The sequence below is a fragment of the Zonotrichia leucophrys genome, chromosome 23 (assembly GCF_028769735.1).
Source record: "Zonotrichia leucophrys gambelii isolate GWCS_2022_RI chromosome 23, RI_Zleu_2.0, whole genome shotgun sequence".
In the NCBI taxonomy this organism is placed as follows: domain Eukaryota; kingdom Metazoa; phylum Chordata; class Aves; order Passeriformes; family Passerellidae; genus Zonotrichia; species Zonotrichia leucophrys.
Genome location: NC_088192.1, coordinates 1 through 253257, shown reverse-complemented (window position 1 = coordinate 253257; position 253257 = coordinate 1). Strand labels below are relative to the sequence as shown.

Sequence of the window (253257 nt, the reverse complement as noted above, 5' to 3'; positions counted from 1 at the left end):
TGACTTGATGAGGCTGGGAATTAAAGTCAGGGATTAAGGGAGCCTGGAGTAGTGAATAGCGCTGCTGGGGACAGGGGACAGGCCCTGCTGGGTGTCCACAGGGACAGGGCAGCACGTGGGGGTCACAGCCCTGCTCTTGCCTGGTCTCCAGCACAGCAGAGAGGCAGCAGGGTCCTGGCATGGCTTGGGCTGGAAGGGGTCTTAAAACTCATGCTTTGCTGTGAGCCCTGTCCAGGTGTGGCATTGAACTGGGGCCAGCATCCTGCAGCCCATCCTGTCCTCTGCAGAGCTGGGGTGATGCTGATGCCCTCCAGAAACTGCAGGAGCAGAGATCTGATGAGAAATTCCCCCACATGACATTCCATGCTTCTGCTGGTGCACCTGGACATTAAATCCTGCCTCCCTGCTTGATCAAACCGAGCCTGTGGGCTCGATGGGGAAGAGGGAGCGGGATGAAGGGCATGGCACAGACATCCATCTCCTCCCTGCTCTGTGCTCCTGCTTCAAACCAAACCACAGGGAGTAAATCACCGCTGCTCCTGCCAGGCAGCAAACAAACCCACGGCAGAGCCAGCAGCCAGGGTCACTGCTGTGAGCCGTGCCTGTCCCTCGTGTCCGTGCCTCCTGTGGCACAGCCTGTGCCTGCCCGGGGTGCTGCTGGGAGAGATGGACACACAGACCTACCCAAACAGCCATTTCTTGCCTGTTTTTGCATCACTTTCCTCCATGAGTCCCCACCTCTGCAGGATGGTCAGCGCTTCCTGGTGCTCCCTGCTGCCCTGTGTGCGTCCTGGCAGGATGGGATGGGACACACGGGGTGCACAGGGTGGACAGGAGGTACCTGGGATGCACAGGACACCCGGCATGGCCAGGGTGCCTGCGATGCAGTGGGGCACAGGGGATGCACTGGGGTACCTGGGACACTGCCCCAGCACCCCACCCTGCCCTGGCAGCCCCAGCTCTGCCCTGTGGGGTGGGCCAGGGGCTGAGGTGCTGCTGGAGGCCGCTCAGCTCCGTGTTTTCCAAGCTGCCAGCGAGCCTTCCCTTGAAGATCTGCCTCTATCTCAAGGTGTCACTGCCTCAAGGGACCTACCTAATCTGTATCTGCACTGCAACCTTTATCTCTCCTGCTCTGTTTATAGCTGCTGAATAAAAGCTGCTAAACTGCAGGATCCAGCCCCCCCACCGCCGTGCCCCCCGACAGTTTTTCCCCGGTGCTCTTGCCTGCCAGGTGCTTTCCTGTGTCCTGCTGGAGGTAATTGGTGCTCCAGGGCGTGGGGAAGGGCAGCCAGGCTGCTGCTGCCGCCCACCTCCCTCCCGGGGGGGCTCCAGCCGTGTCCAAGCCCTTGACAGCCCCAGGCAGACCCTGGCACAAAGCAGTGCCTCATCCCAGCCCTGCTTCCCTCAGCGTGGCCTTGGACTCTGCTGAGAGCCAGGTGGGATCCAGGAGGCCCAGCCTCGTCCTCTCTCTGTGCTGCAGGCGCTGGGAGAGGGGACATTCTCCACGGGAGGGAGGAGATGGCAGCTTGTTGAAGCCTTGGATGTCTCTTCCCTGGCCAACTGCCCCTCTCCCGGCAGGCACAGCTGCATCCCTGCTCCCTGCGGGAAAGGAGCCAGGGCTGGGAGCAGCAGAGCTGTGAGGAGGCTTTGGGAACGTGCTCCCAGCTCTTCTCCTGCATCCCTGACTCCCACAGACCTGGGGTGCACAAGGACTCGCGGCACACCGGGGGTGGAATGGGGCTCTCAGGGTGCACAGGGTGCCTGGGGTGCAGGAACAGCCGGGATGAAATGATGCCCACGGGGTGCCTGGGCTGCCCGGGGTGCCTGGCATGCACACACGGGTACCTGTGCTGCACAGGACACCTGGGATGCACGGCATGGAAGGGATGCGTGGGATACCCGGGGGGCACACAGGACGGGATGTGTGGATGCCCTGGGGTGTCTGGGATGCTCAGGAGATGTCTGGTGTGCCCGGGACCCTCAGGAGGTGCCTGGGATAGGCAGGATGCAGAGGAGGTGCCCGGTGTGCCCAGGATGCAGAAGAGGTGCCCAGGGTGTCCGGGACACTCGGGAGGTGCCCGGTGTGCCCGGGATGCTCGAGAAGTGCCCAGGGTGTCAAAGATGCCCAGGACCCTCAGGAGGTGCCCAGGATGTGCCCAGTGTGCCCAGGATGCTCGGCGGGTGCCTGGTGTGTCTGGGACACTTGGGAGATGCCCGGTGTGCCCGAGAGGTGCCCGGTGTGCCCGGGACTCTCAGAGGTGCCCGGGATGTGCCCGCTGTGCCCGGGACGCTGGCAGGTGCCCGGCGCGGGGTGCCCGGCGCGGCCCCGCGCCAGCGTGGCGCGGGCAGTGGCTGTGCCGCTGACATTTACTAATCAGCTCTCACCCAGCGCACACCCGCTCCCTTCTCTTGCTGTCTTGTCTCCATGGAGACTCCGCAACCTTTGCTCACTCGTTAATGGTATCTCAGCAAAAGAAACTCCAACGCCACCCAGCCTTCCCCTCCCGGCCCCGGGAGAAATCCTCGCCTCTCACCTCCATCCCCATCCCCTCCTGCCGCCGGGGATGAAAGGGACGAGTCCTTGTTAGCGAGGGACCCAGCCACGGGGGCAAGTTCTGACGGTGGCGCGGGGAGGAGGGAGAGCCACCATCATCCTCCTCGCCGCCAAAAAAACAAGGCCGGGGGATTTTATTGCCGTGGCAGCAAGGACGGGCTCCATTCATGCGGGATTCCGGCCAGCAGCCCCTTTCCTGCCTGATTTACCGAGCCACGAGGCTTGGCATGTGGCTCTGCCTGGGTTTCTGTGTTCCCCCATCCCAAACCCACACCCCAACGCCCACGGAGCCACCCCAAAACCCTCCAGAGGGAGCGGCTGGTGCTGGGAACAGGCTCCGTCCCCGGTGTCCTGCTCTCGCTGATTCTGTTTTCAAATTAACATGGGAAAGATGCCCATTACCTGCTTCCAGATAATGACTATGATTAGGCAGAGCTCTGCTGCCAGCCGAGATCTGAAGGATTTCTGTGCTCTCCAGCAGCGCTTTGCCAGTGCAAAAACAAGAGCAATAAAGTGTAAATAAAAGACTAAAGGAAATCGTGGGTCCATCAGCGGATGGGGTGTGTGGAAGGGGCTCTAATGATGGGCTCTCTGCAGTGGGCTGCTGGCTGCAGGCTCCAGGCAAGGCAAAATTGGAGAGAGGCTGCCCCAGTGCCTGCACCCCATGTGTGAGCCTGGCTCGGCCCCTGCTTGCTGGGAACTGGGGGTTTGGGGAAGGGAAATTCAACATGTGCATGCGTGAGGCTGTTCTGGGGGGACCCCTGGCCCTGCAGATAGAGATGGGGGCTTAAAGAGGGGGCAAGAAATAGCTGGATCTCCTGAGATGAGTGCACCAGCTCCCAGAGCACCCAGGGTGGTCCCACAGCTCCCCTGCCTTGTGGTGTGGCGCTCTGCACCCTTGGAGCAGGACAAGGGACCCCTCTGTGCCAGGTGTGCAGGGGCATCTCCATCCCCAGGCCAGGATGGAGACCTGGGGCCTGATGGAGACCCAGACCCCTGGGCAGGGGAGGCTCAGGATGTGCAGGGAGCAGCACAGACCCAGCAGGGCTGAGCTTGTCCCCATCCTCTGGGGATGCTGGGGTGTCACTGGGGGCTCATCTCACTGCTGAGGGATGCACAAATGCCTGCCTGTGCTGCCCAGCTGAGCTCCAGCTCCCTCTGAGCCCGCCAAGATCCCCCCAAACCATCCGAGGTCCCCTCACCACGGCCAGAGGAGATGAAAACCTTGGCTGTGGCCGTGAGCTCAGCACACTGAGAGCCTTGGGGTGGCTCTCATCACCCTGGGACAGAATGTCCCTGCCCGTGACCCCGTGTCACCCATGGGCTCCCAGTGCAGCGGGACGGGCGCAGGGCAGCCCAGCCCGGCCGGTCGCAGGCAGGCAGCTAATCTGTGCACAGATTAGGCAGAGTTCCCAGCCACGGAGGTTTCTTCTCCTTCCTCCCCCCCTCAGTGATAACAAATAATAATATAATCCCCTTAATCCCTCCCCGAGGAGCCGGCGTGAACTCCCGGCCGGGAAGCACCGCGCTTCTGCCGCTGCTGATAACTCACACCCGGGCCCCACAAAAACAAACGCATGGCTCTCATGTTGGCCCCCAAAACTCCATGTGCTGCCCTGTGCCTGCCCCTCCCCACATCCCAGAGCCCCCATCCAGCCCCACTGCCATCCTGGGGGGATCCAGCCCCGCTCTCGGTTTCCCCCCTCCCAGCGAGGCCATCACAGCCCTGCAGAGCCCCCAGACTCAGCCAAAGGGGGCCCATTCAGGACCCCCAGGGAGGCTCTGCCCTCCCAGCTCCTTCTTCCTCTGCAGCAGAGAAGCGGCAAAGCCCCAGGAAGCTCAGCCTGGCACCCCAGGTGCCTCTGCACCTTCTGCTGCCCAGGGACAATGCCAGGGGTGCCCCCCTGCACCCTCCTTGGTCCTGCAATCCTCCTTGATGCCCCAGCTGAGCCTCAGTGCTTTGTTCTGGGGCTGTTGGTGTGGGGAGCATCACTCCGGCCCCTGCTGAGCCCCAGGAGTGCTGGCACAGATCCTGCACCCCCCACCCATCTCGGGGGTGCTGGGGAGGAACATCCAGCTGCCAAACGCCCCTCCCTTCCCAGGGACCCCAGCCTGCTATTCCCCCCCGGTGCCGAGCCCTCCCTCCACCACCACCCAGCAAATATTAATAACAACCCTGCAGCCGCCTGTGCTTTTATTCCCTGGCTTTGCTGGCCCTGGCTCTGCTGAGCTCAGCTCCTCTGGCTCCAAAATGCCTTTTAAAATTACCAGAGAGTGGAGACCCCTGCGAGCACGCTGCCCCTCTGCCCCCTCGTCCCTGGCACCCTCCGGGGCCAGCAGCACCCATGTGCCACCGGGAGCTGGGTGCCATCCGCCCCCCTGATTGCAGAGGCGCCAGCCTGGGCTTGATTAAAACCCAAGTGAAAGCCAGAGCCAGGGCAGAGAGGGGGATTAGATCGCTCCGGGGAATGTTAATGGACTCCAGAGCTTTCTGCCCGGCTGGCGGCTGGGCCGGATCCAGCCCTGCATGGGCAGGCGGCTGCGGGAGCGCGGCTGGACCCGCCGGGGCGGCGGGGACGGACACGCGGGGCGTGGGGAGCCTTCCACGGGCCCGGCCGCTGCTCTGGGGAGGGCAGGGCTGCTCTGGTGCCCCGGCTGGGCTCGGCCGGGCTGGCACCGCACGGGCGGGGCGGCACCGCCGGCTCCCATCCCCATCCCGGTATCCCGGGACCGGAGAGCGCGGGGTGGCACCGCCGTGGGGGCTGCAGAGGGGCTGGCACCGCTGCCCCCGCTGCGGGAAGGGCCGGGCGGGCGCAGGTGCCGCTCCGGGGGTGCCCGGGCCCCCGACACGGAGCCGCTCCCCAGCCCGCTCCGCTGGATTGCGGGTCTGACGTGGGAAATCGCCTCCCTCCCTCGTTAGCTGTGATTAGCATGTCAAGTGCTTGAAGTTGGTGGGTATAAAGGATGCGAGCGAAGAATAATGGCTTCAATTTTCTTCACGGCACAGCCATTAATTTGAAGGAGAAGGGGGTGTCCAAAGCTGCCGGCAGCTCCAGCCCTGCGGGGCGAGGGCGGCTCGGCTGCTGCCCTGCCTGGCGAGGGGGACACGGCCCGGGGGGACCCCGGCACCGGCATCCCGTGTGCTCCCCGTGCTGGGACTGGGGCACAGGGGCGTGCAACACGTGTGTATCCATCCCCGTGCCAGGACTGGGGCACAGGGGTGTGCAACACGTGTGTATCCATCCTGTGTGCTCCCCGTGCCAGGACTGGGGCACAGGGGCGTGCAACACGTGTGTATCCATCCCATGTGCTCCCCGTGCTGGGATTGGGGCACAGGGGCGTGCAACACGTGTGCATCCATCCCGCGTGCTCCCCGTGCTGGGATTGGGGCACACGGGTGTGCAACACGTGTGTATCCATCCCCGTGCCAGGACTGGGGCACAGGGGTGTGCAACACGTGTGTATCCACCCCGTGCTCACCATCCCGAGCCCCGCACAGCCCCGGGAATAGGGAATTGCCCCGGCTCCGGCCCCGGGTGATGGGCAGGGGGAAGGCAGGGGCAGGGGGCAAATTCCTGCCGTGTTTCCAAGGGATGGTGCCAGTGGAAATGGAGGCAGAGCTGCTTTGCCAGGTGGGAGCTGGATCCTGGCACAGCCCTCTGAGCCTCCCCACATCCTTCTCCCCATGGATCCAGAGCTCTGGCTGCGTGCTGGCCCAGCCCTGGGCCCCTCCGAGTGCAGCATCCCCGATCCCACGGGCCTGCAGCATCCCTGTCTCCAAGCTGCAGCATCCTGAGAGGCCAGAGCCCTCCTCCCAGCAGAGCTGCTTAATTAAAACCATCATTTCCATCCCGAGGCACAGCCAGGCACCAGGACCCGGCTCACCCCACATCCCTGCACACCACGTGGCCGTGCCGGGCTCACCCTGGGTGCTCCCAAATGCAGCTCCCAGAAACCTTCCAAACATCCCTGCTAAACAAATAAAAAAATAGCAAAACAATCATTTCCCCCCCAAATTTTGAGCTTTTCCCTCCTTTCCACCAGCAAATCCAGGCAGTGCTGGGCTGTGCTGATCAATCCCCAACAATCAGCCCCATCACGAGGTTTTTCAGGCTCTAGAGTGGCTCATGCTGCTTCAGAGATATAATTTAAAAAATATTTCACTTATTTTATTATTTTTGTCTTTAAAAAAAGACAAAAAATAATAAAATAAGTGAAATCCAGCTGTGGTCCAAGCAGCCAGTCATACCCAGCAAGGCTCTGGTGTGCCAGGTGATGCTTCCTGGTGGGATTTACCCACTGGGGGAATTTAATCATCTTTCAGGGCTGCTTGTTGTGACCTGAAACGGGAGAGAGGGAAAATGGGGCGGGAAAGAGTAAATTTGATGCTGGTGGGAAACCGGAGGCAAGCTGGGAATGAAGGGTCATGGACCCCCACGAGACCAGCCAGGAGGGGCCAGAGGGGGGGTTCAGCACCTTGGAATGGGCGCTGGACGCAGGCAGGGCACCACGGATGGCCGGAGCCCCCAGGCTGCTCCCGTGCCTCAGTTTCCCCCGTTGTGTCACAGCCAGGGGACACTGGTGCCCACCAGGCTGGAAGCACAACACGGGGGTGCCCCCGGTGGGTCCCGTTCCCCCCAGCCCTGTCCTCTGTGTGAGCACGGTGGGAAGGGGGGGCTGCAACCCTCACCCCACCCTCCCCAGCACCCCCAGCACAGAGGGGTCCCTGAGCATCCCCCCAATTCCTCAGCCGCCCCGCGGGCTGGGGGGCGCCGCAGACCCGATCCCCCGCTCCCCCATCCATCAGAGTGCGCGGCGTGTTCCTCTCCATAGCAACCCCTGATCCCGGCCCCACAGGGCTCTTCCACAGCCCCGACCTGCCTGGCACCGCTCACCTGTCCCCTCCTACCTGGGCACTGCTCACCTGTCCTGGCATCGCTCACCTGTCCCCTCCTACCTGGGCACTGCTCACCTGCCCTGGCATCACTCACCCAGAGCTCCTCCTCAGCCCCGACCCCGCTGGCACCGCTCACCTCCTTAACCTGGGCACTGCCCACCTGTCCCACTGTGTCACTGCTCAGCTCCCACCGTGGCACCGCTCCTCTCTGCTGGCACCACTCACCTGTCCCACCTGGGCACCGCTCACCTGTCCTGGCACTGCTCCCCTCTCCCACCCTGGCCCCTCTCCCCTTTCCAACCCACAGGTAGCTGTGCCCCCCAACCCCGGACCCCCCTCTCCTCTCCCAGAAGCTGCTGCCTTCGCCTTCCCAGGCTGGAGGTTGGTGCATTTCTGAATTTTATTTGTTCTGTCCTTATTTTCCTCCTCTCTTTGCTCCTTTCTGGCGGTGACGCTTCTCCAATCCATCTCCTGTGCCCCTGTGCCCCTTCACCCCGGCGGTGCCAGGTGGGCAAAGCCCTCCTGCCTGCAGAGCCCCCCCGTGTGTGCCCACAGTGCCACCGGGCCCTGGCACTGTCCCCTGAGCCCTCGGGTGGCACCGCGTCCCTGTTTGTACCAAAATTCAGCTTTCTTGGAGCAATTCCACCTCTGAAATCCAGGGAGGGTCAGGGTCCCTCCAACACCCGCCCCCGGCACAGCCAGGCCGTGCTCCCCCAAAAAAGAGAAGCAAGAAAGCAGCGGGCATCGCTCAATATATAGGTTTCTTTTTAATATAAAAAAAGTGCCTATTAAAAATTCCTTCCTAAATAACACAAAAAGACCGTTTGAGGGGCAAAGCGGGGGCCGGGGGGCTCGGGGGGGCCCCTCTGGCCAGGGCAGCACAAGCACTGCACAGGGCAGCTGGGGGGGCGGGGGAAGGAGGGGGTATTTCGACCAAATTTGGGTAGTTCTCCCTTTTATTTTTTTTTCCTTTTTTGTGAATTTTGCCTTTTTTATCCATTTCAGGGTGGTTTTCTTCTCTTTGTGTGTGTGTGTGTGTGTGTTTTTTCTCTTTTTTTGCACAACCCACAAAGCTGCACAGAGATTGCCAAACTCTCGAGGAGGGGGGGACACACAGGGAATTTGTGGGAGGAGAGGACCCCAAAGCCCACCTGGCACCCACACACGCACCCCCACCCTGAGCTCGTCGCCGCCACCGCCCCGGGGACCCCGGGAAAGGGACCCCCTTTACCCCAGCCCCCCATTCCCCCTCCCCACCAAGAGGGTCTGTGATTGATTTAGTCCTTATTTTTTTTTTCCTTTTTTTTTAAAGTTTTTTTTTTTCTTCTTCTTTTTTTTTTTTTAACTCCTTTTTGTTTTTATACAAATTTGGATCTTTGGGTGTGTACTGCCAAAAAAAAAACAAACAAACAAAAAACCCAACAAAAAAAAATCAAAAACCCGCCTTCGTTCTTCAGAATAATAATAAAAATAAAACTCAAATCATCATTGAATCATTAAAAAAAAGGCAACGGAAACCCAAGGAACCCATGCGGAAGTTGCACACCACAAAACCACAGCAGATGTACAGAATGCAATATACAAGACACGATTTATAATAAAACATTATATACAATAAATAGGTTATTGTCACTTTTTTCTTTTTTTTTCTTTTTTTTTTGTTGCTCGATCTGTAAATAAATTTTTTCTCAGTGCATACTGGGGGGTTTTGCTCTTTTCTGCTGCATATTCACCTCTTGGATGCTTTAGGCCAGTTCTCCATCATTTTTGGATTCTCCCTCTGGTGCATGATTCTCTCTCTCTCTCTCTTTTTTTTTTTTGATTTTTCAGCTTTTTAAATTTTTTTTTTTATCCTTAAACATTTTTTTTTTAACTTCTTTTCTTCAAAAGTATTTACAATTGCTGGTTTTGTGCAGAAAATGAAAATTAATCAAATAAAAAATAAAACTTAAAGAGTCCCTCTGCTGCTTCTGGCTGGGAGGAGAGAGAGAACGCGGCGCCGGCGCCACGGCCGAGGCGGGGCCGGGGGCGAAGCGGGGGCGGCGGGCGGGGTCCCCTCCGGAGGCGCCCCCTCCTCTCCATCTCCTCTGCTCTGCTCCGCTCCGGCGGCCGCGACGGGCGGGGGGCGCAGCGCTGGGGGTGCTGGGGCTGGGGGCACAGGGAGAGAGGGGTGAGGGTCCCACCCTGGGCTGCCTGCCCGCCCCCGGCCCCCCAGCACCCGCGGAGCGGGGGTCTGGCACCCCCAAACCCGGGGGACGGGGTCCTGCTCCTCAAATCTGGCATCACTCACATGCCCGGGGACCGGTACCCCAAATCTGGCACCCACACACCCAGGGACTGGGGACATGCCTGCCTCCTTCATCTGGCACCCCAACACTCAGGGATCTGGGGGTCCCATTCACCCCAACCTGGCACCTCAACACCCAGGGGATCTGGGGTCCCATTCACCCCAACCTGGCACCTCAACACCCAGGGGATCTGGGGTCCTGCTCATCCCAACCTAGCACCCCAACACTCAGGCACTGGGGTCCTGTTCACCCCAGTGTGGCACCCATGTCCAGGGATCTGGGGTCCCATTCACCCAATGTGGCACCCCAACACTCAGGCACTGGGGTCCTGTTCACCCCAGTGTGGCACCCATGTCCCAGGGGATCTGGGGTCCCATTCACCCCAGTGTGGCACCCATGTCCCAGGGGATCTGGGTCCTTCCAATCCAGCCCTGCACCCTGGATTCCTGCTCATTCTTGTCTGGCACCCACGTACCCAGGGCTCTGGAGTCCTGCTGGCCCCATCTGGCACCCGAGCAGGGCTCTGGGGCACCCCACACCCCCTCACCTGGCACCCCCTGGCACAGCCTGCACCCCCAGCCCGGGCTCCAGCCACCCCCAGGCTCTGCAGCCCACAGGGTCCCCGGTTTGGCGCTTGGTGGGACAACACCCAAGGGCTCACAGCCCAGCAGGGCCGGGGGCGCCCTGTGGGTGGGTGCAGGTGGGTCAGGGAGCCCACCAGGGCACGGAGCACGCGGCAGAGCCTGGCTGGGGGCACAGCTGGCACAGCTGGCACTCACCTGGTGACGGTGGCGTCTCCGAGCCCCGCTGGCGACGCTGCCACAGCTGGAGGGATCAGCAGCACCCATCGCTGTCCGTCCGGCGGGAGCAGCCCCAGGCGACAGCGGGCGGGGAGGGACAAGAACAGAAAAGAATCCCCAAACAGCCTCCCCGGGGCGGCCGAGGGGCCCCGGCCGGGCTGCGGGCAGGGGGCACCCAGCACTGACCCCCAGAGCCCCCCTGCCCTCCCTGCCCGCGCCCCTGCGCCGGGCCTGCGCTCTGTCCGTCCGTCCGTCCGTCCGATTGTCCTGCTGCGGGGCGGGGGGGGCGGCAGTCCGGGAAGCAGAGCCGGAGCTTGGCAGGCGGAGCGGGTTTGAGTGCGGAGGGGGAAAAACGGGGGGTTTCTCTCTTCATCCATTATTATTAATTTTTTCCTTTTGTTTCACTTATTTTTTATCTTTTTTATCTTTTTTTTTTCTCCTTTTTTTCTCCTTTTTTCTTTCTTTTTTTTTCTTTTTTTTTTTTTTTTTAAGAAAACAAACAAACGGTTCCAATCCCAGTTAAATACAGAACTTGAAAAGTGTTCCAGAAAAAAGTGCTGGCTAAATTACCTCTGAAAGAGAAACACAACATGGAGAGAGAGGGGGACACGATGAGAAGGGCCCTGAGGGTCCCCTGTGTCCCCTCCTGCCACCCTCACTCCCAGGTTCTCCCCCACCTACCCTGTAACAAAACCTCGTTGTCCCGTTGGCACGTCAGCAGACACTACAATGAGGTGACCGTAAAAGTGTCCTCAGGGTGCTGTTGCTCTACCATGGGTCCCAAAAACCCGCTCTTCTGGCTGGGGGCCATGACGGGGTGCCCTTGGGGTGCAAAACTGGGGTACCTGTAGTTGTCCTGCAGCTGCAACATTGAGTCTCTCGGTACGGGGGAGATGTTCAAGTCATTGATCAGGGGACAAGCGTAGGGTCCCCGGTGGTGGGCCCGGGACATCTCCAAGGGCTCCTTCTCGCCCTTGGAGGGGTGGGTGCTGCTCGGGCTGCCCAAGTGGGGGTTCAGACACGGGGGGTCCGTCCTGCCCATGAAGTCCACCAGCATGCCAGCCCCCGCCTTGCCGTCGTAGGAAGGGCTGCGGGTGCTGGCGTTGGGGGAATACCAGTACGGGGGGTTTTTGCAGCTGGGGGAGTCATAGTGCGCTTGAGGCATGGGGAGGTCGCGGCAGGCCAGGTGCGGGGCGTGGGGCAGGGCCCCCCCCTGCATGCTGTGTTTGAGCGAGTCGCAGGCGGGCAGCTTCCGCATGCTGCCTGCCCGCAGGTCCTCCTTGAAGGCCAGGGTCGGGGAGCAGTTGGGCGAGAAGGCTTTCTGCAAACCGGCCTCGAACACAGTCTGCTGGCCGGGGGCCGCCAGCTGGTGCGGGAGGGCAGGGAAGTGCTTGCTCTCCAAATCCGGCTGCCCCAGCCCGGGGGAGTCGCTCTGGAACCCCTGCACAAAGGTCCCATCCGAGGGGGTGGAGGGGTTCATGGAGTAGGGGCCGCTGTAGTCGCAGGGGTCCCGCTCCCCCACCCCGAAGCCCCGGGACTGCGAGGGCAGGGGGGACATGCTGCTGTCCCCGCTGTAGTAGTCCAAGCCCAGGTCCGTGCTGTCCTGGAACAGGGGGTTCACCGCCTGCGACTTGGTGGGGAACTTGGCTTTGCCCGTGCCCCTCTCCTTCTTGGAGGCACAAGCCCCTCGGGAGCCCCGGGGCTGCCGGGGTCCCGTGTTCCTCTTGGAGGCGTACACGGAGGAAGATGAGGAAGAGGAGGAGAAACTCAGGTGGGAGGTGTCGAACATGTCCACCTTCTTCCGTCGGCCTCGACCGGGCTTGGAGTTGCTCTGGAAGAGGACGCTCTGGTTCCAGTTGTAGCCAGGGGCAGAGGATGCCTCATTCCAGTCCATCATCAGCTTCTCCAGGCTGGAGAGGCTGGACTGGCCCTCGCTGGAGGACGCCTCGCTGTTGGCGCGCCGGTAACCAGCCGGCTGGTTGAACTGGGTGCTGTCAGAGGAGGACTCCGAGAAGGTCTCAGAGACCGTCTGCTGCTTGGCTTTCTGCGGGGTGTAGTTGGAGATGTCCAGGATGACGTTGGGTTCATTGAGGTGGCACTCGAAGCCCGGGTTGTAGAGCTGGCTGAAGGCTTCCGAGCTCCAGTCCAACCCTCCGTAGCCCTGCCGGAAGGCCCACGGCGCGGAGCTGGGGAACTGCCGGCAGTTTTCAGGGGAGGCCTGGAAGGACGCTGACCCCTTGGGCACCATGTAGCCGCCGGGCGAGACGGTGCTGGCGCGGCTGTCGCAGCGCAGGGGCGTGTGCGCGGCGCTGGAGAACTGCCCCCCCTGCTCGGCACTGTTGAAGAAGGCGGCTTTTCCCAGTGGCAAACTGGGACCGGCTGTCGGTGGCGCGTAGCCGGCACTGTGGGCACTGCTGGGCGAGGACGGGAGGCTGCTGCCGCTGCCGTAGGCGAAGCTGCAGTCCTTGCTGTTGGGGCAGTCCTGTGCCGATGGGTACTGCTTTCCTGGCGGGAACACGCTGGCGGGTGCCACGCTCTGCCCGGCGCTGCCGTAGCTGCCATATGGGGAGTAGCCAGGCGTGCCACTAGCTGCTGGATGAGCTGTGGGCGACCGGGACACGGCCGATGGCGGGGCCAGTTTGGGGAAGGACTCGGTGCCCCGGCACTCGGAGGAGCCTTGGGTCACCCCGTAGGCGCTGGAGGCGCGGCCGGGCGGGAACGCTGGCCGGCCCTGCATGGCCGCGTGGAAGGCCTCGGCGCCGGGGCTGGCCGCCGGCACTTTGCCGCCGCGGGCAGCGTAGGCAGCCATGCCCCGCTGGCCGGGCAGCGCGGCCGGGGGCGCCGAGTAGGCGGCTGCCGATTTGCGGGACTCGGAGCGGGACGCGGAGAGAGCGAAGTCCAGCAGGTCGGAGGAGTCATCGGAGTCCAGCAAGGAGCGGAAGTAGCCAGTGAAGAGGCTGTGCCGCTCCGGGCCGGCCTCCGTCTGCGAGGACGGTGCGCTGCCAGCATAGAAACCAGCGCGGCCGGAGGAGCCCGACTCCAGCCCCGCCGCGTGGAAAGGCCTCGCCTCGGCCCCTTGGTAGCCACCGTTGCGCCCAGGCTGGCCGCCGGGGTGGCCGTGGTGGGGGGCCCAGGGGCTGCCCTTCTCGCCCCCGCCCCACTCTGCGGCCGGGCCGTCCCCGAAGCTCTGCCCGGAGTTGGGCTCGGGGAACAGGGCCCCGTTCTTGCGCGCCCGTCGCTTCCGCTTGGGCTTGCCCACGGGGTCGGGCTCCAGCCGGCCGCGCTTGCGGGGGTGCACGGGGTCAGCGTGGAGGGCCGTGGGCGCTTTCTTCTTCTTCCCGATGCCCTCGAAGAAGTCGCTGAAGGAGCAGCGTGCGGCTCGGGCGGCGTGGCCGCCCCCGCGCCCACCGAAGCCCCCGGCCTTGCCGCCGCGCCGGCGGAAGCCCTGGACACGGTGCAGGAAGTGGGAGATGCTCTGGGTGTCGGGGGCCTGGTGGATGGACTCGGGCTCGCTGGGGGTCCAGCAGCGGGGCGGCGAGCAGCGCCCCGAGCACTGGCTCTGTCGGTTCAGGAAGGCCAGCTTGGCCAACACATCCGAGTAGTCGGCCTTGCTGTCATTGGTGTCTGCGATGTAGGAGGGCTGGGGCGAGGCCAGCTTCTGCTTCCTCCTCCTCCTCTTCTTCACTTCTGGGGTGGGCTCCTTGGGCTTGGCTTGGCCCAGCAGCAGGTTTTTGGGAGGCCGGCCCCGCTTGCGCTTCAGGATAATGGGCATCTCGCCAGGGGGGAACACCACGACCACGTTGCGCCCATTGTTCTTCATCTTGAGCAGCGGCGTGGGCTCCATGGAGCTGCTGGCTGCCAGCTCCTTCCCCTCCAGGTTCAGGTTGCTGCTGAGCGATGACACCTTGTAGGTGGTCTTGTTCCTCCTCCCCAGGGACACGGGGATCTTGGCCATCTTCACCACCATCTTCCTCACCCCCCGGCACTTGCTCTTCTTCCCTGCCGCGGGGGCTTTGGGCATCTCGTTGGGGTCCAGCGTGGTGGGAGGCGGTGGCGGCGGGGGGCTCAGCACCGGGGTGTCAGGCTCAGGCTCCTCGGGCCCGGGGGGCAGCTCGGCGGGCAGGGTGAGGGGGGACAGCACGTGGCTCTCGGGGGTGATGTCCACCCGGCGCCCTCGGCCCGCCCTCCTCCGGCGGCACAGCATCTTTGGCTTATCAGTCCGGCGCAGGGCGTACTTGCGGTGGTCCTCGCCGCACCGCCCGGCCCCCCGGCCCCCGCAGGGACCCCGCTTCACCATGGTGCTCAGGGGACACCCCCCGAGCCGGGGCTGCAGCCCGTGGGGCCGCAGAGGGTCCCCGGCACCCGGCTGCGCCTCCAGCAGCTCTGAGACGGTGCCCAGTGGCTGCGGCTCCAGCAGCGAGGGCTCAGTGGGCAGCAGCGGGGGCTCCAGCGCTCCGGGCAGCGGCTCCAGGGTCTGCAGCCCCAGAGGCTCCGCCAGTGGCTCCAGTGACTGCAGCTCCAGCGACTCGGACAGAGGCTCCAGCGACTGCAGCTCCAGGGACTCCGAGAGCGGCTCCAGCGACTGCAGCCCCAACGGCTCCAGGTTTTGCAGCTCCAGCGACTCTGGCAGCGGCTCCAGGCTCTGCGAATCAAGCAGCTGGGGCTGCGACTCCAGGGACTGGGAATCCAACAGCCGGGATTGGGAGTCCAGCTCTTGGGCTGGCAGCAACTGGGGCTGCGGCTCCATCGCCTGCGACTCCAGCAGCTGCGTCCCCGGGCAAGCCAGGGAGGCCAGCTCGTTCAGGATGTCCGCCTCGGCCAGTTCCGAGTAATCGCTGGCATCGGGCTGGGAGCAGCCGGCTTCGTCCGCCGGGGCTTTGGAGACGTCCCCCACACCCACAGCGTGTCCCGGGGGCTGCGGGGTGCTCCCCCCGCCTCCCTCGGGCTCTCCGTCACGGGCCGGGGGCCGGGGGTGCCGCGACGGGTCGGATTTGAGGAGCACGCCCCGCTCCTCGGGGCTGCGGATGCTGTTGGCCAGGGAGGGCGAGGAGAAGAAGCTGTACTGCAGGTCCCGGTCAGCGGGCAGGAGGCGGCTGTCCTCGTGAGCCCCGCCGCCGCCGCGGAGGCTGCCACAGTCCAGGTGCACCCCGCTGTTCTTGAGGTCCTCGGAGAGGCGGTTGAGGTCCTTCATGATGTCGATGAGCTGCACCACAGGGTGGAGGTTGATGTGCCCGTTGCCGCACTTGCTGCGGAGCAAGGCGAGGATGCCGTCTACGTTGCAGCGGCCCGAGGCCAGCGTCGCGTTGGGGAAGGTTTTGGGCGCCCGGTCGCGGGCAGAGGCCTCCTCTGTGCTGCCCCCCAGGATCCGGGGCTCCCCGGCGCAGCCCAGCAGCTCCTCGGCCGCCTTGGTGCCCCCGTGGACGCTCTGGCAGCGGTCGGCCGGGTCGCCGTGCAGCAGCGAGCCTGGCTGGTGCTCCCGGCCGAGCGCGGGGCACGAGCCCTCAGGGAAGCTGAGCACGCTGCAGGACAGCGCCTTCTCGGCCGGGCAGGCGGGCGGCCGCTGCACCGGGTGTCCCGGCGGGTAGAACTTGGGCTCTCGGACGTAGTCGGGCGAGCCGCGCACAACGCTGGTCGTTACCACTGGGCCCGGGGGCTTCACGCGCATCCTGACCTCCTCCTCCCCCGCGTGCCGCTTGGCCGAGCAGTTGCTGACATGGGGGTCAGGGAAGGTGACACCAGGACCTACGGGCGGCAGAGAGGGGCACAGTGAGGCTCCGCAGGCACTGCCGGCCGAGCACAGCCAGCAGAGCCTCACCCCAACCCCCTGTTCGCAGGGATGAGGTCCCCACAGCCATCCCCCAGCTCCCTCCGCCCTGTCAGCAGCCATGACCCGACTGGCACCGCGGGAATGCGACAGCCCTGCTCACACCTGGGAAAACGGGGCCCTGGGGGACCTGGTGCCTTCCCCAGCTCAGGAGCAGGGGGCTGGATGTCCTCCCCACAGCAGGAACTCCGGCACGCTCCCGCTCCCACGTGAAGAGGGGTGAGGGTCTGGGTTTTCCCACCCCAGGGGCAAAGTTTGGGAGTCTGAGGGAAGGGCTGGGGCTGGAACTTACCCTCGGCTTTGCTGCTGCTCCTGCTATTGCACTTGTGCTCTCTGCAAAGGAAGGGGTGTGCAGGGTCAGCCCCACACGGCAGGGGCTCATTAAAGTGCCCCCCACCCCTGTGCCAGTCCCTGCACGGGCCGAACCAGGGGCTGATCCCCCCGAGCTGCCGCGGCCCATCATCGGGGCACGGGCAAACAGGGGAGGCTGCCTCTCCTCTGGGGGACAGGGGGGCCGGGTTTGCGCCCCCCTCCCGTGCCCAGCAGCCCCTCCGTGGGGCGGGGGTCCTTCGGTGGCGCTGCCACTAGGTGTCCCCGGCGAGCCGCGCTCCGGACACGCGGGGGGGCTTCGCCCGAGGTTCGCTCAGCACCTCCCACCCCGCATCCCCCCGGCTCCCGCCCGCCCCGAGCGCAGCTGCAGCCCCCGCCCGCGGGGACACTGCCCGGGGCCGCCCTCCCCTCCCCGGGACGTCCCTCGGTGGCGCCTGCCTCAGTTTCCCCTCTTGGGAAGGGGGTACAGCGAGGGTTGTGCTGGGGTGGCTCGGGCACTCACGGGTGGGTGCCGGGCACCACCACGTGCTCATTGCACAGGGGCTGCAGCCCCTCTGTTCACCCCAGAATCCCAAGCCGGGAGGCTGTGCAGAGCCGGGGATCCCCCCTTGCCCGGCAGGGATGGACAGAACATGGGCAGCAAGATGGGCCACCAACCCCCCTGGTGCCGCACCCATGCTTGGGGTGAGCCCCCAGGTACCTGTTCCGGGGGTGTTTGCAGTGCAGGTTCACTCGGAAGCTCCTGCTGTCGCCGTCGCTGCCGGGCTGGCGGGGGCCGGAGCCCTGGGCACACGGGAACCACTCGGCTGGCGGGCTGGCACCGTTCTCCAGTGCGAGGGGCTGGCAGGCGACCGAGCTCCCATCTGCACGAGAGAGACCCCGCACATCAGCCCAGCCGCCCCCTCCCCCGGGAGCGCCCCTCGCCCCGGCTGCCCTGGGTGGTGCCCAGGGGCTGGGCACACCGTGTGCCGCCCGTTGACGCCTCCCCTCGAGGCCACGGCCCACGGAGACACCCACGGGATTGTGCCCTTGGCCCCATCACGGGTGCCCGGGGTGGCGTTTTGGGGCAGGACAACCCTTTCGTCCCCACCGTGTCCATGCTTCGAACCGGAGGCTGCCCCTATGAGATCCCCACAGCATCTCCCACCAGGCTGTGGGCACACGTGTGCTCATCGCCATGGATGTGCACATTGCACAGGCGTGTAACGCTCTGGCCCCCCGCTCTCCTGCAGAGGCACCCCCAGCCGCTGCCCGTGCGGCACAGGGGGACACGGTGGAGCCCCCGAGCCCCTCGCAAGCCCCCTGTGCCAGCACGTCCGCCTGTTCTCCCTCCCCAGCGCCGCGTGTGAATCCCTGCCGGTTGGCTCCCTCCCCCAGCACACACCCGCAGACACACACACGCAGCCGCTCGGCGTGATCCAGGCTCTTCCCGGTGTCTGGATTAGCGTGACAACTTATCAACAAGGCAGGGAAAGAGAATTCAAACCTGTCAGTCCATCCGCATCCCCCCCTTTCCCCGTCTCCCCGCCAGCCTTTGGGCGCAGCGCTGGCACCGCGGAGCTGCGGGCACCTCGGTGTAAAGTTACACCAAGGGCTATGTGGAGCAGGAAAATATGTGCTAGAAAGACCGGTCTCGTCTCTGCTGAGGCTGCTGGTGTGCCCAGGGAGCTGTCGGAGGGGAGGCAGCAGGAAGGAAACAAACGGGAGGTTTTCCAGAACAGCCGCCGGGAGCTGGTCCCCGCTGCACAGGCAGCGCGGCTCCAGGGGAGGTTCGGGGTGTCGGGGGTCTCGGGGGTGTCGGGGGTCTCGGCGGTGTCGCGATGCCCCCCTCCCCCCGGCTCTGCGCCGCCGTTCCCCGCTGTGCCCGCACGGAGCTGCGGCTGCTTGGGCAAACGCTGCGGGACGCCCGAGGGTCCCCCCCGGGTGTGGGGGTCTCTGGACACGGCATCGCCCGCGCTCGGCACGGTCCCCGCTGCCCACGTTCATCCCCGGTGTGCAGGGGATGCCGCAGGCTCGGGTCGCGGCCCTGACCCCACAGCCCCGGTGTCCGGTCCGGCTCCGGTCCCACCGGGGCCACACGTGTCCCGTGACACGCGGGGGACCCCGCCCCGTGCAAAGCGCCCCCATCGCGGGGACCACCTGCACCCCCCAGCATCCCCCCACCCGCCCAGCGCGGGGTGCGGCGCAGGTGGGAGCGGCGTGGGGAGGGGGCTCCGCGGCGTTCGGGGGGGCGCACCGGGATGCTCGCCGCGCCGCCGCGCTCACTTTCACCTCCCCGCTCAGCCCCAGGCAGCCGCCACATGTTTCCCATTAGGCTCTCCGGACCTCGCCATTCCTGGCTTCCTCGCCAGGGGTAGGGCCTTTTTCCTTATTTTTTTTATTTTCCCCTTTTTTTTAGAATTTCTTTTAATTTTTTTTTTCTCCTCCCTGGTTACAAAACACCAGCCGAGACCACACAAGCGAGGAGGGACGGAGGGAGAAGGGGAGATAGAGATGGGCGCCGCGGGCGGGGGAGAGCCGGCCAGACCGGGCGCTGCGGCGGGGCCGGGGGGGTGAGGATGAAGAGCGGGGGGATGAAGCGGGCGAGATTGCAGTCACCTCCGCTTCCCACCTCCTGACCCCGCAGCCCTGCAAAGATAACAGCCCCCGAAGACTGCTGACTCGCCTCGCAGAAATCCAATATCCTCGCCTGGTGAACTAATCGACTACCTGGGCTCCCACCTCCCCTGCCCGGGCTTAATCCTGCTGCTGCAAAGCTTTAATTAGTTTAACGGTTTCAGGCTTGACGGAGGTTGGCGGCGAGAGGAATCAGAATCATGGAATGGTTTGGGTTGGAAGGGACCGTAAAGCTCATCTCCTTCCAGCCCCCTGCCAGGGCAGGGACACCTTCCACCAGAGCAGGCTGCTCCAAGCCGGCAGGATGTCCTCCCACCGCCCCCGCTCCACCCAGACCGGGCTCCCCTTTGCTGGGAAGGTGCCGTGGGGTGGCAGCAGAGCGTGCAGGGGGCTGCGGGCGCCCCGAGCCTCCCTGAGCTCCCCGAGGCCGCTGGCACCCAGCCCCGGCCCGCAGCGCTGGCACAGGGCGGGCACGGAGGGGCCGCCTTGGCACCGGCGCGGCGGCGGGGGGATGGAGGGACGGCCCCGCAGGACACGGACGTGGTTTGGTGCCCGGCTCCGAGGCCACCCAGACGTCAGGGTGGGGCCGGAGATGCCACCGGGAGCCAGGCAGGCGGCAGGGACACAGCCGCCACACAGATGGGGACACGCTGGCCCGCCGCCTCCCGCCCCCCGGGCGCCGTGCCCGCGGCCGCAGCGCTGGGGACGGGGCGTCCTCCCCGCCGCCCCCGAGCCTCGGGGCTCCCCGGGCACCGCCACGCTTTGGGGGGCCCCAAGTACCCCCACACGGGCGTGGGGCCGTGTCCGGCCCCGCAGTCACCCGTGTCCGTGGGCACAGCTGGCATTCCCCTGCAGGGGTGGGGTACCCTGCCTGCCCCTGAGAGTGGCACGGGGGTGTCCCACTCGTGTGGCACACGGGGACGCCGTGGCGGTGCCCGTCCCTTGCACATTCACACTCGCTCACCATGGTCGCACTCACTCACACACCAGGGTGGCTTTCCTCCCCATCTGGGCGCACCGCGGGGGTGCAGCTCCCCCGTGCACAACCCCCCCACCCCGGGGCATTGGGGAGCCTGTCCCCTCCCCGCCCCGTCCCTCGCATCCCCGGGGCCCCTCCCAGGCCCCCCAGCCCCCGCCCCAGCAGCTCCCCCGGCCCGTCCTGCGCTGCTGACACCAATGGAAAATCCCCTCCAGTGACAGCTTCCTGGCAGGGCTCGCCGAGGGTTTCCGTGTTCCCCGCCAGCCCCACGGCCACCTCCTCCCCGCGCCACGCGGGGGGTCCCTCGGCTTCCCCCCTGCGCGCCGACCTCCGCATCCCCCCTAATTCAGCATCACGGAGCCCCGAGCACGCGGGTCCTGCTCCCTCCTCCTCCTCCCCTCCCTCGTCCCTGCCCTGCTCTCAAGTGGGGCACCCATCGGTGCCAGGGGTGCTTGGGGTCCTCTCTGGTACCTCTGGCAGCTTGCAGAGCCCCCGCCCACCCTGGGGACCCACCACCCACCCTGGGCTGGGAGCAGGGCAGGACTGGGCGTTCGGGAGGGTGGGCACAGATGGGTGCTGGGGCACACGGTGCCTGCAGGCAGCCCTGACCCTCCCTTCAGCTGTCACCCCACGGCTGGAGCCCCGCTGTCACATCCCCCCTGCCGTCACCACGTCCTCCCGCTGCCCTGACTCCTCTGCCATGCTCTTAATTAGGAGATGGAGCAGATGGCGCCTGGGTTTCATCTTAGGTAACGGGTCCAGACGAGCTGCTTGGCCGCCAGTTCCCTTTGTGGGGCTAGGGGAGGCTTTTTTTGGGGTGCCCCCCAAGCAGGGAGCTGCTGAGGGGCCCTGTGCCTCCAATGCACTGCGGGGATGCTGCAGGGACCCCAGTGCCAGAGGGGATGGGCTGGCATGGGGGCACACTTCCCTGGGTTCTGCCCTCTCACATCATCCCAGGGTGTGACACCCCCAGGGCAGGCTCAGACACCCGCCCTGGCACTGGGAGGAGGGTCTGAGACCACTGGGCTATGAACAACGGGTGCCAAAGTTCTTGACATCTCCTCATAACGCAGAGCTGCAGGAAGGTGGCCGGGGGGTTTGTTTCCCTGCAATCCCCCTGGTCCTGGCTACAGGGACACCCCCATGCTGCTGGGGATGGTGCTGAGTCAGGGACACGGCCCTGAGCCTGGCTCTGGATGTGCCACTGGGGTCTCCTGGAGCACACCCACCCCTGGCTGGTGGCATCCCCAGGCCTGGGGCTCCTGGAGCTGTGGCACCCTGGATGGGCTCCACCCTCAGAATGTGGCACGGTGCCCTTGAGGTGGGCAGGCCTGGCCAGGCTCCTGTTCCTGCTGCTGCAAGAAACCATCTCCCTGCAAGGACCATCTCCTTCAGGAGAAACCATCTCCCCTGCAAGGGCCATTTCTCCTGCAATGGCCATTTCCCCATGAGCCATCTGCCCTGCAAGGACTCTCCCCTGCAGGAACCACGTGGCCTTCAAGCACCATCTTTCCCACAAGGACCGTGTCTCCTGCCATGACCACCTCCCCTGCAGTGATCATCTCCCCCACGAGAAACTGTGTCCCCTGCAAGGACCATCTCCCCCTAATGACCATTCCCCTCCAATGACTGTAACCCCTCAAGGACCATGTCCCTGTAATGCCCATCTTCCCACAATAAACCATCTCCCCACAACAACCAACCCCCTCCAGGGACCATCTCTCCCAGCAATCATCCATCCCATCAGCCAGGAGCCCCTTCCCTCGGGCAAGGACCTCCCCTATCACTCCCCAAAGGTGGGTGCCCGCTGTTCCCGGGTGCTGGGGGCGCTCCGGTGACCCCCGTGCCACCGCCCAGCGTGGGTGCAGCCCCAGCTGCCTTGGCGGCGGAGGGGTCTGAGCGCCCTGCCCGGCCGGGGGGGCTCGGGAGCGGCTGACAGATGGACGGCAGCGATGGTGGCACCTCGGCCGGCTGGAGCCCAGCGCCGCAGTTCAGAGCTAGCAGGGAGCGGGCTAAATTTAGCTCTTCCCTCGGTGCCAGCTTTGTTCCCCCGCCCCGTGGAGCCGGCGCGGGAGCCGAGCAGCCCCGGGCCCCCCGCTCTGCCCTCTCCGTGCCTGCGGGAGGCTTCGGGGCACGCCAGCGCCGCTGCCTCGGGGTGCGGGCTCGGGCACCGGGCGCTCCGGCCGGGCCTGCCCGCGGTCCCGGTGCGCCCGCCGTGCCCCGGGGGCTGTGCCCGGGCGGGGAGCGCACCCCAGGGCCCCGCAGCGCGCTGGCAGCCCTGAGGCCGCGCAGATGGCCGCGGCCCCCCTGCCCTGCTCCCTGTTATAGCCACAGCATGAGTCACAGCCCCGCTGCGTCCCTGCCCAGCGCCGGGTCATGTAACACCCGGGCCGCGGAGGGGGCTCCGCCGGCCGCCCCCGGCCCGGCCCCGGCCCCCCGGCAGCAGCTCAGAGCCCCCCACGCCCCGCTGCAGCCCCGGGGTCCCGCCGCGATGCCCCCGCTCCCCGCTGCCCGCCGGGGCGCCGCGGGTTAACGCCGAGCGAGCCGGGATCCTGCGAGGCCAGTAACATTTGCAAGGCGCCAGATGGACGCGTGCCCATGCCGAAAGCTCGCTCGGCACAGCCGTGCTCCCCCGGCTGGGGCTGGGGGCTGCCCGGGCAGCGCAGGGGCGCCCGCCGGGAGGGGAGGATGCTGACAGCGCCCACCGGGTCCGCTGGTGCCCATCCGCAGCCCACGGCGGGCACCGCAGCCGCCCGGCCCAGCCCCATCCCGCGGGCCATCCATGGGGTGACCGCTCCAGGTGCTGACACCGCGCCGGGGGGACCAGGTGGGGACCGAGGGGGGGTCTGGGTGGGGGGAGAGCAGCCAGTTGCCTCCCTGGGCCAATTTTAGAAACTGGCTAGACAAGAAAAGCAGAATGAGCCGGGCAGGATTAACGGCCGTGCTGGTGTCAGGGTGGGTTTTTTCTTTTTTTTTTTTTTTTTTTTTTTTTTTTTTTTTGTGGGAGGCACACACGAGTTGAGCGGAAGCTCCTGGCTGTGGATCCTGTTTCCTGGGAGATGCGGCCGGCTGGGGCCGAGCCGGGGTGTGGGAGCCGCTGGGGACGATGCCAGCCCCGGCGGGATGGGGCACGGCTGTGGGGAGGCGGGGGCAGCCCCTGCCCCATCACACCGGCGGCCGGGCACCCCAAAATATGCGGGTATGGAGGGGGTGGCACCCCAAAATATGCGGGCATGGAGGGGGTGGCACCCACTAACAGGCCTGAATGCGCACAAGATGGTTGAGCACATGCAGGTGTGTGCACAGGTACACACACAGGGGAGGATTTGCACACGCGTGTGCAGACAGGCCTCGCACAGGTGCACCACACACACCCACAGCACTGTGGGCACACACAGGTACAGAACACATGAGGAACCAACGGGCACACGGGTGGGTCACACATGTGCCAAGCATGTACAGGTACACACAGACAGGTCCAGGAACATGCAGAGGCTCTGGTGACACACTATGGGTGCACACCTGTGTTACAGGTACACAGACAGGTGTGCCAGCCCCTGGAGGTGCAGCACCCACCTCTGTGCACAGGATCACACCTGTTTGGAGGTACAACGCCCCATGGCAGCACACACGAGCTGCAGGGACCCCCAGGCACCCAGAACACCAGGACAGCACTGCACAGCCCCATCCCACACCCTGCTGCAGGCAGGGGAAGCCTCTCGGGTTTGACCCCTGAACAAAATTCACCCTCCCCCCTTGAGAGACCACGGTGGTGCCCCAAAACCTGGGGGTGAGAAGAAGGGGCCTGGCAGTGCCGCACAGCGAGGACATGGATAGCGACGGGGAAACTGAGGCAGGAGCAGGGTGGGCAGCGCCCGGGCGCTGATGGGAACAGGGAGCTGCAGCCAACTATTCCAGAGGTCCTGTGGTGCCCCAGCCCCGGGCTGGGCTCCCACCCAGCTGCCCCCATCTCCGGTTACAGCACAGCTCAGGCTCCCCAGGGAGGGGGATTGGAGCACCCGGGTCTCTCTGCACCCACCCACCCACACCGGCACCCCCGAGCCAGCCCCCCGGAGCACACACACCCACAGACACACCAATGTTTGCTCTCCCCCCTCGCCGGGGAGCTCTCCATTAAAATTGGAAGAACACAACTTGCCGGCAGAGCCCCGGCGCGGATCGTACACAGCCTGTCACTCACACATCACTTTGTAGATGCCCATAAATTGCTTCATTACCTCTTCTAATTGAGGAGAACGCAGCTGCTGTGGGGCGGTGACGGAGCGCCTTCCCTTTGAAGGATGCCTCGCTCGCCAAAGACGGGTCCGGCAGAGCCGCAGAGCCCCACCAACATCCCAATAATAATAATAATAGTAATAATAACCATAATGACAGTATCCACGCAAAATCCCCTGGAAAAGGGCAGTGGGACTCGCATGTGATGGATTCTGCTTGAGGGAGGGGGCGGAAGGGCTTGGTGGCCCTGACTAGTGGGGAAACTGAGGCACAGGGAAGGATGCACCATGCACATGGAAAGGGCGGGCACGGAAAGCCCTGCATCACATCGGGACCCTGAAGGGGAACACGATGGTGACAACATTCAGGGAAAACCCAAACTCAGGGGCCTGAGCATCTCCCTACCCGCAGATTTGGGGGGCCAGGAGGATGCACAGCACCACCCAGAACTCCCTGGAGAACTTCCCACCCTGCTCAAGGGCTTCATTCTCCCATGCTGGCCGGCACGACGCCGGGGTCCTGCCACCCCCGGGTGCCCTGTCCCCTGAACCCCATCCCCACGGGGGCCCCCTCTTTGTCTGGCGGCGGCGGGCGGCTGCGGCTGGGCTCGGTCCCCTTGCAGGATACTGCAGAAGGATTTACTGTATTGCAGCTTGTGCTGGCTGCAGCCCAGCGCACAATAGATTAGCTGTAGCCCAGGGCAGCACGTTGCGGGGGAAGGAAGGTGGGATTCATCCGGCTGCTGATTGCAGGGCATTTGCTGCAGTATCCTGCAGGATCCGGGCACCCACTCCGGACACCCCAGCGCCCTGCTCCAGCCTGGCACGGGGACCTCGAGGGGCTCCTGCAGCCCCCTCCTCATCCCCGCCACCAAATCCGACAGCAGGGACGTTTCTCGCGGCCACACGGGCTGGGGGACACCCTGCTTGTCCCCTGTCCCCATCTGGAGGTCCGGAGGGGCTGCAGTCCCCGATGGCACACGGGGGGACACCAGGGCCCCCCTCGCTGGGTGCACAAAGCTGGTGCAGGGAGGGAGCCGGGGACTGCAAGCAGCACTAATTGATCGCGATTAATTCAGCTCCTACCTCCTCGGGTGGCAGGAGAGATGCTGAGACACAAGCGCAGCCCACAGAGCTCCCCAAACGGGCTCTGCTCTCCCCTGCGCCCCCTTTCCCAGCTGGGGACCGGTCCCTGCGGGTGTGGGGGTCTCTGGTGGGCGTCCAGCTCCTGCTGCTGCCCCAGAGGCGCTGGGGATGGGTCCTTGGTGTGGAGCCACATTCCCTGGGTGAGGGTCCTGCTAGCACACCAGCCTGTCCCCCTGAGGCGCAGGGATGGCACACAGGGAGAGGATACTGGGGCGATGGCACAAGGGAGCAGATGGGCCAGGGGTCACTGGTGGCCTCGTGGTGACACCGTGACATCTCCAGCATGTCACCAGCCAGTGGGTGCAAACCAGGGGACGCTGCTGCCACCCCCTCCAGGAGCAGATGCCACCCCAGGGGGACATCAGGCACCCCGTGGGCTCTCCGCAGGCGCCGCGGGCGGGGGGACCCCGGTGACCGTCTGGATTTGGAGGGGTTTGGAGCCTGCAGATTCCGGCTCCATAATCCTACGTGGGATGCAGTTTCCACAGCAACAGCGGGTCAGAGGGCAGCGAGGGGAGCCGGCTGCTCCGCTTGGGATTGCAATGCTGCCGCGGCTGCCGAGCGCCGCCGGGCGAGGTGTCGGGGCGCGGTGCCGGGTGCGGGGCGCGGTGCCGGGTGCGGTACCGGATGCGGGGTGCGGTGCCGGCCGGGCCGCGGTGCCGAGGGCAGGCGGCAGAGAGGGGCCGCGGGGGCGGCCGGGCTGGTGCTGCCGGGGAGGCGGCAGAGGCTCAGTGTGGCGTTGTCAGCAAAGATGTCACTAATTGTCTGCAGGAGCAGCAAACTCTCGTTAACCCTTGGGCAGCCGGCGGCGGGAGCGCTGGCGGGGCCGGGGGCACCCGGGCACCCACGGCCGAGGGTCCCGGGGCCTCCCCAGCCCTGCCACCGCCCCCTCGCACGGCCCTGGGACGGTCACTGCACCCACCCGGCCCCAGCGTCCTGCTGGGACAGCAGCGTGTCCCCGCTGGTGGCCGTGGGCATCCCCCGTGTCCCATGGGCTCTGCCTTTGTCCCCATTGCTGTGGCTGTGCCGCCCTTGGGCAAGCAGGAGCACAGAAGCTGTGCCAGGGCCACTGAGCAGGGTCACCTCCATCCCCGGGCACTGCCATCCCTGGCCACCTCCCCTACCTCCATCCCTGTTCACCTCCCTGCATCTCTGTTCCCAGCCATGTCCCCACGGGCACACCCAGCGAGCTCAGGGGGTGCAGAGGGTGCCGGGTACCCACCGTGGCCCCCTCCCGCCTCACACCACACTGCACACCCCGCCCCGGCTCCATCCCCACGGGAAAAGGCCCCAGGAGCCCGCGGTGAGCTCGGGCACAAGGCATGAGCGCCCACCCTGCCCCGGGGGGCTCGGCCGGGGCTGGCACAGGCGCACGCACCGGGCCAGAGGCGGGAATGGCTTTTCCACCCCAGGCAGCCCCACGTAGCCCCAGGTAGCCCTGGAAGCGCTGGCGCGGGCAGAAGCGGCGGGGGCGGCGGGGGGAGCCCGGGGCCGGGCCGGGGTCGGCAGAACGCCTCCGGCCCCGCTCGGCCCTGCCCGCGTCCCGCGGAGCTTCTGCTCCCATCCCGCACCTTCCCCAGCGCCTCCTGCTCCCGGGGCTCCTGACGGGGGCCAGCGCAGGGGCCCCTCCGCTCCTGTGGGGTTTGGTGGGCAGGACGTGCCCAGCGGGCTCAGGGACCCAAACGGTGAAGGGGACTGGGCACATCCAGCCCCAAGGTGAGGCGGCTGAAGGAGGCTGTGGGGGCTCTGTGTGGGGGATCTGAACCCAACCCTAAAAACCTGAGCCCCACCTCCCTGACAGCCCCGGCGGGGTGAAGGGGAGGAAGGTAGCACGGCTCGGGATCCCAGGGAGCCCATCCCAAAGCAGAGCCAGCCTGGTGAGCTCAGTGAAGGGGATGGATCCTCCACAGCAGTAGAAAATGTGTACAAAACCAGTGCTCCCACTGCAGGCAGCCACTGGGACTGGAAAAATGCAGGCACAGCCCTCTGCCCCCCTTGCTGGTACCCCAACAGGCAGCAGCACACAGGGACACGGAAATGCGGGCTGAAGCCCATCCTGCGCTCAGGAACAGCACCGGGACCCCAGGAGAGAGCCCAGCTCCCCCAGAGCCGCCCTGGTGCCGGGGAGGAGCCGGGCTGGGCAGGTCTGGACACGGCCAAGGACTCTCCCAGCCTCCAAGGACTTTCGGCTGGGATTTCCTGTGAGGGACGCAGGTCTGCAGATGTCACAACGCTCCGGGATTCCTGCTCCGTGAGCTCCTTGGACCCACACTCGTGTCAGCCCCGTGGGTGCCCATTGGTGGGGAGCCCTTTTGCCAAGGCTCCCAGGGCAGCACTGTGAGACTGGCACCGCAGCACCCTGCCCAGCACGGCTCACTGCTCCTGCAGGGCATCCTGCAGCTGGCACTGCCTCCCAACAGCTCCTCAGTGCAGCCCTGCCTGGGGGCCTCCTGGTCCCTGGCATTCCTTCCATCCCTCCCAGCTGCAGTGCAAACACTCCCCTGGATGCAAATTCATCCCACTGCAGGGTGCGAACCCACGGCTGGGTGAACCCCTCCCCTGGATGCAAATCCACCTCCAGATACAAACCCACCCCTAGACACAAACCCATCCCTGGGTTCAACTATTCATCCCTGGATGCAAACACATCCCTGGGTGAAAATTCATCCCACTACAGGGCGCAAAGGCACACCTGGGTGAAAATCCATCCTGGAGTGATAATTTATCCCTGGATGCAAACTCATCCCTGGGCCCAAATCCAGCGCCAGGGTGCTGCACCCATTGCAGTGCCGTTCCAGCAGCTCCCTCTCCTGCCCCAGCCCAGCCCAGCCCATGTGGCTCTGTCCCCAGCACTGCCACAGCCTCTGCTGCCAGCCGCGCCCTCCGGATCCGCAGACAGGTCTCTCCCCCCAGGCTCCTGCTCGGTGTCTGGCTGAGCTAAGCGTATTTAGCGCTTTTAATTGTTCTTAATAAATCAATCCCGCCAGCCCCTTAAATCATTTTTGTGGCTTCCCTCGCAGCCGTCCCCGCGGCCGTGCCGGTGTGGAGCCTGCTGTCTGCAGCGCTGCCGGGGCCGTGGCTGGGATGGGGCACTCTGGACACACCCCAGCAGCCACCCTGATGCCCCTCTGGGGCACTTGGGACACAAAACCCACCCCAGCAGCCACCCCAGCCCACCCTGCTGCTCCTCTGGGGCCATCAGGATGCACCCAGCCCACCCCACTGCTCCTCAGCCCCAGGAGCTGCCTGAGGGGGGCTCTGCCTGCCGGGCAAGGGGCCCCATGCCTCAGTTTCCCTCCCTGCGTGGGTGTTTTGGGGATGCAGCAGCTGCTCGCCTGCTCCCTGCTGTGTGTTCAGCCACCCCAATATCGCAGTTTTTGGGGACACTGAGGGAGCACAGGTCCCTTCTCTCACTTCTCGCCTCAGGGCCAGGTGCTGTGGGGACAGAGATGGTGACAGTGGGTGTCACCCGTGCGGCACTGCTGTCCCTGCTGTGTGGAGGTGACTGGACAGACATGCCCTGTCCTCCACGCCCCTGGTGCCACATGGACCCAGGGACACGTGCCATCCATCCCCTGCCATGCCCAGAGAGAGCTGAGCCCCCGAGGGCACAGGGTGAGGCCAGTCCAGCTGTGGCACCCAACTGGGATCAGTGCAGGCCCAGCCCAGGTGATTCGCTGAGGCTGGGATGATGCTGGCGCCCAGCTGGACGACAACACCCCTATTTTGGGGTCACATTACACACCCCACACCTCCTGAGCACCCCACAGCATCTCCCAGTGCACCCTCCTGCTCCATCCCACCATCCAGCACTGCATCCCCATCCATCCTGCCAGCCGAGGTGCATCCCACCCACTGCACCACTCAACCCAGCATCCCACCACCGAATCCTGCATCCTGCACCATCCCACCACTGAATCCTGCATCCTGCACCATCCCACCACCTAATCCTGCATCTCCCTTCATCCCACCACTTAATCCTGCATCCTCCTTCATCCCATCACCGAATCCTGCATCCTCCTTCATCCCACCACCTAATCCTGCATCCTGCACCATCCCACCACACAACCCCACATCCCATCCATCACCATCCTGCCAACCACTCAGGCCCTGCTGGCATTTCTCATGGAAAGGATGAACACCCAGCACCCAAGTAGGATGAGCACAGCCCCCGGCCCTCTCCAGGCTTTCAGGGCTCAGAGTTGCACAGGGGTGACAGTGACACCCAACTAGATGGCAATGGTCCTATTTTTGGGGACACACATTGCGACCACCCCATCACCAACACCCTGCAGCACCTCGCAGGGCACCCACCCCACATCCTGCTCCATCCCACCGCCCAAACCCACACCCATCCCCTAAACCCTCATCCCAGCCATCCCCAACCCCACGGGCACCATCCCAGCAGCCCTGCAGCCCCGCTGGCGCTCTCCACGCAGAGATGAGCACCCAGCACCCAGGATGGCTGCCGGGGGACATGTCACCGAACAGACTGCGCTGGCTCTGGGCAAAAAACAAACCCGGCAGGGCTTGGAGGGAGAGAGCTAACCTTGACACAGTTGCAGCAGTCACTAATAGCAGGCAATATGCCTGTTCTTGGGGGACTGTTGCAGTTGCTAAGATACTGGCAGCCGTGTGAATGGAAATGGGTCAGTAAACCTGTGGAGAGATAGTGTGACACTGTAACCGGCACAGCTGTTGCAGCCTACATCGAAATCCCACCCTTTCAATATTTATCACTCTCCGCCTTCGGTTCCTTCCTCCCAGCAATTTTTTCCACGTTGGTTTTGCCCGGGGTTGGTGAAATCACCCCGAAGACTTTAATGAGCTGAGAGGTGGTGGAGCGATGGGATGGGGTGGGAAAGGCGCTGTGCAGGGGGATGAGGAGGGAAACTGAAGCCCCCACTCGGGGTGGGTGCCTGTCCCCCCTCCCCGCCCCACTCCATGAGCAGGATGGAGCCAGTTCTTGGAGAGATTTAACAGGAAACAGGCTATAATCCCCCTGGTAGGAAAACGGGTGAAAAGGTCAATTTACTTCTGTCCCTGGTTTAGGCACTGTGGTGAAATTACACACTCGCAGGAGCCGCTGCATGGCGGCGAGAGGAGGGAGAGTGCCTGTGTCTGTCCTGGCTGTCCGTGTGTCCATCCTGTGCCTTCCCAAGGCGCTCTGACCCCCAGCAGCACCCACGAGCCCCAGGGCAGCCCCACGAGTGCCACCCATGGATCCCAGCTGCCCATCCCGTGCCCACAGGTGCCCAGTCCCGACCTCAGTGCCCCAGCGCCTCCCCACGTCCTCCAGCACCTCCCCAAATGCCCCAGCACCCCACAAAATGCTCCAGCACTGCCCCCATGCTCCAAATGAAGTCTCCTCAGTGCTCCAGCACTTCTCCAAGTCCTCCAGCATCCATCCAACACTTCCGTATCCCCACCCCAGGTACTCCAACATCCCTCCAGTGTTCCAGCATCCCCCCATGCACTCCAGCACCCCCATGACAAACACTCCAGTGTCTCTGTAAATGTCCAGCATCTCCCCAAAAGCCCCAGCATCTCCCCAAAAGGCTTCAGCCCCCCCACAACACCAAGCCCTGATGCCACCACCCCCTGCCCCACAGTGGGCTCAGCTCCTCGCTGCCTTTGGTGCTGCCACAGCCCAGCTGGGGTGGGAAGGGTTGGGCTCTCCCTCCCAGCTGGGCCCTGGGAGCTGGGACGCAGTCATGGGAGGACACTGTGCAGTGTCCCTGGTCCCTGTCCCCCAGGGTAATGTCCCTTGTCCCTGTCCCCCGGCCACGCAATGTCCCTTGTCCCCTGTCCCTGTCCCCCAGCGCTGTCCAGGTGCAGGGCAGGCTGCTGCTGCTGCTGCTGCTGCTGGGCTGGGACCCCGCTGCAGGGAGGAGGGTGAGAACATCTGGTCGCAGGGAAGAGGGACAAGTCCAGGGAAAAATGCCGAGCTCCTGGAAGAGGCCCTCCCTGCCTCGGCTGGGGTGGAACGAGCCCCAGCACCCCTCGTGCGCCACAGCTGCGCCGGGAAGGGAAACTGAGGCAGACAGTGCTTTGGTGGGGTCACGAGGCCGCGGGCACCGGGGTCACCCCCGGCTCCCAGGCTGGAGGAGCATCGCCCGTGATTTACAGCCCGGGTCTGGCACCCGGGGGGCTGCGGGGAGCGAGGGGAGCAGCGAGAGCGGCTCCTCCCAAAGACGCTCCTGCCGCCCCCCCGCAGGTGGCTGGAGCAGAACGGTTGATATGGAGACAGGGAAGCACAGACTGTCTGGGTAAGGTGACATTCGACAGATGCCAGGTTCAGACTCGCTCCAGCCAGTATTCCCACCCCCTCCTCCTGCTCCAGCCCCCACGCAAAGGCATCTGCGGGGGGAGGCTGGGCAGGGGCAGGTGGGGCACGCTGCCATCTGCTGGGGGGGAAATGCCCCCCTGTCCCCACCCTGGGGCACCATGAGTGTCCCTTGCCAGGGCACACTGGGAGCCCCGGATCCCCAAGCCTGGATCCCGGGGTGCAAGCCAAGGTGCCACGTGAGCACCCGCCCAAAATGATGGGGACCCGGCCCCGTGTCAGGCGGGCACAGCTGGAAGGTGTGGGGGACACATCTGGGGAAGGGATCACCCCCCAGCACCCTGATTGCACAGAGGGCAATTAGCTGATGCCTAAAGAGAAATGGCCCAACTTTGGGGGGAGCACAGGCTCGCACCTCCCACCCAGGCAGGCAGACACTGGGCAGGGCAGCCCCTTGTCCCCAGGTTCACTGCCCAGGAGGGGTCCCAGGTGCCAGACCCCCCCTCCCCAGCTGCAGTCCTGTCCCTCTGCCCCTCGGCAGGATCCCTGTGCCCTCTGACCCCTCCAGGCTGGAGATCAAAGGGATGCTGGAGGGATTCCTGGCATAAATCCTGCTGCAGGCGGGCAGGGAGGGACAGGGCAACGGCACGGGATGGGCACCCCCACACCCAGAACAAGGCTCATTGCACAGGCACCCCAACACCCAGAACAAGGCTCATTGCACAGAAATCCCCATACCCAGAGCAAGGCTCACTGGATGGGCACCCCAACACCCAGAACAAGGCTCATTGCACCCAGAGCAAGGCTCATTGCTCAGGCACCCCCGTACCCAGAACAAGGCTCATTGCATGGGCACCCCAACAGCCAGAACAAGGCTCATTTGATGGGCATCCCCGTACCCAGAACAAGGCTCATTGGATGGGCACCCCAACACCCAGAACAAGGCTCATTGCACAGAAATCCCCACACCCAGAACAAGGCTCCCAGTCTGCAGGGAAAGCAATGGGGTGATTTGGTGGGGAGGGGAAAGAACAAACACAGCGGGTGCAGCACTGGGTGGGTGGGGGAGCCCCCAGCAGTCTCTGTCAGATCCCCTCTGTCAGTGCTGCACCCCCAGAGCCCGGGGGCTGGAACGGCTCTGGGGCCCATTGAGCAGATGAGGGGGTTGCAGCCCACACAAAGCCCCTCCAGCCTCTCCCCTGGCCCGGCTGCTGCTCCCTGACCCCCTGTGCGGGGAGTTGGGAGCCGCTAATGAGCTCAGAGCCCCCGGCCGGGTGGCCCCGGCAGGTGAGGGGCAGCGCTCAGGGACTCGGTGGTGCGGAGTGCTGGAAACGGGAGGCGCCTGCTGAGGGGCTGCAGAGCCTCCGGCATCGGCGGGATGGGCTCCAGCACCGGCTCGGGCTCCTCTGCCCCCCCTTCCTCACCCTCTGCCTCCCAAACACCCCCAGTGTGCCCCGCCGTGATGCTGGCACAGCCCCAGCTGGACACGGCACTAACCTGGGCACCCCCCCAGAGGAGGGGACACAGCCCCTCTCCCTCCTGCTGCCCCCACTGCATCTCCCACCTTCCCCCTTCTCCTCTCTGCCCTAAAGCCAGGCGGATTTCACCGCTCTGCTGAGCTCCAAACTCCACTTCCAGATTTTCAGAGCGACCTTCTGGCTACCTGGATCCGGCACTGCAAGATGCCCTCTGTGATCCCCCCTCCCCTCCGGCCCCCCAGCATCCCCGGGGAGCCAGGGCTGGATGCAGCCAGGAGCGGGATGCAGGGGGAAGCCAGGGGTGGCCGAGGAGGAGGAGGAGGAGGAGGAGGAGGAGGGAGAGGTCGGGCTGCACCTGGATGCAGGACCAGCCTCAGGAGGCCCTGGGTTGTTGTGTTTAATCCAGCCTGGCCCCGGGAAAAGCAGGAGCATGGTCAGAGGGAGCCTGGCAAACCCGCTGCTCGTGTGGGAGGTTCCTGGGGCAGCCTTTGACCTCGCTGCCCACACGGAGGGTCCCCCAAAAGGGCCCCCGCTCTCCTTGGGACACCGTTCTGCAGGGATGGGCTCAGTCCCCAGGCTGCTCCTGCCTCCCCAAGCCCGGATCCTGCCCCAGGGGCAGGCAGGGGTCTGTGGGACCCCTGTGTCTGGCTACCACTGATCACAGATAACCAGGGGGAAGAGGGAGGAAAGAAGGGAGGAAAGACATAAAACTCACAAAATATCTCTAACCCCCATTCAGGCACATGAGGCACCATGAGGTGTAGAAAAGCAGCAAAAGAAGAAAAAAAATCCATGGAAACAGCTGGAAAAAGCCCCAGAGCCCCAGGTCACCCCCGCACGCTGCCCCCTGCCCTCGCTGCTCTCCCCGCCGGTTATTTCCAGCCCTCTGCATCCCCCCTCCTCCTCCTCCTCCCGTTCCCTCCCGACACCCTGCTCTCCTCCGCTCGCTCTTGCATTCTGGTATTTGGTGTGTTCCTCAGCTGCAGGAAATTCCTGATGCTCTCCATCATGCAGGCTGTGCTCGCATCCCCCGCCCTGCCCGGCTCCCCTCCAGAGGACAGACAGCCATGTGCCGGACAGCCAGCCCAGCTCTGCCGCCATCCTCCCTCCAGCCACCGCTCTCGCCTCGCCTGCTCCTTCTCCTTCTCCTTGGGCTTTTTTCCTTCAATTATTCTCAACCCCAACCCTGCACAACTCCCCCTCTCCATCTGCGCCAGGGGCTGAAGCCGCCCAGCTCCGGCCATTCCCCTGCCTGGCTTTTCCCTCCTCGTCTTCCTCTCTTCGCGAGACCGCTCCTGATCTTATTTTAATTCGTCTCAGACGGTGTTGGAGTGTTATTTTAAGAGAGAGGATATGCACAGACATTGTGTTTTCTGCTTTTTCCTGGCCCCAAGCCAGGCTCTCTGGGCTGTCAGCTACCCACTGTGTTGCAGTCACGTGTGGGAAGAGGCAGCCAGAGCCAGCCTCACAACTCCTGGTAGCAACATGGAAATCAAGTGTGCACTTTCTTCCCTCTGTATGTGTCTGTATTATTAATAGCGTCTCTCTCCGTGAGTTATCCATAATGTATCCTAATACCTGTCCGTGGGTAAATGATGTATCACGGAGCGCTGCCGCCCTTGGCTCCGTGTGCCACCGAGGGGGGACAGGGGTGGTGGCAGTGCCACCATCACCCCCGAGGTGTGCCATGGGCATGGGGGACAGGTGTGGTGGCAGTGCCACCATCACCCCGAGGTGTGCCATGGGCATGGGGGACAGGTGTGGTGGCAGCGCCACCATCACCCCTGAGGTGTGCCATGGGCATGGGGAACAGGCGTGGTGGCAGTGCCACCATCACCCCTGAGGTGTGCCATGGGCATGGGGGACAGGACAGAGGGATCCGAGGGGGGACAGGCAGTGCCACCATCACCCCTGAGGTGTGGCAAGGGGATCGGGGACAGGACAGAGGGATGGGGGTGGAATCTAGCCCCGAGCAGCGCCGGTGTGTCCCAGGCTGCTGGCAGCTCGGTGAAATGGGCATGTGGGGAGCAGCGGGGTGTGCAGGGAGGATGGGGCCAGCTGGCACTGGGATGGCACTGGGCTGGCACCGAGCGATCCCTGCCACCAGCCAGGAGGTGCCGGGGGACACCCATGTCCCACGCTGTGGGCACTGAGGCTGGCTGCCATGGGCTCACAAAGGAATGGGGCAGGTCACTGCACACCCGAGGGACTGCAGAGGCCGGTGGGCAGCAGGGAAGGTGCAGGATAGACACACGGCATGGGCTGGATGGATGGACACAGCACAGAGCCCAGAGCTTGGCTTTGCAGGACACAGATGAGCCCCAAGAGGCTCCACTTTGGAGGAGATGCCCAGAGGAGTCCAGGGACTCCCAGCCCCAGGAGGCTGAGCAGGCTCCCCCCAGGTCATACACATGCACCCAGAACTGGGGCAGCACCCAATGACAGCTGGTGCTGCCCCTCTCCAGGCTCTGCATCCTGGGGATGGAGACACCAGGGCAGGTAAACAGCCTGGGACTGGGGTCTTCCCAGTGCTAACCAGTAACAGAGAGACCACATACTGATCCATACTGTGCCTACACCCCATTACACCTATACAGCAGATGTGCCTGCAAGAGCACACGGGCACCTACATCCCACCCAGCCCTGTGCAGCACCTTGACACACAGATGTGTGCAGGTGCTGTTTGACTGTGGGGCTGCCAGCAGTGTCCCCAGCCAGCAATGTCCCCAACCAGCAATGTCCCCAGCCAGCAATGTCCCCAGCCTGTAATGTCCCCAGCCTGTAATGTCCCCAGGCACCAATGGCCCCAGCCTGCAGTGTCCCTGCCTGCAGTGTCCCTCCCTGCCTCCAGTGTCCTGTTCCCACAGTACCCCCACATCCCTGCTGGCACACCGTGCCCATGCCCACACACCATGCCCAGGGTGCTGCAGCGTGCAGGGACAGAGGAGCACCCCAAGCCCAGGGGGTGCCCAGGCAGGGCAGCCCTGCCCCCTGCACACAGGGGGAGCAGTGTGGGTGCCAGCACCCAGCTGGGGTCACGGGGAGCAGGAATCCAGGAAGGCGAACTGGAGCTCAAAGCTTCACATTTCTGGATTCTGGTTCCCGTTTCTGCTCCCGGCTGTTTCCATGGAAACTGGCGTCGGACCTGGGAAAATAAGGTTAGGGTTTGCAGTGGAGGCCCACTGCCAGCCTGCCTGCCTCTGCGCCCTGCCTCTCACCGGGGCACACGCCTGGGTACCCCCCATGCCCGCACCCACATGATGCCCAGGTCTGGGGGCTGAGCCACATCGGCACCCCCTGGCATCTTCCAGCACCCTCCGTCCTCCCAGGTGACCCCTGGGAGCCCGGCAGGCACTGGGTAATTGGGGACCTGGAGCCACCACGCTGCTCCCTGGTGTGCTGGTGAGGGTGGCGAGTTGCCATTGGCACCCACCGGACCCACAGCCCTTCCCTGCCCTCCCACTCCCTTCCCTGGTGCTCCAAACATGGCACAACTCAGCCTCCATGGAAACTCCCCAACAACGCTGATGTGGCCATGGCACCCCAGCAGCCCCACTGGGACAGGGACACTGGGACTGTCCCACTACTGCCACTCCATTTGAGGGCTTTACAAGGACCCAGCCTCAAGAGTAACATCATCCTCCCCTTCCCCAGCTCAGGATCCCCAATTGCTCCAGGGAAGGTGGGGAGTTGGAGGGGGGAAGAGAACCAGGACACGACACCTCGGGGGAGCCGTGAAGACTAATGAATGGAGGCTTTTAAAAAGCACTTTGACTGAGAAGTGCTATAGTAGGAACTAATTATCCCTCCCGCCTGCGCGCACCCTCGCACGCCGGCGCAGCCGCGTCCTGCTCCCTCCCGGAGCCACAGCTGCAGCATCAGAGCCAGCCCCAGCACCGAGCACCAGGCAGCCACGCCAGCCAACAGGCACTGCCCCGGCTGGGGAGCATCCCCTGAGACCCCTCCTGTGCCCCCCGTGCGCCCGTGCCCCCCGCTTTGCCCCATGGCCCCCTGGCAAAGCTGGCAGCAGCAGGCTGGGGGCACAGGGTGGTGCTCACCCCCTCCCTGCACTGGGGTTTTGGGGAATGTTTCCTTTCTAATTGAAATCCGCCATTTTGCAGTGAGGGCAGGTAGGCCCCTGTGGATGCTCAGGGATGGACGGCACCTGGCACGGCGGGGAGGGCGGCGCAGCTGGCATGGACCCTGTCCCCTGTCCCCTGAGCCCGGCCAGTGGGGCCAGCCCTTCCCCTGCTGCCCAGCTCCCAGCAGCAGCCAAGGGCAGCAAGGAGATGCCCCAAACGCTCACCCCAGCAGGTCCCCACACTGCCACCCTGGAGCACCCGCAGTTTGGGGCGGCGCTCCCCGTCCCTCTGCGCCCCTGGACTGGGATCTGGCACCATCCCATCCCTCCGTCCCAGCACTGCCCGCTGCCCCATTTCGCATTCCAGTGTGGGCCGGCCCCGCTGCCCTCTCACTCCCACCCCCACCCCGGGCTGCGTTTCAGCTGTTGTTGAATTCTGTCCAGGCTGGATTCATCACAAGAGCCCTCAAGCGGCTGCAAACAAACAGAAAAAACAGGGAGCAGGAGCGCGCAGAGCGATCGATCGGCGCTGGGGGGGCCTGAGGCCCTTTGGCAACGCCAGACCAGCCTCAAATTCCTCACTTCCAAGAGAAAAGGAGCTGGGGATGAGCGGCAGGAAGAGGGGGATGGAAAGCACAAGAGCCACCAGGCGCTGGACCATGGCGGCGGAGCCCCGGGCACGGTGCTGCGGATGGGCACAGAGCGCTGCTGCCTCTCCCTTCCTCCCGAGACGGGCTCGAGCCGCTCTGAAACTTCCCTCTTGTGGTTACTGCAGTTAAAAAAGCAAACAGGAGACCTGGGTGCATTAAAAAAGAAATAGGAAACGGCACCAAGGGTGGGAGCACCCGCAGGGATGGGGTTTGCCCGGCGGCGGTGGCACTGGAGCGGGTGTTGGGGCAGGGGGGAGAGAGAGACCCCTCACCCTGGCACTGCAGAGGGGAACGCGTGGCGTGTGACGGGCAGCTGAGGTCGCAGATGCCAGGGATGGATGGTGATGGCAGGGGAGCAAACACCAGCCCTGCTCCGGTGGGAACTGCCACCCCTGGAGCTGCGGGGTCAGGTTGCTGCGCCTGGGTTTTTAAGAGGGGCTGGATAATTTTTACCACCACTAACGATCCCATCTGTGCCTGACACGCTCCAGCTCCGAGCCCAGCATTCCGGCAGGGCTCCCACACCTCCCTGCCAAGCCGCTCCAACTCGCCTCCCCCTGCCTGGCTGCTGACGGCACAGGGCCCGTGCACGGTGCTGCTGGCACAGGGGGCAGCCCTGCTCCTGGCGTCCCCTGGTACCACCACTGCACCCTTCCACCGTGCTCTGGAGGGCTGGGGGTGACAACCACGGCGTGGCCAATGCAGAGATGTGGCAGTGACAGGGATGCTGCACAGCCTGGGGGCACAGAGGAGCCTCTCCAGCTTCAAGGAGAATTTAGCAGGGCTGTTTTTGGCAGTAGTCCCTTGCAGGGTGACACTTGCTGTCCTCTCTGTGCAAGGACAAGGACCCTGGGATGTGCTGGCACCATTTGCCCTCTTCCTGGCTCCAAACAAAGACCTACTAGAGGATGCTGCTTTTTGGGAAGGGGGTTTGCAGCATCTTGCCTGCAGAAGTCCCTGCCAAATCCCATCCAGTCAGGAGCTGAGGGGCACAGCACTGGTGCCTGCAGCACAAGGCTCCTCTCCCTGCAATGTCAACCTGCTGCTCCACATCCAAGGCTGCCCTTGGAAAAGCTGTCGGCTGCGCCGGCTGGTTTGCCAAGCCCAGGACAAGCTCTTTAGCTCGACTCTGCCAGAACAGATGCCTGGGCGACTGTAATTCTTCCTAGCATGGATGGAGGGGGGATGTGTGGAAAAAAACCCAACCTCATTTAAGCATTGCAGTGGCTGCTCCTCCTTTCCCCAGCATCCCCAGCATCGCAGCCCCACTGAGGGTCCCCCAAAACCTGAGAGGTGAAGCGGGGAGAGGCTGGGGACGATGCCAGGAGGGAAGGCAATGCCCCGAGGGAGGCTGGCGTGGCACAGCACACGCTGGAGCTGAGCAGGGCTGTGCTGCCAGCTGGGGAGGAGAGAGCGACCCGCTGCAAGGACAAGTGGGAAGCGCGAGCTCGGCGTGCCACCGGTGTCCTTGCAAACGCTCGCCTGCTCTGTCTCCATGCTCCCCACAAACAACAAGCCCGTTCTCATGGCAATGTCCTCTCCAAAGAGCGCAGGGAGGGGAGCACGGTGACACGCTCTGCAGGGGCCGTGCTCCTTGTCCCCCCCAGCACAGCACGGCTGCGGGGCAGGAGCTCCAGCCCGGCCACTGCACTGCTGGAGGAGGCCGGCAGCCTTTCCACATGGATATTTTCTTCCACTGGCTGCAGTTTGGGGCTGCCAAAAGCCAAAACAAGAATGGAAACATCCCATTTTGTTGGCAAAAATTCAAGGCAGGGTTGGGGTTTTTTTCTTTGGTTTCGGCTTTTTCCTTTTTTTTGTTCTTGTCTTTGGTTACGAACGGAAATTCCCTGCCATGAAATCATGACGAAACCCCAAACCAAAACACAGCTTGGACTGAAACCTTCACCCGATTCCCCGCAGATCCCATGTGGGGCTGGTCCCAGGGCTGGGGTCACCCCCACACAGCCCTGGGACACAGGACCGAGCCCAGACCTCATGGCCAGCCCCAGCCCTGTGGGAGGTGAGGGGATGTTGTGCTTTGGGGTCCCTCCAGGGACCCGATGTAATTCCAGCCTTGGAATGTACCACTTCCCAGCCCTGGTCTGCACCACCCTGCCTTGGTGATGGCACCTGGCAGCCGGCACCAGGCCTGACAAAGCACAGATTTGTCCAAAGGAAAACTGGTCCCTATGGATGGGACCAAGCAGGGGCCAGGATTGGGGTGCCAGTGGCTCCAAGCACATCACTACAGCAGCGTTTGCTCCCAGGAAGGTGCTTTGCAAGAGCAGTTGCTGGGAAAGGCCTCATCCAGCCCATCCCAGGGAGTCCGGATGTGGCCAAGCCCTGGGGCTCACCCCTGCAGCCTGCCCAGCATTCTCTCCTCCCATCCCCTCTTCCCACCAGATGTTGGGGCTGGAGGATGGAACAGCTCTTCCCACCCCGGTCCCCGCTGCATCTCCCTCCAGCTCCCGTTCCGGAGCCTGGATCCGCCAGGCAGGCTCAGCCAGGCCGAGCCTTTGTGCGGCCCCCTCCCCGCCGCGCTGCCCTTATCAGGTCCAGCCCAGCCGCCTCGCCCAGCGCCGGCAGAGGATGGCGGCAGCCCGGCCTGCTGGGGCCCTTCTCTCCTCCTCCTGCTCCTGCCCCAGAGCCCTGCGGCCATGTCACCCTGCTCAGCACTGCCCGCACCTCTCCTCCACCCCCGCCTGTCCCCAAAACCGGGAGAGCCCCCTCACTGGTCAGTGCTGCGCCCCGAACCACGCACAGCATCACAGCGCCACAGCATCACAGTGTCACAGCATCACTGCCCTGCTCCTCCATCCCCGGGGGCTGCAGCCGAGCAGGGCTGGGTGAGGCGGGCTCCGGGGCAGCGTGGAGCCGGGTTATCTGTCTGCAGAGCTCCGTGTGCAGCAATTAACCTCAAGAGAGCAGCCGCGGCTCCTGCCAAGAACCACATTAGGTGTGTGTGGCAGCGTCTAGACATGTGAGAGACCAGAGGCCTTGATCCGGAGGAAGGCGGCTCCATCCCTTCCCCCAGCCCCTGCCCGCCGCCCCACAGGGACCCCCTGGCTGGCTCTGGCCAGCACCGAGCACGGAGCGCCGGGAGGGAGCGGGGCCGGGAGCGGGAGCTGGGCTGAGCATCCATCCCTCCTGTGGGTGTGGCTGCAAGAGCTCCGTGCTGGCTGTTAAACCAGGACCCTCCTGCTGGGCACGGCATGGCACGGCACGGCAGGGCACGGGATGGCACGGGATCCTCATGGGTGCACGCCCTCAGGCCCCCAGCCATCGCCGGGAGGAGGAGGAGGAGGAGGAGGAAGGAGGTTGCGAGCACTGCCTGAGACATCTCCCACCCGGAGATGGGACAAACGTCCCATGGAGCCAGCAGCACGCCCTGTGATGAGCCCTGGAGCAGGGATGGTCGGAAGAGACCCAGCTCGCTGCCTCCCCATGCCAACCCTGTCACCTGGGGCAGGTGGGATGCAACCAGGTGGGCGCCGTGGGGGCTGGGCACCCTCCCTGCCAGTGCCCCTCACACCCATGGCACCCCCTTGCTCTCACCTCCCGGGTGCAGCCACCCCAGACGGCTGCAGGATGCTGGGGAGAAGAGATTTTCCCGACGTTAATTAATTAAAATAAACAGCAAATTAAATACAGCAAAATTAAAATAGCTCCGGAAATTAATTTTCAACAAAACCCACCTGGAAAGGCTGGATATTTAAAGAATTAATGGAGCCCTCTGAGACCATAAAGAACCGCCGAGCTCCCAGCATCCACCAGCCCCCTCCGAGCCCGCCCGGGGACGCAGGGCTGCGGGGAAGCCGGGATGGGACCCGGAACGGGACCTGGGAACAGACCCAGGATAGACCCGCACTCCTGGCAGCTCCTGCCTCGCAGAGCTGCACATGCCTGCGGCTGCCACACTGGGAGGAAGGATGCTGGAGGGATGCAGGGATGCTCCACACCATCCCAGAGGGAAGCACCGGCCCCAGCTCTGCCTTGGCTGGACACAGGGCCCTGCAGGGGCACCGAGCTCCTGCCGGCTTTGCCCGGGGGCTGGGGGCAAACGTTGTGGTCCCTGTGTGACCCGCTCGAGCTCAAGGTTGTTCCCGTCACCCTCCTGGCCAGAGCCCGCTGCACCGAGGGAAACCTTGACCTCCAAACCCCGTCTGCTGGGCGCCCCGGGCCCCCCACAGCTCTCCCCACGCATAATCCCCCGGCCCAGGCGGGATTACCGTGCGAACTGGCCGGACAAAGCTCCTTACCAGGCTCGGCGGGCAGAGCGCGGGGGGCCGGGCGGGACGAGGGGCCGGGGCGCATCCCCGCGCCCGCCGGGCTCCGGCCCACGCCCGGCACGGCTCGGCACCCGGGCTGGCCGGGCTGTGCCAAACCGCCCGGGGCCGGGAGGCCCATCCGGCGCCAGCCCTCCCACGGCCCAGGCGCGTTTCCTCTCCCTGCGCCCAGCGGCACCGGCACCGGCGGGCGAGAAAAGGCTCCGGAAGGAAATGGAGAGGCAACACTAAGCTGGCAGGTGGAGAGCAGCAGGGGCCGCGGTCACGGTGCGGGGTGCCGAGGGGCACCTGGGGGTCCCCACCTGGCCGGGGTGCCCGCTGCGCTGCCACCGCTGGGCTGCTCTACTTCACCATCCCGGGAAACTGAGGCACGGCGGCCGCAGCTTCACGCGGAGCCCCCCGGCTTTCCCGGGCAGGGATCCGCTCCCCCCCGCCGCGGCCGGGATGACACCAGCTCCCCATCCTCCTCCCGCTCCACCCTGTTCCTGCAGGAACCCAGGAGTCCGGGCTCCGGGCAGGCGGCCAGGGCCTCCCTCCCGCTGCCCGGCCCGCCCTGCCTGCCCCGGCCCGGCCCGGGCCCTGGCTCCGCGTCCCTGCCCGGTTCCCGCCGGCACACACCTTCCCACCGCGTGTCAGGGCGACCTTGGAGCGCTGCCGCGGCCGCTCCGTGCCAGACTCCGCGGCGATGCCCACGGCACAGCCGGGGGTGACGGATCGGCAGCAAGGGGGATTTTTTCCCCCATTTGTTTATTCTTTGGGTGGGTTTTTTCCCTTGCCGGAGACAAAGGCAGGCTGTGTGCCCGGCGCGGGGTCCGGGGGTGCCGGCGGTGCCGGGACCCCGCGGCGGAGCCGGGCCAGCCGCGCCGGGGGCTCTGGGTGGCCGGTTTCCTCCGCACACAGATGGCTGTTTCGACTCAGTCGAGCGCTTGACCTAAATCTCCTCCTGATCCACGGGAGCTGCAGTCCCTCAGCAGCACAGCTCAAGGCAAGGAGGAGGAGGAGGAGGAGGATGAAGGGGGGGACCGCGGCCAGCTGCGGACCGGCGGGAGGGTCGCGCCGGAGGGCCCCCACCCCGGGTTTGGCAGCAGGGCCGGCGGAGGCGGCTGCGGAGGGAAGGAGGGAGGGAAAGGGGGGGTGGAAAAAAAAACTCTCCCACGCTTCGAGCTCCAGCGCCGGCCGCCCGCGCCTGCGTGCTGCACCCACCGGGACCGGGCACCCGCCCCGGCGGGCCCGCCGCCCCGGCAGACCACTTCCTCGGAGAGGGGCCCGCCGGAGGAAGCTCCAACGGCTCGAAAGTTTCGCCTGTGACTCAACCGCTGGCTGGGGTGACGGAGCCGACCCCGCAAAGAGGGGGGGGGGGGCCTGGGATCCCAGGGGTTCGGGGCATCGGGGTGGGGGATTTTTTTGGGTTCCCCAGACGAGGGTTGTCTGCGAGGCATGGCGCTCCACCCCCAGTGTCGGAGCAGCCCAAACCGGCTTCCCAGCGACAGCAGAAAGCTTTTAAAATCCCCTACGCGCGGCATGACTCACTCCAGAGCCAGTGCCCAAAACAAGCTCCGACACGGAGAGGAATGGCGAGAGCAGGGATGCTGGGGGCGGGCAGGAGGGGCTGGGGAGGGCCGGGGAGGGGGAAAGGGGGAGACAGAAGGAGGGAGAGAAAAGAGAAGAGGCAGAAATAACAGCATCTGAAACTCTGCCTGCTGGAGGCTAATTGGTTCCGGCACAGCCTGGTTTGTTTGGCAATGTTTCCTCTAATCCTTCAGGCTCCGCGCTCCCGGCCCCAGGGACATGGGGACATCTCGACACCCCGCCAGCGCCACTGCGGCACTCCCAGCTTGGACCCCCTCCCACTCGCGGATGCAGATGGATGATGCTGCGACCGGCTCTGCCCACCCCGGGGTGCCCCCGAATCCTCCAAGGCTCTGCACTCCAGCCCCAGGGACACGGAGACATCTCAACACCCCGGGTGCCTCGGTGGCACTATGGCTCGGATCCCTCTCCCACCCTGGGATGCTGAGGGGTGACGCTGGGACCACCCTGAATCCTCCAGGGGCTGCACCCTGCCGCGGCGACATCCTGGGAATGGGATCTGTGGTGACACCCTGGGGACGGGGTCCCTTCCGCAGCGCTGGGCGCAGGGATGCTCAGAGCGCTGGGGCGGCACAGGGAAGGGAGGGGAAGGGGAGGGAAGGGGAAGGGAGGGAGGGGAAGGGAGGGGGAGGCCCCCACGGCCCAGCATGGCCGAGCCAGAGCACTAGCCAAGAGTCGGCAGCTTTGTTCCAGGTGCCGGCTCCCTTTTTTTCATTAGGCTAATGGGATGCGGATGCATTATTCCATTCCACATGCTGCTAATGAACCACTCAGGCCAGTGCATTTGCATTAATGTGCAAAGCACTGGAGGAGGGTGGAGTGGCTGCATCTGGCCAAGGCTGACCTTCCCTGCACCGCCCAGCCTCCCCAAGCCGCGCTGCGCTCCCACCACTCCCCCAGCACCCACCGGACCCAGGAACTCTTCGGGATGGCTCCGACCCACATTCCAGGACACCGGGACACTGAGCCACCTCATGCTTGCTGCCCACGTTGTTCTCTTGCCTGTACCGTGCCTGGCCAGCTCCACCACCCCTTCCCATATGGATCATGGATGGCACCCCCTGCCAGTGCCCCTCTCTGTACCCTGTCCCCAATGCACAAGTGACCACAGCATTCCTCCTGCACCCTTCCCTGCTCCCCAGAAAGGGATCACTCCCGCCTCCTGCACGGAAACCTGCTCGGCACGTCCTGGTTATTGTACTGGGACCTTCCAGCAGCACCCCAGAGCTCCCCGGGGAGCAGGGGCCCTCTCCAAGCCCCCCCACCGCAGAGCTGGCAGGCAGCGCCGGGCGCGGGCGTCACTGGAGCCCTTGGGTTGTTTGTTACGGCTCCCAACTGCCTCTGTCCCCGGAGAGGTTTCGAAGGCGAGTGACCCACGAACTGGAATGCGCAAAGCCTCCAGCAAACAGAGCCAGCTGCCTGCGCCCGCGCAGGGGGGGTGGTGAGGGGAGAGCAGCCGGCCCCGGCACGGCACAGCACGGCACAGCACAGCACGGCACAGCCCCAACACAACTGCACGGCCCCGATGCCCTCCCAACGTGGGCAGCCACCTGGCTGAGCTGAGCTAAGAGCAGCCCATTGGTCTTGTCAAGTCCCCAGTGCCATCAGCTCTCGTCAAGGTCCCCAGGCCCTCATGTCCCACTTCCTCCCTTCCTCCCAGCATGTTTTTTGGCAGCACATGGCCTCCCAGAGCCCTGCTGGGATCGTGCTTCGCCCTCGCCTGCCTGCCAGACACGAGTCCCTGGGTGGCCAAAGGACCTTTAGGACATGGGACAGCACAGTGGCAGTTCCAGAGCCCTGGCCTTTCTCTTTGCCGCCTCCCCGGTGCTGGAGGGCTCCAGCTGGAACCGGGGTGGGTGAGCAGAGCCCTGCTTGCCCCGGGTGGGCACGGCAGGCTCTCAGCAGCTCCGTGCCCGGCTGTGTGCGGAGCCCCCTTGCTGGAGCGCGTGCACGCGGGTGTCTGGGTCTGTCACAGCCCGGTGAGCAAGTTAATCTCAGGCTCCCTGACACGTGGAATAAAATCGCGATCCCATAATGGAATTCATTCGTCTTCCTGTCCAGGCAGAGAACAAGCCCTCCACTGCCCGCTGGGGCTGGGGCTGGGCCAGGCCAAGGTGGGCAGTGCCCAGCTGGGGTCCCTGCCTGTGCCACCCTCTGCCTTGCCACGGGACCACACTGGCACTGCAGTGATGTTCCTGAGCGCAAACCCACAAAGGTGCCAAGCACTGGGTGCCCCAAAGTGTTCCCTTCCCAGGGGACATCAGCCACATCTGGGGGCAGCTGGGGTCACCAAGGAGGGCTGAGCTCCCTCAGGGTGAACTGGGGTTCTGTCCTGCTGGAGGGCAGACATAGCACTCATGAAAGAGAAAGGGAAACTGAGGCAGGCAGCGGTTTTGGGAAGGGGCCATCCAGGTGGCACAAAGGGGACAGGGGAAGATGTCCCTCTGTCCTTGTGTCTGTCTGTCCCTGCTGCTCCTTCTCTACTGCAAGGGCCTTGGCCAGGCCTGGTACAGAGGGCCCATCCCAGGGACTCTGCAGGGATGGCACCATCTGGGGCACCCATGGGTGACCCCAGCACAACCCTAAGGACTGCCTCATCCGCAACCAGGGGTACAAGTAAAGGGGAAAATCTCAGGAGTGTGGTCAGGGCAGGAGGCCACAGGGTTGCCGTGCTGCTCTGTGCCTTGTTTTCCCTCTGGCACCCACACTGAGGCCACCCCCAGGCAGGAAAGTGGCCCCGCAGTGGCCAGCAGAAGAGGAGGAGGAGGAGGAGGAGGAGGAGAAGGAGGAGGAGAAGGAGGAGGGCTGCTCCTTCTCGGGCACACAAAGCCCCTTTCATAGGGGCTGAGTTTGGATTTCCTCTGCCAGCCCAGCACCTCGCTCCTCCTGCCCTGCCAGCAGGGCTGTGGTCAGAGGGGGAAGCTGGCGGGTGGGACACCTGGGGGGACACAGGGACCTTCAGGTGGCTTCATCCCTCACCCTGACCATCCCCATGATTTTCGCCTCCTGTCAGCTTTTAATTATACCCCTAATAAAAGTCGTTTTGCACGTTTTGCAGGGGAACAGGAGCTTTGTTGCTCAGGAGCTCATCTGCTCCTGCTGCTCCTTTCCTGCTTTAGACTGTAATCCTCAGCTGGGGACACTGCAATTAGCCACCATGGAGCTGGGCACCGTGTCACGAGCATTAGGGCTCCCTTCGGAGGGGAGCTGGCAGACCCAGCCCTGGCGGGGGCCGATGGCTCTTTGCAGGATGGGGTCTCCCCACTACAGCCCCCAAAAGAGGGGCACGAGCGTAAGAGCCCCTCTGAGCCAGGCATGCCCCAGCTGACCTCCTCTGGGCACCCACTGCCCTGTGCCCTGCCCAGCATCAGTGCCACTGGGATTTTTGGGGTGCACGGGACCCTCACGGCCCCTCTGCCAAACCCCTGCAGTCCCCATGCAGGCAGGCCCAAGCAGGTCACCCTGCCAGGGGCCGGGTGGCTTTGTGACTCTGGGGACAACAGTGGGGCTGGGAAGACCAAGAGGAGCCTCAACCCCCAGCTCTGCATGCCTGTGAACACTGGTGCCCGTCCCCAGGGCCCTGCGTCCCCGAGCGGGGCTGAAGGGGGAAACTGAGGCACAGGGCACCCGGTGCCCACGGTGCACACACTGAAGCTGGAGAAGCTGCAGTGGCACCGGTGACTGGTGTGACACTGCTGCAGTTTCGGTGGCGGGGGACCCCCGGGCACGTCTCCAGCGCGGCAGAGGGGTCGCTGGACCCCGGGAAGGCCCCGAAAGGAGCCCGCGCGTGGCTCCCGGTGCCTGCCGCCAATCAGGCTCTGCACGGGGAGCGCGGGCGCTCGTTAGCAGCCGCTCATTAAGAGCCCTCCGGGAGGATGAAGGTACCGGGGGCACCTGCACCTCGGTTTAATGAGCTGCAGCACCATTAAATGTTGGAGGGGACCTCGGGCACGGTGGGGGTGCTGGTGCGGGGGCTGCCCCCACGCTGACCCCCACCCAAAGCGGGGCGGCCGTGGGAGAGGAGGAACGCGGGGCGCTGAGCCACGGTGACAACTGAGACGGCGGTGGCAGCTGCTGCCAGGGACACCCCGAGCTCCGCCGAGCGACACCCTGGGGACTCAGCCCCCTCCAAGCCAGCACCCACGGGCCCTGCACAGAGACAGAGACCGTGGCCAGAGCGGGACAGCAGCGCCCGGCACCACAGCACCTCTGGAACCTCAGGGTGGGCACCTTCCCACTCGGGGTGCCCCCAAACTGAGCAGGGGACTGACATCCTGTCCCCAGACTGAGCAGGGGACTGACATCCTGTCCCCACGGGCCTCGCCAGCACCCAGAGCCCCCAGTGTAACCATGAAACCACAGCCTCACACAGCACCCGGAGGGCACCGCCGGGGGGATCTCCGGGGGCACCCGCACGGGCACGGAGCGTCCCCGGCCCCGCAGGGTCCCCACGCTCGCACCCACCCGCGTGGGGCTCTCCCTCGTTAATGTTTACTCGGGCTCGTTAGCGCCAGCACATCGCCATGGCAACGCTGCAAGCTGCGCGCCGCCATCCGCGCCGCCGCCGTGAGGCTCGGGGACGTCCCCGCGCGTGGGGTCACCGCGGGCACCCACCACGGCCCCGGGCCTGAGGGGCTGGGGGACACGGTGGGGACACAGCAGGGCTCGCCCTCCCCGCGGGATGGCACGGCTCGGTGTCACCCTGCCCGGTGACAGCACCCGCCGCTCATCCCAGAGCGCCGCCGCCACGCCGGGGCTGCAGGCGGGCGCGGGCACTGCCAACACGCCTGGGTGCTGCATTATTTATAAACTGGAGAGCAGAGGGCTCGGCAGCAGCTGCAGAGCCCTTGCGGGCCACCCTGCCCGGCGTCACGCAGCCACCGAGCCCACTGGCACGGTGGCACCGCAGCCCCTGCAGCCAGGAGGGACGGCAGGGACAAGGCTGCCTGTGGGGCTGGCAGAGCCACGGGGCGCCCAGATGTCACCCTGGCGTCCCCTTGGACATTGAGGGCGGCTGGGGCAGCACGTGGGGATGTCTGGTGTGTCCCTGTGTCCCCTGCGCTGGCACAGCACCCCAACCTGCCTCCTGCCACTGCAACCTGCTCTGAGCCACCCCAACCTGCCTCCTGCCACCCCAGCCTGCTCTGAGCCACCCCAACCTGCCTCCTGCCACCCCAGCCTGCTCTGAGCCACCCCAACCTGCCTCCTGCCACCTCAGCCTTCCCACTGCCACCCCAACCTGCCTCCTGCCACCCCAGCCTGCTCTGAGCCATCCCAACCTGCCTCCTGCCACTCCAACCTTCCCACTGCCACTCCAGCCTGCTCCTGTCACGACCTCCCTCTTGCCACCTCAATCTCCTCCTTGCCCCCCCAAGCCGCCCCAGCCTGCTGTCCCCCCAGCCTGCTCCTGCCCCTGCATGGCCTCGCTGCAGATGGAGCTGGGTGATGGCAGCAAGGGGTGTCCCCGTGCCAGCCCCCCGTGGCACACGGGCGAGCACTGCCAGGAGGATGTGGCCCCAGCATTTTCTCCCACCACGGGCTCTGTTGGCTACGGCAAACAGGTTTTCCTTAAGCTTTGCAGAATCCACCCACCTCCTCCCCCCCTACGAGTCCCACCTCCAGGCTGATGGGGAGAAGGAAGGAGGGGGGTGAAAGGCTGAATTGGGGCTTTTAATTTTTCATTATTAATTTCCCATCGACGCCGAGGCACCGGGGCTCTCTGAGCCGCCCCCAGCATCGCCCCCCGCGCTCCCGCGCGCTCTCCCGGAGCTCTGCACCGGCTGAAGCCGAGCCAGGCTGCCGATAGGATTAATTCTGCATGACTGCCCATCTCCGCGGGGGGATCTAAGACCCTCAGGCCTGCAGCAATCTTTAAAATTCCTCCAGCCCAACTTAATTCCCTCTTCCTGCAGAGCTGGCGCATCTGCTGCAGTCAGGCACGGAGAGAAGGAGACGGAGGGAGAGGGGGGGACGACGGGCACCCAGCACCGCCGCCGGCTCCGGCGCCAGGCGGTGGCCCTGCCTTGGTGGTCGTGGTCCTGCCTTGTCACCGTGGGGTCACCCAAAGCCATGCCAGTCACCCATCCCATCCCTGTGGGTGGTTTGTACTGGGGATGGGGGAAACTGAGTCAGAGTGGGGCAGCCCTGGATGCAGGGCTCCCCCCTGTTCCCCCCTAGACAGGGGATGGACACAGCCCTCTAAACTGCTGTCACCTCCCTGTCCCTGCTGGGACTCCCCAAACCAGGAGATTGATGTAAAAATTGGGTTTTCCATCACCTACGAGCTCTGCCTCTCCAAGCAGGTCTCATTCAGCCCCCCAGCCCACTCTCACCTTCCGCTGTCCCAAAGGACAGACTCCCAGGGTCGAACATCCTCTGGGAGCACTCAGGGCTCAAGATTCCCTGGATCTTGGGATGGCTCATTAGAAACAGAGCTGCTGCTTGGCAAAAGCAGCGTGGGGGAAAATCTCCCGTCCTCAGCCAGAGGACAAGCACCCAGTGTCCCCCAGTGTCACCCACAGCCGTCCCCATCCCCGTGGGACGCCCTGCCCGCTCAGCCAGCCCCGGGCAGCGTCAGGACAAGGAGCCCGGCCACGCTGGGGGCTGTCCCCCCCTGGCCCCCGCCATGCACCGCGGCAGCCCGGGGACGGTGGCGTGTCCCCGCTTTGAAGGCTCAGCCACACCGAGCTGGCAGCCGGCGGGCAGAGCTAACCTTCAGGGGTGATGGGGAGAGCCACGGCGGGATGGAGGCACGGCTGAGGGACGGATGGATACAGCCACCGAGCTCCAGGCCTGCTGCACCCACCGCCCACCCTCCCGAGGCGCTGGGTCCAGGAGAACCCTCCCTTCTGCCTTCTTGCCTCCAAGTTGCCCGGCTCACCAGGCAGCTGAGGAGCGCAGCCCAGCCCAGCTGCTGGCGGAGCTGCGGATACATGCATTTAAATCACTTATATCTTTACTTTCTCCTGCGCTGGCTGTGAGATGGGCTTTTTTTTGCATGCGTAATTAGGGGGTGGAACAGATGGCGGAGGGTTCGTTTAAAGTAATGCATCCATTAAAATAACCTTCGCTGTCGGGGACTGCGCTCCGACAGGGGCCTGTTTCACCGGGGGTGGTGGGGAGGGTGGGGGGGCTTTGTGTGCTGAGGAGGGGGGTGTTGGACATTGGGAAGGGGGACGGAGCGCACATTCCCTGTGGGATGCATCATCCTGGATCATGGGATGAAGGATACACCAGCCCGTGTTGTCATGAGAGAGCCGGGGCCAAACTGTGATCAAACTGGGGGCAAACTGGAATTGAACTGGTACTCTTCAGGGCTCAGTTTCCATGGCAATGTGATGGCAGTGAGATGGTGGGGACGCAAAACCCAGGTTGGGGAGGATGCCAACAGTTCTTGAGGCAGGCATAGCGCTCGTGGGTACCCTGGGGTACCCTGTCCAGAGCTGCCCCCGTGGGGACTGCGCCCACCTCTGTCCCCCACCCACCACAGAACCCAAAATATGCCTGAGGAGGGCATTGCCAGGCAGCACCAGCCCTCTCTCCTGCTTCAAACCCCAGGTTCCTGGGAGAGGCAGGAGGGCTTTGTTCAGGCACCGGAGGAGCGGAGGCCAGAGAAAGCAGGAGTGCCCTGCCAGCTCTTGTGTTTCACTCCCAAGGAATGCCGGGGAGGGGAGGGGAACGCTGCTCCCCGCCTTCCCGCCCCGCTGGGCGCCCAGCCCGGCTGCAGGGTGCTGGGGCTGGAGGAAGAGGAGGGATGAAGGATGGGGAGGCGGGCGTCGCGCGGATGCCGCGGTCCCACCACGTGCAGCGGGGCTGGCAGCGGGTGGGCTGGGGAGGGAGGGAGGGGGGACACGCGGTGACACACACCCGGGGTGACACACACCCGGGGTGACACACACCCGGGGGGACACGGCCATGCCAGGCACTGCCTCGGCTGGAGCAAATAACGCTGGGCAAGAGCTGCTGAGCAAATGTCACACCCCTCTCTGGAAGAAAGGAGGAGCACCCACCAAAGGAAAGGAGGGGTACCCACTAAATTTGGGGAGTCCAGAGAGGCCGGGGAAGAGGATGGGGAAGGGTGAGAGCAGCAGTGGTGCCAGAGCCACCCAAGCGTGTTCAAATATTTAGTGTGCACTTGCAAAGGTGCTTCTGCTGCCTTTAGGGCATCGCTGTGTTGGAAGCATCAGAGAGGTGGGAACTGGGGGATGGGGAGCAAATGCCAGGGATGTGCTGCAGGGGGGTCTTTCTCTTCCAGCTGTGCTGGGAGGGCCAAGGCACGGCAGCCCAGGAAAGGCTGGGCTAAGCTCAGCTTTGCCCTGAGCCTGGCATCTGCCTTGTTGCCCCCTCCCTGGCCACAGCTCCCAGAGCCCATGGGACTGCACATCCCTCCATTCTCCTCCTCCTCCTCTTCCTCCAGCCCCATGAGCCCCGCTGGTTCCCCACATTCCTGCTCACTGGCACCCTCGGGTGTCCCCAAGCACTGTCATGGCCCGGGGGACAGCTGGTGGCTCTGGCAACGTGGCACGTGACATCCACAGCAGCAGTGAAGTGCCGAGGGAGGCGATGTCAGGTGCTGGGGCAAGGGACCAAGGGGACACGAGGGATAGCAGAGCTTGATGGGGACCCCTGCAGAGGTGCCAGCAGCCAAGAGGGGATCATGGCAGGACGTGAATCATGGGGTGACAGAGGTCCCCAGGCCAGCAAGGTCCCCAGACTCTCCGTTTTGACCTCTCCCGCCCCACACACACATCAAGGATCAGCACATTCTGCTGTGCTGGCAGAATGAGGAACGCTGGGTTTTGCCCCATTCCCACATCGTCCTCCGGCCACCAAGCTCTGCCCCACCACCCCCACTCCCGCTCACTGATCCGAAATTCCCCCTGCTCACCCCTGTCCTCTCACCTGCCATCACCTCCCCACCAAACGCCAGTCTCCCCTTGCCTCTCTGGGCGTTTCGTGAGCTCCCTTTGGTGCACCCCAGCACAGTGAGCTCTTCTCACTCCCAGCCAGCAATCCGCCGGGAAAAACCGGTCCCAAAAACCTTCCCCACATCCGCGCCAGCTCTGCGGGTCTGGGGGGGCCGCGGCTGGCCCCCTGCTCGCCAAGAACAATAGCGCCTTGTTCCAGCCCGGCTCCGTCCTCTCCTCCCCGGGCAAAGCCCTGGCCACTCTCACCTCTACGTTCCTCTCGCTGTTTCCCAGCTCCCTCCTGCCAAATCCCCGCTCCCGAGTGCTTCTCCTCCCTGCGGGTCCATATTAAGCTACATTCTCCTTTCAGCTGGGTGGAAAACAGCAGTAATAACCATGTGGAGAGAGCCGTGCCCCCCACCTCCACTTCCCTCCCACTTTGGGGTTCAAATTTCATTTCAGCAAAAAAGCTTCCCCCGCCTCCAATTTCTTCCCCCAAACCGAGTCGCTGTCGTCGCGTCTGATCTCGGCAGGGGCCGTATGGATGCTCAGCTCCTCCTGGTTCAGGATCTGCTGCCAATCTGGACCTCGCAAACTGGTTCTCACACAGCTCCCGCCTAGCACCTCCCTCCCAGCAGTTATTGTCCCTCCTCAGCCACCCCAACCCAGCTCACTCTCCTGCCACCCTGCTCTCTTGTCACCCTTCCATCCCGTTTCACTGCCTCCTTGCTCCTCTGTCACCCTGCTCCACTGCCATCCTAGCTCCCTGTCGCCCTGTTCTCTGCCATCCCTCTCCCATGGCACCCTGTTCTCCTGCTCCCCCTTCATCCTGTTCCCTGCCACCCTGATCCACTGTCACCCTGCCACCCTGTTCCCCTGTGACCCTACACTCCCTGTCCCCCTGTTTTGTTGTCACCACACTCCATGCCACCCTGCCCTTCTGTCACCCCTCTCCCAATGCCATCCTCACTCCCTGTGCCACTCATCTGGCGCTCCACAGGGTGCTCGTGCCCCTGCTTCTGCTGGGCACATTCAGGCCAAACCAAACCAAACCAAACCAAACCAAACCAAACCAAACCAAACCAAATCAAACCAAGCTGCCGACTTCACCAGGCAAGATTTATTCCTGGCGTTTTCCCGGGGGGCCAGCGGGGCTGGCAGCTGGCAGGGAGCAGAGCGTCCCTGCTGCCTCCAGCCCAGCAGCCTCCCTCTTTCCTGCAGCTGAGGAGCTCATCTCCCTCGCCCAAGGCGCTCCATCCTCCTCCAGATATTTTAGGCCCAGGTTTTGCAAGGAATGTTCAGGCGCTGAGCCCAAGCCGATGCGCTGAAGTCAGCAGGAGGCGAAGAGGGAAGAGGGAAGAGGGAAGAAGAGAGAAGAAGGGAGAGTGTGCGTGGGGCTTGAGGCCCTGGAGGCGGCAGCTGAGAGATGGGATGGGATGGGATGGGATGGGATGGGATGGGATGGGATGGGATGGGATGGGATGGGATGGCATGGCATGGCATGGCATGGCATGGCATGGGATGGCATGGCACGGCACAGCATGGTGCTCCCTCTGCCTGAAGCTGGTTTAGCGGTGGGAAGGGCAGAGGATTGGAGCTGGAGGATGCCAGAACTGCTTCCCTCTCCCTCTGAGAGGATCAATACCACATTCTGCCTCTCCTCTGTCTCCCCGCACTGTGCCAGGCCAGGCTGCACCAATGCTCTCCCTCCAGCATGTCATGGGATTTGGAATGGGAAGGGGGACGCCCAACACTCTCAGTCCCCTTCACTGGGGAGGAGAAGGAGATATTTTTGCCAGGGTGGTCTCCTACAAACACCTGCCCAGACCCACCTTAGCACCCAGGATCTCCAAGCCAGCCTCATCCCTGCACATCAATCTTTGCCTGCACACCAAACCCTCCCTGTGCACATCAATACCTTTCTCTGTACCAAAACCTGCGTGCAAACTAAACTCTGCCCATGCACACCAATCCCTGCCTTGTACACCAAATTACCTGCACATCAAACCCTGCCAGCCCACCAAGCTCCACCTGCACACCAAGCCCTTCCGGCACGCCAGTGTTTGCCTGCACACCAAGCCCTGCCTGCACACCAAACCCTGCCTGCACAGCCAGTGTCTCCCTGCACACCAAACCCTGTTCACACACCCTCCCTGCACACCAAGCCCTGCCTGCACACCAAACGCTGCCTGCACAGGCAGTGTTTCCCTGCACACCAAACCCTGTCCACACGCCCCACCTGCACACCAAGCCCTGCCCGCACAGCCAGCACCCCCGAAGCTGCCCATGCACGTGCTGACAGCTCCCACTCGCACTCCCCTGGCCCCCGGCATCGCCCCAAACACCATCACCTGCGGCACCGGGCATCACCTGGCAGCACCAGGGCAGCCCAAGGCCCCCGAGCCCGCTCCCGGCCGAGGGAGTCCCCGGCACACGCCAGCCCTGTCCCGGCCTCGCTGGCAGCCGCGGCCGACGTGCTCCGACAGGTGAGCCCCCGGGGCAGCGTTCCTGCCCGGGCCGGCAACTGTCCCCACCGGGCAGCCGCTCTGCCGGCGTGTTCCTTCCAGCACGTCCCTCCCTCCTTCCCTCCGCATGCAGCCTCTCTCGGCCGGCGAAAGGGGGGAGCCGACAGATTTTAATGAGCTCCCCGGAGGCATCGCTCCGCACCCCCCGTCCTCCCGCCTCTTCCCGCGCCCGGGAACCGATGCTCTGAAACACAACCCTCGGTGGCAAGCCTGGAAAAAAACCACAGGGCACATTTCCCCCCGCCTTTTCCCTTCCCTCCTCGCCTCCCCCAGCTTTTTTTTGCTCTCCTGCCGATGCCAAAGACCCAGCCGGGCTCTTGTGCTTTCACTCGCAGCTGCAGCTGCCGATTTTCGCTGTAAGCCCTTGTGCCTAGAAGGCCCAGAGCGAGGGATTCTGGGACGCGGTGATTGAAGACAGCACCAGCACGGAGACCATTGCTCAGACTTTCCCTGTCTGTCGCCCCAACGCTCAACCCACAGAGAGGGAGGGAAAAAAAAAGAAAGAAAAAAGGAGGAAAAAAAAAAAAAAAAAGAAAGAAAGATGGAGAAGGGAAAAAAACCCCACCGGACTGGCGCTCGCCCCTTCCCACCCACGCCATGAAGGCGCTCGGCTGTGCCAGCGCTGAGCACCGGGCAGGCAGCACACGGGGATGGGCTGGGCCCCCCAGCCCTGTGACACCCTGGTGAACTCCGAATCCAGCACCAAATCCCACCAGAAGTGCGCTGGATCCCTCCCACTGCTCAGCCCACTGTACATCACCCTAAAAACTCCCAGTGGGGAGCTAAGCACAGCCCAGTTATTTCCCTTTTGTGTTATTTTTAAGGAAAATAATAACAAGGCAGCTTTTGAGCCAGTGTCTGCAGCACAAGGTGAATATTGGGGTGTGGGTGCGAGGGGTGGTGACAAATGAGCACGATGCCAGGTCCTCGTGGGAAGCTGAATGCTCACCACAGCACTGTGCCTGCCAGGATGTGCCCCAGAGCCAAGCAAACACCCTGGGAACACGTCCCCGTGTCCCCACTGCATGCAGAGCCCCCTGAGGAACAAGGTCCCCAGCACCCCGGGTGTCCCGACATGCCTGGGAAGGCCCATGGGATCAAATCCCTGCCCTCCAGCACGGGGCCAAGGCTCGGCTCAGCATGCGCCCCGAGGCAGAGCGGGAACGACTCCAGCCGGGACGGACGGACGGACGGACGGATGGACACGGATGGGAGAGAAGGAACCAGGCTGTGACCCCGTGCACCCCAGTGCCGGCAGAGGAGGGGCTGTGCCGAGCATCTCCCGGCCGGCTGAGCCCTCTCATCCCCAAAAGCTCCCCCAGCACCCCCGGCTCCCCCGGGAGCGCGGCCGGAGCGCACGGCGCATCCCGGCCCCGAAGTTTGGCGGGCAGTGGGGCGGGGAGGGGACGGCGGTGGGGGAGGACACACATCTGCGACGCATTCAGGGGCCATCCCGCATCCGGGCCGCCCGGCCACAGCCCGGCATCCAGCCGGCCGGCCCCAGGGGGGAACGCTGCCATATCACCAGGCAAAAATCCCCCCCACATCCCTCCCGCTCCTGTTACCGAGCCCGGAAGAAGGAAACAGCCCTCCCCACCGCTGCCCTGTTTACCAAGAGCTGGTTCCAAGCACTCGGGAGAATAGCAGGAGCATTTCAAGGCCCTGTTTCCACTCGGCTGACACACACTATTTATAGAAGCCCACAATTCTCCCAGAGCTTTCCTCGGGATCTCAGCAGAAATAGCCTGCCCCGGGTCTCTGCTGCCTCCTCTAAGGAGGCCAGGGCAGCGCCAGCCCCCCCAGGCTTCCCGTAACCTTCCATGGGCTTCCATGGCTTCTCCTCTGCCGGCCGCCCCGCTCGGGGATGTCCTTGGCTACCCCGCGGCCGCCACGGTGCCAACCCCGCTCCCCCAAAGCACCTCCGCCTCCTGCCCGGCCGCTCCGGGAGGGAAGCGGGCCGGGGCTGCCGGGGGGACGCGCCGGGAGCCGAGCGAGAGCCACCTCCCGCCTGACTGCATCGGAGCGCGGCAGAGCCCCGGGGGACTCGCACCGGGGATGGAGTTGGCCTATTCAGGTTACAGAGACATGGCAGAGCGGAATTTGGCGCCGCGCCATCCCTTCTCCAGCCCCCCCCTCCGCCCTCCTCTTCCACCCCCCGCTCCCCACCACCACCACCACCCTCCCCTGCAAATTCCACAGCCCAGCAGGAGAAGCCAGTGTAAGGGGACACCTGGGGGGGCGAGCAAAGGGGGAGAGGCTTGGGAGGGGGGCCTCGATTCAGACCACGGGGCCCCGGTTTGGACCACGCGCCCCCGACCCAGAGCACGCCGGCAGAGCAGGGTGGGAAGGAGAGCGGGGCAGGATCCGTGCCCGGCGCCCCGGGGGTTCGCTTCTGCTCTCTGTCACGCCAGGATAAATCTGGAGTGACTCCACCGCGCGCTGTGGCACACAATGAGCTCACCCCGCCGCTTTTGGGGGGCTCTCCCGGCAGCCGCGGCCGGGCGCGCTGCACGCACGAGGCCACCTGGTCGTGGGCACGGCCACGTCGTCCCCCCAGCACATAAACAAGCGGGGACTCAGGTGTCTCCACCTGCGCCGGCCTTGGGGACGCCAAGCGCGGAGGGTCTGGCGTCAGCGCGACCCTGCGGGGTGACTCCGGCCCCCGCCGAAGCCACCGCGGTCCCCCGTGGTCCCTGTCGCCAGCACCGAGGGGCCGCGCGGGGGGGCGGGGGGGGGGGGAAATCAGCTGATCGATAAAAACAAATCAGAGGGGGATGACAGGCACGGGAGTAACAACCGCTCGCCGAGCCCCGCGCCGCGGACCACGCAACTTCACCGGCGGGGCTGGGGGAGCCTCCCGCACGCCCCGGGCCCCGCAGCCTCCCGGGAGCGCCCCCGAGGGCAGCCCCGCTCCCCCGGGCCGGCCCGCCCGGGCACGGCGCTGCGAGGCTGCACCCCGGGGGTGCCCCCGCGCTCCGGGGAGCCCCCCGAGCCCCCCGCGCGGCTGACAGGCTCTGCCTTCTAGCGGCCGGAGCCGGCTCTGACAGCTGTCACTCACCGCTCGCACCCGGGGGGGCACGGCCGGGGGTGTCCGGGGGGAGCAGCCGAACCCGCGGCCGCGGCAGCCCCCGCGCCATGGGGGGCTCGCCCCGGGCCCCCCGCGCCCGCGCGCCCCTCCCCACCACAAGTGCCATTAAACTCCGGCAATTTGGCACCAACTCGCCGCGCAACTTCGGCGGAGGGGACGGCGCGGGGGGGGACACATGCACGCGACACGCCGCCTCCTCCCCCCCCCGCTCTGCCCAAAGGGGGTGTCCCGAGCGTCCTCCCCACCTCCCAGCCCCACACAAAGGCGGGGGTCCCCGGTACTCACCCGCCGGCTCCTGCGCTCCGCGCCCCTCGGAGCCCGCCCGCTTGGGGAGGCTCCTGCCGCCCGCCGGGGCTGCGTCCTGACCGGCCGCGGGGGTCCCGGAGCCCTCGGCACCGCTCGCCACCTTCAACGAGAGCATTTCCAGCGCCTCCTGCTCACATTCTCCCCAGGCAACTCCGCTCCTGCCAGCCCGCCCCCTCCTCCGTCCCCTGCCTGCTCTTTCCTCCTTCCCTCTCCCCCCCTCCACCCCTCTATTTTATTTTTTCCGGGATTTTCTCTCCCCTCTACCGCTTAGCTTATTTTTTCCCCCTTTTTTTCCTTTTTTTTTTTCTCCCCCTTTTTTTCACCTTTTTTTTCCCCCTTTTTTTCCTCCTCTTTTTTTCTCCCCCCCCCTTCGCCTCTCACACACACACAAAAGGCAGCGGAGCGGGAGGCGGAGGGGAACCGACCTCCCCTCTGCGCCTCCGCCGCTCGCCGCCTGCGGAAAGCAAAGAAAGACACAGCGCAGCAGAGCCCTGGCTTGCCGCTGCCTCCCCCCTTCCTCCTCCTCCTCCTCCTCCTCCTCCTCCCTCCTCCTCCTCCTCCTCCTCCACCACCACCTCCTCCCTCTCTCTTGCCTTCTGCCGCTCCCGGCTTTGTGGGGGCTGGGATAAAAGGGGGGGAGCAGAGCCGGCGGCCAGGCGCGCCCAGCCCCTCGCTCCTCTCTCGGTGCGCGGCGGGGACCGCGGCTCCGCTCCGCTCCGCTGTCAGCGGCACGGCCAGCATCCGGCACCCCGGGGAGCCGTGCAGCACCGCCGGGGCATGCCGGGCCTTGTAGTCCTTCCTTTCCCCCCCCTCTTTTTTTCCCCTCCTTCCTTCCCCCCCCCTTTTTCTCCTCCCAGTCGCTGCGAGGCGCGCAGGGAGGGGCGCAGACGGGCGCGCGGCCGCCGAGCGCCGCCCTGGGAGGGGGGTCCTCGCAGAGAGGGGACACTTTGGGGGGGGGACACCCGGGGCAGGGTAACCCCCCCGGGCCGCCCCCGCTCGCCGCGGTCCCGCCGGGATGCGCGGGGCATTGCTGCCCTCTCCCGGGGTGCGCCCGCACTGCGCGCCCCCTCCTCGGGGAGGCAGGGTTTGGGCACACACACAGGGCTCTCTGCAGCCCCCTCCCCACAAACTGGGGTGCACGGGATCGTGGCTGCCTGCAGGGCAGCACCCCTGCGCCCTCGTGCACCCCACGGAGCTGAGTGTGCCCAGGGTGCCCAGGGTGCTCATGGAGCTCAGTGTGCCCAGTGTGCCCATGCAGCCCAGTGTGCCCATGGAACTGAGTGTGCCCACGGAGCTCAGTGTGCCCGTGGAGCCCAGTGTGCACATGCAGCCCAGTGTGCCCAGTGTGCCCAGTATGCCCACGGAGCCCAGTGTGCCCATTGAGCCAACCGCATCCGTTTTTCCTTTTCCCCCGCCTCCCCAACTTTTAACTCTTTTTTATTTATCTTTTTTTTTAATCAAAAGATCTCTCTGAGTCCTAGCAATATCCCTGTTGTTTGCCAGCACTCTGTTCCTCCAGTTTTTTTGTGTTCCCTCTTGGCCGTGTGATAAGGGAATGCCAGGTGGAAGGGTGGTGAGCAAGGCCCCTCAGGACAGGGGTGGCAGAGCGGGGATCTGCCTCCCAACTTCCTGAGCACCCCATAACCTCCCTCCCCACAGCTCCACGGAGCATCTCCCCAGCACCAAGTCCCGTCGCTGTTAATGTTCCCGGAGCTGGGTAGATACAATACAATTAAAGCAGATAATACCAGTGATGTTTGTTATGACATCGTGGTTTTGTGAGTGACGAGTGAAGGGTTAACTCCAGGGAATTGGGAATATTGCTTGGCTGCTAATAACACGTGAGTCATCGATGGAATAACACATGGGTGCAGGGAGAGACACAGCACCTGGCTTTACAGCAGCCCTTTGTGGGGCACGCTGGGGTTTCACGGGTGTTTTCGGATCAACAGGCAGCGAGGAGGGAATCTGAGCTCCAGACACACTGCTCACCCCAGCTTCACTGCTAAACTGGGATGAACTGGTGAGCTTGAGAGCTGTCCTCCAGCTGGGACCTACTGCAACTGGAAAGGTGCAGCTGCATCCCCTCGGTGCACCCCAGCAGGATCAGCGGGGCCGGGTTTGGGGCTGGCTGGGCTCTGCACACCAGGGCAGGCATGGGGAGCAGGCTGCACTGCTCCTGGGAGCCGAGCAGAGTGCAGGCCTGGGCTCCAGCCCGGTCAGCAGAGGAATCTGCACACGCAGACAGGATCGCTGCAATTGCTGGTGGCTGAGTGAGCAACTTTGCAGGCTTCCTCGTCCCCTCGCCCTGAATGTCAGCTTTGAATTTTCTTGCTATTTTTAGGGATGGTTCAAAAAAAAAAAAAAAAAAAAACCACCGAGGAGTATCCCCTCCCTTCTGGCTTTGCAGGGCTCTGTGCCCCATAAATATTGCAAGGCTGTGGATTACTGTACCTGTGCAGGGACGGGGGGAGAGGGACAGAGGGACAGGGCAGGGAAGAGAGAGAGGTCGTGCAAAACCCATGACATTGCAAGCAGAATGGGTTAGAATGTAAAAGATTTATTAATTTAATCCAAAGCATTAAAAGGTCATGTATTAATCAAAGAGATGCTTAAAACTGTCAAAGTCCTTTGTCAGGTTTGAAGTGCATCTCTATAGTTATCATAAAATATATATACCAGTCTGGCATGGAGCCCCGGGCAGGGCTGGAGGAGGATGAGGAGTTGAGTGGGGGGCTTTGCAGTGGGAGGAACCCCCCCACCCGGCCCTGCCAGGCTCCCGTGGGTGCCCAGCACCCCACACTGGGCTGGGTGGGTCACCCTGCTCGTGCCCAGGCCTGGTTTGAACCCTGCTCGTGCCCTGTGTGGTTTGGGGGTGTTTGGGGTCTGGGTTTGGGGCGGAGGTGGGGTTGGCAGCGGGGTCCCCCACTCGTCCCCGTGGGCACAGGCGGCTCCAGCCGCGGCAGCGGGCACCGGGCGGGTGAGCGGTGCCCGCGCCACCCGTGTCACGCTCCGCGGGGCCCAGCCCTGCCGGGATTTCCCTTCAGCCGGGCGGGGGCGGCGCGGGCGGGTCCCCGGGGCCGCCCGGGTCAGCGGGCGCGCTCCCCGCCAGTGCTGTGTCAGCAGCGTTGGCGTGGGCTAACGCTACCATCTAGCGGCTGCTCTGCCGCCGCCGGCCCGGCCCGGCCCGCTCCCCGCACCGCCCCCGAGCCGCCCCCGAGCCGGGCCGGGCCGGGCCGAGCTGCCCGGGTCTGGCCCCGAGGCTGAGCCTGGCCGGGTCACCCCCAAAGGCACCAGCCCGGGCTGGGAGCAGGGGCAGCAGGCTCTGGGGGGCTGTGGGGAGAGCTGCGGCAGGGGATGGAGAGCAAGGAGACAGGGGAAGGGTTTGATGCTGTGCTGGGATACAGGCAATGCCCTTGTGGGGAGCACTGTCCAGAGACCCTGATGGGGTCTGGGTGGGGGGTCCTGACCTTCCAAGGTCTGTGAGAGTTGTGGCCAGCCAGGTTTTGTCTCCATGAAGGTAACTGCAGCAGAAAAGCCCAATTCGTGCCTGAATTCCAGCACCAGGCAGCCCTGGAGCAGCAGCAAAACCTTTCCCAGTTTCTCCCAATAAAACCATTTCCGAGCAGCCCTGAGGCCAGCAGAGCAAGGCTCCACTGTGCCCCTCCCCATCTCCCGTGTTTGCTCTGTCACCCGACCATTCCCACGCCCAGAAAACCTCCATCCCAAATCCACAGACTGCTGTCACAGATGCTGCTGTTGTCAGTGCACAGCTCTTCCCAATTATCTGTTGTTTTTCTGTGGAAAAAGGTGTCCCCTCACAGTGACTGCTGCTGAGCTGCTGGGTGACTGCAGATAAATCCATCTGTGCCTCAGTTTCCCCTTTGAGGGGACAGTGCCTGCAGGCCTGGGCTGGCAGGCTCAAGCCTGGTCAAGCCTAAACCCACATTTTTGGCCATTTTCCACTGTTGTCTGGCCACTGCTGCCACGGAGACGTGGCTCTGCTCCACGGCCCAGGGCTCTGCGGGCTCTGCCAGTCCCTGGGGACTGGGGGCACAGGGCCGAGCCCCCGCCCTGCTGTGGATGGGGATGGTCCTTGGGGGTCCCGGGGGTCCCCAGCAGCACCCGGGCAGAGTGGCACTGCTGTCTGTGCCAGGCTCTGCAGCGCTAGCCATCTGCAGCATCCCCACACTGTGCCCTGGCACCAGGGGGGCTCGCCGCCTCCAGACCCCCCGTGCTGGCAGAGCAGCCAGGCACAGCCGGGCCACCTGGGCTGGGCAGGTGTGCGGGCAGGAACGGGGCGAGGGGGTGGGCACCGTGGGGAGGAGGGTCCTGGAGCATCAGGGGGACCTGGGGGCGCTGGAGGGAGCCTCGGGTGCAGGGCAGGGCCGGGGAATGGGGCTGGGCTGCTCTCTGTCCCCTCTGGAGCTGTGCAGGGACCGGCCAGCCGGGAGGGGAGGGGGCCAGGGCGCAGCCCCAGCTCTGAGCTGTGCTCTGCCCCTCCAGCCCTTTGGTGGAGAGGGTATTTTCATGGGGGCACTGGCAATGTGCCATTGTCAAACCATGACAAGCCCCCAGCTCTGAGCTGTGCTCTGCTCTCCCCCTCGAGCCCCCAACCAGCTCTGAAGCAAACCAAGCCTGCAGCGCCTTAGGAGGGGTCCTGGCCTCCCTGCCCACCTGCCCATGGCTGCTGGCCGCAGGGTGGGCCCTGCTGGGAGCCACAGGAGCTCTGTGAAGGGCGACCCCGGGTTGTGCCCACCCACAGCTGCCCCTCCACCCCAATCAATACTGCTCAGCATTAACAAAAAATCGATGCCCCTCCCTGCCCAGCCTGTGGCCACCCCGCAGCAAAATCCTCTAAGCCCCTCACCCTCCTGCTGGGGGAGGAGGAGGATGAGAGGATGGGGACCAGGACGGGGGTCCCCTTTTCAGCCCCCTCACACAGGCACCTGCAATCTCGGGCCCCACATCCCCGAGGGCTTTCACAGCAATGGCAGCAAAATGGGGACACGCTCTGGTGACATGGCCGGGGTGGCACAGGGGTTACTGTGACAAATCCACCCAGGTCCTGACCCCCTCCTGTCACCAGCCCTGCTGGGGACAAGGGGCTTGGCTGGGACATGGGAGGGTGGCATCACCAAGTTGGGGCTGGACAGAGAATGGTGGGATCAGTCCCTGTGAGGGCGTGAGCAGGCAGGAATGGGCAGGAGCAGGGATGGAGCTGGGGCTGGGGCTGCTGGTGCCAGCCAGGCCTCTCCTGTCCCTGCCACGCCATCGGCCCTGTCCCCCAGCCCCGGGCAGCCTGCCACCCTCCTGGCTGGGCCTGGCCCTTCCCCAGGGCTGGGGCACTGGGGGCACATCCAGCCCTGCTCCTCTCCACCGCCATGTGCATCAAACGCCCTTGTAGGAGGTGTGAAGATGCCTGGCGGCACCCAGGGATGGTGGCATGCCCCAAGACTCCTGGTGTGTCCCCAGACCCCTCGGCATATCCCCACAGCCCCTGCTATGTCCCCAAACCCTGCCCCCCTCCCCACATGCATTTTCCCCATAGCCTGAGCCCCCTGGCTGGGGTGGGGGCCAGTCCCTCCTTCCCATCAGTGCTGAGGAATTCATTACCGGCACAGCTGGGCCCTGCTGGGGAGGCCAAGCTGCAAGGAAAATTAACCCCTTCCTCCCCAGGCTGCCAGCACAGGAGCGCTCCCTGCCACAGCTGGCAGGAGGGACAGTCCCCTCCTGCATGGGGGCAGCTTTGCAAACCCCAGTGCTTCCCAACCCAGCGTCTCTAGGCTTTTATTCACAAGGGAAGCTGATGTGTCTCCTCCCCACATGGCCCTTGGGACAGGGGGATTTCTCTGCTCCCCCCTTGGAGGAGCCCCCCAGACCTGTGCCCTGGGGCTGGAGGGGGCAAGGGGGCATCCCTCAGTCCTGGCTTGGCTGAGCCTGGGAGACCCCTGCCCCTGGGATGGGCGTTCCCACCCCCAACCCTGTAACTCAGCGTTGCCCCCAGCTCTGAGCACCCCCAGGGCTTTTGCCCTCCTGGGGCAGGGGCAGAAGGACCCGGGCTGCCCCCAGTTTGTTAGAAAGGTTTTATTTCTCTGTATTTACAGACTTCATTAAAAAAAATAAACAACAAATCCCTGCCCTTCCCTCTCCCCATGGCACTGCCCACCCACAGCCCTGCCCTGGGGGTGGGGGGCGTTACTGGCCATGGGGCACAGGACTCCAAACGGGGTGCGTGGAGGGGCAGCAGGCAGGGGGGCGCCCTCCATTCACACCGACACCCCCCAGACCCCGCGATTCCTGCTGCAGAGGGCAGAGCCGAGCTGGGGCTGCCCCATGACGTACCCTCGTCTGCCCCACGGGGCAGGAGAAGCAGCCCCCGGGGCAGAGCTGCCCCCGCCTGCTGGGCCCCCCAGCACTCCCCGTGTCCCCCCGGCCCCAGGGCAGGCACGGTGGGCGTTTGGCTTTCAGGACGTGGCTCTACCACAAAGCAGAGGAGATAAGGGGGGGGGACAAGGGGGTCCCCCGAGCACTGGGAGCCCTTGGAGGGGTCGATGGCTGCTTGGGGGAGGCGTATAAAATCTCATAAATTAAAGGAGACACCGGGGAGGGAGGGCTGAGATGACCTCCCACAGGTCAGTGCCCGGATTTTGGGGGGCTGAACCCCCCCAGCCGTGCGCCAAGAAGAGGTTGGGGCTGGCAGGGGGAGCTCCCCACAAGCCCTCTGCTTCTCTGTGGGTCTGGGGGTGTCCGGGGGGTTCACAGGGCTCCCCATAGTCCCCCCTGCAGCCAAAGCCCTTCTCAGGTTCCAAGCTGGGTGTGAAGGCAATAAAGAGACTGGGGTAGGGGGGCTGGGCCACACAGGTTTGTCTTCTCTCTGAGTCCAGCATCCTTGTGCAAAGCCCTGTGCCCGCCCTGAGAACAGACAAAGGAAGCAACCACCTCTAAAGAAATAAAGATTCACCCAAAGCCACCCCGGAGGCTCCCGGCAGCGCCAGCAGCGGGTCACTGGTTGTCCCCAGGCTGGTACTGGGGCTCGGTGGCAGTGAAATAGTCCTCGAGGAAGGACTGGAGGTACTCGAAGGTGGGGCGCTCCTCGGGCTCCCTCCGCCAGCACTGCACCATCAGCTCGTGCAGGGAAGGGGGGCAGCTCCCCGGGCACTGCATGCGGTACCCCCGCTCCACCTGCTCCAGCACCTCGCGGTTGTTCATCCCTGCGGGACAAGGACCCTGTGCTCAGGGACAGCACCACCTCGGACAAGCCAGCACTGAGGGGGGAACTGAGGCACACAGCGGCACTGTCCTGGGGTTTGGGTGGGAGCCCAGTTCAGCACTGGTCCCTCTGAGGGGGAAACTGAGGCATGGGAGGAGCCTTGCTGAGGAGGTCAGCCCCTGTCTGGGCCCTGTCGAGCCCACCTGCCCCAGGGGCCGTACCTGGATAGGGCACGCGGCCTTTGGTCACCAGCTCCGTCAGGAGGATGCCAAAGGACCAGACATCCGACTTGATGGTGAACCTCCCAAAAAGCGCAGCCTCCGGGGCCGTCCACTTGATGGGGAACTTGGCACCTGCAATGGGACACAGGTGAGCCATGGCTGGGGCTGCACCTGCACCCAGAGCACCCTGCACCTGGTGCGCCCACCTCTGGGGACAGCCCACACCTGGAACATCCCACACCAGAGGCGCCATTGCCTGAACTGCCCCTGCTGAGGGTGTCCTGCCCCAGAAGTACCCTGAACGGGGGGCACCCTGCACTAGGGGCACCCCCTGCCTGGGGCAGCTCACACATGGGACACCCAGCACCCAAGGCACTGGGGATACCCTGCCCCTGGGGTTCCCATCACCTTGGACATGCATCATCCAAAATACCCACACCCTGGGGGCACCTGTCCTTGGGGGCACCCATTCCCTGGGGCACCCATACCCTGGGGTGACCCAAGGCATCCATCACCTCAAACACCCATAAATTTGGGGTGTCCATCACCCCATTCCCAGCACACCATAGCTTGGGGCATCCAAGCCCCGGTCACCCAGCCCCGGGAGGGCCATCTCCAGGCTAGGGGACACAGCAGGGGACACTGCGGGCGCTCCCACCCTGCCGCGCTGTGTACTCGTCATCCTCGATGAGGCGCGCGAGGCCGAAGTCAGCGATCTTGCAGACGAGGTTGTCTCCCACCAGGATGTTGGCAGCACGCAGGTCCCGGTGGATGTAGTTCATGCGCTCGATGTACGCCATGCCCGCCGCAATCTGGGGGGGACGGAGCGCTGGAGACCCCAGGACACCCCAGGGGCGCCCCTCACCCCGCACCAGCCCCCGTACCTGGGCGGCCATGTCCAATCTGATTGGGCACCTGCCCCAGTCTGGGGGACAGAGCAGTGGAGACCCCAGCACTCCCCGGGGCACCCCCCACCCCACACCAGCCCCCGTACCTGGGCGGCCATGTCCACCAGCTGGGGCAGCTTCAGGTAGCGCCCGTCCCCGTCCTTGAGGAAATCCAACAGGCTGCCTGCAGGCAGAAGGAGGGTGTCAAAGACCCCCAAACCCACGGGTGCCCTCCCTGTGAGCCCTCCAGGCAGTGCCCCCGCTGACCCTGGCTCATGAACTCGGTGACGATGTAGATGGGCTCCTCCGACACCACGGCGTAGAGCTGCACCAGCTTGTCGTGCCGCAGCCGCTTCATGATCTGGGCCTCCTCCAGGAAGGCCTCGGGGGACATGGTCCCCGGCTTCAGCGTCTTCACTGCCACCTTGGTGGTGCCATTCCACGTCCCTGCGTTGGGGACGCAGAGTCACCATGAGCGCAGGGGACAGCCAGGCCAGGGCAGAGGGTTGTGTGATGGAGAGGTGTGTGCGTGCATGCCTGTGTGAGTGGATGGATGGATGGATGGATGGATGGATGGATGGATGGATAAGGAATCAGGGCAGGGCAAGGACGGGATCCCTGGGCAGGGATTGTGATCCCACTGCATCCCACCCAGGACAAGGAGTTCCCCTCACCCCCGTACCAACCTCACCCCATTCCCAAACCCTTCGTGGATTCTGTGCCAGTTTTAATCTCCCCCACACAAGCAGGTACCTCCTGGCACCCTGTGGTGCTCCCTGCCAGGACAGAAGGAGCCTTCTCCTGCCCGCTGTGCTCCCCAGCCCTGGCCGGCCGGGCCAGCCTTACCCATCCATACGTCTCCAAAACATCCCATGCCAAGTTTCCTGTCCAGGGTGACGGATTCCCGAGCTATCTCCCAGGCGTCCTTAGCTAATCCCAGGGTCTGGGGCTTCACGGCAGGGCACGGGTGGGTGAGCAGATGGCACAACCCGTCATTGTACTCTGCAGGGGATGGGGGGCAGGCAGGGAACAGGAGGGAGGGGATGTGATGGGATGAAGGCAGCATGCATGAGTGGAGGAAGCAGATGATGCCAGAGGAAGAGGATGACGAAGGTGGGACCCCCTGGCCTGGTGCTGTGGTCCCATCTGCAGTGGGAGTCTGCTTGCCCATGCAGAGGTGACATGGGGCATCCTGGGGGACCCATGTGAACCCAGAGCAGGACATGGGATAATTCCTCATGCCAGCAAATCGGTGTCTCTCAGCCTGTCCTGGCAGGCATGAGCTTTTCCCAGTGGGGCACCAGGCCTGGGGGTACCCCCACGTCCCCCCTGCCTCTTGCCTGGCTTGCCCACCAGGCCCTACCCATCCAGACTTCCCCGAACTGCCCATTCCCCAGCTTCTTGAGGAGCTGGAGGGACTCGCGGGGGATCTCCCACACGTCTTTGGTTTTGACTGAGAGGTCGGCCAGTTTGGGGGTTCCCTTGTGGCACGGCACAGCCAGGCGGCAGCACAGCCCAGCCGCCCGCTCTGCAGCACGGGAGCAGGGAGGGGACAGGAGTCAGAGTGGGCACAGACCCCCAGCCCTCTGCTCCCCTCCCACCGCCCCAGCATCACCAAGGCTCCTGTGTCACCCACTCACCCCCAGCACAGAAATGCACCCCCTCCACCTGCCCCAGGGACAGCTCTGCACCCCCTCGGCTGGGCTGGACTCTCAGTCCCCCCAGCTGCATCCGGGGCCATGCCCACCCACCAGAACTCCCTGCACCCTGGGCATGGAAAAGGGGAGACTCAGGGAGCCCCCTAATGCCACCAACAGAACAGCCCCCTCCTTCCCCAGCTCAACCCCCTCAGCCCCATCTCTTACCAAAGGGTCTTCTGAGCTTTCCCTACCCCTCCTGTTGTCCCCCCTTGCAGTCCTCACTCCACCCTACCTATATAGTGCTGGACCAGCTGCTGGACGGTGCTGAACTGGGCACGGGTGGTGATGTAGTACCCCCCACTGTCCAGCTTCCGAATCTTATAGTGCTTGACGTGGTCTCCCTTGGCCTCATCCCAGTCCCGGATGGAGAGGGAGTAGGCACCTGCGTGGGACACGGGTCAGGGAGGGACGTGGGGCACAGCCCCTGGTGCCCCCAGCCCTGTGCCTGTACCTTTGGTGGTCTCGCTCTCCCGGATGAGGAAGGTGCCCCTGGAGTTGCCGTGGCACAGGAGCTGCCGCTCCGCGTCCTTGCGCCCGATCTTCCCAAAGTACCACCTGCCATAGCGAGGGGGCTCAGCGCCAGGAGGGGACCACGGAACCCCCCTGCCAGCACTGAGCACTGCCGGGGCTCACAGGGACACCTGGGCCCGAGGCAGGTGGGGTTGGGGTGTGTCTCCCTCCCTTGTCCCCCACTACTCACTCTTCCGCCTGGATGGAGTCCACAGGGGCCACGTAGTTGCTGGGGATGTAGCCCGTGGCTCCCGAGCTCAGCGACCTGGCCTCCCACCAGTCCCCCTCCCTGGGCAGGGAAACAGAGAACGTGGAGGAGGAAGGACAGACAGACAGACAGACAGACCCATCACCGTGTGCGTCCCCACCCTGCACGCAGCACCCCGGACCTGCTCTCCCCCACCCATCTCTGCTGAGAGCACCCAGCTCATGGCCCTGGCCCTGGCGCTGAGTGATGGAGCCCAGACACAGCTTGGGTCCCCAGCCTGGCTCCTGGGGGGCTACCCGAGGCACCAAGGCCCCTCCCCGGGGTGGCATGGGGGTGCTGGGGTGGCAGGAGGTGCGGGGGGCTCACGTGTTGTTGATGATGTGGAATTTCTCCCCTTTCTGGAATGTCAAGTCATCCTCCGTCCGGGCCTCGTAGTCGTACAGGGCGATGAAGAGTGTCACCCCGCCGCCTGTGGCACACGGAGGGGACGGCGGTGACCCCGGGCTGGCAGGACATCCCTCCCTCCCTCCCTCCCTCCCTGCCTCCCCGCCCCGAGCCGCCCGCTGACCTGAGAGCGCCCCGCTCCGCGCCTGCAGCCCGCCGGAGGGGAAGGCCCCGGGCTCCGCAAAGGACGGGCCCGAGGGCAGCGCCGGCCCCTGGAAGTTGTTGAAGTCGGGGATGCGGGTGAAGATGGCCCCCGGCTGCGTGGGGTCGGGGTCGTACTGGGAGGCAGGGGGCTGCAGGGAGCCCCCCTCGCCCCCCGCCTGCCCCTTGCCAGCCCCCCTCTCTTTGCAGGGCACGCAGCCCATCCTGGGCACCGCCTGTGGGACAGAGGGTCCGTGAGCCCCGCGCCCCCCCGGCAGGGGCACACACGGGGCCAGCGCACACATGGAGAGGCCCTGGGGCACCCTGCCACCCCCCACAGCAGGGGGACACGGGGTCCCCGTGGGCCAGTGGCACTGCTGCAGGAGGGCTGTGCTGCCCGGGGGACCCCACGATGTCCCCCGGCACCCGTGGGTGCTCCACGGCGGCCCCACTCACTGCGACGGCTCCTCTGGTCACTCCAGCTGCTCCATGGCACTCCAGGGAGGAGAAGAGTCGCCTGGGGACACCAGGGAGGGCATCAGGTGGGGGCAACACCCTTGCAGGGGTTCAAACACCCTTGCCATGGGCTGTAACACCCCTCCATGGGATAAAATCCCCCTGTACAGGCTGCAACACCTCTGCATGGGCTGAAGCACCTCTTCCAGGGCTGCTGCGCCCCTGCACACGCTGAAACACTTCTACCAAGGGCTAAAATACCCCTGAAAAATTGAAACACCCCATGACAGGATGCAACACCCTTGCTATGGGCTACAACACCTCTACACGGGGTGCAACACCAACGGCGCTGGCTGCAACACCCCTTGCATGGCTGTAACACCCCTGCCTGAGCTACCACACCCTGCACAGACCGAAGCACCATGCACAGGCTGTGATACCCCTGCACGAGCCACAACACCCCTGCATGGGCTACAACAGCCCTTCACAGGCTGCAACCCCCCTGCATGAGCTAAAATGATCTGCATGATCTGCAACACCCCCACAAAGCTGCAGCATTCCTCCGAGGGCTGCAACACCCCGGTGTGGGCTGAAACCACATCCTCCAGTGGGTTTTTCTCTCACTGCGTCCTCACCACACTGCTCACGTCCTTTCAGGCCATGTGTGTCCCAAGGCTGAAGGGGAGCCAGACCCCAAAGCGTCCCCATCCCCACAGCCTCTGCTTGGTGGGTGTGGGTGTTTTGGGGAGCGAGGTCCCCGCTCGCATCGCTGTGGTCAGCGCAGGCTCTTCCGGCCACATGTGGTGAGAGAGAAGGTGTCACAGAGGAGGAGGAGGGGGAAATCAGACCTCTCCTGTCATGGCTGTATGGAGACGCCCATCCCCAGCCCTGTTATTGCCCTGGCTGCTGGACAACCACCCACACCAGTCTGCAGCATGGCTCTGTCTCCAGCTGAGAGCAGAGGGAAGCAGCAGGAGGGTGTCCTGCCCTCTGCACTTCAGGAGCAGGAGGAGACAAAGGTTTGGGGTGGATGAGATGTTTCAGGCAGGTTTTCCCAATCATGGTTATTGATTCCCTTTCTTCTCTCTCAGTAGGGGTGGAAAGAGCCCAGCTCTCCCCTTCCATCTCTGCTTTCCACACTGGTGGTGTGGCAAGGCTGCAGCCGTTGCCAACAGGGCACCGTTGCCAAATCTGAGGAAACTCGGCTGGTTGGGGGTTTTATTCCTGATAATTAGTGGCTATTTAAACTGACGAACAACCCTGGTTCTCACAAACCTGGTCCCCCCTGGGTGGGAATCATCCCCCCACCACATTCAGAAACTTCCCATTTTGCTGAATTTCAGCGCTGACCAAGCAGTGGAGCTGCCACAGGTGCCAGCAGGGACAGGGATGGCAAGGAGCACCTTCCAGGCAAGTGGAACCCCCGTGTGCCCCATGGAGGGTTTAGGTGATGTGCAGCAGCATGGCACCCAGGCTTCCTCTTCCCTGCACACCCAAGAGCCCCCGAGCTCACCCCGGGGCGGCTCCATCCCCTCGCTGCCCACGGGCAGGGGACGCAGCTGGTGCCGTGTCCGATGGCTGCACGGCGGTGTCTGGCTCCGGCTCTCCCCAAAAGGAGCTGCTGGAGCCGGGGAGCAGATGGCAGCTGAGCCCTTCCCGAGCTGCCAGGTCCCGCCCGCGCTGAGCCCCGGCCAATTCCTCACCCCTGTCCCGCCGGGCAGGGCTGGGCACGGAGCAGCCACAGCCCCGGCTGCCCCTCCATCTGTTCCCCGGGCCCCTGGGACACCGGGGCAGCTCAGCCCCATCCCCAGCTGCTAGGCAGGGGACAATGTCCCTTGCGCACCCCATCGTCACCCCACATGTCACCCACAGTGCTGAGGTACCCCTGGGGTCACCTCCCTGCCATGCACCATGGGGAAAGTCAGGCTCTGGGGGGATGCAGCCACATGGAGCCATGTGGGGTGCTGGGAATGTCACACCCCGTGCCGTGGGGACAGCCATGGTGACATTTGCCGGGCTGAGGGGCCCACAACGCCCTGGGCAGGAGGTGGCTGCCGGAGGAACTCACACAGCAGCCAGGCAGTGGGAAGAGGAAGCAGCAGGAGCACGGTGTGGGCTGGGGGGAGGAAGAGGATGGTGCTGTGGCCAGCAAGAGGCCACAGGACTGGCAGGACCTGGTGCCCTGGGGATGGTGACAGCTGGGAGGGTCAGGCAGGGAGGACAGCAGGGCTGCAGCCCCCTGGCTGTCCTGGATCCCTCCGTGCCTTGTCCCACACTGACACCCTGCATTGCTCCGTGCAGACCCGGCTCCTGCTCCCTGGGAAGAGGAACCGAGAGGGCTGCACAGCCCAGCCTGGTGCCACCGAGGTTCCTCTGTCCCTCTGTGATCTGGAGCTCCCTGGGCCCAGCAGGAAAACCTGGGCATGAGGCAGCTGCAGCACAGAAGGGGAAGGTGGACACTGGGACACAGGACCTGGAGCTGTGTCACCGTCCCATGCCCAGGACCCCACAGACCTGGGGAGGGGTCAGGAGCCCACATCTGCTCCTTGTTCCAGCTCTGTGGCTGGTGGTGGCATGTCCCTGCCCCTTCCCCACTGCCCCCAGGCCCAAGGCCACCCTGATTATACCTGGAGAGGAACCCTGCCCCAGTTCCAGCCCTCCCAGTTCACCCGGTGCCTGGTGAGCCCCCTGTGGCTCCCAGTGGGAGCAGGCTCCTCCAGAACAAGGGGTGCACGGAGGGATGGCCCCCATCCCCTGCATGCCCACAAGCAGGGCTATTCCCTAGGATGAAAATTGAAGAACTTGCCATCCCCCAAAGTGATCTTCTCTGCAAGGCCACCTGTCACCCACAGGGCCCACGGCAGAGGGGTCCCCTGCCCCCCTCCCTGGCTCAAGATGCTCAGTGGAGAGGGAGCCCCCCTTGTCCAGGCTTCCAGCCCCATCGCTGGCTGGGAAAGCAGGATTTCCGCTGGAAGAAGAGCAATTCCCGGATCCAAGGGGCTGCAGGGGCGGAGGGAGGGAGCCGGCCAGGGCTCCAAATACAATGTCCCGGGAGGAGCGGGGTGGGGAGGGAATTGTGCAGGGCAGGAAGCAGCGAGTTCCTGTCCCTCCTTGGGACACACCAAGGATCAGGGACGAAGCGGAGCTGCAGGGACCGGGGAGAGCATCCGCCCCGGCCAGGGCCTGAGCCCCTGCAGCTCCCCCAGCCTCAGCCACGAGAGCTCAGCCTGCAATAAAGCGCTGGCTGGGCTGGGAGCCCACGGGCACCTGCGGGCACGGAGGGCACAGGTGTGTGTGTGTGTCCTGTCCCCTCCCCAGCCTGCGGGTCCCGCACGGTGAGGGCTCCATGTGCTCCGCAGGCTCCCCGACGTGGTGTTAATCCCAGTTAGTGCCGGGATGGTGAGCTGGAGCTGGTGGGTGCCCCGGACCTTCACACACACCCCGCAGCCCCCAGACCTTCACACGCTGACCTGCTGCCCTCGGTGTGGTGAGCTGGAGCTGGTGGGTGCCCCGGACCTTCACACACGCCCCGCAGCCCCCGCTGACCTGCTGCCCCCGGGATGGTGAGGACGAGGGTCTCCTCCCACCCCCGGGCATTCCCAGGGAAGCAGGGAGGGCACAGTGAGAGCAGCCCCCCAGCAGTCCCCACCAGTGTCGCGGGGATCTGTCCCCCAGCTCAGGGGCCGCCTCCCCCGAGACCCCCGCACACGGAGGGGGCATCTCCCAGCAGCGCAGGGCCCGGGGACTGAGACCCCCGCGCTGTGACGGGACTGAGCCCCCGCACCCTGCCCCTCACAGCGCACACGTACCTCCTGCCGTCAGCGCTCCTGTCCGGCCGGCATGGACCCCTCCCCTCGCACGGGGCTCCCTCCGGGACCACCGGGCAGCCCCGCTCGGGCCGCGCCGGGGCTGCGGGGGCGGCGGCCGTGGGAGAGCGGGAGCGCCCGGCCGAGAGCTTCCCCTGTCTCTGCTCGGCTCTGGCAGCCGAGCAAGAGCTTCCCCTCCCCTCGCCCCCCCTTCCTCCCCGCGCTCGCAGCAATGGTTCATTGTACCAGCCGGCCCCGCCGCTGCCGGATCGCCCTCCGGGTCACCCCCGGGCCGCCGCGGGCACCGCAGCCACGGCGGGAACAGCGGCAGGGGCTCTCCGGCCCCCGGCAGCACCGGGAGACACCGGCGGGGATTGCCGGGCTCTGCCTGCGGGGGTTCACGGGGGATGTGCGGGTCCAGCCCGTGCCACGGCGGGGCCGCCCGCGCCCTTCCCCAAAACCGGGCACAGCCTCCCCGAGACCCCCGCCCATCCCCAGAGCCTCCCCGAGACCCCCGAGGGAGCGTCCCAGGCAGGGCACAACAAAGGGACATCAAACTGAGCATAGAGCGCTGTGGCCCTGCAAGGACAGGAGCAAGGGACCCGTCTGGTGGCAGGACACGCACAGAGCCACCCGTCCTGCTGGCACAGGCTCTCGGGGGCAGTGAGCAGCCCACCATGCCTAGGGAATGGCAGGTAGCTCTGGGTTGTGTTCCAGAGGCGTCCCACACGTCCCACCAAGATGGGGTGCAGCTCCTATGTGGCTCAAGCCAGTTCTGTGTCCATGGATTGCCCCTAGACATCAAACCCCTCATTTGTCCTCATAAAGTTGCTGGTGGGATGACCCCAGGATTTGGCATCGGTCGCACCAAGCCACAAACTTCAGTAAGCTCTGGGATTGGGGAAAACCATGCAGACCTCTGAGTGCCCCTGCACCTCCCCTGAGTCCCCCGCACCCTGTGTGATCCCCCTGCACCCTCTTTGAGCCCCTCCCCATCCTGTGTGATCCCCCTGCACCCTGTCAGAGCCTCCCCAGCCCTGCCTCAGCCCCCTGGAGCTGGCTTTGTCCCGGCTCTGCCACACTGTCCTCCCTCACTGCTGGAGCGGGATCCTTCCCATCTCTCCAGAGCCTTCCTCCTCCTCCTCCTCCTCCTCCTCCTGCTCCTTGTCCTGTAGCTAGCCCTCAACTTGTCACCTCCTGACTCATCCTGAGAGGGAAGGAAGCCGGGCTTGGGGGTGCCCCACAGATCCATCCCTGCTCCCCCCCGAATGCGGCTCGGGGCGCTCTGGGGCTCATCCCGCACCCCCCGCGCCCGCGTTGCTCCATCCCCGTCCGCGGGGCGCTGCCGGGACACGCCGAGCCCGGGGTGCCCGTCCCCCGCAGGCACCACCCGGTGCCGGCTCCTTCCCTCCCCGGGGAGGGCCCGGCCGCCGCATTGGCTCCGCGGGTTTCGCTTAAAACCGCCGGGGAGCCGGGATCGGGATGGGAGCGCTCCGCTGGATCGGGGTCTCTGCCGGGGCTGGCATGGGGGCGCTCCGCTGGCTCCTGCTCTCGGCTCTCTGCATCGCCGTCCGGGGTGAGTGGGACCCCAGCCCGGCGCTGGGGAGGGAGGCGGGGGGACCCCACCAGATCCGCTCCCGCTGCGCTGCAGGACAGGCTGGAGTCTGGGGAAGTGGTTTTACTGCTCGTTGGTTGGGCCCCAAAATTTGCAGTTCCTCCAAGACACAGCTGAGACGGGCGGCAAAGAGGGCAGGTGCCTTGAGGGTTTGGTGGGGCTGGGGGAGTGAAAATAAAACTATTTTAAGGCTTTAACCCAAGGGATTTAACCCAACCAGGCAAGACAGCCAGGTGTGAGGGGACAGGGGTGGCAGGGCGGCCGTGTCCCAGTGGGACCCCCCCTTTCTGGGTGCTGATAAAGCCCAGCAGGGCTGGGAGGCGGCTGCAGCCGCTGCTGCCTGTGGGTGCCCCGGGATGGCGTGTGATGGGCACCATGGCACAGCCGGGGCTGCAGCCGGGGGTCTGTCCATCCCCGCCTCCCCAGGGCCGGGGGAAGGGCTGCTCCCGGCCCTCCCGGGCGGGGCAGGCGCTGTCTGGGTCCGGGCAGGTGCTGCCGCTCGCTCCCGGCGAGGAGGGAGGGAGATGCTGAGGGAGGGAAGGGCTCGTTCCCAGCACTTGTGTTGGCGTCGGGTTGCACAAGCCGGGAGCCCGGGGGGGTCACTGGAAGACGCCAGGCAGGACCGGTAAGGTCCCTGGCACCCTTCAAACATGCCCTGTGTGGGGGGACAGCTTGGCTGGGTCCCACCGTGGAAATATTCCAGGCCAGGGCCACCAGTGTTGGGGGTGACACTGGGGCGTCACCCCAAGAGTCACCCAGGAGCTGGGGTTCCCTGGGGGTGCAGTAGTGCGGAGTTTGCTGCAGTGGCACGGCAGGCTGTGACATGGCGCTGACCCTGGAGGGTGTCGGTGCCTCAGCGTCCCATGGATGTGCCTTTGGATGAGCTCAGGAAGCTCTTTTGGCCGAGGAGGGAAGTCCCAGGCTGCAGGGAAGGGGGGCACTGTCCTGCCAGCCTCCCATCCCCATCTCAGTTGGGGGACACACACACAGAGCCCCCTCACCCTGCCCTCTCTGCCTTTCAGGACAGGACTATGGGCTCTCCCGCCCACCCCCTCAGTTCGGCTCCATCTACCATGTCCGAGGTAAGGAGACCCCATTACCTCCCCATAAGGTGGGGACCCCCAGCCCTGGTGGGGAGCAGAGGATGCTTAGCACGGGTCAGACCTTGGGCTGTCCCAGTGCCAAACCGGGGCAGGCTCCCTCAGCTGGGTGCTCTTCCTGCCCCATCAGCCCTGGGGCACTGTCTTGGTCAGCTGTGGGGCTCAGGGAGGGATGCCAGGATGCTGAGGCTTGGGCTGAGCTGTGTCCTGTGCTGGGGGCTCCTGTGCAGGGGTCATTAAGCTGCCCTACGCCGAGATCGAGGAGCCCTTTGAAGCCTGGTACAACCTGACAGGGAACAAGAGCCGGATCCAGTACTACGGAGGTAGGAGGTGGCACCCAGCTGCACCCACCCTGCACCAGCAGGACTCTGTGTCTCAGTTTCCCCTTGCCTGGCACAGGGCAGGTGATAACCTACCAGCTGGCAGCGGTGAAGCCCTATGGGATGAGGTACAAGATCACGCCAGAGACAACCGAGAAGGAGGTGAACACCAGGAAGTGCTTCCAGCTGCCCGGCTCCAAGGAGGACGTGGTCACTGCTCAGAGCGTCTTCCCCAGCATGAGGGGCTTTAAGGTGGGAATCCTCAGAGCCCAGACCTGCCCTGCCTCCCAAAGCATCTCCGGGCTGTGGGAGGAGGTGCTGGGAGAGCTCCTCTCTGTCCAAGGCCTGCAGGGTGCTGGGGCTGGCCGGGACCTGTCCCCGCAGCCCGGGGTGCAGGGAGGGTCACTTCCCCACCCGCATCGGGGCCGCACTCCTGGCTCCTTTCCCAGCCCCAGCAGTGGGGATGTGTTGGGACGTGTCACATCCCACACAAACGCTGGCATTTCAGCATGGTTTGGGCAAGCCTCTGCACGGCAGCTCAGCTCCTGCCGGCCCCAGCCTGCGTCAGGGCTGGGCACAGCACGTGAGCAGTGGGGACAGCAGCTTGTCGCTGAGCTGGACACATGTCTGCATGGCGAGAGCTTGGAAACACACAGGAAAAACCTGAAATCTCTTCAGGTTTTTGGCGAAATGGTGCAGCCAGACTCCCTGCTGTGGGTGCACGGATTGCTGTGCACAGTGGAGTGTCCCCAGGGCACCGCTGAGCCAGACGGGGGCGTCTGCCCTGTGTTGCACCCCATATCCTTCCCCCAATTTCCATCCCACGCGTGGCTGTGTGCCAATAGCCATGGAGCCACTGCATCCAGCCAGAGAGCACTGGGCTGTGCAAAGGGGCTGGCTGGCGGGCTGGGGGAGGCTGGGGTCCCCTCCCTGAGGCTGTGTCCCCCCAGTTCCTGCGGGAAGAGTACTACGAGGGCCGGTACTGCGCTGTGTGGCAGAACGTCACCCGCTGGGCGCAGAAGAAGAACGTCTACACCCTGTGGGTGACCAACTCCAGCTGCGGGGTGGCCCCCGTGCACTATGAGATGCGGGGGTACAACAGCCTGCTGGGCTCCCACTACGACAAGTATGAAATTGCCTACGCCGACTTCGACAACAGCTACCCGCCCTCCGTCTTTGACCTCCCCGTCAATGGTGAGCCAGGGAGGGGCTCCCCGTCCCGTCTGTGGGGCTCGGGCTGACAGGGCCCTCTTCTTGGTCCCCAGAGACCAAGTGTGGGGTGCTGCCGGGTTCGGTGGCGGAGCACCGCGTGCTGGCAAACCCCATGGAGGACCTGGTGGGCCAGCACCAGCCTTGGGCTCACCGCGTTTTCCACGAGTACCGGCGGCGGCTGGGGCGGCGCTACGGCTCCGCGCGGGAGCTGGAGCACCGGCAGAGCATCTTCGTGCACAACATGAGGTACCGCTGGGGGATAGGGACCCTCTGGGGGTGCTGTCACTCTGAGGGGCGGCAGCAGGCCCAGCTGGCGCTGTCCCCACCGTGTGCAGGTTTGTGCACTCGCGGAACCGCGCCGCGCTCTCCTACTCGCTGTCCCTGAACCACCTGGCCGACCGCACGCCGCAGGAGCTGGCAGCGCTGCGGGGCCGCCGCCGCAGCGGGACCCCCAACCGCGGGCTGCCCTTCCCCACCGAGCTCTACACCGGCATCATCCTCCCCGAGAGCCTGGACTGGCGCATGTACGGTACGCGTGGGTCAGGGGACACTGGGGCCACGGAGCCCCCTGCTCCCCACCACTGCACTGAGAGCCTGTGGGACTGGGCTGTCCCTTGGGGTGCACCCTGTGAGGCTGGTGAGGCACTGGAACAGGCTGTGCAGAGAAACCAGGGCTGTCCAAGGCCAGGATGTCCAAGGCCAACCTGGGACAGTGGAAGGTGTCTGTGCCCATAGCAGGGGTGGAACCAGATGCTGTTTGAGGTCCCTTCCAACTGAAACCATTCTGTGTTTCTATGACTAAAGGCAGCTGGGTCAGCACTTGGCCCTGAATTCACTCTGGTGCCCTAGGGACAGGTGTGACATCTGAAGCAACATCTGGCTTCACCCATGTCCCCTTCAGCTGGGAGTGACACCCCCAGAGCTTGTCCCTAGCCAAGGGTGGGGGTCCCAGGTTTGCTAGTGCATTTCCTCCCTTCTCAGTTAGCACTGAGATCTGGCTGTGCTGCCTCTGGACCTCAGCTCCTGCCTCAGTTTCCCTTCCACCTGCCTCCATCCCTCAGTGCCAACTCAGTTTTTCCTGCCGTGCCCCAGGTGCTGTCACGCCTGTGAAGGATCAGGCTGTCTGCGGGTCGTGCTGGAGCTTTGCCACAACGGGAGCCATGGAAGGAGCCCTCTTCCTCAAGGTGGGAGCAGGGCTGAGCCCCACGGTGTGGATGGGAGCCTGCAGGGGGCCTGTCCCCATCCCTGGGCTGTGTCCCCCCCACAGACCGGCGTGCTGACCCCCCTGTCCCAGCAAGTCCTCATTGACTGCTCCTGGGGCTTTGGGAACTTCGCCTGCGACGGGGGCGAGGAGTGGCGAGCCTACGAGTGGATCAAGAAGCACGGGGGCATTGCCAGCACCGAGTCCTACGGTACCTACAAGGGCCAGGTGAGGAGGCCCTTGTCCCTGGTGGCCTTCCCAGCATCTTGGGGCTTTTAAGCCGTGGTGGGACCCACCTGGATGTGAGTCAGAGCACTAACAGGCTCTTGAGATGAGGATGTCACCTCGTCCCCAAGGCACCAGGCTTCTGTGGTTCACAGTACTGTCAAAGCCAAGCCCCAGGGCTCATCCAGGCTGTTTTGTCACCGTGTTCCTCAGTTTCTCTTCTTGCAAAACAGGGACAAGGCTCCTCCACCTGTGCGTGGTGCCATGAGTCACTCCATGCCCCAGGGTACCAGGGACGGAGCAGAGCTGCCTGGGGATGGGGATGTGGCAGCAAGATGCAGGCAACAGCCCTCTGGGGCTTTGGGTGCAGAGCCAGCTCCCCACCTTGTGTCCTTGAGCAACTGGGAAAACAGCCCCAGCACCCTGGGCTTGGGAGGACAGCGGGGTCAGAGCCAGGGTGCTCTCACAGCCCAAATTCCAGATCACTGCCTGCATCCGCAGGGTCAGGCCGGGGGCAGGGTCCCAGCGAGGGGTCCTGAGGGTCCTGGTGACACCGTGTGTCCCCCGGCTGTGCAGAATGGCCTGTGCCACTACAACCAGTCTGAGATGCTGGCCAAGATCACGGGCTACGTCAACGTCACCTCGGGCAACATCACAGCAGTCAAAGCTGCCATCTACAAGCACGGCCCCGTGGCCGTCAGCATCGACGCCTCGCACAAGAGCTTCTCCTTCTACTCCAACGGCATCTACTACGAGCCCAAGTGCGGTGAGACAGGCAGCACTCGGGCATGGCAGGGCCTGGGTGCCCAGGGAGATGCCACAGCACCTGGGAACCCCTTTTGGTCAAAGGAGGGGTGGAGAGGATGAGCCCTGAGGTCCTCTGTAGTGCTGGGGGTAGCCCTGGGAGCAGGGAGGCTGTCTGGACTGGGATGTCCTCTGGACTGGGATTACTGGGCAGGGATCTTGTCCAGGCAGGGATGTCTCCAGAAAGGAATGGTCTCTGTAAAGGGAGTCTGTCTGGAGAAGGATGCTCTCCAGACAGACATCCCCAGACAGGGGGGCCCTTCAGTGACCCCTCCTGTGTCCTTCCCTGCAGACAACACTCCAGGATCTCTGGACCACGCCGTGCTGGCCGTGGGCTACGGGGTCCTGCAGGGAGAAACCTACTGGCTCATCAAGAACTCCTGGTCCACATACTGGGGCAACGACGGCTACATCCTCATGGCCATGAAGGACAACAACTGCGGGGTGGCCACTGAGGCCACCTACCCCATCCTGGCCTGAGCCACCCGGGCATGCTCAGCGCTCAGCCCTGCACCAGGCCCCTCCGTGGAACCATCAGGGAGCTGGGACACAGTGGGACAGCCCCATTCAGTGCTGGACGCAGGGCAGGACAGGGGCTCAGCACTAGGCTTGCCAATAAAGACACTGGAAAAATACCGGATGGCTTCTACAGGAGGGATTCAATTGCAGCTGTGCCCCTGTGCCCCAGGGACACAGACCCTGTCCCCAGCCTGGATTCCTCGGTCCTGTGGGAGCCTAGGGGCTCCTGGGCAGGGACAGTCCCACCTGGCAGAGCCAGCTGGCTCTCAGAGCCAGTCCCAGACACCCGGGGCCAGGGGAGCGGCTCTTCCCGCTCCGAGGTGGAGCACAAACAACCCCGGGGATTTCTGCTGAGATGAGGAATTCCTGGCGTGGGGGCAGGCTCCTCCACCCTGTGCCCCACTGCCCACTGTGGCTGAGGGTGGGATCTTTGTCACCGGGGTTTGCCAGTGCCACCAGCCTGGCCCCTTCACTGCTGGGGCTGCTCCCTTTGCACCCTGGCCGTGGCTCAGCTGGGCTCCCATTCTGGGCTCCAGCCATCCTGGAGAGCTGGATCAGAGCACAGGGATACTGAAACAGGCTGGGAAGTTCTCCCTGCCTGATCCTGGTAGTCTCCCACCCTTTTTGTGGGGTGCACAGGGGGTTTTGGGGTGTGGAGGGATAGAATGTAAGAAAATAAAGATGGTGCAGAAGGCAATCTTGCCCCTGAGGAGTTGCAGCTGTACTAACTACCAAGGATTAGGAACAGGCCTGCCCTTGATAGGCCACAGCTGTGATTAGTAAGGAAGAGTGCTATAAAGGAGTGGGTTAGCTGGCCCAGAGAGCTGGAGTTCTTGGCTCTGCTGTGAAGAAGGAGTCAGTGCTGCATGGAGCTGCCCATGAGACATCACTGAGAAGGTATGAGAGCTTTTGAAATATGATGGCAACGTTGGGGTGCTCCAGAGCTGTCACACTCCTTCCATCTGTTCTTGCTCCAGAGCTTCACCCCAAAACCTCACAGCGATGGAGAAGCCTCACCCTGAGCCAAGGGTCTGGTGCTGTTCTTGGGGTGTCCAGGCCACAGGTCAGCACAGTTCTGAAGGTTCAGTTTGGGGGTTCTGGTGCCGTTCTGGTGATGCCCACCCTGGGCAAGGGGCTGGGTTGGCAGCTGCAGTGGGCAGCCCAGTGAGAGCTGCTGGCACTGCCAGGCTCTGCTCCCCAGTTCAAGAGCCCAGGCAGCAGCAGGCAGCTGGGAAGGGAACTTTGAAGAAGGGAAATGAAAGGAAACCATCCCTGACTTGTAGCTGCATCTGCACAGGCTCTACCTTCCCCCAAATGGGGCTTTGATAGTTGAGAAGGGACATCCCCATGGCGGCACCCCAATTTTGTACAGCAAACCACAGGCTGCACTTCCCTCCAGGTGACACAGCTGCTCTCATCACTGTGGCAGGTCACCATATTCCCTTGTTTTCTTTCACTTGCTCACCTGCTTATTTGACAATTTGCTGATTGTTGAAGGGTCTTTAATCATTCCCAGCAGGGAGGCTGGCTGGAATTTGTGTCTGGGAGAGGAATGATCACTGCACAGGAATAATGTGGTTTATGCCGTGGGAGTCCAGGTCTCCAGGCCTTTGATTCTCTTGACTGCAGTCAATAAAACATGCTTTGACTTTCAGGGAACCGTGACTTTCAGGCTCCCCTTGGATAGGTGATGTCCTGAATTTGCTGCTGAGCACAGAGCTGCAAGTTTTGTATCCCCAGGAAGCATTTACTGAAATTCTGCATTCATGGCATTAGGCATATCACAGTCCTGAGCGTGGGTAGTTCAGATGGCTGGGAACTTAAAAAACTATCTATTTATTATGTTTGAAAAAGGAAAAAATAAGAAAGTGCATACCTGAAGGGAGGTTTGCTGTTTGCAGAGCCAGATGTAGGTTCTGGCTCCCAGCCCAGCTGAGCTGTGACCTCCAGACTTCCCTGGACACCCAAACCTCAGAGTGGCTCCAAGTTTTGCAGAGCACAGCAAAGCACAGGCACTCTGAACCCTGCTATTCATTGGAAGCAAAGCTCTGCATTTAAGGTTTCCTTTGGGAGAGGCACCTTGCAGGAACTCCCCAAATTTGATAAATTGGTGGGGAAATATCAGCTGAGGTTGGTGTTTAATGGAGTGAGCAGTGTTCAGAGTGGAAGCTGAGAGGATTTGGGACCCACCTTGAGAACGCCATCTCCTCCTTAGTCTGTGGGGTGGTTTGGGAGCTGCTGAGATGAGCTGTGCTGGGCTCCAGCCCTGGGATGGGGATGGCAGCTTGGGGGTGATCTCACCTCTGTGCTGGGCTCCAGCCCTGGCCAGGCAGGACATGGGGAGTGAGGCAAGACCGAGGTCACCACCACAAGCAGCTCCTGGGAGGAGCTCTGTTTCCAGTGAAACAGCTCCTCTGTGAGAGAGAGCATCCAGATCTGTGGGATCAATCTGTCCACACATGCAGAAACCCAGGGTGGGCTGAGTTTGCCAAGCTGAATTATTCTCCGAGGAAGGGCGGCTGGGATTTCATCTGGGTTTGGTTTCTCGCCCTGCCCTGGCTGTCCTGGATACAGCATTTCCCCCCGGAGGCAGCTGCAGACCTCTGTGCAGCAATGCCAGGTGGCCAGAAAATGTGCTCCAGCCCAAAATCTGGCTGCCTTTCCCTGCTGGATGAATTATCTGTGAAAACCTCTCACGGCTCGCACAAAACAAGGTAATTATTCAGCAGGCGGGGGATACGCAGAGCCAGAGTATGAAATTATTATCTGTTAGTGATTTACAGAGAGCCACAGACGGTGTCAAGGAACAGCAGCTGAACCAAACTTGCTTTGGCAACCTCGTGGCTCCCAAATGCTCCAGGCAACCCAGAGGGGCTGATGGAGAGCTGGTGGACCCTCCCAGAAGGGCTCCTGGGGGTCTCTGTCTGCCCCTTCCCCTCCATAAAGGGGAAGGATGTGCTTTACATAAAACCCTGACATCTCAGGATGGCAAAGACCACAATCCAGGGGAGACTTTTGCTGTCTCACACAGTAACCAGAGATTTTTTTGGAGAACAAACAGAAGATGTCCCTGTCCATGGCAGGGCATTAGAGAGAGATAATCTTTACAACTCCCTCCAGCCCAAACCATTCCACGGTGGAAGGGTGCATCTCATAGATCAGAGCAGTCTTCTAAACTCTGAGGGCTTGGAGCTGCCTCGCTGCCAGTGTGGCTCTGCTGGAAAATCACCGAGGCAGAGCCTTTCCAAGCGTTTCTTCTCACACTTCCTTCAGTAGCAGCTTTACAAACTCCCTTCCTCAGCCAAATGCTTCTCCCTTGGCACCCGTGGCTGCTCTGGCAGGTTTGTTGCTCACATTCCCAAACCATTCCTTCTCCTTCAGCCCCAGCTATTCACCACTCCGTACCCCCCTCCCTGATCTTTAGGTTTTAATTGACAGGATAAGGGGGAATGGATCCAAACTAAGAAAGGGGAGGGTTAGATTTTATTTCAGGAAGAAATTCTTTGCTGTGATGGTGTTGAGGCCCTGGCACAGGTGCCCAGAGCAGCTCTGGCTGCCCGACCCCTGCAGGTGTCCCAGGCCAGGTCGGGCAGGGCTGGGAGCGATGTGGGACAGTGGGAGGTGGCCCTGCCGCGGCAGGGGTGGCGCTGGGTGCTCTTTCAGGTCCCTTCCCACCCAAACCATTTCAGGAGCGCGTGATTCACTGCGCCAGAGCGCGGGCGGCGCTGCCCTCTCCAGGTGCGCTGTCAGAGCCCCGAACCCGAGCATCCCCAGCCCTCCTCCTCCTCCTCCTCGTCCCGCAGAGCCGCCCCCGGAGCACCCCGAGCAGCGAGGCGGGATCGTTCCCGCACCCCAGCTCTGCCTCCCGCTTCCCACCGACGGACATTTCCCAATCACAGCCCGGCATCCAGCACAATGCAGCTCCTGTCGTGAAATTAAGGATTTCTCCTACACACAGCACATTTGCCCGGTGATTAAAACGAGTCCCCGAGGTAGCCAAGCACAGCAGAATTCCGGTTCATTATGCACACCCACGCAGCCAAGCTAAAAGCCCAAGACACTCCCCCAGCCCTTCTTGGGAAAGCCTGAGCAGCTCGGATTTCAGCTCCAGCGCTTGCACCAGCCAGGACCGGGAATGCTCTGTCATCTGGTGTAGGAAAAAGGTAAGAACAGGAGTTTCCCAAAGGCTTAAGGTATCCCTTAAGGTGTGAGAAAGAGAGAAGGGTGTAGGAGCACAGGAACATCCAGCAAATGGAGCAGACCACACAACTGTGAGCAGTTGCTGCCTTCTGCTCATTCCATCTTGGATTTAGAATGAACTTTTAACACCAAAATGCCTTAATTTCCCCCATTTCTCAAAGTACCTGTTCTGTGTCACCTTGTACAAAATGACAACTACTTGACGAAAAAAAGAACAGTTATTTCATATGTGCAGTGTATGATCTGTCCTTGCTGCAGCAGCTTGGGTCCAGCCTCACTCCCAGAATGGAAGGGAGCCAAATCTCCTCCCTGTTCCTGCCTGGAGCTCTCCCAGTCTGCGGTGTGAGCACGGGGAGCTGCGGTTTGCTCTGTCCTGCTGCCCACGAGGGCAGGTCCAGCTGTGGAATCAGCCAGGCTGTGCCTGTGCCTGCTTAGCCCAGCTCGGCTCAGCCCTTTCTCCCAGCACTGTCCAGGCTCAGCTCAGCCCCACTCGACCCTGGCCTAGCCCAGCTCAGCTCAGCCTCTTTTCCCAGCCTTGGCCCACTTCAGCCCAGCCCGGCCTGTTCCCCGGTCCTGTGCACCCCAGGCTCTCTGTCCATCCCAAGCGCTCTTTCTCCATGTCCAGCCCTGTCCACCCTAGGCTCTCTGTCCATGTCCATGTCCAGTCCCGTCTAAGTCCAACCCGGCCATGTCCGGCCCCGCCTCCCCGGCCCCGCCTCAGCCCCGCCCCTTACCCCAATCCCCGCCCCCTTCTCCACTCGCGATCTCGCGCGACCTCCCCCGCGCGTCGCGTCACGCGGGACCGAGAGGCTGCGTCACGGCGCTCCCCGTGACGTTAACGCTTCCCCAGCGCGCCCCGCCCTGCGGCTGTGAGTGACGGCACGCTCACCAATGAGAAGCGGTCAAGGCGTGAATGATGCGGCGCGCGGCCAATGGGCGGCAGTCGGAGGCGGTGCCGCGCGGGCCGGGCGGGAGGGCGGGCGGGCCGCGCCTGTCAGCGGGGCGGCGGGATGGCGGCGCTGTACGCCTGCACCAAGTGCCACCAGCGCTTCCCCTTCGAGGCGCTCAGCCAGGGCCAGCAGCTCTGCAAGGTCCAGGAGAGGGGCTGGGGGCGCGCTGCGAGGGGGCTTATCGGGGCTAATGTGGGAGGAGGCTGATGTGAGAGGAGTCCGAGGGGGGCTCTGAGGGAAGTGGGGGGCGATCTGTGAGGGGATTTCAGGGGGGTGGTCTGTGAGAGGCTTTGAGGGGTTCTGGAGCTTGTTTGTGAGGGAGAGCAGCAAGGGAATGTTTTTAAGGGGTCTGCAGGCTCTTAGAGGAACTGAGGATAACTGAGGGGCTGTTTGTGGGGAGATCCTGGGAGTATTTATGAAGAGTGGGGCCATGAGGTGTGTGTTTGGGGTCTGTGGGGTAGCAGTGGGAGAGTGTGTGTGAGGGCCGAGGAGCTTTGGGGAGGTTTTGAGGGGCTGGAGCATGGGGCTAAAGCCCTGGGGCTGCTAGGGGCTTGTGTTGAAGGGCTCTTTAGGGGAGCTGGTTGTTAGGGGGGCCTGGGGGCACCGAAGGCAGTTTGGAGGTGCTGAAGGCAGAGTGGAAGTCATGGGGCTATTGTGAGGAACAGAGGGAAGGTGGGAGCTGTTCCTGAGCAAAGGCCTGAGGGGATCTGGGGACATCTCTAGGAGGTTTGATGGTGTCCTGAAAGGAGTAAGGTGGGTTTTGGAGACAGCCTGACATGGTGGGGAAGAACAAGATCAGGTGAAATAGGGAACACGGAGCAGGAACTGGAGTAGCCTGGGACCACTGAGGCTGGGACAAGGCAGGTGAACGTGGGGGAATCTGGGGAAGCTGGGATGAGAGGAGAGCACAGCCAGATGTACAGAGAACTGGCGAATACCTGAGGCAGAGCTGTGTGTTCCTGCCCCATGACCCTGCTCTGTGGGTGTGAGGCACACCTGGCTCCCCTGTGACACACGGCATTCCCAGCACCCTTCCTCTTCTCTCAGCATGACTGTACAGGGAGGGAATGCTTGCAAGTGTGTGGATGTGGTGGGAGTGGAGGGCAGCAGGAGATCTGGGGCTTGGGGAGCAGCACTGCAGCTCATGAAACTCCTCTGTTGTTGCAGGAGTGCCGGATTGCTCATCCCATTGTTAAATGCACTTACTGCAGGACTGAATTCCAGCAGGAAAGGTAAATGCTTGCTGAGCTGGGGAGATCCAGGTTTCAGGTAGAATGATCACACCTCGGGAACTGTAATGCTCCACACCTTCAGTCACTGAGCCTTAACCTGTAGATTGTTGCTGTGGAGAACTTGGGAGACCTTTGGCCACCTCCAAAGATCTGCTGGGCGAGTTGCAGTGTCTGTAGTGCACTTGGATCACACCTTTTGCTTGGGTTTTTTTTTTCAGTCAGAGCTCAGATGCATTTTTCCATGAGTTTTCCTCTTGCCTGATGTCTGGTATCCAACATTTATTTCCTGCTGTGTGTCCTCAAGCTGGGCTCATGTTTTTTTGTGTTTTGACAAGTTGTGAAGCTGTCAGAGGGAGGATTGGTAAATCCCAGGGCTGTGTGTGGCCGTTGTGTGAGGTGTTCCTTCCTGTGTTTGTTGGACAAATATACCTCTGCCCTCTCCTGCCATGACCTCCAGAGTAGAGCCTGCCCTGATGCTGAATCACTCATGCTGCCAATTAGTCAGTGATCAAATCCTGTGTTTGTATGGACAAAAACCGGGTGTCATCTGGAGATGCCTTAATTAAAAGACACCTCCTTTGTAATTTTTGGCCATTTATCCTCAGCCAGATGGGGATGGGAAAAGCATTTTGGTATCTGAGTCACTAGAGAGGTTGAATCCGGCCTCATCACCAGAGGCAGAGCTGAGGGGAGGCTGGGAGCCTAAGCAGGGATCCTGGGGTCTGAGCCAGGCACCCTAAACACAGAGGTTTCATTTCTGTTGGAATGTGTTGATAGAATGATCTGTCCTTCTTCACAGCAAAACCAACACGATATGCAAGAAGTGTGCTCAGAACGTGAAGCTCTATGGCACAGTAAGTGAGGGGCTCAGCCTCCCCAGCCTCTCTTCCTTTCATCTCTCTTGTCTTTGTCCTGCTGAAATCTCAGAGCAGTTTATGGACTGGCTCAGCTGCAAGAGCATGACTGATCAATAATATGGGTCAGTCAAATGGCTTTTACTTTTTTCTGTTCTTGTGGCACAGAAAAGAGCTTTGCATCGTTTGAGGCCAGGAAATTATCTGTTTGACACCCAGTAGAAACAAGACTGTGCTTACACAGACTGAGATTGCTGCAGGAAGCAGTGTTAAATCTTTATTTCCTGCTTGTCTGAAATCTGAAATAGAGATTTTGATTGGTTCTATTTTGTTGTTTTTTGTAAAGGTTTCACAGCACTTGATAAATGGTCTGAGTGCCATGGCTAAATACACTTAGCTGGAGGCCAGGGATCCAAATGAAGTTTGGTCTCCTGGATCAGCATTATACTCTGTAGAATAAGGAAATAAAAGTTTGAAATTATGGGGAGAATGGGAATGAGCAGTGTACTATTGTAGTTAGAAGGCTGTAGCAGTTGTTCTTATTTTTTAAAGCCAAAACCTTGCCAGTACTGCAACATCATAGCAGCTTTTATTGGAAACAAGTGCCAGCGTTGCACCAACTCAGAGAAGAAGTATGGCCCTCCTCACTCGTGTGAGCAGTGCAAGCAGCAGTGCGCCTTCGACCGGAAGGATGACAGGAAGAAGGTCAGTATTTGTGTTAAAGAAGACTAAAAAGGTAAAAGGGCTGATCACATTGATCCTCTCTCCATCTTCTTTACATCTTCTGCAGCATTTCTGACAGGACATGGGCAAAGGCTTCCCACTGCCAGATGGATTACTGGGAGGAAGTTCCTCCCTGTGAGGGCGGGCAGGCCCTCACAGTGCCCAGAGCAGCTGTGGCTGCCCCTGGATCCCTGGCAGTGCCCAAGGCCAGGCTGGACAGGGCTGGGAGCAGCCTGGGACAGTGGGAGGTGTCCCTGCCGTGGCAGGGAGGACTGGGTGGGGTTTAAGGTTGCTTTCAACCCAAACCTTGGTTATAAAGTGTTTTCTAGAGTTGAGCTTTGCTCTGGTTTAGAGCTGTTTAATCTTTGAACCCCTGTGTGCCTCTGCCAGATCTTCTAAGAAAGATCTCTTGAATTTGGCCCAAGAGCTGGCAGAGGAGCAGAGACGTCTGAATAAAGTGTGAGGCTGTGAGGAGAGGGATGGAGAATGATATTTGTTCCATAGCCTGAGGAGCTACAAGTGTCATACCTCCACCAGGAAACCCCTTCATGGTTTCTGTACACCCTTTGCTCAAACACCCTGGGTGCTGTGTAGGAGGTGTGTCTTTTTTAGGCAAACTGTAAACATCTGTTGATCTATTGTTTGGAGTGCTGCAGCCATAATCCGTGCCCTGCTGAGCCTCCTGGAGCAGACACCCTTGCTGTTTTGGTCTCCAGTGACTGCCTGTCCCTTCAGAGGATTCTTTTTGAGTCCCTGCTTGTTCATATGTAACCCTAAGCTTGAAAGTGCTTGTCTTTTCTGTATTTGCTTTGTGGGCAGAAAAAAGACCAAAGCTTCTTTCTGTCTCCCGTTCCAGGTGGATGGAAAGCTGCTGTGCTGGTTGTGCACACTGTCCTATAAACGAGTCCTGCAGAAGACCAAAGAGCAGTGCAAACACCTGAGCAGTTCTTCCCGAGGCAGCCTGCAGGAGAAGGAGCAGTTCAGTAGGCTCAGCAGTGGCAGCCACTATAACAGGTAACCTTAGGAGGGGTTTGGGCATGGTCTGAGCTCAGGACAGTCTGGCTAAGTCACGCTTTGCTTGTTTGCAAACCTCACTGTGCTGGTGCAGCCTTGTGCTTCTTAGTGATCCAACTTACTGAACTTGTACACTGTGAAAGCAAAGTTGCATTTGTAAAATTTAATGATTAAAATGCAGATTTTAAGCAGGAGTTCTTCACCTACATACTGCTCTGACTCATTGTTTTCTGTTTATTTTTAGTCTCCAGCTACTCTTCAAGGAATGATTTTTTTATCGTTTTAGCAATGGGAAATACTGTTTTAATAGGATCAAAGTGGGTGGGAATGTTTATCTGCCTCTCTGTCTTAGACTGAAAGTCATTCAGGTTCTGACATATAATTGCCTCCTTTTTCTAGCCAGAAAACCTTATCCACGTCTTCCATTCAGAACGAAATCCCAAAGAAGAAGGCCAAGTTTGATGCCATATCTGCCAATGGTGACAGGTGAGCCTGTTACATGGGGAAGTTGTGGGCGGGTGGTTTGTTTGCTGAGTTTATGTAAGGCAGAGTTGTGTGTGAATAACAGGAAGCCCTTATGCTAGAGCAGAGGCCTTGGGCTTTAAGACCTCGAGGGGTTGTCCTAGAACCTGGCAAGGCAGTGCTACCTGGAACCTAGACATAGATTTGAAGAGGAAGAGAATACTGAGCACCTGTACCTGCTTGGATGGAGCAGGACCGAGGTGGTGTTGGCTGAGCTCCCCAACAGTCAGGAGAACTGCAGCCAAACTAACTTTATCATCTCTCCTGCAGCCACAGGGAGAGAGGGGCTGGTGAGGTCTGCAGGTTTTGTGCTTTGAGGTCTGTCAGACTGATCTGCAGGGAGAGCCTCAGAGGACAGGAGAAGATCCAGACCCACTTCCTATGTCCCCTCCTGCTTTTGGGGGAGAGACAAGCAATCAAACAGCTTTGCTTGAAAGGTTGTGGAGTCCCCATCCTGGCAGTGTTCCAGGCCAGGTTGGATGGGTCATGGAGCAGCTTGGTCTAGTGGAAGGTGTCCCTTCCCATGGCAAGGGGATGGAACAAGATGCTCTTTAGGATTCGTTCCAGCCCAAACCATTCCATGGTTCTCTGATTCTAGCAAAGCATCCACCCCATTCTGTTGTCACACTTGATGCTGGATCATGTTGATGCCGGCCACCTGTGCAGCAGAATGGGAGTCACTAGCAGAAACAGGAGATTGAGATGGATTTGTATTTTTATGGTCTTGTGCATGCATATTTTCATTCCTGCCTTTCCTCTCTGATTCTCAGCGTTCCTTCCTCTCCCGAGATGCTTTGCCCCCTTATCCAGAGGGCCCCGTCCACGTTGGCGCAGTGGGCTGCTTCCCAACAGACTCTCGGGGCCCACCATTGTCCTGTTGCTCAAGGCATTGACATCCTGAAGTGAGATCACCTATTGTTTTCTCCCCTCCCTCCCTGGGAACTGCCTCCTACACGGGAACTGTCCCTCTCAACAGATCTCTTTCTGAACAGCAGGGATTTGGGAGCATGGACCGGAGCACAGTTGGTGCCAAAGGGTTTGTTAAAGACACTGGTAATTAATTAATCACTACCTGCCTTCAGTGTCTCTGAGATCACAGATCTCTCCTATAGGTACTGTTGACACCTTGTCACTGTAAAATGCTCCCGTGAGAAATGCCGTTCCTGGAAGTGTTCATGGCCAGATTGGATGGGGCTTAGGGCAGCCTCATCTAGTGGAAGGTGACACTGCCCCGTGGCAGGGGGCAGAATGAGATGAGCTTTAAGGTCCCTTTGACCCAAACCATTCTGGGATTCTATGATTCTGTGAAATAGAACTTTAATAATTTTATAGGGCAGTGGCACCCACAGAGAGGTGTGAAATACCTTTTATCATCTGAACAGCATTTTCAGTTAAAAGCTGGAAAAATTTAAGGACTAATTGTGACTTAGGAGCCGTGGCTGAGTGTGGAGGGGTTAGAATTCCATTGCCTTCAGTGCTGGTGGAGCCTGAGGAGAGAATGGAAACAGGACCCTGGTAGAACTGGTGCAGCCCGTCAGAGAGCCGCTGCTCTGGGCTGTAGGACAGCATCAGCTGTTTCTATCTCCTCAATAGATCCTGGGCTGAGATCTCACAACTCATTGTAACAGCCCTGCTGGCTTGAAAATACCCGAAAAGCAAAATGACCTGTGCTCTGGGTTGGTCAGCCGTGTGTTTGGAAAGCAGGAGCATATATTGAAGGAATCGAGGGCCTTCCTTTTGCTCTCATGTCAGATATTGTCAGTCTGGCTCCTGCCAAGGCTGTAGGCCTTGCCACAGGCTTTTTTTGATGAGTTCCAGTAACAAACCAAGTGTAAATTTAGCAACTGAAGAGCTTCAGCGACATGCAGGAGAAAATGCAAGCTGCAGCTGCCTTAAATAGACAAATGGCTGCACGTCCTGAGAGGAGTAATAATGGGGGTTTCTTAATGTGGGTTTGGAGTGGCTGAGGGTTCGTTTATGAGAGTGAGCCCCCAAATCCCTCCCCTTTATACAACTACCAGATTGTCCCTCCCAGAGTCACACTGGTGTGTGGGGCACAGCCTGAGCAGGGAGTTAAGGTCTGCTGCAGCACAAGGGTGTTTGCAGCAGCAGAGTCTGGAGTAAACTCCAGCACCTCCTCCCTGCTGAGATCAGCCCCAACATCCTGTACCCCAGCTCCAGCCAAACCTCTGGAGTAGCCCTCAACTGGGCAAAAGTTGGGCATGTTTGAGCTCAGTTGACTTTGGCAACACCTTCAGTCAGGGTCCAGTTTCTTTGAAATTACTGCTTCTTTTTGGATATGGTAGAAATTCCTTTACTGTGTCGTACTGAATTCCCTCTGTTTACATATTTCAGCATGATTGTTGCTCACAATAGCTATGATATGTGGACAGGGTGATTTCCAGCAGTCATTTAAAGGGTATTGAATGGTTTGTTCTGGGTGAGTTCTGGGAGGAGCAAACAGCTCTGTTGCTGCTGCACTGGGAGTAGTTTTCTCTCCCAGTGACTCGCAGCACATCTTGCAGAGACTTGGTCTCACTAATCATTCTGTGCTGCCGGTGCCCAGCACACCAGCTTCACCTCCAGCCCCTGCAGCTCTGCTGGTCCTAACTGGGGCAGTCTTGGTGTCCCCATCATCTGTGCTAATGCTGGCAAAGTGCTTTTATGCTGCAGACTCTGCAGATGAGCACACTGCAGTCCCTTCTCCTGTCACTGCAGACAAGCTGCTAAATCGTGCTTGTAACACCAGGCAGTGACAGCACTGCTGGCAGGGGGAGGACAGCAGTGCCTCAGGATGCTCAGCAGTGAAGTTCATTTGTAAAAGATTCTTATTTGCATAGGAAAGTCCTGGCATAGTTTAAAGCTCTGTGACTTGGGCTGTACTGCACTGAGCGGAGGATGTTTTTTCATAGAATCCCAGAATGGTTTGGGTTGGAAGGGACCTTAAAGCTCATCTCATTCTGCCCCTTGCCATGGGCAGGGACATCTTCCACCATCCCAGGTTGCTCCAAGGCCCCTCCAACCTGACCTTAGACCCTTGCAGGGATCCAGGGGCAGCCACAGCTGCTCTGGGTAAACTTTGCCCGGGCTTCACCACCCTCACCCTTCCCAAGGAATCTGTCCCTCCCTTCTGGCAGCAGAAAGCCATTCCCCCTTGTTCTGGCACTTCAGGCCCTTGTCCCCAGTTCCTCTCCAGCTCTCCTGGATCCCCTTTAGGCTTTGGAGTGGGCTCTAAGATTTCCCCAAATCCTTCTCTTCTCCAGGCTGAGCACTTTCAGCTCTCCCAGCTCTTGGAACATCTCCATGGCCTCCTCTGGGCTTGTTCCAGCAGTTCCACATCCTTTTGATGTTGGGGGCTCAGAGCTGGAGGCAGCTATGCAGGTGCTTTTTGTCTAAGGTGAAATGTGGATGCTGGTTTACTGCCTGGTCTCTGCCTCTTCATGCCAGCCTGACTTGAATAGCAAAATCTTTAATCTTGGCATTTGCCTTGCCTAATTTCTGCCATTTAACAGGTGTGGAGTTTAAAGCAATCGATTTGGTTTCTGTTCCAATCAATAGAGAGAGGCAGGTGCCTTGGGAACAGCTCCATTTTTGTCTTCTGTCTCTGCTGAAAACAACAGGAGCTCATAATTTCCCTTTAATTAGTGGTGTGCCTTTTAGGCTGTTCAGACATGGAGAGCTCATGTCCCCCTGACCTATCCCAAGGGGCTGGATCTTGAGTTTATTTGTAGAGGAAATGGCTTTTTTTTTGGTTGGTTGTTTTAATTCTTGATCTGTTTGTTAAAGGAAAAGACTAACTTGTGTATGGCAGTTTTCCTTCAAATTTTGGAGTCTCAGGCTGCTTCTGTAACATGGGGTTTAAGACCGAGGAACCTTTCATTACTATCTTGCCAGTCTTTAAAAAAATACCAAGGAAGAGGAAAAAAAGTCTGCTTCTTTATTTAGCACCTTAACACATTTGAAGGGGCATTTTTCAGCAGCTGGACAGGAAAATACCAGTCTGGTATTTTATACCTGTCCAGGAGGAGGTCTCAAGCTGGCTCAAGTTCCCCTCTGGTGGATGCAGAAGCCTCAGGGATGGTGCTCTGTGCAGGCTGGTGGCCCTCCTGTCCCTTCCTTCTCCCCAGTGGGTGGCAGGGCTGGCTCTGGCCTTCCTGGCTTTGCTGGCCAGCAGCAGTTGCTGGGCAGGGAATTTTTCATGCTGGAGCTGATCAGGGAATTGTGGGCATCCCCTGGCACTCTTTATCACCCCAGGGCATGGCAGGAGGGAAGCGTGCCTGGGCAAAGGAATGGTGTGTCTAGGGATTGTTTTCAGCCAGAGGGAATTCGTGAGGAAGCCTCTTTTCTCTGTGCTGTTGGTTACTGTTGTTGTTATTTTTTAAAATTTATTTCTCTCCTCCCCAGCATATTTGCAGTGAGTGGGAAATTAAAGCTGCTGTTAATAATGTGCTTGCACATAGAAAGGTGCTGGAGCACACAGCATCATCTTGCACAGCCTCCACTTGGGAAAACTATTGGGAAAGCTTTAAAATGGGAGTTGTTCTGTGCTAGTGTGTGGGTATGAACCTCTCTATCTAGCCCAGAGCTGGATCCAGTGTGCCCAGAGAGCTGCCACATCTTAGTGTGGACTCTGCTGTCAGCATGTTTTAGCCGTGCAGGGCTCCTCTGCTCCGGGCTGTCTCCTGCAGACCCTCAGTTCTGAGTTTTCCTCTGCCAGGTTTTCTCTCCCAGTGCCTCAGGGCCATCCTCTGGCTCCCAGATCTGGGAAGCTGCCTCTGCTTTGTTTCCCTCTGCAGATCCCCAGCACAGTGGGGAGCGAGCCTTTTCCCCTGCCACATCCTTACTAACGAGTCCTGTCACAGCAGACTGTAGTGCTTTTAATTAGAAAATGGATCATTTCCAGGTGCTGGCGGAGACCCTGTGTGAAGTGAGCAGCAAGTACTCTCTGCCTTAGGGTACAGGTTGGGGACTGGAAGCTCAGAGGTAGAAACATCCTGGAGAGAGGCAGAATTTTGGGTTGAGACCATGCTTGTCCCACTCTGCTGCAGCTCCCAGCTTTAAAGCTGAGTGTTGACCTACTCTGGAGGCTTTTAAAAAAAAGTCAGGCTTTGGGTGACCCTGATGATTTATTTCTATTTATCTGATAACAGCCAGACTTGAAGTAATCTTCTAGGTGGAGCTTTGTTGTCTTATTACTGTTCAATTTTTATATAGCAGTTTCAGATGCAAGTGGCTGGGAGTGTGCTGCCCACTTAGCACGAGGAGGTAAAAATCAGCTTTAGGGATGGAACGGAAGGCAGGGAAAAATCAGGTGGGCTCCCTGGGTCTTGTGGCTGCAGCTTGTTGTATCTTATGGTCTGCATATTCCCATAGCACAGGACTGCATGTGCCTGCCTGGGTCACTGGTGTCTCCTAGGGAGGTTTGTGATTTACCAGTGCAGCAGTGACTCATGCACAGATAGCTCTGCTGATGGTTGCTCAGATTTAGAGTACCTGGTGGTGTACAGGTGATGTGCTCAGCTAGTTCTCTGTCTTCCTGGAGAGTTTTTCCTACTCTGGAATAATGAAGCTTCTCCCTCTATTGCTTTATCATGGCAGAATCATATTACAAGGTCCAGTATGTTTTTTACCCCTTTTCCTTGCTCAGAAAAATTTAGCTGTTTCCTTTTGCTCTGTTTGTTGAACTTGGAGGTTGCTTCTCTTTCATGTCCCCTCCTTGTCAGAATATTTGTTTACATTCAGTGGGGAGTTCTGCAGTGCATCCAAGGACTGATTGTGAGCAAAGAGAAGCATAAATTTTAATTATCTCTCTGATTGCTGTCTTCAGCTCTCTGGTTTCAGAAAGGATCATGAATGATCATGAAATGATTCCCACTCTCCTTTGAGAGCATCCGTGGGAGTTTCCCTGCCTGGTGAAGAGGGGAGTTTTGTTGAGGGCCTCTCCCTGTTCTTTGCTGCAGTTTTTCTCCGGACCTCGCCCTGGACTCCCCTGGCACCGACCACTTTGTCATCATTGCCCAGCTGAAGGAGGAAGTGGCTACTTTAAAAAAGATGCTTCACCAGAAGGATCAGATGATTTTGGAGAAGGAGAAGAAGGTACAGTCCTTGGCTTGCTTCCCCCCCAGCAGGCTGACATGTTCTCACAGATCACACTCTGACACAGCCTGGCTTTTTGTCTTGGAGTTAACATGTCTGGCTGTTTCCAGGCTGCCTCCTTTCCAAAGCCAAAGAGGCCCTCTGGACCCACCCAGGGGATCTCATTTCATAAAGGGTCATTTCCTGACCACTTTCTTGGCGACCTCTGTGTGTGGGCAAGACTGGGAATAAACATGCTGCTGCTTGGAGAAATGCAGTGCTGGCCCTTGCAGTTGCTCTGTGCTCTCAGTGACACAGTTCTGGTCTCATTGCAGTCCCTCAGCACTGCCAGCATGTCTGTGACCTCAGCCAGTCTCACACACCTTTTGTAGAGACACTTTACACGGCAGGGGGATCTGTGGGGAGGGCAGTTGTTGCCTCTTCCAGCTCACTTGCTCCTTCCTGGTTTCTACACAGATCACGGAGCTGAAAGCTGACCTGCAGTACCAGGAATCACAGATGAGGGCAAAGATGAACCAAATGGAGAAGACACACAAGGAGGTCATGGAGCAGTTACAGGTGACAGCATTGTCAGTTTAACTGCTGAGCTGTGTTGTATCCAGGAGTGACTGAGGACATTCCTGAGCTGTGTCCAGGAGGGACTGAGGACACTCCTGATCAGGACACCCTGTGAGCTACTGCACACAGAGCTCTGCTAATGTTTCTCAACCGTGTCCTACAGCCTCTGTGCTGCCAGGCAAGCCCCTCCTCAGCTCTGCATTGCATCCCAACCACCATTTTACACCTACCTTGCTGCTCTCTACTCAGGCTCACACTTATTGTGTTTAAAGTGCTATGTTGTGTCCCTTACGGACTAGACAGGAACCATCGGACTCATTTTACTTATTGCCAAAATCAGGTTTGAACCTGTTTCTCCAGTCTGCAGAACCTTTGTCAGCTCCCTGAGCCTCTAAATCACCTCCCTGTGATTTGTGTGAGCAGTAACCAGAGAGAACAAAGGAACAATTGGCAGTTCTTTTCACCCTGTATCTCTAGTCCAAATAAAAAAGTCCCTGAGCTGATGGAAGCAGGGAGAGCAAGATTCTTGTCATGGCTGTGGAAACACAGCAGACTATCAGTATGAATAGCTTGAGCCACCGAAGGGATCAGGTCAAAGGGGAAGAAATCAGACACAGAAATGAACTTTGCGCCGTTTAATTACTTTGGGTATACAAAGATCTAAAGCCCCAGCAATGAGAGCTGGGAGGGGATGAGACAAAAGGCTTCTGTTGCCCCTGAGGAAACAGCCCCTCCTCCATCCACACCCACTCTGGGGAAGTATCCCAGTGGAAGGCAGGCTGGAGGCCTCCAGCTGCTGTCAGAGTGCTGGTGCCTGCCAGAATCCCTTCACAGGGCACGTGGAATGCTGGGATGTGGTGTGGAGAGGGCTGGGTGTGCTGTTTCTGAAGGTAAAGGAGCATCAGATCCAGGAGCAGGTGTGCCCCAGCCACTTCCCTCTCTTGGGGCTTTCCATGTCTGTGCTCAGCTCAGGCTGGGACTGCCCTGAACTCTCTGGTGTCCAGATGCTTTATTTCTGCTGCTATTGGTTGAGTCTCTGGAAATCTTTTTCAATGGCTGCAAAATCAAAGTTCAGTTCCTCTCAGTGTATTGTAGGTACTTTGAACTGTTCATATGATTAATTTTTGAACGGTCTTGTGGGTTCTATCATTTTGTAGTTGTCTTTTCCTGTGGGGCTGGGATGGGAGAGCCCTCTCTAGGAGGTTAGAGGTGAGCTCAACGTCTGTGCCCCCTTTCCAGCTGTGTGCAGGATGTCAGCAGCTTCTGCACAGGGATCCCAAGAGCTAATGATGATCCATGCCACTAAATACCCATTTCCCCATTTCTAGGCCAAGAACAGAGAACTCCTGAAGCAAGCAGCTGCCCTGTCAAAAGGCAAAAAGCCTGAGAAGTCAGGAGCAATAACCTCCCCTTAAAGCCAAGCCCCCAGCCTGGGAGCTTTCCCCTGCACTAGCCGAGGAGTGTGGGAGGCCTGCAGGATGGCTGGAAGCCCAAACCTCTGTCTTGTGGACTCCATGGGATTCCTGGTGCGTGTTACCTTCTGACAGCATGCTTGAGTGTGGCCAGTTTCAGTCCATGGGGAGAGGTCCCAGCTTTCCTAAATCCCCCCTGAAGTACTGTTTTCTGGAAGAAATCTTTTCCTAACCAGTTGCTACCACTGCCAGCCCTTTCCATGAGCAAACAGGAACCTGCTGCATTAGTGGCTCCTTGCTGGTTCCCAGCCTGCTGCTGTGAGGGAACTGCCATGGCCAGTTGTTCTGCAGATAAAATGGGAGCTGCGTGTGGTGGGAGCTGCATTTTTTTTCCCTTGAACTGTTCCTTCTTCAAAAGAGAGCTGAGAACTCACCAGCCCAACAGGTATTCCTGGAAGGTTGTGCCACTGCTGACAACAGTTGATCCAGCTTTTTGAAGATGCTTCCAAAATGGGGGCCATGTATTTATCTTGGAAGATTTTTGTGTTTTGTTTTGGTTTTCTTCTTATTTTCTCTGTCAACTTGGCAAACCAAACTGCCTGGTTTTGTGTTTCCTTGTTTTTCTGATCAGAGCTTTTGGGTTGGGAGCCAAAGTGGAATTATACAGCCCCCAACCCACCCAGAATTCCCCCACCCCCCCCAGTGCCCTGGTTATGTGGTGACCTCTGGGATTTTGATGATTTCTGCAGCTTGGTGCGATCAAGTGTCTCTTACTCCATTTCTTTACACAGAGAGTTCAAGGCTCGGATATTCCCTCTCCTCCTCCTTTCCCTGCCCCTTCCAGATGCAGGGGCCAGGTTGGCTCCAGGAAAGCACTTACTCAGGCAGCAACCCAAGCCAGGGAGTGTTTTTTGGGGCACTCCAGGGATTTTTCTCACTGCTGATTCCAAACCAGCAGGATCAAAGGGCTATGAGAGTTCCCTGTACCAGGGATGTGCTGCCCCAAAACAGCACGGCTGCCACTGACCCTTACAGCCAGACCAGCTGGGCTGGGTCCCCCCAGGCACCTCTTTTGGGGTGATGGTGGTGGATAAACAGCACTTGGAGGGGGAGCACCACACAACTCCGGGCTGGCAGGAGCTCCTCGACATCCCGAGCGCCAGTCAGGGAGTGGAGAAAGATCTCAGGGCTTGGAGACCCCCGGCAGGGGCTGGAGGTAGGTAAGAGAACTCACGCTTTTGCTGCAGGGCGGCTGCTCCGTCAGGGCTTTGATGAAGCTTTTAACTAGAGCTTGTGATTACTTTTTTCATCCTTTTGTTTCTTATTTGTTACTAAAGTTGATTTTACTCAAAGGCACTTTTTCGGGATGATGTTGGCTTCTGGCATGGAAGGAGCACATTTCATCGGACACTGCCATGGATTTGTTTTTGGTTTTTATAAGAGACTTTTAATGTGAAAACAAGCAAAACCAGAAATTGTTACACTTTGCCTGAGTGTGGCAAAACTCACCCAGTTTTATACTTTTAGAAAATGAAGTGCATTGGTGGGAGTTTTTTTAACTGTGGGCTTTGCTTTTTATCTTCCCTCAACATAAAGAAATAAAAAGAGGGAGAAAGGCCCTGTAAATACTGTTCAGTAGGGTTTTTAATCGTGATAAATTGCTCCTGCCGTTGCATAGCTGATTTGTAGCACCAACATCGTTTCTTTGTATGTTTGTAATGATGAGATTTTCAAGGGATGCTTTGATTTGTACAAATGACACCTGTAAAAGTGGTTTAAAAAAATCCTCATCTGTGACTGATACTTTGTTTGCTTTGAAAAGGGAAAAAACCAAAACAACCAAAATACCTTGCCCTGCCTGGAGCTGATTTATCTCCTGCTCTAAGGTTGGGAGTTTGGGGAATGAGACAATATTTTCCCATTGTTTGCTTTGCTCCTACTTTTTTTTCTATCTTTAAATCCTCCCATCAAGCCTGTTGCTAGGATCCTGGTTACTTGGTTACATCCAGCTTCCCTGGGCCCATCAGGCTGTATCTGACGAGATGTATTCCTGATCTTGGCGAGGGGATACAACTGGCACAGACAGAGGGACCTGCTTCTTTGGCATGGAGGCTTTCCCTTTTCCCATGAGATTTCCATGAAGAAAATTTGGCTGCCTCTCATCTTTTTCCAAGGAAATCTCCAGAGGTCTGGGAATCTAAAGGGGTTTTAGCTTTGACTGTTTTCCTTATTCATATCCAGTCTCCTGGCGCACATGGAGCATGCTGATCTTTGAGCAGAGCATGTAAGGAAAGGAGACACTGAAACAATCTTCCACATCTACCTGCCCCAGGTGTTCCCTCAGTGTCCCTGTATGGTCTCTGCTGCTTCCCTTCCTTCTCAGAATCTGGGCTGCCCAAAGCCACCAGCTGCTGAAAAAAGCAGGAGTTGTCCCCAGCCAACTCCTTCCAAGGTAACACACCTTGAGCAATCGGCCTTCCCTTGCTGTTCAGCTTTCCTGGAGCACCAGACTTTTCCAGTCAGCAGGATGGTAACCAGAGCACTGTCAGCCCCAAAATAACTACCCACCCTTGTTTGTTTTTATGTCCCTGGAGAGATTTAAAAGCCATGCAGATGTGGCACTTGGGGACATGGGTTAGTGGTGGCCTTGGCCATCCTGGGGTAATAGTTAAACTCTGTGGTCTTAGAGAGCTTTCTGAACAGAACAATTCCATGATTCTGTGGGGTGCTGAAGCTGTTTTGCACTGGCCAGCATGGCCTGCTCCTCGCTCCCAGCCTGGGAGGCTGCTGTGGCAGGAGGGAGATGCTGCTGACAGCCCGAGCCAGCAGGAGCCACCTGGGAAAAGTGCTGCAGGTAACCTCGTGCTTGCCAGGTGGGCTGACCAGGGGTGAGGGACAGATGGGGGATCCCGTGCTGCCCCAAACCTCGAGTTCTATGCTCGCCCAGCGGTGCTTGGCCCCTCCTAGCCCTGCTCAACATGCAGGACTTGTCTGTGGGACAAATGTCCTCCTGGCACAGCCCTTCGTATCTTCTGATGGGATATTTTTATATTAAATATTTGGCAGCATCTCCAGCCCATCTCTCCAGCTGGATCATCGCCTGATGCACACCCACAGCCCTGTCCCTCTAATATCCAGAGCTTTTTGGGGAGCAGAAAGGGGAGAAGAGAGGCAGCCTCCCCCTCTCTGCGACCCCTATTTTGCTTGCTCCGTGTTGCCCAGAGCAAACACAGAGCTTGTGGCCTCAGGTGGAACTGCAGAGTCATCATGGAATGGTTTGGGTTTGAGGCCTTGAAGCTCATCTTGTTCCACCCCCGCCATGGGCAGGGACAGCTCCCACTGTCCCAGGTTGCTCCAAGCCCTGTCCGCAGCTCCTTTGCGCAGCCCCAGGGCTGGCTGGTGACCAGCAGCACCTCTGCTTGTGCCCCTGTCCTGCAGGAGCAGGTGACAGAGCTGGGCTGGGGTGGCAGAGGCTAAACCAGCACCTCTGACCCTGGTCAGTGAGGGGCCACGTTCCCTCGGATCACATGAAATGAAGCCCCCAAATTGTGCCTCTGAAATGACACAAATGGAAAGACAGAAGTGGAAACCTTGAGGTGGCCAGAGGCACCCAGACTCCACAGCCTCAGCACAGAGCCGTGTTTGCAAAACACCCTAAAAATAGCCCCAGGAAGGGACAAGGACAAGGAGCAATGCCCAGGGACGTTTCTAAGTGGCCGTGCCCTCCTGCATGCAGAGGCTGGGCCTGTGGGCTGTGCTGAGGGTGGCTGTTCCAGCCGTGGGCTGTGCGGCTGGCGCTGCAGTGCCAGGGAGCTCTGACGTTCCCCTGCTGGCAGGAGCTCAGCCCGGAGCCAGAGGAGGTTGTTGCCAGGAGAATCCTGAGTTGTTTGTGCAGCGACTCCTGTGTGCTGGGCTGTCAGGCAGCACCAGTGCTGTGTCTGGGACAGCCCATGGTTGTGAGGGTGTGAAGGGATTTTATCCCTTCTTTTCATGTTTTCTTTTTTCTTCTGGCCCTTTGGAGAAACACCAAACCCAGTAAAAGAGTCAGAGAGTCCCAGACCTTTTTGATTGGAAAAGATCTTAAAGCTCATCTTTTTCTGCCCCCCTCTGATGGGTAAGGACACCTTCCACTGTCCCAGGTTGCTCCAAGTCCTGTCCAGCCTGTCCAAGGATCCAGGGACAGCCACAGCTTCTCTGGGCACCTGTGCAGGGCCTGCCCACCCTCACAGGGAAGGATTCCTTCCCAATATCCCATCTATCCCTCCCTTCTGGCAGCAGGAAGCCATTCCCCCTTGTCCTGGCACTTCAGGCCCTTCTCCCAAGTCCCTCTCCAGCTCTCCTGGAGCCCTTTTAAGCTCTGGAATGGGCTCTAAGTTTTCCCCAGAGCCTTCTCCAGGCTGAACACCTTCAGCTCTCCCCGTGTTTGTCCAGTGCAGAGGGTCTCCAGCCCTGTTTGGAGCATTCTGGCCTCCTCTGGGCTCGCTCGGGCGGTTCCATATCCCTGTGCTGCCCGTGCCCGGAGCTGGGGTGTTTGCCTCAGGCCGGTTTCTCTCTGGCCCCGGCTGCGGGGTCGGGGAAGGGTCCCTGGACAGACCTGATGGCTGCGCGCTGGCCACGCCCCGCATTGTCATTGGTCTGATTGTTGCTGAGTGGTCCCGCCCCCAAGCTCCCATTGGCGGAGGCGGGCGGAGGGGCGTATCCGCGCCCCGTGCTATGTAAGCGTGGCGGGCGCGGGGTCTCGGGGTCGCTGCGGGGACCGGGGCTGTCCCCAGCGCCCAGCCCCAGCGTGATGCTGGTCGCCGGCTCGCCGTGCAGCCCCGCGGGGCCGGAGGAACACCGGGGCTGCGGGGCCCGGCGGGACGGCCAGGTAAGGGCTCCCGGGCTGTACCGCCCCGTCCCCGGGCGCGCACGGTGCAGCCCGCACTGGCGTCCCTCGGAGAGGCGTGGGGTCGTGCCCCGCTGCCCGCCCCGCCCGGCTGCAGGGAGGGGAGGGGCCGGGGCAGGAGCAGCCCTTTGGCCGCACACGGGAGCTCCAGCCCCGAGGAGTGTGGGGCAGAAAGGACCCGAACCCCGTGCTTGGAGCAGGGGTAGTCCTGCCAGTGTGCGGGGAAATCGTGATGTTGAGTGGCGTTTAGTGCCCAGGGAGGGTCGGTGGCACCGCGGAGCGGGCCGTCGGCACAGTGCTGCTCCCGATGCCCGGTGCCGTGCTGTGCCCGTTCCTCGCTGCTGTCCCGTGGCGGTGGTGCCCCGCGCTCGGAGCGGTGTCACAGCTGGCTGTCCCGTTGTGTCACACAGCGCAGCAACATCGCAGTCCGGTTTCATCAGGCGCGGCCAGCCTGACGCACAGGGTGTGGGGACACGGCCCCGCGGCCCGTGCCGGTGTCCGCCTGAGTCACCCCTTCCGGTGACGCCGACGGGGATGTTCCCGGGCTCCGCTGACTCCCGGCTCTGCCTTCCTTCCTAGGAAAGAGGAGTTGAGGCTGCCGGGGAGCTGGCGAGGGGCCCCAGCGCCTTCATTCCCCTGGAAGAGGTAAAGCGATGAGAATTGGCTTGGGTGGGGGTCTCCTTCACCTTTCCCTGCTGCGGGAAGGATTCCCAACCCTCCGATTCCTGGCGCCTGGTGGGGATGGGATGGAGAGGGGTCAGCCACCCCAGGAGGATCCTTGTGGTATTGGGGAGGGTCGTTCTGGAGATTAGGGGAACAGCTGTATTTCACCCTGGTGTTTGCTTGCCCTGTCTGTGCCTCAGTTTCCCCACTCAGTCAGACACATCTGTGTTTCCCTGGTGATGCAAAGACCCACACCCTTGCCCTGCCCGACCCCAGCATTCTGCCCTGACATCCCCAGGGCACCTGAGCCCTATCTCAGCACCCACATTCACTGCTCCAGATGTTCCTCCTCAGGCAGAGATAGCGCCGTGGTTTCGTCACTGCGCTGGGGGCTGACCCCCATCTCCTCCTCCCTCGCACTGCAGAGCCCAAACAAACAACCCAACCTACAGGCCGAGCAGGACGGGCTGTGTGGGTTCTGCCATGGAGACCCCTGAGCCCCCTGTGCCCCCCGGGGCTGGCAGGGGGGACGGGGGCAGCGGGGGCCCCCGGCGGTGTCCGTTCCGGAGGCAGGGCGCTTCCACTGGGGTGAGGATCCAGCCTCGGTGCTCTTGGGCTCCTGCGTGTTGGGGGGCGTCTCCATTTAGGTTGGGGGAGGTTGGGAAGAGTGGGAGCCCACAGCTCGCAGCCCTTCACTTCTCTCCTCCACTCCTCGTGCAGATCCCGCAGGAAGGCGGGGAGAGCAGCCTGCACCAGCTCCTCGAGGCCTTCGTCTCCGCAGGCAGGGTGGACCACGTCGCCATGGTCATGGGGCTGCACCCCCAGTACCTCAGCAGCTTCTGGAAGACCCAGTGCCTCCTGCTGCGCATGGACGGGCCCCTGCCCTACCACAAGCGCCACTACATCGCCATCATGGTGAGCAGCGGGGCCCTGCGGGTGCTGTGGGGACACAGGGGCTGCGGGGGGTCCCAGCACTGCTGCTCTGGAGGCATTTGGGACCCCAGAGATGGGCCTCTTTCTGATCTGACATCCCAAACCCCTTTGGGGCTGGTGCCCACCCAGGGTACCCCAACACTCTCCCTCCAGGCCCTCTGGAGCACTGGCACTGATAGTGAGGGGGGAAATCCCCCTGTCTGGAAGTCACATCCCCAGGGAAAACCCTCCAGGAGTGACGTGCCTTGGCTTCTTCGGGGGCTTGTGGCAGGGTGGGACCCCAGGCGGGGCTGGGCTGACCGCTGGCTCTCCCCGCAGGCTGCAGCCCGGCACCGCTGCTCCTACCTGGTGGGGCTGCACATGAGGGAGTTCCTGCAGGTGGGGGGCAGCCCTGCATGGCTGCAGGGGCTCCACTGTGCCCCCCAAAAACTCCGGAACCTCAACGAGATCAACAAGCTGCTGGCGCACCGGCCCTGGCTCGTCACCAAGGAGCACATCGAGGTGAGAGCTGGTGCTGCCAGCACAGATCCCCCCAGAACACACAGACTGATTCCGGGGGTCACCTCCTGTGTGCACGGCCCCCAGGGTTTAACCCTTTCAGGGCTGAGGGAGGCAGTGGGGTGGGAAGGGGTGACTTGCCCCTGACAGGTCTATGGGTGAGGCACTTCCCAAACACTGCTGTATCCCTGCCCCTGGCGTGCCCCAGCGCTGGGCTGTGGTGGGCTGGGGGTCACTCCAAGCCCTGCTGTGTGTCACAGGCTCTGCTGAGGCCGGGGCAGGACAGCTGGTCGCTGGCAGAGCTGGTGCAGGCGCTGGTGCTGCTCACCCACTACCACTCGCTGGCATCCTTTGTCTTCGGCTGCGGCATCAGACCCGAGGGGGAGCAGGACGTGGGGAGCAGCTGCTGGGCCCCCTCACCCCACAGCAACAGCAGCCCCGCCTCTGGGGAGAGCGTGGGGGGCTCTGGGGTAAGAGGGGCTTTGCCTTGCAGGGTGTGAATGTACCCTGGGATGCTTTATGGGGCTGCCCCTGGGAATCACAAATTGGCTTGGATTGGAGGGACCTTAAAGCCTGTCTTGTTCCACCCCTTGCCACGGGCAGGGACACCTTCCACGGTCCCAGCCTGCTCCAAGCCCTGTCCAACCTGGCCCTTAACTCTTTTAGGGATGGGAGCTGCTGGAATCTGGGCAGGACCAACCCAGAGGGAGATGCCCCGGGGTTCCCCCAAGTGCCAGCAGATCTGGGGCTGGGAGCCCCTCTGGTCAGTCGGGGCAGGGCTGACCCTGCCCTGTGCTTCCCCAGGGCACAGATGCCATGCAGGAGGTGGAGGTGCTGATGGAAAGGATGAAGCTGCTGCAGGAAAACCAGCTGGAGGAGCACGGAGTCACACAGGAGGAGATGGCAACACGCTTCGAGCTGGAGAAGACAGAGAGTTTGCTGGTCCCTTCCTCAGGTGAGGAGGTGCAGGGGGCAACGCTGGGGGCAGGAGGTCCCTGTGGGCCAGGTGGGCCCGAGGGGGGGAAAAGAACCAGAACCTGCCTGAGGGAGAGCGGGATCAGCTCCCCAGTGCAGCGCTGACTCCATCTGGGCTCATGGCTCTGCACTGGTGCCTTGTAGATGTTTTGGATCCCTCGCTGCAGTCCAACATCCGCTGCTTCCTGGAGGACCCTGAGTTCGGATACAAGGACTTCACACGCAGGGGGGAGCAGGCCCCCCCCACTTTCCGTGCACAGGTGGGTGCTCAGCAGTGCCTCAGCTCTGGGGGTGCCTCCTGTTTATGTCAGGGCTGTTCCCAGGATTGAGGACAGTTCAGGTCGCCTGTCCTGGCTGTGCTCCCTCCAATTGGCACAGCCTGGAACAAAGAGGAATAAAGTCCTTGACTCAGGATAAACCAAATTTAGCAAAAAATCCAGACCATCAGTGTGTTACCAACACCCTTCTCATTCCAAATCCAAAACACAGCGCTGGAACAGTGACTGAGAAGAAATTAACTCCACCCTTCCTGAAACCAGGACAGAGGGATCCCCCTTTTCCCCACCAAACCCCTACCCTAGCGTCCTTTCTCCACCAGGATTACACCTGGGAGGACCACGGCTACTCGCTGATCAACCGCCTGTACCCAGACGTGGGGCAGCTCCTGGATGAGAAGTTCCAGGTGGTTTACAACCTGACCTACAACACCATTGCCATGCACTGCGGCGTGGACACCTCCGTGCTGCGCCGCGCCATCTGGAACTACGTGCACTGCGTCTTTGGCATCCGGTGCGTGCCCGGAGGGGCTGGGCCTTCTGCTCCTCCTTGGGAAGGGCCAGGAGCAGCTCCTGGGTTAACCTGGCTGGGCTTTCTGTCCTGCCTTGGGAAGGGCCAGGAGCAGCTCCAGTGAGTTGTCTGGGTTAGAGCACTGCTGCTTCCCTAAGGCAAAGTGGTGCTGGTGGCGGGCTTGGCTGAGGTTCAGAACAACCCTGGGAAAGGAGAATTTAATACAAAATTACAGTAAGGATGGTCAGGCTCTGGCAGATTTTGCCCACAGAGGTGGTGGAATTCTGGAAGTGTCCAAGGACAGGGCTTGGAGCACCCTGGGACAGTGGAAGGTGTCCCTGCCATGGCAGGGGTGGGACTGGAAGGGCTGTAAGGTCCCTTCCCACCCAAAGCACTCTGGACTCTATGAGTGCACAAGTGTCTGCAATAACACATCCTCCTCTCTCCAGCTATGATGACTACGACTACGGGGAGGTGAACCAGCTCCTGGAGCGCAACTTAAAGGTCTACATCAAGACAGTGGCCTGCTACCCAGAGAGGACGACCAAGCAGATCTACGCACAGTTCTGGAGGCACTTCAAGCACTCGGAGAAGGTGCTGGCCCGTCCCTCCCCCTGCAGGGTGCTCAGGTGCTGGCCCTGTGCCTGGCCCTGTGCCTGACCCTGCTCTCCTGTAGGTGCACATCAACCTGCTCCTGCTGGAGGCACGCATGCAGGCCGCTCTGCTCTACGCCCTCAGGGCTGTCACCCGCTACATGACCTGACCTGAGCTGCTCTGCTCCTGCTCCTGTCCTGGCTGTGCAGGAACAGCCAGGGGGCAGCTGGAGCCCTGGAATTCCACCGCGCTATTGTCTCCCTGCTTCACGGGCCTAGAGCTGTGGAAGTGGGAGCTTCCCTGCGCTTTCTCCCCGGAGAGGGGAGCCCCAGGAAGCTGCTGGTGCTGGAAGACCCCAGAGTGCTGCCCTGGGCCTGATAGAGCTGCGAGGGCTCTGCTGCACCGTGCCTTTTTGGGGCTGGCCTGAGCGGAGCCAGACTGGCATGTCTGTGGCTGCAGTGCTGGTGTCACACGCTGTGACATGTCCTGGCACCAAGGCTGCCACTGAAAAGGACTGTCCCCCTGCCCGAGATGGCCAGAGGATGTCATGGCCTTCACCCCTGCCTTTTGGGTCCTGCTGTGCTGGGAGACACAGCTGCTGGTGGGGGTGCTGCCCCGGCACCCCCTCCCCACCTTTCTGCTTCATCCCCTGCAGTTTGGGACGTGAAGTGCCTTTAACCTCAGTGCCAGGGCAGGAGCAGGGAAAGGGTAAGAATACCTGAGTGTGTTTTATGCCTTTTTGCAGTTTTCCAACCACTGGCACATCTCCACTGCCTCCAAAGGGGCTGAGGTGGGGAGCTGTGCTGGGGCATGAGGCTCCCTCAGCCCCTCTCCTGCTGTGAGGGTGGCGGGGTGGCATGGGCTGCCCATGGCTTCACCCAGATCTGCCAGAGCATCCCCAGCAGCACACAGAGGTGCCTCTGGGGAGCAGGATCCAGGGCCAGCAGCATCGCCACCCTTGGTTTGGCTGTTGAATGATAGCTCCAGTTAAGTTATTTCTTTTTTTTTTTTTTTTTGATGTATTAACTTCTGACTAGGCATGGAAATGCCTCTGTAACTCTGCTATTGATCTTGTCTGAAAAAATAAAATAATTATTTTTTAATTCTTTTTCCTGTTTCACTTTCCCCGTGGTCAGCCCAGGGGCTGTTCCTGTATGGCAGGTGTGGAGTGCAGGCTCTTGCTGCTCTGGGGGTACCCAGGAGCATCCCCGGGCTGTCCAAGGGAGGGTGTGGGGGTCTGAGTCCTCCCCATGCGCCTGAGAGGGATGGGTTTGGCTTCAGTAAACTCTCCTTGTGGTGGCTGCTGCCAGTCTTTCCTGGCTGTGGCACCTTCCTGGGAAGGCAGGATGGAGGCACGGCACTCACCCCGTGTGTGTGTCCACGGGATGCTCTGACCCTCTGCAGTGGGGCTGGGGGGCAGCAGGACACCCCAAGCCCACGATGGGGAGCCCAGCTCTTATCAGGGTGTGGGCAGGAGCCCCTGGGAGCTGCTGATAAGATCCTGGGGAGGGGCCAGCGCTGCAGGGAAGGTGTGTGAGCCTTGAGGCTTCCCTGAGTGCCTGAGGAGCCAGGTCTGGCTCTGGGGCTGCTCGGGACCCCGCAGGGAGGGGAGCACGGGGAGGGCAGGGGGGCCTGAGTTTGCTGGGGATGCCAGGGCAGAGTCTCTGTTTTGGGGGAAAAGAGGTTTGAGGGCAGCTTTTTGGGGGAAACTGAGGCAGGGGGACAGGGCTCCCTGAGCTGTGCTGGTTGTGCCAGAGTTCCTGGTGGGGATAAGAGCAGAGCCCCCACAAAGGGCTGTTCTTTCAGGGTGTCACCCTATAGCTCCAGAGAGCACTGGGGGGACCTGGGGGGCTTGGGGAGCTGAGCCAGCCCTCGGGTCTCCTTTAGCCCCTGCCCTGGCTCATTGCATCACTTCAACCCCCTTTGTTTTTTCAGTTTGTCACAATTATAAACCAATAAATTCTTCATTCAGTGCATTACTAAAGCCTGCAATTTGTGTACACATCTATAATTTATCCACAGCTTTCACTGTTCTCTTGCAGGGCAGGTGTGTTAATAATCTCCCTACCTGTAGCTGATAGTTATGATCCCAATAAATGCCTTTTTTTTTTTTCTCACTGCAATTGCCCTCAATTTAAAAACATAACGTGTTAGTGGTGTTTAACACACATCAAAGCATCAGGAAATAATAGTGGTGGCAATAATAATAATAATAATAATAATAATAATAATTTGTGCTGAAGGAACATTTTACAACTGATGGAGCCCGAAGTGCTTTGCAAAGGCAGCATCCCTGGGGCTGAGCTGCCCTCGCTGTGCAGGGTTCACGTGGGGCTGGAGATGAGAAACACCTGAGTGTGGGCGGCTCATTCCCCACAGGTGCAGGCAGACACCTGGATCCGCTGCATGGGCTGAAATGAACAATCACAGAGCCCAGGTGGGACCGGCCCGGGGCCGGGCCTCGGGACCCGGTGCCGAAGCCCCACAGTCCGCTCACGCCCTGACCCCAAAATCTCATCCTCCCACCCCAAACCCCCATCGCCAGTCACTCCATGGCCTCAGAGCCGCCGTCCAACCTCTCCCAGCACCTCATCATCCCCCGACCCCAAATCCCGCGCGTCCCCGGTCCGGGGGGCGTGTTCTCCGGTTCGGAGGCGTATCCCCATAGTTCCGGGGGGCGTGTCCTCGCCGTCCGAGGGGCGTATCCTCCGTTCCGGGAGGCGTATCTTCCTGCCCAGGGGGGCGTGTCCTCCCGTCCCGGGGCCCCGTCCTCGCCGCCCGCACTACATTTCCCGGCATGCCCTGCGCGCGGCTTCCGGCGGCGCGTCCCGGCAGCAGCGGCGGCGGCGGCAGGTGAGGGCGGGCGGGGGCCCGGGAGCGCTGGCACGGCCGGGGAAACGCGGGGGAGCCCGGGCCCGGAGCGCCCCGGGCCGGAGAACCGCGGCTCGGCTCTGCCCCGCCCCCTGCTCCCTGCCCGGGGGCAGCGCTGCGGGGCGGGGGCGGTCCCGGTCCCGGAGGGGAAGCGGGGGCGCCCCGGGGATGCCGCGGGAGGGCCGGGGCTGTGCGGGCACCGCGCCGGGGGCGTCCGGGCAGCCGCTCGCTGGCTCCGAGCGCGAGGAGCGGAGTTCGCCGCTGTCCTCCGAAGGGCGGTTCGGGAACCCGGAGCGGCTGGGGCTGGCGCTCCGGTAAAACCCGGGTTGCGTCCCCGCCGCCCTCCCGTGCCTTGCCGTGAGTGTTTCCAGCTTCCCCAAAGTTCCCTCTGAGGCAGCCCCGTTGGTATTTCTTTGTTTGATCTCTCCTGCCTTAATGTTGACTGAAATTTGAAACGTCCCCGTTGTGCTTTCTGGCTTAATTGTTCTTTCCCTCTGTTTGCACGCAGATGAATTATTTACCTCTGTGCCTTGCATTGGCTTGTGTTTGTCCAGGTGGAGGTAGGCGAGGGCTTGGTGCCCTTCTCTGGCACTGAAATGCTGCAAAAAAAAGTAAATGAAGCGAGACGGTGGTCAGCTGAGGCTGAAATAAACTGAACATTGAAGTTGCGTGATGCTCGTGTTTTTCAAAAGCAAGTCCGGTGCAGGATCAGGGAGGGGGATTGATGAAGCTTCCCCAGGCCACTCTTGGTGGGTAAAGGATGTTCAGCTGAGTTAGTTTGATGTGCTGCAGAAGATGCAAGGGAGTGTAACCGGATTCCTCTCCCTGCTGTGATTTCCTCAGGAGTGCCTGGTGCTCTTCAAGCAGACCTTTTAAATGAATCCAAACTGCTTTCAAGAGTAGACAATACCTAAAATTGGCAACTTACATGGTTTAAATTCCCTTTTGTGAAGGAAAGGGCAAAATAGAGCCAAAATGAGGCCGATTGTGAGGGACTGTCACAGTTACACCAGCTGAAGCTGAGTATCTGGACAGTGATGGTAACAAAACCCCTTTCTCATTCAGAGTAGGTTTATTAAACCTGTTTTTGCCAGCAGTGCTGGGAATGACTGCGCTGGTCTGTCCCAAGTCAAGGTGGTTTCAAACGTGCCAGTGTGTCCCTTCCCAGGTGATACTCTATTATCTGATAATATATCAGAGTGTTTTTGCAAGGAGCATTTTCTTTGTGGATTATCAGGGACTGAGCTGTGTCTGAGGCACAGAGTGTCCTCAGCCCCTGGGAGATGGAGTGGGAGTCCTGTTGGGAGCGTGGGGCAGTGCCACAAACGAGGGGATGTGATTGCATCCTCGTTGTCATGCTGCTGCATCAGTGATTGTACAGCCTTCTACTTCATTCAGCCACTGGCTGATTTCATTTCCAGTTCAATTTGATAACAGTTTTGAGAGCCAAATCATTTGTATTTAAACAAATGGCTTCTATTTTGATCAAATTTCATTGTGTTTGGCATGTGTTGCAGCATTCTATGTATTAAAAACTGCTGAGGCTGTGGTTCCTGCAGGTTTATTAGCTGGTGATGAATATTTAGTTACAGGCTGTACAAAACCTGTGTCTGGGTATGTAGGGGGGGGGGCTTAAAACAGAACTGGGTTTTTCTGGTTGGTCTCAATGATACTATGAGTGAAGAAAGCTGCAAATATCAGTGGGATCATTTGGATTACGTCAAAACACGTCATTTTTCAGGCAAAACTGGAACTTTAGGCTGCAGGGAAGCTGGTAGGACTATTGGGGGCAAAGACATCATCTTGCTCCTGCATCCATTAAGGTGGGAGTGGAGATGCTCCAGGTCATTCATAATGAGTTCCCTTTAGCAGTGATTTTCTGCATACAAATGCCAGGTGGGTTTATTTTTCTGAGTGTGAGAATGCTTTTATTTTTTGCTGGCAAGTTTGGAGCCTGTAGAAAACTAATGTATGTGCAACTGTAGCAGTGTTGGGCCTGGGCTTTGTGTCGAGGGGAAAAAAGCCCTTTCAGAGATCTATTTTTATCAGTTAATTAGTCGCTGTTGCTGACGTGTCAGTGCTGCGGTGATAACTATTCCCAGTTCTTCCCTGCACAGTGGGGTCATGGTTAGGCAAGGAATGCAGCAGCCAGCATGGCTGCTCATCCCCATGGCTGAGTTTAACTCCTTCCAAACTGTGCCCCTCAATCCAAGGGCAGATTCCGTGGGAGGAGCTGGCACACAGCTGAGCAGAAGTTTGTCAGCCTTCAGCAGAGGTGCTTTCCCGTTGCTGACTGCCCGTCATTTTTCCTCTGCCCAGAGGATTTACTGTGTCTCGTACTGTAGGAGCTGAGGTGTGGAGGTTGGTGTGATTTTCCAGTGGCTGGGTGACAGGCCTGGAACCAGAGGTAAAAGGCTGCAGCCTTCCCAGTTCTTGCTCTTATCTGCTGATTTTGAATGACTCAGGACGGTTTGTGTGGCTTGGAAGGTGACCAGGCAGAACATGTAGTGATTACACATTGGTATTTTGCTTCTTGTAGATGAGGAGTTGCTGTTTTCCTGATTTCAAAATGACGAAGCCCTTAATCTGAAAATTCTTGTGTTGTTCATCCTATTGCTTGTGGTGTCACTTGTTTTTGATCCTCAGCTGTGCTGAGATAGGGAGGCGAGAGGCAGCTTTGGTCTCAGCCATACCCTGCTTGTCACTGCCTGAATTTCTTTGTTTATTGGTGAATCTCTGCTCTTTCTGCTGGGGATGGGATGGGGGAGGGAGGACTCATTATCTCCAGAGAGAGGCTTTAAATGCTATTAGCCAAAAGAGCAGGCTTCATCTCCTAACTTGAATGAGTTGAGAGAAATAACACAAAGCGCTGGTGGCAAAGATATGAAAATTGAGAGCGGTCCAAATGGTTTCTCTCTGCTGAACCCCGGAAATAGATTTATTATTTCTTTTCCCTGAGCCTTTGGCTGGTAGCAGCTTTGGAGGAGTGAGGGAAGGGGTAAACAGATTGTTAACTTTACTCTTTAGTGTTTGTGGTTTTTGCATACTGATTCCAAAGCACAGCTAGGAATCGCTCACCTACCAGCTTCGTGCAGTTGTGATGGGCAATTCATTATCAAGGACTAATTAACCGCAGCTGCTGAGTGTCATGGGGCAAAACAAGGTGCATACTGATGAGGTCGATTTGTGCAAGCCTGGCACTTCTGTGCAGTTGGTGCCTTGTGAAACACTTTTAGGATAGATCATTGGACTTCGGTAAAGTTTACTGGCGTTAGAGGTTTGAACCTTTTCGCTGTCAGCTCCAGAAAGCCGCTGCTAAAAGCAGGAATCTCTTGGCTGCCAGTACCTAAAGGTTTTCCTTTAGTTAACCAAACCCCAAAAGTTAACCCCTTTATTACAGCTGTGTTGCCACAGACTCAGTTGTTTAAAATACATCAAGATTAATCCCCACCATTGATTTAAACTGTAGGCTGCCCCATATGGGCTTCCTTCATCACCTCACACTTGTCTGGGAAGGGTGAACCTCTCTTAATGTGCTTTTCTCTCCCTTGGCTTTTAAGGGTGTAATCAAGAAAAGTTTGGCCCTAATCATACAGGAAAGCCTTGGTTTGTAAACTTGGATCAAAGTTTGCGAGGCACTGACTCGTTTGGTGTCTGCGCAGTGTTTAGTGGTGGGCCATGCTCAGACCTCTCGCTGTGTAAACACTGTGTTGCAGAGGGTGACTTAGAAAAAAAAGAGATTATTGCTGGATGTGGCCTTGAGGTTGGGATCACAAGCTGTGTCTCAGGCTGTGCTCATGGAGGTGAAGCTTCCAGAGGTGTTTGTGGACGGGGGATAAAGCCAAAGGTTGTTGTCTTTGGAGGATTTGAGCTTTGAACAAAGCATGTCACTGTGCCAGTGTTCAGGGGACTCTGGCTGTAGTCACATGCCTTTGAAGGTTGTGTTCTCTTGACTAATCCTTCTGTCCCACTCAAAATCAGGTCTGGGATGTGTGTCACCAGCTGAACTCGCTGCTGTAGGTCGGGGGCTCGGCCGTTCTCACTGTGCCTGCTGGAAAGGGGCTTTGGGCACTGCTGTTGCTGTGTTGGCAAGAGCTCCCCTGCAGATGCACAGAAGTGCTGCTGCTGGTGTGTTATCCATCCCTCTCCTCTCCAGAGCTGCCTAAAAGTTTTTGCTGGTTTGCTGCAGTGCCAAGATCCACAGGAAGCAGGTTTGCAGGTACAGCTAACACCTGCCAGCCTTTGGATCCCAGTGCAGGGGAGGCTTAAGTGGGTTTGAGCAGGGATGGGGGCAAGGTCAGAAGGATTTGAGCTGGTCTTTGCTGGCTGCATCAGGTTCTGTGGAAATGCATTTTTAAAGCTGCTCTGCTGCAATGCTGACAGTGGAAATCTGGATGGATCCACAGAATATCTGCTCTGTGTTCCTGGATGGATGACCTTGTGCTGATGAGGTTATCTTTATCAGCTGGGACTAAGGAGGAGGATAATTACTGAAATAGTGATGTCAGATTTGTGCTAGTAAATTTTGGCTTTTATTTTTGGCAATATTAAGTTTAGTGTCTGTTGCAAACCAGGTGAAACAGGAGAAGCAGGAGAAGAGCTGTTACAGAGTCATAGAATATGCTGAGTAGGAAGGGAACCCATCAGGGTCATGGAGTCCAGCTCCTGCTAGATTTGTTCCCTTGTACAGGGTGTTTGTGTGATGCCAGAGGAGAACAAATAATTGTGAGATGAAGGATTGTTATGAGGCTGCTGGATCCCCAAAATCAATGTGACACTAGTGATTACACTAACCAGTATTATTCCACATCTGCTTCTAGCTTCCAAATGAAGCCATCAATCTGTATTTTAATGACTGTGTTCTCTCTACTTATCAACTGTGAGTCTGGGGAAAATAAGGATGCTCAGGTGGACAGGAGGCCTGGTTTAGCTCCCAGCTATGTTGCTGTTGTGGTGTTTGATGTCAGGCAAGTCACTTTTTCCTTGTTTCATCCTTCTGTCTATCCTCTCCAAAATTACCTGTGGTTAGTGAGGATGTCATCCTCCTGTTTATAGCTAGAGGGACAAATTAATTCATCTCAGCCTTAAGGGCCATAATTAGCAGCCAGGTTCTACTGGTCTAGTCCCATCCTGTTCTGTGTCATATGGTGTGTAGGTGGGCCCTTCAGTAAATAGAGTATGAATAACAGGAGGAAGTGTTTGGGTATGTTGGGTAAGTCCAGCATCAGCTGTGTTCAAGGAATTGTTTCTTGATTTTCACCTTGTCCTGTATTTTGTGAATGTGTAATTTAATGTTTTAACTCTGCAATGTTTTCATTTAAATGCATATTCAGGGTTCACACTGGGCTTTCCTGTCTGTGGATCTTGCTTTTTGTATTAAGTGCTTTTGCAAGGGGAGATGTTTGAGAGCTTTTTCAGTGAAATAGGAAAAAAAAAGTTTGCCTTGATTCTACAGTAAATTCCCACTGCTCTTGGGAAGCGGGATTTATAAAAGCTGCTGGGCTGCATTTCAGCATGGAAAGGGAGGTGGGGGAGAAACTACCAGAAATTCATTTCTCCTTTAATATGGAGTTGTATAGGTGATACTGTTGCATGGAGAGCAGCAGTCCTTGCATAAGCACTGGATACATTAACATTTCTAACTAGTAAATTTATGGATAATCTCTTCTTTTGGAGGATTTATTTAGATTTGAGAGCATTAGCCTCTGGGAAAATTAAACCTCTTTTAAATCCACTTTGTTCAGGGACTAGAGAGAGGAACTGCTGGTAAGCCCTGCCATCTTCCTCCCGTGTTTCTCTGGGCTTGATTGGAATTGCAGGGCAGGGACACAGCTGGTCCAGAGGCAGCAGGGCTTTGGTTTTAGTTGCTTTATCCAGTTGTGGCAAAATGGATTTGGAGCCTGTTTGCTGTTCCTGTAAGAGGCATGTGCAGCATTAAGTGCTGCCAAAACCAAGAGAGCCCCTAAAACAACCAGCCCCAAAGGTAAGAAAGATGAAGTGTTTGTGGGAGCTGAAATGTCTGGATAAAGCTGTTTTTCTGCATAATGTCACAGTTTTGGGGGGCCGGTGGTGACTGAACTGTCAGTGTGCTGGGTGCTGCTGTGCCTGCTGAGGTGTACCTTCATTTCAGGTGGCTGATTCATGGCTCTGTGTATTTAATCATAGTTTCTATAGCAGTGAAATCTTTAACAAGCAGGTGGAGTTTGCTCTTAGTCCATTGCGGGTTCACGTGAATGTCGTGGCTGATTCATTCCTGTGTTCTTGGTGAGCAGAGTCATTTCATAGGGGATAACATTGAAGGCAATTCTGTGTTTCTGGTACATGTAATGAGTACTGAAACAGCTCTTTCATTTTAATAGTATCACTATTTTTAATATTATATTGTGAGCATTGCTTTGTCCTGTCATGTGTGGCTGCACTGCTGAGTAAATGCAGAGTAGGATTCCTTATGCTGATGTGAATGTTTATCTTACTACCTTTTGATTATCATTTAAGATAATTAAACCTGTGATTGTAGACTTCAGTCTTCCTGTGTTCTCCACAAATGCATCCCTCAGGGTTTGATATTACTTGTTGTCTCATAATGTGACTGTGGTTTGGTCCTGTTGTACTGAAAGCTCAAATTCTTTAATTCTTCGGTATTTCCAAGGTGGCTTTGGTGCAGGAAGCAGTTTTCATTCTTAATGCCAGCAGCAAGGGGCTTGATTTGCATCCTCAAGATAATGTGGGTAGTTGTTTTGTGTGGATTTAGAGCCACATGTTGCGTTTCTCTGGTGTCCTACAAAATATGTTGTGTTCTTGAACTTGGATCAGAATGTTGATCTGGAGAAGGGCCCTGTTGGGTCCCTCAGTGGGATGAGAGTTCTCTGGGAATGGCTGACAGTGCTGCTGATGAGTTTGGCTTCAACAAAACTTCATTTGGAGCTGGTGTTGAGGTTGCTTTTGGGGAAGTGTGACAGTTTAATATTTGCCTGCATTGATCATACTCTCTTCATCCTTGCCCTCTTTTGAGCGTGAGCACTTTAGAAGCAAATAAAGCTTACTCATCAAAAATCCCCATTCTGATGTGGCATGTCACTTGCTTGTGACAACTATTTCAGTTGAAACAGGAGTGTGTTGGGAATGGATTTGTATCTCCATTAAACAGGAGGGGACCGTGTCCTTTGCCAGGAGTCTGTCAGAGATGTTGAAATGCTGAAAATTGTTGTATTGAAGTTGCCGTGCGTGGGGATCAGCAGCAGCAGGCTGACTTTTGCCCAAGTGAATGTGTGGGGTTAACCTGCTGTCCAAAATGCAGCACTACAGCGCTTGGGAGTGTAGTGCATGGGGAGCTGGGGTGGTGGATGCCAGCACTGCTCAGCTCTGGGAGTGCAATTCCTGCCTCCTCCTTCATAGTGAATGGCTCCTGTTTTTTATTGTGGGTGTCCCTTGGAGCTGGAAATCGGAGAGGCTTTGCCTGTTAGGCACGCTGTGTGCAGGTGAAGTGGAGGTCCTGGTTTATATGCCATTTCTGTTAGTGTTGAAGGCAGGAACACTTTGTTCCCTGCTTTTGATTGTAGCAGTTTGGAGTGTGAGATCTTCCAAGCTTAATTTTGTGAAGCTTTCTCACAGTTGCAGGCCTGATGCTGGAATTTAGTGTCTCTGCAAGCTCAGTCTTCAAAAGGAATTCTTTCTTGGGAGGCTGTGTTTGTGCTGGCTGATAGCAACTTAGCTCGGCTACCTGTAATCACTGTCTACGTTTGTAGTAGCCATTGTGGGGTGAAATGTTTGCTGCCTTGCGGCAGAGTGTTTGTCAAATAGTCTCATTTAGTGCACCCAGATTTTTAACAGATGGGACAGATTTCTGTGAGCCTGGGCAACCACTACAATTGCTTTGCAAGGTGAGACATTTCTGTTTTGATGGGTGGGAGAATTAATAATGCTGTGTGATTCATTCCAGTGATGTGTCTGGTTTTGGATCAGATTTGGATTTTTTGTAAAGGATATTAGCATTTGTCTTCAGAGAAAGCTAAATTGAAAGGCAAAAGATGACAGAAGCAGTTCCTGAGCTGATAGGATGAATGAATCTTGTGGCTAGAGAGCCCTGTACACTTGAGGGGACTGGAAAATTGGTCTAGGGCAGCGTGATCAGCGTGCTCAGAAACTCTTCCCTTGTGCTTGGGGTGCCAGGAGGGCACCAGGGCAGTGGCGCCAGGGCAGTGCAGTGTGGAGCGGAGGGCTGTGGGACACAGCTCTGCCTTGGCTCTGCAGGGATCTGTCCTGTGGGTAGCCGGGTCCTGATGGAAGCGTTCTGCAGATGGCCAGACTTGCTGAGCAGCACAGGAACCACAAGCCCAGGAGCAGGGAAGGCAGTGTCGGTGTCTGCTGCTTTTGGAGCTCGGTGTGCACTGCAGAAAGCCTCTGTGCTGATTCTGTCTTTGCAAAGGCAGCAGTGTCTGAGGGAGTATTCAGCAGTCCCTGGTGGCCTCCGTTTGCCTAGCCCTGTTCCTGCTGTGAATCTGAGGCCACCCTAAATACCACCACACTTGAGGGATTACAGGGCAGGTCCAGCAGGAGGGAGCAAGGCAGAATTCAGGCTCCATTTTAGTGTTTTATTGCCTGCTCTTGGGGCCATCACTTCCTTTGCAAAGGAAGTGATTTACTTTCTGCAGAATTGCCCTGGACATAAGTAGGGTGTGCAAGAAAGTGAAAATCTCTGGTGATGACTGAGCTGTTCCATGTTAAATTTAATCATCGGGGGACATGTGGGGCAGGTGATGCATTAGTCAGATCTCAGGATGTGATCTGCCAGTGGAGGGATGTGGTCCCCAAAAGCCAGAGTGTGCCTGTGTGTTTTAGCAGATTGCAATTTAAGTGTGCTAGGAGCGAGTCTGAACTGTTTTTGTGGCTGGAGGATTGCTGGTTTATGTCGTGATCCCTTAACAAAACAGCTCTGATGGAGGCAGCCTCTGCCATCCGGCTTTGTGTCTCAGCAGGACAAAGGCTGTGCTGGAAGCAAAGCGGGTGTCTGTGCCTGGTGTGTCCATCTGTGCTGGCTGGGAGAGAGCTGGAATTTGGAAATGCTTTTAACCGTGTGGGGGGAGCAGGTGGCTTTTCATCCCCAAGAACTGTTTATTCTGGTATAGATTGGGGCAGGGTTCTGTTGCTGCCCATTGTTCCAAGAAAGTGGGAGGAATGAGGGGTAGAAAGCGTGGAACTGGTTAAACTGGAATTCCTGGGTAGTGCCTGCCCTTGAGTTATGATCAGCGAGGTCCTGCTTATTTCAAAACAGAGAGCTGAGAAATCCTGCTGCTTTGGGATCAGTTGGTGCTTTAGGGTTTTGCTTCTAGGTGTACTGGAGGAGTTTAAGAATAGTTTTGTAGCAGATAAATAATCTTGTAAATATGAGTAAACAATCTTGGTTTGTCACAGATGCTCTGAGATGATGCAGGATGGGTTCTCATGGCTTGGTGATCAAACAGCATGGGGAGATAAGGGTGGCACCTTCCCTGGGGTGTCTGCAGTGGGACAAGGGACAGAGGAGTGGGCTGGATCTGTGATTCTGTTGGGTTTTCAAGGCTATTTGGTGCTGGGAAGGCTGACTCGATGTCCCCCCAGCCCAGTCCTAGCCCACTGCAGCCCTGTGTGGGGCTGCAGCTGTGTGAACTTCCAGAGGTGCTGTGGCTGCCGAGCAGCTCCTGTGCGTTCGCTCCCTTCCCTTGTTCTCCAGCGACTGCTGTGGCCCACGTGACAGACAAATTGAGGAACTGAACTGCATTCAAGGCAGCTGCTTCTGCACCAGGCTGGTTTTGGCTGGGTTAGCTGCTCTGTGAGATCTCTGGGTCCTGTGCAGGGAAGGGCTGGGAGCTCCTGGATGTACCTGGAGTGCTCCTAAGGCGTGTCTTGTGGAGCATCCTCTGCTTGTGGATCCTCATGCTGCGTACGCAGAGCCACGTCCAGCACCCTTCCTGTTAATGCAGCCCATCCCACGGCATTTCCTCAGCTCCTGCGCCTCGAGAATGTTGAGACGTTGACGTTGTCTCTAATTTTAAAGTCCTCTCTGCTCCTCAGTGTTATAATGATTCCCTTGCTTAAATTTGCACAGTTGCAGAAGAGCATTTTTTCCTGGTTGCCTTCCTGGCCCAGGTCAGCTAACCTGCCTGCAGGGCACAAGGAGAGATTTGTCGCTTCAGTTGGGTGTTTTTTCAACCATTGTTACTGTGGAAGGTCCTTTTGTGGCTGGAAAGAAGCCCTGATAGTTTTGTTGAGCTCTTAATGCAGCTAAACGTGTTGGCTGGAAAATGTCATTTCTAATGGAAAGTTAGAGTGGTGATGAGAGAAGAGAGCTGAAACATTCCTGTTCTTGGGGGAGTTCCAGGAGATTACTGTCTTTAAGATTATCCCATTTAAGATTTAATTAACGATTATTTGGAGGAGTATATCAGACCAAAACCTAAAAGATGAGTGACCATGTGCTGAGCAGCATAGTCTAGTGGAAGATGTCTCTGCCTATGGCAGAAGGTTGGAATTAGATGATCTTTAAAGGCCCTTCCAACCCAAACCATTCCGCGATTGTGTCCCTGCCTGAAAGCATTTGTAAGAGCAGTAGGAAAGGCACAGCTTCCACCTGAGATTAAAATCAACTTTGGCCCAGTAGGTGAGATGGCTGCACTAAGCACCATCCCCAGGCAATCAGTGTTGCTGCTTCATAAACTTTGTGCACAACCATGAGAACTACAAAAGATTTTTTTTTTTTTGTTTCTCATTCAGAAGCTTTATGAGCTTATTTTCACAATGGGATGCCTTGCTGCCTACACTTAATGTTATAAAGACTGCCAGATCAGTAGTGGGAATTAATTTCTCTACTGTCCTAGTTAAAGCCTGGGCACCTTTTTATTAAAGCTGTAGCTTTGCAAGAAAATAATTGCCTGAGAAGGGCTTCTTCAAGGAAATTTGATATCTTAATCAGAAATAATTAGAAATTATGCTAGTGAGTCTGTGAAAGAAAAAAATAATGCTACAACTGAATTTAAAAGTACCTGAACCGCTTGGCACAATCTGCTTCAAAAGGTGAAATGTAATGCTCCTATAGATTCAGTGATGTAATTCCAGAGTGTTGATTCAGAAAGAGCTTTAATTTCAAACGGGTGAGTTGTTCCCAGTTAAAAGCATTGGTCTGTGAGTTGACAACACAGCATAGGTTTCCTGTATCTCATATTTTTTCAAGTGGGAACGTTGCATTGCCTTTGTGGAATTTGATTACAGATGCCTGGTTTATGTGCTGGAACGTGCAGCAGAGAAGGCATGGAGTTTAATCTGATTGCACAAACCCTGTGGGCTGTTTATCCCAGGAAGCAGTTGGGCATTCAGGGTGCTTTGGGAAAGACCCTTATGGCAGGATTGCAAATTCAGCTCTGCTGCTGCTGGATTTTTGGGAGGTCAGGTGAGCTTTCTAACAAATTCATTTTAGTGCTTTGATGGTGGTTAAGCTCATTCCTCTCACTTTTTAAACAGAGGCTAAAAGAAACACTTTTCAAATGGGCTCTGCAGTGGCAGAGAGGAAAAGTGGCCTCGTTCTGGGGAGGAAATGGTGGTTGCAAATGAAATTGTCTATCGAGTCATAATTGCAGGGGCATGACCACAGCACTGAGCGAGTACTCTGCTGCTAAGTTTTTATTCAAAGTTTGATGAAAATAGAAACCACAAAATGAAGGCAGAAGTGGTTTGAATTTTACCCCAGAAGCCAGAGGTAAATAAGTAACCCTGTTATTTTGTGCGTTTTGGGGGTGTGCTGCAGAACCGACACAGATTATTATAGCTCAGCTGGTGCGTGCAGCCCGCAGTCCTCAGCTGCTCTCCGGAACGGTGGGTCCAGGATGAGAGGTTTGCTCACTGTCCCTGGAGGTGCTCGAGGAACAGCTGCACGTGGCACTCTGCTCTGCTTGGCAGCGTGGTGAGTGGTCACAGGTTGGACCCAGTGATTCTGGAGATCTTTTCCAGCCTCAGAGATTCTTTGCTAGAGCAGTAAGGCTGTGGGGTCGGGAGTCCCACTCCAGTGTTCTGCGCAGCATGGCCGGGAGTACTTTTAAGGCTTGCTTTTGCCCAGGTGTTGGAAAAAGCCACTCACCTTCCCCGTGGTGCTGCCCTAGAGGATGCAGCTCCCTTCCCTTTCCAGTTCCTCTCTGGTAACCTTATATTACTGTGCCACCCACAGGCAGCTACCGAGCTGCTGGAAAACATTTGCTGTTTGCATGGGGAGCCACTTATCAAATGTTCAATCTGTGACAAAAAGCCACCGGTTTCATTGACTGTAATATGAACTGTATTGAGGTTTTCAGTCCTGTTTTTTCCAATTTTCTGTTTAAATTGCACATAGAGCTGTTATGCTAATGTCTGATTTTTCCACTTCTTCCACAAAACCCATTCCTTGTGCTAACCAGCTGCTGTGCTCCTGCTCAAAGCCACTGCTTCCCAACAAGTGCAGAAATGCTTTTAGTGTTGGGATCCTTGGAAAGAGAGTGAAACTGCTGGGCTGCTAATTAGTGGTACACCCCATTAATTGGCATGTTGCCACATTAGGCTGCAGAACAACTGGGTTTAATCTGTGTGGTTTTACTGAGGAGGAATATTCTGATTTCCCTCCAACTGACCTCTCCACTGCTCAGTGTGTGATTAGTGCAGAACAAACTGGGTCAGCCGAGGCTGCTCAAAGGATTTTGAAACCAGCATTTGTTGTTCCAGCAATTTGCAGAAACCATGAAATGATGCTCAAACCATGTGAGCAAACCAAGACTTTTAGATGGAGCTGGTTTGTTTTAGATGGAGTTAGAACAATACATGAGCTTTTTGTCATCCACTGAATTGAAAAGGAGCTTGTGCATCTCTTCCCCTTTGTACCACTCTATCCAACAAGAGGTTAATTATACCTTTACACCTTGTCTTGTAATCTGTACTAGGGCATTTGGCATGGCTGATCTATTCAGGCTTTTTAAGAATTTCCCTTGTAATACTTAAACTCCAGTTGTGCACCCATGCTATAATCTCTCCTTTGGGAGAATACTTAGGTGCCGTTGAGGTATTCTGCTTTGTAGAACAGAATTTTAATATTGTTTATCATACCATGCTCTTAATCTCACTGCTGGCAGATGAAATGAGTTTCTTTAGCCCTCCCCCTGAGGACCTGATGGAGTTTCATTGCCAACAGACCCATGGCATTAGGTGGAGTTATCTCAGCTTTGCAAAAATCCACTCATCTGTCTTCCTGGAAGGAGTAATTATTGGTGAGAGAATAAAATGTTGATTTTATTTTTGAAATTGCATTTATAAAAAGGAATGGGCAGCCAGATCCATGGGCTAGTTGGGGAGGGTTTGTGAGTCTGGCCCTCGAGAAACATTTGCAGCTGGGGAGAGCCCTGATGGCTTGGATCAACCATTCAAGTGGAGTTTGGCAGATCAGGGAGGAAGAGTCAGGACGTTCTCTGCGTGATGAAGCAGAGACTGCTCCGTGCCTGGCTGCCATCTCCCAGCTGGCCTTATTCCTGGTGTCTGCTTTGTATTGTTATGCTGGTGAGCTGTTGTGGGCAGCATCTGCCCTTTGCTGGGCTCTCATCATCTGCCCCAGTGGGAGCCTTCTGGGTGCTGCTGCAGTAATGTAGTTTTTTAAGGAGTGTAAAGCAAAGGGCTGAAATGGCAATAATATAATATTTGTTTATTGGCTGTTACTAGCACCATATTGGGTCAAAATAAATAATCATCTGGGAGTTGTCAGGTGAGCTTGTTTAATTTCATGGGTCATGGTCTATATTAATGCAGGAGCATGTTCCTCAAGCTATGGGTATTTGTTAACCCTTCCTTTCCCTCCAGCTGGTGGATATAGTTCCAAACAGTTATAAGAGCATCCTTTCTCTCCCCCACGTGCATTTTTTTCCAAGAGAGCCTTGGGTTTTGTGTCTCATTACAGTAAAAGCCCTGTAGTAGCTGCCCAGCTGCTGTCGTGTCCCTCTCTGGGATGGTGATTTAGAGCTGAGCCAGCATGGAAACTGCGTTTCCATGCCTAAGGCAAGCCTGTTGGCAGCCACTGTGGAGAAGTAATGTGCCACTTCTGCTTGGAAGAGTTGTCAGTTTTCTAGTTTAGTTGGGGTAAACAACCAACATTGGCTTAGGTTTTAGCTGGACTTCTGGAAATGTGCTGTAGTCTTTTGAAGAAAGCTGTTCATGTTACTGGAGGAGATGAGCAGTGAGGACAGAGGGGTCCAGCTAATGAGCTTCATTCTGAAAGAAACTGCATGCTTAATGTTCCAGAGGTCTGGGTAAGGATTGCTGAAAATGAGATGGTGAGGAAGGAGGGAAGCTGTAAAAGGGCTTTCAGTAAGGCTCGTGGATGTGGATTGCCCAAGGCTGGAGCAAACAGTGGCACCTTGGTGTGCAGCTTCGTGGTCCTGTCAAGGTCCTGTCATCCCCAGCCCACTCCTCTGGATGTGCTTGGTGTGCATCAGGTCAGCTTTGAGTGTTCCCAGAGCAGCTGCATTGGTGCTGGTGCAAGGAATGGGTAGGAGGGCATGGGAGGAGATCCACAATCTGGAATTGGGCTGGTTTGTGTTGCTGGGAGAGAATGTGACAGAGCTGGGAAAGACAAAATTCCCTGTGCACAGGGAGTGTGTTAAGACTGAAGAAACAGGGTAAAAACACTCCAGCATTGCTGTGAAACAGTCCTTTTCTATTGTGTGTGGATTAGCTGCCTAGCTGGAAAGAAGCCATCGCCTTTCTGCAGGAGTTCAGAGCCGGGTCAATGGAACAGGAATATATTCTTAGAGTGGTACAAAGAGCTGGGGAAAAAGCTGCTAAGTGTTTGAAGTCTTGAGGCAGACAAAGACGTGGTTCTGCTGCTGTGGTGGCCTGAGTACCAGAGGGGCAGGGGAGAGTCCTGAGCTGTGCCGGCAGCAGCGGGGCTCTCAGGAACAGGAATTTCACACAGCTGTCAGGCCCAGGGAATGTAGGGCACTCAGAGGACATGAATATTCAGAGAGCTGTGGCATGTCATGCTAGAGGAAATGAAAAAGCCAAGTTTTCTCAGAAGTAGGTATCTGGGAAACCTATGACAGTAGGGGATAAAAGCATATTTCTGTTCTGTGGAGTGGGTTATCTCAAATATCATTCCAGAATACAGCTTTCCGGTTAGCCACTCGTCGTAGTTAATGCTGGCAGCAGGATCTGCGCTGCTTAATCCATTCTCTGGTAGAAGTTCCTGTTCCTTAGTGCAGGCAGTGCTGCGGGAATGCAGACTTTGCTCCTTCTTCCTCTACCCTGGCATTGCTTTTTTTCCCCCAGTGTGCCTCTTATGCTGGTTCTGTTGATAACCAGATATTGTGGATTTAGTGTTCTGCTCAGAAAGAGGCTTGCAGCACAGGCCGAGGTGCTCCCAGCTGTGCCATGGGGCAGTGACAGATGTCTGGGGTGTGCACAGTGAGCGTCCAGCAGTGGCTGCTGCCAGGATCAGTGTTCCGGGCACAAACGTGCCCCTTGCAGTGCAGAGCTCGGCGCAGCCTGTGCAGCAGTGCCCTTGAGAGGCAAATCAAACCCAGCTCCTGGGGAGCAGTGAGAGCACTGCTGTCATCTGTGCTGAGGTTCAAGCAGGCCTTGAGGTGGCGGTTTCAGTTTCCCTTCTGCTTTCCTTTCCCACAAGGGTGTGCTTGAAAGGGCAGGCAGGGATGGTGGTGGCTCTTCTGCCTTGAGTGGGGGAGCATTCCGTGGCAGGAGACTGGAGCAGATGAGGGCCAGGCTCTGCACCTAGGGAGTAAGAGACAGGATAAGAGAAAACAGCCTCGGGTTGTGTCAGGGAGTTTTAGGTTGGATATCAGGGAAAGTTCCTTCACCAAAAGGGTTGTCAAGGCATGGCACAGGCTGCTCGGAGCAGTGTTGGAGTCACCATTCCTGGAAGCGTCAAAAACACGGGGGTGTGGCACTTGAGGACACGGGTTCGTGGTTGGACTTAATCATCTTAGAGGGCTTTTTCAGCTTGAATGGTTCTGTCGTTCATTCATTCCAGTTCTTGCAAATGGTGTCCTTGATGCAACACGTGGATGCACCAAACCATGCATCCAAATGTGTGTGAAAGCTGTATTTTAACAGTGTTAATGGATTAGACTGGAGGGATTGAGGGTGTTTCCTGAGCAACTTGTGGCTGTCTGCCTCAGAAATCAAAACCTTCTGATGTTCTTGTTTGCTGCCCGTACAGATACTTGTTCCTTTTTCTAAGCTGTGTAAAGCTGTGATCCCCAATTGTGTTTTGAGGGTTTAATGGCTCTGTTGAGGTGTTTCTCCCTTCCATGAGAACATCGCTGCGATGGGATTTGAGCTACATCAGAGAGAAGTAGCCTGGAGCATGGTTGTCTGATCCAAAGAAGCATTTTCCCCCACACAGCTGAGCAAAGCAAAGCTGAAAAGCCCCACTGGCAGAGCTTCCATGGATGGTGTGCTGTGGTTGTCCCCGCTGGCACTGCAGCCCTGGGATGCTCTTGAACAAGCTGAGCACGTGCTGCACACTCAGCACGTTGTCACATGAAGATGACGAGCTGGTGTGACGTTAAACTATAGCCACCAAACTGTGCTTTGTGCTGGGGTCAAAGAGGATGAGTTGGCCTGGGCTTCATGAGGAGAAGGTTAGGCAGAAGTGGGCTGTTGATAAAGGCTGGCTTCAACTCCTCAGCACTGGAACAACCTGATTTTGTAGTTCTTCCCTAGTCACCCCATGCTGTTCCTGCTGACATGTCCAGTTCCGGTGGTCTAAGTTTGAACTGCAAGATTTTGAGGACAGAACCTCCCTTTTTCTAAAATAATGAGCCTGTTTTTACTGTGCTGCAGAATCTGTCAAAATCAAGACACATTGTGATTTCCCCAAACTTAGTTCCCCTGGCATCTCATTTCAGAACTTGCTCCAGAAAAAAAGTGTCTTTTCTACTAAAATCCTGGTTCCTTTTTTTTGTGTTCCCCCACCCCAGTATGTTCAGAAGTGCCTTCACGCTGTGTGACATCTGAAATACTTCCTGTGCACGTGCTGTGCTGCCTTTGCTAGATAAGCAGTAGGCTGTTCCCTTTTACAGCAGGCACATCCCTTCCTGAAGAGGCAGATGTGGAATGTTTTCCCTGGGAACAAATATTGCTGCCTTGTAATTATGTCACCTTAATTTTGTTTCTCTTTTCTTTCCATTACAGCATGTGTGTGATTAGAAGCTTCTTATGCCTTCCATGAGGGGTGACAATGTCACACTCTTCCTAGTTTGGGGCAGGATTTCTGCTCTAGGTTCCCTCCGCACTGGTTTTGTGTAGGCTGAGCAGAGTTGACAGAGAAATAAAAGTAAATCTGAGCTTTGTTCTCACTTGGAATTTTAATTTGTGTGTTGACTTTGTTTCCTGTTTTTGTAGGAATTTCTCTGGACACTAGTGTACAAGAGGAATGGAGGAGAACGCCGGTGAGTACAGTCTTAGGTATCTCACCACAGATTATGGACCTGACCTGTCCTCCTTGGCTACGCATTATAAAGAACCTGATTGATTACTTTAAACTTAGTGTCTTCATTTCAAGTGTGGAAGGTGATTAGGAAATAATGTAGTTTGGCAGATGCATCAGCTGCATTTGTACTGTGGTGTGCACCAGATCTGACTGAAGCTCTGTACACATGGAAGATCTTTTTGGAATCTCCCATCTGTGAAACTTGGAATACTGGTCTCTTGGCTATCCTGAGTTCTTGAAAACAGGTAACATCCCCTTTCTTAATAAGGAAGAGGCCAGAAGCAATGAGCTGGTTTGAACAAGGCACATGGCAAGGCATAAAGGAGGATCAGCTTCTGGTTGTTCCTGTTGTTCTATATTTATTCCTTTAGGCTGCTCTGTGTTGCAGAAGATACAGGATTTTTTTTTAATTAAAATTTAAATCTCTTGCTCTAGGCAGTGTGTAGTGCTTGCCCTGAAGCAATCAAATTCATTGCTGGTAGGTTTAACTGATGCAAGGATATGGTTGGGACTAAAACTCACAGATTTTTTGCTTAGAGATTGCCTTGAAGAGCTCTTCCATCTGTTTGCCTAAAACGGCTATAAGAAAGGAGTTAAATGCCCATTTTTTCCCTGGCATTGACACGAGGTTTGCATGAAAGCTCTTGCCTGCACCATGGGAAACCGGTATCCACACAGCATATTGGCCCCACATCTTCTGGACTGTGATACTGCAGTTGGTGATTCTAACTCGTAAATAATATTTCTAGGTTATTCTGTGCAGTCAGTGATGCCATCCTGAAAGCTTTGGGAATGGTTCTACTTGTCAGCAGGGCAGTATGCTTGATGAGGCAGATGAAGGCCAGTTTTTGGGGCCTGATTAGATCATCTGCGAGCCAAGAGCTCCTGCATAAATGTGCTTGTAGTCCTGGTGGCAAGAACTGCTGTGCCCCCTTTGTCAGGCTGTAAGGCGCACATTTAATCTGTGGTGATTGCTTTCCCTTCTGATTTGCTCGTGGCAAACAAATTGCGCAAGATGACTTGTGGAGGGGGTGGCAGGTGAAGCGAGTGTGGCACTGGCAGCTGAGGCTGGAGCTGTGCCTGTGGAGGTGGCAGCTCCTGCTCAGCCCTGGGACACAGCACAGCACAGCAGGGCCATTTCTCAGTCCCTAGAGCTTCAATTACTGGGATGGCTTTGAGCAGCATCAAGGCCAGGTTGGATGAGGTTCTCAGCAAACCTGGTCTAGTGGAAGGTGTCCCTGCCGCAGCAGGGGCTGGAGCAAGATATTCGAGAGATATTCAAGGTCCCTCCCATTCCCAGCCATTGTGGTCAGTGAGCTCTCCTCATTCACCAGGGCTGGGACTGTCACCAGCCACCTCTTTTCCCATCACAAAGCTTTGTGTCCCTTTTCACGGGCATTTGAACCCCATTTTTTGGCTAGATCAGTGAGACACAGAGCTGGAGCCTTTTGAGGTTTCTGAGAGTGCGTGTTCTGATGAGTGCTGGGATGTGAAAAGCTCTATGTTCTGTTTGTATTTTGCCAACTTTACTGAAGTTACTTCCCCATTCCCTCTGAGCAACTTGAGCAGTGCCAGTTCAGGATGGAGGATCCGTCCTGGATCTTTGCATGCACAGACAATCCCCATGGCTGGTCACGAAGCTTTACCTCCTCAGTGCTGGAAGCCAAGAGCCCTGTATTAAAGACAGAATAAAAAGATGGATCTTTTATTATAATTTCCTTGAAATTCCTCTGCATTTATGGCTATTTGTTCTCCAAGTGCTAAGCTCAGGACTACTGGGTTGATCCTGGAGCTGAGGTAAGATGGAGCTGAGCTGAAGTCCAAGTCGGTGCCCTTTGTTCCCTTCAAGCCTGGTGCTTTGTGTGCATTGCTGTCCTTCCCTGGTTGGATATTAACTGCACTCACAGTGCTGCATGGCTGGCGCTTGTTTGAGCTGGTGTGCTTGGAATGGCCATTGGGAATGCACAGGGAAGCGTAAATCCTTTTGAGCTGTCAGCCTCCGCCAGCCGTGGGTGGGTGGGGGAGCCTTCCTTGGCTCACTGCCCTGGCTAATTAAAAATGAAATTTGCTGTTGTCTTCAGATTTTAATTCATGCTCATCCCTGAGGACGAGTGGAAGCCAGGTCTCCGGGCAGCTGCAGTGAAGTTTCAGAGCTGTCCATACATGGTATTCTAGAACAGGTACGCAGCTTAAAATTTGCTCACGACCCTGCCTTGATGTGCACTAACTTGCAAGCAGGGAGAAAGGCAAATTCCTGCTGTTCCTTAGGCAGGTTACCAGAGTCTGGAACTGATCTCAGTGGAAAGCATTTGTCTTTTAAACAAGGTGCAGCACAGAGCATTTCCTTACCTACCTGAAAGCATTACTGGAAATAAGTCGAGTGCACTTGACAGGTTAGCAAAATACTTTGAGACATTGTCCTGACAGCCTTTTGTTCTTAAATTTGTTCTAGTTCTTAGTGTAATTAATGTACTGAGTGCTGTCAGGGTGCTTGGGGCACTCAATGGCATGTTGGTGCTGTTTTTCTGCCTGCTGTATTTGCAAGTGGTTCAGCTCAGCCATCCTTCTAGTTAGCGTGGCATTTCTGAAAATTAATACCCAATAATTCCTCCCTGAACAAGTTGAGGAGGTGTCTGAACTCTTGTGCCTTTCCCTCCTGAGCTACGAGCCAAATGTTTTACAGAGATTATTTGCTGACCTGCCAGAGACCTCGTGATGCTGTGACACCCCATTTTGAGTGACTTTTGAAGGTGGTCTTGTAGTTGTACCCATATCTCTGGCTGGGGGAAAGCAGAGGTTAATTCTGCTGGGTTTGTGCTTTCCTGGCTCAGCTGTGGATGTGCTGGGATGGAGATGCCTCGGCCTCCAGGCTGGTTGGAGCAAGGTAGTGGCAAAGGTTGATGTTGAGTGAGAAATGTCTTTGCCGGAATGCTTCATGACAGAATTGAACAATCTTATTCCTTGTGTGAAGAGATAAGACCTTGTAGGATATGTAGTCGATCCTCTGGGCAATTCAGGATGATTTGCTGTGAAACAGTGAGTGTGGAGTTCCTGTGGCTCAGTAAGTAGGGCATGGAGCAGGGCAGTAGGTTTCCAGAGTTTCTAGTTTTCCTTTCAACTTGTTGGACCTTAAATTCACCTTGCTCCTGGAACATTGCCTGTAAATTCTGTCCAGGGATTTTAGTAGCTGATTTTACTGGGTTTGGGAGTAGAAGAGGAGCCTGCCTGGAACCAGGCACAAGCAAGTTTAGTATAAATGTGATTTTTGTTATTACTGTTTCTTCGCACAGGAGCAATGTGTCCAGGTTGAGTGGTAAACCTGGTCTTTTAAAAACAAAATACCGAATGTTCTCATTATCTTGCTGCCTTTGTGAGCTGTGGCTGCCAGTGTCAGCTGAGCTGTTGGCTGGACAAAGCTACTCCCAGGCCCTCAGGCTGGTCCCGAGGTGCAGTCCCAGTGTGAACATTTGGATGCTGTCACTGCTGACATCACCGCTTTATCTGCCTGGCTCTCCTTTGTCTTGGAAAGGAGCCCTGGCTCTGGCTGCTGAAGGTGTCTTTTGTTTCCTGAAACAAACAAGAAACCAGAGATACCAGGTGGCTTTTTTACAGGTTGGGCCCATCCAGCTGTGTGGAAGGAGTGGATAACCATGACTTGCTTAGGGAGAACATGGCTCTTCAACCCAGCCTGAGTTTGTCTCGCTTTGTGAAGTAGAGATTTTAAGATTTCAAAAGGATTCGCTGTCTGGGTTGTGATAAATTTGTCCGATAAATGTGCCCCGCAGGCTCTGGGGGCCGCAGAGCTCCGCTGTGGCCGCCAGAGGGCGCGCGGGGCCGGGCCAAGGCAGGCCGGGCCGGAAGTGGCGCGAGAGGGGCTGGGGGGCAGTGGGGACAGGGGGACAGCGGGGACAGCACAGGGGAACGGCTTCCCGCTGCCAGGGCCAGGCTTGGGTGCGGTGTTGGCGAGGAACCCATCCCTGTGAGGGAGGGGAGGCCTTGGCACAGGTTGTCCAGAGAAGCTGTGGCTGCCCCATCCCTGCAAGTGTTCAAGGCCAGGTTGAACAGGGCTTGGAGCACCCTGGGATAGTGGACTGTGGCAGGGAATGGAACGAGATGAGTTTGAAGGTCCCTTTCTACTCAAACCATTCTAGAATTTTGAGAATTGAATTTCTGTAGGAGATTTCTGCCCTCCTTCTCCTTTTTGGGGGGGTAGAAGAGACAAACCATGACAGTGCAGCCAAGCAGTGGCTGTGGACAGTGGCTTTCATAGGCAGTGCAGTGGGGTCTGATTTGGCACCATGTTAGGCTCAGTGCCAGCGTAGCAACACTGGCCTAATTGGTATAGCACAGCCTCCCACTGCACTTGAAAGGTAGAATTTAATAGTGTTCTGCACTCCATGAGAAAATCCCCTATAAAAACACGTCCTGGTTCCTGTGCTCTGTTCCCCCGTGCGGTTGGAAGCAGCTCTATGTGCTGCTTGCTTTGTGTGCTTTCCCTTTCCTTCCCCAGCCCCACTGCTCTAAGGGGCTCGTTTCCAGGGTGAGCAGCAAGTCATGGCTTGGCAAGGAAAATGCTGCTGGAGGCTCTGTGGTGATCCTGGCTGGCTGATCAACCCCCTCTCCCCAGGAAGGCAGAGTTAGGCAGGGATCTGGGGCTGGACCTTGATCCTTGAGAGGACTGTAACCAGCCTTTGTCACGTTTTTTGTTGAAATTCAACCAAAATTATGAAAAAACCTGCCCTTCTCCCCTCCAGCTCTTTGGTCTTAACATTAACTCTTGGAAACTGAAGTGGTGATTAGGAAAATAAATAGGGTCCCTTCTTGCAGGGAAGACGGGTTTGTTCTGCCCAAGCATTGAAGGTTGCAGGGGTTAAGTTACATTTAGCTTTGGGAGAGGAAAGGAAAATCTCTCCAAGTAATTAACTTCGATGCTGACGCTAATGAAGGGGCTTTCAAGGCTGGAATTCGTGGGGGGATGATGGGAATCCCCTGCTGAATCAATGACATTAGGGTTGTAGGAGTGATTCCGCAGTTATTACGCTGAAATTATGTTGAACATGGAGTTAATCCTGTTATCTCTCAGATAACTGAGCAAACTGAGTGCTCTGGATAACTCTAATGGGATTATGTGTGTCAGTCTGGCACCCTTGCCCTGTTCAGAGCTTTTTCTTATGTTCCTTCTCAGGATAAAGTATTGATCAGGCTTCCTAGAGTTAATGTTGGGAGGTGGCGTCTGGGGCAGCGTGTTGTGGCAGTGCTGGGTTATTTTTTAATGAGTTTGACAATGAACAGCCTGTTGCCTCCTGAAACCATTCACTCCTCCACAGCAAGGATCCCTTAAGCCCATCCCTAAACAGATATTTAGGAAAAGAACTGAAGAACAAGGACAAGTTTAAAAGGAGACCTCCCTGTGTCACACCTTCCTGGCATCAAGGATCTGCCATTGAGTGAGACGATGTCGTTCTATGATGGAGACTACTCTGGGCCATCATATTTGTAGAGAGTAATTAGTTCTGGCTTGAAAATTACATTTTACACCTGTGATAGCCTGTGGTGATTGTTCTAAACACAAGTGGGGTGGGGTGCTTAAAAGGGATTATCTGTAGCTTGGTTTTAAGCAGTGGGATAAATTGCAAGGTAAAACCAGGAACCAAAAGGACCCTGGAAGGGGGACAGAAGAGCCGTAGTTGAGGCGCTGGCTGTGGCCATTCCAGCCAGGTCGTTTTCCTGCTGGGCACGGACCTGCAGGCTGTGCTGGCCTGCCTTCTGTGCAGGGTTGGAATGAGCTGGAATGGTGCTGGTGCTGCCACTGCCAGGGCAGGCTCCAGCAGCACAGAACACAGGGACTGCAGGTGACCACGCGCAGTGGAGAGGTGAAGCCCTACACACCAGTGAGAACTAGAATTTGGGTTTCAAAGTCATGGAAAACGTTTTTCTCTGCTCATTTACCACTAAACCGGGCCTCTTGGTTTCAGCATCGCCAGAATATAGAAGTGATACTTATAACACCCACTAAATGAGCAGATGTTTTTGTGCCAAACCAGAAATCTCCATAAATACAGGAAAGTTCTGTTATTAAAGGATAAGTCAGCTTTTCGTTTCCAAGCTTTGATTCTCTCTCTTTTTTTGTTTTTTAAGGGCTGATCTTGTTAAGAACTGCAGATTTTTTGGTGAGGTTTTATTTTTATTCTTTTCTGTTCCCTTGAGGAAGGTGAGAATTGTTTTGGAAGATCCAAGGAGCTCATTTACTGCAGAAACAGCCCTCAGGGTTGCTAATGACAAAGTGTCTGGGCTGTCTCAAAGAAGGCACCCAGAGGATGTGGGGGCTGGTGTAGCCACGGGCCACCTGGGATTTTGGACCAGTTTAAGTGCCCAGAGGCCAGCCAGCCCTGCTCTTGATAAGGTGACAGATTTAGATGGCATTGCAGTAGCCTGTAATTCCAGGGACCTCAGGGGATAATTCTCACTGCAAAGGAGTCAGCACCTTCCACAAGCTTTTTGAGATGGGAATTCAGCACAAGAGAAAATCCCTGATTTCAAACCCAAAGTGCAGAGAGAAACAGTTTAATATCTGTTTATACACCATAATTTTTGCGTACCACACTGCTGCTGGTTCTGTACAGACACAGGATGAAGGGAATGAGGTGAAATGAGGAATCTGGGAATGTGTGAAGGGTTATTCCTGCAAGAGAGGGGAGCAACTCAGGGAGAAATAGCTTCCTACAAGGTTAGGATTCTGTACCTTCAGAACTGTTGGTGTTATCTCATCTCTTGACGTTTCCTTTAATTCTATGCAAGGACCTTGACACTGTAAACAATTCCCATGGCCTTGTCCCTGCACTCCTGTGAGTCAGTGTGATGCATAAACAGTGTTGGGTTTGGGGGGCTCAAGGTCTGCATGGTTTGGGACACAATCATCCTGTCTGATTTTTGTGCCTTCTTCCTGGATGGCTTTTGGTGGCTGTGGCTGCCACCGCCTTGTTTTCCCAAGTTCCCTTGGTACTGGCAGAAAATAGGAGCATCTGGGATTGGGATTTCAGGATCAGGCTGAGGGGGCAGGTGGAGTGCTCTCGTTTTGTTTTCAGCTCCCTTGGGCCTCCATAATTATCTCCCCAGTTCCAAAGGGGAAGAGCGGAATGTTACACAGCACAACCCCAGCACTGCTTTATTCACATTAGCAGCAATGTTTTACTAGGTTTCTGTCTTCAGCCTGGCTGCTGCTCAGAGATCCCTTGGTGGTTGAGCAAGGGTCAATATCTGGAGTGGAAGTTCACTCCCTGTCTTGCTGATGGCTCTTGTCTGGGTGTGACCTGAGGTCTGGCTGTGCCACTGTTTAGGGTGGCCCATGGCAGATCTATGAAACATAATTTGGGCAGATGCACTTCCTAAGCGTTATCTTGTTCCTTAAATAGAGAATAAAGCTTGTATCAACATGAATCACAGAGTTGATAAACTGGAATGGTTCCTCTTGGAGTTGTCTTCTTGTATTGGGCAAATATTTATCTGCGTTGTTTCCAAAGGCATATTTGTGCAATAGAAGGAGGTCAGACCTGTAATTACCTGTTAGGTTTACTCTGGCAGAAATGGCTTGTAAAAACACAGTACAATTGAAAGGAAGCTTTTAAACCTTCTCTCTGTGTGCGAACCTAAAGCTGCGGTTTAAAATTTCAAATGTTGTGAGAGTTTTCAGTGGCAAGGGTACAAAAAGTATTTTCCTTGCTGAATTTAAGTGCCCCAAGTGAAACTGATCCACCCTTTCTTTTAATTCCTGAGCTGTGGCAGGGAATTTGGGTTTCTGTTCCAACTGTATCTGCGGGCGATGATCAGAAGCTGAGGTTGTGTGCCAGACTTGCCTTGCATTTTAATCAGGATCTCCTCGCCTAGTCAATAATTAAAGCAGAGCAGGTGCAGAAAATTGGGTGTTCCCCAAAAACTGAACCAAGGCGCTTTTGTAAGCGACGAGTGAGGCGAGTGAGGGGTGGTAGGATGCCCTGGCACTGCCTGGCTTGTGCAGTAATTTGGAAAAAATGTAACTTCAGACTGGAGAGCTGGAGGTGTTGAAGGATAATTTGGATTATTGGTGCGGTGGGGCTGCTGCAAGCCCGTTGGGTTGGCAGAGCAAAGGTGTTTGCTGCAGTTTCAGCTTTGGGTATGAAGAGCAAATCCATCTACTGAGATTTTTGTGAAACGTTTAAAAGAGGAAGCAACTTTCACAGAGGAATCTTGCTGCTTTTCTTTCCAATTACTGTGTGAGCAGAGAGGCTTGCAGCTGAAGTTTGACATCTTGAAGGATTAGAGGTAGGAAGAGGAATTTGGGATCATGAGTCTGTGGACTTTGACCTATACGCTGAAGACTGACTTAGAGTTAAATATACTCCTCCCTCTCAGGGTTAATTGCAGTTTAATCTGAATTTAGAGGTTTCATATTTACTATATTTTTGCTGTTAGCTTTTGTTGTTAACTAGCAGTGTTGTGCAAAACAGAGTTTGTCCCATGGGTTTTATAAGTGGCATAGATGTACTTACTCTGCTGGAGGACTTGTTTATGTTGGATAATGTCTGCACAGAGCTGTGAAGTCTTTAAGAGTTGGGTTTGTTCTGTAAGGCTGTTTGTGATGGATGTGACTGTGCAGCAGCCGTGCTCTTGGGAAGAGCACTGTGTGCTGTGCTGGGCCAACTCTAAAAACTTGTGCTGGGCAATGCTTTGGAAGGAGGGGAATAGATTTTGATTTTCTTCATCCTTGTGTTTTGAAATGGGGGGCCTCAGGTGATGTCAGTTTATACATTTTTCTCTGAATATCTTGAGTTTTTGCTGCAGGAGAGGGTTAAACAAGAGTTAAGCTAAATGCCATTCCTGTTTCTTCTGTAAACAATGCAATAATTAATGTAATTTTCTTGTTCGTGTTTTTGCCTAATGCGTTCCTAATAATGTAGCTGGAAGTGGCAGATGGGTATCCTGCCTCTTAATGCTTCCCTGTTGGGAACATGCTGATGCTTTGCTAATGCCTGATGCTTTGCTGGAATGTATCCTATATGTGTGCTTCCTTTGGCTTCTGTACAGACTTTCTTTTAATGCTGCTTCAAGGTGCTCCAAAAAGTTGTTCATCAGCTTTGGAGTTTCCCTTGCCTTGAGATGGCAAAGCCATGAATCACCATAGTGATCAAATTAGGGTTAGTCAAGTCAGCCAAGATGTGACTGAATCTTTAATTTTGTCAAGATGACATTCCTCAGCATTCCCTCACTAGTAAACAAGAAAATACTTGGCCTGTGTTGTAATTGCAGGGAGTGGTGAGGAGACGGTGAGGCTTTTCCAGTACTGGGTAAAGCTTACTTCCAATGGAAGTTGTATTTCCCCTGGAAAATGAGGCTGGGGGGTATTTTTGCCTTAAGCTCCTCTGGGCTCACAGCCCAGTTTAGTTACAACTTTTGAGCCCATTCCTTGTGCTCCAGCTGTGACCACAGGGCTCTCCAGGAACACGGCCTCACCTTCCCAAAGGTGGGGCTGCAGGTGCTGTCACTCAGCTCCTTGGCACAGCAGCCTCTGTCGTGGCCAGCATCTGGACTGCTGTGGGACATGGCATGCTCACCTGCCCAGCACAGGGGTGGTGGCCCCGAGCCCCTGGCATGCTGGACCTGCTGCCCTTCGCTGTCTGAGGTGGAGCTCTGTGCTGACTAACTGGAATGCTCTGGGAAATAGGAGTTTCCCTCTTGGAAATGTCACAGGAAGCATGAAGGAAGTCATGTGGTGTAGGAGCAGTCCAGCTCCCATTTGTCTCATCAGAACCATCAAAGTCTGCAGGACGCAAACAATGTGATGCCAGCTGCCTTATAAATAACCCATTTTCCACTTCCACACTGGCCTTTCATTCCATGTGAGGGGAAAGGAAGAGCGTCACGTTGTGCTCATTTGTTCAGAGTGACTCCCTGCCTGCTGCCCTTGGTGATGGCTGCGCTGCTCAGAAGGGTTCCTCTCTCTGGGCAGACACAGCTGTTATGTGATCATGTAAGATTTTTTCATTTTCTTCTCCCAAAGCTGAAAACAAAAACTGTGGTGAAACCAAACTGATTAGAGGGCTGAAGCACCACTCCTGAGAGGAAGGGCTGAGGGAGCTGGGGTTGCTCAGCCTGGAGGAGAGAAGCTCTGGGGTGACCTAATTGTGGCTTTTCAGTACCTGAAAGGGGCCTGCAGGAAAGGTGGAGAGAGGCCATTCACAAGGAGTGACAGGACAAGGGGGGGTGGCTTCAAACTGACAGAGAGTAGGGTTAGATGGGAGAAATTCTCCCCTGTGAGAGTGTTGAGGGAGTGGAATTGATTTCTCAGAGAAGCTGTGGCTGCCTCCCCCTGGAAGTGATCCAGGCCAGGTTGGACAGGGCTTGGAGTAACCTGGGATAGTGGAAGGCATCTCTGCTCATGGCAAGGGTGTAGTGAGATAAACTTTAAGGTCCCTTCCAACCCAAACCATTCCATAATTCCATAAAACACATCCAGAGTCATGGTGCTGCCCTTCTCCTCCTCCCTGCTAGCCCTCCTGGTGAGGTGGTCCCTGCATGAGGATTTTAGTGGGTGCATCTCCCCCAGTGAAAGAGCCCTACAGGCCCTGTAGCTCCTGCTGGCTCTCTGCTGATGAGCTCTGAGGAAAACGCCCAGTATCACTGGTTTAAACAGCTCCATCGGCAGGGATGGGATAATGCTGGAGTCCTTCTTAATGTTCCTGTGGCTGAATCATGGAACACAAATGTCTGAGTCACCCTGGGTGAATGTAGCATTTCACGTCGGTGTGAACCGAAATGTGAACAGCACTGCCTTTATTAGAGGAGCTAATATTGGGCTCATGGGTTTCATTAGATTTTAAAATGAAACAATACAGAAGAGTTCCTTTTACAATGTATATAAACAGATTATGAACATGGAAATGCCAGGGGTTTAATGGGATGCTGGGCTGGATGGAGAGGAAATGAAACTTCAGAAGAAGGCCATGTACCCCATGTTTGAGTGTTTGCTGCCTGTTGTTTTTTTTTTTTATTTCAGCCATCTGCCTCTCCTTAAATCACATAAAATTTTCATGTAACTGGTGTTTCTTCGTTACTGTATTTTAAAAGAAAATGCTGAAGGGACAATCAGCTGTTTCCCATTTTGCTCTCCTTTAGAAAGCTTTTTGCTATTCCAACTTTTTCATCTTAAGAAAGTCATCACCTGTCCCTGAGGAGTAAAACAGTTGCTCTGGTTTCTTCTGGTTGCTGTGCAGCAAAGTCAGATGGTCTTTCTCATTATTATGGGAATTTTTGCCTTTTATTACTCTTCCTTGCTTGAAGTGTTGGCTTTCCTTTATCCTGGATGTCCAGTGGGACAAGGGCAGGTTGCTTTGTCCTGTGTTTTTCCCCAGGGGTGAAACAAAGCCCTCTGAAAGCAGAGGGTTTCTTAGGAGCTGCCCTCATGCTCTGACCTCAGGCTGCAGCTGAGGCGGGGACATTTTTTGATGTTTTGTTTTCTGGGACAGAATTTGCACCTTTCCTTTCAGATGTGGAGCTGAAGGATGGGCTGATGGGTTTTTCTGGCCTTGAGTTCCCTTGAAGATAATGATGCTGGTGTTACTTTTGGGTTTGTGGTGCTTTGTGCATGTTGTCAGCTGTTTTCTGGTGGGGTTTTACTTTCTCCCCTAAAAGAGCAGAGGGTGGCTGGTACTCCTGAATGATGCTTAAGGCCAGAGCCAGCTGCAATTTGAAAAACAGATTTGTATCTCTTTGCTCCTGGGGCACCACAGACCTACTTTAAATGAATAAATAAAGATTTTCCTGCTTCTCTGTTGTAGGGTGTATAGGGTAAATGAGCTGTAGGTTCACAGAAGTCCTTGCCCAAATTATAGTGATAAGTGAAGGAATCCAAATGGACATATTTAAACTTTGGAGATCTTTTATTGTGAGGCAGATGGCTGAGGGGGATGTTTGTTACCTTAACCATCAAGTTGTGACACATGAATAGAAACTAAACTTTTACTTTCCTTGTTAAATTTAAATTTTCCATTGTTAAATTTAAATTACAAGAGAAGACATGCTACCTGGTAACTTTAGTGGAGAGGGGAATTGCATGAAATTGTATTTTTACATTTGGCTAGATGCATATCAGCTCAGACTGTCTTTGAAATTCCCTTTGCTCGGGGGTAATGCAGCTCCCACAGCACTTAGAGAGCGGCTGTCTCATCCCTGACTGCCTTAGTTTGTGTTTAGCTGGCACAGGTAGGCTGGAAATTCCTTCATCCCATTTTGGGAGGTGAAACCCCTTGGTGTGTTGCTGTGCATGGATTCTCCAAGCCCGTCCCTGAGAAGAACACTCTGCTCTCCTTCTCCTCGCTCCCAGCTTTCCTCTCCTCTTGCTGAACGGGATGCGAGGAAGGAGCGAGGGGTGTTGGTAATTTGGATTGTGCAGCTCAGTGGCTGGATCCTGGCTGCCTGTCTCCTCCCCTTCCTGAGCTTCGCCCTAGCCAGCTCGGCTCTGGAATGACAGGCATTCCTGCGTGAAGGGAGCTGGCACGGACACTTATTTATGAGGATCAAGTGCCTAGGCATGGGGCACAGGGCGAGCAGGACCTGTGCCGGACCATCGGACACCGTGGCCTGAGAGCTGGGAGTGCCTCCTGACCAGCCTCCTTCCTCATCCGGAGTGTGGATTTACCGTTTAGAGGGTGAAGTGTTCTCCGCGTAGACTTTTCCTCTGTTCTCCTCCCACCTCTTCCCGGAGAGCGCTCCGAACAGGATCCCATGGGGCAGCCGCACTTCTCGAGACCGGTAAATCCAGGTGCTCTTGGTGAGTAATGCAGGGCAGGGGAGACCAGGGAGCTGTGGGGCTGCAGCAGGCCAGCACTGCAGGTGAAACTGCAGGAGCAGTTGGGAGGAGTGGAATGTGGAACTTGTGTAACCTGCGCCCAGCTGGGGAGAGAAACTAGAGAAATAACTCCATTTCCTTCCATTCTCTTACTGATTTCACGTGCAATCACTGTGCAACACGTCCTCTGGTCTTCAGACAGGCTCCAAGCTGCTGTTCTAAGGAACAGCCTCTGGCTGGCGTGGATTCAGGGATACTGCATTTGCAAAGCACTTGGACAGTGGGAATGTTCACCTGCATGGGCCAGGAGTCAGCCCTGAGAGTGAGCTGGGACCAAAGCCACCAAGAATTGCCTCCCTGTGATTGATGTCACCCATCTTTTGGGGCAGCTGCAGCAGTTTCAGGGGCAGAAGGGCTTGGCAATCATCTCCCTGCTTGTTTTCCCTCTCCATTGTGAAGTATCTCAGTAACAGGCTGGAGAAAACACGACTGCGTAAGCTCTAGGAGCAGCCCTGCTTCCCGAGTGCTGTGTGGGGTCGGTGTTGCTCCAGGTCTGTCGTGGGTGCTGTTCCCAGCACTGGCTGTGAGGAGATTTTCCACATCCCGCTGCTGCCTTTCTCTCATTCCCACTTGCTGTTAGCTGGCTGGGCTCAATTGTTCACCCTCATCTGTAAAGTGGAATTTTCTGATTTTCAGAGAAGAAATGGACGTTGGCAGACAAAGATCACCCTCAAGATACAGACTATTATCTTCATTATTTTTCACTTCTGTAACTTTGACCCTATCAAGCATTTCTAGGGCTCAGATTAAACCAGTGATTCTCTTCCCCACCATCAGTTCACTGCAGCTAGTCTGGTTCAAGAGTTGCTAAAAATAATGTGATAGAGTGGAAGGGAAGTAAAACTTCAGTTGACTTTGTACTGTGGAGATTAACAGCATCTTCTGCTTGGATTTACTTACTGTTAGAAGCTGACCTGGTCAGTCTTAGGCTCTTTCTCTCATCAAATGCCAAGAACAGCAGTAATTTCCAGGGAAGTGGGCTTGGTGTAATGATATTGTGCTTTCTGGAGATTGGGGCCAGCAGACCTGGTGTTTCCTCAACTGCTCATTTGCTCCCTGAAGTCTTTTTTCATGGCACAGCTCTCAGGGTTCCTACTGATTCAGTCTGGAACTTGAGGAGATGGTTCTTGCATTAACTGTGTCAGGATGCTGTTAAGGAGAGTCCTGTGAAGATTATGGTGATTAGAAACATACAAAACACAGGGAAGCTGAGGGCTGGGACTGTTTGAGGCTGCTTTGTGACCACAACCTTTCATTCCTTTAAGGTCAGGATTCACTTCTTCCCTGGACCATTCAGGAAAATGCACACAAGTTTTTAAAGCTGTTTTAGGGAAGTTTAGAAACATTTACCCCAAGTGCTTTTTTGGATACTTTTAACAGCATTTCACTCAAAGAGTGTTTGCTTTTTGAGTTGTTGCTGTTTGCTTGGAAGCTTCTCGGATTCTTGACTGCTCTGCTGGACACAGCAGGGTGGGAAGGGAAGGGAGTTGGGTCCTCTCCAGCCTGTGCATCCACAGCGTGGTGGCAACAAGAAGGCTCGTGGCAGGTGCCGTGGTGCGGGCTGGGAGCTGTGGGGTCCTGCTGGAGCCACAGGTACCGGTGTGTTCCAGGTACCTGAGGGGTGTGAGGAGCAGCCATGTTCCCTGCAAAACTTCCCCTGCACCTTGCGGGCCTGCTCAGTGGAGAGCTTCCGGCGTATGTGTTCCTTAGGGAAGGAAATAAGGGTGAGTAAGAAGAGTTGCTGTGCTGAAGTACCTCATTTGCCCAAAGACAGAAATGCCCAGCAAGTTCCTTATGAACAGCAGCTCCTGGCATTTGTGGGGATCCTGTAGTAGCTGCTACAAGAAGAGATGGATCAGGTTCTGGGTGAACTCTGGTTTGTGGATGGAAGGAGTCTGGCCCAAGCTCCAGGTGCTGGAGCAGGTGACACCTCACTGCAGTCACTTGCTGAGGATGGGAGAGACCAACTGTGGGTCTCTAGCTCCTTCCACTGAAATGGTTTCTCTGTTTTGGGAAAAACAAAAAAGACTGGGGTCACTCAACACCACAAGATGCAGTGGAAAAGGAGCTTTTTTCTGCATGAAATTTAAGTGCAAGATTTAAGCAAAAATATGTCTGCAGGGGAGAGTTGGAAGGACCAGGTGGCCAGGCAAAGCAATAGGGAATTGCATTCCAAGTTGCTTGGCACTACTGGAGCTTCCTGCCTTCTTGTGTGTTCGGGCTGTGCCAGTTTTATGACGTTTCCCTAGATTATTTCAGTCTAAACATTTTGAGTTAACATAAATCTGCTGTTTTAAACAGCTCAAATTCACCTGCTTGTTTGGATAGAATGAGATCAGAACAGCTTAAGTGTTTGGGAGAGGGGATCTGAAGTGGCAGGAGGCTCTGGCTGGGAGGCAGCTGCGGCATCACGCAGTCCCTGGACCAGCTGGGTTCTGAGCTCCAAGGGTTCCAGGCCATCTCCTCTGGGAGCATCAGGCAGCATGCTGAAGTTGCACCGCGTATTTTATTCCTGATTTTTCCTCAACCAGGGCTCTGTTGGAACATTAAGCACAGCATCCAGCTGTCATGGTGGGCTCTGTGGGTCGTTTTTCCAAAACGTGGACTACTGCTTCCAGAAGGCTTGAACAAGGTCCTGCTTTGGCGTGGGGTCACTTTAGGGACCTGCCAGCTGGGAATCTCTGACCTTCTCATGAGGACTCTGCTGGCTTCACCCAGGGCTGTGTGACCTCATTTAACATTTTCCATGTATTTGAAATGGGTTTTCCACCACGGTGAGGGTGAGGCTGATCTCTTGGACACAGCCTTGCTGCTGGGCCAGGTCGGGTGAAGGCATCAGATTCCTGGTGCTTCCCACCCTTCCCTCCAAGTCTGGGTCCTTATGTATTGCCCTATTTTGTTCCCCTAGCATGGCATTGTGGTTCCTTCCCGGTTTTCCAGTGCATAACTCAGATAAGGAAGGGTTTCCCCCTTGCATTGCAAAGCAGCTTAAGGACCCTCCTTGTAGAGCAGAGCAGAAGGAGGCACAGCCTCAGCAAGGTGGATTCTCTGCCCTCACAGGGAAGAGATGTCCTCTCTGCACCATTTCGTGGAAATTTCAGCAGAAAATTGGCTGTGAATGCAAGGGAAGGTCCGTTTTGGAGGGAGTGTGAGCACTATCTAAAGTGAACAATCATTGAACAATAAGGTTATTTGAATGCAAATTTGTGAATCTCACCTCCAGCTGCTGATCCACCCGCTCATTAGTCCTCAGTGTCATAATTGCCTCACAACAGACTGCTTTAGATGTCTATGTCCCTGTGGTAATTGGGGATGGGAAAAGGAAGAGTGCTGTGGAAGGGTAGGACAGGCTCTCCTGTCCTCTGCACAAGAGGACAGAACAAATCCCAGTGAGGATCAGGGAAGGAGTTGCTTCCCTGGCTGCAGTGTGAGCAGTGGGCTGGAATGGTCTCAGAATGTTTAGTAACTTGTCAAGTTTTAGTCTACACAGAGTAAAAGGGTGGTGGAAATTATGTGGACAGTGTTGTGTTCTAGTGTGCATGTGTCCCCCTCTTGCCTGGCTGCTTTTGTGCATGGAAGTGATTATAAATGAACAAAACCAAGTGTTTCCATGTTGGACAACACCTGACTCCCAGCAGGAGCCTGTGAGCAGCTGTACCACGGCCGAGGGAGCAGTGAGGCAGAGAAGCAGGACCGGGTGATTTGCTCTTGATGTGAAGGTCTTGTGAAACCTCCTGTGTTCACCTGCGTGCTTGCCGCTCTGGCGGTGAAACTCCACCCTGGGAAGGTATTTGCTTTGACAGCTGGACCTGGGCTGCAGGAGCTGCTGGAAGAGGTCTGGCAGGAGTAGTCACATGTGGGTTCTCCCCACCCTCTCTGCTCTTAGCTGCTCCTCCTTCGGAGGTACTGTGTGTCTCCTGCAGTTCTGGCTGGTCCTTTCATGTCCTGTGCTCCTCCCTGGCTGTTACAAGGGGACTGTGGCAGGGGAATGCTCGTCATTCTCCTTCTAACTGGAAATGGAGATGTTCCAGGGTGCTGAGGGCTCTTCATTAATCCCTGGAGCTGATGGTTGAGTTTTCTTTTAATAACTTACTTTGCTTAGTGCAGCATTCTGCCATCTTGGGTGGTAGGCAGCGCATTAGTGACATTCCTCAGAGCAACCAGAGAAGGGGTAGATATAAGGCAAGCTTGGTACGGCTGCCTTCAGCACTGTTCTCCTTGGAAAGGTGAGGGAAATGCCTTTGACACTTGGGCTTCAGATTCCACCTACAGCCTGTGCTTGGCAAGCGCTCGTGCCTGCCTGGTGAAGTTTGGGAATGCTCTGTTGAGCACAGTGAATACTGCTTGTTAAAATTGCATGTACGACTCCAGGGCTGCAGTGCTCCTGTCTCTAGTGCTGAAGCTGAGGGATTCTGGCTCTGGAAATCCTGCCATGGAGTGGGCACCAGATGGCTTCACTTTTAGCTTGTGCACACTGATTTTTATTTTTTTATTTTTTTGCAGGCAGTGTTAGATTCTGCTCATTGTAAGTTCTTCTCTGTGTTCCATCAAATACCCTAAAACGGCAACATCAGCCAAGGCAGAATCAATAGTCCCCAAATTAGTGTTTTCTGCTCTGGTTCTGCTTCAGAAGTGGGGTTTTTTTGAGTTGGGGATGGGTTTTTTTTTTTGCTTGGTTTTTTCGCATGTCCCTTCCCGCCTCCATGTCCTCCTTGTGCTTCTCTCCAGAGACTCCTGCAGTAGGTGGAGCACAGGCCTGTATTGTGTCGCTTTCCTGTGGAGTTGTTGCTCTTGGCCAGCTTTGCTGCCCTTATTTATAGAAGGAAAATCAGAGAGGGGAAAATCTAGCACATCCAGCTGCTGGAATGGGTCTGGTGATTTTGGGGTGCGGAGAGTTGTGAATGCCAGGTCAGTGGGCAGGAAGGTGTTTGTGGTCATGAACTTGTGTCCAGCACCAGCTGCTTCCAAATGAAGATGAGAAAATGTAGGGAAGTGGTTTGTGTTCATGGGCCAAGCTGTGACACTGCAAAATTAAATTAATATGTGGCTGAGAGAGCTGGGGGGACTCAGCCTGGAGAAAAAGGAGGCTCAGGGGGACCTTCTCACTCCCTTCATCTCCCTGACAGGCAGGTGCAGGCAGGTCGGGGTCAGGCTCTGCCCCTGGAGAACAAGGAGCAGAACAGGAGGAAACAGCATCAAGTTGTGCCAGGGAAGGTTCAGGTTGGCCATCAGGAGGAATTTATTCTTTTAAAGAGTTATCAGTCCTTGGCACAGTCTGCCCCTTGCCCTGAAGGGTGTCCAAGGAACAAATGGACATAGCACTCTGTGCTCTGGGCTGGTGACAAGGTGGAGGTTGTTCATAGATTGGATTCAACAATCATGGAGGTCTTTTCCAGCCTTAATGATTCTGGGGTTCTGTAACCTTTGTCTCATCAGGAAGGCCTTTACCAGCTTCCCTTTGCCCTTTTTATGTTGAGAAGCCCACTTGTGTCTCGCCAAGCTGATGTGAGGGCTCAGTGGAGCCACAGACAGTCTTGTTCCCTTTTCTGCATGAGTGTGTGCCACCATTCCCAGTGTGGGGTGGGTTGGTGGGAGATGGGAGCTGTTACTTGCAGCACAGAAGTAATTCGTTATTCTTTTCCTTCTTTTCTGTGCAGCTGAAGACGGGGATCACGCCCCAAGTGATGCCAGCATGGGGGTAGATGTTTTGGAGTCAGGTGACACCACACCTCCGACAAAGAGGAAAAGCAAGTTCTCAAGCTTTGGCAAGATTTTCAAACCCTGGAAGTGGAGGAAAAAGAAAAGCAGTGACAAATTCAAGGAGACTTCAGAAGGTAAAGTGACAGGGGCTGGGTGGGTGTCCCTGCCTCCATCCATCTGAGAAGGGCTTGCTGTCACAAGCCTGAGTGCTGACACGTACAAGAACCAAAATGGGACTTTGGTGGTGGGCTGGCACCTGCAATCTCTCCAGAAACACCTTGCCATGGAGCTGTAGTTTCAGACAGATTAATTCCTTTCTTTCAAGGAAGTTCCCCAAGCAGCTATGAGGAGGGAGGGTTTGCTTCACAATCAGCAGTGCAGTGTGAAGTGCAGGTCTGAACATGTAGTTCCTTCTCTCTCCTCTTAATCCATGCAAAACCAATGAAATTTGAAGCCATTTTATTTCCTCTAGAGAACCTCTTTAAAAGAAAAAAACCAACCTTCTTGAACTTCAAGCTTGCCCTGTTTTCTGAGTGCTTTTTTCCAATTTAATATCAGTTTTAGAACGAAAGATTTCTATGCGAAAGCCAAGAGAGGAGCTGGTAAAAAGAGGGGTTCTGTTGGAAGAGCCTGAGCAGGGTGAGTCTGCAAACAAACTTCTGTGTCTGTGTTGCTGATCTTCCCCTGGCCAAACCTCACCCTTGGGAGACAAATCTAAGGGCTTTCTGCTGAGGTGATTCCTGCCTGCCTTACCCTTCTCAATGCTCTCTCTTGTCTGTTTTCCCACCTGGGAGGAAGGCAGCCTGTTCAGGGAGGAAGATGGTGCTGAGGAAGCGCAGTGCCTGTCTGGAACACCTTCCTGCAGGGAGGGAGGGCTGTGCTGTGGTCCCTTCCCATCCTGTCCTTCTCTGTGCTGTCCTGCCAGCCTCTGCTGTCACACTGTCCCTCACCATCTCCTGCTGTTCCAAATGGGAGAGGTTCTGCCCCCGGGGCTCAGGCTGGGGGAGCAATCATAAATGGGTGAATTCTGAGCTGCTTGGGTAGGGGCATATCTTCCAAGAGATGCTTCATGGTATGGTATCATAGTCACCACTAGGCTTATTAAAGTTTGCACCGCTGTCTGGGAAGTCTTATCCCCTTTTCTTTCATCTTTGATGTCTCCAAGTTGAGATCATGCTGCCAAAATAAGTTGTCAGATCACCATCCGCTCACCTGGCTGGGATTTGTGTGATGTGGAAAAGTGGTGAGGAAAGCTGGATCATACTGCTCCCATGTCCCTTGCTAAAATTTTGGATAACCAGAGGCCGTTGCTGCCATAAAAATCTCTGTCTCATCTCTTGAGTTTCAGCCCTGGCTGAGGAGGAAACTCCCTCTTGTTGCTGTTTGTGCCGGCTGCATTTCAGGGAAGGGCAGTGAGTGAGCGAGGCAGCGCTGTCTACCAGCTCCTCACAGGAACTGAGGCTGCTTCTTGTGGAAAAGAAATCCTGGGAAGCTTCTGAATAACACCAGGTTAGGGAAGGGGAGGTAGCACTTTGGAGGGAGAGGAAAAGTGAGGAGGGCAGTGGAATAGATTGTCAAAAATCAGAACAGCAGAATGTGCTGGGGTCCAGCACCTGGAGAGCATGGATGCCACACACTCAAATTCCATCAGAGATGGCAGATGAATTGAAAAGGATCTTTAATGGATGATGTATTTATTTAAGTTTTCTTGAGTTGAAATTGAGTCCAAATAGGCAATTCCCCCTCAGAGGTGGATGCTGAGTCTTTTTTTGAGAGTAATACTGTCAAAAATTTGTCCTGTCAGGGCAATTACTGAGAATGGTGGAGTATTTCCTCATGGGGATTAGGAGTTTCAGGACCCTCAAAAGCATGGGTTGGATTGGATGGGGTTTTTTCCAAAAAGAGGTCTTGCTTTAACACTGGGAACCTCCATGCTAGAATTTGTAAAAGCAGAAGTATTTAAAGTGAGCTACATAAAATTCTGGAGCTGTGTCATTACATCTTACTGAAACAAAGGTAAAGTGAGGAAATCTGCCTTGCTGATGTTTTGGATTGAGCAGCAATTTTTGTGCCAAATTCAGGGTAGAAATGAGGAAAACAGAGGTGCTTCCGCTAATCTTAAGACTTTACAAAAGTCCCTTATTGCACATGCAGTAGATGAGTCGGCTCGTGCTGGAATCTGCATTGCTGCAGGGAGTTGGTGACTGCTCTGTGGTGGAGGGTGGATACAGAAGCTACTGGAGATTTATGGCTTCAGTTAAAGCTTCCTTGTGCTGCAGCATGGCACTGGGCACACTAATCTGTAACAAAAGAGCAAGGGCAGGACAGGGAGAAGAAAAGCCCTTGATAGCATACAGTGCTGTGTGATTTAGTCATTGATAATGAAATCAAGGGCTCTCAGCTCCAGCTGGTTGGGTTGCTGTGCTGTCCTGTGCAGAGGTGGCTGAAGCTCCTTCAGAAGCCAGAAGGAAGTTGGTGTGGTTCCATGATGGTTGAGTCAGCCCAGCCACCTCTCCTCTCCCCTGCCTTCTAAGTGTTTTCTCTTTGCTTCTGTGTCCTCCTGTCCCCTTGCAGATGGTGAAGAGGCAGAGAAGCTGAACCCACCTGCGCTGAAGAATGGCCACACTGTCCCTATTGGGGGCCCTGGGGTCTGTAACCTGCCCAGCCAGGAGGAAGAGGCCACAAAGCCACCCAGCCTTAGGAAGCCTGTTCCAGTGGAGGAGCCAAAGAGGCAGGGTAAGAAACCAGACGTGTGCAAAATCAGGGCTCTCCTGTAACCAGTTCTAAATTCTCATCTGATCCTTCCTACCCTCAGTGGACCCTCTGGTGCCTTAAACTGAGCTGCCTCCCTTTGCAGGCTCCTCCAGCAGCCACCCTGGGCCTGAACTGGAACCACCTCAGGAGCCACATGTTCCCAGACAACCTCTTCTTCCTCCAAAAAGACCTCCCTCCACTTCCCAGGAGGCAAACGAAGTACAGGCAAAGGATCCAGTACCTGCCAGCAGCACTGCAAAAACTGCCCCCTTCAGCACAGCCCCCATGGCAGCAAAGACAGTCAATTCCACAGCTGCCCCTTGCCCAGCCCCCAGGACTCTGCTCCCTGCTCCTGCCAGTGCCAACACTACTGCTCCCACCAGTACACCCAGCACAGCTGCTGCCAAACAGCCTCCTGTTCCTCCTCCCAAACCTGCCAACAGAAACAGCAACTCACTCATAGGTAAGTGACCCCACAAACTGGTTTTTGTACCCTGAGATGTTCTGGAGCCGCTGCTCCAAGACGCTCTTCCCTTCATAAGGAAAGATTTTTATTTGCATCCGAATGTCTGACCATCTTTCCTGAAAACAGTCCAGTTTGGACTCAAATCTGCCAGTGTTTAGCCAGGACACACGTGTTCTGGGAACAGTGTAATTACTGGAGTCTTCTGCCATGAGCTATCCCTGTTCCCAGCAGCTACCTGCAGGAGGGAATCCCTGCCTGCCTCTTCTCTGTCACTTCTAAGAGACAGTGTCTGAATGTTGATGCTTCACTGTGGGCTGGGAATGGTGGATGAGGTTTTGTGGTTAGTGACAATTCCTTCTTTCGGCTGTTTTTGGGAAAAAAAAAAAAAACCAAGAAACAAATCCAAAGAATCCACATCCCACCAAACAATGTCTGGCATGGCTGTCACTGCCAGGCCATGTGGTTTCCACTTAGGGCAGGAGCTGGTAGGGATAATTCAGACTTCCCTGGTTATACTCAGGCACCTCCTCTAAGGTCTGTGGCTGGGCTGTTGACATATGAGTCTTGTCCCTATGTCTTGTCCCATGGATAAATAAGCTCAACTGTAATTTGAACTGAATCTTCCCATTTAGAGAATTAAATGTTTTTATCTTTGTAATTTTTCTAAGCAGAAGATTTGGTGAGAGTTTCTTAAAGCTCATTTAATCTCTGTTCTCTGTGGGAGTTCTAGGGATCTTAAAGATGCAATTTTGAGAGTTGGTATGACTTCCATGCAGCAATGGCCTGTTGGCATTTCAGGTAGTTCTTTCACAGACATCTTCTAATCTTTGGACAGTGTTAGCAGAGGTTAGCACAGATGGGGAGGGAGGCTCCTGGGAAGATCAATCTGACAGGTTTGCACTGTTATCACAGAAACTGGAGGTGTTACTCAGGTGTGGTTTGAGAGGCAGTGCTGGATGTGCAGGTTGCCATCTGAAATAGCCTGGGCCACTGCTTTCGGTGTGGACAGATTGCTCTGGCAGGTTTTGCAAGTGACCTTGGTATGGTATTAATAACTCCCATGTGCCAGACTAGCTTGATTAGCCTGACCATGCTTGAGCACTCCATGAAATACCTTCTTGTTTTCTTTAAGCTGCTTGCACATGCTGCAGGTGGCATTTGAAATGCCCCAGCTCTAATTGGAGGAGGTACTTGTGGAATAAAAAATGTGGCTGGAAACAGCAGTGTATCCAAGGTGTTTGGAGCCATCCTGCCTCATCCCAGCAGCATGGGCTGGGCTGGGAGCAGCTGCGGGGTGTGCAGGGGAGGAGAGAACCAGCAGTTCTCTTTGGTTCCCTGGGTATGAACGCAGATGTAGAGGAGGCTCCACAGCCCTCTTGTCTGGCACAGTGGAGCTGGAGCTGTGGTGTTGCTGTGTGAGCCTTGTGCTGTCACTGTTGTTGAACAGCAGGAGTGGAATTGGCTTTGTGAGCTCTCCAGGGCTCTTCGGTGCTTGCTCTGACTTCAGGGGTGTCCTTCTGTGCCACTGTCACAGCCTGAGGACTGGGAGGGAGTTACTGTGCAGGTCACCCCTTTGTTTGTCCCCAAGATGCTCATTTCCTGAGCAGTTCTGGTGTCTCAAGCAGCAGCTTCCTTCTGACAGCTCCTTGGTCCCTTTCAAATTCTGCTCTCACCCGGAGGTCCTGCCAGGCTTGAAGCACTGCTCAGGAGACACTGGAGTCCCTTGGGCAGGAGCTGAGGACACTCTGTTTTGCACAATCTGGCCCTTAATCTACAAGGGGAAAATCTAAAAATGCTAAACATCTCACAAATGTGCCCACCTCTCTCCAGTTATGTGGCCTTATCGTGGGAAACTCTCCCACTTGCAGCACCCTCTCGTGGTGTCTGCACCTCAGATTCCCCCAGCTCTGTTCTGAGGGCATCCAGGTGTCGCTGTCACCCGCTCCAGGGAAATGTGTAGTGAGTCTCAGGCACTTTAGGCAAAGCCTCTACAAGCCCCAGAAGCCATGGATACATGGGTGTTAAAAACTGCAAACTCCTAAAGGAACAGCAGTCTTTACTGCTGCTATTTCCCTAGGAACAGAGGGGCGTTTGAGGATCCTGTGAGTGCTCACTGGAGGCATTTTTCATGTCTCTCTTTCTTTCTTCTCCATTAATCGGCAAATATTTAAGACTAAAGGCTTTAGGTATCTTTCAAAGTTTTTCTGTTAGCGGCAGATGAGTTTATATGGGGCTTAAGGAACAGAGATCAGAGGGAGTGAAGCAGAACCTCATCCTGAGGATTGCTGGCAGCAGGGTATTCTTGGGCTGGGTCTGATGGATGAACACAGAGGGGGATGCACATTGCTGCCTGCAGCTGTGCTGATTTTTGCCTCAGAGCAAAAAATAAGACTTTAAGACTTTTTGAGTCTTCCCAAGAAGTTCTTTATTGTGCAGGGGAGCTGTTAACACAACTGAAGTCTGGGGGGTCCTGGATGTCTTGGATTCCTTTCATGCTGTAAATAGAGCTGCAAAGTGCCCACATAAGTGCATTCCTGGGCAGGCTCCTGTGCTGTCTTTGAAGGGCTGGTGCCATTTCTCTCTCTCTCTGAAGCAGCAGGATGCACAAACCTGTCTCAGCCTGCTTGGTTTTGGCTGCTCTCCCAGGTCTTACCTTTGCTGCTAGAAGGACAAACTAGGGCCTTGTAACCTGGCTATTTCTGTTATGATACTCCAATAAAAGGTAGCAGAGAATGCTTACTCCGAGTGCATTGCCGTGTTTTTTCCACACTGGTGAAGCTTATCTGGAAAATACACCGTTAAACATTGTGGCTTTTGTGGTTTTTATTTTCAGCTGAACTTTCCCAAGTAATGACCGGTGGTACAGCCTTGTCCAAGCCTTCCCCTCCTCTCCCTCCAAAGAGAGGCCTCCTGCCTAACAGCTCGTCAGAGGCTGTCACCTCTAAGCCCGCAAATGACAGGACAGTGCCAGGGAGCCGCCCTGCACCAACCCCAGTGCATGTGACCTCAGCTTATCCACCACCTTCGCCCTCGCCGCCGCTGCCCACCCATGTGCCCCCTGAACCTCCACGCATGGTCCTGCCCACATCCACCCCTGTCCTGGACCCACCGTGCTCCCTGGACCTGCCCAAGGAGATTCCTCCTCCTCCTCTTCCTGAAGACTTCAGGTCCATGGAGGCGTCGAAGAGGACAGCAGAACAAGGCTTTGGTGAACCCCACGTGCTGCCTCGCCTGCCCCAAATCCCACTGCACATTCGTATCCAGCAGGCTCTGGCCAGCCCTCTGCCTGTCACCCCACCTCCCGAGGGGTCCCACAGGGCTCACTCTTTGCTCTTTGAGAACGATGGTTTTGGAGAAGACAATGGCACCCTGGGCAGGACAAGATCCCTGCCCGTCACCATTGAGATGCTCAAAGTGTGAGTACTTCCTTGTTTGTGTGCCGGCTCTCCCAGCTCCTGCGGTGCTGGACAGGGCTTAGGTCTCTGCTGAAACCATTTTCCCTGTTGTCCAAATCTGTGTTTCAGGCTCTTAAGAACCAGAGCATCTTCCCCATGAAATTACCCCTGGCTGTGGGATTTTATTGCTCACAAAGGGAAATGGGTTCCAGACTACAAACACAGGCTGATGCCAGGAATCCGGGCCTGGACCATCTGTAACTGCACCAAGATCAAACAAGGTCCCGGGTTCTATCCATCTGTGGCCTTCCTTAGCCTTTCATTTTGCTAAACATAAGTGGGAAAAGAACTGTCTTGTGTTGTAGCAGAGCTGAATCTCCAAGTCACAAAGCAGTGGAGTCAGAGGGCAGTTTGGTTCTGCAGAACCTGCCTCTGTCATTTCCTTGGCCAGAGCTCCCTGTGCTTTGAAGAGAGGGGACGGTGCAGTGGCTCTTGCACCCCTGGTTTCTGGGCTTCCCTGAGGGGAGAGCTAAGGGCATATTGATTCTAGGGATATTCTGCAGGCCCTGTGCCAAGTGTTCAGAGGTGTAATAGCGTGCTTTTTGTTAGTCCAGACGATGAGGAAGAGGAAGATGATGACCAGGAAGAGGAACAGAATTCAGGTCCTCGTGTGTATATTGGAGATGTGCCGTCTGTCACAGTCATCCCCACACTGGTACCCCAGGTCCTCCTGGAGGAGCAGGAAGGAGACGAAGGGATGAGCGACTCTGACTCGGAGGGGCCCATCCTGTATAAAGATGATGAGGATGAGGAAGAAGATGAAAGCCATAACAGTAAGGCTTTGACATTGCAGGTGTCATTTTTATTGCTCTGCTGAACTTGTGCCTGGCTGCATTGAGATCTGGATCGAAGCACTGGTCCCACAGCACCTCAAAGCAGCTGGTTCTTGGTTGCATGATGTAGCACATGTCCTCTGCCTTGCTTTTTCCAAGGCTCTGCAGCCAAACCTGTGCAATCACCTGCTGAGTGCACTCCTTCAGTTCCTGATGGCTCCTGTGACAGCCTGTGCTGTCCCAGCCCCTCAGGTGGGACGGCATTAGGTGAGCATGTGGTGTCACACAAAAAATGCTGTCTGCTGCTGCTGCTGTGCAGTGATTGCAGAGCTTGGGAAGAGCAAGGAGAGAGGACTGCTCTCGCTCAAGGAGGGGCACAGGGCTGGGACTGCTGTGGCAGGCTCGGTAGCCTTGAGCTGCATCCTGTTGCTCTCCCTCTCCACAGGCACGCTGGCCAACAAAGTGAAGAGGAAAGATACGCTTGCTATAAAGCTGGGGAACACCACTGCCCCACAGGAGGAGAAGAGCATCTTCCCTCGGAAGAGCAAGGAGGAGTGGAACGAAATCCGTCACCAGATTGGGACAACGCTGATCAGGTACAGATGATGATGATGATCAGTGTGTGTGGAGTGGGATTGCACAAAGTTGGTGCCTTGTCCAAGCAGCTTGTGCTGGAATAGGGTGGGTGGTTGGGCATGGCAGCTGGAGTAGGGCTGGGAGGTTGTGTTGCTGTTCCTCCTTCATTGGAAAAGTTGGGAGTTCTTCCTGGAGTTAACTATATCCCCCTGACAGGCCCCTGTTTCCAGAGGTTAAATGGACTGAGAGGGGAAAATCTCAAGGATTACAGACATGTAAAACACAGGTGTGGATAAAAAGGTGTGGATGGATGCAGGGTGGGTGCTGGTGGTGGATGAAGCTAGGACTGGTGGCAATCCAGGTTCTGCTGTCTGAGCTCCTTGCAAAGCTGCTTCTGAGCTGGGGAGCCCATAGCCCTTCCCAAAGCCGTGCCAGTGGCTGAGCAGCTGTTTGACAAGAGCATAGTGTGAAACAGGGCAGCAGTGATCCTCAGTGGTGAGTGAGGAGTGTCTAGGGCACTGAAACCAGGCAGTTTCATCCTTTATCTGCTATTGATGAGTGACCAGATACAACATTCTGTACTTGTCACACTTCTCTTCAGGCGACTGAGTCAGAGACCAACTGCAGAAGAACTGGAACAGAGGAACATTCTTCAGCGTGAGTAGCATTTCTCTGGTGGTCCTGAGAAACACCATAAGTTTGCCTTTAACATCTTTTTGTATTGGGTGGGGGTGGTTTTAAATTGAAAGAGATTTAGAGTAGATGTTAGGAACAAATTTTGCCCTATGAGGGTGGTGAGGCCCTTGGCACAGGTTGCCCAGAGAAGCTGTGGCTGCCCCATGCCTGGAAGTATCCAAGGCCAGGTTGGACAGGGCTTGGAGTGACTTGGGAGAGTGGAAGGTGCACTGCCCATGGCAGGGGGTGGGACTGGGTCCCTTCCAACCAAACCCATTCTGTGATCCTATGATTATGGATGGAATAGCTGTCTCATGCCTGCCACCTCAGAGAAGAGTGTGTGGGCTGGTTTAGACTCTGCTGTTACACAGCAAGGACTGTGAAAGGTATTTTTGTTTGGGCTGGACTTCTGTGTTCCAGACATTACAGCATTACCTTGCATGATCTCTAAAGCAGCAGTGCATCATAAAGTCAGGACTGTTTCTCTTGGCCATATCTTGTTCTGCAAAAGTTATAAATAAACATCTTGTGGAAATGTGAATGTCAGTTCAGGAAGTTTCCATTTAAAATATTTATCTGTGCTGTTATTTTCTTTTAAACTATAATAGCTTTGTGAAGGAGCAGGCTGCACAGTGGCTTGGATGTATTTTGGCGATATGGCCCTAAATCGTTGAGGTGAATGACTTACTGGTGTTGTGTAAGGGGCATATTTGCCCTGCCAGTTCAGGAGGTGACACAGGGCATCGAGTTGTACTGCACTCTCTGCCTGTCCTAAGCCTTTAGATCTGTAGATAATCTGATCCAGCTCAATACTGTCCTTTGTTCAAGCCTAGAAAGCACTTTTCAAAGCCTGATGCTTACATGAAAAATTTTTTTTTTTTCCCCTTGGCAGCGAAAAATGAAGCTGACCGTCAAGCTGAGAAGCGGGAGATCAAGCGCCGGCTCACCAGAAAGGTACTGCTGGCTCCTGTGGTGACAGCCACCTGGCCAGGCTGCCGGGCACGGGGGCCCTGAGCACGCTGCAGGTGCCGTGCTGTGCGCCAAGAGCGGGGCTCTTGTGCAAGTGTCCCCAGTGCCCTCGCACTGCAGTGACTTTGGAATGTGGACTGTCACCCACGGTGAGCTATTGGCACCAGGGCCGTGTTTTTGTCAGTGACGGATCTGAGCTGGCAGTGAGCGTAACAAGTGAGATGAGAACTAAATTTGGCACCTGATACTTTAAAGGTTTGCTGGCCTGGCTGCTTTAACACAGTGCTTCAGCAGCCACCATTTCACACCAGGCTCCCTGAAATCCATTTCTAAAGTAACAGCTGCTTTTAGCTGTTACATCCAAGTTACTTGTGATTGTTGCTCATGGCTGGGAAAAGCTTCCCCAAGGCCTGTGGGTGTGAAGTGTGAGTGCTGCCATTGCTGAAGCTGCGTTTAGGGCTGTCATGCAGGGCTCACCCTTGTAGCGGCTGTTCCCACAACCCTCAGTGTCCTCCTCCATGACAGTGCGGCCCAGGTTCTGCCCTAGCCTGGCTTTGTGATCCCAGTGCGAGTATCCAGTCTGTTAGAGGTTTACCTATTCCCTTGCAGGCAGGATCTGGTATTGTCTGTACTTAAGGCACAGTGAGGGAACTAGTTTTAGTTTTGCTTGGGGTGCTTAGTCCTGGATCTGCTGTGTGGACAAGGCTCAGACTAACCTCCTTTGTTTTTCCTGGTGTTCAGCTTAGCCAAAGGCCTACAGTGGCAGAGCTGCAGGCCAGGAAGATCCTGAGGTTTAATGAATATGTGGAAGTAACAGATGCTCAAGACTATGACCGGCGAGCAGATAAGCCATGGACAAAGCTGACTCCAGCTGACAAGGTAACTGAGAGTCTCCTGTCCCCACATGGGAAGAGGAGCCAGCCAGGGTGGCCCACACAAATGGGTGTGAGCCAAGATGATCTGCTCTGTTCCTCTGGCTTCACCTCTTCACCTTTCCCTCTGTGCCTTCACTTGCATGTGCTGCCCCATCTCTGCTTCCTGCTGCCTCATGGCAAGGTGGAGCCCAGGTGGGCGCAGTCTGAAAGCCTTGCGTGGCTTCTGCCTCAGTTTCTGAGTGATGTAAGAATGATAAAATCATGGAATCGTTAAGGTTGGAAGAGCCCTTGAAGATTGAGTCCAACTGTTTACTCAGCACCACCATGTTCACCAGTAAACCGTGTCCCCAGGTGCCCCATCTGCACATTTTTGAACAGTTCCTGGGATGGTGATTCCACTACAGCCCTTTCTATGAAGAAATTTTTCCTTGTATCTCATCTAAACTTCCTGTGCCTCAGCCTGAGGCAGTTTTCCCTTGTTCTGTCGCTTGTTACCTGGAGAAGTGACCAACCCTCAGCTCTCTTGACCCCCTGTCAGGGAGTTGTAGAGAGTGGGAAGATCCCCCTGAGCCTTCTTTTCTCCAGGCTCAGCTCCCCCACCCCGCCCAGCTGCTCCTGGTGCTCTGGACCCTTCCCCAGCCCCAGCAAGGATACTGAGTATTGGTCATGGCAGTGCAGTTCCCTGCAGGCTCAAGAAATTGGCAGGGAACTACCTATCCTTGTCCTCCCAGGCCACCTCTGGGCACTGCCCAGTCCCCATCGGGGAGGGCAGATTAAATTCAGCTTGGCATTAATGGACTGGGGTGAAAACTGGGGTGGCTGCTCCAGTCTTTCTCTGAGCCCTTTCCAAAAAATCTCCCTCTCTGTGCAGGCAGCCATCAGGAAGGAGCTGAATGAGTTTAAGAGCTGTGAAATGGAAGTGCACGAGGAGAGCAAGCAGTTCACGAGGTGAGAATGTGTTAACATAAGAATTTTCCACCTTTTTAGAGCTGTGCTGCAAGGACAGTACTCAGTGGCAAAATGCTAAAACCTTAGAAGAATTATTTGTGCAGCAGTTGGAGATTGAATGTCCTTTTCTGTCTGAGTCCTGGGGGTGACTGGAGCAGCAGCAGACACAAAGTGCGTTGGTTTTCCTTAAACTGGGGCTTCCATCCTGGAGGCTCAGTGACCCTCTGAAACTAGTGTGAAGCTGCAGCTGGAGTGAGCTTCTCTGGGGCTAGAGATATGCAGCCATAGCCACAAAACAACTTGCTAATGAGTGACCTTGGATGTAATCTCTGTAGTCAGGTCTGGATCATGGCCCAAGTGATTCCTTTCCTTCCAACTCTGTGTGGCAAAGTTGAGTGCAGAGCACTGGAAGTGAAATTATTTGATGTTCACGGCTTCCCTGAGGGCTGGGAGTTCTGAGATAATAATTCAATTTACTCTCTTTGGCCATCTATAGTGCCCAAGTAACCATTTAGCCTGAGTTCCAAGGATAACACTCAGATTTTTCACTTGGCTTTCAGATACCATCGACCATAATATTCCAAGGAGGGAGCAAGAAACCCGTGAGGGCTGGAAGTCCCTCTCCCAGGCAATACAGTGAGGGTGGAACCTCAGCTCTTCCAAGATTTGCCTTCCATACATATCCAGAAAAAGGCTTTCGGCCAGGGAAGGGGAATCCTGTCTGAATGTAGCATTTCACTGGAACAAACACATCTCTCATGCCATCAGGCTGGAAGTGACACTATACCTCGTGTGGCTCAGCAATACGACTCTGCCAGGAGACCGTGCCCAGGGGAGCGACCCCTTCCTCCCCAAGCTGCACAGACTTGTCTTGGGGAGTGCAATTCCTCATTTCCTTCTCCTTTCCTTCAGGAAGGGAGATTAAAAGCAAAGGCAGCTCTGATGTTGGGAAGCTGAGGAGAGCATCTGCTCAGAAGCAAATGTGTGTATATTAGCTGTGTACAGAGAACCCTGGCAGACAACTGACGGGGCACTCACTATGTTTTGGGGGTTTTGCTTTTTTGTCATGTCCTTAATGCCCTGAATCACTACTGACCAACGGTTTGTTGTCCTGGAAGGGAATTGTGTAGATATTAACATATGCTGCATCTTTTTGTTAAAAAAAAAAAAAAAAAAGGAAAAAAAACCCCACCCCAACATATGTCTAAATGCTCTGCACTCTCTCACACTTGCTGTGATCTTAATAACAGATCTTGAGATCCTTAGGCTTGTTTAACAAATTACAGAACCAGGAAAAATGACTGTTGCCTTTTTAAAACTTTTTAATTTGGGGAAACTGTGAGAGTAGTCAGTCCTTTTTATTGTGGCTTTCTCTCAAATGTTTTTTACTCTCCCAAATCAGGGTTGAAGCTTGCCTTTTTCTCATTTTTACAGCTAAACCTACTGGAAATTTGATCGTTTCACTGTGTGGGTCAAAAGGAAGGGAAGAATAGGTTTAAAAAGTGACCTTAAAAAGATGGTATTTCTCTTCTGAGAGAAAAATTCTTCCTCGATGCGGGTTTAAAAAAAAAATCTGGTAGGGCCACTGCTGTATTATGCACAAAACTAAACTATCTGTGAGATGCCACTTGTGCGGGGGTTTGGGGTGGGGAGGGGGAGAAGAACTTTGTCTTGTTCACAGACCACACGGCCCAGCATCTGCTGGGATCTCTTCCCTCACAGCATCCCCTGTACAGCCGCCATTTCATTGTATATCAGTCTCCGCAACAACAAATTTTAATTATGAAATAAAAGTATTTTAGAATTTTTTTTCTTAAACCCTGCTTGTGTGGTCGTGTCTTTTCCCCTTCTCTCAGCAGGAGCCTGACCGGCGGCTCCTTAGGGGGTGGAGCGCGGGTCAGCCATGGCGGCGCCTTCCCTGAAGCCGCGGCTTTTCGCGCCCTTCCGACTGCGCATGTGTCAACCGCCCTTCCAGCCATTGCGCAGGCGCGGCAGGCCCCGCCCCCTCCATTGGGTGTTGGCCCCGGCCCCCATGCCCATATACGGTCTGTCTCCGCCCCTCGCGCGGGACGCATGCGCGCATTTCAGCCCCGCCTCCCTGCACTATAAAAATCGCCGCGCGGGTACCCTCGGCCTCTTTCACCGTGGGGAGCGGCGCAACGGTCAGGTAGAGTTCGCTTCACTTTTACCCTTTTACTAGTTTTTACCCTTTAAGCTCTTTGTTTTGCTGTGGCGCGTGGTTGTGCTGGCCGCGCTGCGGTGTCAGCGGATGCCCGCTCTATCCCCGTTTTACCGCTAAACTACGCTGTGAGTTGCACGTGGCGGTGGGTGCTGCGGAGTCGCCCCGCACCGCCTCAGCCGCCGCTCAGAGACATTTCCTTTTCCTACAGGTTCCACCAAAGCCTGTTTAACCTTGGTTTGCCCATTTCGCTCTAACGTGAGTATCTTTCACGTGTCCCCGCCGCGTGGTCGGCGGAGCTGGGATGCGCGGGGGCCTGGGGCAGGCAAGGTGATTATAAATGTTTATAGCCAAGGTCCAACGTGGATATCCGGAGAAGTCGCTCTCTCTCGGCTCTGTCCGTGTGGCGCGTGGGAGCGCAGGCCTTCGGGCCCGTGACGTATAGTCCCTTTCCACGACGTTGGAGAGCAAGCCGGGCCCCGAGCCTGCAGCCTGCATATTCCTACTGCTTCTCTGAGCCCTTGGGCCGTGACAGAGGAGACAAACCATGCAGGAAACACTGACACGCTGGGTGGGACGGGGAACACGTGCTGAGCTGGGAGGGGGAGACATTAAAGCACAACCTCCTGAGCAAATCCTTAAATTCCTTTTTTTTCTTCATTTCCAGAACCGAAATTAAAAAAAGTTTGAGTGAAACAAGATTTTTAAAGGTAATTGCGTTAAAAATGTAATATTATGCCTATTTCAAAGATGTTTCTAAAATAATGGGTCGGTTTAGTGATAAAATTTAATTCCGGACGACACGGGTGGTAGTAACGTAAGTCCTGTTTAGAGGCTCCTAGCTTTGACGATTGTGTTGGATTTTGGATAGACGGGGAAGAAAAAGGCCACAAGTCTTAGCAGACAGAAAAAAACACTGCAGATAAATATGTGTGCTGAACTTAAAGCTCTACTGGTGTATTGTTGGACACAAAAAAAAAGCAGGAAAAAATCCCTTTCTTTTTTTATAAATATTGCAGAATTTGCTGGGGCGAAGTGACAAAGAAAATACGCCTTTAGTGGGAAAGGGTGAGTATTTTAAAGAGTTTGCCCAAGTTAGGTGGTTACCCAGTTCCTCTTAGCGCACTATGTGTAATAACAATGTAGCCGCAGAAATCAAAACGCGATGGAAGCAGGAGTGCGTGAATTTAGTGGTCTTTTTAAGCACGTGCTTTGAGTGCAAAAAATAACCGGTGGCCCTGGTCCCTTGGATGTCAGAATGTGTACCTATCTACAGTAGACAACTCAATAAACTGAACTTGACTATGGCTTGTTGTGTGGTTTTGGTGAATTATCTGAATATCAAGGGAAACTTTGTGCTCTGGATGGTGCCTCTTCTGTGTAGAAGTATTCTTGTTTGCTGCTGAAGCATCTCGAAGAAGTGTGTAGAAGTGCTGTGTGGCACTCTATTGGGGCTGGATTAGAAACAGATCCCACTTTTAAGTCCGGGTTTGGGCACGAAACCTTCATATCAAGAGCTAAGTCGAGAAGGGTTGAGGGGTCTGTGACCCCGGGGTGAGGGGAAGCAGGGAGGGGATCACACGGCTTTCCCTTGCCCTTTCAAAGGGGAGTGCTGCTGTTGGGGGGGGGGGGGGGGGTTAGGGGAGGTGCTGCTGTGGGTTGGGTGAAATAGGCGTCAGCAGTTTCCCAGATGGCCTGTCCACGGCCTTGACGTGGCCCGGGAAAACATCGGGGAGTGGCTGTCAAGTCCCGGCATAAGCCTGGGATAAATAAAGGTGATGCTTCTTCAAGGTTTTCCAATCTCATGTGGGTGGGCTGTGGGTGATCCCTGGGTATCACGGTGTGTAGATAAGGAGATACAGGCTGCTGTACCAGCCAAAATGTTAATTGGGAACATGATTTTGTTGGTAAATAAAAGATAGTATGGCCAAGTGCAGGCCTTCGGACTGGAACAGCTGAATTAAGCACTGGAATAAGGGTAATCACATTGGATGAAGGGGAAACTCTAAAGTTTGCTGTCCTCCGATTAACGGGAGAAGTTTGGTCTAGTTCCTGTTTCAAGAGTAAAAGGGTTTTCCACTTTGCAGCAGTAGGTTGCTGGAGAAGGTGTTGGTGCAGACTTGCTGGATTTCCATACTCCGTTATCATTGATCAGCGTGTTTAATTACCTTTTTCTGCAGCAGCTCTGTTCCCATCACGGCTGGCTGCGGCCTAGGAGGCATCTCTGGAGGTTAGAAGCAGGATGAGTTAGTGACACGGATTTATTGTCTGGGGGGCAGTGTATTGCCAGCCGCCTTGTGCTGCCTGCCCTTGTGTGTCTTTCTGTCCGCTGTCTTGCCCCGCCTATCCTCGTTCCGTCCTTCAGTCCGCCTGTCCTGTCCCACCTGTCCCCTTGTCCTGTGGGGACAGTGCCGGGGCCGCCGACCGCTAGGGGGCGCAGCGCCGCGAGGAGCCGGCGCGCGCATGCGCAGAGCGGAGCGCGGCGGCGCCGGCGAGCGGTGAGGAGCGCGGCGGGGTCGAGCCGGGAGAGCGGCGGGAGGCAGCGGCGGGGCGAGCATGGGGACACGGGGGCGATCGCGGGGGTCCCGGCGGGCCCGGGGCCGTCCTCGGCACAGCCCACCGGACAGCGAGAGAAGCTGCAGGCGGCGGGAGGAGCCGCCGGTCCGGGCCGTGGCCTCCGCGGCCCCACGTGGGGCGGCGCCGCGGGGAATTCGAACGGCGGGAAGGGGCGGGGGCCGTGCTCGGGCCGTGCGGAACCGGGCAGGGGGTGAGGACGCAGGTACGGCTTGGCTCCGATTCTTCCCTTTTCCCCTTTCCCGTCTTCATTCTCCTTTCTTTTCCCCTTCCCTCTCTCCTTGCCTGCCTGAACCTGAAATCTGGAGACGTTCACATAGAGTATGGATAAAACATACAAGAGAAAACTTTCTATTTTCCCAGAGTAGGAGAGGGGATCGGTGTTCAAATCCCAGCTCAGTCACCAGTCCCTCAGGTGGTTTTTTAGGGTGTGAGGGGGCACCCCAGACAGTGAACAGACCCGGTTCACCAGGTGGGTGACTCCTTACCGGCTCTTTTTGGCATTTAGATTCCACGATGCCGGGAAAACGCAGAGTGCAGATCCTGGTCCCAGAAGAAGTGTCTTCTGAGATGAAAAAGGTTAAAGGTTAGTAAAATCCCTTAGAATCTTCCTTCCACTTTCCCAGGGGTGATTTTTACCAGGAAACTTGTACTCCTACATGTACTTTCTCCCCTTCCCTCCCCACAGTCAGCCACCCATCACATCGCTCACAGCCTGGGATGGTGCTGACGCTGGGCCAGGGTAACATTGGCTCTTTTTGGCATATAGATTCCAAGATGCCAGCAAAACGCAGAATGAAGATCCTGGTGCCAGAAGAAGAATCTACTGAGACAAAAAAGGTTAAAGGTAAGAAAAATCCCTTGGAATTTTCCTTCCACTTTCCCAGGGGTGATTTTTACCAGGAAACTTGTACCCTGACATGTTCTTTCTCCCCCTCACACCCCGCAGTCTGCCACCCATCACATCGCTCACAGCCTGGGCTGGTGCTGACACTGGGCCAGGGTAATGTTGGGCAGCTGGGTCTGGGTGAAGACATCATGGAGAGGAAGAAGCCAGCTCTGGTCACGCTGCCGGAGATGGTGGTGCAGGTGGAAGCTGGAGGGATGCACACGGTGTGCCTCAGCCAGACTGGAAAGGTAAGTGCAGTGGGTTCTGGGGTGTGTTCTGGAGCAGGGGGTAGGAATCAGTCACTGCTCTGCCCACATCTTGTTCCAGCTCTAGGGGTGAGCATGGTCTCGTGGACCACAAAATTTAGGGGCTCAAAAGGAGGACCTGAAAGGGGCCTACGAGAGAATTGGAGAGGGACTTAGGATAAGGGCATAGAGTGATAGGTCAAGGGCAAATGGCTTTACACTGACAGAGAGTAGATGGGTGACACTGCCATTTTAGATGCGATATTGGGAATTCTTCCCTGTGAAGGTGGTGAGGCTCTGGTACAGAGAAGCTGTGGCTGCCTCATTGTGGGGGGACAGAATGTAAGAAAATAAAGATAGTGCAGAAGGTAATCTCGCCCCTGAGGAGTTGCAGCTGTGCTGATTACCAAAGATTAGGAACAGGCCACAGCTGTGTCCAATACGGATGAGTGCAATAAGAGTGGGTTAGCTGGGTGAGGAGAGACTTGGAGTTTGTTGGCTGTGCTATGAGAAAGAAGGAGTCAGTGCTGCAAGGAGCTTCCCTTGAGAAATCACTGAGAAGATATGAGAGCTTCATAATAAGATGACAGCACCTCATCTCTGGAAGTATTCCAGGCCAGATTGGACAGGATTTAAAGCAGCCTGGTCTAGCAGAAGGTATTGTTACCCATGGCAGGGGGTGGACGGAAGTGAGCTTTAAGGTTCCTTCCATCCCAGACCATTCTGTGATTCTGTAATAATTCAGCTTCATGACTCTCTGTCCCGTGACTTCATACTCAGCCCGTTGCCCCTCTGCTCCATCCTGACCATTTGCACCCATCTGCAGATCTACACCTTTGGCTGCAATGATGAAGGTGCCCTGGGACGCGACACCTCGGCTGAAGGGTCTGAGAGCTCTCCAGGGCTGGTGGAGCTGCAGGAGAAGGTGGTGCAGGTGTCGGCGGGGGACAGCCACACGGCCGCGCTGACTGAGGATGGCAGGGTCTTTGTCTGGGGCTCCTTCCGGGTACGCTGAGTCCTCAGATACTGGAAGCTCCCCTGGTGGCTGCTGCTCCTGTGGCTGATCCCTGTGTCCCTCTTCCCTCAGGATAACAATGGAGTGATCGGCTTGCTGGAGCCCTTGAAGACAAGCTCCAGTCCTGTGCTGCTCCAGCTCAATACCCCTGTTGTTAAAATAGTGTCAGGTGAGTAGGTGTCGTTGTTGAGATGGTCCTAACAAACAGAAGAACACCGTGTATTTAAGAAAGCTTCTCTTTTTCATTTTAGCAGCATGCTGTCTTTATATGCTCTCACAAAGTTTATACCTATTCATTGGGCACAATAAATCAACATAATGTTCATTGGTGCAAGGCGGTCAACACCACTGTTTTCTGTCAAGATCTAGTTGCAGGACCCCTTGTTTATCTTTTCTTCTCCTTTTCCACGCTGACAGCATCAGTGGGACTCCTTTCAGGGGCAAAGGCGACTCTTATCAGCTTCTCTTCTTCATCTAACTCTTTCTGACTCACAGACCAGCTGTGAGCCCCTTCCACAAGCAGGGCTCTGGGGCGTGCAGGGTCAGGCAGATACACAAGGTTGTCACAACCCTTGAGGAACGTCCATGAACTTTTCCTCCCTGTTGGCTTGTTCCAAGCCTGATACAAGGGTGTACTTGCTGATCTCTGACTCTTTCAGAGAACAAACCTCTTAGCCCCAGCAGATTCACATATTGAGTTAATATTTGACCAGTCTGATGTAGAATGCCTTCCAAGAGTGGCCTGAACTGTGACCCAGTGGGGCCAGAGCACTTGCTCTCTAATGAGGCCTGGGGAAGCTGAGCACAGCAGCCAGGGTGCTTGTCCGGGGCCCAGGGGAGGTTGGGGCACACCTGTGTCCTTACTGCCTTCCCAGAAAAACTGCTTTGAATTCCTGGGATTGGGAAGATGGAGATCCTGGAGTTTTAGGTGGTGGCACAATTGGTGTTGAGGTATCAAGTGCAGTAAGCCCCATAAGCTGGAACAACTGGGGTTTACCTGTGGGATCTCAGTCCTGAGGACTTGTTGAAGACTTGTCCATAACTTCTTTTTCCTTCCTGTCCCAGGAAATGACCACTTGGTGATGCTGACAGTGGATGGCGACCTGTTCACGTGTGGCTGTGGTGAACAGGGCCAGCTGGGCAGAGTGCCAGCACTCTTTGCCACCCGAGGAGGACGGCGAGGACTGGGTGAGTGGATTTAGTTCTCAGAGGTGCATCCTTTGGCTTTGGCTCTGCCCTTTGCAGAGGAACAAAGGGCCCCAGTCCCTGATGCTCAAGGGCTTATGTGTAATCAGTGACATGTGTGCAGTGAGCCAGATCCTTAGATGCAGCGAGGGTGTAAATCCTTAGTCCTTGCATAACGCTTTGTCTCCTACCCCAGAACGGATGCTGGTCCCCCAGCTTGTCCCTGTCAGAGGCAGAGGGAGAAGAAGCAAAATGCGCTTCCAGGACGCTTTCTGCGGGGCGTATTTCACCTTCGCCGTCACGCGTGAGGGACACATCTATGGATTTGGCCTCTCCAACTACCACCAGCTGGGTGAGCGATGTCCCTCCAGATCTCCTTCCGGTCCACTGCTGCCCTGGCCTGGTGGGGGAAGCTGCTGGGTGCCCCAGAATCTAAACACTGGATGCACCAGAGCTGGAAATGGGTGCGGGGCTCGCTCTGGGTTTAGGTCCCAGCCCTCATGCCCACTGGGTTTGAGCAGAAATTAGATTTTGGGCCTGGGCAGCTGCATTGGTCTCTGGAAGGGTGAGCCCCAGGGTGGATGGCTTAGTGCCAGAGCTGTCCATGCCTATGGACCTGATCCGCCTGGATTTGTGCGTCCCATCCTGCAGGGACCCAGGACACCGAGCCCTGCTTCTCCCCGCAGAACCTCACGTCCTTCAAGAACTCCACCAAGTCTTGGGTTGGGTTCTCTGGTGGGCAGCACCACACGGTCTGCGTGGACTCTGAGGGTGAGTGACTCTGTGACAGGTGGGCTGGGAGTCACACTGCAGGGTGGGGGGAATCCCATGGCCCTCAACCTGGCCAAGGAGCTGTTGGGATGAGGGTGATGTGCTGGAGTCCTCCAAGCTCTCGGTGTTAAGGGAAACAATGTTGGTGTGAGATTGCAGCAAAGGGAAGCTGACAACAACAGAGACCTGGACTCATTTGGGAGCTCTGCTCTTGCACCTCTCCAGCTTACTGATTTTGAGGAGCTGAAGGGTTTCTATCCCACCCTGCCCCTTCTGGATGAGTCTCAGGGTGTGGTGTGGAGGAACGATGCTCCTTCAGGAGTCAGGCTTGGGAAGAAGTCCTGGTCTGCTTTGGCCTTGCTGCAACTTCTGCCCAGCTCAGGTCTCCTGTCTTGTGTGTCCACTGTGCTCCAGGTAAAGCCTACAGCCTGGGCAGGGCAGAGTATGGCCGACTGGGCCTTGGGACAGGGGCAGAGGAGAAGAGTGCACCCACCGTTATCCCGGAGCTCCCCAGTATCATCTCGGTGGCCTGTGGAGCGTCAGTTGGCTATGCTGTCAGCAGTGATGGTGAGTGCCAGGGCTTGGGAACCCTGCCTTCTGCACTTCCTTCATTCCTCCATCCAGCCCTGCACACCGTCACCACACACTGCCAGCGGGGTTGGCACTGGAGCCAGGTTCTGCTGCCCATCTCCTGGGGGCAGCTGCGCAGTGGCTGCTCAGATGTGTTTGTGGGCCTGTTTGTGGGCAGCGGGTGGTGTTTACCAGGAGAGGGTTGTTGGCCTGACAGTCTCTTCTCTGACTCTGCCGATGCCAGACCTCCGTGCTCTGGTGGTGCATCTGCCTGTGTGCAGTGTCTGCAGGAAGGAATGTTTGGAGTGGGCTGTGGGTTTATTTTTCTCCCGCAAAGGGATGAAAGTTCCTTGGCCCTGTGATGGAACACCTGTTGAGTTGCAAGTGCTCGTTCTCTTCCTCCTGCTTGTGTTTTGGACTCATAGAGATGCACTGTCTGGGTGCAAGGTCACCTTCCCATTTTGCAACAACCGGGAGCTCAAAGCTTGCTTCACCTCTGTTGCAGGACGAGCGTTTGCGTGGGGAATGGGCACTAACTACCAGCTGGGCACTGGAGAGGAGGATGATGTCTGGAGCCCCGTGGAGATGACGGGGAAGCAGCTGGAGAACCGGCGGGTGCTGGCCGTGTCCAGCGGTGGGCAGCACACGGTGCTGCTGGTCAGTGACAAGGAGCAGAGCTGATGAAGCGACACCGCAGCCGGACCCAGCGGAATCACAGCACCCCCAGACCCCCCACAACTTCTGCCTGGGTTGGGGAGCCGATTACTTAGGGAGGGCAGGAGGCTCATGGAGCTCGGCCCAGCAGTGCCTGTGTGGCTGGAACAGGGTGCCCGTGGGTTCTCTCTGCAAGCGTTTGTCTGTTTTCCTGTGGTGCCCAGTGCTCTGTCAGCTCCCCGGGTCAGCTTGGTCCTAAACTGATCCCAGTTCTGTGCCTGGATGGATTTACACTTCTTCTCGTCTTTTTTTTTTTTTTTTAACATTTCCTGGCCCAGCAAAGCTGAGGGTTTTGTTCTTTACTCTGCAATCAGGTTTGGGTAATAGTCTCCCTGAGGTCCCCATGTCCCCCACATCTGGATGCTCTTCCAGCCCCTTCACCTAAATCACCTCTGGATTTGTCTGCTGCCACCCCCCAAACCCCTCTGAGCCTGTTCCGGGTGGATCTGAGTCCAGCAGGAATGTGCCCAGGAAGCTCTGTCCTCTAATCCAGAGCTTGTGACTGCTGTGGGGAAATTCTGCCTGGTGAGGGAGAATGCTGTTGGATGATGCCTAGCACAGTGTGACCGCTGGAGGCTCCTGCCTCCCTCAAGCTGAGCCCTCCCTCAAGCTGAGCCCCTGCCTGGCAGTCAGGCCAGGAGCAGATTCCCCACTCCCCATGGCCTGGAGCAGCTGCCTCATGCTACTGTTCCCAGTGCTGGCCACTCCCTCTTTGCCATTGCCTTTGGAAACCCAACCAAATCCATCCCACCGGTGGGAACACTGTTACTTTAATTTTTTCTCTTTCACTTGTTAAGGAAGGAGGTTCATTTGCTGTTAGGGCCTGGATGAGCAGACACCCAGACCGTAGCTATGCACGGAGTTGCTGGAAACAACAGCACTCCTCCTCCCCGTTGCCTCCCTGATCCAACTGGTCTTGATTCCTGTGCCCAGCCTGCTCCATCCTCTCCTTACAGGAGGTACCTTCCAGGTGCCTGGAGTGAGGAGGGCTCTGCAAAAAGTTAATTGTAGCAATAGGAGGGGGGGTTGTGGCTGGGGAAGGGTGTCTGGGGTTATACAATGGTTCCAAAGGGGTTGGATTTTTTTAAAAAAGAAAATGTATTTTGGTTGATTAATCAAGGCAGAAAGGACAAAAAAAAAATCTTTTAAATTTGGAATAAACTGAGTTTTGATAAACCCAGGCTTTTCCTGCGCTTTGGAGGGCTGGGCAGTTCTCACGTGGGGACAGTCGGGACAGGTGTCTCCTTTCGGGGCGCTGTCCTGGTCCCAGCTGTGGCCGCCAGGTGGCAGCCGTGGGGCCACGGGACTGGGAGAGCTGGGGCGGAGAGAGGGCATGGTCCCTGTCATCTCTGTCACCCCCTTCAGTTCCCAGCCTGGCTGACTGGTCACCCCACGTATCTTTGGGTCTCCAGGAACACAGCCAAGCCCGTGGCACACCTGGAAGGATCCTGGCATGTCCGTGCAGGGTGCTCCCAGCTGGAGCTGAGCCAGATGTGTGTGGAGACTGGAAGCCACGGGGCAAATTCCTACATCCTGGTGTGACTGGAGCCCCAGGTCGCTGTTTACACTTAATTCATTTGGGCAGGAGCAGGTTCCTTAGTGAGCCTGGGCGCTGAGAGCAGCTCTGCTGCTCCCATGTGGGATGAAATTGGATTTACACTCAGGGATGGCCTCAGTGGGTCCAGCTCTGGGGTGCTGGGGGCACCCGCATCCCATCAGGTGGGTTTGCTGTCCTGGGCTTGCAAAGGACTTTATTTTTACCTCTAAGCAAAAGATTGGGATGTGGGCCCACAGGGAATGTTGTATTGTGAGGGATCAAGCCCATATTTTGCTGTCACTGCAGGCTGAGCCATGGGCAAGTGCTCTCTAATCCTGTGGCTAATTTTGCTCCCTGGGGACCATCACCATTTGATACCGTTCAATGAAATGTGACCTACTGGATACCTGATGCAGAAACTGCTCTTCACTTAGGCTTGATTCCCAGCAACAATATTTATCCAAAACCAGCCTCAGCTACTGGGGAGATCCCACATCCCAGTGCTCCCAGTTCCTCCCTATCCCCTACCTTGGCAGGTTTTTGCGTCTATCTCCCGCATTTGGGCAGCAGGAACCGTATCAGTGGTGTGACACAACAGGGTTGGATCCTGCCAGGAGCTAATGCAATTCCCTGTTCCAGCTCCTGTGGGTGCAGAGAAAACCCAGATCATTACTAAAGAAGATGGGATTGTACCCATCCCTGAGGGGCTGTTCCTGTTTCTGGGAAGGGGAAAACATGTCTTTGTGAATGGGAAGCTTGTTGGTATATTGAAGAAACATGGGAAAAGGACTGGGAGAGAACAATAAGATTTAAAATATTCAGAACTGATGAGTAAGCAATTGTCTTGGGAACCAGTGACACTTCAGTGGGAAGCTGCTGGAAACTGGGGGAAGGATGAGCCCCCACACAGGGGGGAGAGGGTGGATGGAGGAAAACAGCTTAATTGAGCAAAGGGAAATGTCTCATTAACAAGGTTTTGTGCTCACAGAGTGAACTGGGGGCATTTTGAGGATTAGGAGGAGGAATTTGGGTCCTGTGGAGTGGACCCCTGGCTGTGTCAGGATCCAGCCATAGTCAGTGGGGGAGGTTTTCTAGCACTGACACCTCCAGACTCTCCCTCATCACCAGCTGGCAGCTCCACACTCTGGTCTCCATCTGTTGCTATTGGAAGTGCATAAAAGGCTTTTGCTTTACAGACAATAGCTGGGAAAGTGGTATTTGAGGGCTTTAGCATCCCTGGAGGATGAGTGTGAAGTGTGAAGATCTTTTGGGCTCAGATTAAAAGCACTTTGAGTGTTTGTGAGGGATTTTTTTCATGTTTTTTTAACATGTTCCTGTTTTAGATAGAAAATTTCTGCCTGTGCAGTGGTGCTGCTGGATCTACAGGGAGAGAATTGCATCTTCAGGAGGGTTTGGAGGATATTCAGATTGTTTTCTTGTTATTCCTTTCCTGCCTGGAAGAGGAAATGAGCTTTAATTATGGCCAAGCTGCCTGTGATGGGGTTTAATGATGGTTTAGTCATTGTACTGGGCTGTCTCTCCAATCATTGAGGCTCTTGCCTGACCAGTATATCCCAGGATAACTGCCATGTGCAGTGCTCTGGTGTGGCTCTAGGTAGAAGGGTGTCTTGGTTCTCTTTCGGATGAGAATTGGGCTGAAATAGTGATGTGGTGGTGTCTCTGTCCCCTTCCCAAACTGCTGACATCCTGGTTCCTTTCCCATTACAACAGGCCAAAAATAAGGAAAGTCTCGTATGGTTCACTCAACTCCTGGGAACTGGAGAGGGGGATCCTGGCTCTTTCCCTGCCTGGAGGAGCTCCAGTGCTCACACAGCGTCCCAGACATCCCCTCCCTGCATGTTCCTCCTGTTCCCATTTGCTCAGGGAATAAAACAGCACAAATTAAGCAGAATTTGTAACTCTGAAAGGAGAAAAAAAATCCTCTAGGAATTATTCATAGTTATTTTCTTTCCCTATTAAATGATGAATTGCAAGACAAGCATCTCTGTTGAGCTGAGAGCCTGGGTCCACCCCAGGCTGCTCCAGGGTCAGGAAGGTGAGAGTTCTTGTTGCTGTCCTCCCCAGGAAAGCCAGATCCCTTCATTTCCATCTGCATATTAATGCAATTCCAAAGTCAGCCTAAACCTGCAGACAAAGAAACTGGCATCATCATAATTAATCACAAGCTCAATACATCAGGGTTCATTATTTGGTGAATTAATTAAAGAAAAAAAATTGGGGAAAGGATGTTTCCTGCAATAGCACATGGTTTTGGCCTGCAAATGTCCCTGGAAATAGCCTGTTGGTGTGTGCCAGCATGGGTTGCTGTATAATTAATCTGGGCTGGCTGCTAGTTTAACTGGGCTGTGAAATCTCCAGAACTGGTGCCTGGCTCAGCTTTCCCAGGGTGCTGGGTAATGGACAGGGGTCCTCGAGTGGTTTTCACATCCACTCTGCACTCTTTATGGTTCTCCTTCTTTGGGAACTAAGAAACCTACACTGCAGAAGTGATCAGTACCCTAAAGTCCAAAGTCTTGTTAAGCCAGAGCAAAGTTACAGGCTCCAACACCCGTTTCTGTTGCTTTTCCGCTGAATCCTCATTTGTATTTAAATTACAAATGTAATTTGGGCCAGAATTTGGGCTGCTTGTTTTTTGAAATAAAATTATATCTTGATGACTGTTGGCAGAAGAGGTTTTTGGTGGCTAGGGCTTGCAAACAATCTCAGCTCTAAAGGGCTTTGGGTGTTCACAAAGGTGAGTTTTTCTAAGTCCATGTATGTATTTAAAACTTGAATTCAGAATCATCAAATGGCCTGAGTTGGAAGGGACCTTAAAGCCCATCCAGTTTCATGCCCTGACATGTGCAGGGACACCTTCAAGCTGTCCCAGGCTGCTTCGAGCCTCATCCAGCCTGGCCTTGGACACTGCTTCCCTGAGCAACCTGTGCCAGGTTATCCCCACTCTCACAGGAAAGGGTAAATTTAGAGGCAGTTTCATCACTCCCCAGACCACCCCCCTGAGCCAGACCTTGCTCATTTTTGATGCCTGTGAGTCGCAAGAGAGCTGGAAATTGCTTCCTATCTTTGATTTTATTTTTCTTGAACTTTTAGAAAGCAGGGTGCCTGTACAGAAATGCCACAGTAAGGCAAATATCCCAAGGGTTGGAGCTGGAGATAGTGTCTGAAGTACTTTGTGAGATGCTAGGGATCCGGCATATTTAGCTCCACCACACACGTAGCAGCTTCTGTAGTGGGAGGTGTGATGGGAGGCCTTGGGGTCTCTTTAGTTTCATACAGCTATAGACAGACATACATATATATTTATAAAAGTACACAAAGAGTTCCCTCCGAGCCCGCTGGCTAAAGCACGGCCCAGTCAGGGCAGGCTCTCCCGGTGCTGCTCGCTTGCACTAGGATTTGCCCACAGTTTTCCAGCCCAGCATCACATCCATGTCCAGGGCCGCCTTAGCTGCAGTCAGAGGTCTCTAAATAACACTAACCTAACAATGACATGAACAGTAGAAAGCTTTCACTGGGAATAATCCCAGTTTGAGGAACTCCAGGAGAATTTTTACAATGGATCTGGAGCTTTTTGAAAACTGTCTCTGAAGTGGCATAAGTTTTTCTTCCCATCTCCAGTTGTCCTTTGGACATAGCTCAGAGTGGGATGGAATGAGGTCCCGTGATGTGGCAGAGAAAATGGCCTCAAGTCATTCCAGGGGAGGATTAGGCTGGATATTAGGGAATGTTTCTTTCTTGAAAGGGTTGTCTAGCCCTGGCACAGCTGCCCAGGGCAATGGTGGAGTTAACGATCACCAAAGAGATTTAACCATCACTGCGTGGATGTGGCACTTGGGACATAGGCTAGTGGTGGCCTTTGTAGTGGTAGAAGAACAGTTGAACTTGATGATCTTGGAGGACTTTTCCAACCTGAATGATTCTGTGATGCTATGATCACCTCCTGGCACAGTTCCTTTCTGCCATGTGAGTGTTTCCCCTCTTGCTATGGGCTGTGGTGTCATCCTGGCCTGTGCAGGAGGATAAGCATGTGGAAATTGCAGTACTGGTGCTCTGGGCTCTGCCAAGAGCCACATGTTGGAGGGTGACAGCCTCTGCTGGGTGGTGTTGTTGGTTGAGGAGATGGCATCAGTGGAGCATATTTGCCCAACTTGCTTCTTGTTCTCTCTGTAGGAGAGCCCTACATCATTTGGTGAGTCCCAATTCTCCCATTTTTCTTTATCAGAATGTAAAATGTTTTTGCAATTAGTCTGTATGCAAACCCAGCAGTGTTAGTGAGCAGCACCCAGCCCACCATTCTGCTACAACTCTGTGGTGGTGACCTGGGTGACTTCTGAGCGCAGCTCATCTCCTCTGTGTCCCTGGCAGCCCCGCTGGGGGCTGCCCACGTCTAGTCATGCCGGCTTATTGCGGGCTTCAGAAGCGGTGCAGGTGGAGACGTGCTCCCGCGTGGTGTTCCTGGCGCGGGAGAAGCTGTTCTGCTCCACACGAGCTCGGAAAGGCAGGCAGAACTCTCGGAAACACCTCTTGAAGTTTTCATCCAGGAAAGCATAAAGGACAGGGTTGAGGCTGCTGTTGGTGTAGCCCAGAGCTATGCAGAAGTGCAGGCTGGCCACCACATAGGGGTTCTTCTTGTCTATGTCCACCAGCGTCCAGACGATGACGAAGATGTGGATGGGTGTCCAGCAGATGATGAAGGCTGCCACCACCACCAGCACCATGCGTGTGATGCGCCGCAGGTTGCGATCCTTCTCCTTGGAGCCTGAGAGGAGCCGGACGCTCTTCAGGCGAAGGATCATCAGCCCATAGCAGATGGTGATGACCAAAATGGGGATCAAGAAGGCAAAGATGAAGACACATATCTTGGTCACAGTGTCCCAGTAGATGGGAGGGTCAGGAAACTGGAGAGTGCACAGGACCATACCATCTGCAGCAGAGAGGAAGGTCAAAGAGGAAGCTCAGTGTCTGCTGAGAATATTCTGCCTTCTGCTCAGTAATGGCTTGTTAAAACCCTAGGGAGATGCATTCCTACCTGCCTGCTCTTGGCAGAGGTTCCCCAAGAGCTCTGTGCCATCAGACCCCTGTCCAGAAGACACTGAGGAGAGGCAGTGGATGCAATGACTCTGGAACCTTTTCCCTGCAGGGCCTCCTGGGCCACTCAAGGCCAATCCTGCCTTCTCTCAACCCCCACGATGGACATCCCCACGTCACATCCACATATCACCCTTCACTGAAATCTGTCCATTTCCTCAAGATGCCCAGAGCTTTCCTAGCAGCTAAGGACCAGTGACCCCACACAGGAGCTGCAGATCTTAGTGTGAGCCACTTGGAGACTTTTCAGCATCACTGGGGTTTTTTTAGGCCCCCTGCTTTCCATATCAGGAGGTGGGGAGAGACACTGCCTGGACTGGAGATGGGGAAAGGTGTGGGATCCCTACCCTTAAGGGGAAGGGAGGACAATTTCTGGGACAGTTTCAAAGATGGGAAATAACACCATGATGCTTTTTCCCAGACAGGGCACATTTATGGTGCCACAGACAGGTGCCCACTATTGACCACAAATCTGCTACAGGACCAGAGCTCAAGTTTGCCAGATCACCCCTGGGATGAACTGATGGGACAGGAGGGGACACGCATCCCAAGACACTTGCCTTTTGACTTGGTGACTGCCATGACCATGATGGGCACCCCGATGAGGGAGGAGAGCACCCAGATGCAGACATTGATGATCTTGGCTTTGGCCGGCGTGCGGAAGTCCAAGGCCTTGACCGGGTGGCACACGGCGATGTAGCGGTCCACACTCATCATGGTGAGGGTGAAGATGCTGGTGAACATGTTGTAGTAGTCAATAGAGAGCACGACCTTGCAGAGCAGCTCCCCAAAGGGCCAGGTCTCCATGAGGTACTTGGTGCTCTGGAAGGGCAGTGTGCTGGTGGCCAGTGCATCAGCCAGTGCCAGGTTGAAGATGTAGATGTTGGTGGCTGTCTTCATCTTGGTGTACCTGGGGGTGGCAGAGAAAGGGCATGTTACAGGTGGTCAGGGCACTTGATGTGATGAGGAGGGGGCACAGTTTGTCTGCTCACAAGGTGACACCGGCCTTGGTGAGCAAAAGTGTTGTGATGTGCCTTTCTGCAGCACCAATGTGCTCAGCATTTCCCTGAACCAGTTGCACAATGTCCTTTATCCCCTCAACCCTCCTTCATCTGATTTTCCACCTAGTAAATTGTGATTATCTGCTTCCCTGTCAAGGTTGCTTGTAGAAATTGGATCGATTACCCCCGGAAACAGGCCATCTGGAAGCAGCCCAATTAGCCAGCCTGGAGCTCCAGAGCCTTTGGGGGAGCCTGGCTGTATCCCCCAGAGCATTTGGGAAGGGCTGGCTCCGCTTCTGGTTCTTGTCACACCATGGCAAGAGAAATGTGTGGTCCCTCATGTCCAAACCTTTCCTGAAGGGATGAGGCAAAGTTATGGCAGATGACAGAGAAGCAGGGATGTGTGTGAGTGTCCCAGGAGCATCCAATCCTGCAAGTGTTGATCAAAGGGATGCTTTGAATGGTGTGGTGGCTTGGAAATAGATACTGAGGGATCTGCTGGGCACCCCCAAAGAGCAACACATGTGGGGCAGGAGGGGCTCTGTGAAGACCCTGCTCTTTGCAGGGCTGCACCAGCAGCTCCAGCTCTTCCTGTGCTCCCTTCCAGCAAATCCCCATTGTTCAGAGAGCATCCTCCCCAGCCTCAAGCTTTTTTAGATGTACCCTCATTAGTTAACATCAGGGTCAGTTTGCCCAAAACCATCTCTGCATGCCTAAGCCTGCCTGTAGCAGCACTAGGGAAAGGCATAGAGGGGGGAAATGACCCCGTTGTTGCTGAGATGAAAAGGTCGCTTTCCTTGGTGTACTTATAAAATAGACAGAAAGTGACTTTTCACATGTGTGACAGAGGTAAGACATTTTAAACTGACAGAGGGCAGGTTTGAAGCAGATATGAGGGTGGTAATAACCTGGCACAGGGTACCCAGAGAATCTGTGACTGCCCCATCCCTGGAAGTGTTCCAGGCCAGGTTGGACAGGGCTTGGAGCAGCCTGGGACAGTGGAAGGTGTCCCCACCCATGGCAGGGAGTGGAATGAGATGGGCTTTAGGGTCACTTCCAATCTAAAGCATTCTAGGATTCTGTGATAATTAGTACAGCTCATTGCATGTTGGGGGTACATGAAATGAGTTAAGGTAGGGGGATTGAGTGGTTCCCATCTCAGGTGGTCCTGCCATGGCTGGAGCCCAGGACAGCAGGTTGATGTGGGAAAGAGGCTCTTGGGATTGATGGTGGTATCCAATCCCTTCCCCTTATCCTTTCCCCATCTCAAAAGGATCAGGAGAGTGTATTTGTGGGGACAGAGACCCACCAAGTTGCATTGTCAATAGAACTGGGAACTGGAGCTGAAAAACTAATTTCTCTCTGTGAGAAAACAGAAAACAGCAGCTTAACCCAGCTCCAAGAGCATTCCTGTCTCCTTCACCATGGCTGCAAATGGCAGCCCGTTGCCCAAGGGTGGAAATATTCAAGCTGAGCTTTTTTTTTTAAATTTAAATATGGCATTAAAAATGTCTTGTCCTTGAAAAGTCCTTTTCTGTTCTCTTTAGTGTTATTTTCCAAGCGCTTTTGCAGAAAAGTTTCCTCCCAGGTTAAACAAAAAGCTGAGAATTTGTGGTATTGTCAGGTTTTGCCTCTCCTATGTGAACAGTCAGTTCAGGTAGATTCACACATCTTTGGTCTCTGTTTTTTGAGTAAAGTGGTAAAAAAAAATCTGTTATTCATTCCATGATCTGCCAGATGTGCTTAGCTGTGCTGGGTAAGCACTTCCCAACCCCCTGCCAGATGTGCCGAGGTGTGGGACTGGAAGGCCAGAGCTGTCACCCATCCCCAGGCAGGATGGGGCTGGTGAGGGCAAAGCAGGGACAGGGATGACTGGGATGATAATGGGAATGTCTAAGATGATGGATTGACTCTGCCAATGCATTTGACTGGAATAATAGGGATAACTGGGATGAGGCTGGGGATAACTGGGATGATGAAAGACATAACTGGGATGATGGGGTTGATGGGAATAACTTGGGATGATGATAGGGATGACTGGGATAATAAGGATGGCAATTTAGCTTCCAGTACTGGGGTTTTGAGGGAAGATTCAGCCCCCTCCAGGTTTGGGCTGAGGTTTCAACCTCCTGCACAGGGTGAGGCGTCCATCCTGATGACCCTCCTGAGCTGCAAATGAAACTGCTGCTCCAGGAAAGAGGTTTATTGCCCACATTAGAGCAAATCATCCACTGCTACTGATGGACCTCCCCAGGCTGCCAAACCCATTGCAATTAAGTGAGTGCCTTGATTGGGAAGTTATGCACTTGAACGGAACAATCTGGGTAGTGTTGATGGAGAGAAGAGATGGGAGGGGATGGGGCAAGCACAGGGCAGCTCCGCATTCCAGTCTCGACTCCCAAGTGGGGATGCCCTCTCCAAACCTCTTGGAAAATAAATAAGTGAAAGAAAAGTGAATAATAAGTGAAAGAAAAGCTCCTGGAGCTGCTAAAAGCCGCTGCCTGAAAGAGCCTGGCTTGACAAAGCCTGCACCCAGCTGTCCCTGCAGCCTGTGTGGGGGCTGGTGGGGGGCTGATGCACTTAGTGGGGATGAGGCACTTGCAGCCCTGAGTTCACAGCTGCCAATTGCTTCCAGGAGTATTTTTAAAAGCATCTGACAATACAATGGGCATGGCAGTGCTGGTCAGAGCTGTGGTGGGGAGGGTGCTGGGTGTGCTGGGCTCCCTCCAGGTGTGTGATGGGCTTGGCTGCTCTGGAGAGGGATTTATTTGGAATTTGGCTGTGCTTGGCTCATGGTGTGTCCATTCACAGAGCTATATACCAGGGCCCTGTGTCTGCATCTGCCAGCTCCTAGCACTCACGGACTTTGTGGCAAACTCAGTGTAGTCCCAGAGGTCCCTGACCCCCAGGATGTGCTCCAGCCGTGCTTCCAGACTGCCTGGACCCCCAAGGGCACTTAGAGGTGGCATTAGGAGAAGAGCACAAAGCAAACACCCAAAATCTCCCTGGCAGTGAGGTCCAAATCCAAGCTGATCCCACCTCATAGCCCTTTCTTCCATGGACACAGGTCTTCCCTAGTCCTGGCCTAAACCATGTCAACATGGAGCAACTCTGACAAGGACCCTGGGAAACTCCAGATGGCTTTGGCCATGGATGGGCGAAGGCACATGTCCCTGCAGCCCCTCCTGTCCCAGGGGCTTGGAGGATGATACTTGCTCATTTCATGGGAGATATTCTCCTTCCCCGGATATGTTCAAGGCCAGCTTGGACAGGGCTTGGAGCCACCTGGTCTAGTGGAAGGCAACCCAGCCTATGGCAGGGTAGTGAAACAAGGTGGCCTATAAGGTCATTTCCAAACCAAGTCACTCTGTGATTCTGTCTTTAATTCCAGCATCAGCTGGAAAATGTGGGGCTAGAAGGTGTGGTGAAGGGATCTGTGGCCATCAGGCTTGCTAAAGCCTGGGTTACATGGAGTTACTCAGTAAAATAGGGAGGATGTTTGCACATGCAATCACTCTCTTTAAAATGCTTTCCCTCTCCTCTCTGAGCAGAACCAGCTGGAGGGGGTCTAATAACACTCATCCCTCACCCTGACATTATTCATGGCATCTGTCTCTGCTGCAATTACCTCAATTTGCTTTTTCAGACCAGGGCTCATTTTTGATGCCCCTTCTGAGTGGATGAAAAATCCCATTAAGGGTCAGGTCAGGTCAGCGAGTTATTCCCCCGTGCCACTCCCCATTGCCGACACTCTTGGATGGTTAAAAACACACAGCAGAGCCCCACAAAGAGTGGCGAGCAGGGGCAGCAGAGCCTGATACCAGGGCAATGGGCACTCCAGGGTGGCTCATGGACACGTTTCAGGATGGTTTCCTTCCCTCCGGTGAGTCACCACATTTATTTGTGCGCATGCAGTGCCAGGCTGTGCTGACTTCTGGTAACAATAGCTATGGACTGAAAGGGATGGGGAAATGAGGGTGGAAATGGTAAAAAATGTGAATTTGGAGGGTTTGTTTAAATCCAGCCACCAGCTCTGGTTTGGCTTTAGTGTTTTGGCCAAGCTGGGGTTACAGCATCACCTGAGGCAGTGGAAATTGGAATCACCCCACAGATTCTGGACCGACAGGACCAAGCCCCCTCCAGTGCAAAGGGGGTGGCTGTGAAGCCCAGGCACCTAGTGAGACTCTTCTGCTCCCTCCTGCCAGGCTGGAGGTGTTGAGGTCTGTGCCCTCACAGAGTGTGACTGCGAGCACAGCCCCATCCTTTGCTGCTGGCAGAGCTGTGGAGGAGCTCTGTCAGCCCTCGCTGCTGGCACTGGTCCTGTGGTCTGGTAAGACTTGGCTTTATGGTCCCAATTTCTATGTCAACCCATCTTAACCAGGCAGGACCACCCAGCGTCTCGGACAAAGGGACTGATGAGGTTTTGTACCTTAGCACAAGTGTCTGGTGGGATACAGCAGTATCTTGCCATGCCCCATCTTTAAAGCGGGGGGCATTTGGGTCATGTTGCTTGCTCTGGGGTGCAGAGACCCTGCAGACCCTGCCTCTGCCCAGGGAAAGCCTCACCACAGGTGCCGAGATCTTGGATGCAGCTGAAGTAGGTCTCTCGGCTACTGGAGCTGGTACCCCACACTCGGGGGAGCAGAGGACAGCTCAGCCGTTGTGGGAGATGGGGCTGGGCCGTGCAGTGTCTGCTCTTTGTTAGGGAAAAACAGAAGTCAGGCAGCTGCGGAGGTGCTGGCACAAGAAGGAGCTGGGGATGAGTTGGGTGGGTAATTCCCACTGATGGAGTGAGGTGGCAGCAGCGGGAACCCGCCAGCCCCTGCCTGGGGCGGAGGGGGGGGGGGGGGGGGCCTGGACCCACCCTGCAAACAGGGCAGCTTCCAGCCCGCAGCGGCACCAGCCCTGCGGCTTCGCTTCCTCACAAAGGACAAGAGGCGCCCATTGGGGTCGGGCTGTGTCGCCCATGCCTCCCCCCCCCACCCCATGCCCAAACATCCCCGAGCTGCTCCAGGCACACATGGCCTCTGCTTTCACCCTTTGCACAGCACTGCACCCCCCACACTTGTACAGCCTGCACACGTACTGCTCACACGCATATCGCAGCCGTCTCGATGTGCACAAGCAGCCAGTTCATACCCAACCCTCCTCCTGCTGCTGGCAAACTCACACCCAGTGCAGACACACCTGGTGCACACTCACAACCGTTGCACACTCACTCCTGGTTTACGCTTACTTCTGCTGCTGTTTGACACGCAGCACACACTCACCCCTGCGCACGCTTTCTCTTAGTGCAAACTCCCTCCTGGTCCTGTCTCAACCCTGGTGCGCACTCGCCCCTAGTGCACACCCACTCCTGGTGCACACTCACTCAGTGTCACCAGCTCACACCTCCCATGTGCTGCACACTGACCCCTGGCACAGCCTGGCCCCATCGGTGCTTTCGCACTCGGTGTGCCCAAAATGCCCCCTTGCTCCCTGCGCACCCCTGCCCAGCTCTCACCTGACGATGCCGTACATGACCAGGACGTTGCCCAGCAGCCCCACCACGCACACCACGGAGTAGAGCGCAGTGATGACGATGGCGATGAGGATGGATGTAGCGTTCTTGGCCCGCTGCAGGCCCGTGTCGTTGACCCCGTGTCCGGGCAGGGGGGCCCAGGCGGTGCCGTTGCCCCAGGAGGTGGCAGTGGCCGTGGGCAGCCCCGAGGGCAGTTCCACGGGCACATCCATGGTCACATCCATGGGCAGCTCCATGGCCCGCGGGCGGCCGTGGCGCCGCTGGAGCCGCCGCGCGCATCCGAACCCCGCAGGTTCGAGCCCCGCTCCCGGCCGGTGCGGCCACCTCCTCCCGCACTCGCGCGGGCCCGGAGTGCTTTATAAACCCGCGTGTCCCCCAAGCCACGTGGGGCCGGGGGCGGCCCTGCTCGCCCGCCCGCCCCCTCGCCTGTCTGTATCCCTCCCGCTCCTCTGCTCCCCAGATCCCTGCCGGCTATTCTCCCCCTTGTTGCCTACCTGTCCCCCCCGTCCCCGCCTTCCTCCACCTCGGTCGATGGCTGCCTTTCTCCGCTTGGCAGGTCCTTGTCTTCCCTCCACGGTCCCGTTTTCCCCGCATCCCTGCCTGCCTCGCCCCATGCCTCCATTCCTGCCTTTCTCCCCCACGGTTCCCTCCTTGCGTCCCCCCTCTATTGCCTCCCCGGCCCCCCGCCCCAAGCCTGTCGCTTTCCCTCCCCATCCCTGCCAGCTTCCCCTCCCAGTTCTTGTCTTGTCAGTCCCTGCCTGAGCCCCGCTCTCCCCAGTCCCTTGCCTCTTTTCCCACCACCCAGTCCCTTACCTGCACCCCCTCCCTCATTCCTGCTTCTGCCTCCCCTCCCTCCCTGCCTTCCTAATCCCTGTCTCTCCTCCGGTCCCTGCCTGTCAGCCATCCCCGGAGCCCGCACGGGCCCCCAGCTGGAGGGGGAGCACGATGGATCCAGGCGCTCTGATTGTTCTAGGTTTTCTTTGTCTGTAAGAAAGCAGGGGGACAAGCAGCTCTCTTGTCCACAAAGCAAAGACGGGCGGTCTCCAGTTCTCCCTTGGCTTTGCTTTTTCTTCCTCTCCTTCACTCTCCCCACCATGTGTTGTGGGGTTGGGGGGTGCTGGATGAGTTTGGGGGTGCTGAGGAGGCCTGGGAGGTTGTTGCAGGGGGATTAAGAGGGACATTGTGGGGTGGGGGAAGGAACTGGAGGGGTGCTGGGGTGAGAATGATGCTGAAATGCTGAAGAGGGATTTGTGGAGCAATGTTGGGGGCATTTAAGAGAAATGCTTGGAAGGCAGTAAGGAATGCTGGGGGTGCTAAAAAAGGTTTCTGGGGGACTTAGGAGGGATGCTGCTGCAGAATAAAGGATTTAGGGAGATGCTGCAGAGTGAAGGTGCAAATACAGATCCAGCAGCAGCACCTGCTTAGCAGAGCTGGGCTTTGTGGGGTGTTGAGGGTCACCCTCCCCTTTCCAAAGATCCTTTCCAGCCTTGGAGCAGGACTGCCTTTCTCTGGCGGGGCTCCCCCCTTTCAGGGACTGCAAAGCTGAGAGGCAGGAGCTTTATTTTTCCTGGAGCCCAAATGGAGGTGGAGGCTGTGGGTACACACACTTGGGGTGTCCCCATCTCCTATTTGCTTTGGGAATAGATTAATTCATTGCCCTGTGCCCTGGGACAGCACTGGCACAGAGAGAGGGGATGATTTGCTGCAATTTTGGGTACATTTGACTCCAGAGAGACTGACCAGGAGACACAGGACATGGAGTAGAGGCCAGCAGCTTGTTCAACCCTGGAGATAGGGCTTTCAGTTTGCGCAGAGCTCTACCAGTATCAAACTCCTGCAGTACTGAAGCATCCAGACATTTCACCAAGACCCTCATAAAAACACCCAGAAGGGAATTAATGGCTTTTCAATCATCCCATGGTTCAGATGGTAACCATGGGATGAGAGCTCCAGGGCCTCTGAGCAGGGAGGCAGGAACAATGTGCTGTGTGTTTCTGTCCTCACAGTGTGAGGTGGCTGTGGTCCTGGCTGTGTCCCACAGGGCTGGTGGGATGGGTAAAGGCAGGAATTGGGAGCACAGGGATGGATTTAACATGCATATCTTGGTCCTGCCCTTTGGATGTATCAGCCTCCTTACCTGGAGGGGGTTCCCATTCCTGCAGTGCTTTCACAAGCCCAGGCAGGACAGAGGGGGATGTTCTGCACCTGTGTGTGGTCCAGAATACGGGATTTAAACACCTTCCTGGGTGAAAAGAGCCTCCAAGACCCAGAGTGAGGTGTTGAGCATCTGCTGTGCCCAGCTCTGGCGCAGGCTGGTTGCTGATCTCTCCCAGTGGGAAGGAAACATCAGGGTGGGGAGTGTGAAATAGCTTTTAGCATGGCTGAGGAGCTCTCTGGAAAAGAACTCATCCCTTTGCTTGACTCCCAGCATGGCCGGAGCCCCCACACTGACCCTTTTCCAATGGGCTATCTGCAAAGGATTAATCATGCTGGCAGGTTCCAGCAAACACGTCCTCTTGGCTCAGCTCCAACATTTCTTTAGAAATTTTTTTCAGCTGGAATGTTAAAAATAAACCCAGTGTACACATAAAACAAATGGAAAATATTTAAAGGGCTTTGGTGCTCATCTGCCTGCTCTCAGCTGTTGCTGCTCCAGCTGCCAAGCCTGGCTGCCACCATGAATGGAGTTCTGAAATTGGGGAAACTGAGGTACATTGGAGGGGAGAGCATCACCCTAATGCAGTCTGGTGGGTCTAGCAGGTCCTGACCCCCAGCACTGGTCCTGGGACTTCTGTCTGCATCCCGAGTTTGATCAATGCCACTTTGGCCACCCCGGGAGGGCAGTGAGGCCCTGGCTCAGGGTGCCCAGAGAAGCTGTGGCTGCTCCATCCCTAGGGGTGTCCAGGCTGGACAAGGCTTGGAGCAGCCTGGGATCGTGAAAGGTGTCCCTGCCATGGCAGGGGATGACAACTGGAGGGGCTTTAAGGTCCCTTCCAGCCTGAACCATTCTGTAATTCTGTGATCTTGGATCAAGTCCTGCTGTCTTGCAGGGATTTCTTCTCTTAGGAAGTTCTGTGTGGCAATGCCTTAGCTCTTATTTTCTCACTCACACCCTGAAAAATAAATAATATATCAAATTGAGATGGTGAGAGCAATGCTGAGGCTGTCGAGTAGCGCAATTCATGTTGCTCCTTCGCCTGGTGAGCTAAGGTCCATCCAAGGGGATTTACAGCTGGAGCCACTAATGGCAGTGTTTTGATTTACTCAGAGACTGAGAAATTGACAAAGTGTATTTCATGGTGAGAAGATGCTCTCCTCTGGAATTTATTGCTTTTAATCAAAATGGACATAAAAATAACATGCAAGAGTCATTAATCTGCTCTTGCTGGACTCCAGTCAAAATCCATGGGAACCTCCAGAGGTTAATGAAGGAGGAAGCAGGGGAGATGAATTCTTCATGAGGATTTTTGGAAATTCAGAAGGACACTGAGACTCCCTAACAGTACCATGGCTCTCACCTTGCCATGATGCTGTTAGGGAGAGCCTTGCACTGGATCTCTGGTGACACTGGGACGGCTGTGTCCTCTGCTGAGGTGGGGGCCAGGGCATTCTGCCCTGGTATAGAACTATGATAGAAATATAAAAGTATCTAAAATATAAATATATTAAAATATCTAGGCATTTCAGAGCTGTGATCCAGAGAGGGGAAACTGCATTTTTTATTCCCCCTTCATAGTGCCTATCTTCATAGAATCATGGAATGATTTGGGTAGAAAGGGACCTTAAAGCCCATCTAATTTCATACCGTGCCACTGGCAGGGACACCTTCCACTAGACCAGGTTCCTTCCTTCCTTCCTAGCCTCCTCTCCTCCCCCTGTGCTCCTGTCACAATTCTCCAGTGTCTGTTCCTACCCATCCCAACTCAGAAAACCAAGTAGTCAGCACAATGGGGGCACCAGGAAGGAGCTCAGCTTGTGGTGAACCACATTGCGGGGGCTCCATTGGCATCTAGCTTCCCTCATTTATAAGGATGACCCAGGACATGCACAGAATCACACCTTGGGGAATTGCAGCAGAAAATGTCACTTTGTTTTCTCTAGCTTTGAGGTGTTTTGGGGTTTGGGAGAGAATGGACCAGATGCTCATTGAGCATCAGCCCAACTGCACTGGTAACCACCGAGTTGCGAGTCCAGGCTGCTCCTCCATCTCCCCAGGGCTCATCACTTCCCCTCCCTCCACTGACAGCTCCAGATAAATCAGCCTTGAAGAGGAAAATGGGCTGATTTGTGTGTTTTGTTTTCCCATGTCAACATATCTGAGTGTTTTCATACCTTGCGGGGCAGCTGCTGCAAAGAACAAAGCCCATCCGTCAGGGGAGTTAAAATTAGATGAGATTCTTCTCTGCCTCACCATTCTGCGTGGCTGCATGTGAGCTGGGGGGTTTGCAGCATTGTTTCCTTGGCATTGTGTGTGGAGGGGCTGTCCCTCGGGGCCGGGTGTCTGCACACTGAGATGCCCAGAGTCGGAGCTGAGTCCAGAGGCTGGATGGAAAATCTCTGCTCACCACCTTGCAGGCAACAATCCCTCTCCCATAGGTTGGTGATATCTTGAGGGTGATGCCACCAGTATCCCAGAGGTGTCCTTGAATATGAGAGGGGCTGTTCTCCTGTTAGGCTCAAGCTGGTGGCAGTGCCAGCCTGCCCAGGGCTGGGGGCAGCAAGGTTCCTTACAAACACAGGGTGAGTGCATCTGCTAGTTCATCTTCTTCCATGAAAAATGCCTCCAAAGTGATGATTATTTCATCAGAGGGGTTAATGAGCCCCTTTCCTTCACCCATCGCTGGCCTTGTGGCAGGGACAGCGATAGCGAATGGCTTGTGGGCACCAAGCTGTGCTGGCAGTGAAGGAAGGACGGCCATTTCACCCCATCCCTGGGGAACTCAGTCCCCACAGGAGCCTTTTTCCCTGATTATTGCTTATTTAGGTATTTTCACCACCCCACTGCCCCCTCTGTGCTGTCTTTGTCTGACAATGGAGCATTGACTGGGAACTGGCAGCATCTCCCTGGATTTTGGGGAGCTGGGAGCCGTAGCTGGGCCCCCCTCAGCTTTGTGCTCAGAGGTGGCAGAGCTGCTTCCATTCAATGCATTAGCAGCCTGTGAGTCATCTCAGAAATGAACCATCACAGGGAGCAGGGAAACACAGCAGCATGGAAAAAGAAAGGTTTTTGCTGCTGGTGGAAGGAATTGGTGTCAATGTGACCCCTGGGCTCCCGGAGGGGCTTTCAGGGTTTTTCTGGACAAGGAGCAGGTCCTTTGAGACTGAGACATGGGGACTCAGTGTCTTATTGCTTGGGGCTGGTTGTAACATGGGAACCAGGTGTCCTGGTGCCTCGGGCTGGTCGTGACATGACAGGTAGGACTGTTAGGTCTGGGTTTCCCAAGGGATAAGGTCTCTTTGTCTGTCTCCTGTGAGTCTGACAGGAGATTTACCAATGTCTGTCACTGTACCAAGAGGATGGGGGTTAGACCCATGCCAAATGTGGCTTAAACCCCCAGGGCCACCTATGACCACACCGATCATGGAGGAGGCAGGCTTCTTTCTCAGCATATAAATGTTACATTTTGTGCAGATTTTTAGCTCTGAGCCACAGTGTAGGGGAGATGGTGCTGCCATCACCCACAGCCCTGGATGCCAGTACCAGATGAGATGGACACGTGGCTGCTCAGCTCATTGATTCACCTCCTTGGAGGGCCCTGGAGATGCTGGGGAAGAAGCAGGAATTATCTTTGATGTTGGGAATTCAGGTCAGCTGCAATCCTGCTGCTCTCTAACTGTGCCAAATCACAGAGCGCAGCTTCATAGCCTCTTGCTTTGGACTCAGACCCTGTGTCTTCCCTCCCCTTTTCATGCTCCTGCAGAAGTCCATGGGATGATTAGGTTTGGGGCTGGGAGAGGACAGGAAACCTCCTTGCAGTGTAAACCTGGTGGAAAAGCACAGGAAGGTTTGGATCCAGTTTAGTTTGGGGCTAAAGGATTGAGATTTAGGGTACTTGTACCTGGAGGCATCAGAGCTGCAGAAAGAGCATCAGCTCCTACCAGCTCTTAGTTTTTGTGCCCGTCATTCCCTGCCAGGAGCCAAGATGTAGAGGTCAGGGAAGAAATGGCATGGGAGCAGTTGTGGTTACAGGTGTTTTAAATATGTGATTAAGGCTCTTTCCTGGTTATCTCTGAACTTTTGATCAGCAGCTGCCAGCTTTTCACCTGGCTCATCCCTGACTTGTCTGAGCTGGATCTCCAGCATAAAAGCCAACTGCATCACTTGTTGGTGATGAACATTTGTGGTGATGCCACCCCTGATGCAGCTGCCTCTAGGGATTCCCCCTCCAGCCCTTTGTCAGAGCTGGGGATCTTGCTTTGCTTCAGTTCCCAGCCTGATTCCACCAGGTGCCTGCTCCCATATGTCCTGGTGGCCTTGGGAGAGCAGCCAGGGAGGGCAGCACAGGGTGCATGCCCTGTGCTGTATTTTTCCAGGACAGCCACCTGCTTCCCTCCCTGCTGCCAGGGGCAAAACCAAGCCATGGGGCAGAGCCTCTGCCAACATTGCCAGTCCATCAGCCAGCACTGGGAGCCTCTGGAGAGCAGGTGGGATGGCACAGCTCTTCTATGGCCATGGTGATACCCAGCGAAAAGCAAGAGACACCAGGGAAAGGAGTTGAAACCCATCAGTGCTGGGTCTCAGAGGAAATCTCTGGCTCTGTTTGTATCCTGTAATGAGAGCACCACTGACATCCCAACGCTGGGTGTTTTGGCCATCCTGAGGGTGGGCTCCCCATCCAGGATGAGGACAGGAACAGGAAAGAGCTGGAGGAAGAGGAGCAGTGACAGCAAAGGCTGCTGTGCTCAGCCTCTCCCAGCTTCAAAGGCAGCTCCCCCTCCTCCAGCCTCTCTAGCCTGCAGAACCTCAGACAGCTGATCAGAGAAGGCGATTTCTCTCCCTCTTTTCTTCCTTCTTCTGAAAGGCACAAAACTCACCCTTTCACTGCCTGCATTTTGCAGATGTGCTGGGATCTGCACCACCCCCTCTCCCACTCTTCCTCCCTGAAAATATCCCAGCCTAGCAGGAAGCCAGTATCACACTCCAGCTACATCACTGTACCCTTCCTGAATGCCTCTGCCTTGGGAAGACATTTTCAGGGAAGATATCCCCTCTGATTATCAGATTGTGGTATTTTTTTTTCTTAAGACCCCTTTTAAAGCTGCAAACCTGCTAGGCTCAGCTGGGCTGTCTCCAGAGAGCACTTGGCCAGCCTGGCCTGTGGTTAAATGAAGACTAGTAATAAGGAAAAATTGAAAGTGGTGATTTAATGATTGGAACAGCTCTTCTTCCACAGCTGTCTGCCTATCTAAATACATATATATATTTTCTAAACACAAAGAGCCAACATCCCTGCTCTGAGATGGGTGAAGCAGCTGAGAGCCAAACACAAGGATTATAAAGAGCAATATTAAATAACTGATGTCCAATGAAAGCCTTAAGTTGAAGGAAATACTCTGCAAATAGATACTTATTTACATGGAGAAGAAAAGAGCTGGAAACAGGTTTTTCCTCTCTCCCAAGTTTTGGCTTCAGCAGGTTGAGGGAGAGGATATTTGATGTGTAAATCCATTCCTGCTGCCAGGTTTGGTGGAGGCAGAGCCATGTCAAGAGCAGCCCTGGCTCATGACGGTGTTGGCTTAGAGAAAATATTGTTGATTTAAAGGATTTTTGAAATTTGGGTTTTTAACTTTCCCTTCTTGGCTTGCCCTCCCATGGCACAGTAGGCAGCAAAAATTGGTCAGGGATGGACACAGCTCCCAGGAGCTGTCCACCTGTCCTCACCAAGGAGCAACACACACACATCCATATGGATGTGGCAGAGAGACTGGGAGCATCAGAGCAGCAATGTCGCCAGGGATGAAGGAGGCAGTGTTTGCCCATAACCATCTTCAAGGTGATGTTCCAACATAATTCCCAATCCCAGAATGGATTTTTCCCATCAGCCTGATGGAAAGACCCATTCTCCTCCCTTCCACTAATAACTGCATTCCATTAACAACTTCAATGTTCTAGGCTAAGTGTTCCCATTTCTCCCGCAAACGGGGCCCTTCTTACCCACACAACAACACAACACCCCCTCTTCCCCATGGCTGTGGGACCAGAGCTGAGAGTGGGTGCCAAGGGGACAGTTTTTAGTCCTTGCTGTAACTGAGAAATCTTCTGAGCAAAGCAATTTTTCATTTTGCCTTGTGCTTCCACCTTCCCCGTATCCAAGCACAGCCGGGATCCTCTGAGGGCCTGGATGACTCACCACAGCACAGAACCACAGCAGAGATGTAAGGGCATTAGCATGATTCCTCCCTGGGCTCTGCATCTCCCACCATCAGGAGTTTTTATATTTCAAGCATCTTTCCTGCCCCGAGGAATTGTCACGTTTACCTGCAAAACGTCTGTGCAGAGGGAGCACATCGAGGAGACAGCAGGGATGGGGCTGGACCAGGGAGGGGGGTGTAGGGATCAGAGGGATGGGAGCACACGCACGGAGTGTCACAGCCACACTGATGGCAGCGTGACACACGTGTTCCAGCACAATCAGTGCCCTCATCCTGAGTTATAGCTGGGAGCTGCAGCGGGTCCCTCCTCTGAGGCTGCTCTTTCCCCACACCCCAGCACTGTGGCGAGTTCAGCTGGCTCACTAATTACATGCCATGCCTAGACCGGCTGCTTTGCACAGTGCTATTAATTAGCATTTGTTTCCCTGATGGCTGCTGACCCTGCCAGAGTTGGGAATAAATTGGCTGCTGTGGGTGATGGGTTTGCTGCGCGTGGCCGGCGCTGGTGGCACGGCTCCTGGGTAATGACGTTGTTACAGGACGCACTATTTATATTTTCATTTTGGAAAGACAAGACATTTTGTTGGGAGAATGTGGCCCTCAGTGCCAGCTGCTCTCAACTTTCAGGCTTCCAGAGACCTTGGAGAAAAGGCAAAGAGCTGAGACAGGTAGGATTTTTCAGCCTGGAAAAGAGGCTTTGAGGTCACCTAATTGTGGCCTTCTGGCACCTGAAGGAGCTGTCAAGAAAGACAGACAGAGACTATTTACAAGCGTCTGGAGTGGCAGGACAAGGGGAATGGCTTCCCACTGCCAGAGGGCAGGGTTAGATGGGGTATTGGGAAGGAATTCTTCCCTGTCAGGATGGAGAGGCCCTGGCACGGGCTCCACAGATCCCCTGTGGGTGCCCCATCCCTGGAAGTGTCCAAGGCCAGGCTGGACAGGGCTTGGAGTTACCTGGTTTAGTGGCAGGGGGTGGGACTAGATGGGCTTTAAGGTCCCCTCACACTCCAAGAACTCCATGGTTCTATGACTATGAAACGGGGCACAGATATGGCTGGGGGAAGAGCTGCCAACCTGCCCTCCTGGGGCATTTTTCCTCAATAAATAATTGACGTGGGGCTGGGGGACTGGGATGGTGTAAAGCAGGTGGAAAGATACTTTGGGGACATTACAAGCAAATGAGGGTTATAAAATGTGCAAAGATGATTTTTCCTCTGCAACACAAGCCCTGCCTGATCCATGCATTTTGATGCAGAGGATCACAGAGTAGGGATGAGCCTGAATATCCCACTGAGCCCCCCAGGCTCCTCTTCCTTTTTCCCATCACTTTGGGTGCTCTGCCTGCACTAAACCTGTCCTAAATCATGTCAATCTGTAGAGCAACTGTCCCTCCCTTCCCCTCCCCCCTTGTTCACCAGCTCTGTCCTCCAGCCACCTGGCACTTCATTATATCACTCAAGATTAATCCACAGCTCCTAATTGCCGGGCGCCCAAGAACTCCTGGCAGGGAGGGAAAAAAGTGTCAGGCAAAAAAAGCCAATGTCTTTTTTTTCCTCTGCAATATTTAGGTTGATGTGGGAAGCACAGAGATGGGAATTTGTGCTGTTTGAGGGAATTGGGGGGGATTATAGCATTTATCGGGGTTTTTTTTGCTGTCATCTCCTCCATCCTGGCTATAAGAGGGAAAAGTGTGCATGGTTCCAGCTGAAAGTGAGGAAAAAATGTATTTTGTGGAGGGATTTTTGCATTTAATGGGGGATCTTTGCTCAGTTCTCTGAGTATTCAGCTAATGGAGGGAAAAAAAAAAGGCCCATGCCAAGCACTGTGATTTTAGGCCGGCTTAGATCAAAGTGTTCTGCAGACTCAGCAAACCTCTCTGGCCAGGAAAAAGAAAAGGCACAGGGTTTTTCTTTAGGAAAGGTACATTCTGTAATTTTTCATGCAACACATTTCACTTTAGAAATAAAGGCCTCGGCCCAGTTTGGGCTTTTTTGATGCTTTTAATCATCACAAAGCCTGGTGCGCAGAATTGCAGCCATACACCTCAACGAATTGTTTCCTTCCAATGGACTGCAAACACTGCAGATGAAAAGTGATTTTCCTCCTTTTTTTTTTTTCTTTTCTCCCAAGAAAAACACCCCAAAGCAAATACCCAGTCAGCTCAAATCCATGGCTTTGCTCCAAGTATTTTGGCTTGGCTGAAGATCCAGGCTGGATCATGTGGCTGTCCTGGGCAATCACTAATTTTTTCAGAGCTGCTCCAAAGCAATTGAATCACTCACATCAAGACAAAACAATGAAATAGAAAGGAAATTCCATTTGCATCCCAATCTGGGGCTGGAACCAGAAGGAGGCTCAGCAATTTTTTCCTCCTATATTTCAGTGCTATTTGTGTCTCATTCAATGCTGGGAGTGTCCTGCTGGTTACCCTTGACTGGCTCCTGGGGTGTTTGGGGACCACCATACCACTGCATCCTTTGACAAGCACCCCTACGGAATCCAGACCCAAAGCCCTGCATTCTCCTGCCCTTCTAGCAGAGGCAGCACCTTGAATTTCGGAAAACCAGTGCTTAGGGTTTTATTAAAACAAAAAGCTTGATGTCTGGGGAGGCAGTGAGTGCTTGTGCCTAAGGGATCATTACCTATTGATTGGAAGAAAGCGTAGGAATGAGCAGGGGAATCTGCTCAGTTTGTCACAGAGACTGCCAGTCATGGAATCACGGAATATTTTGGGTTGGAAGGGACCTTAAAGCTCTTCTCATTCCACCCCTGCCATGGGCAGGGACACCTTCCACTAGAATGGGTTGCTCCAAGCCCTGACCAGCCTGGCCTTAGACACTTTCAGGGACAGGGCAGCCACAGCTTCGCTGGGTACCCTGTGCACAGCAGGAGCACTAGGACCCCCACTGAGAGATAAAGACTGGCTCCAAAACTGCTTTAATTCAGTTCAGTTCAGAGACACGAACCACCACCAGCTACTCCATTCCTTTCCAATAAGTCCAGGTGCTTGGGAAGCCCTGGCTGAGGTGAGACAGAGTGGAAATTTTCCAGAGGGTCCCTCTGGGATCAGCTGTCCTGGTGGTAGACAGGACACATCATCTCCTGCTCCATCCCTGTGCACAGGGACCTGCCACTGTGCTGTGGGGGTCGGTGACCGGGGCCAGGGGAGATACAGATGCATAAAGTGAGAGGATGGGGAAATGGGGTTGCCAAGGAAACCACAGAACAGCAAAGTTCTGATTTTTTTCTCAAGGCTGGAAAAATGCGGGGGAGAAGGGCAGCGGCAAAGCCCCGTACTGCGGGTGAGCTGGGGGGGACCTGGACTACGGGGGGTGGTGACCCGGACTACGGGGGGTGGTGACCCCTGGGCAAGCCAGGATTGCAAAATAAATAAAACTGGCCATGCGGGAGATTCTGTGTCCCTGAGGTGGCTGAGGGCTGCCTTTGGGGAAGGGATGTGGCCTGGCAGCACCAGTAGTGGCTGTCTGCTCATGGGGAAGCCTGGCTGGAGTTGGACACTCTGTGGGGTTGTTAAAAGTGTTGCAAGTTGGAGGTTAAATATAAAAATTCCATCAGATAGAAGATTCAGCATCTTCTTGGAGTCGCCTGGAGGGATTTAAAAGATATGTTGATGTGGCACTGGGGACATGTGGTTAGCGGTGGGCTTGGCAGTGCTGGGAGAGCAGTTGTGCTCAATTATCCTGGAGGTCTTTTCCAACTGAAATGATTCTGTGATTCATGCAGAGATAGGTAGGGAGAGGCAGGAAGAGACACCAGCCTCTGCTGAAGCGTTGGAGCATCCAAACCTGGAGCCTCGGGATGAGTAAATCAACCCCTGGCAGGAACTGTAAGGGCCTTTCCATCATTGCGTGGCCATGACCGGCCCCACGTGGGGCTGGAGCTGCAGCAGAAGTCCTGAGGGCTCTTGTGAAGGACACAGAGGGATGCCAGGACATCCATCATAACATGCTTGGAGTCTGGCTTCCTCTGGTATCACTTAAACACTTTCATTAGACTGGACTGCAAAAAAAATTAAGTCCAAATCCCCTATTTCAGCCTTGTTCCCGGCAAACACGCCCTGAGGCACCCTGGGGATGGCTGGGAGCCCCAGTCCTGCCCTACCTGTGCTCCCTTCACAGCTCAAGGTCACACTGATGTTTTATTCATCCCCTACAATCCGTTATATTCCTTAATTGCAGCCACACACACTGTCACAAGTGTAAATAATTGCCTTGGAGGCTCATTAATCACTTCAGAGTGTTAACAAGCACCACAGTCCAGAGAGCTCTTTCAGGGGGCTTAAGGGTGGTGGGGACCCCCCAAACACAGAGGGTTTAGCACCCAAGTCTGGGTACAAATGCCACGGCCTGTGAAAAAATTCACCCCTCAGGCCAAGATTTAAAAATTAATGATTGGTTAATTAACAGCTTCACTGTCCTTCTCTGCTCTCACACTCTGGCTCATGCAAGCATCGGAGCAGCACCCTCCACGACCCTGAGGCTCAAGCTGGAGAGCTATAAACTCGAGACAGACATCCCAAACCCATCTTAAGAAACAGTCAATGCTGCAGAGATAGTTCACACCTTTATTACTCTGGCTGGAAGGGTTCTTCCTTGCTCCTCTCCCTGCCATCATTCCTTCTTTCCTGGGCCATAGTGCCTTCAAGCCAAGATGGATGGTCCATTTGTCACAGAGCAGAGGGGCACAGTGGCATCCCAACAGCATCTGGACACGCTGCACCCACCCTGTCCCCTCCATGTCTCTCCCCTCCCTCTGTGTGCACTTAGGTGAGGAAGAAGGTGTTTGGGTTATGATCTGGCCCTCTGCCACCCTCAGCTCCCAGGCACAGCCCCATGTCCACGGAACAATGTCTCTCCTGCCCCCAAACCAGGAATGAGTCTGTTTCCAGTGGGATCCCAGCACACGCCAATCAAAGGCCAGGAATTTGCAGGGAAGAACCATTGAATTCACAGGGACCTTCTTGAGTGAACTTGACATTGCCGGAGGCCAGGTCCCCAGGATGTTTGAAGGAGCCCAGTGCAAGGGTACAAAGAGCTTGTGCTTAGGGACTGGGGTCGCCCTGATCCCTCCTCCCCAACGCAGCTGCCCAATGTGGTGTCACAGCATCTTGTCTTGCACCATGTTCCCTCCAGCCCAATCGCCAGCCACATCAGCAGAACTGCAGGAGAAGCAGAGCCCAGGACAGGTGATAAGCCCTCAGCCAGCACCCAAAGCACCTCTTCAGGGGGCTCTGCTACCCCTGAAGGCTAGGAAAGGGGTGGGTTGCCCAGAGCCTCTCCCCAGATGGTCACAGACCTTCCAGCGGTTCCCACACTCGTTGCACAGCACAAACGTTGTCATGGGCTCATCGGCGCTGCGCGTCTGTACCTGGGGTGGAGCAGCACTGCCTCAGTGAGACCCTTAGAGCATCCCCCGAGGCAAGCTCCCCTGCAGACCAGGCCTGACCTGGTTGTATGTGCAGTTCTTCTTCTTGCATTTGCCACACTGGAAGAGGTCGGTGACGGTGCCGCCTGTCTTGGCCATCTGGTGCTCCCGGATGGCCTCCTGGGTCATGGCATTCCGCAGCTTCTTCAGCTCATCACTGGCCATCTCCTGCCACCAGCATTGGCCCACATGGGTCAGTGTGGCCATGGCTCTGCTCACATCCAAATACCACAGTCCAACACCTTCCCCATCCTCTCCCAAAACAGGATTAATCCTGCTGTCTGTGCGTGCTGGAGGGCTTAAACCCATCCTGATGAAAAAATCATCCCATCTTCAGACTAAAACTGCTGTCTGCAGGGATCTGTCTCCCCACAGGGGAAACTGGGCTTCCGAGGAGCCTGATTTGTGGACTGTGGCTGAGGAGGACAAATGGGGACACTCCAGCCTGATTCCTGCCAGTGAGACATCCCACAGCCAGATCTGTGTTAGGCTGGGGGTCTGCAGGGCTTTAAGGGGACCTAGCAGTGCTGCCAGCTTTCTCCTAATGCTCCCTGTGTCTCATTCAGCACTGGAGTGGAAACAGGGAGGTGCTGGGACATCCCCACTATGGACAGCACCAAGCCAAGACCCAGCACTTGGGCACCACAGAGGAAGAGATCCAGAGGCATCAGCCCCATGCACCCCAGCGCCCACCTCAGCAGTCATGCGGGCGATGAGGCTGGGCTCGATGGCTCCACACAGCACATTCCTGCGCAGCCCAGGGTTCTTGGGGTCCTTCAGGTTGCTGATCCTGCTCCGCACCCGGTTGCGATACTTCATGTCTGTGCTCTTCAGCTCCTGGAAGATATGTGGGGTCCGTCAAAGAATCAACACGGGGATGGGGGCTGCCAGCTTGGTGCTGCTGTCACCAGGGCCAATGGTCACGTGGAGGTGGCTGATCTCAGTGGGGCTTTTCCTCCCTGTGGGAAGTGTCCCCATCCTTGGCTTTAAGAGGACGAAGCACAGCTTCAGATGTGGGGAGGAAAATGACTTTCCACTACCTTGGAATGTCTAACATCCAGGCAAGGCTGTGGGGCTCAGGGACTATCACCAAGCCCTGTGCTGGGACAAAAGCTCATGGTGCAGAGGACTCTGTCTACTCCCTGCTCCCAAAGAATATGAGTATGGACGGGTTGGTGTAGCAGCTTTGGGCACAGAGTCTGGGAGGCACCAAAAAGGGCACCCAGGAGGTGAACCACCCTGGCGTTGGTCCTGGTCTCAGTGGGCTGCCAGGAGAACCCCAAGCCTTGAGTTGGGGGTGGGCAGAGGTGGCTCCATCCCTTCCAGCATGGCACAGCCTGGACACTGTGACAGACTGGTTCTAGCAGGAGACACAGGCAACTACAGCAGGCTCATGGGAAAAGCTTTGGCTGGGTTTGGATTTATTTCCCCAGGGATGAAGGCAGGCCCCTTACCAGAGGGGACTGGGGAGGACACACAGACCCCTGGACAAAGGCATGTGCTCAGGAGAAGCTTTGCTCAGCATCAGCTTCAGCCTTAGCCTCAGCATTCTCTCACTGAGGTCTGGGCTCCCTCTGCAGGCAACGAGCACGGCAGTCTGTCACCCTCTGTCCTTGTCCCTGTTACCCTCTGTCCTGTACCCAGCAGCATTCTTGAGCCCACGTACACCCTCCCTAGCAGGTGAAGCCTGGGGACCCCTAGGCTCCCAAAGGATATGGTCTTCAATCTCCGATGCCATCTTCTCGCAGTTAACACCGAACTCCTTGTAGTCGTCTAAAGGGTAGAGAGGTTAAGGGGTGACTTTCAGGTGTGAAACCAGCCACAGGTCTCACTGTACCTCCCCCAGAAAATCTCACCTCTCCCCCAGTACTTGCCCCAGACCCTCTATCTCTAAAATACCTAGTTTTACCCATCTTGAACCTTACCAAGATGCATCTTCACATCCAACCCCCTTATCAGAGACCCTACCAACCTTTTCCTTCCTTTGGGGCTGAATGCTCCTATTAGGACTGTCCCATAGGAGAAATGGCCCAGTCTGGGGTCCAGCACCCCCAGAACTGCTCACCGTCTATGCGCAGTGCAGCCGTCAACATCTCAATGCACTTGTCCCGCACCGAGTCCCCTGTGAGGTAGCAGGGGGCCAGGAAGCAGGGGCTGGCAGAGAAGGAGGGGCTGCTGGGCGTTCGCGGCACCTCAGGCTTGGCCTTGCTGCTGTTGGCTCTGCAGGGGCACATGGAGGGGCACGGGCAGGTGGCAGGGTCCTGGCACAGCTGCAGGGACCTGCCGGGGTCCTTGGAAGTGGAGTGGGTCTCTCTTACCTTTCTTCCCTGCTGTCACTGGAGTTTCTCTGGGAGCTGGTGGGAGCTGGAGAGAGGCTGGTGCCCACAGAGGCTCTCCTGGGAGTGGCATGAAACAGGACAGTGGGGATGACACCAGAGACAGGGCAGGACAGGGGCAGGGACTGGTGGCAGGACCTCAGGCATCAGCACATGGATGAGAGTGCTCGCCCGGAAGCCAACAGGAATCTCCATTTGCTCCTCCCAGGAAATATCTCAGTGCTGTGGCAGGATCAGGGCTCCCAGCCACTTCTCACCCCCTCCATGTTCATGGTATCCCAAGGGGGACCCTAAGAGCATCCCCAGGCTGCCCAGGCACACCCTCTCCTTACCTCTCCCCTGACAGTCTCTTCTGTGTGGAGGAAGAGGAGGAGACAGTTGAGGACCTGGAGTCAGCAGAGGCTCTCCTGGCAGGACAAGCCCCATGTCAGAGGGCAGTAGCTGGGACAAATGATGGGTCCACACCCCAAGCACAACCCAGTGAGGGGCCAAGGTCTTGCCTCTCCCATCCTCATGCAGCCCCAGGACCCACCTCTCTTTCTTGCCATCCAGAGGTGATTTCTTGGAAGACGCAGTGGGGCTCCTGCCATCACTGGACTCTCTTCACCACGGCGCAAAGGAAGGGAGAGAAGCTCTCAGCAAACCCAGCATACTCTGGCAACCTGTGAGCTGGATCCTGTCCATCTGCATCCCCCATCCCTGAGCCCCGCCCCCCCCCCCTCCCCCCCTCCCGGCTGCCAGCAAAGCCTCCTCTGGGCTGGCAGTGCCTGGCAGAGCCTGGCGTGAGGGTCGAGGCAACCTTCAGCAGGTACCTCTCCGGGCTGGAATCAGCAGAGTGGCCCTGGGTGGTGGTGGCATGAGAGTCACACTTGCTGGGCTTCCTAGAGATAGAGAGAGCACGGGTCAGATAAGCACTGTCCAAAATGACCTAGTTATAGAGAAGGGAAAATAGAAAATATCCACTTCTCCCTCCTCCAAAATCAGCCCTGGTGCTGTCTCAGAGGCAGTTTGGTCTCCAGAGGTGCTGCCAGCATCCATGGGTAGGCAGAGATGGATAAACTCTTAAAGACCAAGCAGAGGGTGGTCTCATATTGGCCCTGGTGTCCCCCAACAGCAGGCAGGAGCCCTCACCTCTCCTTGTGCTTCTCCCTGTGCTTCTCAGCTGTATTCTTGCTGTGCTTCACCCCTTCACTGGGGCAGCTGGAAACATCCAGCTCCTTCTCCTTCTTCTTATCTGCATCCTTCTCTTTTTTTGTGGTGGTGGACTCTGTGGGAAGGATTTGGGCGTCACAGTCACAGCCCAAACCAGCATAGGGCACCTGCAGAGATGCATCCTGAGGTGGGGAATGATTGTGGAGATGCTCAGCCCTTGGTGGGGCACGCATTGATTTACACCACTCTATCCCAGAGTGAAAACAAGCCTTTGGAAAATCTGAGTTACAGGTTATAGGAGCCTGCATGTCCTGGCTCTGCACTGATTCCACTCCATCCCCCCAGAAAGCATTGGGGCTTGAGGTGCAGGGATGGCTCAGGGAGGATTGAGATTTGGGGGGTTCTTGTCTCCCTCCAGCATCGCTCACCCAGAAGCCGCTTCCAGTTTTTGATGAGGATTTTGGCTGAAGCCACCACCTCTTCATCTGAGCAGTGTTTCCGCACTGAGTTCACAGCCACTCCAATCCGTGTGGTCTGGGGACACACACCGGGGACACATCCTTAGGGATGTGGTGGCTGGCACAAGGCACAGGACAAGCTACCCCATGGGGTGTCCCCCCACCCAAACCCCCTCACCTGGAGCAGCTGGATGGTCATGGTGTAGCCAGTAAGAGACTTGAGCAGATCCAGTGCCCCTTCCTACAGCAGGGAGAAGCCACAGGAGCCCTTGAGGAGGCATCAGGCAGCACTAGGAAGGGCATGACAGGACAACCCAAAGCAGCCCTGGGCGGCTCCCTGGGATTGCCTGACCTCTCACACCGATTGAAAAGTCCCACACTCAAATCCTCCTGGATCATCCCAGCCCCAGGTCACATCTCCAGCTGGATAGCATGAGCTTTTCTTAAAACTTGGGAAAACCCCCATCTGCAAGAAAAATCTGGGCTGGTGGGAGTTAGGCAGAGCTGGGGGATTTCCCAATGTCCCCCACTCAGGGGTGTGAAGGTCCATGGGACACATCCTGGTACCCTGCAGTGGCAGCTGAGATAAGGATAGTCTAGCACAGAGCCTTCCTCCTCCTCACTGTCTTTCTCCTCCTTCTCATCCTTGGTATTTTTAGAGCCCCAGCAGCAGACACCAGCTCCCAGGTATCCCCCTCCAGGGACACTGTTCCCCGGAGTCCCACCAGGAGGGGCTGGATCAGATCCCCCCAGTTTGATGGGTGCAGGGACATTCCTGTGCTGTAGGTGGACCCTGGCTCTGTCCCATCCCAAAGTGTAGCAAGAGAAGTATAGAACACCCCTGACCCTTGACCCCTGGGTAATTCCTGGCACCAAGCAAAGCCATGGGATGTGGTTTGATACCAAGCGTTGGCATCCCAAAAAGCCACCAGATCCATGGAGACGGCAGTGCTGCCCCCCCAGCCAGGAGCCTGCACCTTGTCAGGGCAAAGGCCAGTGGAAACAGTCAAATATTAACTCTGAGAGCTGGGCTTGGCACATGTAACAGGCTCACCAGGATCCTCACTTGGTACAAGGGCGGCAGGGCTGGATCCTGGCTTCCCCGGAGCACAACCACCCAGGAAACAGTATCTGACCCCTTCCCTTCCCTTTGCCTACTTGTGCAACAGGCAGGGCTGTGCCCAAGGGTGTTACAGCCCAGAGCTTTTCCTTGCCTGTACACGAGCCTCTGGCCCTGATCAGGTGTTGGTGCACAGGCTGGGAGCCAAACACCTGTCGCCCACAGTCCGGCAGTGCCAAGCAGTGTCAGGAGCTGCCACCCATGGGACGAACACCCCTTACCCCCAAATCCCAGTGTCTGGGAGCAATGGGGCACAAGAGAGCGCCAAATTAGAGGCAAAATTAAATCCCCTGGGTGTTGACTATGATGTCCTGAGGCTGGGCTTGGGTGACACAGGCAGCACCCCTTAAACCACTCAGCACCTCCAGGGACAACGTGAGAGCTGTAAAAAGCAACGCCCCCCCCCCCCCCCCGCACCCTTTCCCAAGCCACACAACATTTAAACATGCATGTAAACAAGCAAGTGTGTAAATAAGCATGTGTGTAAATATGTACACGTGTAAATTTGTATGTTTAAATATGTGCACATGCCCCGAGGAGCTCAGCCACCTTACCGTGCTTTTCCTGGCCACCATCTTATCCAATTTCTTGGCAATCCGGACCAGCTCCTCAGCGGGCCCCATGGCGGGGGCTCCAGCGGAGCAGGACACTGGCTGTGGACACAGCTGGGCACTGCTGACATGGGGTCCTCGGCAGCGGGGTGGGAGGGAGCAGAGAGGAGGGGAAAAGGGGGAAAGGGACAGGAAGGGAAGAGAAGGGAAGGGAGAGAAAGCAGAAAGGAGGTGGGGCTGTCCCGGCCAGTTATAAACTCCTGCCCGGAAAACAAAATAGCACGGGGGAGGGCTAAATATAGTCGAGAGCCACGGCTGCAGGAGCGGAGGAGGCGCGCGGAGGAGGCGCGTGCTGGGGCGCTCGTGGCCGTGGGGAGCTCGGGCAGGCACAGGGCCCGGGATGGGGCTTTGCCATCGGCATGGCTGAGGTAGGGAATCCTCAGGGGCACGGGTACAGCGTGCCACAGGCTCTGTTTTTCCCAAAGCTGATCCAGCAGCGAGAGCCCTGGGGGAATAATCTTTATACTCCATGCATTGGAATGTTCCAATATATGTGGAATTCCACTATACAGGAATAGTTCTTATACTGGAGTACTCCGCATATTGGAGTATTTTGGTACTGAGAATACCCCATCCCTGGAAATGTCCAAGGTCAGGATGGACAGGCTTGGAGCAACGCACCTGGTCTAGAGGAAGGTGTCCCCCCTACATTGGGGTGGACAGAACAATCTTTAAGGCCCCTTCCAACATTCTGTGATTGTGCGATGACAAATGACACGCTGCAGTCTTTGAAGCACAGCATAGATGGTGCGCCAGCAGAGCCAGTTGATAGTGTGCCAGCCTGGGGCAGGAGCAGGAGCCCCTCAGACCTGGCTGGACAGGCAGCAAATACCTGGTGGCACAAGCCACGGGGAGTTGTAGGTGGCAACAACCTTGCCATCCTTGCTTGTCCCTGCTCCAGCACGCACATGGGGGGGCTGTAGTATGAGCATCCTGCTCTGGATCCATGTCCCAGCCTAGCCCCATATGGCTGCCCCCAAGGGTGATCACAGATGCCAGGGACTCGGAGCCTTGGGAACACATCAGCAGCATCACCATGCTGGGGATGGCAGAGCAGGGGTTGTACCCCCCAACACACTCCCAGGTGCTTAAAAAATGATGGTTTATTAGAAATCAGACAGAAAAGATTTTAAAAAAGACTTTTTTGAGATGAAGCATCTGACACAGAAATGAGAAGGGTAAAGTGAGGGGGTATGGAGGCAGGTGGCTCCCAGGGGATACTGCTACAGGGGTATGCTGGTCCTAGAAAAAGTTGCAAAACCCCCTCTGAGACCCCACCCCACCCCAGGGAAGGGGCAGTGATCCAGCACCCACCCCATATGAGGGACATGGGGCAGGGGCTCTGTGGTAGCACCTGAAACATCCCCTGCCCTCCAAATCAAGGAATGGCATTTTGCTACCAGTTTTGGAGAAGCTTTGCAGCATCCCTGAACTCCACAGTCCAGGGAGCTCCCAGAACCTGGGGTGGGGGATGGACACAAAAAAAACCCCTCTCCTATTTCTTGCCCATCCCAAAGGCTTCACAGTTGGGGTACAGAAGGAGGCTGGTGGCCCATGGCTGGCCCCAGGATGAAGAGGAAGCTTCATGACTACCTGGCAGAGGGTAGGGGATACCAAATACAGCTCCCCCATTCCAAATTCCTTGCAGAGAAGGAAGAAGAAAACCCAAGTGATGGGCAGAGACCACGGGAATGACAGAAGAGCAGCAGAAGCAGGGGCTGGCACAGAAACTTCAGCCCACGAGTGCAGCAAACATGTCCATTCTCTGCTCCTCAGCCCCCCACTGCTGCCATCCATGGACGGTTTTCCCAATGCAGGGGATCTCAGGGCCCCCTTGGAGGGCAGTGGTCTCATGCTAGGATCCTGGGCACATGTCCCTTTGGCCTAGCTCTACCAAGCCCCTAGCAGGGAGCTGGCTCTACTCCCAGTCAATGGGACAGTGACAAATGGGCCACCCCCACACGGTCAGTCTTGCAAGAGGTGGACGAAGCTGGCAGGGAAGACTCCAGTACGGGAGCCATCACCCTCGATGAAGCCAACCTGGGGGTGCAGAAAGAGGGTTCAGGGGAGTGCAAGTCTTATCTTGAGATATCAGCCTCAGAACTACTTCCCTGCTCAATTCCAATAGGCATTTAGAGAGGCAAAGCTGTGCTGACACATCAGTGGAGCCCTCCTAGCCCTCCTTCATGCATACATGGGGCAGAAATTCCCCATCTGTGCCCCCCCAGAAAAACCCAGCCTCCTTCAGAAAAGAACTGGAGGGGGGAAAGGACCAGGACCAGCAGCTGCCCATACCATGCTGACTCACCCAGATCTGCTCGTCCTCCTCCCGTGTCACCACGATGACCTCCCCCTTGGAGAAGGTCAGCTCTCGTGCCTTGTCTCCCTTGCAGTCAGCCACTGCCTTTACTCGCTTCTGCCTCCCCTTGGCCTGAAATGGGATCAAAAGGGGGTGAGATACCCCCCGAAGCCATCCAAAAGGTGGCAACAGGGATAGGACCCCCTGATCACTCCATCTGCCACCCCAGGATAAGAGGAGCCGGGACGCTTGGGGATGCAGAGGAGGATTTGCACCTACCGGAGCAAATCTTCTGGGCATGGGCACAGGGGGCAGCTTGCTGACAGCAGGGTCCTCAGGGCCACCAGGGCTCTGGGGGGACCCAGCTGACCCCATTTTGCCCACCATGCCACCAATGCGCCGGTACGAGCGGGTGCTCTCTGAGCTGTGGGTGACAGTGGGAACAGTGTCATCCCCCCGTCTGCTGCTGCCTTCCCCCCACCCTGTTTTCCATCCTGTGAGGTCTCAGGGAGGTTAGGGCTTCCCCCATGGGACCTGGATCTCACCCACAGCCCCCTTGATGCTGATGAAAAGGGTCCCCAGCACCCAAACTGCCTCAAATGAGCCCATCCCACCACATTTTCCCACAGGAGAGAAAAAATACATATGATAACTGGCAGAGGATCTTGGTGTCCTCCCAAATAATCTGCATCATTGTCTCCAAGGACAACCCAGCATCCCCATAACTGCCCTTGTCTCCTCCTGCATCCCAGGGTCACCATCAGCTTTCTTTGGAGATCCCAGAGGGTGGGGACCCTTTTGCTTCACAGCGATTCTCCATGCCCATGGGGGTGGCAGAGGTTGAAGTTCACCCACCAGCACCATACAATGATCTCCCAAAAGCAAGTGCAACCCCAGTCTGGAGCAGGGTCCCTACCCAAACTTGACAGGGGGGATGTCAGGGACTGTGCTGCCTGGCAAGGGCTGTGTGGGTGGGGGACTCAGCTCTGGCCCCCGCCGACTGCTGCTCGTGTCCGTCTCGGAGCGGGTTTCCCAGTAGGCTGCCCACTGGCTCTCGGTGGGGCTGCGGGTGCTGGGAGTGCCATCCAGGGCACCCGTGCTGCTGGCACAGGGCAGGCTGTGTGGTGCTGCTACCTCCGCTGGCCCAGAGAAGTGGGGCTCCGATGCCTGCCGGGGCAGTTCAGGGCGCTCTGGGGGGACACACGCAATGGGGAGAACAAACTTGGTCTCTGGGGGAAGGCACAGCCCCATCATGATGACCTCCTCCAACTCACCGGTGGGGCTGTGGCTGGGTTTGGGGCGAGAGCTGCCCCGCGTAGGGTTTTTGAGGGGCAGTGGCGGGGGGATCTCCTCGCTGTGAGCCCGGCGGGGCGCAGTGCGCGAAGGCACCAGGATGCTCTCGTAGGTCTTGTTGGTGATGTCCATCCCCATGCAGCTCCAGCGGGTCTGGGGGCAGGCAGGCAGCGGGCTGGCAGCCAGTGGTGATGTGCCCTTAAAGGAGCGCTGGAGGGGGCTCACCTGGGGGTACACACACAGCTTCAGGGATGTCCCACTGCCACCAGCCCCCCAAAAGGGTGTGCACTCCCACAGCGCCCTTACTGGGGATGTGGAGGCCCCACCATTCCACAGTACCTTCTCCTCCAGCTCATCCTCACTGTCATACGGCAACTCTGATAGGGGCTCCCAGTCATAGTCCACATGGATCTGCAGAGATAGCTTCCCCGCCTGCGCCTGCTCCAGCTGCCAGAGGGATAGGGCAGGTCAGGGGGATCTCAGGATGGGGCAGCCCACAGGGGTCTCAGCACTGGAGGTACACGTTCCAAAAGCCCCCCACCTTCATGCCAGTCCTCCTCAGGCACTTGATCCCTTCTCCCCACTCTGAGCTTCCCCCCCATTCCTCCATCCCACCTACCAGCTCCTCACACTCGCTGTACTTCAGCCTCCTCGCCACATCCAGAGCTGTCTCGCCTGCCGCGTTCACTGCCCAAGGGACAAAAGGGGGACAAATCCAATTTGCAGCCTTACCACTCCCACCAAAGAACCCCAAAACCTCTGTCCCAAGCTTATACCTGTGGTGAAGGTGGCTTTTCCTTTCAGGAGCAGCTTGAGGCAGTTGGGCTGGTTGTAGAGTGCACCATAGTGCAAGGCTGTGTTCCCATTCTGTGTCACCCGGTCCAGTGTTCCCCTGTGCAGGGCCAACAGCAGGAAAGTTAAGGCTTTGATACAAGCACTCTATACATTCCTCCCATGAGAGAGAGGGGCAGGGAACACTGGGAGCCCTTGGGGACGCACCCATTCTGGACGATGAAGTCCACCAAGGGAAGGGATGATCTGTCAGCATGGCGTACGGCCATGTGCAGCGGCAGCTCGCCTGCATCCTGCCAAGAGATGGGAGGGAGGGATGACCCTGAGAGTACTCATCTTTCCTCAGGAAAAAGTGAAAAGAAGTACTGGATCCAAGAATGCTCATCTTCCCCCCTGAATGAAGGGAAAAGGAGTGCTGGACACATGTATGCTCATCTCCCAAGATATGGAAGGGAGAGAAGAGCTGGCCTCAACAATACTTCATCTCCTGTGTGTAGGAGAAAAGAAAGCTGGACCTAAGGATGCTCACCTTCCAACCAGCATATCCCTTCCCAAAGCCCAAGGCAACCCAGAGAACAGCCACCCAGAGGGGGAAAATCCATTCCCTGTTGGGTGCAGGCCTCACCTGACCCTCAGGGCTGGCCAGGGGCTTGGTCAGGTCATGCCCCTCGGCAAAGGCCTTGAGCAGGGCCAGGAGGTCACGGGCTTGAATGGCTTCCCAGAGGCCGTGGGGGTTGTCCTGGCTGCTTTTCTGCACGTAGCGTCGCTCCATGTACTTGGCCATGATGTATTCCTTGCGCGCAGCCCTGCCGGAAGGGGGGCTTGGATGGGCATGGAGACGGGCTGTGGAGCCCTGTGCTCCTGCCTCCTCCTGAAGCCTCAGGATCAAGGGTAGGTCTCCAAAGAGGTGCAGATCCCCAACCACAATCCAGCAATGACACCAGGATGCCTCATCCCAGGGCTGCCTTAGATGGGCAGAGGCAGCATGGGGACAAGAACAGGGCACACACCATGCACTCCTTTTCCTTCTCCTCCTCTTCTTCCCAGCACACCCAAGTCCCTGACTCACATATCACTGCTGGCTGAAGGCTTGGGACAGTCCTGTGTGGGTAGTGCGGCCTCCATGATCTCATTGAAACGAGTGTTCCCAATGCTAACAGCCAGCTAGGGAGAGAGGAGAACAGAGGGACATAAACCCTCCTGGGTCACACTCACCCTGTTCCAGCCAGATCCCATCCCAGAAGGAAGGAATCCATTGGATCCATCCAGGGCTTTCCCAGAGCAGCATCTTTGCCAGGATGATGCTCTCTTATGGCAGTGGAAATCTATTTTAGGAGGGAGAAAATCCTGGGGAGCTGCCAGCAGCCCCCTGCTTAGCAAACAGCTTTGCAGAGCCCCCCTTGCCCACACCACTGTGCTGGGGAAACTGAGGCAAGTTTGCAAGCCCTGGAGCAAACTGGGGACAGATGGGATGGAAAAGAAGAAATTAACCCTGTGTCACAGGAGGTTTGGGACACACAGAGGGTGGTTCCCAGGGTGCCAGGAGATCTCTGGGCTCAGAAAGTAGCTTACCAGCAGCTCAGAGGTGCTGAGAACATCGAGAGTGAGGGACTGGATGCGGGAATAATGCACACCGAGCTCCCGATGGATGCCAGAGCACTCGATGCACGTCAGGATGCCCAGGTTGGTAGAGAGCCACGTGGGATCTGCAGTGGGAGCGGCGCGGGGCTCAGCAGCATGCCCAGCCCCCAAAGATGCTGCGACCCCCATGAACCCTGACTTACACCCAGGGCGGAGGGACACCCCAGGCCCTGACATACCTGGGGCACCACAGTCACAACACTGCTTGTTTCCTGGCATGTTCTTCACCTCACTGATAACCAGCCTGGTGAGCTCCTGCATGCCGCCGTCCACCCCGGTGCCTGCTGCCACCCCGCCACTGCCCCCATCCCCCTTGAAGGCATTGCTCAGGGCTTCATCCTTGCTGTTCTGCAGCACTGAGACCCACCTGGGCAGGAGGGAGGAGGAAGAGGAGGATGAGGAAGGCAGAGCAGGATCTGGCACATCAAGGAGGAGGGATGGGCTGTGGCACTTACACAACACACTCTTGCTCATCCTCTGCTTGAAAGTGATATGTCCTGTTGTCTGTAAGGATGGGGAGAGAAGAGAGAAGGTGAAAGGAGAGAAGCTGTGTCTGCCACTTCCCTTGAATTGTTTAAGCTTGGACAGGGCTTGGAGCAATCTGGTCTAGTGGAAGATATCCCTGTCCACGGTGCAGGGGTGGAACTAAACAGTCTTTAAGGCTACTTCCAACTGAAACCATTCTAGGATTCTGTGGTCTAGGGATGCTGAGGAATAAGCTGAAATCTCTTCAAAGGAGCTGCTTAATTACAAATTAAATCACTGCACATCACTCTCCCATCACCTGAGCCCTGTCACAATCTCTTTTTGTCTCAGCTTTCTAGTACTCACTGGATTGGTCCTTCATCTGTAAAGACAGCCAAGAAGACACCCAGAGCCAGATTAAAGAGGGTGACACTGTGTTTCAGAGGGAAAACCCACTCCAAAAAGGGAAAGGTCCCACCAAAGCCTCCACCTCCAGGTCAAACACCTCACACCCCAGTCACTGCACCTCATCCCAGGTACTCACGTGTCACCAGGTCAAAGCATTTTTTCTCCTCGGCATGGGGCCGCACCTGGCAGGTGAGGAGGTTCAGCTTCACAGGGGGACGGTTTATCTGCAGGGTGAGAGGACCGATGTGGGTTAAAGGACCAGGAATGAATGAATGCCATCTCCAGTGGCAACTGTGGTGATACAACCACCACCACAGATGGTTTCTCTCGGGATAACCATGCAAATCAGACCCTGTCTGACTCATTTCAGAAGAACAGGAACCCTTTGCAGAAGAACACGGCTCCAAGAGGTGCCTCTGTCCCTCCTGCAGTTTCCAGCCTCCACCGCCAGGGGGCAGCCCTTCCCTCCCAACCAGCCCGTCCCCTTTGGGTTCGTCTGGACCCGCATTGTCCGTCTGTCTGTCCCCGCCAGGATCACCTCCTCTCCCATGGACAGACACGGGGCACCACCCTGGGACCCCTGTCAGATACAGGGGACTTTCTTTGAACTGTCCAGTCTCATGCTGCATTGATTTTTAGGCCAGGCAGATTTGTGATCAGTTTTGGCAAAATTAAACCTGAAATCCAATGGACATTAAGCCCCAAAGGGTGCACAAAAAAGGGTCAGGTCTGCAGCCCTGACGCTCCCCACCGTGCTGTGGGAGATGGTCAGGCAGCCATACTTCACACCACACTTCCTCTTCTGCCACACTTTGCGGATCCTGAGAAGAAGGAAGAGGAGGAGTGAGGATTGCACAGCTGCAATCACCCACATCCACATCCCAAACCAGCCATGGCAGAGGCCTGATGGGAGTTCTGGACATGGGGTTATGCTTTCTCTAACTCATAGAATACTAAATGTCCTGTGAGCTGGATTTCAGCTCTAGACCTCTCACGAGCACTGACAATATCAGGATGAAGCCAAGAGCTCTCCGGGATAACCCTCGTCCTCACCCATCACTCTTCTTGTACAGGAATCCTGACTTTTCTGTCCCGTACTGCTTGTTGCCTTGGTGCTGATGGATACTGTAGCCACTGCCAGAGTTCTTCCTGTTCAAGTTTTCCTGAAAAAAAGACAATAAAAAAGCAAAGTGAGAGGCACAGAGGCAGCTGCTGCCCCAGGTGACCTTGTCCTTACGGGGATGCAGTGTGTCCACAAGATGCCAGACAGCCCCATGCCCTCCCAGCATCCAAATGTCTCCAGGTCCCTGGAGAAGTTAACCCAGCTCCCCTCTCCCAAACTAACCCCAGCGCACCCAGAACCTCCCAATGCTCCTTCCCAGCTCTTCCCTGCCCATCCTGCGGTCTCACCTCCTTGTTCTCCAGCTGCAGGATGTTGCGGAGGGAATCACGGGTCTGCGTGAGCTGCTTCACCTCCTCCTCCTGTGCTTGGCGCAGCTGCAGAGGGAGCAGCTGCCCTCAGGCCTGCCCTGAGCACAGGTGCTGGCCGGGGCTGGCACGGGGACCTCCCGGGGGACAGGCTGAGGGCACTGCACGGCAGCGTGAAGGCCTTACCGCATGCAGGGACACGGCGAGCTTCTCAATGAAGGGGTAGAGATTCTGGGCAGCCTTCCAGCCATCTTGGAAGAAACTGGGTGTTTGTTGAGGGTGATTAAGATGCAGATGGGGAAGATGGAGGAAAAAAGAGGGTTTTTAGAGAAATTGTGGCAAGAGATCATGGCAATTCCCTCCCTGGTACTTGCTTTGTGGCTCCCTGGCTACGGGGATCTGGAGAGAGCCCAGCAAAGGCCAAGCCTAGCCCATGGGGTTTGGATACCCCAAATATTAGGGAGGTCTGGCATGCAGGATTGGCCTCTTGTTTAATCCCAGCTCAACTCACTGGGGAGCAGTGCTGCCAAAAGCCACATTCTGGGGTGTCCCTGGGTCACAGTCCCAGTCAAAGACATGCTTTTGACCACCACAACAGTCTCAAACTGCCTCAGTTTCCCCACTTGAGAGCTGGAGGAGATGATGCCTCCCACACACTGCTACTCTAGCCTCACGGAGCAATGGGAAAGGCAAGGGGATATTGATCCTCACTCCAAACACTCTTGTTACAAGCCCCATGGCTAAAGCCAGAGCTGCTCAGCTGAGCTCATCCCTGGAAATCTATCCAGAAACCAAATAATCAGATACATCTCAAGCCAATGCCCCTCCCACTGCCCCATGGACACGTTTACAGCTTCTCAAGACAACAAAGCACATTTCAACTCCCCAGAGAAAACTGAGAAGTGATGGGCTCTGCCCAGTATCTCCACTAACAGCTTTATGGCTCTGGGATGAGAGCAGAAGACCCCAGACCCTCATAAGACCACCCAAGGGTGACAATCAGCCCCATCTTGACCCAGGTGGCACCTACTTGTGCTGAGCATGGAAAAACTTGATGAGGCTCTGCAGGAAATCTGGTCCCTGCTTCATCTGAGACTCTCTGGCTTTTAGCAGGTACTGGAGGGGGAGAAAACACCTGGTTAGGTGACAGAGACAAGGACTAGCTGAGAACATCCCAGAGGAAAGAGCAAGAGCCTGCCTAGCCCTTGATTCCCTTCCCAGCACAGGGAGGAAGGTTAAAACACTGGCTGGGTTTCATGAAGTCAAGTCATGATGTTGGATTTGAAGGCAAGCTCGCTGGGGACCACCCTCAAAAACCTGGCTCTGGAAGTTCTCCAAGACATGGAAAGTTCAAGGACTGAGGCAGGCCTCCAGGCTTTCCAGCCAAGCATGCTTCTCCCACTGCTCATTACTTCTGGAGTTAATAAATAACCAAAACTCAAGGCTGCTTGTGAAGGAAAGAAAAAACACAACAAAAAAGGCCAAATGTTTTTTAAGATATGGCCCTTTTATTCCCAAAAAATCAGATTCCAAGAAGTGAGCACCTGCAGCACACCAGCACTGGAGGTCTGCTGGGGTGCCTCATGGGCTGGGGAATTTCAGCTTTATGCATCAAACCCATTCATCAGCTGCAGGCAGGGAAGGAAACACACTGACTCTAGCTCACCCTAAGTAAAAGAAGGAGGGGAAGAGATTTTCCCCCTGCAAGCTCCTCTCCAGCTGCTGGAATGGTTTTGAATGGGGAGTGAGGGGAGGGGGAGGCAGTCCTGAGCTGTGGGGGCTTTCCAGGGTGAGACAGAGCTCCTGGAATGGAGCTTCCCCATGCCCCAGGCACTGCAGACACCCTGAGGGGTCACAGGACTGGGCACGGCTGTTGAAGTGCTCCATGACAGCTGGAGAGGCCAAGTCAATGTCAGGGAGCACATCCCACGTAGAAAAGGCCACGTGTGCCCAGCTCCTGTGCCACCCACATCCCACGGTGACAGTGGCAGCAGAGCATCCCAGGCAGCGGTGGCTGTGATCCCTGTGAACAAAGGGATGCTCCCAGCAGCCCTGGGCCCATGTCCAACTGCTCCCACAGCCCTGAGGGTGTGAAATGGCCCACAATGAGGAGACACCACCACCCCATGGAGTGAAACAGGACCCTGGAAGTAGCAAAACCCACTTTCCAATAAACCTGTGTGCATCATATGAGCCCCCAGCCGCCCAGAAGAACTGCCCTCCCATTTCCAGGGCCAATGCTGGCAGCTGTCATGCATGCAGAAACACGGGTGCACACGCCCTGCTCCAGCTCCCACCTCTCCATGTGCTGTTATTTATCCCACAGTGGAGCTATTCATGGGAGTGACTCATCTGGCCAGGTCCCAGCTCCGAGGCAGGCACAGCCTCCTACCCACAACCCCTGTTCTTTGCTGGACAGGCATGGGGCGGCACCTCAGGAACATGGGAGACCTCTGGGACAACCCATGGCAGACTTGTTTCCTGCTCTGCCACCCTCCAAGCCTATGGGGCTGCTGAGTGTCTGGAGCCAGGACACTTGGGTTCCTCATTGCTGCAGGGCTTTGAAATTGAGTCTTCTTCATTTATTCCCATCGGACCTCTTGAGCATGGACTGCAAGGACCCAGAATTGACAAGGATCTGGGGTGACTTGTGACCTCCGTCATCAAAGCCAGGAGCAGTTTTGATAGGCAAAAACCTCACGGACGTTAGCCAAAAAGCTTACTTTTTACCCAAATGCCACCCAAGGAAGGGTAGGAGTGGGGCTGGGGGGACATGGAAGGAACCCCCAAGCCACCCTTGGTGTGGGGCACCATGGGTGCCATTTGGAGCTGCATCTCACAGGGACCTCAGTAGGGGGATGGGATGGGATGGCATGGCATGGCATGGGATGGCATGGAAATTCCTGAGCTGGGACCATGCTGGGGCACAGGGAGAAGGGGACAGACAAGGGTCCCCCACAGCAGACAGGTGGGGCTGCTTTGGTGTCAGATACTGGGAGAGGCTCTGATGTCCCTGCACAGCTTCTAGCAGAGAGGTCCCCCATGCCCCCTGGGACTCTGTTCCTGGGGGTAAAAGTCCCCAATCCCCTTGGCACAGCCCCCACCTCACACATGTGGAGCTGCAAGAGCCGCCGCTCCTTCTGCATGTCCTCGGCCACCTCCGCTGCTGCTGGCTCCGCCTGGATAACCCCGGCCACGCGGGCTCGTTCCTTCTCCTTCTCCATCTTTCCCCTGTGGAATGGGATGAAGGTGGGCTGGGGACATCCCTGCTCTGAGGGGTGTCCCATGCAGGAGGCTACAGTGGGGATGGGATAAGGAGAAACATCTCCAGGCCCTCTCCCTTTCCCCTTTGGGAAAAGCTGGACCAGAACCCTCTCCATGACAGACTGGCACCATTGGTGCCTGGCTCCAGTCCAGGGACAAAACACCTTTGTGCAGAGTGGGATTAGGTAGATTTTGCCAGAGGCAGCATGCTACTTACACTTTGGTCTCATAATCCTTCCAGGCCCTTTCAATCTGCTTCTTGGAATCCTGTGGCAAAGGAAAAAGGTGGTGGCAGCTGTCAGGGAAAGCAAAAGAGCCGGTACCACCAAATGGGCCAAGAGGTCTCACTGCAGAATGTCACCAAATGAGTGACCTTGGGGACAGGACTTACCAGGCGGCCATCCTTCAGCTGGCCCTTCAACAGGCTGTCCAGGGGGAAGGACACGATGTTATTGAGGTTCTGCACCTGCAGAAGGTAGACATAGGGCCACCCCACAGTGAGGGAAGTCAGGGAGCTGGAACCCCAGGTCTTCCCCGGTGCCAGGGACCTCCCCCCAACTCTGTCACTGCCCTAGGAAGGGTTAAAGAGGCTGGAAGGGTGGCTGAATCCAGGATCCTGGCAGAGGGCACGCTGGGGCTTGTTGGAACTGGCTGCAAGATGTCTGACGAATGTGGCCCTTCCCACAAACCACACCAGCAGCACAGCTGCCAAAAACAAAGCTGTCTATCCCCACTGACACCTCATCCCTGTCCCCACTCTTGTCCCAAGCATCCAGCAGCATAACCAGCCCCTCCACGGCCCTGTGATACAAAGAGCTCACCCATGTCAAAGGGGCTTACCAAAATGCCTCCCTTTTTTGGGATCTGGGGATAGCAGTGCAACCACTACTACCCCTACCAGTGCTGTGCAGGGGTCTGTGGTGGGGACATGGGAGCCCACTGCTGTCCTGGCCTCCCTCCATGCAGCCCACGGAACAGCACCCCATTTTAGAGCTGTGAGAGAAGCTCCAGCACCCACGTGGGACTTCCCCAGTGTATCCAGATTTCTTTTAAAGGGTTTCAGTCCTCTGCAGCACCTGAGAAGAAACCCAGCCCCAGGGCACAGGACCACTCCCAAACCAGGGGTAATGGGGGAGCTCCAGGGAGACTCTAGGAGGGGAAACAGCTTTTTGGATCTGGTTTTGGCACAGAACTCACTCAACATCATGTGGGGCAGGAGGTGGGGACCCTCAGAACTGGTCCAACTCCTCCATCAGGACAGTTCTGCAGAGCTCTACTGGAGCATGGGAGTCCAGCAGGCTATGACAGCCAGGATGGGGAAGGGGAGGAGGAGGGAGGCCCAGATTGGGGTAACTGGGAGAGGAACACACAAAAAAATCCGAAATTCTTGCTGGGGGAAGGGCAGCAGAAATCAATTTCCTCTTTAAGCAGAGCCGGGGGCCAAAAACACCCTTTGGAGAGGGGGATTTGAAAGTGAACAGAGAAGGGGTGACATGGGACCCCCCCAGGGATTTGCTGCTGGGCATGCACGAACCCAGCTCCATTCAGGACCTGAGTTTTCCATCGGAGCCATTCCTGGCTCGGCTCACAGCCGCCTCTGCCTGCTCCCCATGGCCCCACTGTGCAGCCCAGCGTGGCTTTGATTTACTCTTGGCAAGCGAGATCAGAGATGCAATTGATGTGAGAAAAAAACAGAAAGCAAGAAAAAAGGGAAAAATGAAAATAGCAGCCCCAGTTTCCCATTAGATCCCAGTGTCAATGACCCCGGGGAGCTGGGAGTGAGCTATAAATCCAGTAACGAGGGTATCAGATGGTCTGAGAGCACTGGGAATGTGTCCCTGAGCCCAAGGTAGGAGGTAGGGATTGCTGCATGTGGTGGAGGGCAGCTAAATTGGAAGGAGGGGAGCTGCACTGGTTGGTGGGGGATTCCAAATCCAAGTGGATGTGGGACAGCTCACCAGGTTCTTGAAGAGTGCAGTGACCTCACGGGTGAAGACCGCCAGGTTTAGGAAGCCGGTAGAGAGCTCATGGTTGTTCTGGGAGAGGTGGTTGTTGCCAAAGTTCTCCAGGGCCTCACTGTACTGTTCTTCATTCTCCACATGGGCTGTATGGAGAGACACCAAAGAGGGACATGCGGTGACCCTGCAGCACCCAACACATTAGGGTCACACCATCTCTCCATCCTCTCCCAACAGAGCTGGCCCAATCCTAATGCAGGACAGCAGCATTGCCACAAAAAACCTCCTTAAGGTTCTCAATTTTTCCTTTTCATATATATTTCAGACAGTTTTTTGCATCTATGCAAATTATCAGGTCACATCATTTAGTTCCACCAGCAGCTAGCATCCACCTCCTTACTTTTTTTGGGTTTGCCCGGTGTGACCATTGCTGGTGGAGGATGGGGCTATCACACACTCACAGCCCCATGCTCTGGGAATGCCCATCATCTCCCCAAGCCCAACTCACTGAGCCCGGAGATGTGAATAGCTTTCACATATTTCCTGATCCTCTGGAGCACAGCTTGGTCCCCATCCAGGCTCTGCAATAGCAAAGAGAGAAAACAAATGGAGCTCATTAGCCAAGCATGGCTGCCACTCCCCCAGCCCAGCTGGCCCTTGGAAAGGCTGCAACTCTACTGTGCAGATGTGTGGGGTGCAATCCAAGCTCCCAGGGCTGGGAAAGGAGCTGGAGGCATCCTGGGATGCTGGAACCACAGCGTCCAGCCGGTCTCCTGCCAGGGCTGTGGTCCCAATAGCTTTGCTGCCAGGCAGGGCTTTGGCTGGCTACAGAGAGGAGGGTTTGAGCAAGACAGCAGGAGGAGGTAAGAGGCTCTTTGGATCCCAGCAGCTTCTATTAAGCATGGAAAGCTTAATAGAAAGCCAGCCTCACTGGCTCTTGCATGGACTGTTTCAACCAAGGAGGAGTTAAGCATCATGTATCACATAAGCCCATCCCCACGGCTCAGAACCAGGCAAGATGTGTGAGGGTGCTCAGCTCTCACAGGACCCACGTCCTGCTGATGGGGACCTAAATCCCATAGACCCTTGTGCTGATTGTGTGCTAAACCACAACAATCCTACAACAAGCAATGTGGCTTTCCAAACCCCCCCAGCTCATGCATGATCTTGCCCCATGGTCCCTAGCACCATGAGTCTCCCTGCAGCCCCATCACCCAGATCCTGCTCTGGTTTGCAGCTCTCCCCATCCTCCCATCTCTTCCTATCTGTATAGCTCTGATTTGCCCCCTAAGCACCACAAAAAATTCAACCCCACCAAGCCCTGTGACAAACTCACCCCACTCAACCCAAGGGCAAGGGGCTGTGGTGCTGCCAGCACAAGCATCTGAGCACACCCTGGCCCCAGCATCAGGAAAGGGTTAAGGGTGGCTTGGCTGCAGGTACCAGAGCCATGATAACAGGCTGGAAATATTTAGAGGGCGTGAACAGCAGAAAGGGCAGGGATGAAACCTCGGAGGAATTACAATAAAGAGGCTCTCTCTCTGCTTGAGCTCTTGTTGAAGGTTTTCAGGCTGATGTCAAGGCTGATTTCCTGACAGCAGGGTCAGCCCAGCTTCAGCACTGCTCTCTTCGTCAGATGGGATGCTGCCAGGATTAACTGGCTTGGAGCAGACTGGGGTTGAGGTGGGAGCCAAAGCCCCTGCTCAGGAGTCTTGCAATGCATCTATAGAGGGGAGAATGTTGGGGTGCACCAAAGCCCCACATGGCCCATCTCTGTGTCACATCCAGGTGCACCAAACTCTCCAGAGCAGAGATATTCCCTGCCTCTGGGGGAACTCGGGGCTGGATGCCTGGATGCTCCAGGCTTGCAAACTTGGCAGAGTCTTAGGAAGGGGAAACTGAGGTAGCATGAGATGCTTTGGAAGAATCACTGGGAAAATGTGGGAAGACACTCAAGTGTCCAGGATGGAGCAGCTCATCCTGGTGCCAGCTCACAGGTGCTGGATGCAGAATGCAGGGCTGGTGCAGAGCAGGGATTATCCAGGGAAGGACACAAGGGCTTTCAGGAAGGGATCTGTGCATCTACCAGTGGGCACAGGGCAAGCAGAGACAAGTATTTGGGTGGTTAACACAGAGGGAATCACTGTACAGTGCTGCTGGCACCTGCAGGCAGCACTGGCATCCCCAGTGTACCAGACTGGCTGCTGGGAACACAGTCCTTGGCTGCTCAGGAGTGGAGGAGCAGAGATGTCTGAAGCCCCCGATGGCATCCATCATCCCCCAGGCCCAGCTCGAGTGCTTCTGGTCAGGGGGCAGTTGAGGACATCAGCATAACAGGGATGTCAGCAGGAGGAATTCCCCATGGGATGGAGGAAGGGATGAATGCACACCTGCACCACAGCTAGCTGGGCTCGCAGCTGAGGGATCTCAGGCAGGATGCTCAATGGAGGCCATTCTTCTCCCTCCTCCGCTGCTGCTGGCTCGTGCTACCCAGCGAAGGAGCCACCATGGGTGCCAGAGCCAGGGTGCCAAGCTGTCAGGCCAGGAGAAGTATGTGGCACTGCCCTGGGGGACAGGGCAAACTGGGAGCTCATCTGCCAGCAGCCTCTGCCATGTCACCCTGCCCTAGGCCAGAGGTGCCCAGTCCCCTCTGATGTGCACACAGCACCAACCACCAAGGGCTGGATTCAGCCTTCCAAGCCCACTCCAGAGACCTCAGGCTCTGTCTCTGCAGCAGCCCCAGGGATCCTGAAGTACCACAAACCCTGGGGAGAGGACCCTCTTTAATCCCAGGAGGTAAACTGAGGCACAAAGTAGCTCTGGGCAATATCAGGATGTCTCCTTAGTGTTGAGCAGCAATCTCCAGTCCTCTCCCTGCTCACTCCTGCCCCTGATTTGAGAACAGCTCCTATCTTGGGTGCAGGTGGCCATGCTTTGTCCCAGGGTCCTGGTGGGATGTAGCCATCCCTTCCCATTCAGCAGTCACTGGAGTTCGACCAGCATCCTTCGCTCCCTCCTGCTCACCAAGCCACCTGCCAGTATTTGGGGTGGTGACAGGATGGATTATGGCTGGGTTTGGTCACAGAGCGTCTCTCCCCTCCCGCAGTGATCCCCAAATCTGCCACTGATTATCCCCCTTGCCTCATGCTATCACCATGTTGCAGCTCCAAAGATAGCAGGGAGCTGGTTTGCTCAGATTTCCCTTCTCCCCTCATGCTAGGACCAGGGGGATGCCAAAGGTCTAGCAGGAGGTTGGCCTCCTCCCCAGACCCTCCAGTGGCATGGAGGGTTCAGCCCTGTGCCCTCCATGGCACATTTGACATAGCAGTCACAATTCCCAGCTGTCGCTCATGCTTGCTGGAGCTTTACTAAGCCAATCCCAGAGATTCCCTGTCCTTCCTGAGGGACACATTTCTCCCCATCCCTGCATCCCTTAACCACAGCCTCTCCAAGCAGCCAAACAAAATTCCTGCTGTTCCCTCCTGGCTAGAGCTGCCTCCTCCTTCCCCGCTGGGAAGAGGATCCATGACAGTGACCAGCATGTGCTGATGGAGACCAAGATGCTACATGGTGTATTCCCAGATTGCCAGGCGTGGGACACCCATTCCACTGCCCCCAGGTATTCCAGCAGCCCTGGCACTGGGGACCCCCCACTCCCTGCCAGCTCTGGCTCTCCTTCAAAGTCATTACTTAGCTAAGAGGAGTTGGCAAAAGCCACAGGACCAGCTGGAAACTGCCTTTATTCCAGGCGGGAGGAGGATGAAGGCAACCCACTACCTTCACCCTTCCCAAAAAGGCTGCCGATGACTTTGGGGGAGGTTGAAAATACTCCCCAAGGAAGAGACCCCCCCAGCAACACCACATCCCATCGAGGCTGGCTCCAGTACAAGAGCTCGATAGTGGATAGAAACGTGGGGCTGATTCTCTGAGGGCATGTCCTGGTCCCCGGGAGGGGCAGGTGGGGATGCTGTGGCCCTACAAATAAGGAAATAGGCCGCCCTGGCCTCGGGGTGATGGGGGATATGTCCTGGCCTCGTGGGGGGGGGGCACTTGGAGCTTTAAAGAAGCCTTTGCTCATTTCGACAGGCTTAGCTCCCCATAAAAGTACGATGGGGCTGCTCGGGAGATACAAGCGCCCCCCCCATCTGAGGGTCCCAAACCACGCATTCAGGAAGACCAGCGTAATCTCGGGATGAAAGGGTGGGCTCTAAAAAACAGAAGACCGAGGGAGGCGCAAGCATCAAGGGACTAGCACCTATTGGTGCGGAGGTGTCCCCAGGCGGGATGCGCAGTCTGACCCCCCGACCACACCCCCGGGCCTCGCTCACCTCCTCCAGAGCCCCCACGGCCCCCCGGCACTTCTGCATCTTGGAGGCAAAGGCGGCGGCCGGGGAACCGAGGTCCTCGCTGGCAACGGCCAAGAAGTCGGCCACGCTGAGCTGCTCGGGCATGGTGCGGAGGGCACCGGGGGCACTGGGCGGCAGTGGGGGCTCCGCTCCTCCCCTGCGGAGCGCCCCAGGGTGCCGGCTCAGCCCAGCTCCGCACCCCGCACCGCGCCGGCAGCCCCGCACCGCGCCTCCCTCCGCCCGCTCCCGCCCTCCGCCGTCACGCGGCGGCCCCGCCCGTCCGCACGTTAAAGGCGAAGAGCAGCGGTGCTCCCCAGGAACTGCTTCAGTGACCCCCGTTCTGGGACGCAGGGGGTGCGGGGTTCCCCCGTGCTCTGGTGGCACGAAGAGAAAACCCTGCGGTTTTTCTTCTGGATCTGCATCCCAGCCTTGCCTCGGCACCCGCCTTTCCCAGGCACCAGCGTCCCCCTAACGCCAACAACCCCCCTTTCCGAAGCACTCAGCAGCCACCTAACCCAAGCACCCATCTCCGCCCGGAACCCACCTCACCCCAGCGCTCCAGTAACCACCTCTCCCCATCTTGGTAGGATACAGAGACACACAGAGTGATGGCTTAGGATTATGCCCAGTCCGCTCCAAACACCGGTTTAACTGGAGGTCACTCCCACCCTGCCCTTCCTAGGACCGTGAGGGTACAATCCTTGGACAGGGGATAACTACTGGAGCCTTTGGCTTTTTGTCTCGCTGGAGGCAACCTCTTTGTTCCCTCTCCCGTCCCCTCATTTGTCCCACCTCTCAACTGAATTTGGTGTCCCATTCCTGTTTATTTGCTCTTCATGGAGGATGGGGAAGCCAGGGCACCTCAGGTGCAGGCAATTAGGTGGAACAGACACTGAGCAAATCCCACTGCAGGACTGGGGTTGTGGACAAACTGGAACAGAAAGGGGCAAAAAGCCTCACTGTGACTGGTTTGCCATGAGAGAGGCCAGCATGGGTGCAAGGGGGCTTTGCATACCCCTCCCCATGCCCCTTGCACTGCTCACCCATGGTGAATCAGACCCTCGACCCTTTTACTGAGCTAGGAGTGGGGCTCAGTAAAACAGGTATGTGCCTACCCAGGACCAGCCCAAGTCCTCCTCTAACACACGGTTACTGAGGTGCTGAGAGGGACTGGGGTACAGGAATAACCATCATAAGCCTTGGGTGAACAGCTACGCTTGAAAGATTCCAGCTCTCTGGCACCGGCACGTAGGCGAGCCCACAGTTTGGGGTATCCTCCCCCCGTTTGGGAGCAGCCAACATCTGCCGAGCTCCCAGGACAGCCCTCGGCAGGGCTCTGGCAGGCAGAGAGTTAAAAGGCTGCAGCCCAGGCAGGACTGGAGCAGCAGGGATTTGGGGTAAGAGCCTCGGAGCAGACAGGCAGCCCCCGATCCCCCCGCTGCCCCCGGGGTACCTGCGGTCCCTTGGCCGATATGGCCCTGCCACCTCCTGGCTGGCCTGGGGACTGCGCGGGCGGTGGCAAACCGTCCAGGGGGATCCCCTTTCGCGCGGTAGGACACTCATCCCCACGGGGGATGTGGCCTCTGTGCCCCTCGCCCTGCTCACCTGGCCCGGGACTCTCCTCCTCCACACCACCAGACTATGCAACGCCAACACGTGCCACGATCCCGAGTACGAGACATCACCAGGTACCATCAGCCATCACTGGGTACCACCAGAAATCACCCAGGTACTGTTGTTGTATTGTTGTTATTATACTCTTAGAGTCCATACCTTCTGGCTTCTGTACTCTGTAGTGCAATTCCTCGTAGCTTCCAAAGGGGCTTATCCTAGACTCTCGACCCCCACCCCCTTTTATCCCAGCTAGCTTCACGAGCCACAGCTGCTGCCCAACTAAGGACTTCGCAGCTGTGATTCATTTAGAATAGCTAGGACCCACTTATCCAATAATCCAGTACATAGAACTCTCACTACATTTCCCCCTTTTTCTATTAGTAACAGACATATATTCAAATACAATATAGATATTCACTAGGACAATATATACATTTCCCCATGACTCAAAGATCCTTGCAGGGTACCACCACATGCCACAGGACATCATCTGGTACCACTGACCATCACTTTGCCACCAGCACTGGTGGCATTGTCACAGGAGACACATGGGGAAGGACCTTACGTGGACACAGCTCCCCCAGGATCTTGCTTTGCAGACCTCAGATTGGGGTGCACAAGCCCACCCAGCCCCAAGATCCATAGGGAGCTGAACCCCAGCCTTGGTGGGACTTTTTCCACACTCCTGGTTGGAGGGGCTCTGGCTAAGGCAAAAGGTCAATTCAGCCAGATTTGAGCTGGAAATCAGCAATCTGAGCAGGTCAGACTCATTCTCCTCACTCCAGTCAAAGCTTCATCTGCAACCCCTTCTCCACAAGTGCCTACAGAGCAGACTGGCCAGCTGAAAAGCCCCAAACAAGGCCATTGAAACAGGAGCAAAACCAGCTCACCTCCCCTCTCCAGCCAAACCATTCCAATGTTTTGCTGCTTAGAGGAAAACAGCCCTTTATAAAACCAAAATTTTATTTTATTTCAACCCCTCCTGGGCAGAAAACATCAAGCGCCACAAGTTTATCCAGGCCAAAACATTCTCACCCACACCATCTCTTGAGCCAACCTAGAGGAGCACCAACAACCCAAGGAAGGACAACTTAAATAGACCACTGACAAATCCAACCCCTCCCAGCCCTGCCAGCCCCACACCAAAGGGGAAACCCGGATAAATACAGTGCAATAATTACAGATATTTAGCAAAGAATGCTACAGTTAAAAGCCCTATCCTACCCCATGTCCCAGGGCTTGTCCGAAGCTGTTTCCCAAGCCCCTCTCTGCCTCCCACAGGCATACCTGTTCCCAGTACATTCCAGTTTTGATACTGCCAGCACCAGCAACTCCAAGAGGCTGGAGGGAGCTGGTGTGCACTGGGGCAGAGGGGCTGCAGCCCCTCAGGGAATATGGCTCCAAATGTGGCTAGAGATTTGTCAGAGCTTCATCCTTCCCTCACCCAAAGATGACTTCAGCTTTGCTGCCTCAATGGTTTTTTAAGGATATTCCAGCCGTGGTGGGGAAAATGCCACTGGAAATGACCTGTTGTGACTGTGAAGAAGCAGTTTAACTGAGGAGCAACTGGAATGACCCCAAACCATGACACAGCCCATTCTGGGACGGACGAAGTTTCTCTGCCACCCAAGGGCACCCCTAACCCATGTGGGGCACCCAAAGGCATTCCCAGTCTACCAGCATGCCCAGGGTGGTGGGAGGTTATGGTGGGAATCAGTGTCCCATGGATTTATTGGAGGATGCTGGAAAGGGTCCTGGATGGATCACAAGGCACTCTCAGAGTCCAGTGAGGTGACAACCAACCCAGGAAAGTGCAGAGAAGCCACACTGGGTGAGCAACACAAGGCCCCTCTCCCCCCAGTCCTCAGAAAACCCAGTACTCCCCAACATACCCCAATCTCTCCAGTCACCCCACAGATTCCACATGCTCAGGACACAAGTGGCCGGAGGGAACAAAGGCAATGGGGACTGGAGGACACTCAGTGCTTCAGCAGGTCTCCCAGGTCATATGTCTCAAAGAGGTCTGTTACACCCTCACCCTCAAGCCCCCAGAGATAGTCATCCTCTTCCAGGGGGGGCGAGAAAGCAACAAAGGGTCCCAGCTCCAGGCGGGAGGGGGTGTACGGCAGCTGATCCTCTGTCTGCTGCAGAAGGTGGGCAGGGGAGCCCAGGAGCCCAGACTCCATCTCCAGCAGTGAGCTGGGTCCCCCCTGGATTGGGAGAGGCAGAGATGGGGGTGAGAGAGGAGTTCCTGTGCTGCCCCAGCTCTGGGAGATGGGGTGGAGTGGCTGTGTGGCTGATGGGGAGCTGTTTGTCAGGCAAAGGGGTACAGAGTGGTCCTGTGGGGAAGTGACAGCAGAGGGTACAGGGTGGTCCTTGGTGGGGCTTTCCTCCATGATCTCCTCTGGGCAGAGGTACACCTCGATGGGGCCGTTGGTGCTCTTCAAGTAGAGCTGGAAGTTCTCCTGGGAGGGCAGAATAAGGCTCAGGGGGGGCACCCAGAAGGTCACCCATATCCAACTCCACTAGCCCCAACCCATGAGGGATCCAACTGGGGCATTGCAACCCTTGAAGGATCAGCTCAGAGTCAAACAGCCCCATGGAGACACCCCAAAACCACCCAGGGTCATGCTAGGCTGTGTCCTTGGGATACCCCAGAAGGACCCATCAAGCGTGTCACGGATCCAGCAGCACACACCTGGCTGAAGTCTGGCACCTCCAGCTGCGTCTCAGGGGGAGCCTTCACGGCAATCACCGTCTGCTCCTGGAAGCTGCTGATGGCACGGAGGTCCTGGTAGGTGACATATGCCAGCGTGGACAGGGACGAGGTATAGGAAAAGGAGGGGCTGCAAGCAGGACAAAACCATTGCATCCCTCCAAACACCCCCCAAGCCCAGGGGAATACAGCTGGAGGAGAAGGGGCTCAGAGAGATGCTCAAGACACTGCCCTCCCTCCCATCTCCCTCAGCAAGGATATCTCTGGTTGGACTCATTGTCAGCCAGCTGCTGGATCTGCAGGGCACAGTCCTGCACGAGCTGGTCCAGCATCCTCTCTGTCCTAGCCAGTTCGGCCAGTTCCTCATGCAGCACTTGTTGCTTCGCCACCATTGCTGCATCCTCAAAGATCCCTGTCCCCCTGCCAACGGAGATGGCATCTGAGCGATGGCACAGCACACCCTACGTGTGTCCCCAAGCCACGTGTCCCCCACCCTGCCCCATCCCTGTGTCCCATCACTTACATCCACTGGATGTGGTTCTTGGATTTCTTGCGGATGAGCTGGATGCCCTCCAGTACATTGGTGATGTCGTAGATGCGACGCTTCTGGACCTCCAGCACCTCGGCAGCTCGGTTCAGATCCACAACACCGTCGGGAGACTCGTTCAGCAAATGGATGAATTTTTTGGTGAGCAGCCCCAGTGAGGTGTCGTAGCGAGTCTTCTCCCCAGGAGACTTGGGGGCTGTGGGGAAAAAAGAGACCGCCCATCCTCTCCTTAATTTGGGATGTGGGATGGAGGTAACATGGGGCTAGACATCAGAGGCCACGTTTTCCTTTCTTTAGTGTCGGATTTGGGACAGAGATTATATAGGGTTGGAGAGAAGAGATCTCCCCATCCTCTCCTTAGCCAGGCCTGTGGGATGGAGGTATCACTGGGCTGGACTTGAGAGACCCCCCCCATCCTCTCCTTCATGTGGGATATGGGCTGGAGGTGACATGAGGTAGTGCTAGAGGGGACATGGCTCTAAGAGGGAAGAGAAGTGGGGTCTGCTCCCCCCATCTTCCCCTGCCCCATCTCACCCCACATCACTTACTCCTGGGGCTGGGGACCTGTGCCAGTGTCCAGCCCTTCCCCTTGGGCGTGCGAAATTCAGGGCCCTCCAGGTCCAGCTTCCTCTTGGCCTGGAGCATGAGAGAAAACCCTGCATTGTGGCCAAGCCAGACACCCCTCTGATTTCCCCACACTGCCCCAGGGCCATCAGCCAAGCCCTGGGTGCCACATCCTGGGGTGAGGGAATCCTGCAAGAGGCTCATCCAGCTGCAATACTCCTTTTGGGAAGGGGCACAGCAGCACCCAGCAGTGAGGTGAGAGGCCACTGGGAGAACTGGACAGAGAGGAGATGAGGGGTCCCGTCACCCTCCATGACTTCCTGCACACCCTGGCAAGTCACAGGGAATCCACCAGGATTCCCCCTCACCCCCAGCTCCTGGCAGGGCTCCATGCGCTGACCCCTGGGAATGCAGCAGCTCCAAAGCCAGATTCTCACCCTCCCACCCTGCCCACTGGGGTGCAGGATTTCACTTCCCCCCTCCCACCAGGTCATGGTTGAGGCAGCCGAGGGCACCCAGCTGCCACCAGCACACCTGGGACCAGCTGGGTTCAGCCCCCCCCCCCCCCGGGACCCCTGGACACGTGTACGCAGCTGGAGGGAAACTGGGGTGAGGGAAATATGCTGGGTTCTGGGAGGGGACACAAACATCCCTGCACCTGCTGTCCCCTCACCATGGCAAGCAGCTCCTTGAAACTCACCAAGGAACCCTGAGCAGCACTTGGGCAAAGGGCCCCAGGGAAAAATACAGCAGAGTTAAATCCACAGGAGAACTGGAGGCTGTCACCACCCCACCCCCCCCCACCAATACAAACAAATCCCCCAAGACCCCTTCACACACACAAACACGCACAGGGTGATTTGTGGAGGAATGCTTTGGCTCAGCAGCAAAAAGAAGCCCCCCAGCCCCATCCCAAGCCCCCAGCAGTACCTGCTCCCAGGCCGGGCTGTCCTACAGGGTCCCTCCCAGTACGTCCCGCATGGCACCCAGGTCCCTGTGCCGGCTCCGACGGCGGCTCCCTTGGGAGCACAATGCACTGTGCAGGGAAGGGTTGGGCACCTCTGCCTCGTTCCCACCCGAGGGGGCTGGTGGGAGAGGCGCCAGGGGCTGTTTTCCTCCCCCCCAGGGAGCCAGATTGGTCCCGAGCTCCTGTGGGAATCTGCTCCCTCCCACCCTTCCCCGAGCAGGTTTTTCCCAGTGAACTTGCCTCCAACCCCAGCCTCGTGGCCCCAGATCTGCCCTGCAGCTGCCGGCACCACAACAGTTAATGCTGAGCCCATGGGAAACACCTGCCTCAGATAAGACCCCATCCATCTGCCAGCACCCTGCCCTCCCGCCGGTATCCCTTGCTTCTCCAGCATGGATGGCCATGGCCAATGTATGTTGCCATCACTGCTGGGGAGATCAGCTGCACCCAACCTACCCCAAGCCATGGGGAAACTGAGGCACAGAGAAACCCATAGCAGGTCCTGGTGTTTCCAGAGGCCTCCAAAGCCCCCGAATCCCCCGTCCCCATGTGTAGGAGGGGATAAAGGGGACTCCTCCTTCCCCAGGTGCAGTTTTGGGGGTTTAGTGGGCTTAGACAGCGGCAGGACCCTGAGTTCTAGGACCCACCAGCAAGGGACAATGGACAAGGGGCTCCCTCTTGTGACCCAGCTGCCATCCCCCGATTTGGGCAGGATTAGGCACACAACAGCTGAGTGGGGCACAGCAAGAGGCTCCCAGCACCCTACCGGCACTGGGGGAAGGGGGAGGGGGGGGGAAGATAAACCAGAGTAGGTAGGGGAACAGGGACCACACCCAAAGACCCCCTCCAAGATGTGGCAGGACCACCCCACACCACTTGCCAGCCCCCATCCATGGCTCTCCAGGATGTGGGAACATACCATCTACACGCAATATGGTGGTGGGAAATCAGGCTTGACCCCAAAATTTCGGGTGTATATAAGGCAGTGAGGGGGCAGGCTGGGCCCCCTGCCAGCTCTGCCTGCCAAGCAGCCCTGAGCCCAGCCCTGGCGCCAGGGGCTACACCCTGAGCCCAGCCCAAGCATCAGAGCATCCCTCAGCCCCCCCGCGGAGGGCTTCTCCTGCCAACCTTCCCTTTCAGCAGCATCCGCTGCCTTCTCCGGGCTTGCCCGGGCTCTGCCCGGCCCTTCACAGGGCTCCCCCCATTCCCTCTTTCACCGGGGGCGTGGGAACGCAGCGCCCGGGGCTGGGCGCCAAGGGCCACTCCAGGATCCTGCTGCTTGTGCTGAGGGGCTGCTGGGTCACACCCCCACAGGTGGGTCCCCCACTGCCTGGGGTGGCTGAGGGCTAGTAGTGCACGACAGGCAGACAGGGGAATGGAGGCTGATCCCAGATCTGGGAGACAGTGAGACCACCGTGCACTGGGGAAGCAGACAGTACCCTCAGCCCAGGCACTGCTCCCTACTCTAGGGTGCACCTAACATCTGCATCCCCTCCAACGGCCCCATCCTGGGAGATGTTTCCCGGTAGTGAGGAGCTTTAAAAGCCATAGCCAAAGAAGCCTCTCCAAGGGCAGCAGCACAATCACCACTTCCCCACCCATCCCTCCCCCCAAAATCCCCCCTTTTGCCTATGCAGAAAACCCTTTGATGGGATCAAGGTGGGGGGATGGGACTATGTCACCCCTGTAGAATCTGGGGTGCTGCTGAGCAGGTTCTCCCACAACCCACAGGCGCTGCCAGTCTTGGGTGCTCTTTGCACAGATGGCTCAGGCCTGCCAGTTCGTTCAGAACCACAGAGGACTCTTGTCCCTCTTCAGGGTGAGGAGCTGGGATCCCACGGCAGAAACACCCCTCTCTCCAGTGCTCTCACATAGCCCTAAGCCCCTGTGGAGACCAAACATGGGCAAACACTGACGATGGGATTGGCATGGGCTAAACCCACTCCAAAATACACATTTTTCCCTGAAGGAAAAGACATTTAATTACTCCAGAACCCTCAAATTGGAGAGTATGGTAAACATAAGGCTTTTTTGGACGGTGGGAGACAACCCATCCTCCTTTCCCGTGGGGTGATAGGCTCCTCCATGTGATCCCAAATCACTCATGTGGCACATAGCCGTTAGGAGTGGCTGCAATTGCCCTGCTTGGGAACTGGGAGGAAACGCTGGTATCTGATTGCCTCGGCTCTGCACACAAAGGCTGTGCCATAAACAGGGTGTGTGCGGCAGAAACCCCCGCTGTCAGGGCTCTGAGCGCCATACTGGGGCTGGAAACAGTATCTTCAGCACCACAAATGGGATAATGGCAGCAGGAAGTGGGGAGAGGGGGGAATGCCTCTCCAAAGCCACCAAGGGGGAGAGAGGAGCGTGTCGTGTCCCCAGTTGTCACATGAGCCCCCAGACCCTGCTCAAGGGATGGTTGTAGGCAGCAGCACACGGAACATCTCCTTGTGTGGGTGATAATGGTGGTGATGACAAAGAGGCAGGTAGCCCAAAACCTCTTCATCCCAGATGTCACTTAAGGACAAGCACTTCATGTCCCAAGTGTAACACAAGACCCCCAGGCCACTCCCCAGCCACATTTAGGGGACGGTGGCAGGAAGGAGTACCCTGAGCACTGGAATGGGTGATGATGATGATGACAAAGGGGCCACTAGCCCAAAACCAGCTCTGCACATCCACAGAAATGGTACTGGGAGTCTGTGGGGTGTTTTTAAGGGAGGGGGCAGAAATGATGGTGTCTTCTTAAACAACAGACCTTGGCAATGCAGGATGTCTCACACAGTTTGGAGACAAAGAGGCCGGAGAGGAGACAGGTGGTCCCAAAGTCCCCCGGGATGGAACTCAAAACAGCGGCATCCAGCCCCCCAGCCATGGCACAAACGGGTATGCAAAGACACTCCCTCTCCCTCCGCTGCAGCAATGTCCCCAGCTGGCACCAAGCATCAGGGATTGGGAAAAGGGGAGGGGGCGGGAGAGGAATAAATAAATAAATCAAACTTTGGGAACACTAAATCAGTGTTAGTGGGGTCTGGGATCCCTCCCAGGACTGAGGAAAACAGAGGCTCACAGTGAGGGCTGGATGTGTGCCCAGGCTGGAGCAGGCAGGAATTAAATGCCAGCTGCTGGCAGGGCCGACGACTCGGAGGGGGCCCTCCGGGAGCAGGGACAGGCTGGGCAGAGCCTCCTGTGTGCCCTGACAATGGGCACGGGACCAGCACTCGGCTTGTGCCTCACTTTCTCTGTTTAGGGGTAGCTTTGTAGCTTAGTGTTGGGCTTTATAAACACAATCGTGACCCCGTGGCTTGGCGGCAGGGATATGGGACAGCAACCCCCTACCCAACTCCCAGCACCAGGGTCTGAGCTATAAAGCCTTGGGGTGATCCATGACATCTCATGGAGGATGAGACCCCTCCCAAAAATCTGACATTGCCAGCCCCACTGTAGCCACGGGAAGAAACCAAGGTTAGAAAGCAACCCCTGTTCTGTGTCCTCCCACCTGCCCGGGTCACCTCTGGGGGTCACAGCTCCAGGCAGGGGCTCTGCCTGTACCCATTCCTCATTTCCCCACCATAAAAAGGGCTTCTCAAAGCGCCTGGGATTGCTGACCGGGTGCTGAGGCACAACCCGGACTTTTTGCAAGCTGGAGAAGGGAAATGAGGCCGAAAAAGGCCAAGCCGCGGGCACGCAGGGGCGAGGGGAAGTTGAGAAACATCTGAGCCATTTCACTGCGACTTCTGATTTCAGACCCCACCCTCCCCCACCCCCAGAAAGACACATTAGAGGGTGCAAACTCCAATATAAGCTGCAAAATTTGAGAGGGAGCTGTACATGCTGAGGTCACCTACCCCTTGCTCCCCACCCAGCACCATCCCTAGCCTCCCGTGCCCCTGAAGCAGCACCCGAGAAAGAGACGGGATGCAGACATCTTACCGGCAGCCGTCCCGCCGAGGCCGAACAGAGGGTCCTGAGCTCGGGACCTTGGGGGGTGTCACAGAGGCACCCGCCCCGCAAAGCGGGGGCGCTGACAGCCGCTGGCGTGTAGACCTGGGTGAAACAGCCTGCGGATAACGGGGGGCTGCCCAGGCTGGGAGCCCCCGGATCACAGGAGACCATCACTGACATGACTTTCTTCGGGTGGCGGTGGGGAGGGGGAGGCGGGAGGGCGGTACCACCCCTCCCTGGGGAGGGGGACACTCCCCTGGAGACCCGCAGCATTGCAAAGTCCTTTCTGAGAAGCCCGGCCCGGGGAAGGGGGCAGGAGCACCCCGCGATTCCGTAGCCGGGAGCGGGGGGTCACAATCTCAGCCGGGGCATTTTGGGGGAGCGAGAAGGCGTTCCGGCGGGCGATGTCACCGGCCGGTCCCCAAATTGCCCCCAAAAAAACCCGCAGAGAAGAATGCGGCGGCGATGCCGCCGAAACCGGCGGAAAATTCGCTTTTGGCCCCAAAAATCAGCCGCACTGGGGCCATATGGGGCCGGGGTGGCTGGAGAGCGGCCCCGCCTGGGCCGGGACCCCCGTGCCCGGCTCCACTCCCGCCCGATCGCGCCCGGCCCCGAGCGCTTCTTTTCTTTTTCTTTTTTTTTTTTTTTCCGGTTTTTTTTAAGCGCCAAAACCCGTGCCGCGAAATTCGGAATTCCCGCGGAAAACGCCGCGTGCTGATTGGCTGTCGCCGCCGTGGCCCCTCCTCTCCGCTGCGGCCGGGAGGGACCTTAAAGCGGCCGCGCGGCGGGTGGGGTCATCGATGCAAATAGGGGATGGACCTTCTTGAGACCACCTGCTGGGGATAGGGGTGCCTGTTTTGGGGGCGGAGTGCTTTTGCGTTGGGGATCAGGACTAGGATACATTTTCTGCTACTTATTTTTTCGAAGATACTCACCCCCCATCAATCTGGTGGGGTCCACCCCGGGGGCTGCGACCCTCCAACCCCATCATCCCGCATTGCTCACTATCTCTTATCTCCATCAAGCCCCAGTCCTCATCTTCTCATCCTTATCCCACCCTTCCCATCGCTTCCCCACCCCTATCCCCAGTTACAGCAACCCAGGGTAGGGGAGAGGGAGCCACCTCTATTTAAAACAAAAATTTTGGCCTCCACCAGCCAGAGGCTGTCAGGTACCTCCCCACCCTGCAGACAGGTGACAGTGGTGTTGGGGGAGGGCAGGGATCTCAGAGGGGGTCAGCATGAGGAGATTTGGCCCCTGGTTCACTCATAGTTCATTCAACCTGCCACCCATTGCTCCACATGCACCCCACCCATGTCCTTGGAATGAATGCACCAGGTCTTCATGACTAAGTGGAGAGAGAAAAAAGGGATGAAGGGCACCCAAGCTGGCCTACAGGGTATTTCAGAGTGCAGCAGTAACAGGAATCACCGAGGCAATGGCAAACTCCCAAGCAAGGGCAACTCTGACCCTTACTGGCACCAGTAAAAGGCCACCACAGCCACTGAGACAGGCCGGGGTTTAATTCTGCTGAAGCAACCAAGCCACAGCAGTTGGTTTCCCTTCGTCCCTCTCTATCACCTTGTTTGTCTCTGTCCCCTGGTTCCTTTCCATTCCCTGATTTGCCTCCATTACCTGGTTGGTAATGGAGACAAATGCCTACACCCATTCATTCCTCCCCATTTTTCTTCTCTCCATCATTCTCCTCTTCAGGAAGAGCCAACTCCATGCTCAGGTTGGGATAAGGATAATAATGTGCAGAGATGGACTTTTGTGTGAAGAAGCCTCCTGGAATACAGAAAGATGGATACACATGCTGGGCATGGCCTCTGCTATGGACAAGGAAGGACACTCAGCTGGGAGAGGCACCTAGAAATGTGCCAGGAACCTTGGATCAAGGATAGTCATTTGCCTCCCACCGTGCGAGACTTTGAGGCAGAACAAAAGGCCTGGCAGCAGCGACGCTACCCCAGCTGGGCAGTGCAACCCCTGTGCCAGGAGTGTGGCTGAGCTTGGCAAATCAATCCACCCAGACCTTCTTCTCCCTCTCTGTGGGAAGAAGGCAAAGCTGTCCTGATCCCAGTGCACAAAAACAAGGCCATGACCAGCAGTGTGGATAAATTTGTGTCAATTGCCTGCCTTGGGCTCGCTCCAGTGGATGACTCTTGGGATAAGGACACTGGGGTATGGGGTGGGCCTGGCAGCTTGTGTCCTCAAATCCTCCAGTTTGGGCAAAGCAGAGGTGACATCCACACATGTTGGTAGCGTCACCTCACTGGGGTAAGGGCTGACCCAGAAGGTGGGAAAACTTGTTGGCTCTCATCCCCTCAGCTGTGCTGTGCTGTGAGTCAAGGGCATGTTTCCCACTACCCAATATTTGCTCAATAAGCCTTTTACAGCCATGGCTTTCCACCAGCAAAGTCCTCTCCCATACCGGAAGACACTGATTTGTATCTACCTGTGACACCAAGGTGTCCAGAAGGGCAGGCCCTGCACCAGCTTCCACCCTTCAAGCCAGAGGGGCTTGGATTGGAAAGGACCTTGGAGACTATTTATTTCACTCTGTCATGTTACAGAGGTCTGGAAGGACCTCGTGGATGGCCTGAAGCACCCCTAATCAGCCCCTTGAACAGCTTCCTCACCCTGGAGCAGGGTGAAAGATCCCATCACTGTTCTGGCCATAGTGAGAGGAGGAGCCAGGAGACCTCTCCTAGCTTCTCCCCTGAGGGTCTTGGGAGGGTCTGAACTGCACCCCAAAAGCAGGGTGAAGAGCTGATGGCGAAGAACAAGTAATTATGTTGTTTTTCCCAGTGCAGATTCAGCACATGCAATAGTGGTACTACACCTGGGCTGCTGCATCTCTGCACAGACCAAGAGAGCACCACCAGAGGCTTAGGGGTACAGCCCCCACACCATCACTCACCTCAGGATCTGGAAATTCTTTTGCATATTCAGCTTGGAGGTGAGGGACCTCATCAGGATGCAGAGCACAAGGAGGAGGTTGACTATATCCCAAAAGCAGGGGGCTGAAGCTGGGCTGTGGACCCCAAATGAGATCCCATTCCCTAATTTTCCTCCCCAAGGAACATTCCCAGGAGAGAGAGGGTACAAGGGGTGCTGCTGCCCTATGGCTCTGCCCAGACTGGGGGGAACAACTGTCCAAAGAGCATGTGATGGGCCACTAGGCAAGCACACGTGGTCAGCAGCCCCCACAGCCCAATGCCACACATCCCTGTGCCTGGAATGGGGGCAACAGAGAAGGTCACAGTCCTTTCTGAAAGGGCATCAGAGAAGGTCTTGATCCTTCACAAGGAGAACAGCAGAAGAGATCCCAAATCTTTCCGGGATAGGCATCGGGGCAAATCCTGGTCGTTTCCAAGGCTACACCAGCGGAAATGTGAAATCCCAGATCTTCCCGAGGGGAGAACCTTCCCGGTGAGCCGGGCTCTTCTTCCTCTGCCCTGGAGACGGCAGCAGCGAGTCGCGGCTGCGGGGCCCGCGCCGTTGCGGATGCACCCTCCCTCGTCCCCGACAGATTTTGGGACATGCGTGAAGCCTCAGTCCCACCGTGGGACAAAGCCCTGATGTCACCTGTGGGAGGGGGAAGACCAGGACTGACAGGAACAAGCGGGTTGGCTACCACGACGGAGGATGGTCTCCACGGGGGTGGGGAGGGAGCAGGAACAGCTTCCTCTAATTCCACAGCATCACTGGGAGGTCCAACCAAGGGGGTGCTGAGCCCCTACGTAGGTTGGTTTGCAGGATGAGCCCTCTTGTGCATACATGCACACGTGTGTAGGCACGTGTGTAAGTGCACTCACGTATACATAAGTGTGCCTGTATTTTAAGTGTGCACAGACGTCAGTGCCCGTAGGCATATTGTAAGTGTTTATGGGCATGGATGTAAATGCATGCTTGTGTGTGAGTGTGCCTGGACACGTGTCAGCATCTGAATACACATGTGTGAGTGCACATAGCTGTGTGTAACTGAACACAGTCACGTATGCACATCTGCCCGTGTGACGTGCACTTACACATGCGTGTCAGTGTTCATAAACACGTGTGTAAGTGCACACAGGTGTGTGCAAATGCACAGTCATGTGTGCATACATGGACACACATGTGAATATGCTCATGCCACACGTGTCAGTGAGTGTATGCACACCCGCGCTCAGCGGCCAGAACCCCCCTCCCCGCGTGAGCGCGCCTGGCCAAGGTCACGCGTGTGCGCGCAGCATCTGTGTCAGCGCGGCTGGCGCGGAGCCGGGCGGGGGGGCCGCGGGGCCAGGCCTTGGCCGGGGCAGCAGCGGGAGGAGGAGGAGAAGGAGGAGGAGGGAAGTGCGGCTCAGACAGCGCGGCGCCAGCAAACACCTGCAAACAGCTCCGGGCACACAATGGCAAATACAGGTGGGAACCGCCGCCTCCGTCAGCGCAGCGATTGCATCAGACTCCGTCGCTTGCCAAGAGGCGAACGAGCCGGATCACGGGCCACCGGCACCGCGGCGGGGTCGCGCTCGACCTTCACCACTCACCCCCCCCGGTATTAGTTTTTGCCCTCTTCACCCTCTTTTCTCCACCCCTGCAGTGCAGTTGGGGTGGTAAAAGTAACGCCGGGCTTACTCGGCCAGGAGCATTTTTCTCGTTCCAGCTGTTCTCCCCGAGGTGATTATCGGCCCTTGCGGCTATTTTTAGCTGCGTGTTTTTCCCGTTTTCTTTACTTAATTTTTTTTTTTTTTTAATCAGGGTTTTCCAGGAAAGCATCGGCATCCCACAACAGCCAAGATAAATCTGTTCCATGGGGTAAATCTTCTCCCCGAGGTAAATCCCATCTGCCCCACGGGGTAAATCATCCCATCAACCCCCTGAGGTAAATCCCAGTCCCAGCAGTTATTTTTAGTTTTGGGGGGGGTTCCTATTTTTTTTTTTTAGAGGCGTTTCAAAGAAAGTACTGGACACTGACAGCCCAGTCCAGGGAACTAGTGGGGGTCTGAACACGGCTTGTGCCAGAGTCTGGGAATGCCGGGGTAGCTGTTCCGGGCAAAGCGCCGGGATCCATCCACCACGGGGGAGGAGGTAGCGGCCCTGGGAGGCTTTTTGGGAGCTAGAGCCGAACCCCCACAGCCCCTGGCCTCGGAAATCCCCTGCCCTGATGCCTGAGAGGGGATAGGGGCCACCTCCACTCCCCAGGGGCTGCAGTCCCCCTCCACCTCCCCAGTGTCATTTCCATCCAAAAAGCCCCAGCAGGACTGGTTTCTGCCACCCTATCCTAGCCCCTCTTCTCCAAGTAACTCCTGCCCCAAAGTAGGCTCACTAACGCTCCCACCAGTCTAGGATTTCCACCACCATCATCTCTGATGAGGGACCGATTAGGACCTGGGATGGAGTGCTCACACTGCAAGAAGCTGCACCTTCCAGGTACCAAGACTCATCCCTGTCCCCTGGCTCATGCCCAGGATGCTTTTCCCACCCATCCCACTTAAATCTCTTTGGCACATCAGCACTGGCACAGCTGGAGGACCATGACACCCAGGTGAATGTGGGGACACTCGCCCCTAACCCACCCCTTGCCTTTTCCTCCAGAGCCAAAAACCAGTGGAGATGGCAAAAGCTAATTTTTTCACTGTGAGCATAACAGCAGTTCTGTTCCCAGATGCAGTGGTTTTTGGATGGACACCTTCACCTGCCTCTCACCATGCCCGGACAGCCCATGTCACCGCATCCTACCCCATCCAGAGGTGCAGGAGGATACAGGCCCTGGGGAGCCTGGGGACATCAAGCTGGGAGGAGGGAGGAAAGTTCCCAGGGGCTGGTGATCCAGTTGGACCAGGTGGTGCTTTTTGGAAGCTCCACGTGCTGTTTTCTCTGTGGAAATGCCCATGGACAAGGAGCGTTTGGCAGGTGCCTGCTGCACCCCAAGCTCCTGTTCTTCCATTGGGTAGAGTCTGAAGCCAGTGTGTTAGGGCAAAGCTTTGTATCACTCTGTGCTCCGAGACCCTTGTGTCTTCTCCCTTCTCCTCTTCCAATGATGTACCCCTGGACGCTGGAGCACCCTGGGGACACCCCAATGCCAGGGGGCAGGATCCACATCATGCCTGGCTAAGCCCACAGCAGCAAAACCAGAGCCCAGCACAGGGAATAAAGATGATGGTGCTACAGGTGGGGGTGAAGTCAATTTAACTTCATCCTGGGCAGGCCAACACCTTCCCCAGGGAGCATGATCCAGCTCCACAACTGAGCCAGCCCCGGGTCACATCTGTTCTGCTCCCGGGCCAAAGGGAAACCACAGCATTACCCAAGGAGAGGGAAAAGCATTTTTGCTCCCAACACCTCTTCCCTGTAGTGTTGACCCCGAGGAGATCGGGCCAGGCAGGGGCTGCTCTCTCAATACTACCTGGGGCAGCAAAAGCAGTCCAAAAACTCCTCTACCCATATGGGGTATATCCTGGGGGAGCAACATCACCCCTTCCAGCCCAGTAGAAGCTCAAATCCAGTATCATAGCAGCTATCAGCCCATTTTCACATGACTAAAAGTGGAAAAAAGCGTATTTTTCCCTCCTTCCCAGGGCTCCAGCTACACTTCTAGATGGTCCCCGGGGCTGCAGCACCGTCTTCACTCTTTCGGTATCAGGTAAGCACAGCAGCACACAAAATAGCTGGCAGCCACCTCGGCCAGGAACGGGCGGCCCAGGGTTAATTCCTCCCATACTTGAGCTGACATTTCAATGCTATTACACAATTATGGAGATTCCTACTGTAACCCTAGAAGTTCCCATCAAAGTTTGGTAGGCTCCCACCCCCCCAGGGGGTTTTCCCACCCAGAGGTACACCCTAGCTCCTTGCATCCCAGCGATGAAGGAGAAAAACCAATCAAAATTATCTGGCTTTTATTATGCAAAAATGGTAACTTTTATAAAAAGTTTATAAAGCAAGTACAAGGCATATTCGCAGAAAATCACCTTCCTGCACAAAAGGTACAAAAAGTTATACTCTAGTATAGAGCTCCACAATACACGAGGCCACAGCCCCAGACAGTTTAGTTCATACTCAAGGATGTTTGTTCCCCCCTCCCCAAAGCCCCCTAATCCCCACCCCGCCATCCCATTAAACACCTTTAAAAAAAAGGACTCGCTGCTATAATCCAAAAATATACAGACAACCTCCGCTTCATCATCAGTCCATCATTAAAAATATCTCATGCGAATTCGGGTCCCAAACTGGGATGCTGAGCTCCGTGGGTGGGATGCTGGCGGTGGAAGGCTGGGGGGGTCGGAACCAGCCGCTCCCCACTCGCGATGCCGGGGCCGGTAGGTCGCAGACAGCCCGGCGCCACGGAGGAAGCTGCTATTTACCTCCGGCTGATAACGAACCAGGAACCGACACTCGCTGCCTGTTTGCTAATTGGCACAGGGAGGTGAGAGAACAGAGGGGGAGGGAGGAGAAAAAAATAATAGTGGTAATTAGTGCCGTGGTAAGTGGAGTTGGGGATGGAAATTTGGGAAGAGAGGGTGGGAGCCAGGAAACCAAGTTCCTCGGGGACTGTGTCTGGCTCCCGGCTGGGAATGCTGGGGATGGGTTGGTGCTGGTTGGGGACTGGAGTTCAGGTGGCAGACTTGGGGGGGGGAGGGGAAGGGGGAGCACTGGTCTGCATTATTTGGATCGGTATCGGTGGTGGGGTGCGCGTGGTGAAAAACTGGGGCGAGGGGAAATTGGGGAGAGGGAAGCATGGGTTTCTGGGGTTTGGCCCGCTGGGGATTTTGATGCTGGGGGCGGGAAGAGGCCCCAGGACGCCACCTGGGCTGTGGGCACATGGGGAGGGGGGGACTGGGCTGCGGATGGTGGTGGCGGTGGTGATCGGAGGCGACACTCACCTGGTGGAGGTGGCGTTAGTGACACAAACTTCTCTCGTCTTTGGTGCGGAGTTCTGAGGCGAGTTCAGCCGCCTGCAGAGAAAAGGGACGGGCTTAAGATTACCCCGGCAGCGGGGGGTCCCCACTCCTCCCCACCCACTCCTCCCCATTCCCCACCAACACACTCGGGGACTCAGCAGCACCTCCGTCCCGACTTGTTATCACCTCCAACCTAACAGATCCTCTCTCCCCAAATCGACATACCTAGCCCCGAGTCCGAAGCGACCCTTACCTTAAGGGAAAATAGGGTGGCCTCGGAAGAGGGGTCGCGGCCCTTGGACCCCTCCTCCAGCACAATTTGGAGGTCGAAGATGTAGTCTATGACGTGCTGCAGGATCTCCACCTGGCTCACCTTGGTGCCTTCAGGGATGCCCGGCACCAGCTCCCGCAATTTGGAATAGCAGTCGTTCATATCGTAGAGCAAGTTCATGGGCTCTTCCAAGGCCGGGCTCTTGTTGTGGCTGCCCCGGGCGATGGCTAAACTCTGCTCCGAGAGGCAGCAAACAGCCTCGTAGCAGCTCCGGACGGATCGCACCGGGCTGATGGCTTTCATGGTGGGCTCAGAGCAGGTCTGGAGATGCAGGACGGGAGGATGCCTAGGAGCCTCAGGGGCTGTCGCGGCAGCGGGGGTTTTGCTGGGACCTTCGAGCACCAGACCGCCAAAGAGGGGAGCTCTGAGAGCTTTGACTCTCACCCCCTGGACCCCCAACTTTCGTATTTCGCTGGGGATCGGAGAGGATCGAGGAAAATGGGACGTACGCGCGCCGTCATTATATAAGCAGCGCCGCTTGACCGCGCCCACCACATGCAAATTTTGAGCAACACAACCCCCTTTTATGTAAAATAACTATTAATCTCTTCCCTTTTATGTTAACGAAGCCCTAAACCCCGCCTCCGAGGGTCAATGAAGCATCAAACTCCACCCCTACACATAAATGAAGCCTTTAACCCCTCCACCTCAGCCCCCCGGTCTCCCCCCAGCCCCCCAGATTGACCCTTGGTGGCCCGACGGGGGATGACACGACCACGCAGGTCCCCCTCCCCATAGCCAGACCCGCCAAACCTCTTGGGGATTATCCCCCTCTAACCCCTTCAACACCCTAGCACCCCGAAACTGTCCTACTCCCCTTCCCAGTGAATTGCCCCTATTTTTAGACAGGACGATGGGGTTTCCCACCTCCCAACCTCCCTGTTTTAAGGAAATTAGTGTCGGCCTTTTTCCTCAATCCGCTTCTCATCTGACCTCCAGACTTTCTGGCGTCAGGAATTATCTTGTGACCAGCAGAAAAAAATTAATTGCGGTAAAACTGAGGTTACGATGGAGAAACCAGATTTAGGTCAGCGCCTGCGAGAGGCCTGGAAGGTTTTTTATTTTGGAGGTGGGAGAGGAGATTTATAGGCAAAGGGGTTATCCCTAGCAGAAGTGATTGGCGGCCGGGGGGGTTGGGGGGGGGGCGGGCAGGATATGAAGGAAACTACCCTTCTACCACAGCTGCCTTAAAACTTACAGAATCAGAGAATGTCCACAGAAAAAGCCCAAAGCTGGAGCGATCTGGGGTCCCCGGTGGGTGTCACTGCAGCGGGTGGCACGTGGAGGGGTCCCGCAGTAGTGACAGCCCTGCAACACCCTGACAGCCAGTCAGGATGAGCCTAAGGGAAAAATCCTCTCTCCCCCAAATATTGACTTTGGTGGGATTTAGTTATGGGGTTGTTGTGGGGGCTTGGTTATGAAAGTGCAGGAAGGGAATGTTACAGCCAAGAGGGTTGGAGGGAGGCACTCTGGGAGCCTGCTTGGCCCAGGGCTCCCTGATAATGACGGGGGCAGGGGGCTGAGGGTACAGGGACCTGGACCAAATTACTCCTGCCCACGGCAGCGATTTATTCTAGATCTGCCCAGATCCGAGTTTGGTAGTGCTGGGGTTTATTTCCACCCCCAAAGGGGTCTGGGGACTGCAGGCTGGAGGGCACCCTTCCTCCCACATCTCCCCCAGGCCATGAGCTGCTCAACAAAAAAACCTTGAAAGCAGCATACAACACTCTTTGTGCTTGGATTATTTTTGTACCTTTTATTTTTCTCTCTACTCCCCCCCTCCCCCATCTCCCCGAACCCCCCACCTCACTGGTTATGAATTTCCTGGGAAATCACCTCTGTGTAAAGGATAGCAGCTTGGGAAGATGCATAATTACCCTCATTAACCAACTCCCCCCCTCCCCCCAAAAAAACCCGAACAAAATAAAGTTAAAAAAGAATTAAACATCTTTTAAAAATAAATGATTACTGTAAAACTTCACGAAATTAACACAGATCTTTAAAACGTTTACAAAACATTCAGAAACTCTTTTCAGACCACCACCTGAATCCTTCTTATGACTTCCCCTCAATACAAAACAGCAGCGTACAGCCTCTGCTTATTCCCATACACCCCCTCTCATTTCCCAAGGGATGGCGGGGGGGGGGGGCGCTGAAAGGCTTCAGAGGGACTGGGAAGGGAGCTTTTGTTTGCAGGGGGGTTTTGTTGGCGGCGGTTCCCACAGGCCCTGCCTGGGCGGCGGGACCCGCTGCCTTTGCCCAGCTGTGGCCCGGGCCCTCCAGCTGTGTTGATCTAACTCCCGGCCCCAGACAGCCTGGCGCCAGCCCTGCGCACGTCATGCATTCACAGAGGGATGCGTGGCCAAGGCAACCTCCCCCCACGCCTCCCCCCGCACCGCCGCAGCCACGGCCACGCTGCCGCCGTATTCCAGGGGCATTCATTCCAATCCTGGGATACCCCGAGTGTGCGAGAGGGCTGGGAGCACAAGAATGCTTTTATCTGATCACCCCAAGTTTGTGTTGCCCGGATGGGTCACTTCACTTTTGACTGGGACAAAGCGGCGCTTTTAGGGTGCCCTTGCGGTGCCAGCTCCGGGTTTGGGGTGTCCTTATGCAGTGGCTGCGGGAGGAATGGATTTCTTGGTGTGGAGAACAGAAAATGGGGGAGGAAGGGAGTGGGCATGCTCTGGAGCATGATGATTTCGTAGTGGAAGGGCCCACACTGGGTGTTTTATTAAAATGAAAAGTAAAAGAAGCAGCAGAAGAAGCAGGAGCTGGGATTTTCCACCTCAGCAAGCACCCCAAAATGATACCAAAAAGCCCCTTGTGGGACGGGTGACCATGTATCTCACTACAGCTCAGCTATTGCTCCCTACCCACCTTTCTCCTTTTCCTGGGAACAGATTTTTAATCCCAGGGGATTTGCCCATGCTGCAAATATCTGCAAAGGTCCTCAAAACTTGGGGGGGAGCCTCACAAGTAGTTGCTTCCCCCCACCCCAAAATAATCTGCCCCTTGGGCTTGGGTTTGGTTTGATTTTTTTTCCCCGTGAAATAAGTCACTATAGGTGACAGGATGTGAGGGATGTAACATGGAGTGGAAATGGCCAGATTTGGCCTGGCTGCTGCAGGGCAGGGAGGGCGAGTGTGGGGGTCCCTGTGTCCTGGGGGAACACCACCAGCATTTTGGGAGGAATTTCTTGTGTTTTGGAAGCTGGGGGCTGTCTGGAAGCCCTGGTTGCGGGGCAGGGATTTGATGGGAGAGGAGAGGAATGGAGATGTGGCAGGCTGCCCAAGGCAGCTACAAAGGGAAGAAGGGCTCTTTCCCAGGGGTCATCTGGATTCTTTTTCAGATGGGGCTGAGGTATAAATCCCGTTTACCAGGGATCAGGGATCTTCAGAGACCTTCAGGATCTTTCAAGAGCAAGGGAAGCTGAGGGACCTGGCTGGCTTGCTCTGGCTCAGCCCAAATGGGAACAAAAGCTCAGAGAATAATGTACAGATTTTTGGAGATGCTTCAAGCCTCTCCCCCCCCCCCCCCCATCCCCATCTTGGGCACCCACATGGCACACCACAGCAGCAATTTGATGGAGTTGTGGTACTGGAGAAGAAATCTAGATGGAAACTCAAGGGAAAAAAGGGATTCTGGCTTCTTAAAGGGCTCTGAGATCTCTTTCCCACATTATCCCAAAGGCCATGGGGAGGCAGTCCAGTACCATTTGGTGATCCTGCTGAACACTGTGTGGCAGCTCTCTTGACATTTCAGTTTGTGCTGGGGCCAAGTGCTCCTGGATGGACAGTGAGTCCAAGATAGGCAAGGACAGGCAGCAACAAGCATTGTGGCATTGTGACCCTGCTCTGGCCATTAGTCATGCAGAGAATGTGCTGACAGGTTCCTGTGTAGTTTGACAAACCCTCCCTGGGGTCCCCGTAGCCACAGTGACACCCCTATATTGAGCTGCGATGTCCCAGATTTGGGGTGTTTCAGGATCGATGGAGATTATAAATTGGAGCTGGGAGATTGGATGGATGGATGGATGGATGGATGGATGGATGGATGGATGGATGGATGTTAGTCCACAGCCCATGCAGAAAGGAGCCTGGCTCCGTTTTGAGGATCTGTGCCTCAGTTTACCGCCTTCACCCACCACAGGGACCCTCTGCCAGAGCCAGACAATACCAGAGGCTCCATAATGGGCCATGAATGGGGCTGGATGAGCAGACAAACGGCAGAGAATTAGGTGGGGAAAAGGAGTGGCACCTACACCCAAAAAGCAGCAGTGAGGTGCCCTGCCCCCCAAGCCATGTCACCAGGAGACCTGATCCAGCCCTGGGGAATGTGCAGCTGTTTGTGCAGGGGATTAGCCCCAGGACCCTCCCCTCAGCCTGAGCCCAACCTAGCCTGGAGGCAGCACCCAGGACAGTCCCTGCTGGTGATCATTGGGGACCAAGTGAACACCATGAGTCATTACCCTGTTCCAGAGTACTCAAGGGAGGGAGAGGAACACTCTCATCTCTCTGGAAGGGAACCAGGAACTGTGACATGAACTGTGGCAAAGCTGCTCAGTCACTGTCCATGCCTCAGTTTCCCCACACTTCCTCTCATCCAAAGCCCTGTCAAGAGCAGAGCCATGTCTCCTTCACCCTCAGAGCCAGAGGGAACCATATATTCCCATGAGGAGTCACAGCTGCTTCTTCAGGGCAAACCCTGGACATCTCTGTTTCCTGCGGAGGAGAGGCTGGGACATTTGGAACATCCCTGGGTAGTACCCAGAGTGGGGAGAGACAGTGGGGTTGGGCCTAGGTGGTGTTGGGCAGGCAGCAGTGGCTGTTCCCAGCACCGGGATTCTCCTCAGCTGCTTCCTGCTGCCCTATCTCACGGGTGCATCTGGGGAGCTGGGAGCAGTGCTTCCACTGCCACTGCTTCCTGTGCCAACCCCCCTGCCCCAGCCACCGTCCTCATCACCTCCCCCCATGGCTGGACAGACGCCACTCTTCCCCTCCCCACCCATGACACGGTAGCAGCCCCTCTGAGTCCATCTGCACCCTGAGGGGTCTTTTCCCTCCTGGGACCCTTTTGGGGCACCCCCAATGTTACCCTAATGAGCATCACATCCCCATGTTACCCTAAGGGGCCCAAGACTGATCAGCTCATGCCATGTGACCCCCATAACCCAGGCCCTGTTGAGGGGGTCCATGAGGGTGTCCCCAGCAGGGTAAGTGCTGAGGTGCTGCTGTGCCATTGCTGGAGATACATTCACAATTTGGTGCTAAACCCACCCCTTGCTCTGCTCCCTTCTCTCTCCAAAATCTTTTTAATTTCTCCCTTCCCAAATTGCATCCATCCAAATTGCATCCCTGCAAAAGGAGGAGGAGGATGGGGCTAGGGGTGCAAAGGCTGCAAGCTTGAACAACCCTGGCTGCTGCAGGTGTGGAGACACTGGGCTCAGAGGAGCCTGGGCCCCGCTGCCACTGCTAGGGTGACAGTGAAGCAACTCCCACAATATCCTCGGGGGGCTGGGGTGCAGCAGCAGGGGGGCAATGGGCACCCAAACCTGGCACTGTCTGCCACAGCCTCCCCGCAAACATGGGGTGCTGTAACCCTGGCATGGTCCAAAGTGGGGAAACAGGCATGGGGACAAGGAGCCCAGCCTGTGTTATGTCAGGGTCCCAGGAGGAGTTCTGCTGCTCCCTGTAATCCCAGCCCCCAATCCCTTCCTTTCTCAGCACCCCAAATTGCTCCCCCCAGTTCCTGCTGTGCTGCCGGATGTGGCATTGCCAGGCTGCCCTTACTATAATCAGAGGCTGTTACAACTCATCACACCCCCCACCCTACATTGCCCAGCCCTAAATCACACCAACCCCAGCAACCCTCCTCCAGAAAACCTGACACACATCCCCAAAACCCTTAAACCTCCCAGATCCTCTCCAAAACCCAACACAAGCCCCTAGCCAAGCCATCCATCCCCACTACCCCCAGAAAGCCACATCACCCAGCATCACACAAAAGAGCCCCTCCATGGAAAAACATAGTGGGGAGTGGGGGAGAGATGTTTTATCTTGGCCTCCATCTGCCCCTAATAAGGCAGGTTTATTTTTAGTGGAGGTGAAAGTCAGAGCCACCAGCTCAAGAGCTTTTTCCACTCACATCTGCATTTGTACAATTTGGGTTTCCTGTCGTGGTTTCGGTGCTTTTCAAACCTGCCCAAATTGTTATTTTCTTTGCTCGGCAAAGAGCGACATAGATCGCTCCCTCTGTATCCTCAGTATAAATATCTTGCCAGCATCCCCTGCCCAACCTCCCCTCTCTAACCTCTCCATTCATCTGGCCCCTCATGTGCTGATATCTTGGAATGGGGTCCAAGCCTCCTCATGGGGCTGGGATGCTGGTGAAAGTTCAGACTGGACCAAATAATTCCTGCCCTAGATTGTGCCTTTCCATCCCCAGTGCGTGATGAGAAGCCACTCTTCAGACTCTGAGTAGGCAAACTGAGACAGGGACGGTGTCAGTGCTGTAGTTTGTGGATGGTGGACCAACAAGCCTTTGTTATCATTCTTTGTTTTTCTATTCTTAGCTAGCCTTCTGATGAAATCCTTTCTTCTATTCTTTCAGTACAGTTTTAATATAATATATATCATAAAATAATAAATCAAGCCTTCTGAAACATGGAGTCAAATCCTCATCTCTTCCCTCATCCTAAGACTCCTGTGAACACTGTCACACCAGGCTGTGATGGAGGAGCAGGTGAGTGGGGAATGAGGGGGGGTCATGCTGGGTTACTCTCCCCCAGAGAGACTAAAAGCTGTCAGAAAATTCACACGGAGGGGTGGGTGTAGAACACCAAAACCTGTCAAGTTTTTCGTTTTTATAGGTATTGACAAAGATTTGGAATTTATTTCTAAAACCATTTGGAAAGAATGATTTGGAAAGAATCTATCCATTCTATTGTACACAGGAATGTAGGAAACTCTGAATAGAGATGCGTAGTCTTTTTGAAACCAATGTTATAACGTTTTTACCTAGGAATGAACCCATCAAATGCCCTTAAACTGTAGGAACAGCTGTTGGGGCCGAAGGGAATAAATACAAAAGGCTCTCCGGCAGCTTCAGCCTCCGTTCCTTGCCTGCCCCAAAGCGCGTCCAGCACGGCCCGGGCAGGGGGGCGGTGCTGCCGCCTTGTGGGCACAGAGCGGTACTGTGCACAGAGGGGAGCGGTAAAGCCCAGTTAGGAGGGCAAAGGGACGTGGCCGGGCTTGAGCGGCCGCCGTGCGGGGCGGTGGCTGGGAAGAACGACATCGGCGGGGCCGGTTTCGGCGGGCGGCGGAGGCGCAGACGGGATAGAGCTGCCATTTCAAGATGGCGAAGCGCCCGCGTACCAGGACCCTGCATGAGCCGGGCCGGGCTCCAGCCACACACAAGATGGCGGCCGCGACAGGACTCTGGCAGAGACGTCGCCGCCGCTCCCTGCCGCTTTTCGCGGGGCTCCGGTGCCGCCGACCCCGCCAACCGTTTTCTCCCGCCGGGAAAAGCAGCAGAAAATGGCGCTGAGAGCGCGGGATCGCGTCGGGACCGGGTTGAGGCAGCCGGCAAGAGAAACGCCTGTGTGAGGAATGGGGATGCCTAAGGGTACCACAACAAAGATGGCGGCTCGGCCGGGGGTGGCTTCTGCCAGTACCAAAGATTGCGGAGAGGAAATCCAGGAGAAATGGGTGCTGGCATCCTGGGCTTGCCAGACAGGTTTTGTACTTTCTTTAAATCATTATAGTTTTGGGTTTACTCCCAGGTAGCCTGAAAGTTACTACTGCTGCTTTTTTATTCTAAAGCTAGAAAGGAAAACCAAGATTAGAAATACACGGAAAGAAAGAAAGAAACGCACAGAGCGGCTCCGAGTTCGGCCGAAGCGAGCCGAACCGCGCCGAAGAGGCGAATGCAGCCGACAATAGCCGAGTTTAGCCGGTAATGGCTGAATTTAGCCGAGCAGCTGTGAGCCTTGTGGTGAGCGTGCATCATTGCTGGCTTGGGATTGAGTGAAATGCACTAAGGAAACCAGCTCTGGGGAGGGAGGGGGCGAGGGAGGAAGGGAGAGGGGGAGGGAAATCCTCTCTTAACATTTACCAATTCTGTCAAACTCCTCACGACAGGACAACGTGAAGACTGAAAATGTAAGATGTGGAGGGAAACAGAGAACCTGACAGAAGCATCGAACGCACAAGTGCACAAATTTTGCTTTTTACTTGGATTTAAACTCAGAAGTTGTAAGGAATTTGGGAATTTCAGAAGGAGAAGAAGGAGAAGAAGTTGCTGTTACAGTCCTGGCAAAAGCTTTTGTTCTAGCTAATAAAAGAAGTTAGTTTAAATAAAAAAAAAGAAAAAAAGTGTGTTTTTTTTTTCCTTCACTACTATGTTCATTACTGGTATATGGCATCTTGTTTTATTTCTTGGTATAATTAACTCTGTGTAAATTGTTTTTTGAGTGAAGCTAACTTTCTGGATGGGTTGGGTTGTATTTGAGGTAGGACTGATTTCAATAGGTTTCTTTCACAGACTTCTGATAGGTATTACTGGGATTTTGGTTTTGTTTACTGTATGTATAAACATACAGATTTGGTCGGACCAGCTCAGCTGCTGGAGTTTTGGGTGTTAATTTATTAAATGGCTTTTGTTAAATACAGAATAATTATGTAAGTCAACAGCAAATTACACAATTACCCAATTTATGGAGCTATGCTACTTAAACACAAAGTTTTATGTCTTACCATTTTTCTGTCCTTCTGCTCCAAGTAGTGGTTGCAAAAAAGAAAGTGCTGTTATTTTTCTGAAAAGTTTTCTTAAATAACAAGCCCTTTACTGCCTTTGAATTCAAGTCATAGGAGCCAAACAGCTGCCGCTGCTCTGAGGGCTTTTATACCCGGTGGGATTTGCCCCCTCCCTTTTCCTGGGTGCCATGGGAACGAGAGGTGGGCACCATGAGGGGTATATTAACCCTAGCCTTGGCTGAGGGGCTTCATTCCCTTTCTGGGATGTGCTGGGGTAAGAGCTCTCCTCCCATTTCAGTGAAGAGGCTCTTTCAGCTATCTCAGCTTGTTTCCAGCAGGTGTTTCTGGGCATCTAAAGCAACAGAGGTTTGGAAGAAACTGTGAGAAAAACAGCATGGAATACAGGGAGTGTTTAAGTTTGTTATTTTGGGGTTTGTGTTTATGGGTGGTGAAATGCATTTGCAATTTCTGGTGTTGTGCTTCTTTTGTTTAGGTGTTTTTGTGTTTTTTTTTTTTTTTTTGTATTTGTTTTTTTGGGGGGTTTTCTTTTTTTTTTTAGGAGGAATACAACTTCCAGAGATTCCAGATTGTGTCAAGCAAAACACTTTTTTCAGCAGATTCATCATGTCACAAGAAGGATCTGCCCAGTGTCAAAAATGCAAAAATGATGTTGGAGATTGAGGCTTCAGATGAATTGTGGGTTGTGACTGGGAGAGGGAGGGCGAACAGGTATCCAGGTAGGAGTTATTGGGAGGGGGTAGGTTTGCAGGCAGCAGGGTGAGAAAGGGTGTTTATTTGAGGACCTCCCCTCACACAAGGCTTTTCAGAAGCCTAGCAGAGGCATTGCCATGTCTTACAGCACACAAGGTCTGTACAGCACACAAGGTCTGATCCACTGCACTCACAGGAATGCCATTTAACTTTGCCTTTCTCTAACCCAGGTGCCACTCCTAATAAAGGCCACAGCCTTGGAATCAGGATGAAACTGGAGCCTGAAGGAGCCAGGCACACTCAGGAGAGGGCAAGTAGCTGCCTTGCTGGGATTTGACCCACATAACTCTGAACTCACACTTTGGTTTTGGTTTTCTCTATTATAGCTGACTGAGAGGCTAACAGGCCATCACAGGGCCCTCCAAGGCAGGCTCATTTCAGGTGCAGCTTGGGTCCACATCTCTGATCATCCAAAAGATAAGTCAGGGGCCATGGCCTGGAGATGGGAGAGTAGCGGGTTGGGGGTTCTTGGGCCAGATTTAAAAATTAGCAGAGGGAAAAGCAAACTTCTCCAAGAGCCTCTTAGGCCAGCTAAAGGGAGAGGCTCTACTTTTGATGGCAGCTTTCAGGCGGGCAGTGCAGAACAGCTCTGGTTTGTGTCATGTTGTCCAGTGTGCCGTGTTACCTAGTGTGTCTTTGGGGTCTCTTTTGCCTTCTTCCCTCAAGGCCCTCCCCACAAGCATGATGTGTCGTGTTTGATGTCCCCCTGTTTGTCACGTTCTGTGTCACGGGTGTCTGCACATATTTGTGCCGGAGCTGTCCTGCCCTGCTGCATGGCCTGCTGCAATAGGACAAGCCCTGGGGAGTGTAAATTTGTAATGTGGGTTGTACTTGGGCTCTAGATGCTATTCCAAGATTGACATAAGGTGTTTGCATGTTGTGAGTTATCCTGGTGGTGTTTGACATATGTTCTAACTTTCTTTCAGGTGCAGATGTGTTGCATCCATGGCAGAGGGTCAGGGTTAGGAGGTGCCGGGCCTTCCTAGGAGCACGGTGAGTAGCAGACTGGTGGGGTTTTGGGTGATGTGGTGCCAAGATCAGGCACTGATGTTTGGTTCTCTTTAATACAGCTGTCTGAGAGACACCAGCCAAGTGCCAGCAGGACCTTCCCAGCTAGCGAGGTGGCCTTTCTTTGCACCTGACAGGGATCAGCATCCCCTGATGTCTGAGAGATAAGTAGAGGGCTAAGGCCCACAGAGGGGATGAAAGCAGGTTTGGGAATTACTAGGAGGGGTTTTGGAGTCCACTTTGGAGGTGGGGCGTGTTCATGAAGTGGCCCTTTAGGCCCCATAAAAGCAAAGTCTCACTTTTGATCACAGAGCTGAGGTGTGCAGCAGGGCAGAACAGTCTCGGTATGTCTCGTGTCACTTGTCTATTGTGCATTATGTGTTGTTTGGGTGTGTCATGTCTTTTACCTTAGCCCTTTGAGGAGCCTGTCAGAAACCCTGGCATCATTGTTAGCATCTGTGATCTCTGCATTCCTTGGCCTGGCACCCAGGCCATAGAACTTTTGACTCGGGAGTTCAGACAGACATCAGACTCTCTTCTGTCTTTAGAAGCATCCAGTCAGATGTCTTTTCAGGTCTTGTTCTGAGTTATATGGACAGCTATGCCCCACCTGGATCCATTATGGTGGATTAGGGCTTGTAATAATATGAGGTTAGTTAGAGGATTCTGACCATAGGACTCCTAGGCATCCATCTTTGCTGTTCTTGGAATAAATCATCCAGTTTAGCATCTTCTTCCTCCAGGGTTCTCTGAGCCTCATCAGCTCACCATCGGTCTTACCTCGGTCATCTCTTTTTGCATTCTCTCAGTCCTCGCAGCCATTTTCCTTGCCAAGAGATTTCTGTGCCTGTTGTGTCCTCGTTGTCTGTCACGTCCTATCCCGTGTCATGGGTGTCAGCCCACATTTGTGCCAGAGCTGCTCTGCCCTGCCGCATAGCCTGGTGCAATAGGAGAAGTCCTGGGGACTTGAAGTTCGTATTGTGAGGTGTAGGTGGACTCTAGATGGGATTTGTAAATGGACACAAGATATCTGGAGCCCTTAAGTTATCCTGCAGCCCTTTGACTCTTGTCCTAACTTTCTTTCAGATGCAGAAGGATAAAATCCAGGGCAGAGTACCCCATCCCAAGTGAGGAGGTTCCCCGAGCAGGTCAGTCACTGTTTGTTGCTGTAGAGGAAGCATAAATGGTGGCTGTTGCAGCACTGTTCTTTGCCTCTCTTTTTAGGAAGTCAAGGGCCAGAGCAGCAGTCAAGACCGAGTGGGCAAGGTGAGCATTGAGTAGGGTACAGAAGCAGTTGTTATTGCTGAACTCTCAGTTTCTGGTGCAGCTCTAAGCATCTCCTCTTGGTTTTTTTTTTTTTTATTTTAGGTGGCCGCCTTGCGATCTATCCTGGCCGAGCACGCCCATGCCAGGTGGGTGCAGGCTTAAGGTATCGGTGTGGCATACTTGTTAGGGTTGGGACGTTGTGTTCTCACAGTATCTCAGCATGCTTTTCTGCTTTGTTTCTTTGCAGGTGCTGTCACTGCCCTAGGCATGCCCAGGAACAGAGAAGGGCAGGCGAGTTGGCGTTTAGGCAGGCTGACTCATAGGTGAGCTGGGCCAGTGGTGTGGAGGACTCCTGGGGATTACTGTTTTTGAGAGCAATAGTCACATGTTCTGTTTTGTCTTAGGTCCCCTGAGGAGGCTTGTAGCCAAAGCTTGGAAATGGCAGCACCGAAGCACACATGGAGCACATCTCAACGTCCACATCCAGCCGAGGCTGGATTTTGTCCACTCCTCTTCCAAAAGCTGAGTGTTGGGGCCAGTGGTTGGGAGAAGGGGAAAAACCTTTACTGTCACAGGAGGCAATCTGATGTCAGCTTAGTGGAGAGGTCTGTAGTGGGACAGGCTCTCTGGAAGTAAAGGGAGAGGGTTTCTCCTCGGCCTCACCAGAGCCTTTGCCAGGCAGGGCATTTCCGACCCATCTCCACGTTCATGTGAACTTTGCGTCGTCAGCCTTCCTCGACTCGACACCGTCATGGATCTTTACCCCGAGGAGCTCGCCTTCAGGTCTGGAGCTATAGCCACGGTCACCTGGCAGTCTGCTTCCTTCTCTAGGCTTGCTCCTTCCCTCTCGAGCATCCTCTTAACTGCTTTGGCACTAACTTCTTTTAACGAGTTATATTTCATCATCACATGCTATTGTCATAGGGCTTCCTTTGCTTTGGCATCATCAGCCTCTGGCTCATCTTCTGCTAGGAATCTCAGGTAACTAAGGGGAAAGTGCCAGGCAGTTGCCATTTGTCTCTGTTATGTTATCTGTGTCTATGTTATGTCGTCCGTGTCTGTGGTATGTAGCGTGTGTCCATTGTCTTCCACCTCATAGGCCTTTGTAACGTCTCGATGCTTGATCGGCACTCTTCTGTGCCATATAGGCCTTGTTCTACTCACATTCCTTTCCGGATATCCCTTATTCCGGCATCTTTAAATTTTTACTCTTTGAGACAGGAATGTCTCACAGGGACAAGATGTTCTCATCCATCTTCCTTCTCACTACCAGCTTCGGTAGTGCCTTTTTTCCATTTTCTTGGACTTCTAGAAGGAGCGTCTTGCACCCGTCTCATGTGACTGCAGTAGTTCTATAGATTCGATCTTCTCAAAGGGTATAGGGCTCAAGAATTCATTGTCCAGAGAGTTATCTCCAGTCCTGGCTTGTATTGTATGTACCTATATTCTGTGTACCTATATTGACCTATATTGTATGTACTCACATTGTATGTACCTATGCTGGCTTGTACTGTATGTACTTACATTGTATGTACCTATGTTGGCTTATACTGTGTGTACTTACACTGTATGTAAGCGCGTTGCCCTATATTATGTGTATTTACACTCTGTGTATACTTGCACTGTATGCATCAGCTTATATTGTGTGTACATACATTGTACCACTTATGGTTGGGGCTGCCCTGCCCTGGTACGTAGTCACAGTTAGGTAGAACAGTTATAGAAATTTTACTGTTCAACTGTCTTCTGTGGGATTTTGGGTAGAAAACTTATCAGTCCAGTTTGGGGACAAGTCCCAGCTGTCAGATAGCCACTTGTTGACCCTTCCTGTCATCTCACAGGTCCCCGACGCTGCTGACTTCCCCAGGATCTGCCATTTATGTCAAGGAGCGGCAGCCAGAAGATGTGTCAAAGCACGTTCTTCAGTGTCTCAGGTAAGGGCTGCAGCAAGCGTGTAAGTGGAAAGAATGTGTGAGCGTGTTTGAGAGCACATGGCTGTGTCTGTGTCTGCTCGTCTCTGCATGTGTGAGCACATGCTGACTGGATTTAACCTTATGATATATGACTTTTAACCTTATGATATATGACTTTTGCTTTTCAGGTTTTGCAACTCATTGTTAAATTTAGAATAAAAAATCCCAGCTGCCTTCCCCCCCGCCGCGGCTGTTTTTTTTTTCTTGGTCCTGGTCGGGTAAAAAACCAGAAAAATACCCCAAGATAGGCGAGAAAAGACCCAAAAAAACCCCAAGATGGGCAAGAAGAACCCAGGAAAAAACCCCAAGATGGGCAACAAAAAAACCCCACAAAAACCCAGGAAAAAAACCTCAAGATGGGCAAGAAAAAATCAAGAAAAAAATCAGAACAATCCCAGGAAAAAACCTCGAGGTGGGCAAGAGCAAACCCAGAAAAAAAACCTAAAAAAAACGAAGATGGGCAAGAAAAAAAACAAGAAAAAAATCCCAGAAAAACCCCCAAAATGGGCAAAAATAACCCAGAAAAAACCCTCAAGACGGGCAAGAAAAATACCCAGAAAAAAACCCAAAGAGGGACAAGGAAAAATCAACAAAAAAAGCGGAAAATCACAGAAAAAAACCCCAAGATGGGCAAGAACAATCCCAGAAAGAAACCCCAAGATGGGCAAGAACAATCCCAGAAAAAAACCAGAAAAAACCAAGGAAAAAAAAACCCAGGAAAAAAACCCGAAAAAACCCCCAAGATGGGCAAGAAAAATCCAGAAAAAAACCCTGAAAAAAACCCCCAAGAGAGGCAAGACAAAATCCCAGGAAAAAAAACCCCAAGATGGGCAAGAAAAAATCAACAAAAACCCCAAAAAACTCACAGAAAAAAACCCCCAGACAGTCAAGAAAAAAACCAGAAAACTCCCACAGAAAATACTGAGAAAAAACCCAAGATGGGGGCAAGAATAAATCCAGAAAAAACCCCCAAGACAGGCAAGAAAAAACCAGGGAAAATCCCAAAATGGGCAAGAACAACCTCCCACAAAATCGGCCGTAAAGCGCGACTGTCGTAAAAGGTGCCGTAAAGCGCGACTGTCGTAAAAGCGGCCGTAAAGCGCGACTGTCGTAAAACTGCCGTAAAGCGCGACTGTCGTAAAAGCGGCCGTAAAGCGCGACTGTCGTAAAAACTGCCGTAAAGCGCGACTGTCGTAAAAGCGGCCGTAAAGCGCGACTGTCGTAAAATCGGCCGTAAAGCGCGACTGTAGTAAAAGCGGCCGTAAGGCGCGACTGTCGTAAAAGGTGCCGTAAAGCGCGACTGTCGTAAAACAGCCGTAAAGCGCGACTGTCGTAAAAGCGGCCGTAAAGCGCGACTGTCGTAAAATCGGCCGTAAAGCGCGACTGTCGTAAAAGGGGCCGTAAAGCGCGACTGTCGTAAAACTGCCGTAAAGCGCGACTGT

At 56.3% G+C, this 253257-nt stretch overlaps 13 protein-coding genes, 3 long non-coding RNA genes and 1 other non-coding gene across 39 annotated transcripts; 10 read left to right on the top strand and 7 right to left on the bottom strand.

Moving 5' to 3' along the window:
- Nucleotides 1-9023: 9023 nt before the first annotated feature.
- AHDC1 (AT-hook DNA binding motif containing 1) lies at nucleotides 9024-59584 on the bottom strand. 3 transcript variants are annotated; one of them, XM_064731337.1, is made up of 7 exons: nucleotides 59459-59584; nucleotides 58845-58965; nucleotides 17394-17556; nucleotides 16656-16696; nucleotides 11221-16281; nucleotides 10519-11111; nucleotides 9024-9599 (listed from the first exon to the last, which is right to left on the bottom strand). In XM_064731337.1, the coding sequence occupies exon 5, from the start codon at nucleotides 16202-16204 to the stop codon at nucleotides 11264-11266; it is 4941 nt and encodes a 1646-aa protein (XP_064587407.1). In that variant the 5' UTR covers nucleotides 16205-16281; nucleotides 16656-16696; nucleotides 17394-17556; nucleotides 58845-58965; nucleotides 59459-59584; the 3' UTR covers nucleotides 9024-9599; nucleotides 10519-11111; nucleotides 11221-11263. The 3 variants fall into 3 exon arrangements, with proteins under 3 accessions (XP_064587407.1, XP_064587409.1, XP_064587406.1); XM_064731339.1 differs by lacking the exon at nucleotides 59459-59584 and adding an exon at nucleotides 59291-59375; XM_064731336.1 differs by lacking the exon at nucleotides 59459-59584 and having other exon boundaries at nucleotides 58845-59015.
- A 5371-nt stretch (nucleotides 59585-64955) lies between these two features.
- FGR (FGR proto-oncogene, Src family tyrosine kinase) lies at nucleotides 64956-74593 on the bottom strand. Of its 3 annotated transcripts, XM_064731517.1 has the most exons (13): nucleotides 74455-74593; nucleotides 70646-70706; nucleotides 70173-70425; nucleotides 69971-70073; nucleotides 69587-69685; nucleotides 69338-69441; nucleotides 69119-69268; nucleotides 68550-68714; nucleotides 67454-67633; nucleotides 67294-67370; nucleotides 66958-67111; nucleotides 66300-66431; nucleotides 64956-66079 (listed from the first exon to the last, which is right to left on the bottom strand). In XM_064731517.1, exons 3-13 carry the CDS (start codon nucleotides 70411-70413, stop codon nucleotides 65871-65873), a joined length of 1614 nt encoding a protein of 537 aa, XP_064587587.1. In that variant the 5' UTR covers nucleotides 70414-70425; nucleotides 70646-70706; nucleotides 74455-74593; the 3' UTR covers nucleotides 64956-65870. The 3 variants fall into 3 exon arrangements, with proteins under 3 accessions (XP_064587587.1, XP_064587584.1, XP_064587586.1); XM_064731514.1 differs by having other exon boundaries at nucleotides 70173-70706; XM_064731516.1 differs by lacking the exon at nucleotides 68550-68714 and adding an exon at nucleotides 68033-68188 and having other exon boundaries at nucleotides 70173-70706.
- LOC135457226 (uncharacterized) lies at nucleotides 74042-75012 on the top strand. The gene is made up of 2 exons (XM_064731658.1): nucleotides 74042-74132; nucleotides 74444-75012. Exons 1-2 carry the CDS (start codon nucleotides 74042-74044, stop codon nucleotides 75010-75012), a joined length of 660 nt encoding a protein of 219 aa, XP_064587728.1.
- Nucleotides 75013-75926: 914 nt separating this feature from the next.
- Nucleotides 75927-81552, top strand: LOC135457190 (digestive cysteine proteinase 1-like). Of its 2 annotated transcripts, XM_064731599.1 has the most exons (11): nucleotides 75927-76027; nucleotides 77089-77148; nucleotides 77397-77489; nucleotides 77566-77738; nucleotides 78437-78680; nucleotides 78752-78944; nucleotides 79034-79227; nucleotides 79791-79882; nucleotides 79966-80127; nucleotides 80701-80890; nucleotides 81221-81552. In XM_064731599.1, exons 1-11 carry the CDS (start codon nucleotides 75934-75936, stop codon nucleotides 81406-81408), a joined length of 1683 nt encoding a protein of 560 aa, XP_064587669.1. In that variant the 5' UTR covers nucleotides 75927-75933; the 3' UTR covers nucleotides 81409-81552. The 2 variants fall into 2 exon arrangements, with proteins under 2 accessions (XP_064587669.1, XP_064587670.1); XM_064731600.1 differs by lacking the exon at nucleotides 75927-76027 and having other exon boundaries at nucleotides 77124-77148; nucleotides 77571-77738.
- Nucleotides 81553-86635: 5083 nt separating this feature from the next.
- FAM76A (family with sequence similarity 76 member A) lies at nucleotides 86636-100792 on the top strand. 2 transcript variants are annotated; one of them, XM_064731566.1, is made up of 10 exons: nucleotides 86642-86738; nucleotides 87765-87829; nucleotides 88629-88683; nucleotides 89236-89388; nucleotides 90263-90420; nucleotides 90820-90906; nucleotides 91713-91844; nucleotides 96903-97038; nucleotides 97495-97596; nucleotides 98925-99149. In XM_064731566.1, the coding sequence occupies exons 1-10, from the start codon at nucleotides 86658-86660 to the stop codon at nucleotides 99009-99011; spliced, it is 1056 nt and encodes a 351-aa protein (XP_064587636.1). In that variant the 5' UTR covers nucleotides 86642-86657; the 3' UTR covers nucleotides 99012-99149. The 2 variants fall into 2 exon arrangements, with proteins under 2 accessions (XP_064587635.1, XP_064587636.1); XM_064731565.1 differs by lacking the exon at nucleotides 91713-91844 and having other exon boundaries at nucleotides 86636-86738; nucleotides 98925-100792.
- Nucleotides 100793-103743: 2951 nt separating this feature from the next.
- Nucleotides 103744-109352, top strand: SESN2 (sestrin 2). 2 transcript variants are annotated; one of them, XM_064731464.1, is made up of 10 exons: nucleotides 103744-103875; nucleotides 104473-104538; nucleotides 105277-105471; nucleotides 105808-105990; nucleotides 106248-106457; nucleotides 106792-106942; nucleotides 107107-107222; nucleotides 107561-107751; nucleotides 108198-108342; nucleotides 108425-109352. In XM_064731464.1, exons 1-10 carry the CDS (start codon nucleotides 103798-103800, stop codon nucleotides 108509-108511), a joined length of 1422 nt encoding a protein of 473 aa, XP_064587534.1. In that variant the 5' UTR covers nucleotides 103744-103797; the 3' UTR covers nucleotides 108512-109352. The 2 variants fall into 2 exon arrangements, with proteins under 2 accessions (XP_064587534.1, XP_064587535.1); XM_064731465.1 differs by lacking the exons at nucleotides 103744-103875; nucleotides 104473-104538 and adding an exon at nucleotides 104851-105144.
- A 1782-nt stretch (nucleotides 109353-111134) lies between these two features.
- Nucleotides 111135-160590, top strand: PHACTR4 (phosphatase and actin regulator 4). Of its 7 annotated transcripts, none has more exons than XM_064731456.1 (14): nucleotides 111135-111195; nucleotides 128614-128660; nucleotides 147239-147415; nucleotides 147840-147920; nucleotides 149856-150017; nucleotides 150139-150498; nucleotides 153335-153917; nucleotides 154506-154729; nucleotides 155175-155325; nucleotides 155907-155962; nucleotides 156873-156934; nucleotides 157691-157828; nucleotides 158696-158772; nucleotides 159333-160590. In XM_064731456.1, exons 2-14 carry the CDS (start codon nucleotides 128645-128647, stop codon nucleotides 159346-159348), a joined length of 2103 nt encoding a protein of 700 aa, XP_064587526.1. In that variant the 5' UTR covers nucleotides 111135-111195; nucleotides 128614-128644; the 3' UTR covers nucleotides 159349-160590. The 7 variants fall into 7 exon arrangements, with proteins under 7 accessions (XP_064587526.1, XP_064587531.1, XP_064587527.1 ...); XM_064731457.1 differs by lacking the exon at nucleotides 111135-111195 and adding an exon at nucleotides 111421-111570; XM_064731458.1 differs by lacking the exon at nucleotides 111135-111195 and adding an exon at nucleotides 130783-130881.
- Nucleotides 160591-160877: 287 nt separating this feature from the next.
- Nucleotides 160878-170088, top strand: RCC1 (regulator of chromosome condensation 1). Of its 5 annotated transcripts, XM_064731706.1 has the most exons (14): nucleotides 160878-160939; nucleotides 161163-161209; nucleotides 161619-161661; nucleotides 161971-162019; nucleotides 164034-164111; nucleotides 164295-164372; nucleotides 164475-164662; nucleotides 165486-165665; nucleotides 165747-165843; nucleotides 166740-166862; nucleotides 167056-167211; nucleotides 167511-167630; nucleotides 168045-168197; nucleotides 168706-170073. In XM_064731706.1, the coding sequence occupies exons 5-14, from the start codon at nucleotides 164042-164044 to the stop codon at nucleotides 168879-168881; spliced, it is 1341 nt and encodes a 446-aa protein (XP_064587776.1). In that variant the 5' UTR covers nucleotides 160878-160939; nucleotides 161163-161209; nucleotides 161619-161661; nucleotides 161971-162019; nucleotides 164034-164041; the 3' UTR covers nucleotides 168882-170073. The 5 variants fall into 5 exon arrangements, with proteins under 5 accessions (XP_064587776.1, XP_064587777.1, XP_064587779.1 ...); XM_064731707.1 differs by lacking the exon at nucleotides 161971-162019; XM_064731709.1 differs by lacking the exons at nucleotides 160878-160939; nucleotides 161163-161209; nucleotides 161619-161661; nucleotides 161971-162019 and adding an exon at nucleotides 163158-163181.
- Nucleotides 161309-161513, top strand: LOC135457338 (small nucleolar RNA SNORA73 family). Its single transcript, XR_010442701.1, has one exon. It is a non-coding gene; the product is annotated as a small nucleolar RNA SNORA73 family (small nucleolar RNA).
- A 3434-nt stretch (nucleotides 170089-173522) lies between the features above and the next one.
- OPRD1 (opioid receptor delta 1) lies at nucleotides 173523-182445 on the bottom strand. The gene is made up of 3 exons (XM_064731701.1): nucleotides 182065-182445; nucleotides 176121-176470; nucleotides 173523-175396 (listed from the first exon to the last, which is right to left on the bottom strand). Exons 1-3 carry the CDS (start codon nucleotides 182316-182318, stop codon nucleotides 174864-174866), a joined length of 1137 nt encoding a protein of 378 aa, XP_064587771.1. The 5' UTR covers nucleotides 182319-182445; the 3' UTR covers nucleotides 173523-174863.
- A 12575-nt stretch (nucleotides 182446-195020) lies between these two features.
- TCEA3 (transcription elongation factor A3) lies at nucleotides 195021-202571 on the bottom strand. Of its 3 annotated transcripts, none has more exons than XM_064731831.1 (14): nucleotides 201521-202571; nucleotides 200025-200114; nucleotides 199817-199922; nucleotides 199368-199503; nucleotides 199049-199117; nucleotides 198769-198837; nucleotides 198569-198643; nucleotides 198219-198296; nucleotides 197966-198120; nucleotides 197618-197673; nucleotides 196594-196749; nucleotides 195922-196068; nucleotides 195772-195843; nucleotides 195021-195634 (listed from the first exon to the last, which is right to left on the bottom strand). In XM_064731831.1, exons 2-14 carry the CDS (start codon nucleotides 200043-200045, stop codon nucleotides 195626-195628), a joined length of 1149 nt encoding a protein of 382 aa, XP_064587901.1. In that variant the 5' UTR covers nucleotides 200046-200114; nucleotides 201521-202571; the 3' UTR covers nucleotides 195021-195625. The 3 variants fall into 3 exon arrangements, with proteins under 3 accessions (XP_064587901.1, XP_064587900.1, XP_064587902.1); XM_064731830.1 differs by having other exon boundaries at nucleotides 196594-196748; nucleotides 197617-197673; nucleotides 200025-200087; XM_064731832.1 differs by lacking the exon at nucleotides 201521-202571 and having other exon boundaries at nucleotides 200025-201365.
- Nucleotides 202572-202701: 130 nt separating this feature from the next.
- On the bottom strand, nucleotides 202702-219714 carry ASAP3 (ArfGAP with SH3 domain, ankyrin repeat and PH domain 3). 2 transcript variants are annotated; one of them, XM_064731829.1, is made up of 26 exons: nucleotides 219454-219714; nucleotides 215634-215706; nucleotides 215126-215271; nucleotides 213559-213633; nucleotides 213385-213434; nucleotides 213008-213134; nucleotides 210934-211019; nucleotides 210090-210165; nucleotides 209886-209972; nucleotides 209529-209638; nucleotides 209227-209296; nucleotides 208612-208699; nucleotides 208058-208106; nucleotides 207782-207969; nucleotides 207534-207667; nucleotides 207031-207125; nucleotides 206587-206767; nucleotides 206169-206254; nucleotides 205946-206061; nucleotides 205789-205856; nucleotides 205509-205616; nucleotides 205151-205394; nucleotides 204793-205066; nucleotides 204156-204300; nucleotides 203886-204008; nucleotides 202702-203617 (listed from the first exon to the last, which is right to left on the bottom strand). In XM_064731829.1, the coding sequence occupies exons 1-26, from the start codon at nucleotides 219574-219576 to the stop codon at nucleotides 203543-203545; spliced, it is 2997 nt and encodes a 998-aa protein (XP_064587899.1). In that variant the 5' UTR covers nucleotides 219577-219714; the 3' UTR covers nucleotides 202702-203542. The 2 variants fall into 2 exon arrangements, with proteins under 2 accessions (XP_064587899.1, XP_064587898.1); XM_064731828.1 differs by having other exon boundaries at nucleotides 202702-204008.
- A 2386-nt stretch (nucleotides 219715-222100) lies between these two features.
- E2F2 (E2F transcription factor 2) lies at nucleotides 222101-230484 on the bottom strand. Its single transcript, XM_064731551.1, has 6 exons — nucleotides 229813-230484; nucleotides 224897-224984; nucleotides 224325-224544; nucleotides 224063-224221; nucleotides 223784-223898; nucleotides 222101-223550 (listed from the first exon to the last, which is right to left on the bottom strand). Exons 1-6 carry the CDS (start codon nucleotides 230095-230097, stop codon nucleotides 223065-223067), a joined length of 1353 nt encoding a protein of 450 aa, XP_064587621.1. The 5' UTR covers nucleotides 230098-230484; the 3' UTR covers nucleotides 222101-223064.
- Nucleotides 230485-234107: 3623 nt separating this feature from the next.
- On the top strand, nucleotides 234108-236746 carry LOC135457277 (uncharacterized). Of its 3 annotated transcripts, none has more exons than XR_010442690.1 (4): nucleotides 234108-234364; nucleotides 234568-234642; nucleotides 234754-234897; nucleotides 235151-236746. It is a non-coding gene; the product is annotated as an uncharacterized LOC135457277 (long non-coding RNA). The 3 variants fall into 3 exon arrangements; XR_010442689.1 differs by having other exon boundaries at nucleotides 234754-235559; nucleotides 236388-236746; XR_010442688.1 differs by having other exon boundaries at nucleotides 234754-236746.
- ID3 (inhibitor of DNA binding 3) lies at nucleotides 236692-238508 on the bottom strand. Its single transcript, XM_064731759.1, has 3 exons — nucleotides 237964-238508; nucleotides 237693-237764; nucleotides 236692-237218 (listed from the first exon to the last, which is right to left on the bottom strand). Exons 1-2 carry the CDS (start codon nucleotides 238282-238284, stop codon nucleotides 237708-237710), a joined length of 378 nt encoding a protein of 125 aa, XP_064587829.1. The 5' UTR covers nucleotides 238285-238508; the 3' UTR covers nucleotides 236692-237218; nucleotides 237693-237707.
- A 9365-nt stretch (nucleotides 238509-247873) lies between these two features.
- Nucleotides 247874-249844, top strand: LOC135457189 (uncharacterized). Its single transcript, XR_010442677.1, has 3 exons — nucleotides 247874-248561; nucleotides 248639-249724; nucleotides 249801-249844. It is a non-coding gene; the product is annotated as an uncharacterized LOC135457189 (long non-coding RNA).
- A 270-nt stretch (nucleotides 249845-250114) lies between these two features.
- On the top strand, nucleotides 250115-253225 carry LOC135457162 (uncharacterized). Its single transcript, XR_010442673.1, has 4 exons — nucleotides 250115-250165; nucleotides 250247-250625; nucleotides 251684-251776; nucleotides 251944-253225. It is a non-coding gene; the product is annotated as an uncharacterized LOC135457162 (long non-coding RNA).
- The last annotated feature ends 32 nt before the right edge of the window (nucleotides 253226-253257 follow it).

What these genes read in the sequence shown, in the direction of transcription:
- AHDC1 (XM_064731336.1), bottom strand. Translation starts at nt 58,980, where the DNA reads ATGCTCTCGTTGAAGGTGGCGAGCGGTGCCGAGGGCTCCGGGACCCCC. An exon ending in TGCAAACACCCCCGGAACAG is followed by an intron (nt 16,697 to 17,393) that starts GTACCTGGGGGC and finishes CTTCCTTTGCAG; the next exon opens with AGAGCACAAGTGCAATAGCA. An exon ending in GAGCAGCAGCAAAGCCGAGG is followed by an intron (nt 16,282 to 16,655) that starts GTAAGTTCCAGC and finishes TGCCGCCCGTAG; the next exon opens with GTCCTGGTGTCACCTTCCCT.
- FGR (XM_064731514.1), bottom strand. Translation starts at nt 70,494, where the DNA reads ATGTGTGCGCTGGCCCCGTGTGTGCCCCTGCCGGGGGGGCGCGGGGCT. An exon ending in GGAGAGCGAGACCACCAAAG is followed by an intron (nt 69,269 to 69,337) that starts GTACAGGCACAG and finishes TGTCCCACGCAG; the next exon opens with GTGCCTACTCCCTCTCCATC. An exon ending in GCTGGTCCAGCACTATATAG is followed by an intron (nt 68,715 to 69,118) that starts GTAGGGTGGAGT and finishes CCCGTGCTGCAG; the next exon opens with AGCGGGCGGCTGGGCTGTGC.
- LOC135457226 (XM_064731658.1), top strand. Translation starts at nt 74,042, where the DNA reads ATGGTGAGCTGGAGCTGGTGGGTGCCCCGGACCTTCACACACACCCCG. An exon ending in GACCTGCTGCCCTCGGTGTG is followed by an intron (nt 74,133 to 74,443) that starts GTGAGCTGGAGC and finishes TGCCCCTCACAG; the next exon opens with CGCACACGTACCTCCTGCCG.
- LOC135457190 (XM_064731599.1), top strand. Translation starts at nt 75,934, where the DNA reads ATGGGAGCGCTCCGCTGGATCGGGGTCTCTGCCGGGGCTGGCATGGGG. An exon ending in CCTGGACTGGCGCATGTACG is followed by an intron (nt 79,228 to 79,790) that starts GTACGCGTGGGT and finishes GCCGTGCCCCAG; the next exon opens with GTGCTGTCACGCCTGTGAAG. An exon ending in AAGGAGCCCTCTTCCTCAAG is followed by an intron (nt 79,883 to 79,965) that starts GTGGGAGCAGGG and finishes TCCCCCCCACAG; the next exon opens with ACCGGCGTGCTGACCCCCCT.
- FAM76A (XM_064731566.1), top strand. Translation starts at nt 86,658, where the DNA reads ATGGCGGCGCTGTACGCCTGCACCAAGTGCCACCAGCGCTTCCCCTTC. An exon ending in AGGGCCAGCAGCTCTGCAAG is followed by an intron (nt 86,739 to 87,764) that starts GTCCAGGAGAGG and finishes CTGTTGTTGCAG; the next exon opens with GAGTGCCGGATTGCTCATCC. An exon ending in CAAGGCATTGACATCCTGAA is followed by an intron (nt 91,845 to 96,902) that starts GTGAGATCACCT and finishes TCTTTGCTGCAG; the next exon opens with TTTTTCTCCGGACCTCGCCC.
- SESN2 (XM_064731464.1), top strand. Translation starts at nt 103,798, where the DNA reads ATGCTGGTCGCCGGCTCGCCGTGCAGCCCCGCGGGGCCGGAGGAACAC. An exon ending in TTTGCTGGTCCCTTCCTCAG is followed by an intron (nt 106,943 to 107,106) that starts GTGAGGAGGTGC and finishes GGTGCCTTGTAG; the next exon opens with ATGTTTTGGATCCCTCGCTG. An exon ending in CCCCCACTTTCCGTGCACAG is followed by an intron (nt 107,223 to 107,560) that starts GTGGGTGCTCAG and finishes TTTCTCCACCAG; the next exon opens with GATTACACCTGGGAGGACCA.
- PHACTR4 (XM_064731455.1), top strand. Translation starts at nt 141,458, where the DNA reads ATGGGGCAGCCGCACTTCTCGAGACCGGTAAATCCAGGTGCTCTTG. An exon ending in AAACAGCAACTCACTCATAG is followed by an intron (nt 150,499 to 153,334) that starts GTAAGTGACCCC and finishes TTTTATTTTCAG; the next exon opens with CTGAACTTTCCCAAGTAATG. An exon ending in ACAGAGGAACATTCTTCAGC is followed by an intron (nt 155,963 to 156,872) that starts GTGAGTAGCATT and finishes TCCCCTTGGCAG; the next exon opens with CGAAAAATGAAGCTGACCGT.
- RCC1 (XM_064731705.1), top strand. Translation starts at nt 163,508, where the DNA reads ATGGGGACACGGGGGCGATCGCGGGGGTCCCGGCGGGCCCGGGGCCGT. An exon ending in GCCTCAGCCAGACTGGAAAG is followed by an intron (nt 164,663 to 165,485) that starts GTAAGTGCAGTG and finishes ACCCATCTGCAG; the next exon opens with ATCTACACCTTTGGCTGCAA. An exon ending in CTATGCTGTCAGCAGTGATG is followed by an intron (nt 168,198 to 168,705) that starts GTGAGTGCCAGG and finishes CCTCTGTTGCAG; the next exon opens with GACGAGCGTTTGCGTGGGGA.
- OPRD1 (XM_064731701.1), bottom strand. Translation starts at nt 182,318, where the DNA reads ATGGAGCTGCCCATGGATGTGACCATGGATGTGCCCGTGGAACTGCCC. An exon ending in GTCATGTACGGCATCGTCAG is followed by an intron (nt 176,471 to 182,064) that starts GTGAGAGCTGGG and finishes TGCCACCCCCAG; the next exon opens with GTACACCAAGATGAAGACAG. An exon ending in GGCAGTCACCAAGTCAAAAG is followed by an intron (nt 175,397 to 176,120) that starts GCAAGTGTCTTG and finishes TCTCTGCTGCAG; the next exon opens with ATGGTATGGTCCTGTGCACT.
- TCEA3 (XM_064731830.1), bottom strand. Translation starts at nt 202,048, where the DNA reads ATGGAGTATAAAGATTATTCCCCCAGGGCTCTCGCTGCTGGATCAGCT. An exon ending in AAGAGACTGTCAGGGGAGAG is followed by an intron (nt 198,297 to 198,568) that starts GTAAGGAGAGGG and finishes TGCCACTCCCAG; the next exon opens with GAGAGCCTCTGTGGGCACCA. An exon ending in AGAACTGCACATACAACCAG is followed by an intron (nt 195,844 to 195,921) that starts GTCAGGCCTGGT and finishes GCTCCACCCCAG; the next exon opens with GTACAGACGCGCAGCGCCGA.
- ASAP3 (XM_064731828.1), bottom strand. Translation starts at nt 219,576, where the DNA reads ATGCCCGAGCAGCTCAGCGTGGCCGACTTCTTGGCCGTTGCCAGCGAG. An exon ending in TATTCACATCTCCGGGCTCA is followed by an intron (nt 215,272 to 215,633) that starts GTGAGTTGGGCT and finishes CTCTCCATACAG; the next exon opens with CCCATGTGGAGAATGAAGAA. An exon ending in GATGAGCAAGAGTGTGTTGT is followed by an intron (nt 207,970 to 208,057) that starts GTAAGTGCCACA and finishes CCTCCTGCCCAG; the next exon opens with GTGGGTCTCAGTGCTGCAGA.
- E2F2 (XM_064731551.1), bottom strand. Translation starts at nt 230,097, where the DNA reads ATGCTGCGGGTCTCCAGGGGAGTGTCCCCCTCCCCAGGGAGGGGTGGT. An exon ending in CCTCGGCGGGACGGCTGCCG is followed by an intron (nt 224,985 to 229,812) that starts GTAAGATGTCTG and finishes CTCATGCTCCAG; the next exon opens with GCCAAGAGGAAGCTGGACCT. An exon ending in GACAATGAGTCCAACCAGAG is followed by an intron (nt 223,899 to 224,062) that starts ATATCCTTGCTG and finishes GTCCCTGTCCAC; the next exon opens with GCTGGCATATGTCACCTACC.
- ID3 (XM_064731759.1), bottom strand. Translation starts at nt 238,284, where the DNA reads ATGAAAGCCATCAGCCCGGTGCGATCCGTCCGGAGCTGCTACGAGGCT. An exon ending in CCACCCTATTTTCCCTTAAG is followed by an intron (nt 237,765 to 237,963) that starts GTAAGGGTCGCT and finishes TTTTCTCTGCAG; the next exon opens with GCGGCTGAACTCGCCTCAGA.